Source organism: Juglans regia, chromosome 10 (genome assembly GCF_001411555.2).
Source record: "Juglans regia cultivar Chandler chromosome 10, Walnut 2.0, whole genome shotgun sequence".
Lineage (NCBI taxonomy): Eukaryota > Viridiplantae > Streptophyta > Magnoliopsida > Fagales > Juglandaceae > Juglans > Juglans regia.
In genome coordinates, this window is record NC_049910.1 from 1,264,479 (window position 1) to 1,526,056 (window position 261,578).

The 261,578-nt window shown below is 36.0% G+C and overlaps 32 protein-coding genes, 1 non-coding gene and 2 pseudogenes across 57 annotated transcripts; 16 read left to right on the top strand and 19 right to left on the bottom strand.

Moving 5' to 3' along the window:
• Positions 1 to 3,753: 3,753 nt before the first annotated feature.
• On the top strand, positions 3,754 to 5,934 carry LOC108987501 (uncharacterized protein At5g19025-like). The gene is made up of 3 exons (XM_018960426.2): positions 3,754 to 4,799; positions 5,306 to 5,403; positions 5,512 to 5,934. Exons 1-2 carry the CDS (start codon positions 4,129 to 4,131, stop codon positions 5,322 to 5,324), a joined length of 690 nt encoding a protein of 229 aa, XP_018815971.2. The 5' UTR covers positions 3,754 to 4,128; the 3' UTR covers positions 5,325 to 5,403; positions 5,512 to 5,934.
• A 1,625-nt stretch (positions 5,935 to 7,559) lies between these two features.
• LOC108987500 (DCN1-like protein 3) lies at positions 7,560 to 17,993 on the top strand. The gene is made up of 9 exons (XM_018960425.2): positions 7,560 to 7,877; positions 8,504 to 8,636; positions 9,163 to 9,214; positions 9,413 to 9,488; positions 9,644 to 9,726; positions 10,178 to 10,274; positions 10,795 to 10,840; positions 17,282 to 17,370; positions 17,488 to 17,993. The coding sequence occupies exons 1-9, from the start codon at positions 7,820 to 7,822 to the stop codon at positions 17,823 to 17,825; spliced, it is 972 nt and encodes a 323-aa protein (XP_018815970.1). The 5' UTR covers positions 7,560 to 7,819; the 3' UTR covers positions 17,826 to 17,993.
• Positions 17,994 to 18,503: 510 nt separating this feature from the next.
• Positions 18,504 to 21,153, top strand: LOC108987495 (pentatricopeptide repeat-containing protein At5g39680-like). Its single transcript, XM_018960421.2, has 2 exons — positions 18,504 to 20,920; positions 21,049 to 21,153. Exon 1 carries the CDS (start codon positions 18,609 to 18,611, stop codon positions 20,745 to 20,747), a length of 2,139 nt encoding a protein of 712 aa, XP_018815966.1. The 5' UTR covers positions 18,504 to 18,608; the 3' UTR covers positions 20,748 to 20,920; positions 21,049 to 21,153.
• Positions 21,154 to 22,188: 1,035 nt separating this feature from the next.
• On the top strand, positions 22,189 to 33,521 carry LOC108987498 (granule-bound starch synthase 2, chloroplastic/amyloplastic-like). Of its 2 annotated transcripts, XR_004802566.1 has the most exons (9): positions 22,589 to 22,972; positions 28,441 to 28,984; positions 30,026 to 30,090; positions 30,348 to 30,425; positions 30,530 to 30,640; positions 31,078 to 31,122; positions 31,789 to 31,962; positions 32,200 to 33,294; positions 33,413 to 33,521. XR_004802566.1 is itself a non-coding variant. In XM_018960424.2 (8 exons), the coding sequence occupies exons 1-8, from the start codon at positions 22,589 to 22,591 to the stop codon at positions 33,154 to 33,156; spliced, it is 2,358 nt and encodes a 785-aa protein (XP_018815969.1). In that variant the 5' UTR covers positions 22,189 to 22,588; the 3' UTR covers positions 33,157 to 33,521. The 2 variants fall into 2 exon arrangements, 1 of the variants encoding a protein (XP_018815969.1); XM_018960424.2 differs by having other exon boundaries at positions 22,189 to 22,972; positions 32,200 to 33,521.
• Positions 33,522 to 34,049: 528 nt separating this feature from the next.
• Positions 34,050 to 36,000, bottom strand: LOC108987496 (amino acid transporter AVT1I-like). The gene is made up of 3 exons (XM_018960422.2): positions 35,744 to 36,000; positions 35,001 to 35,608; positions 34,050 to 34,760 (listed from the first exon to the last, which is right to left on the bottom strand). Exons 1-3 carry the CDS (start codon positions 35,916 to 35,918, stop codon positions 34,200 to 34,202), a joined length of 1,344 nt encoding a protein of 447 aa, XP_018815967.1. The 5' UTR covers positions 35,919 to 36,000; the 3' UTR covers positions 34,050 to 34,199.
• A 2,286-nt stretch (positions 36,001 to 38,286) lies between these two features.
• Positions 38,287 to 39,946, bottom strand: LOC108987497 (gibberellin-regulated protein 6-like). Its single transcript, XM_035694525.1, has 4 exons — positions 39,711 to 39,946; positions 39,531 to 39,575; positions 39,372 to 39,405; positions 38,287 to 38,704 (listed from the first exon to the last, which is right to left on the bottom strand). Exons 1-4 carry the CDS (start codon positions 39,777 to 39,779, stop codon positions 38,523 to 38,525), a joined length of 330 nt encoding a protein of 109 aa, XP_035550418.1. The 5' UTR covers positions 39,780 to 39,946; the 3' UTR covers positions 38,287 to 38,522.
• A 10,592-nt stretch (positions 39,947 to 50,538) lies between these two features.
• Positions 50,539 to 51,998, top strand: LOC108984667 (zinc-finger homeodomain protein 10-like). Its single transcript, XM_018956694.2, has one exon. It carries the CDS (start codon positions 50,854 to 50,856, stop codon positions 51,802 to 51,804), a length of 951 nt encoding a protein of 316 aa, XP_018812239.1. The 5' UTR covers positions 50,539 to 50,853; the 3' UTR covers positions 51,805 to 51,998.
• A 9,689-nt stretch (positions 51,999 to 61,687) lies between these two features.
• On the bottom strand, positions 61,688 to 62,135 carry LOC108984665 (mini zinc finger protein 2-like). Its single transcript, XM_018956693.2, has one exon. The coding sequence runs from the start codon at positions 62,059 to 62,061 to the stop codon at positions 61,765 to 61,767; it is 297 nt and encodes a 98-aa protein (XP_018812238.1). The 5' UTR covers positions 62,062 to 62,135; the 3' UTR covers positions 61,688 to 61,764.
• A 10,453-nt stretch (positions 62,136 to 72,588) lies between these two features.
• On the bottom strand, positions 72,589 to 74,380 carry LOC108984663 (myb-related protein 306-like). The gene is made up of 3 exons (XM_018956691.2): positions 74,105 to 74,380; positions 73,733 to 73,862; positions 72,589 to 73,518 (listed from the first exon to the last, which is right to left on the bottom strand). Exons 1-3 carry the CDS (start codon positions 74,235 to 74,237, stop codon positions 72,804 to 72,806), a joined length of 978 nt encoding a protein of 325 aa, XP_018812236.1. The 5' UTR covers positions 74,238 to 74,380; the 3' UTR covers positions 72,589 to 72,803.
• Positions 74,381 to 85,730: 11,350 nt separating this feature from the next.
• LOC108979665 lies at positions 85,731 to 89,968 on the top strand. The gene is made up of 5 exons (XM_018950376.2): positions 85,731 to 86,285; positions 86,371 to 87,737; positions 88,705 to 89,118; positions 89,317 to 89,522; positions 89,625 to 89,968. Exons 1-5 carry the CDS (start codon positions 86,116 to 86,118, stop codon positions 89,874 to 89,876), a joined length of 2,409 nt encoding a protein of 802 aa, XP_018805921.2. The 5' UTR covers positions 85,731 to 86,115; the 3' UTR covers positions 89,877 to 89,968.
• Positions 89,969 to 90,753: 785 nt separating this feature from the next.
• LOC108979666 (60S ribosomal protein L34) lies at positions 90,754 to 92,432 on the top strand. The gene is made up of 4 exons (XM_018950377.2): positions 90,754 to 90,913; positions 91,037 to 91,116; positions 91,906 to 92,015; positions 92,105 to 92,432. Exons 1-4 carry the CDS (start codon positions 90,835 to 90,837, stop codon positions 92,196 to 92,198), a joined length of 363 nt encoding a protein of 120 aa, XP_018805922.2. The 5' UTR covers positions 90,754 to 90,834; the 3' UTR covers positions 92,199 to 92,432.
• A 943-nt stretch (positions 92,433 to 93,375) lies between these two features.
• TRNAL-CAG lies at positions 93,376 to 93,456 on the bottom strand. The gene has a single exon. It is a non-coding gene; the product is annotated as a tRNA-Leu (tRNA).
• Positions 93,457 to 94,708: 1,252 nt separating this feature from the next.
• Positions 94,709 to 96,545, bottom strand: LOC108979664 (protein FEZ-like). Its single transcript, XM_018950375.1, has 3 exons — positions 96,306 to 96,545; positions 95,604 to 95,902; positions 94,709 to 95,510 (listed from the first exon to the last, which is right to left on the bottom strand). Exons 1-3 carry the CDS (start codon positions 96,487 to 96,489, stop codon positions 94,806 to 94,808), a joined length of 1,188 nt encoding a protein of 395 aa, XP_018805920.1. The 5' UTR covers positions 96,490 to 96,545; the 3' UTR covers positions 94,709 to 94,805.
• An 8,358-nt stretch (positions 96,546 to 104,903) lies between these two features.
• On the bottom strand, positions 104,904 to 106,166 carry LOC108979663 (probable trehalose-phosphate phosphatase E). Its single transcript, XM_018950374.2, has 4 exons — positions 105,984 to 106,166; positions 105,812 to 105,883; positions 105,549 to 105,673; positions 104,904 to 105,404 (listed from the first exon to the last, which is right to left on the bottom strand). The coding sequence occupies exons 1-4, from the start codon at positions 105,993 to 105,995 to the stop codon at positions 105,368 to 105,370; spliced, it is 246 nt and encodes an 81-aa protein (XP_018805919.1). The 5' UTR covers positions 105,996 to 106,166; the 3' UTR covers positions 104,904 to 105,367.
• Positions 106,167 to 107,167: 1,001 nt separating this feature from the next.
• LOC109020962 (DExH-box ATP-dependent RNA helicase DExH18, mitochondrial-like) lies at positions 107,168 to 112,987 on the top strand. Of its 2 annotated transcripts, XM_035694771.1 has the most exons (3): positions 107,168 to 109,701; positions 111,252 to 111,317; positions 112,130 to 112,987. In XM_035694771.1, exons 1-2 carry the CDS (start codon positions 107,330 to 107,332, stop codon positions 111,304 to 111,306), a joined length of 2,427 nt encoding a protein of 808 aa, XP_035550664.1. In that variant the 5' UTR covers positions 107,168 to 107,329; the 3' UTR covers positions 111,307 to 111,317; positions 112,130 to 112,987. The 2 variants fall into 2 exon arrangements, with proteins under 2 accessions (XP_035550664.1, XP_018859040.2); XM_019003495.2 differs by lacking the exon at positions 112,130 to 112,987 and having other exon boundaries at positions 111,252 to 111,770.
• A 1,456-nt stretch (positions 112,988 to 114,443) lies between these two features.
• On the top strand, positions 114,444 to 116,600 carry LOC109020963 (annotated as a pseudogene).
• Positions 116,601 to 117,416: 816 nt separating this feature from the next.
• On the top strand, positions 117,417 to 120,254 carry LOC109020961 (chaperone protein dnaJ 10-like). Its single transcript, XM_035694776.1, has 7 exons — positions 117,417 to 117,449; positions 117,668 to 117,797; positions 118,295 to 118,453; positions 118,541 to 118,719; positions 119,034 to 119,114; positions 119,664 to 119,795; positions 119,914 to 120,254. Exons 1-7 carry the CDS (start codon positions 117,417 to 117,419, stop codon positions 119,992 to 119,994), a joined length of 795 nt encoding a protein of 264 aa, XP_035550669.1. The 3' UTR covers positions 119,995 to 120,254.
• A 394-nt stretch (positions 120,255 to 120,648) lies between these two features.
• LOC109020960 lies at positions 120,649 to 131,959 on the bottom strand (annotated as a pseudogene).
• On the bottom strand, positions 126,060 to 127,670 carry LOC118349578. Its single transcript, XM_035694775.1, has 2 exons — positions 126,856 to 127,670; positions 126,060 to 126,577 (listed from the first exon to the last, which is right to left on the bottom strand). Exons 1-2 carry the CDS (start codon positions 127,658 to 127,660, stop codon positions 126,540 to 126,542), a joined length of 843 nt encoding a protein of 280 aa, XP_035550668.1. The 5' UTR covers positions 127,661 to 127,670; the 3' UTR covers positions 126,060 to 126,539.
• A 606-nt stretch (positions 131,960 to 132,565) lies between the features above and the next one.
• On the bottom strand, positions 132,566 to 141,590 carry LOC109010977 (pentatricopeptide repeat-containing protein At5g39680-like). Of its 2 annotated transcripts, XM_035694772.1 has the most exons (7): positions 141,451 to 141,590; positions 141,051 to 141,128; positions 136,594 to 136,669; positions 136,356 to 136,438; positions 136,076 to 136,164; positions 133,292 to 135,958; positions 132,566 to 133,166 (listed from the first exon to the last, which is right to left on the bottom strand). In XM_035694772.1, the coding sequence occupies exon 6, from the start codon at positions 135,601 to 135,603 to the stop codon at positions 133,465 to 133,467; it is 2,139 nt and encodes a 712-aa protein (XP_035550665.1). In that variant the 5' UTR covers positions 135,604 to 135,958; positions 136,076 to 136,164; positions 136,356 to 136,438; positions 136,594 to 136,669; positions 141,051 to 141,128; positions 141,451 to 141,590; the 3' UTR covers positions 132,566 to 133,166; positions 133,292 to 133,464. The 2 variants fall into 2 exon arrangements, with proteins under 2 accessions (XP_035550665.1, XP_035550666.1); XM_035694773.1 differs by lacking the exons at positions 136,076 to 136,164; positions 136,356 to 136,438; positions 136,594 to 136,669; positions 141,051 to 141,128; positions 141,451 to 141,590 and having other exon boundaries at positions 133,253 to 135,958.
• A 2,954-nt stretch (positions 141,591 to 144,544) lies between these two features.
• On the bottom strand, positions 144,545 to 146,665 carry LOC109010974 (homeobox-leucine zipper protein HAT7-like). The gene is made up of 3 exons (XM_018991956.2): positions 146,366 to 146,665; positions 145,913 to 146,292; positions 144,545 to 145,272 (listed from the first exon to the last, which is right to left on the bottom strand). Exons 1-3 carry the CDS (start codon positions 146,490 to 146,492, stop codon positions 144,904 to 144,906), a joined length of 876 nt encoding a protein of 291 aa, XP_018847501.1. The 5' UTR covers positions 146,493 to 146,665; the 3' UTR covers positions 144,545 to 144,903.
• Positions 146,666 to 149,605: 2,940 nt separating this feature from the next.
• On the bottom strand, positions 149,606 to 154,871 carry LOC109010975 (binding partner of ACD11 1-like). 8 transcript variants are annotated; one of them, XM_035695280.1, is made up of 5 exons: positions 154,695 to 154,871; positions 153,298 to 153,416; positions 151,692 to 151,767; positions 151,294 to 151,407; positions 149,606 to 150,613 (listed from the first exon to the last, which is right to left on the bottom strand). In XM_035695280.1, the coding sequence occupies exons 2-5, from the start codon at positions 153,411 to 153,413 to the stop codon at positions 150,146 to 150,148; spliced, it is 774 nt and encodes a 257-aa protein (XP_035551173.1). In that variant the 5' UTR covers positions 153,414 to 153,416; positions 154,695 to 154,871; the 3' UTR covers positions 149,606 to 150,145. The 8 variants fall into 8 exon arrangements, with proteins under 8 accessions (XP_035551173.1, XP_018847504.2, XP_018847503.2 ...); XM_018991959.2 differs by having other exon boundaries at positions 149,606 to 150,616; positions 154,695 to 154,840; XM_018991958.2 differs by lacking the exon at positions 154,695 to 154,871 and adding an exon at positions 153,570 to 153,637.
• Positions 154,872 to 162,548: 7,677 nt separating this feature from the next.
• LOC109002575 (transcription factor PRE6-like) lies at positions 162,549 to 163,826 on the bottom strand. The gene is made up of 2 exons (XM_035695004.1): positions 163,441 to 163,826; positions 162,549 to 162,985 (listed from the first exon to the last, which is right to left on the bottom strand). Exons 1-2 carry the CDS (start codon positions 163,558 to 163,560, stop codon positions 162,830 to 162,832), a joined length of 276 nt encoding a protein of 91 aa, XP_035550897.1. The 5' UTR covers positions 163,561 to 163,826; the 3' UTR covers positions 162,549 to 162,829.
• Positions 163,827 to 170,466: 6,640 nt separating this feature from the next.
• On the top strand, positions 170,467 to 177,082 carry LOC109002603 (cullin-3A-like). Of its 2 annotated transcripts, none has more exons than XM_018980431.2 (2): positions 170,467 to 170,634; positions 174,853 to 177,082. In XM_018980431.2, the coding sequence occupies exon 2, from the start codon at positions 174,866 to 174,868 to the stop codon at positions 176,891 to 176,893; it is 2,028 nt and encodes a 675-aa protein (XP_018835976.1). In that variant the 5' UTR covers positions 170,467 to 170,634; positions 174,853 to 174,865; the 3' UTR covers positions 176,894 to 177,082. The 2 variants fall into 2 exon arrangements, with proteins under 2 accessions (XP_018835976.1, XP_018835974.1); XM_018980429.2 differs by lacking the exon at positions 170,467 to 170,634 and adding an exon at positions 171,784 to 172,289.
• Positions 177,083 to 177,557: 475 nt separating this feature from the next.
• On the bottom strand, positions 177,558 to 184,075 carry LOC109002602 (DExH-box ATP-dependent RNA helicase DExH18, mitochondrial-like). Of its 5 annotated transcripts, none has more exons than XM_035694831.1 (6): positions 181,296 to 184,075; positions 179,683 to 179,748; positions 179,001 to 179,058; positions 178,747 to 178,794; positions 178,564 to 178,596; positions 177,558 to 177,826 (listed from the first exon to the last, which is right to left on the bottom strand). In XM_035694831.1, exons 1-2 carry the CDS (start codon positions 183,665 to 183,667, stop codon positions 179,694 to 179,696), a joined length of 2,427 nt encoding a protein of 808 aa, XP_035550724.1. In that variant the 5' UTR covers positions 183,668 to 184,075; the 3' UTR covers positions 177,558 to 177,826; positions 178,564 to 178,596; positions 178,747 to 178,794; positions 179,001 to 179,058; positions 179,683 to 179,693. The 5 variants fall into 5 exon arrangements, with proteins under 5 accessions (XP_035550724.1, XP_018835968.1, XP_018835972.1 ...); XM_018980423.2 differs by having other exon boundaries at positions 178,747 to 178,801; XM_018980427.2 differs by lacking the exon at positions 179,001 to 179,058 and having other exon boundaries at positions 178,747 to 178,801; positions 181,296 to 184,070.
• Positions 184,076 to 185,154: 1,079 nt separating this feature from the next.
• On the top strand, positions 185,155 to 190,506 carry LOC109002600 (probable serine/threonine-protein kinase PIX7). Of its 3 annotated transcripts, none has more exons than XM_018980420.2 (6): positions 185,155 to 186,120; positions 187,280 to 187,617; positions 187,747 to 187,882; positions 188,381 to 188,520; positions 188,633 to 188,756; positions 189,813 to 190,506. In XM_018980420.2, the coding sequence occupies exons 1-6, from the start codon at positions 185,937 to 185,939 to the stop codon at positions 190,328 to 190,330; spliced, it is 1,440 nt and encodes a 479-aa protein (XP_018835965.1). In that variant the 5' UTR covers positions 185,155 to 185,936; the 3' UTR covers positions 190,331 to 190,506. The 3 variants fall into 3 exon arrangements, with proteins under 3 accessions (XP_018835965.1, XP_018835967.1, XP_018835966.1); XM_018980422.2 differs by having other exon boundaries at positions 188,381 to 188,475; XM_018980421.2 differs by having other exon boundaries at positions 188,384 to 188,520.
• Positions 190,507 to 196,613: 6,107 nt separating this feature from the next.
• On the top strand, positions 196,614 to 200,320 carry LOC109002599 (polyvinylalcohol dehydrogenase-like). Its single transcript, XM_018980419.2, has 4 exons — positions 196,614 to 197,365; positions 197,476 to 197,957; positions 198,948 to 199,548; positions 199,624 to 200,320. The coding sequence occupies exons 1-4, from the start codon at positions 197,276 to 197,278 to the stop codon at positions 200,080 to 200,082; spliced, it is 1,632 nt and encodes a 543-aa protein (XP_018835964.1). The 5' UTR covers positions 196,614 to 197,275; the 3' UTR covers positions 200,083 to 200,320.
• Positions 200,321 to 200,773: 453 nt separating this feature from the next.
• Positions 200,774 to 206,949, bottom strand: LOC109002598 (protein IQ-DOMAIN 31-like). 5 transcript variants are annotated; one of them, XM_018980418.2, is made up of 7 exons: positions 206,859 to 206,949; positions 205,997 to 206,116; positions 204,831 to 205,121; positions 203,715 to 203,906; positions 203,096 to 203,164; positions 201,604 to 202,615; positions 200,774 to 201,152 (listed from the first exon to the last, which is right to left on the bottom strand). In XM_018980418.2, exons 2-7 carry the CDS (start codon positions 206,069 to 206,071, stop codon positions 201,121 to 201,123), a joined length of 1,671 nt encoding a protein of 556 aa, XP_018835963.1. In that variant the 5' UTR covers positions 206,072 to 206,116; positions 206,859 to 206,949; the 3' UTR covers positions 200,774 to 201,120. The 5 variants fall into 5 exon arrangements, with proteins under 5 accessions (XP_018835963.1, XP_018835958.1, XP_018835960.1 ...); XM_018980413.2 differs by having other exon boundaries at positions 203,096 to 203,176; XM_018980415.2 differs by lacking the exon at positions 206,859 to 206,949 and adding an exon at positions 206,726 to 206,858 and having other exon boundaries at positions 203,096 to 203,176.
• Positions 206,950 to 209,156: 2,207 nt separating this feature from the next.
• Positions 209,157 to 215,906, top strand: LOC109002596 (translation factor GUF1 homolog, mitochondrial). Its single transcript, XM_018980408.2, has 11 exons — positions 209,157 to 209,579; positions 210,158 to 210,908; positions 211,246 to 211,402; positions 211,529 to 211,583; positions 213,477 to 213,544; positions 213,623 to 213,727; positions 213,815 to 213,886; positions 214,247 to 214,360; positions 214,670 to 214,810; positions 214,911 to 214,970; positions 215,234 to 215,906. The coding sequence occupies exons 1-11, from the start codon at positions 209,229 to 209,231 to the stop codon at positions 215,397 to 215,399; spliced, it is 2,040 nt and encodes a 679-aa protein (XP_018835953.1). The 5' UTR covers positions 209,157 to 209,228; the 3' UTR covers positions 215,400 to 215,906.
• A 601-nt stretch (positions 215,907 to 216,507) lies between these two features.
• On the bottom strand, positions 216,508 to 220,173 carry LOC109002574 (probable WRKY transcription factor 72). The gene is made up of 4 exons (XM_018980371.2): positions 220,120 to 220,173; positions 217,875 to 218,399; positions 217,614 to 217,727; positions 216,508 to 217,466 (listed from the first exon to the last, which is right to left on the bottom strand). The coding sequence occupies exons 1-4, from the start codon at positions 220,153 to 220,155 to the stop codon at positions 216,606 to 216,608; spliced, it is 1,536 nt and encodes a 511-aa protein (XP_018835916.2). The 5' UTR covers positions 220,156 to 220,173; the 3' UTR covers positions 216,508 to 216,605.
• Positions 220,174 to 228,089: 7,916 nt separating this feature from the next.
• LOC118349579 (serine carboxypeptidase-like 45) lies at positions 228,090 to 228,709 on the bottom strand. The gene is made up of 3 exons (XM_035694777.1): positions 228,636 to 228,709; positions 228,405 to 228,522; positions 228,090 to 228,266 (listed from the first exon to the last, which is right to left on the bottom strand). Exons 1-3 carry the CDS (start codon positions 228,695 to 228,697, stop codon positions 228,090 to 228,092), a joined length of 357 nt encoding a protein of 118 aa, XP_035550670.1. The 5' UTR covers positions 228,698 to 228,709.
• Positions 228,710 to 229,037: 328 nt separating this feature from the next.
• LOC109002573 (serine carboxypeptidase-like 45) lies at positions 229,038 to 231,815 on the bottom strand. Its single transcript, XM_035694778.1, has 7 exons — positions 231,727 to 231,815; positions 230,318 to 230,493; positions 230,061 to 230,165; positions 229,869 to 229,964; positions 229,678 to 229,770; positions 229,468 to 229,553; positions 229,038 to 229,364 (listed from the first exon to the last, which is right to left on the bottom strand). The coding sequence occupies exons 1-7, from the start codon at positions 231,813 to 231,815 to the stop codon at positions 229,038 to 229,040; spliced, it is 972 nt and encodes a 323-aa protein (XP_035550671.1).
• Positions 231,816 to 232,592: 777 nt separating this feature from the next.
• Positions 232,593 to 236,303, bottom strand: LOC109002595 (plant cysteine oxidase 2-like). 2 transcript variants are annotated; one of them, XM_018980407.2, is made up of 6 exons: positions 236,076 to 236,303; positions 235,614 to 235,976; positions 234,877 to 234,995; positions 234,615 to 234,777; positions 233,069 to 233,299; positions 232,593 to 232,947 (listed from the first exon to the last, which is right to left on the bottom strand). In XM_018980407.2, the coding sequence occupies exons 2-6, from the start codon at positions 235,840 to 235,842 to the stop codon at positions 232,823 to 232,825; spliced, it is 867 nt and encodes a 288-aa protein (XP_018835952.1). In that variant the 5' UTR covers positions 235,843 to 235,976; positions 236,076 to 236,303; the 3' UTR covers positions 232,593 to 232,822. The 2 variants fall into 2 exon arrangements, with proteins under 2 accessions (XP_018835952.1, XP_018835951.1); XM_018980406.2 differs by having other exon boundaries at positions 235,614 to 236,303.
• Positions 236,304 to 246,772: 10,469 nt separating this feature from the next.
• Positions 246,773 to 250,796, top strand: LOC109002594 (V-type proton ATPase subunit d1). The gene is made up of 10 exons (XM_018980405.2): positions 246,773 to 247,246; positions 247,637 to 247,757; positions 248,023 to 248,130; positions 248,213 to 248,315; positions 249,033 to 249,113; positions 249,230 to 249,315; positions 249,499 to 249,558; positions 249,683 to 249,731; positions 250,210 to 250,344; positions 250,436 to 250,796. Exons 1-10 carry the CDS (start codon positions 247,066 to 247,068, stop codon positions 250,565 to 250,567), a joined length of 1,056 nt encoding a protein of 351 aa, XP_018835950.1. The 5' UTR covers positions 246,773 to 247,065; the 3' UTR covers positions 250,568 to 250,796.
• Positions 250,797 to 251,253: 457 nt separating this feature from the next.
• On the top strand, positions 251,254 to 255,890 carry LOC109002593 (probable E3 ubiquitin ligase complex SCF subunit sconB). Of its 3 annotated transcripts, XM_018980401.2 has the most exons (9): positions 251,254 to 251,678; positions 251,874 to 251,999; positions 252,097 to 252,283; positions 252,495 to 252,592; positions 253,248 to 253,353; positions 253,617 to 253,834; positions 254,351 to 254,393; positions 255,088 to 255,341; positions 255,423 to 255,890. In XM_018980401.2, the coding sequence occupies exons 1-9, from the start codon at positions 251,500 to 251,502 to the stop codon at positions 255,829 to 255,831; spliced, it is 1,620 nt and encodes a 539-aa protein (XP_018835946.1). In that variant the 5' UTR covers positions 251,254 to 251,499; the 3' UTR covers positions 255,832 to 255,890. The 3 variants fall into 3 exon arrangements, with proteins under 3 accessions (XP_018835946.1, XP_018835949.1, XP_018835947.1); XM_018980404.2 differs by lacking the exon at positions 251,874 to 251,999 and having other exon boundaries at positions 251,264 to 251,678; positions 252,103 to 252,283; XM_018980402.2 differs by lacking the exon at positions 251,874 to 251,999 and having other exon boundaries at positions 251,266 to 251,678.
• The last annotated feature ends 5,688 nt before the right edge of the window (positions 255,891 to 261,578 follow it).

The window sequence follows — 261,578 nt, forward strand, 5'->3', positions numbered from 1 at the left end:
GTAACCCTCAAACTCCCTCTCTAGTATAGTTTCACCATTTAAATAGAAAACCTTAAAACCATATTTTGTTTGTCATCAATGGTGGTATATCTTGTGTTAGAGACATTTCCTTATTAATTGCCATAGTCTGCTTGAAATGTAAACCGGTGAAGAAGAAAGAACTTATAGTGTATGTTGGCCACAGTTCGGGTTAGCACAAAAGTGTTTGATAAAAGTTCTAAGTGGGATAATGCAGTATCATTCTCTTTTAGTGAAGTATAATCCAAAGACGTGCAAAGAGATGGAAGATAGGGGCATTGACGAAGACGAACATAGGGGTAGAGAGCTGAAAGCCTATTTCTGTGTGGGTGTTTAGAATTGTTTCTTAGTAGTGAAGCCTGTTTCTTGTATTATGTTTTTTCTTACGTGGCAACCACTGAATAGTAGAGGGCTGCTTTTGGGCGTTTCTCCTATTAAAAACCCAGGAGCCCAAATGGGGTTAAGGTATCTGGACGGATTGGAATGAAGAACATGCTCCTCCTCATAAGAGGGAAATGTGGAGTGATCTTGGCCCTGAGCACGATTGATGACCCACATGTGCCTTTTCTCAATAGCCATCCATGAACAGCCCAAAATATATGGATCATGGGCCTTACAAGTTGTCACCTCGACTTCTTACCATCAATTTTTTGCTGATGCGTTGGTCCAAGGCATGCTTGGTTATTCCCTTTATCAAATGGGCCGTCCCAAGGTCACATGGGCCTTTAAACATATGGCCTCAGTTGGTATTTTTTGTCTTTTTATTTCGATTTTCTTCTTCTTTTAGGACCTATTTTTCTGTATAGAATGGATTTCAGAATTAAAGTGTCTAATCATAGAAGAATCTACTTTTTCTTAATATAATCCACATTTTTACAAAATGTTTGTACATTTAGAATTTTTACCTAGCATTACTCTTTCATTATATTATATGGAAAGTCCTCCAAGAATGCAAGAGCAGTTCATATTGATATATATATATATATATAGAGAGAGAGAACATTATGGTCGGTACATTTGAAGTAAGCTTGAGAACAACCTCCAATATAATAAAGCCACATAACCTACCCATTATTGAAGGAATGGTCGTGCACCGCATCGAACCTCGTCTCTCTCTCTTCAAAAATGCAGAAGTTGTTCTCTCCCTCATGCTCGTCTGTCTCACTCGCAAAACCCATCGACGCAACTAAGCCCAAGAGTGGGCACCGAAGCTCCTCTACTCTCTCTCATAGAACCCATCGACGCAACTCTCCCTCTTTACTGTGTATCTTCTTCTATATAAAAATATCTGCTACAGAATCAAGTAGCCTCATTTATTTTGACTTTGTATTCATGTTGCATACTTTTTTTTTTTTTTATTATTAAACATAAAAGAAAAACCCGAAACAAAGCCATCATTTTTCCTTATCTTCATTAACCAGAAACTACACGGCAATGCACATTTTTTTTAATGTTCTCTAATTTCATTTGTCTTTCATGCAATGTAGTGTAAATTGTAATGAAAAAGAGTGTCTCCCAACAACAACTATAATTGGGCATACAGAAAAGGGGCTGTAAAAGCAAACCATGGAGAACGGCGGTGGTGGTTGGTGGCTGACTGAGTCAGGCTGGTGGCTGCGTGGGGCCGGTAGCAGCGTCTGGTGGCGGCAATGTTTGAATGGGTGTGGGAACGTGTGGCCAAGTGAGGTGAAATGCCGAGGGAAAAAATGTTAAGAGATTTTTGGAGAAAATTATGATGAGGTGGTCCTCATATAAGGATTTACTATATTAATAACGTGCCAGTTTCTTATTTGAGGCTGGTTTTCCCACAAAAAGGGTAGGTACCACTTCAAAGCAGTTCTCATATATATAACTATTATAACTTTATGGAGAAAGTACATTGAGCAATGCGTGTTTAGGGACAAAATGTTAATTAGTTGAACCACCTAAAGAGTTGCATAAAGACATATGCTGCCGTTTTTAAATGGAGATTTATAAACAAAACTGTCGCTTTCTTCCATCTTAGAGCATTCACATTGACTTCTTCAAATAACTTTTTATCTCTAAATTTAGCTAACTTTATCAATAGTTGGCCCACATTGAATTAGCCAAACACTTTTCATCCTAAATATTAGCTACGGTAAATTTATCTTTTTCTTCAAATATGAAAAGTACTATTTCATCTTCAAATTAATTGTTTATTAATATCCGTCTCTCTCTCCAGTGTTTCATTTCTCTCTCTTCTTCATTCTTCCTCTCTCGCGTCTCCTTTCTCTATTTTCTTCATCTATTTTTTTTTTCTCTTCTTCTCTTCTTCCCTCTCCCGCATCTCTCCGTTCTTTCTTTTTTTCTAGTTTTTTTTTTTTTTTTCTCATCTTCTCTGTTTTTCTTCTTCCCCATTTTCTTCCCCATATGATTGTTAGACATTATAGGAGGTTATGAAAATAGAATTAATTAAAAAAATAAAAATTAATTATAAAAATAAAAAATAATAATATTTTATTATTATAGAGAGTGTGATGACTAATTCAATATAGACTTTAAGTTTTGAATGATTAGCTAAAAATGAAAAAGTTACATATTCTTTAAAATTTGAAGAGTAAAATAACCAATCCAATGCCAATGCTCTTAGGCTCCAATCACTAACTTTTCATATCCACCTATTATTTGCTGCTTCAAGTCAATACGTTATTATAACAAATTTATTAAAATTGTTGTTTGAATGGGAGAATTTTAATTGAAAAATAAATAGACGTAGGAGATAACTCTACAATATTTATTAAATAAAAATATTTATATAGCTATTTTTTATTCAAAAATTTGAACTTAGAGAAAAGTTTTTGAAGAAGGATTATTGATAAATTAAAGAGAAATTTTATTTATCAATTACTATTCATTCTCACATCTCATAAGTTATATTTATAATTTTTTATAGAGAACTTTTTATAAGATATAAGGATTTTTTTATAAAGTGTGAGGTATAAAATAATGAATAATAATTAATAAAAAAAATAATTTTAAATTAAGATTAAAAAAAAAGAAGAAGAAAAATGTTAGGAGAATGGGCCTCCCTGATGTAACAGGCTAAACCTAACATCATGACTTTAAAATTTTGATTGACGTACTGAGATTTAACTTTTTCAAGGCATACGAAAATTTTAATACGAGATAGTTTAAATAAGATGAATAGGAATAAAAGTTAAAATTTAAATAAAATATTATTTTTTAATATTATTATTATTGAATTTTAAAAAAATTAAATTATTTATTATATTTTATATAAAAATTTAAAAAATTTATAATGATTAGATTAGATAAGATAAGATAAGATAAGATAAAATAAAATAAAATATTTTTTTAATCCAAACCTAATAGTAGAGTTTTGCTTTTACTTTTACTTTGTGGTTCTGATATTTAACGCCATGACGTTTCTATTCCTCAAAATTTTCATACAAAACGCGACTATTTTCTTTGATTTATAAGTTCATTTATTATTATTTTTAAAAAAATAGTACAATTTTTTACACTCAATAAGAGAGAAGAAAAAAGAAGTGGGCCAAAGCCCATGGAGCAGTTTATAGGGCAGTAGAGTAGAGTAGAGTAGTGTAGTGTCCCCACCAAATCACGCACATTTTGTTCTGAGTTTTGAGTAATTTTTATCCATAAAAGAAAGCCCATTTTCGGGAAGCCGAATGACGTTTTAGCCCACGAAGAACTCCACCCCCAACGTGTCTTATTAGCGTGTCGTTCATTTATCTCTCTACCTCTCTCGAAAGAGAGATACAGCACTATAATGACTCTTTCTTGTCCCCTCTGCTTCCTCTGGTTCCAAACGTCGCAAGCCGGCCTTACCCAATCCACACACTCCCAAAATCACAACCATCTCTAGCGAATTCTAGCTCTTATTTTGATTCAGTCGGATGTGTTTGGTTTGAGCTTTGCGATAGTTATAGGCACCGACAAATCCCGATCTGAAGGTGGATTCGAATTCCTTGTTATTTCGGCCTTTTCGTCTTCTGTGTCGGTCGGGTTTTGGGTCTACAATCTTGGGTGTTCGATCTGGTTCTCGGATTTATTTTTTTGGGTTTGTTTCAATCAGAGATTGGCTTCAATTTCTGGGCTCCGTTTGAAATGGTCTATTTCCATTGCTCAATCTCGGTCTGCAACTCCGTTGACCAACCCACAGCCATGGCTGACACGAAATCAAGGCTAAGTAATCCTTTATCGAGGAATAGAAAGGCGCTCCATTCGCCGAGTTCTTCGAAAACCCCAGTTTGTGATCGATCTCGATCGGTGGTAATAGATATAGTAATCCTTATAGCAGTTATTGGCGCTTGCGGGTTTTTGCTGTTCCCTTATATCAGGTTTGTGGCCGTCGAGCTTGTCGGAATTGTTGGAGCGATTGTTTCTTTTGTTAAAGAGGAAGTTTCTACTGCTCCGTTGTTATATGGTTCTATAGGACTTAGCGTTTGTTGTTCTGCACTGGCTGCCTGGATGGTTGTGATATTTACTAGCCGGAAGTGTGGGAATCCGGATTGCAAGGGCCTGAGGAAGGCGGCAGAGTTCGATATTCAGTTGGAAACAGAGGAGTGTGTGAAGAGCTCGTCTAATTTGGTTAAAGATGGAGGAGTGAAGAAGGGTCTATTTGAATTGCCACGCGACCACCACCGGGAATTGGAGGCGGAGCTCAAGAAGATGGCACCCCCCAATGGAAGAGCGGTTCTTGTTTTCCGAGGGAGGTGTGGGTGTTCTGTGGGTAGATTGGAAGTTCCGGGGCCGAAGAAGCATCGGAAGAACAAAAGGTAGAATTGATGCGGTTGGTGTTATTCAACACAGAGGGTAATCGGAATACAGGAATAACCATAATACACAGAGAAGAGCCTTCTCGGGTTAATCTCTTTCGGATCTATATTGTCTTTAAATAAGCTCTTGGCAATAAGTTGTAAGGATTATATACCATTGGTTACGGTGGGGAATATAAGAATCTTTTAGTTTATAAGATTTTTAGGACATAATAAGATCTTTTGATGCTTTATTGATGTTTTTTGCAGGCTATACATGTTCTTAAAGTTAGAAACCTAAAGAATGGGGTATTTTTTTAAAAAAATATATTTAATAATTTCCGGAGACAGTTCCCTTTAAACCCGGCCCCTTCTCTTGTTCTTGAAACTTTCCAAAACTAAATTTAGAACTTTGTGGTACTAAGCATCTTATAATTACGAAGTCAATGTAATGTTGATGTTATGCCCTGCGACAGCACAGAAAGCAGTTCTGTTTGTTGATTGGTGTGTGTATTGTGATTGGACAGGTTTAGATGGGATCCATAACAGGATCACAGACATTGGACGGAAACAGCATGCGTGGCATGATTCATTCCTTCTATCTATGTTTGCACCACACTGCATGGTTAATTATGACTTCCTACCTTATCATTTCATGCTTAGCTTATAATTATTAACAGACTTTTGAAAAGATGTAACTGGCTACCCTAATTCCTTTGATTATCTATGACAGAATTGATCATTTGTGCATTCCCCATTAATCAGTAAGCCATCGAAAAGCTCATCAATTGTCAAAAACATTCTGGAAATGCAGTCTGTGCATGACCACGCTAGATTATTCCGAGGCTTTAATGGAGGGTTGTATGAAATTAATCTTTAAAAGTTCGCGCTTATTCACGAATCAAGCGTTCTTCAATGATGATATATGCTTCGAAGTGTACTGCCTCGTTTTGGTTCCCTACTAATCATGTTAATCCAGGTCCTCATTCTGCATGTAACACACCAAGTTCTTTGATCTTCTCCTTTTGCTGTCAACGTAACACCAAAGTTTATCTTGATTTATAACCCTGTACTGTGGCCATACATTCATTCTTAGTGTCTTGACTGTTTGTGACTATTGCTATCCATGCAATCGAGGCTTAGCTATTTGTGATCATTTATGAACACCTGTTCTGCTTTTTTGTCCATTGGATTTACCAACTTGCCTAGAACAGTGAAAGATATTATATGTACTGCAGATTTTTGATGCAGATGAATATGCAGGTAGATATGTTCCCCATCGTTGGCATGCCTAAGCTTAAGTTATTTTGTATCATCAAGGAAAACACTCTTCGAGTCCTTGTCTAATTTTCATGGTGGCTACAATCATTTTTTTGTTCCTCCAAACCAGGTTTTGTGTCTATTCCTTTCCCCTGAATCAGGCATTAAAGATATTACTCTGTTTTCCACCTTTCTAATAAAAGGTTGGGGGTAGGTGTTTGAATTGTTTGAGATCTTGCACTTTGAGGGTGGTTTTGTCAAGTTGATAATTACTGTGAGTTGATCGGACTCCACTGCAAGTTGTGCGGAGCCATCGGATTTGTGGCGACTGCCATAGTGCAATTAAGTTAACAGGCATGGTTACTGGACTTGAAGAAATTGTTGTGAGGGATGCCATTTCAGAGATGGGAATTGTTCTTTATGGGATGCGAATGGCGATGATGTAACCATACACTATAATAGTTGTAATCTTTAGAGGCGCGAAGAGAGTTTGTTGTTTGAGCTTAGCTCAACCTTCCTCCTCATGAGTCATTATGAAGGGACTGCTACATCTGGGACGGCAAAATGTCCCATTTTTAGTTCCTTACATGTACAGTTATGAAGCCTGATTTACTGGGAAACTTGCTAACGAAAGTGAGCACCTAGGCAGCAGTCATTGGAGGGCCAAGAAAACCTCGAATGACCGACCGACCTTGGTGCTCTCACCTCCTGCTTTCCTCTGTAAAGGAAACTGTTCCTCATTCTTCTAAACGCTTCGGTAACTCCGTGGCAGCTCTCCGGCTACAATTTACATGGGCAGGTTTTAGTAAATTGGCTGCGCTACCCCTACACAAACCAGCGCTTGCTTGGGTTTTAAAATCTAAACCATGTGGGTGCAGTGGCCCAACGTTGCGTGCGATGGATAAAAACCCACATATTTATCCGGTTTTAAATTTTTTTTACGTAAAAAACACGAAAACAAAACAAAAATTAGCACATAATTTTGTCCGGTTTAAAAAAGTTTACGTAAAAAATATGAATTCTGAATTTAAAAAATATTTTGATTGAATAAAATAATATTTTTTTAAATTTGATATTTAGATTTAATCTATCTAAAATTTAAAAAAATTATATTTTATGCGGAAGTAGTAGATAACTTGTAGATGAGTTGCTAGTCGTTACGGCATCTTTGCTTTTTTTTTTTGTTTTTTTTGACGCTTACGGCATCATTTGCTCATTCTATAATATCTAGGGTAGTGATAGGCTTACTACCTATCTACTACCCATCTATTACTTATAGTGTTTTTATTTTTTTATCATTTTATTTTAAGTATTTTTTTAACATCCTTAATCATTAAGAAAAAATTAAAAAAATATATAAATTTACTAATTATCACTTCCTTAACTATTAAGTAAAATAAAAAATTATAAAAAAAATTAAATATAAAAAAAGTAGTAAATAAGTAGTAAGAGGATAGTAAGCCTATCATTTCCCTAATATCTATGATATTGAATCAATTCAGGTGTGAATTTCTTTGTTTTATTGATAATAGGCAAGGATTACCATTAAAGTTGTTCGATTATTCCATTTGAGAAAACGAAAAAATAACTGGCCCCTTGAAAATGCAACTACATATAACTGAAAATCCCATGGTCTGCTTATGATTACACTGAGGCAGAGAGGGAGAGGGAGATAGAGGCTCTCGATACATGCGATTCTTCTCCAGTTCCCTCTAAGGTTTCGATTTACCGATCCCACCGACAACCCTAGCTCGCAGGAATTTCCAACCATCGGCCATCCCATGGATTCCTCGGGGTCGAATCACTTCGACATCATCGAGATTTACCGACGGTACTGCGGTAATTCCTCGCCTTCTTGAATTCTATTTATTTCCAGTTTCAATTTCAGATGATAATCTGATTATTGCTTTCAACTGTAAGGAAATTGATTTCTGGGTTTCTATAATTTTTAATGGGCGTTACATACTTTCTTTAAAGCTGAGTTTCATAGTTAAGCTGCTTCTGGCCGCTGAGAAATGTGGAAAACGGCAATATATTCTTGTATTTCAAAATTTTAGATATTTAACTTTGGGAGGATCCAGAAATTTATCTTTCCCGGGTGAGAGAATTAAATAACGTATATTGTGCTGTATAAAAAATATAAAATATTGTCAACAAATTATATTATCAATATTTTTAACAACTTGTGGATATATGGCATACCTCATTGGAAGTGAAAAATCACAAACTATAGATAGCCGAAAACTCAATATAGGCACCGATTCCTTCTAACTTTCTAAGTTGTGGATGTGAAGAAGAGAGAAAATAAGCAAAAATTAAAGAAAATATTAGAGGGAACTCCAGGGAAAATGGAGAAATGCCAGGCAGAGAAAAGTTCTTATCATTTGTATGATTTTTTATATAATAATTGTTAGTCTAAAATAATAGTTCATATTGTTTATTCGTTTTGTGGACTTTTATTGCAGATCTTAGATCACGGTGTACATATGTTAGTGAGAGAGAGGGCTACAAAGAAGATGATGAATCGCAGATGTCCAACATTTCAAGGGATGCATTGACTCAGTTCTTAAAATTAGTGGAGTCAAGGGTTGATACGGGGTATAAATCTCTATTGCATTTGCAGCTTTTTAAAACATGGAGGTCCCTTAGAAAGTTGGATTAGAGGCTATTTCAGATTAATTTAAGACTTGAACAGCATGCATTTGCCATAGGCATGCATTTTGTGGATGAACTGTTCTGTCAGTTTTGATAATGTTGATTATCGGTATAGTTTCAATGTTCTGAACAGTTTAGAAAATGCTACTGATAAAAGAAAAAAAAAGAAAAAACAGAACAGTTTTGAAAATGTATATCAGTGTAGTTTAAATTTAAACTTATATTGTAACATCTTTTCGGTAAATATGAAAAGAGAGAAAAATTTCTCATTGACTTTCTTTAGGTAATATGACAACAAAATAATATGAAAGCTATTCAAATGTTTTTATGTTGCTATAATCATAACTGTAACTAAGGAAAATAAAATAGGTTCTGGGAACCGAGATAGAATGCATACTTGAGAAATGTGTATATGAACGTAGTTGTATGCCATTGAGCCTTTTTTCTGCTATTGTGTTTACTTCAACAGGATTTCAATTTTTGATGAACTTGTGATGCTCATTTCACGGCTAGTCTTGATGGTGAGTTTTCATTTCTTTGAAGTTCTTTAATGATATTTTAAAATAAGCAATTGTTTTCTTGTAAAATAAAATATGCATTGGCATCTCATATGAAGTGCTTTTAGATTTTTTTACTATTGGTATGTGGGATGTGTATTGTAGTTTGTTGATTTGCATGTTGTGATTCTACCTCGCCCCTTTTGTTCTTGTTTTATATAGGTAGATTTTTCTGAGTTCTCCCGCTTCTATGATTTTGTTTTCTTCATGTGCCGTGAAAATGGTCAAAAGAACATCAGTAAGTTTTTGACACTTTTCCACGATTTCCTATAATATTCTTACTGGATATCTATTGAAATAAGTTCTATAACATACAGGAGATATGCATCGCAGATTTTTGTTATGAGGCTTCTCCTTTTTTTAACCTTTTTTTGGGGGGTGAATGGTTTACAGCTGTAAGCAAGGCAGTTACTGCATGGAGGTTAGTCTTGGCTGGGAGATTTCGACTGCTTAATCAATGGTGTGACTTTGTTGAGGTAATTAAAGTCTAATGTTGGAAGTTTGCCATGCTTTTCTATTTATACAGATTTGATGCACAAGAAATTTCAGCATAATAAAATCAGCTGTAATGCTAGCTTATGGTAATTCCTTATTACATAGCTAGATTATGGTAATTTGAAACGGTTGAGATTAATCAGGTAGTAATTTGGAACATTTATTATATCCTATGATACCCTTATTGAGCTCACATAAATGCTTTGTTCGTGATAATTTGTGCATGCCAATTGCTATGATTGGGAACAGTAGTAGTCCCTCATGTAGGGCATACCAGCATTGGTTATGTTATGTACACAATAATTTTAAAGTTAGGAATACTCTACATGTTAATGGATTTGATTTATTATAGATTATAACTTCCATTATTACTGTTATTATTATCTTTGTTGTGCATTTCTTCTAAAAACTAACCTATTGAATTTCATCTAGAAAAATCAACGACATAACATCTCTGAGGATACTTGGCAGCAAGTTTTAGCTTTCAGCCGGTGTGTACATGAAAATCTGGAAGGTTATGATCCTGAAGGTACTAATATTCACCAGATTTTTTACTTACTAAAAAAAAAATATTTACCAGATTTTTTGTTCTCGGAAGACAATCATGGCATAATGCATATAGTACATTTTATCTCTTCTTTGTGACAGATGTTGTATAATAGTTGTGATTGTGTTAGTAGATGACTTTTGTGTGTTAAGTAGTAGTAGTAGTGGCCTTTTAAAATGAAAAGTTACACTCAAATGCTCACCTTTTGAAACTAGGGTCTTAAAACCCAAAAGTATCAGGCCACAAGGGTATATATATATGACATATTTCACCTTAAAATGAACAGTTTCCGTAACTGTTTATGATATGAATGGTGCATACAATAATACGAGAGTTATGAATAAATGGTGGCAAACAACAGCATCCTATTGTTATGTCCTTTAACTTCCACCTTATTTTGACTTCTATGTTTTACTATATTGGCTTGGTAGAGGGACTTGGGGCCATCTATATAGAAGGAGAAAAAGGTAATGCCTAACCTTTTTTTCTTCTCTTTTTCCAGGTGCTTGGCCTGTTCTAATAGATGACTTTGTTGAGCATATGTACAGGTTTGCCAAATAATGAATTCTTTCTCTCAGTGTGAATGTCAATCGATACATGATTCCCAAACTTTATTTGTAGCTTACTCATCAAAAACAAAAATTGTTTGTAGTGTACATCTTTGAAATGTTGCTTCATCAACTTTTCAAATACTTACTCCGTTTAGACCATGAATATATCTCAATTCTTAAACCCAACCCCATGAAAGCCTTTGTCCAACTATTGGGTTCAGCCTTCCTGACACAATGCTCACTGTCTTTGGGTTTGAGACAAGTGTTCGCATGCATGTGACTAAGCCTATATATTGTTTGTCTGAAAACTTAAAACACTCTCCTTTCTCCTTTTGTGGGAGTAGCTTGGTAAAGTGATAGGTCCCAACACATATAATATAATTGGTAATAAAAATGGTTCTCTTCGGGTGAGAATGTACCTCAATTAGAATGCAAATAATTCCTGCCTTTTTCATTGATAATCTGGGCTACTTAAATAAGTAAGCCACTTACAAGAAATCCGGAATTGAGGGAAAACTGATAGCTAATTACTTGAAACCCGACTTGCATGTAAAACAGAATAACATAAAAACAGAACAACGTAAAACAGAACACGCCCACGTAAAACAGAGCATTACAACGGAAATAAAAAACAACGGAAATAAAACTACGTAAAACTCGCAGTCTGCAACTGCATGTGACCCAGTACCGCATGCGACCCAGTCAAGCTTCCTTCTTCACGTTCCTTTCTTCATGTGCCAATTACGTCCACTACGTCCCACGTTCCACTACGTATGTCGCATGCCTTGTTATCCCAGATATTTTGGATTTGGCCTACGGGCCCTTGCTGACTTTCGTGGTTTATCAATACCCCCCCCATTACGTGGATCCTTGTCCTCAAGGTCCATGTCTGGAAACATCTCCGACAGCTGTTTTGTAGGTTCCCAGGTTGCCTCTTCTGTTGGAAGATTTTTCCAATGAACCAAACTTTCTTCTACAATTTGAGCCCCTTGTTTTATCCAGCGGTGATCTAAAATAGACTGAGGTTCCAACATGACGACTCCATCATCAGTGAATGGTGGCAACTCCGTGTTGTGTTGTATGCTGTCATCGTGAGTGTTGTACCGTTTGAGTAGCGAGACATGAAAGACGGGATGGACGCGTGACCCTTCTGGTAATTGAAGCTTATAGGCGATTGATCCGATTTTTTGCAAAATTTTATAAGGGCCATAGAAGTAGCTAGCCAATTTCTGATGAACTCTTTTAAAAACGTTTGCTGGCGATAGGGGTGTAGTTTTAGAAGCACTAAGTGTCAACCTCGAACGACACTTCTCTTCTCTTTTGATTTGCGAATTGTTTCATTCGGTTAACCGAGCGTGCAAGATTGGACTTGAGTTGTTGCAATAATTGATCTCGGTTCAGTAATTGTCGATCAACTTCGTGCACTGGTGAGAAGCCTTCATTGTATGATGGAATGGTGGGTGGCAATCTTCCATATAGTGCTTGGAAAGGAGTCATTCCCGTCGATATATGATACGTGGTGTTGTACCAGTACTCAGCCCAAGGTAAATAGAAGCTCCATTTTCGTGGCCACTGGTTTACAAAGCATCTGAGGTATTGTTCAACGCAGCGATTGATGACTTCCGTTTGGCTATCGGTCTGTGGGTGATATGCGGAGCTAAGCTTCAGTTTGGTGCCTGACATTTTGAAGAATTCTTGCCAAAAGTTGCTTACAAAAATGGGATCGCGGTCACTGACGATTGATCTGGGCATTCCGTGTAGCTTCATAATGCCTTCCACAAATTTTTCTGCGACACCTTTAGCTGTAAATGGATGTGTCAAAGTTAGGAAGTGGGCTGACTTACTGAGCTTGTCGACGACTACCATGATGGTATCCTTGCCTTGCGAAGTTGGTAATCCTTCAATAAAATCAAGTGTGATGTCGTCCCATACTTGGCATGGAATAGGTAGGGGTTGTAAGAGTCCTGCCGGCGCCAAGGTTTCTGATTTAATTTTCTGGCATACCGCGCAACATTTAATATACTCTTGGACTGATTTGAGCATCCCTGGCCAATAAAATTGTTGCCCCAATTTTTTGTAGGTGCGCAGAATGCCAGAATGGCCGCCCACCTTGGTGTCATGCATCTCGTGAAGAAGTTTGGTCCGTAAGGTAGGATCAGCTGGAACTATCACCTTATTCTTGTAACGCAGTAGGCCATTGCGCCACACGTAGTGTTCGTTGGATTGGTTGGTTGCTACACGGCCCATGGACTGGATATAAGGGTCCTCCCGTGCTGCTTGTTTAATCTCTTCCCATAAGTCAACTTGAGAAAAAAATATATTATGGAGGACGGGGCTTCCTTGCTTCTGTGAGAGGGCATCGGCTGCAGAGTTTTCACGTCCTGGGCGATATGTTATTTCATAGTCATAGCCTAAAAGTTTGGCTATCCATTTTTGTTGCTCCGGTGTGGTGATGCGTTGCTCTAGAAAATACTTTAGGCTTCTTTGGTCTGTTTGAATATAGAATTTCCTGCCCAGTAGATAAGGACGCCATAGCCGGATTGCCTCCACAATTGCTAACATTTCCTTGGCGTATGTGGACCAAGACTTCTTTGCCACTCCAAGTGCCCGACTCATGAAGGCCACTGGTCTGCCTTGCTGCGCTAATACCGCTCCAATCCCTTCGCCCGATGCATCCGCTTCAATAGTGAAATTATCGTTGAAGTTGGGCATTGCAAGTATTGGTGTGGTTGTCATGGCCTGTTTTAGAGCAACAAAGGCAGCTTCTGCTTCCTCATGCCACCCGAATTGGCCCTTCTTAAGGAGATTGGTGAGGGTCCGTGCAACAATGCCATAATTTTTGACAAATTTTCTGTAGTATCCTGTTAACCCCAAAAAACCACGTAACTCGGAAATGTTAAAGGGTCGTGGCCATGCCACCATCGCGGCAATTTTGCTATCGTCGACTTTTACTCCTTGACTGGTGACAATATGCCCCAGGTACTCCAACTCTTGTTGTCCAAAAGCACATTTGCTAGCTTTGACAAAGAATTGTTGCTGTTTTAGTATCATCAACGCCTGTTTAACATGCAACAAGTGCTTGTCCCAAGTAGGACTATAAACTAATATATCATCGAAGAAAACTAGTATGAATTTTCTAAGATGAGGACGAAATATTGAGTTCATGATAGCCTGAAAAGTTGAAGGTGCATTGCATAGGCCGAAATATTCGTAATGTCCATTATGAGTGCGGAAAGTGGTTTTTTGAATATCCGGGGGATTCACTCGTACCTGATGGTATCCGGCCCTTAGATCCAGTTTCGTAAAGTACGATGCACCATAGAGTTCGTCCAGCATATCATCTACTGTGGGAATGGGGAAGCGATCTTTTATGGTGGCAGCGTTAAGTGCACGATAGTCTGTGCAAAAACGCCAATTCCCATCATTCTTTTTCACTAGAAGAACTGGTGATGAGAAGGGGCTTGTACTGGGTCGGATGAGGCCTGAGTTTAACATATTTTGAACTTGCTTCTCTATTTCTTCCTTTTGATAGTATGCATACCGATATGGTCTGACATTAACCGGCTCCGTTCCTTCTTTGAGTGTGATGAAATGGTCTATCTCTCTGGCTGGTGGTAAACTTGAGGGCTCTTGAAATAGTTCTGAAAATTCTTGTAATATTTCCTGCACCTCAGGATGTATTTCTTCGGTTGATCCCTTAGTATTGACTTGTAAGCAGATGGCAAAAATTGTGTGGCTCTGGTGAGCCTCTTTGGATAGCTCTTTCATTGATGCATCTGTTATGTTTTCTCTGTTAGCCCCTTGCAACCGTCTGGTCTGGTTCTCCCAAAGGAACTCCATGGTCAACTGTTTGCAATTGCACACCATGGATCCTAACATTTCCAGCCATTGGATTCCCAATACTAAATCCAGCCCGATTAGAGGAAGGGAATAGAGAGTTAAGGAAAAAACAGTGCCTTGCAAGTCCACCCGTACCTGGTCGAAACGCCCTTGGCACTTCAGTTTGTCGCCATTAGCTATTCGCATGTTGAAAGTCTCGGTTGGCGCCACTGGTAGACGCAACCTGTTAGCCAATCGCTCACTGATGAAGTTGTGGGTTGACCCACTGTTGATTAATACGACGATGTTATGAGAGCCGATTTTAGCAGCTACCCGCATGGTTTTGGGTGCGGTAAACCCTGCTAACGCATGCAGTGTGATTTCGGGTTCAGGAGGTTCCTCGTGTGTCTCTTCCGTTGGCTATTCTACGTTCCCCTCATCGCCCAATAGATTGCTATTTTCCTCGCAATTCTCCAGCATGAGTATCCGTGGGCCCTGGCATTTGTGTCCTGCAGTGAAACGGTCATTACAATTGAAGCATAAATTTTGAGCTCGTCTCCTCTGCATTTCGTCCCATGTAAGCCGTCGCACGGGAACGGTAGGGCTTGGTGGTGCTGCCCGATTAGTAGGTGGAAGAGCTAAGGGAGCTCGTGTTGTTGGTGCAGGTCTTACAAATCTCCTTTGTCTAGCCAATTGATCATCCTTCATTCTTGCTAAACTAATGGCTTCTTTGAGTGTTTGGGGCTTAAACATCCGTATACCATCCGAGATGTCCATCTTTAAGCCCCCCATAAAAGTACCTACAAGAGCTCTTTGCGTCCATCCGTGAACTCGATTGCCCAAGCGCTCGAATTCTCGCTGGTAATCCCGCAAAGAACCAACCTGCCTTATTCTTGAAAGGGCTTCATCAAAATCTTCACATTCTGACGGCCCAAAGCGAGCCCAGAGTTCGTCTTCAAAGTTTGCCCATGAGAGAGCGTGACCTTCTTCTCGGAGTGTCCTGCGGATCCATTGCCACCATTGGTTAGCCTCTCCTTCCAAGTGATAAGAAGCCAAAGAAACTCTTTGGGCTTCAGGAGTATTTTGGAACTCGAAGAATTGATTCACACGATTGAACCACTCCGTCGGATCATCCCCTGAAAATCGAGGAAATTCAAGTTTTGCTGTTTTGGAGGATACCACCATCCGTCCCCCATCATTGCCTTCTCAATGGTGGTTAGGAATTTCCTGGTTGACAAGCAAGACATCGGAAAGGCGATTGAGAGTTTCCTCCACTTGACGAAGCCTCTCGGCCAAGCCGAGCTCCATCCTGTGTAACCCATCTTGCACTCCCCCTAGCCCGACTTCCAATTGCTCGATACGTTCTTTATTGGTTCCCATTTAAAACCTGGCTCTGAGGCCAATGATAGGTCCCAACACAGATAATATAATTGGTAATAAAAATGATTCTCTTCGGGTGAGAATGTACCTCAATTAGAATGCAAATAATTCCTGCCTTTTTCATTGATAATCTGGGCTACTTAAATAAGTAAGCCACTTACAAGAAATCCGGAATTGAGGGAAAACTGATAGCTAATTACTTGAAACCCGACTTGCATGTAAAATAGAATAACATAAAAACAGAACAACGTAAAACAGAACAAGCCCACGTAAAACAAAGCATTACAACGGAAATAAAAAACAACGGAAATAAAACTACGTAAAACTCGCAGTCTGCAACTGCATGTCACCCAGTACCGCATGCGACCCAGTCAAGCTTCCTTCTTCATGTGCCAATTACGTCCACTACGTCCCACGTTCCACTACGTATGTTGCATGTCTTGTTATCCCAGATATTTCGGATTTGGCCTACGGGCCCTTGCTGACTTTTGTGGTTTATCATAAAGTGATATTGAGCAAAGGATGATACGGGGTGCACTTATAAATATATGTACCTGGTATCTTCAATTGTCATATACATTGAGATTAAGATGGAAAAGGAAAAGGAGTCTATCCAAGGAGGCCATTTTCAATGGGAAAATTTTGAGTTCCTCAGATATATTAAAAATGACCTTGGAGCCATACATAAACTTGAGAAAGCGGTTGATGTGAGTGTTCTGCTTCAAGATATGCATTCGTTGGAATTGTTAATTTTTCAATTCTGTTCAAATGAGCTCCAGCTTAGGCACCTCAAGAATGGGATGAAGCTGAGGTTATAGGTTCAAAAACCATGAAAAGGCATGTGTAACCTAAAGGCAAAAAAAGAAAAAAGAAAACATTTTTAAGTCTCTAGTTATATATATGTGTGTGGATATTATGAAAAGGGACGGTACCCCACTTTAACTCTCTAGTTATATTTTGGGAGTTCACAGACACGCATGGAAAATAAAGCTTCCACTGGAGTTCATTCTAAGGTTTTGAGGTCCGGTGATGGACCATTGTATTATATAGGTCTCTTCTACGGCAGTTGTACTTTTGTTTTAGATGAAGACTGTGCAAGGACATCATAATGCACAGGGAAGGGGGAGAAACATTTTTGTACTCAGAAGATTGTTTTTTTTATTGAGTAATGTCGTTCTTTCTGCTTTTGTTAATTTGGGATCTCAGATAATTAATAACCTTGTCTTTTTTGCCTTGCAGGGTCTCGGGAACTAATGATAACACTAACTTCTTCTGTAACTGTGGTGATTTAGAATCCCAGTCTTCCGAACTCGATGACCCTCTTCCTGGTATGTTCAATCAATTGCAAAGTAGTAGTTGACCTCAATTGTCCTCTGAAGGAGAGTTTCAGGATTGTATGGGATAAAATATATTTGTGGTCCCATAACTCAGTGGTTTTGTCACAGGATTGAAAGATTTTCCTGGTTTGAAGAGGAAATTACCTGAGGACCTTCAACAAGATGAATTGGAGCCCTCAACTATCGGCTACCCTCATTCAACAGACCTGGATCCTGTTTTGAGTTTCAAGAGAATCAGGCTGACTTGTCACAAACCAGCAAACTGGGCGGATAATCCACATGGGAATAATACCACAGATGATTGCATGGAAATTGTTAGACATAACAGTCCATTGTGTTCTTCCAAGTCTCCATGTGCAGTTGAAGGTTGTTTGTCAAAAGGCTTTGCAGGGCTTTTCTCAACACGTGCCTATTTGCGGTTTAATCGAGAAAGGAGAGTTTCCTGAACAGAGCTCCTAGCCACCTGAGTTGCAATGGAGAAATATTTCATTGGGGGTTGATATATTTGGATACACGTATCTGTATGGCTTTGGGATATAATCATACACACACACACACACATATATATATATATATGTACGTATATATCATCTTAAATCTTTTGACCGTTCTTATTGTTTGTTTGTGAGTATTTAAATGCTCTTCTTTCGGGATGTGGAAATCAATACGAGGTTGTGTTTCTGTCTTTCAATAATCAATTACTATACACAAAATATTTCGAATATCCAAGCACAAATGATATTTTGATTGTTTTTCCCACACTATGGTGCAATTTTTTAAATTTGTTGATTGCCTAAGCTATCATGTATATAAAGGATTTTTTAACATCTTTTGCTTGATCACGTGAAAATTGAATTAAATTTCTGAGTTTCTCAGTCTTGAATTTCTTTGGGATAAGATTAAAAAAACAAAGGAAAATATGAAAGTTATTTTTAGGAGTTTTGTTATTTAAAAATTTATACATAAATTATTAGGGTACACATTGTAATTATATATTAAAAAAAAAAAAAAAAAAGCTAGTACGCATATTTTTTTAGAATGGCTGACGTGGCAGGTTTATACGTTGATAATGTATTTTTTATTTTTCAACTTTTAAATCAAGCACGAGTCTACTTCACCTTGATATGACCTTGTGGAAATGATCATGTACCATGAGCATGAGGAGTTACATGCCCTGGTTCTTCTATAAATTATAGTAGTAGAGTTTAAGCTTTGCAATATCAAGGTCAATGGCGATGCCCACTCCAAGACCGCCAACGAACCCTCGCGCGCTTCTCAGTTACGTGCCATTTCTATTCAAACCCAATCGTGGATCCTCCTCTCCTTTTGCTGATCCTATTAAGCTCTTGAAAAAATCAGCTGAAACTAAAAACTTAAGAATAGGAAAATTAGTCCATGCCCACTTGATCACAAGCACTCTGGCCTCCAAAACCCAAGACTTATTTCACGCCAACTCACTCATTAATTTCTACGCAAAATGTGGTGATATATTTATTGCCCGACAACTGTTTGATCAAATGAGTGAACGAAACATAGTTTCATGGAGTGCACTGATGGCGGGTTACTTACACAATGGCTTGGCTTTGGAAGTTCTTGTGCTGTTTAAGAAGATGTTTTCTGTGGACAATTTGCGTCCCAATGAATACATATTTGCTATTGCTCTAGCCTCTTGTTCTGTTAGTGGGAGGATTGAAGAGGGCAAGCAATGTCATGGCTACGTGCTAAAGTCTGGCTTGGAATTTCACCAGTATGTGAAGAATGCACTCATTCACATGTATTCGAGGTGCTCAGATGTGGAAGGTGCAATGTGGGTTTTGAATACATTGCCTGGGTATGATGTCGTTTCTTACAATTCAGTCGTTAATGGACTTGTAGAACTTGGGTATCTGAAGGAAGCTTTAGAAGTTACGGGTAGGATGGCAAGTGAATGTAAGGCCTGGGACAATGTTACATATATTTCACTTTTTGGCCTTAGTGCTCGTCTCAAAGATTTGAATTTAGGTAAGCAAGTTCATGGTCAGATGTTGAAGAGTGATCTTGATTGTGATGTCTTTGTTAGCAGCGCAATTGTTGATATGTATGGGAAGTGTGGTAACATTCTGAATGCGCGGAAAGTTTTTGACTGTTTGCAAGATCGGAATGTGGTCTCGTGGACAGCACTCATGGCTGCTTATTTCCAAAATGGCTGCTTTGAGGAAGCACTCAATCTATTTTCAGTAATGGAAGTTGAAGATTTTATGCCAAATGAATATACTTTTGCTGTTTTGCTGAACTCCAGCGCTAGTTTATCTGCACTTAGACTTGGAGATCTGTTGCATGCACGTATCAAGAAATCAGGTTTCAAGGGCCATACTATTGTTGGGAATGCTTTGATTATTATGTATTCTAAGAGTGGCAACATCAAAGGAGCAAATAAAGTGTTCTCAGAATTGATTTTTCGGGACTCTGTTACCTGGAATGCAATGATTTCTGGGTATTCCCACCATGGGCTTGGTAAAGAAGCTCTAGATTTGTTTCAAGACATGTTGACTTCAGGAGTGAGTCCTAACTATGTAACTTTTATTGGGGTTCTATCTGCCTGTGCTCATTTGGGTATGGTGCAAGAAGGATTATACTATTTGAATCACCTAATGAGAAAAATGGGCATCGAACCTGGACTGGAGCACTATACCTGTATTGTCGGGCTTCTGAGCAGAGCTGGACTACTTGATGAAGCCGAGAATTTTATGAGATCCACACCAGTAAAATGGGATGTCATTGCATGGCGCACTTTAGTCAATGCTTGTCATGTCCATAGAAATTTTGGTTTAGGGAAGCGAATTGCAGAATCTGTCATGCTGATGGACCCTCATGATGTGGGAACATATATATTGCTATCAAATATGTATGCCAAGGAAAGGAGATGGGATGGGGTTGTGAAGATTCGGAAATTGATGAGAGAAAGAAACATCAAGAAAGAACCAGGGGTGAGCTGGTTAGAGATAAGGAACATTACCCATGTCTTTGTTTCAGAAGACAACACACACCCGGAGTCTAGTCAGATACATGAAAAGGTGGGGGAGTTGCTGGCCAAGATTAAACCATTAGGGTATGTACCAAATATTGCTGCAGTACTGCATGATGTGGAGGATGAACAGAAAGAAAATTATCTCAGTTATCACAGTGAGAAGCTGGCCATAGCATATGGCCTCATGAAAACACCTTCAAAAGCATCGATACGTGTAATTAAGAACCTTAGAATGTGTGATGATTGCCATATTGCTGCCAAACTAATTTCAAAGGTCACAAACAGGGTGATAATAGTTAGAGATGCCAACCGCTTTCATCATTTTCAAGATGGTTGCTGTTCTTGTGCAGATTACTGGTGACATTTTTTATGATAAGCAATTACCGGGGTGGCATTTTGATTACTTTTCAGTCATATGGATGACCGGGGGGAGATAATTGCATGTGATGGAGCCTATAGGTCATTCTATGTCAGCCCCCTTTTCTAAGGAATATCGAGCTTGCCCTTTGGAGGCCGTTGCCACTGAGATCTCATGTAAGTCATTAATTACTACTTCTGAGTGAGAGTGTGTGGGTGTGTGTATTTTTCTCTTTAAGTTTATGCTCCTATTACCGTTGTGTTGATGTTTAGAAAGTTATTTCGAACTTGTTTCTACCTTTCAGATCGCAGAATTACAGCATTGGCCTCTGACTCACTAGGCTGCCCCGAGGCAAGTTCAAGTGGGAACATCAAGAGTGATAATAGGATACTCATCAGGAAAAACAAAGAAAAAAACGGAGAGGGCACTGAAGTTCTCAGCATTTTATGATGCAATGAATGAGAATCTGTGCCCGGCTACTCTGGCTTCTGCAAGTGGATGGAGGAGTTCGGCTAATGCCTGCAGCTTGGATACGTAGCATCTCTGTAGACGTTTAATCTCTGTCAAAGCACTACCAACATAGGCTACACTAATTCTTTCCATTAGTTCGCACAACTTGAATTTCCCTAATGAAACCTGTGATAAAATGTCTATTGTAAAAACGTGGGAAATGTGTATGCTTCATAGTTTTCTTGCTTATTGGGCATGGAAGAAATTGATAGTTTTTATCATTTACCGCCATCACGCCATTTCTGAGAAAGGATAGTTTATAGTTTATAATCTTATAAAAACTTGTCCATTTTCATCCTATAAACTCAGAAACAACATGGCTTTCGTTTTAGGCATTAGTCAGGAACAAAGCTATGGATAGAAAACATAAGGATTGATTCTGATTATAACTTTGATAAATTTCAAAGTGCTAAACCTTTAATTCCAAGTTTTTTTTTTTCCCAACGGGCCGAGATTAGAGTTCACAATTGCGGGGGCCTGGGGGATGTCTGAGGACATTCAGCCGAAACATCCACACCGATTGCCAACTCACGAGATGACGAAGCATATATAATTTATTTTTCTTGATAGAGCCTGCACGTTTTAAATTCATGGAAAAAGACCCTTCGAAAACGTCATTAATAACTTAAAAAAAAAAAAGGAGATCAATCATCAAAGATAAGTGGCTGTGGCTCAAAAAACAAAACAAAACAATACAGATGTCAAAGGTCACTGAGAGGACTGGTCACCACTCATTAGGCCTCCGCGTTTTAAATTCACGTTCTGGCAGAGAGGATATGTAGCCATCTGACAGTCTGAACCGAATTTATAAAAGGAAAAAACTACTTTGAATATGTAGTGATGAAGAGAAGAATTAATAAGTTTTAAAAAAATAAAATTAAAAACAAATTTTAAAAAAATAAAAAAATATATATAGTGTGGTGTCCAGGAACGACGAGCAGGAAAAGCTCTACGACTCTGCTTATTCTCCCAAATTCTCAGCCAATCTGAACCTCAAAGACACCTCCATGATTCCCTCATTCTGCGGGACCCATTTCAACGACCTTCTGGCGTGCTTTCTTGTTCCTCTGTTCTCATTTTCTCTATTATTCATATATCCCTCCAAGCTCACTCCCAAAACTCAGTTCTCACCTCACTTCCTCCCTTTCTCTTCCCCGTAATTCTAATCATTTCCCACTTGGGTTTCCTCCAATCCCAAAAACCGTGATTGGTTTTTCTAGATTCTCAGTTTCCTCAACTGGGTCTCCGTCATTTTCTACTTATTTTGCCATTGACTTCTTGTTAAGGACATGAACTACTGCTAGTTCTTAGAGGCGAAGCGTCGAACATAAACAATGGCATCTATTGGGCCTCTTCCTTTCACCTTTGACGCAAAGTCAGATAGCTCTGTGCTTCTTCACTGTGCAAATAATCGCTGGCCCAGGTTCTCGTTCTTCCCGTATCGGCCGAGAAAGCCGCTTGATTCTGCTGGAAATACTGCTATATCATCTGGGTGTTGGAAAGCTACGGGAGAAGATAATGTTGGTTTATCATTAAGCTGTGATAAACCAGTACGTGGATGCAGCAGAGGACGACAACGGAGACTTATGCGTCCCAAGGCGACGGCCAATGGATTTATGGAAGGTAAGGATAAAGACAATGAAGTAGAGGATGCGCTTCAGGATACCATTGAAAAGAGCAAGAAGGTTCTTGCTATGCAAAGGGACCTACTTCAACAGGTATATATGTGATGATTCTTTATCTTCGTAAAATTTTAATTCTGGGTGTTTAAAAGAAAAGTTTTTGGTCTAGTTATCAGCCTCAATGATAATATCATAGATCCCAAGTCATCCTCACAGCAGATACATGATGATTCATAGCACTAGAATATCTATTCCTTCTTCTAGAATGTACGATAGGAACAATTGTTGGTTATTCTCTGCTGTGACTTTGTTATTCTCTGCTGTAAACCGTTATGTACGTATTTGTCTTATTCTTTGTAAAGGTCTATATATATAGACGCTGTACTCATCATCGAACATATGAGGAAATAGTTTTTCTTTCAAGCATTCTGTCGAACATGGTATCCAGAGCGATTTGACAAACTGTCCACATTGATCCATGGTCTCGCCTTCATCCAATCCTCCTCCTCCCCCTCCTCCTTCCTCATCACCCTCCTTCTCTCATCTTATCTCTACCAAACTAACCACAGAGAACTACCTTCTATGGAAAGTTCAAACCTCAGCTTATCTAAGGGGCCAAGACTTATACTCCTATGTCGACGGCACCTCTACCCCACCTCTTAAGTTTCTCATTGAAACTGATTCCCCACCCAAACCTAATCCTGCCTATCAGCCTCATAGACCAATTAGTTCTCAGTATTCTTTTCTCGTCGCTGTCTGAGTCCATTCTCAGTCACGTTCTTTCCTCTACTTCGGCATATGATCTTTGGAATAAGCTTGCCTCAATGTTCTCCTCCCATTCTCAAGCTAAGGAGTTTCAGGTACAGTTTCAACTCACTAATCTCTCACGAGGAGAGCAAACAATTTCTGAATACTTTGAAAAGGTTCATTTGCTTGCTGATTCTTTGGCAGCTACTAGAAGCCATTTATCTGACAAAGAACTTGTTACTTACCTTTTAAATGGGTTAGGTCCTTCTTATGAAACCTTTTTCACTTCTATCACTACAAGAACTAACCCTCTTAATTCCCATGAGTTGTATCAATTATTACTCATTCACGAAACCTGTATGTCTCACAATGCTAAAACGCCCATTTCCTCTGGAGAACTTTCTGCTAATTACAGCTCTGCTACACCACGTGACCAAAGGATTCGTGGGTCTTCGCGTGGTGGTAGAAATGGCCATGGCAGGGGACGTCACTACAATAATGGTCGTGGATGCCTGTCCTTCACCAACACTGCTTCACAGAACCACTTAACACGTCCCACTTGTCAAGTCTGCAACAGGGTTGGACATGTTGCTCTTCAGTGCCGAAATCGATTTAACAATGCCTTCCAATATGAGGCTCCTTCGAACTTCTCTGCAAATCACACAGCCAGTTACACTGCTCAAAATAGCTCCCATGATAACTCCTGGTACCCAGATTCGGCAGCGACTCACCACATCACTAATGACAACTTAAACCGGTCTTCAGAACAGTATAATGGTGATGAAACAATTCAGGTTGGTGACGGTAATGGTCTTCCTATTAGTGCTTACGGTGACTCTTCCTTGCCCACTTCCACTTCTTCCTTTCTTCTTCAAAATCTATTACATGTCCCCTCTATTACTAAGAATCTTGTCTCTGTACTAAAGTTCTGTGTTGATAATTGTTGTTTCTTTGAATTTCACTCCACTCACTTCTTTGTGAAGGACTCTCAGAGCGGGAAAATCCTCCTCATAGGACCAACCCGTAACGAGCTCTATGTTTTTCCATCACCAGCAATCAGTTCCACCAACTCCCTCTCTCCCTCGGTTCATTTTGGTGAGCATGCTTCCGTTGCCTAGTGGCATCGAAGGATGGGTCACCCATCTCTAGATCAAATCTCCCGAATCCTGCGCACAAGGTGTTTGCCTGTTGTTTCCACTGAAGCTGTTTTTCAATGTCCTGAATGTCCACTTGCAAAAGCTTGTAAACTTCCCTTTAATTCCATTCGGTTTTCCTCTAATGGGCCCTTAGAATTGGTTTGTTCAGATTTATGGGGCCTTGCTCCTTGTGTTTCCTGTATGGGTTTTAAATATTATCTATCCTTTGTTGATCACTATACAAGATTTACATGGATTTTTCCTCTCAAACTCAAATCTGATGCCATTAATATTTTCTCCACTTTTTTACTTCTTGTTGAATGCATGTTTAAAACCAAGTTAATAACATTACAAACTGATGGAGGTGGTGAATTCAAACCCATCACCACCATGTGTCAAAAACTTGGAATTAAATACCGTTTTTCCTGCCCACACACTCATCAACAAAATGGGCTTGTCGAAAGAAAACATCGTCACATTGTGGAAACTGGACTTGCTCTACTAGCCCAAGCTTCCTTACCTTTTACATTCTGGACTGAAGCCTTTGAAACGGCTGTATATCTCATCAATCTTCTACCCTCTCCCACTCTGAATAATCAATCACCTTATTTCATTGTACATAAAAAAGAACTTGATTATAATTTCTTGAAGGTATTTGATTGTGAATGTTGGCCAAATTTATGCCCATATTTACCAAATAAACTTAATTTTCGTTCAACCTCGTGCATATTTTTAGGATATAGCAATATCCACAAAGGGTACAAGTGCCTTAATCTCACTACAAACCGTCTCTACATTTCGCATGATGTCCGCTTTCATGAGACATCATTCCCTTACAAAAAAATGACACGGCCCACTTTATCTCTTCCAACTTCAACAACTTACACTCCCGTACCTATTTTCCCAACCTCTATTCGGCCCATTCCCTGGTTCTTCATCGCCTGGTCCATCAACATCCGAATTCATCTCCCCATCGTTACTTGGCCCTGGCCCCTCACAGTCCAGTCTTACTTCAAATCTACCCAACCCGATAATACCCTCATCTTCAACCTTCGACACCTCTATTTCTCCCAATCCCAATTCCTCTCCTGTCTCTCAAGATCAAGTTCCCTCTCTCTCAAATCCTGTCCCTCCACGCTCCCCTATTATAACTTGCTCTACCACAAACTCTCTTCGACCACGTATTGCCTCTGATGGGACCATTCCTTACCCGCCTCGCCATTGTTTTCTCACTATTTCTATTGTACCTAATGACCATTCAAGTTACTCTACAGTTTCAAAATTCTCAGAATGGCGTGAAGTTATGGCTCAAGAGTACACTGCGCTCATGAAGACCAATACATGGAGTCTTGTACCTCCTGTCAATATTTCTAACGTGCTTGGTTGCAGGTGGGTTTACAGAACAAAAACCAATGCTGATGATTCGTTTGAAAGGACAAAGGTTCAGTTAGTTGCAAAAGGATTTCATTAGCAGCCTGGAATCGACTACAACGAGACCTTCAGTCCTGTGGTCAAATCGACCACCATACGTCTCATCTTGTCCATTGCTGTTACCAGGAAATGGCCACTGCGCCAATTGGACATCAATAATGCTTTCCTGCATGGCACACTCACTAATGAAGTCTATATGCAACAACCTCAAGGTTTCATAGACCCTCTACGTCCCAACCATGTGTGCAAGCTCCATAAAGCTCTATATGGCCTCAAACAGGCTCCAAGATCCTGGTTTGCTGAACTCAGCTCTTGGCTTCTTACTTATGGCTTCATTGCATCTAAAGCTGACCCATCATTGTTTATCTTTCATCATGCTACAATTTTTTTGCTGATTTACGTTGATGATATAGTCATCACGGCTTCTCATATTTCTTCCATAACTGATCTAATTCATGCTCTCGGCAAAGCCTTCCCTGTGAAGGATCTTGGAAAATTATCTTCTTTTCTTGGACTTGAGGTTGACTACACTAAGCAAGGCCTTCTGTTGACACAACGTAAATACATTAAGAGTCTTCTAACTCGAAGCAACATGCTTCATGCCAAGCCAATGATGTCACCCGTGGCTGCTTCCCTAAAATTATCAAAATTTGATGCTCCAGCGTTTGAAGATGTCACTTTATACAGAAGCTTGGTTGGTGGTCTGCAGTATCTATTATTAACTCGACCTGACATATCCTTCTCTGTCAACAAGGTATGTCAGTTTCTTCATGCGCCGAAAGCTACACACTGGAGTGCTGTGAAGAGAATCCTTCGGTATCTCAAAGCTACTATAAATCATGGGCTTCTCTTTCAACCTCAGTCCAACTTCACTCTTCAAGCATACTCTGATGCTGATTGAGGTGGATGTCCAGACGATCGTAGATCAATAGGAAGCTATTGCATATATCTTGGCAAGCATCTACTTTCATGGAGTTCAAAGAAGCAAAAGACTATGGCTAGATCCTCAAGAGAGGCCGAATACAAAGTTGTTGCTGCCTCAGCTGCTGAACTTATCTGGATACAAACACTTATCCGAGAGCTTGGCATTTCTCTTCCTCAATCTCCAATTCTTTGGTGTGACAACCTTGGAGCAACATATCTCTCAGCTAAACCTGTTTATCACTCCAAGACAAAGCACATGGACATAGATTATCACTTTGTCCAAGATCGTGTTGCTGCCAAAATGCTTCGTGTATCATTTATCAATTCCAAAGATCAGATTGCAGATGTTCTAACAAAGCCCTTGGTTGCTGATAAATTTCTGCACTTCAAGTCGAATCTCAATGTGGTTGATACCCCCTTGGATTCGAGGGGGCGTATCAGCCTCAATGATAATATCATAGATCCCAAGTCATCCTCACAGCAGATACATGATGATTCATAGCACTAGAATATTTATTCCTTCTTCTAGAATGTATGATAGGAACAATTGTTGGTTATTCTCTGCTGTGACTTTGTTATTCTCTGCTGTAAACCGTTATGTACGTATTCGTCTTATTCTTTGTAAAGGTCTATATATATAGACGCTATACTCATCATTGAACATATGAGGAAATAGTTTTTCTTTCAAGCATTCTGTCGAACACTAGTCCTATGTGTTGCTGTTTAAAAACAAACGGGAGCCAATTAGCGATTACTTTTGGGTCTTACTCTTTAAAACCAAAAAAAAAAGTGTTTGTACTTGGAAGACGTAAGTGAGATTTTCTTTCAAAAGCTTTTGTCGTTATGGGTCAGTCCATAAGTAATTAAAACGAGAGAGATATCATAAGCAAAAGGTGCTCTTCTGTTGTACATTGGCTTTTGAACTTTAAATTTGTATATTTATGTATGGAGTTTTCTCTCTGTCTTGTTTTTTAGATCCCAATCTGTATGGGCAAGTAAAATTTGTTTTGGTTTCACTTTTATGGAAATTCACATGTTATCTGGTATGCATATTTCTATTAATTACTTGAAAACATTCTGGCAAGCGTAGCTGTCAGAGACTCATAACTGTTAGCTACATATGAGATGTGTCTGCATTATCTTAGTTGACTACATTTGTTTTCTTACAATTGGCGCTTCCTCTACCTCCTCATGTTTTTTCCTGCCTCACTTGTTTTGTTAATAGTCTTTTGCAAAACAATTTTTTTTAAAGAACTATAATTATTTTCAGTATCTCAAGAATTGAATGCTTGTATCCAATTAACATTTTTCTTTGATTTACTGCAGATTGCTGATAGAAGGAAACTGGTTTCTTCCATAAAAAGTAGTGTTATAAATCAAGAGGATGACGAGGTTTCTTATAAAGGGAGGGGTAATGCTTCTGTTAATCTGGATCTTGTTTCTGCCACTAACAGTACTGTTGACGACCATAGTAGCAGTATTCCTTCCGGCAACTATGCCCCTTCGACTGTAGATGAGGTTGCAGAAACTCTACCTTCATATATTGGTAGTGGTTTTGATGAAGTTAAGAAGGAATATGGAAAACTGGCACTTCTTAGAAAAGCTTCGTCTGAGGAAGACAATAGTAAACAATCAGAAGACGCTAATTCAAAAGCAGTTTGGTCAGATGGTCTGCCTTCCTTTCTTTCAAGTTCGTCTGAAAGTTCCACTATAGTAGATGAAAACCATCAAAATAAAACAATTTTAACGGAGGTGGATGGTGAGGCAAATGATCCTGTGATTGAAGATGTCAAACCCCCTCCTTTGGCTGGGGCCAATGTGATGAATGTTGTGTTGGTAGCTGCAGAGTGTGCTCCATGGTCTAAAACAGGTATTCTGGTATAGCCACATCCACTTCATTCACTGGGGAGAATTTCGATGAATATTTGAGTTGAACCTTGCAAATAATCTCTTGAAATGGTTATCGAAAACCCAAAGCAAGAAAGAATCCATCAGATTTCATTGGGTATTTGTGTCAGAAACCCTTTTGCAGAATTCTAATCTAAAGCATTGTTCATATCTATGTGTTATATTAGTCAGCAACAGACAAAATATCAGTTTTGTGTTTGTGAAAGTTTTATCTAATTGAATGTCATAGTATTATTTCTTGTTTTAAGAAATTGAACTAGAAGCGGGTCATGAATTTGAAATATGCGTGCATGGTTGACAAGCCCAGACCAGCATGTTGAAGGAAAAGGTTAACAACTCGCTTGATTAATCGGCTGTTGAGAGTGTCTTACTGGACAACTAATCTTGCAAACAGGGTCCTAACTTGGTAAAATCTAGTGAACTTATTTAACCAGTATAGTTTATTTTTGCATGACTCAACCCAGTATAAGTTGTCCTCACAATTGTGCTTAACTAAAAACCTCACAGGACTCAAAAGTGATATCATGATTTTTTAATCCAATGCGGTCAGGGGGATGGGAGAAGCATTTTAGTCTCATTGTCATCATCCCTCATGCATTATGTGTGCATATGTAATTTAGTTGTTATTAATATGGTGTGTTAATCATTATATGGTTTGAGTGGTTAACATGTCTTTTCTATTTTCCTATTCCCCCAGGCCTTTTAATAGGTTGATCTAGGATCCAGATACCATTAGTTTAATAGGTTCAACTACTGGTAGCTGTCTCTCATGCTGGGATTCATCCATTTTATATGTCCAAAATGACTTGAAGAGACTGTTCCTCACTCATGAAAGTTCAAGTCTTCTTGTCTTATTTTATTGCATTATGAACTCAATAATGACTCTCATTTACCTCTTTTCTGGAAATGGGGTGCCCGGGGGGAGGAGGGAGGGAGCGAAAAGACAGTTTGTTTCTGTATCCTTTTCTTTGTGACCCAGAGGCTGATCAATGACTTCTAATAGGTGGGCTTGGAGATGTTGCTGGGGCTTTGCCAAAGGCTTTGGCACGGCGTGGACATCGGGTTATGGTAAATTTGTTATTCCTTCAATTTTGTTGTCTGAAAGTGGGAGTTTTGCATCATGGTTAATTGATTAGGATGTGTTGCGATAGATGTTCAGAATGTCCTTGCCACAAAGTTCCTCAACAAACATAACCAAGGCCAGCAGGAGCAAAACCCAAGAGTTTATCAGTTTTTTTATTTTTTTTATTAGTTGAGTTTGTCAGATTGACTTAAAACTAATGAATAACAGGTATCCTGTCTTTTGTTGTTTATTTCTCACTTAGGTAGTAGCACCTCGGTATGGAAATTATGCTGAACCACAAGATACAGGGGTTCAAAAGGTGTATAAGGTAGATGGGCAGGTATGCAAAAGATGCATTGTTTACCTGTAATTTATTTCCCATTGGAGCATGTGACTCGAACAATTTTTTTCATGGTGCAATTTTTAATGCTTTTGTGCTTTCAGGATGTGGAAGTAAGTTACTTCCAAGCCTATATTGATGGTGTGGACTTTGTTTTCATTGAGAGTCATATGTTTCAGCATATGGAGCACAATATATATGGAGGAACTCGAGTGGTATGATATCATCTCCTATAATTTTAGCTTCAGTTTCTCAGAAGAGATGGTGATCATTGTTTCATTGATGGGATTTTTGTACTTAATATCTTCTGTATCAGATGATCTTTAGTATCATACCATTTCAGATTGATCATCTACCACCCTACTAAGAATTTTTGCTGTTATGATTTCATCTGAAACAATTTTTTGTTTTTCTTTTGTTGACATGATAAAGAGTCTGCCAGGCAACTTGTTACCGTTTTGAAATTGAAGTTATATAAAATTAACACCCTGTTTTTTTCTTTCTTGTGCGAATATATATATATTTTTTTTCAGGCATGTGAATAAAGTCTGATTCATAAAAATGTTACATTCTCCATATTTGTTGAGTGAAATACAATCCTTCTATTATCATTTATAAGCATTCTAAGTCCTACTTGGTTCTATCATTGCAGGATATTTTGAAACGCATGGTATTGTTTTGTAAGGCAGCTGTTGAGGTATCGTTTAAACGACCCTTACATAAGATTTGTTAAATTGCTTAATTGCCAATTTAAGTTGCATGAATTCTAGCACATCCTCTTTTGAAAATTTATAGCAAGGTAGTATCCCTCATGCCATCCATATAATGCACTTATTAGAGATAATACAATACCAGATATTAGATCATAAAACTAAATTGCCGTGCATTCAAACCAGTATCAAGCAAAAAGAACTAGGTATTCAGTTTATCATGGTTATAGTATTTAATTTTTGCGATGGGTCTATCATTTTCTTGGTTTTGCTACTGCAAATCTCTTGTAATTTGATGTGTTGGTAATCCTTAATTACTGCATGTGTTGGCAACAACTCCTAGAGACAGCTACGGCTACCCTGTGGAAGTCATTTACACTGGCTACTAATTTAAGCCAATATAGTCTGCATGACAAGTTCCTCCCAATGCACTTGAAAATTATATAAAATGTTGACTTGCCCAAAAATAAAAAGGATGTAGAATGTAGAAATGAAAAATATGAAGTGGTTTGTACCACAAAAATTGAATGGCAACACATTGCTCTCGCAAACAAGAATGGCTTTGTTTCTTTGTCCTAACAGCAGCTTTTTAGAGCTGCATAGCTGGCAAAAAATTAATATTTGTATAAAGTAGAACTTGTGATGATCATCAGGTTCCTTGGCATGTTCCATGTGGTGGTGTCTGCTATGGAGATGGAAATTTGGTTTTCATTGCGAACGATTGGCATACAGCATTGTTGCCTGTGTATCTGAAGGCATACTATCGCGACAATGGTCTAATGAAATATACAAGGTCCATCCTTGTAATTCATAACATAGCTCACCAGGTTTGTTTTCTGTTCAATGTAATTTGTTTGATATAATGTATTATACGAGCTCCATATCCTGAAGAAAGCTGGAACTTGTTGATTATTTAGATTGAACTGTTTAATATATTGTATCTCATAGGTCATGTTTTACTTTCGTGTTATTGTAAGATTTGAATATGTTTTCTTCGTTTCCCTAGTCCTTTATATAGATGTTTGAACTTCCACCAATTTTGTCAACTCGTGTAATTTACCCAGGGTCGGGGCCCTGTTGATGATTTCGCCCATGTTGATCTGCCAGAACACTACCTGGAACCTTTTAAACTGTATGATCCTGTAGGAGGTGAGCACTTCAATATCTTTGCAGCTGGTTTAAAGGCAGCGGATCGTGTGGTTACAGTTAGTCATGGATATGCCTGGGAGCTCAAAACTTCTGAAGGTGGTTGGGGTTTGCATGGAATCATAAATGAGAATGACTGGAAATTGAAGGGTATTGTGAATGGGATTGATATGAAAGACTGGAGCCCGCAATTTGATGTTTACCTGACATCAGATGGTTACACCAACTACTCCCTTGAAACACTTAAAACCGGCAAACCCCAGTGCAAGGCAGCCTTACAGAAAGAGCTTGGTCTTCCGATCCGGAAGGATGTCCCAGTGATCGGTTTCATTGGGAGACTGGATCACCAGAAAGGAGTTGATCTAATAGCCGAGGCAATCCCATGGATGATGAGTCAGGACGTGCAATTAATCATGTTGGGCACCGGTAGACCTGACCTGGAGCAGATGCTCAGGCAGTTTGAGAACCAACACCATGACAAAATCAGAGGCTGGGTTGGTTTTTCTGTTAAGACAGCTCATCGTATAACTGCTGGTTCGGACATTTTGCTCATGCCGTCAAGATTTGAGCCGTGCGGACTGAACCAACTGTATGCTATGAGCTATGGGACAGTTCCAGTTGTGCATGCTGTCGGTGGACTGAGAGATACTGTGCAGCCATTCGATCCATTCAACGAGTCAGGGCTTGGGTGGACATTCGATAGTGCTGACGCACATAAACTAATACATGCCTTGGGGAACTGCTTATTGACATACCGAGAGTATAAGCAGAGTTGGGAAGGACTCCAGAGACGAGGGATGATGCAAGACCTGAGTTGGGACAATGCTGCTCAGCACTACGAGGAGGTCCTTGTTGCCGCCAAATACCAATGGTGAGACTTTTTTTTTTATTTTTGAACTTCTTGCAAGGTCTATGGAGCTAGGCTCATACATTTGGAGCTTGTGAATACCGGAGTTGTTTCAATGCCAGAGTCAAATGTTGGGGGAAAGAAACTATATGAAACTGGATTGGAGGTAAATATTGTAGGAAGATTTTCTTTGTTTACCAGTTTTTAGACTAGTCCAGGAGGTCAAAGCATTTGAATGCTTGGTTTATGTGGGCCACTTTGATCACCTTCTACTTTTGGTACAGTTAATGTGTAACTAGAGACGGTGAGATTCTACTGCTGGCAACAGAAGGGATGTTTGATGGCTAAATGCAGAGGCTGACATTCTGGCCCCTGTTTTCCTTTACTCTATAAGCAACTTATATTACTTTAACTAAACTAGTAATGGAAAGCAATCCGGCGTTACTGTGAACCAACACAAAACCATTCCAACTTAAATATCTTTAAAAATAAAGAAAATTATTAAATTTATAAAGAGAATTATATAAAAAAAAAAATATTTTATAAATTAACATAGTATACAATAATAAATTTAAGAGTTTTTTTTTCAATTCCCTTCGTTGAAAAAAATTACGACCACCCACCTGTAAAAAGAGAATAAATTTAAATTAATAATAAAAACCCAAAAAATAAGAATCTTTTTTAGAAAAAAAAAAAACCGCGTCTTTGACGGGTCTAGGTGGGATCCTTGACTCGGGACAGAGCGTTCGGGTCTCCGACCCTTTTGACGGATAATCCGACAACTGTCGTAGCCGGCCTCATCCGTCTCACCCCGATTCATAGCCTCCATTCCATCGTAGGCACCACCTCTTGCATGTGTCGGACAGTACAAGAATGGTGGAATTCATCTCATTGCTTTTCACTGTATTGTAGTGTCTATATATACACGAAGGAAAATAAACTAAAGAAGCTCCATTAATTCGAAATATTACAATAAACTTATTTCTGCTTTGCATAAGTACTACTTGTTCAGATCAAATCCTTTCTAAAAGGCAAATACATGAAACATAGCTGCAGCTTCTAATAAGGCAATCATGCCCTGCGGCTGCTTCCCATCAACAAAGAGGAATCATCCGCTTGCAGATGCCCTATTATTTGTAGGAGAGATGTATAAGTACCAACTATTGCAGCTGCACCACCCATTAATATTATAACCCATGAAACTACCGTTCCACATCCTAATCTCCAACAAGTTCCTGAGATCTTCATGTGACATAAGCATGGCAGTATAATTGAACCTGTGACACTTAAAAATGCTCCAACCAGAGACATGAGATTCGCGAAAAAGGGCACAACCAGGGCTACAATGAGAGTGCTGATTACAAGGCAGGTACCGACTAAGAGGCTAAGGTTTCTCTTCCTGTATTGACGCGGAAACCAACTTTTGGTAACATTCACAATTGGTGTGACCATCAATGCATATTTGGATACGGGATTGACCAACGTCGTGTAGATTGCCACTCTTGAGCTAAGTTTGTCAGTTGGAAGGTTTAAAGTTATCTGTGATTCAACTTTTGACCCAAACATTGAGTAACCGAATACGGCCATTGATGCATTACTGACAGTGCATAAGGTGAAGCACAGGAGCAGGACCTGCACAAGAAACAAACAAATTGAGAAAAGGGATAAAAAAAAAAAAAAGGCAAAGCTGAAGTGAGTAATCAAAACAGTTAACAGCCTAACACACATTGCTGGCAATTTGGCTATTTCTAAATGGAAGCTACTAAAACGTGATATTGTCTAGTTCACATTGAAGTGCTTTTATAACTCATCGATACAGAAATTTATGATGGACATGAGTTGATAAAACAGAAACCATTTGTTTTTACTTACATTGGTAAATTGACGTCTGTTTCTCATAGATGTGTAGAGTGTAGGGAAGACGGGATGAGTACAATAACAGAAGGCATATAAGCTAACAGCTGTTGGTATCCCATTCCAATTAAGAGGCGTCCCCTTTTCCTGAAATTCAATCCCATCAAATACACAAGTCCACACGACTGAGCAGAGGATGATAACAGAAGCCAAAACCCCACTGGCAGAGATATACGAAAGAAGGTTCAGGTTATCCAACCAAACCGAAGGCAATATTATTATGGCGACAATGATTACAAACATTTGTTTTCCTCCAATTCCTATCCCTGCCATTTCAAATCCCGTGTTGGGGAACAAATTATGCAAGTTATCCCCTTCTAGAATCAGGAATCCTGTCGCAACCAGATACAGTTCTATGTACATGACAACTGATACCAGTATTCTTCCCTTGTTTCCAAATGCGCGGTTACCTATATCAGGATAAGTTCTGATATCAGGATCCATGTCCATACATTTTTGTATCAACAAGCCCGAATAAAAAGCAGCAGCCGCGATGATAAAGAGAAGTACCAAGCTTAACCATCCCCCTGATGATAGGGCATATGGGACTGACAGTATTCCAACTCCTGAAAATCATATTTAGAGAAAGGTTTAAGCATAAAACTCCTCTTTATTTGAAACCTTATTGGTTGCTTGAACTAGCACTGAAGAACTACATAAAACAAAATCTGCAGAGTAACAAACAAGGGAAAGAGAAGAACCTGACAACGCATTGAGTCCATGGAAACATGTCATGGAAAAGGACGCGGTGCTGATGGTGTTTTGACCACCATTATCATGTAGTAGCTCTACATCCTTTGTCTCAGGGTGCTCCAGTACATCATGCATGAGAGGTACGGTGAGGGAAAGTCCATGCAGATGGTGTTCAGCCTCCATTTCAGAGACAGCAAGAGAGAGATCCAAATTGATAGGGTGGCCACCGAGAAGGGATCAGGGATTATACTTAGGTAAAGATCAGGAATCCTCCTACTTCTTAGGAGTAGTTTGGATTCGCAAGTTATCTCAGTTCATCTCAACTCATCTCACTATTATTCATTACTATTCAGCAACTTTAACTCACAAATCTCACTACTATTCACAACTCATCTCATTACTATTCACAATCCATCTCAGCTCATCTCAGTTCATCTCAAGTGATCTCAAGTCATCTTCAAATCCAAACGTCTTCTTAAAGAAATCAAAGTTATCTATTCTTTTAAAAAAAAATATTCGTATCAGTCGAAAGCCGCCGCAAACTCAACACAATGAGTGGATAAAAGAAAAAAAAAAAAAAAATCTGTGAGATGTGATGCTGCTTCCAGCTGATGCACATCAAACCTCAGATTTACAGTCTTGCACGCATGCCAGCAACTTTATATAAAGAGTACTACTACGGGTCTCAATTCGGGGCTCCAAAAATGTTCGAATAGTATTTTTTATATATTTTTTAATCTTTATAAATATTTTAAAAAAAATAAAAATTTATAATATTATTAACAAATATTTTTTTAATCATTCAATAAAAAAAAATCTCATTCAAAATATTTTTTAAATCTCAAAATTAGAATCCAAAACATTTCTCTTATATAAATATATTTTACTGTTGTTTTTTTAATAAATATTAATATATCGTCGAGTTTATATTTTCTCGTTTATATATATTTTTTAATTTTTTTTACTTAATAATTAAAAAAAATTGATATATATTTTTATTTTTTAAAAAAATTAAAAAATGTGAAAAAAAATTAAAAAAAAAATTGTATCAAGCGAAGGCCCAGCTATCATTGCTGGCCTAGAGGCTAGCACTACTCTTTTTCCAAAATATCTTCCTGGGAAGAAGGAAAAGGTCTGAAGCTGCACGCACATGCCACTTTTTTGTTTTGTTTTTTCTGACTTTTGGGGGGAGAAGAAGAATAAAAAAAAAAAGTATTTTTCCATATATATTGATGACTCATTGATTTCCTAGCCAATGTTATATGGTTTACACTTTACACCCTGACAGTAACTCTATTTTAGTCAAGAATGTTGGTTTATGTATATTGGCGAAGTACGTAGTGTTTTAAAGTTCATTGGGATCTTCTATATGAATAATTCGAACAATACATATATGTTTCATATTGAAGATTATAATTTTAAGAGGAAAAAACTCTTGGCCTTTGCAAAATGTAATTTTGAAGCTTTTGAGTAACGCTACTATTTATTCTAGATTTTGTATCTCCAATCATGTCATGTACTGATATGGTGTATTTTAAATGTTTTCTTATACTAACTACTTAAAATATGTTACCTCAACATAGGGAATGGCCTCAAAATTTATTATAACCCTTCTATGCATATCCGGATCCCCCAAATTAAACTATTAAAAAACAAACAAACGGGGCAGTAGATGAATCATGGGAATGGGTGGGTGTGCGGAGGGAAATTTTTAAAAGCGGTATTACTCTGCCAATCAAAGTAGTTCATTGCAAGTTACCGCTAGGTCAATTTTTTTTAATTTTTTTAATTTTTTCCTATTTTTTATCATCTTAACAAATTTTAAAAAAATATATAAATATATTAATAATCACATTTTTAATTATTAAATAAATAAAAATTTAAAAAAAAAATACAAAATGTCAAAATAAGAGAACAAATTGAGTAGACAAAATAATATTTTTCAATTTTTAAATTGTAGTGGATATTTCAAGGAAATGGTGGGCCAAGTCTAAGGCATCTAAATCAATTCAACTCAGGGCCGATTTGGATGCTGTCTGATAAGCCCAAGCCTACTAATTTCTTAGTAGTTATTTCACCGCATTGCTCCTTAAAAAAACCCAACCCGGCCTGTAACTCTCGATCGGTTTGTTAGTAATTGAGTTCGATTTCGAAATTAGGAAGAGGAACACAGTGTTATAAGTTATAGATACATTGATTTATTATATTTTTTTATAAATTTTTAAAAAGGTATTTTTATTTTCAAAATCTTAAAAAAGGGACACATGACAATTAATGTTAACATTAAGAAAAGTTATATGTACAAATATTTATTTAATTGGGTCATATGAATATTAATGAGAAAAATAAGTTAATTGAACTTATTTATATTTTATAATCGAGTAATGCTAAATACAGGGAGTAAGTCAGCAATGAGCAGGCCCTTTTTAAATAACCAATTAAGCCAATCTCTTATATATCTATGCATGGCCAGAAAGATGAACATGGTGACAGTCCCATATCATGAGCCAGCTTCTTAGTATGATGCCATAGCTCCACACTTTAGGTCTCGTTGGTTTTTCACGTTTACTGTATAGATTCGCCTGACTCATTATTCATTTCGGCAAAACTCCTAAAGAGATACAGCAGTTTCTCTTTGAAGTCTTTCGACCAAACAAAACATTACATTTCCCATCTCAAAAGAAATACAGACATAATTAAATAATTAGATAGAGCTAGCGGTAAAGTTGCAGTGAGGGGAGGGGGGGGGGGGTGGGGTTGAGAGATTCTCGAGAGATGGGTTGAATTCTAAGGGCATTTGGGGCCACCTTCCTTGGTCTTCCAGTTGTCGTAGCAAGGGCACACAGCTTTATTGCCATAATAGCCAGGGGGCACGCACAGGCACTTTGCGCAGCACTTCTGACAGAAGAACATGCAGGGCTTGTGGTATTGGGTCCTGCCGCACCTCCTCGTGCATTGCGACGGGCATTCTTCTCATTTTCAATTCGACGCAAACCAGAAAGAAAAACAAAATCATTTACTCCTCACGCTACTTAAGTCCGCCAAAATTCAAATGCAAAGGCTATTCATTTGTGAAAAACAAGTTTTGACCGCATTCAAATTAGTCCGACCCACGACAAATACATGTGGCTCCCGTTCTCTCAAGTCTCTCTCTCTTTTGTCACTGTTTTCTATAAAATGGAAAGAAAGTGTTCAATGGTACGTAGGATCCGAAGCAAAAATGAATCTCCTCCTACCCCACAATTTCCCTTCCGACCCAGAAATGGATTTCTTTCATCCTCTGTTTACTCTCTTTTCTCACTTTTCCCCCCCAACCAAACATGGCCTAAATACGTGACAGGATCATGAGAACTCCCAATCAATGTGATACCACTACGCTACTCCAATCAACCATTCTCAGTCTAGATCTATTCCTATGTGCAAAACTTAAAAATTCTTGGTTTAGAAATAGCATTTCCCACGTCAAAGTTGAGTTTCCAAATTTGGATGGCTAATGTAATTCGGGCAAGTACTGAGTAAATTTCAAAAAAAGAAACAGCCTTTTTAACTTTGCATTCTTCAGGGCTGATTTTTCGTTTGATTTTCAGGTGAAAAAAAACATTAGAATTGAGAGCGAAAGAATTAATTACTACTTACGGTAGCTCTTGAGACTCCCTGGGCCATATTTGTTCTGAAATCACATATATATAAGAGGTTAATTAGACCAAAATGCACGCAATCGCCAATTCTCGCCCATAAACTTAAAAATGCAAAAAACCAAACTGAGCCAGTTTGAGAGAAAGAAAGGGAGCTCACTCTGTTGTTATGGTGATGACCTCCATGCCCATGAGACGCCATAACCTGTAAACCAAAAACAACAGATCAAAGGTGAAAAAGAAAATATCGATAGAATTAATCAGGATTAATGAACATCTTTCTTTCAAATTTTTTTTTTGGTTCATTTAAGAATGTAGAGTGAAAGAAAGAAAGACCCACCATGTTTTGTAGAAAGGAAATGGCAATGAGGGCAAAGAGCAACACAGCAACAAACTTAGCCATGGCCATTGCTACACACAAAACCCTCCCAATAACTTGTCAAAACCTCAAACGACACAGCGAGAACAGTACCAGGAAAGGCAGAAGAGAGAGTTTGAGGTGATGGGTTTCGAGTACAACCATAGTTATGGTTGGGGTATATAAATAGATAATCAGTGCAACTGAGGTCTGCTCATTATTCGTATGGAGTAAATTATAATTGTAAATGACACCTTTGCGGCCGCAATTATATCAAGGCAGGCAGCTGCGCCTTTAAAATTTTATACAGTTTTTTATTGTTCGTTTCTTTCTGATCTATTGTTGTTTAGTAACCATGTTTCCTTACAAGCTCACGGTACGGCTGAATCTTGTGCATGAACAATGAATGTGGTTAACCTCTTCATGGTTCTTGTCTTGCTATGTCGAGGTATGAACTGAAGTAAGATGCTCTGCCCGGAAAAACCGAACCAGTACAGTAAAAGCATTGCACTAACGCTGGAGTAAATTTTAGGTACGTGGTTGTGAAAAAGGGTCCCACGGTGAGAGAAAAGTCAAGCTTTGTTAGAGAGAATGAAATGAAAAAACCATTTATTACTTCAGTTCGACGTGTTTATCCTTTTTCGACAGTAAATTATAAACCATCATTGCATTTTCCTTTCCGTAAAAACCGAAAACTTTTGTCCCTTTTTGCATGTGGCATAGTCTGTGCTACCCTCTGACCACGGCACGTTACCCAAAGCCTGCGCCAGTTGACGAATGAGCGCACCATCCGGGGTCAAATAACTAAGGCCTCGTCTGTTTCCTTAACTGTAACCAACCTATTCAAATTTATATCTCATCTAATATTCAAATTATATCAAATTATCAAATTATTAAATTTATTTCAATTTAAAATTATTTTATACGTAAGATTCAGAATTTTTTTCAATTCAATTAAAATCTTATTTATTTCTTTAACTGTAATCAACCGATTCAGATTTAAACCTTTCTTAATATTCAAATTATATCTAACTCTCTTATTATTAAACTCATTTCAACTAAAAATTTCTTTATACGTAAAATCTATAATCTTTTTCAACTCAACATCTCTTTACATGTGAGATTTATAAACTTTTTCAACTTACCATAAATATATATAAATTCATTTTAACATTCAAAAACATCTAAACTCATCTTAAGTGGGTCCCATAGAACTCACTCAATTATTTTAACTCACAACTATTAAGAGCATTGGCAATGGCCTAGCCATTGCCAAAGCCAAGTGCAAATTTTACCTTTTTTTATCACAAAATTCCTACATTGAACTAGCTATAGCCATATATTTTAGTTTTGAGCTACAGTAACTTTCCCCACCTAGCTATATTTGGCTATACACTATTGAAGGACCAAATGAGTTTTTTATTATTTTTTCTCAATTTCCCTCCATTTCCCTCCCTTTTTGGTAATTTTTCTTGCCAAATTACTTTTCTTTTATGATAAAGTTTCTAATTGAGGGTACATTTATTTTCTATCATTATTAGCTTAATACACAATATAAAAATATAAATAGCAAAAAAAAAAGGTTAGCAAAAATTAATTTGTTGGTTTCAAGAATTGTTGTATAATTTTTTTTTATCAAATATTATTAAAATATATGAAGTATATTTACAAAATATGAAAAAAAAAATTTGTCAAATATTATTAAAATATATAATATAATAATATTATTTTAACTTTAAAATAGCTAGTCCAATGTGGACTTAGATAGTCAAAAGTTAATACAATAGCCAAAATGTAAGATTTTAGCCAAATTTTAGACTTGGCAATGGCTAGTCCATTGCCAATGCTCTTATAAAGAACTCAAATCAGTTCAAACATCCAAACGCAACCTAAGAATAATGTTAGTATGCCCCTCATTTGTTCCCTCATTTTCACAAATTTTTTTTAATTTGTTTTCTTATTTATTAAAGAAGTAATTATTAGTATATTGATATTTTTTATTTTTTAAAAATGTTTAAAGATGTTAAAAACATATAAAAAAAAATGAGTTTGCTTAGGGGGCATGCTCAGCGATCATTACTTGGCGGCACCCTAACAATGCTCAATAAATAAATAAATTTGTAAGTTGAAATGAGATAAAATAAAGCAATCATACGTAAGTAGATTATCAGATGAGATGAAATGAAATAAAAATTTATAAATAATAATAAGATAATTTATGATTAGCAATAAAATAATTTGAGTTAAGAAATTTTATGGAGTTTTGAAAAATGAGAGATAAAAATGTTAGAATAAAAATATTATAAAATTAAAATAGTGTTAGAATATTATTTTTTAATATTATTTTTGTTTTAAATTTTGAAAAAGTTGAATTATTTTTTATGTTTTGTTTGGAAGTTTGAGAAAATTGTAATGATTAGGTACTGATTAAATGAAAATTTTTTAAAATTTAAAATTTAAATTGTTTGTATTTAAATGATTTTTAAATGTTGAGATGAGATTTGTTGATACCATATGTGAAACCAAATGGAGCCTAAATTAAAAGAGAATTGACGTGGCGTTGCATCTCATACATTTAAAATATTTATATATTGACATGCATGATTTTTTATATGATATTTTAAATCTATTTTATAATTAAAAAAAATTATAATCAATTCCGTTGGAAATTTTTTAATCAAGGATACACAATATTCCATTTTTATTTTCTTAAAAGTTAGGACGGTGAGTACTGTATATATAGGAATAAGTATACAACTTTGCTACCGCGCATAACATAGGGATCCTAATCAATATATATTAATGCCATGTGCATGCAACAACCAGATATAATAGTTTCTGACGATATTATATATATCCAGTGGGGAAAGGTTGAATTAAATTACTTGCTGCATGCATGCCCACATGTTGCATGTCTACTCTTTCAGTACTCTCAACCTTTTTTAATTAATTAACGACATCACATGGAATGATGGAATCAGCAAAGTTGCTGGTAGTTAGGGTTCCTTAAAAATGAATAATGGCAGCAGGGAACAATTGATCAGTAAAAACCTTCTTATAAATTGCAAGGACCATTAATGGCTGCAGTGTCGTGAACCGTACAGTCACGGCAGAAGAAGGATTGACAACCCCTTATATTGCACACCACTTGATCATGTTCTTGCATGTGGTCATGTTCTACCTTCCACATGGGGAGCCAGATCTATTTCAGTGCTCATGATTCCAGTCAAAAATTAAAGAGGATTAACACAGACCCACTTATTCAAAATAATAATTGATCTTTTCTTGCTTGTGACGAGGAAGATAACATTCACAGGCCTGCACATGCATATCCCATTCCCAGAAAACTATGATCGATCCTACTCAAACCAAATTACGTACGTACAAGAAGTCATACATCATCATCTTTAACATCCATATATGGATATCAATACTCGAGTTGGTAGCATTATCAATCATTCTCCATTATGGGTTCCATAACCACTGTTGCATCGATCTCCTTCTACCTATATATATATATATATATATATAGAGAGAGAGAGAGAGAGAGAGAGAGAGAGAGAGAGAGATCACTGAAGTAAGTCGGTGAGCTTGCGATCATTATCTTCGGAGTAGTTGTTTTAACTTTTAAGTTACAGGAAAATAGGCTCGAAAGTGGTTTCGTTTCGTAATTGTATAATTTATATTGAAGCGTTTTATGGGTCTTTAATTCTTTGCTTTTTCAACGATCATCGCTGGGCTTCTTAACAAATTGGGCTATTCAAATATTTGGCAAAAAGGTTGCATATCATTTCTTGGTACTCGCAGTTATGGGCTGAATCTCCAACTTATACCCGACGTGTTAGGTATTAATGAAAGTGAAATGATATTTACAGTAATTGAACGTGCATATATAGTACGATTTTTTTTAAAAAAATGAGTAAATACGAAACTTATATAATAAAAATATCAATTTTTTAATAATAAACATCTCTATTTTTCAAAAAAATTGTACAATACTTACGAATTCCACGACTGTATCTAACATTATTCTTAATAATTAAAAAAACCATATCATTTTAGTAATTAATTAAGAATTGGGAATGTATATGAAAATTAATATATATATATATTTTATAAGGGGTGTGGAGGATTCGTACCTAAATTTTTCATTTAGAAAATTGAGCTATATACCTTCACGACATCGAGAAATTAATATATATGTTGTCCTCGTGTGGCATCTATATCAGTACTTAGAGATCAAATGCTACAAAAAAAATTTGATTTTCTTATTGATTTATATTTTTCCAGCTTTGGTCCGGATTATTAATTAATTTCGACTGCACATTTATAATAATAATAAATGAAAGGCGATTGATATAAGAGTAGAGTAGTGGTTCATGAGCGTGAAATTGGGTGGTTAGGGCACAGCAAGCAATCAGAAGAGTGATGTGGTCTTGTCTTGCAAAACAAAACCCTGCACACTGACATAAAGCGAGCAAAGGGTGCCACATATATACGAAACGGCAAGGCCAGCTCATTTGCTAATGACATCTCCATCGATCGATCATTTTTCTGCGAAATTAAAAATTAAACAAACATATTATTACCAGCAAAATTAAAAATTGACTTGCTTGGTTTGGTTTGGATTGAGTTACTCACGAAAAACTGGTCCAGTATGCATGCATTCATGTAGGTCCGCCATGATCACCAGTTGTTAGATAGCTGTTCTCCCACAAATCCAATTCAAAAGCTTTTTCTTCAGAAATATTTAAGGACCTGTCCATTTGTTAAAGGACCATTAGGTAGATTTGTCAGATGCCATTATTAGGGTTCGCAGTGGTGATAGCGAGCTTCTGATCCTCCAAAAGATTGAAGCAAATCGCTGATCTCAATCATCTTTACTCGTTAATATCATTGAATGAATTTATATGATACGTAACAATTCTATAATTTAATGTATTGACTAAAACATATACATATATTTCCAGTAAAGTAATTCTATATATACATATACATATACATATATTTCCAGATATTATAATTTGAGATTTTTTTTTTTTTTTTTTTCTAAAATGTCCATTCTGTTTGGAATATTTGATTATAATAAAATTAATAACAAAATAACAAAACTAACGAGAATCTATGGACTTTGAAAGAAGCTGTAAATACAAACAGTAGTAGTAAAATTGGGCTGGCATGCAGGGTGAGAGAGTTCCCAATCAATGTAGTATATGCAATTTAAAAAGTGGTCCAAGCCGAAATGGAAAATGAAAGAGATTAATTAAGAGAAATCAATGGGCCCGGACTGGCTTGGTTGGCATGGGTTGGAGACAAGGGAGGCCATACTCTTCAGGATTCAGGACATATTACACTAACTATATATCAGAGAGCTTTTTGAGTGGCCATAGCAGCAAACTTAAAATAGTCATGTGTATTTGTTACGTAATTCTAAAGCCATTGAGATGTTTGTGCCAATTTTATGCAACTATATATCAATTAATACGTACGACTGTTTTTTTTTTTTTTTCTCCCCACATAATATCATATTGTTCTTGTATTTCAAGCAACATATATATATGGTACGTACGTACTGCGTGCTACTGTTTCCATATTTATTTTAATTATTATTAATTTTATGTATAAATCTCCATATAACTGGAAAAGCAAGTTAATTAAGAGCTTTTATTTTTCTCCATGCAAGGGCAAAAGAGGAAGACTATAGTGTTTCAGGATAATTAATCATGATGATCAGTGGTTTAATTATATATATATTAGGGATCAACCATTTTTCCCATGATCAGTAAATAATTCCCCATGGCATATATATCCCTAACTAGCTAGATAGGTCACATGAGTACTACGTACTAATTAAAACGATGGATCAGACCTTTATTAAAATTACGACCCCCTTAATTAATTTGGTCCATAAATATATATATAGATGTGATTGATCTGAAGTAGTAGTAGTAGTAGTTATAGTAATAGTAGAAGTCCTGAGTCCTGATCAATTAGGCTCATCATGTTACGTAGGCCATGATCTTTGGAGATAATAAAAACTGGCAATAATTGTGCAAAAGCAGTGCCGGTTGTTGCCTTGACCATCACTCCCATTATTTCATTTACTCATGCATGGGGATCGGACACCAAAAATCATGCGTAAGGTCACATTTCATGGCTCTAAAATTAATTTCATCTATCTATATATATATATATATATATATATTTTATATTTCACCCAAAATAAAAGTATCCTTTTTAGTTAATAGTAATAGGCCGAGTACTACTGTATTATGGTATTGCTATCATCATCATCATCATGAGCTGTTTCATGTTAGGTGATACCCTCTAATTTCTTTTCAGCTTGGGGCTTAATTTGGACGCAGGCTGCAGGCAGGCATGTTAGGTATTTTCTGTGCATCTAATTTATCCTTGACCCCGACCCCACCCCCCAAAAAGAAAAAAAGAAAAAAAAGAAAAAAAAAAAGAAACCGAGCTAACTAGCTAATATTTTCTTTGCGCGCTTTATTAATGAGATTAATGATAATAGATGATCAGGAGTAGGCCGTACGTATGGCTAGAAAACAAGCGAGCGAGCGCTAGCTAGGTTACTAACTTTACTGTACGCCCGGGTGACATTATTAATTGATCACTACCTTTTTGATATATATATAATATCTGATCATCATGTGCCTAATAATAGTACCCGCTGATTGCTCGTCAACAAAATACGACCGCTAATCTTATGATTAATGTGATCAACGTTTAAGCTCCTCAATTGGCCCGGTTACTGTTTAATTCTTAATTTGTACGTACTTTGTACCTACCTAGTGAAAAATAATCCCTACATACGTACGTACGTTGAAATATATCCAAAAGCCAAAAATATTATAAGATGATATCGATCTAGACGAAGCATGAAATTTTATATAAAAATAAATATAGATAGAAGTTATTATTAGGAATATTTATTTTATATATATGATATGACATCATCTAGACTATATATTTTTTTAAGTGAGTATTAAAAATAATTAATTAAAAATAACTACATAATAAATATAAAATATACACTATTATAATGACTTCTCTCTAATATTACTCTTTATATAATAAATAACTGCAAAATTGAATACAAGAAAATTCCCGAGTTTGTGTTACTTATGAAGTTACGCCCATTGTCGTACGTAATTAATTAAGCCCTAGTACGGCAGCTAATTAATTAATGAATACGGACAAATCCGATCGTGATCATACGTAATTAATCTAGCTAGCCCAAAAGAAAACAAACAAAGAAAGCTGCTAGCTCCTAATTGACTTTGAAATTAAATTAACACCGATTCCAGATTTGAAAGTTAAAAAGAGTTTTCATAAAAATACAACAACGGGAACTTTAAAAGGTGGGGTCATGCTGGGACATTATTATTTGAAATGACTCCAAGGAAGTGACACGACATTCCTTATAAACTAGAAGAGACGATTGGTTGAGATGACTAATCAGTAATCAGGGAAAGGAAGAGAGAACAATTGCCAAGTATAGCGCGCGTACTACGTAGACCACTCTCTCTCTTCTATAAGATCGAACATCGATCAACGCTAGCTAGCTGTCTTTTAGAAACTCCTGTAGTTTATGACAAAATATAGCTAGGCAGCTAGTTTTAGATAGATAGATAGATAGATATCTCCCTTAAACCATAATCCAAGCTAGCCAAGTCTCACGCACCCATCCATCTTATCACCTTTTAAACTATATTGGAGGTTTTGGTGTCAAATGCTTCCTATATTATATTGTTATTTACCAAAAAGAAAATAGAGAACAAACTGAATACTCTTATCAGCTACCTAGCCGATCGATGTAACATCAATATCACATTTGCATATGAATGATTTTATCTAGAATGCCATCATGGGATGGTGGGGAGGGAATAAGATTAGTCATGTCCGGCCGGGCCGGGGGGTCTTGTCTTTTTTTGGTAAGATTAATTAAGAGTACTTCAACAAGAATATATCTATATATATATATATATATAATTTGTTAAATTAATGATTGAGGTAGATGGTAAGTTTAGAACGATCTTAATTGGTAGATGAGCTCTCAACATAGCAGCATTTTTGTTTGGGGGATGGGGACGTTATAACATGGATCGGATCGAGTACTAGCGCCAAGCATTGATTAGGGAACTTAGCTAGCTAGCTAGCTAGCTATATAGCACTTAATTTGTACTTAATTTCAACCTCGGAATGATTTTTTGAGGTTGCGTTTTGCTGATGTTAAAACAACAGCTAGCATTCTAATTCATATATTCTTGATTCGATCTCTTTCATATATGTGATCAGGCGATCGAGTACTTGTATAAATAAAGACGGCACAACAAACATATATATTGTACAAGAATTTTGAGTGTCTTGTTTCCATGCATGGTAGAAAGCTTTACAGCCACGAATTGCTGAGATTGGTAAGCTGAACAATAAATTAGCACGAGCTAGCTAGCTAGCGGCCTCTCTCTATATATATATATAGTACTCATGTACGTATGAATGGTTTTGGCTTCTCGTGCTGTACAAAAGAGGAAGATGAGGGGTGAAGTTGCAAGAAAAATATTTAACATATATAGGGATCGAATGAATGGTGAATGGTGGCTTAGAAAAATGGGGCAAAAGAGGGTGCATGTGGCTGTCATGGCACCCAATACAATGTGACCCTGTCTCTGAAAGAATGAGGAAATTGTAGGTGAGAGGTGCTCTGTCCTTGTAAGATCACCACCTGCTCAAGCAACGGACTTTCATTTGGGGACCCATTTTATATACGCCCATTAATGCCTGTTTTGAACCCATTCAAATCTACTAATATAAGAAAGGAATGCTAGCTGCAAGATAATATATATAATTATGTAACCTTTATTTTTATTTTTCCTCTTTAAGAGATGTGGAAATATGAGTTATGTGCTTAGATATCTGCATATATAATTTAGAGTAATGATACATGTACTTACGATTTTACTTATATTTTTATTTATAAAATTCATTTTGTTAGTTTTTTTTTAATTTAAATTTCAAATTTTAAATTTTATAATTTTCAACATATCAATAATTAATACATGAAAAAAGAAGTTTTTTATAAATTTTTCTTAAATATATTTAATATTTTTCAATAATTTATTATAATTATAAATTTTAATTTTTTCACGCGTTAATATATTAATAAGCGAACTTGTAAATAAGTTTTGTTTTTACAATATACAGAGAACTACTACAACCTGAGAAAGTCACAAAGTTTGCTTTTTGGTTTCAAATTTTAAACTAAAAAAAAATCTAAAATCCATGCCTAAAGTGTATAAATTTATAAAGTGCTTTAAGAAAGAAGAAAAAAAAAAAAGAAGTGATGTCCAGGCAAATTTGAAAGTCTAAAAAAACTTTAAAAAAAATATATAAAATGAAAAAAAAAAAAAAAAAAGGTCTCAAAGAAATAGTACTATTGCATGGCTGAAGCCCAATAACCTCTGGATAATCAAATTCACGGGTTGTGAGTTTCAATGCAACTAACCGTTGCACGCCATTCGATGATTAAACCTTAGCTGCTCCATGATTGGTCCGCTTGCGTCACCTAAAAACATTACCTCGTGTTCCACAGTCCTTCTTTTGATCACCGCTTGATTTGCCTAATCAAGTAATTAATTTAACGACAAAGTCAGTGCACTTTAACAGAGTAGTCTCCACGCAGCCTATCATTTCTCTTTAACTTTTTTTTTTTTAGAGAACCGATCTTTAAGGCTGACTCGACATTAGTAATTTGACTTCTATATGCCCGTATAAATAAAAAATTTGACTTTAATATTGCGGGCCATGTTCCCGTTAACATACGTGGCAGCTAAGTAATGAAAAGTGTAACAAATGCCTTTTGCCACGTGCAGCATGCATTACCACGTGTCAATAAATCATCGTGCTTTATTACGTTTAATCACGATTATGGGATGTGGTAACCAAAAATGTCTTCGTGTTACATGGACTAAACTCCGAAATGTGGGCTGGACTGGGTTGTTAATAGTTCTTTCTTCGAGGGGCCGTTTAGTCTGAGAAGAAAGTAGGACCCCCCCGTTGTTGCGGTACAGTTTCAGGACGTGCTTTTTGTCCAGGCTGAAGGTTGACAACCGTGCAAAGTACTGGAACGATGTCGTTTTGTAGACAAGAATCAAATGGGGGTGTTTCTAACGTCCGGGAATTCCCTCATATGCCGACAACAATCTCTTAAATTTTATTTTGGGGACGAGACGAGGTGGCCTTAACAAGTTTCGATTTTTGATACATTTCAAAGCAAATACGGTTTTCTCATTTCCTAATAGCACTTCTCAAATTTTAACAGTGCCCGGCCTCCACCGCTCCACGCCATTGGAAGGGTAATCTTGTCTTAAAAAATGAAAATTTGGGAGAGGCTTTTTACAGTTTGAAGCAGTCAATGATACTTTTACAAATACATACAACAAATTGACAAATTAAGACGGGGTTACAGTCAAGTCATTTCTCTGAGCTGCATTTCTGTGCGTACACGCTAGCTGCGTCTTAATTAGCACCCACAATAAGTAAGCGAGTCGCAATTAACTGAGACGGACCCTTATGGAGAAGGCAGGCGGGCAAGAGCAACCCCGGTCAAAAGCTGAGAGGATGAGAAAATGCGAGTGTAGTGTAGAAATTGAAAAGGAATAGCTCCCTTGCTAAGGTATATTATATTATTTGTTTACAGACAACAACTAACCCCAAGTGGGGTCAGGAACTTAACCATGGATTAGAACCAGGGTTGAAAAACCAAGTGGTTAAGAAGGACAACCACAAAACTCAAAAGATTTTTATTATCAGACAGCATCACTGCTGATCATCATCATCATCATCTATCTATCTATCCATCTTTCTGTTTCTCCTTCCTCCTTTCCTTCCTGGTTCTTAGCTCCTCATCACCCAAAATTAAAACTTTATCCCTCTGCCATAGCCCATAGTCTACCTATTTATTCCATTTTCTCCGACATCCTACTACTTCCGAGGACTCAGATGTTTTATCTGCAAAAAAACCTAACCCTAATAACCTGTTAAAAAAAAAAGCTCTTTTCTTTTTGCAGTGTTATATTTCTTTTTGGGGACCCTAGATGTTAGAGCGATGGACATAACCCCTACTATCGCCACCACCACCAACAACACCATCAGTGCCATCAAATCCCCAGAAGCTGACACTGAGACACCAACCCGGATCCAACCCTCCAAGCCCTTATCTTTCTCCAACGGTGTACTCAAGCGCCACAATCCTCACCACCACCACCACCACCTCGCCCCCCCACAACTTGTTGTCACCTACAAAGAATGCCTCAAAAACCATGCAGCGTCCTTGGGTAGCCACGCTTTAGACGGCTGTGGAGAGTTCATGCCCTCCCCTTCCGCCACCTCCGTCGATCCAACATCTCTCAAATGCGCTGCCTGTGGCTGCCACCGAAATTTCCACCGCCGCGAGCCCGACGACCCTATTCTCACCACCCATGTTATTGAGTACCAGCCCCACCACCGTCACCACCCTCCACCACCACCACCACTACCAGCCTCAAATCGAAGCCCCAATTCGGCTTCCCCACCGCCGATCTCCTCCTCGTACTACCCCTCCGCGCCGCACATGCTTTTGGCTCTCTCTGGGGGACTGTCGGCTCCACCCGAGAGCGCAGCTGGGCCTACTAACACTATGGTCACGCCCAGCCCCAATGCAAGAAAGCGGTTCAGGACCAAGTTCAGCCACGAACAGAAGGAAAAGATGCTTCAGTTTGCCCAGAGAGTCGGGTGGAAGATGCAAAAGAGTGACGAGGAATTGGTGCAAGAGTTCTGCAACGAAGTTGGGGTGGAGAAGGGTGTGCTAAAGGTGTGGATGCACAACAATAAGAACACCTTCGGGAGGAGAGATGTGAATGGTACTGGTGGGAACAGCAACAACATTCTTGAGCAAACCCACAACAACGGCAACGACGACGACAACAAAGAAACCAACAATCTCGGCGAGAACCCAAATCACTACCGTAGTGACAGCGGGACTCATGGTGCTGCTAATGGGTCTTCTTCATCTTCTTGATCGTTGGATGATATAATAATGAGGTGTTAGATAGAGTAAGACTGGAGTATTAATTACTTGTAGGTTGTTCTTGCTCAGTGCTTTATTGGTTTTTTTTTTAGTTAATCTTAATGAGATGATGATCACCTTGTTGAGGGATATCTTGGAAGAGCTAGATTGATCCAAAAGGGAATCCAGTTTGGTTTATTTTAGTTTTCTTTTTGCTGGTCTAAGTACTTTAGCTGTTATATTTATTAATTCTTTTTCAAAGTTCTTCTCCGCTTTTATTTCGCATGATATCTTCTTTTTTTTTTTTTTTGTCTTTTGGGACTGTAGTTTTGAAGCGTTTGTGGGGAATCTGGGATCGATCATTAACTTCATATTTTTATTTTAGCTTTATTTTTCTCTAGAAATTTTCTTTTTGCTAAAATATGTATCTTTAGAAGTTGGAATAGGCAGTTTATGCTTTCTCTTTGCCGGACAGCAAGAGAAGATCAGAATTGTTATTTCGGATCTAGCTAGTACTGTCTCATCATAGAGAGAGAGAGAGAGAGAGAGAGAGAGTTTTTCCTTATCTTCTGTCTGAGAGAAAGCAGCAGAAAGTGTATCAACATAAATTAGGGCGGTTGTATTATTATTATTATTCTCGTTTATATATCCCTTTAGCTTTATGTAATTCTTCTCGATCTGCTTGATTGATGAAGATAAGAGAATAAAAATGGCCGGAGACGAGAAATCTAATAATTCTATGCCAAATGGGGAGGAGATAAGCATGGAATTCTAGTACTTTATATGATAACTAGGCCAATGCTCATGTACGTTTAAATTTTAATTTCATGTTTATTCTGCAAGTGCATGCGGAAACTGGAAAGCATATATATCGTTGTCACAGTACCTCCATGTGCAATATTATCTTAATTTGCTGATCTTTTGGACACTTATTAGGGTTCTGGGAAAACCCTAATTATCCAAACTAATCTAAACTTGCACGTACGTACATGACTATACAAATTAGATAAATAATTATAAATTATATATGTAAGCCGGTATACGTAGCTAGCTCCTGTAATCTGTATTAATGTGTTTTTTTATTGTTCACTTCCCTTTAAAGGGAAGCAGATCAGTTCATGATTAATTGTTGGTATAATTTAGTAATGATGACGACTGACGATGAGGGTCGAAAGTAGGACTAAATATGGGTTGTTGTCTTGTCTACCACTTCTTCTAGGGTTGTTGTTTTGTTTTGGGTGATTGATGAAGTCAGTGTTCCCATTGTTTTTATATAGAAAATTTTTATTTATAAGCATCAAACACCACACATCATATATTATTATTTTTATTATTTTTTTCATAATTTTCTCTTATCAAATATGTAGTATATGGATAATGAGTAGAATAATTCAATTATTTTAAGAAGAATAAAACAAATAAAATTATTTAAAAAATAATACAAATAAAAGAAATTGTACTGTGTGGTGTATGAAACTTATGAATAGCAAAACTCTTTTGTATATAGTGCCATGTTTGGTGTTTGAGTTCCTACACCCAACTGCCAAAGCATGGGTCGGTAGACTCGGTACTCTTTATTACGGGTGAGAATCGGGTGGACTGGACCGGAAAAACCGACCGGACCAGCCAATTAGGTCCGGACCAGACCGAATCGAGAACGGTTTCGGTCGGTCTCGGTCCGAACTTCATAGGACCGAATTCATTCGGTCTGGTCCACGATCTAGGGGTTTTGCAGACTGGACCGGATCGAATGAAAATTTTTAAAAAAATATATTTTATAATTAATATATATTAATTATATAATTTTCATTTAATCAATTAATCTAATCCTATCACTAACTCATCATTAAGTAATTATTAACTAATACTAATATTTATAATTTTATACTAATACTAATATTTATACTAATACAAGTATTATATTAATAGTCTAGACTCTAGACTCTAGACTCTAATATGGTATAAAAAAATACTAATAGTCTAATAGAGACTATAGTTATACTTATACTAATATAGTTATAACTTATACTAAATCGCTATAACTAAAATTAGTATATTACTAATATATAGGTATACTATATTACAAATAGTCTAATACTAATACTATTATATAGTTATACTAATCATGATTCATAATAACTAATCACTATAAGTCTATAGTATTAATGTATTATTATATAATAAATAGTATTAGTATCACTATATCATTATAATATATACACACACACACTATAAGTCTATATGTAGTAGTAATAGTAACACTATAATAGAATAATATATAGTATTAGTATATATTAATATATTATGAGAGTTATAGCATAATACAATATATAGTATCAATATCAATGTATTATTATATAATATATATTCCACGATTAGTATATATTAATATGTTATAAGAATTATAGCATAATATATGTATAATAGACTAATAGTATAGTTAACTTAATATGTTACTACAAGTCTATAACTATATATAATATTAATATCACTATTAGTATAATATATAGTATTACTATTACTATTAGTATTGGTATAGTCTATAGTTATTTAGTATAATATAAGTATTATATTATACTAACTATATAACTATTCTAAGTTATAATAACTATACTCATATAAAAGTTATAGTATTAATAGCATATTATAAAAGTTATAGTATTATAGCATAATATATGTATAATAATATAATATTAATATCACTATAAGTTATAAGTTATAACTATATATACTTAATAGGCTTATAGGCTAATACAATGATTTATTAATCATATTACAAATTTACATATACAAAATGTAAAAATTTAAAAGTCTAATATATTGAAAAAATGAAAATTATCATAGATTCATTATTCATAGAATCATAAATTTATAATAAATTGAATTTGAGCCATTGACATACTCTAAGTTAGTAACAAATTAGCAATTAATATTTAACATTATAAATATAATTATCATTATATGTTAAGTTGTTAAGTTTTGGAAAATATGGCCTTCATATTGTTGGAAAATATGGTCTTCATGCCATGTACCCATTATATGTTAAGTTGTTAAGTATTGGATTGTAATTTGTAATAATTTTTGTATTATTATTATTATTATTATTTTTGTTTTCTAGTTTTTTTATATAGATTAGTTTTCTTTTATCATTGTATTTTTCAAGATCAAGTTTTGTTTTTTAGTATTTTTAGCTAAAAAATGTACAAAATTTGAAGTGGGCCGAAAATAATTGAAATTAGGTAAGAAAAAAAAAATCAGATTTAGATGGGCTGAATGACCCATTTTGGGCATGGTCCAGATCGAATGGACCACCCTGGACCGGACCGATCCGGTTACGGTCCAGGGTGGAAAATATCTGGACCGAATAGATCCGGTCCACAAAACCGCCTAAGACCGGACCGAGATCACCCCTACTCCTTATTCAATTTATGATTAATTATACTTGATCCCACTTGGGTGATCAGAGCTCATGTGGCTGAAATACCAAATATTATTGAATATTGGTAATTTATCGAATAAGATCATGTAAATAATATGTGAATATACATATATATAGGTAAAATAATATGATTTTAATAAATAATTATATATATTTTTCTCAAAGAAAACACGAACAATATTGCAAAATCAAACGACACAGTACACGATTATCTTAAATTGTTATAATTAATTATAATTATCGTTGCATGGTCGGCAATTTTTTTTTTAATTTGAAAATTTAATAAAATTTATTACAAGAAAAATGAGTATTTGTGATGAATTATTTGTAATGATAATAATTATTTATGATGAAAATAGATTTATTTTAACCAAAATAATTATTTTTATATAAAATAATTGATTATAAATAAATAATTTTCTTGTAGTAGTGATTGAGAGTTTAATTTGCTGAGAGCATGCATGCATGGGCTGGTCATGTTTGGCACATAATTTATAACTTTTTCAATGCCGACAAAGGATATTTGTTCATGATATAAAATTTATTCCCTTTTTTTTTTTTCAACGTTGATCTGATCTTTTGATCTCTTCTTCTGGATATATAATTATCATGAACAACGACTTTTAAGTCGGCATATATATCATGTTAGTCGTATTTATTGCTAATGCTATTTAATTATAGTTACATGTCAATTAAGAGTCATAATTAATTCTTAATTAACAGTATTTAATTAAAAGAAGTAGTACTATATATTGTTTTGATTTGATTAGTTGCGTAAGAGGTTCAATGCACCACTAGTACGTAGTTGAAATTATGAAGAATATTGCTTGAAAAGGGAGTTAAAATTATGATGGAATGGAGTATTATTATTATTATTATATGTTTGGTGCTTTTTTGGTTGAATTTGGGCAACCTTGTCCCTAGCTACGTCTAAATCCCACTATTTTATGACTGTGACCCAATTTATATACCATATGATCATGATTTGATATCTGAACTTAGAACCAATTAATTAGTATTAATTTATGGTTCACGTCACCACCCTAGCTGCTAGCTGCTTACCAGATTTTTACTATATGCTGATCATCGATCGATCCCCTCCCTGCCTGGCCGGCCCCATGCATCAAGTTCTTATAATATTTCATTAATTTATTTGGTGGTACCCATAATTGATATATAAATATATATAATGTGCATGCATGATCTATATATTAATTATTATTATTAATTTCCAAACAGGAGATCTAGCTAGCTAGCTAGCTTGTTTTAATTTAATGGGTTGTGGGCGTGAGATTATTTAATTATGGGGCTAGAATTTGTGGAATTATTTGGTGGGTGCAGCTTGCTTCTTTCATTTTCCTGGCAACCACTCTCTCCCTAATTCCTAAAAGTAGATCATATATCATCGACAGATGGTAATTCAAATGTTTCTATCTTCTTCGAGATAAATTAATTAGTAGCCGTTTATAATATAATATATAGGAATAGATCAGAGATTGGTAGGCTCTACTTAGATATATTAATCCTATATATATATATATATATATATAGTAGCAATTAACCTTATAACAATTAACCTAGCTAGACGGATCCTTCAAAAGCACGAGATAATTACGAGACTCATCACAAATTAATAGGACATATATAGATGTATTAAATCGATGCATAGATTTCATAATTAACATGAATTTTATCTCTTTCATATTATATATATGAGTAATTCTACATATAATTGTAAAATACGTAAACGGTGTGTAACTACTTTGAAAAAAAGTAGAGTTTACTATTAAAAAATTAATTTTTTTCAAGTGAGTCTCATGTTTTATTCATTTTTTTCAAAGTGATCGATTACGCAACAGTTGCACAATCCACAATTGCAAATATCTTTTATATATATATATATATATATATATATATATATATCCATAGACTTTCTCCTCGTGGCAAATGGCCGTGGGTGGGCGTAAAATGCAAAACAAGATCAATTAATCCATATAATACTAATTTCTAATTAAAGACGCTAGCTATATATATGCATGCTAGCGCTACAAAGTAGAGAAATTCTATTTTAGCATAGCCATATATGGAGTGAGAAATTCTATTTACAGTTCCCAAGTAGAGACAGTGGAGACTGTATGGGCATGCCTTTTATTAAATGAGAAAAATCATCATTTTAAGAGGAATATTTTTGTAATTTTAAAAAATTTTAAAGATAAAATTGTCTAGACTTGTATTGCAATCCTCATTTAAGGACTGTATGTAGCATTGCTCATATGGAGTAGTGGAGTGTGATTGATCCTAAACCTAATCCAAAAGTTTAGCTCAAAGCCACTAATTTGTAGAGAAAAGCTTTAACAAATAAGTAATTAAGTCCTACCTATCACTTTAATTTCAGATCATTTCAAAGTTTTTAACCCCAAAAACTCCCATCTCATGACCATTAAATGTCGATCTTTTCTTTTACTTTAATTATGATCATTAGGGAATGAACTACTTTACACATGTGATTAATTAGTAGCTTAATTAGTGGACTTCTGTTTTCTAAATTGTGCTAGCTGGGCTCATTTCTTGTTTCTCCCACGTACGTACGTACGTGGCGGTTCTTGAGTGCCGTGGGGGGGTCGATCGACGTACGTTGAAATCTAAACATGACTGATCATGTTTTTTCACCTAAGTCGTTCTTGTTTAGTGGATAAAAAAAATGCAATACATGGACGAAAAGAAAGCATGATCATTATATTATCATGCACTTTTAGAGCTTTTGATCATCACCTGGAATTTAATGAATAAATTATATAATACGTATAACCTGGTCCATTTTGTTGATATCAATGCAATTACCTGGCCATTGTACTGAACCTTAATTTCTTATTAAAACGGATTAATCTTTTTGTTTTTCAAAATGATTTAGTTATAAAGAAATCTAATAAAAATAAATTTATAAATTGACGTGATTTAATATAGTTCGTTAGATTGTAAAATTATTTTTATTATAAAGTAGATTTAATGTATCATATCATGAAATCATGTCATTTTATATGTTTATTTTTGTGGAATTTTAATTTTTGTGGCTGTAACACTTTTCTTTATTTTATTTTGTTGCCAAAAAAAAAAAAGAAAATGTTTTTGTAATTATTTAAAGCAATTTTGTTAGGGTACCTAACTTTCAAATTTACTAAAAATCAAACCGAACATGCAGAACTTTAATTGGGAAAAGAAAAAAGAAGCATGGGAAAGCATAACGAAAGGAACGCTAAATACGTACAAGTCAATGAAGGACCACACAATTATTTGAGGAATAAAGATTTAGTGCACTTTTGTGATGTGGTGGTCCAACTATTTTCAGATCCTATACACACATACATACATACATATATATATATATATATATATATATGTATACACACACATATACACAATATATATATATTTATATGCTGCATGCATGCATGTATGCCCACTTTCGGAATCGGTGAAGGCCGTGTCATGACGTCCCAAGGCCAGGCCTGTGTAAGATGGCTAGCTTCGATCGGTCTAATCGAACTCAGTTTTCAGCCAAGAATTCAGCATGTAATTCAGACGGGACCTAAGACTTTTAACTCAAATGTTTACAGATCAAACAGCTTATGGTTTTGGACTCTTGAATCACTTCATGTGTAAATGGGTCAAATGAACCCACCCATGCATGGTTGGGCTTGGGCAAGCCCAAGAAAATCTAATCTCAAGAATTTGGGCTGGCCCGGACCATCAGAGGGAAAAAGAAAAAAAAAAGGTAATTAAAAAGAGCAGGGTCTGGTTTTGTGGAGGACAATTTGGCATGTTAAGAGATGATCAGTAGACGGTTGGAGGAAGTAAATTATGCTCAAACCAAGTGCGCGCATGCAGCAGCACTGCCAATCTGAAATGCTTTCGATCTCTATCTTTCCACGCTTAAAGCACTGCATCGATCCTTGCCAGTTGCCTTCATACTGCATTAAGCCATCCACGAAATTAAACCTAGCTAGCTAGCTAGCTGCAAAACAGATCATCAAGGCAATATATATATGTGCAGTACGTACTGATCTTCGATCTAGTTTTGGGTGCCGACACATCTGATCAAGTTTTTAGTTGTTGTTGTTGTTGTGGTTTCTATTTTCTTTCTTTTCTTCTGCGAGAAAGAGTACACATGGTTATAGCTAGTAGTTTGATCAGGCGCAGCTTCACGTCCTCTTCATTTCATTAATCTTCGTTATCTAGCTATCCTGCCTACTGTAGCTTGAACTGCTACTAGCTAGCTAGCTAGCTCCTGAACATAGATACTTAATTTGTGCGGGAAAGTGTGCTGGCACACACGTATGCACATGGTTTCGATACTTATATAGAATAATTAATCCTTGTGACTAATTAATTTGGATTTTTTGAACTTGCGTACGTACGTACGTACCATAATTAATATAGTACTTATAATGTAAGCATAATTGAACATTTCCATCTGCCTAATTGTACATTTCCCTGTTTTTGGTTGTTGATGTATAAAGCTGGCTAACCATTGCAAGTTCAAGTTTTCCCAAGTTCAACCATACGTACGTACACATGTACACACACACATGTGTGTGTGATCAGTCACATATTTCTTTTATGGAAGTTGTTAACATTTTAGATTTTCATTGGCGTATATAGTATTAATTTAGATTATTGGATTGGGTATAAAAGTGGTCTGATTGCTCATGATCAAGTACGTACTTATACAATATATGTGGTCTTAATCGTTGGCCGAAATTGTCATGAGTTTTACCGGCGGAATTCGATATTGACACACAGAGTCGATCTTCTAATTACTATACATCAAGATGCACGGAAGGACTTCTGCCATTTATTTATTTATTATGGCGCTAGCTTCGCATTATCGATACTGCTTATATATGTTAATCTTTTCATGTTAATGTCTTTAATATCTAAAAACATTAATTATAATGACATTTACTGATCTACTTATGTATGAAGAAATTTATGGATTTAACTCATCTCATAAAATCGATTTTTAATATAAGAGATGATTGCTTATTCCTTAATTATAAAAATGCTCAAGACCTTGTTCATAGATAATGTGAGATTATTCTTCAACAATACATGAATTACATCGTAACGTATATACTAGATGCAGTCTGTCTTCGAGCTCTAGGGTTTCAAACAACCAAATAACTATATATATTAATTACAATCTGATAATTAAACATGTTAGTTTGGCAAGCCTTAATTATAAATTCGAATTCCTCGAGTAAGTTCTTCATGAGTAATCAATTGCATTGACCTACCAAATAGAGCTGTTAGAAATCCCTGTTATACATAGTGGGCTATCTAGGTTAAGCTTTAATTGCCTTTTAAATTGCTAATCAAAGAAACTCTCCATTATAACAACCAGCATGATTAGATATCATGTGGGCCTTTAGCGTAAAGATGAGACTAGTAGTACTACTTCTGCTTTTGATTTTGATTTTTGAATATATTCCATGCATTTTCTTTGCCTAAACATTAAAGATCATCAATTACAGAACTAACTAATTAAGACCAGTGAGCTGCAGCTAGTGAAATTAATTGATCATTAAATTGATATTCTATTGATCCCATGACAATTAATCATGACGTCGATCGAGGCTACCTGGCGGCCTTAACAAAGGAAAAAACCAAAACGAAGTCGTGTCAGCTTTAAGTGAGACTAGACTGCGTATAAATCAACATAGATAGCTAGCTTCTATACCCAAGGGGGGCAAAAGCAAGAATATACGTACACGGAAATTGCAAGATCATAGACTCAGGGAAAAAATTGTGAAGGTGTTTGCGACAAATTTGCTTGCATACGGTACTAGTCGACATGATATATGGTGCAGTCTTCCTTGATCAAGTTGGAGGTAGAGTAAGGTCATGATCATCAAATGCTACTGATCATCACGTGCCCATATATAGATATATAGCTAGGGTTTAAAAGGATCGAAGTGATGACAATGGAAACCCTTTTTCTGGGGAGTTAATATGGGAAATTCACATGCTGTAATGCATCAAGGAATACGTATTCGAATATATATTATATCACTTATGGTTATTCGTACATATATATTCATCGATCTAACATGATTCGCATCCCGGCCTGCCCCTTTGATAGACACTTCTTCTTAGTTACTCGATCGATCCAGCTGGTACTTACTTACACATCGAAGCTGAAATTTCTTGAATTAGATAGAAAAGTGCCTCTTTTGATCATTATGAAAAGGAAGTAGATGGGCTCATTAGGTCTAATAATAAAAAAAATATCACAATAATTTCTTCTTCTTTTTTCATTTTTCCTTAATACACAATCATAGAACACAAGGCTGATCAGAGTCTTCTACACAAGTTATAAAAGCTCGATCATCAACAGCGATCACAAACCAAAAAGGAAATACACTTCAGTTCAATACTTGGAAATCCATTCGTATATATATCAACGATTAAAACCCAGAAATTAAAGGTACACTTCAATTCACAAGATGAAAACCCATTCAAAATATATATTACCTCTATCTCCCGTTTGAAGATGGTGAAGCACGCTCGAACCCTACCTCGGTCGACGTCGACTCCACTTCCCTTCTGTGGAAGTTCCTGTGGCAGCCGCAGGCAGCACAAGTAAACGCAGCGCCCGTCCCTTCCTCCCCACTAGCCATGAACTCCCTGCAGCCATCAACAGCATAACCCCCGATGCCAGCTGCATGATTCTTTTGGCACTCCCCATATCTCACGGTCCGGGCGGTGGCAGATGAAGTGGTGGAATTTCCAGAAGGTTCTTGTCTTCTCAGGACTACTTGCCGCTTCCTCATTTTGCAAGATCTTAATTCTTCTCCAAATTTTCTGAAAACTGGTGGAACCCTTTGACTGATTTACTGAGTCAGAATTTGGAGATGGGAAGAGAGAGAGAGAGAGAGCTGGTGGTCATGTCTAAGCCTAACTCAGCACTATATGTACCACATATGTAAATCTCTTTACCTTTGTTGCAAATAAGCACAGCCCATGTATTGCTGTTTTGTTCTAGATTATAAGTTGGTTTTAATACATAATTCATTTTCGTTTTTTTTTTCAGTAACAATATATGGCCTTGATAAATTGATTGTCCAACCACCCGACTACTCTACAAACACAGTGCAAAACAAGATGCCCGCACGGATAAGCCAAACCCTAAAAATGAAGAAAAAGCTTTGCTTTCCACCCAAAACAGTGGTTGGTTTGTTTTAGAATGACCAGCTAAGAAGCATATAAACCTAAAATGTGGTGTGGCCCTATCTGATACAAAAAAGGCAGGTTTGTGGGGGTACTTTGCTACGATATGTTGCACAAAATTTGTTTAGCTTGACCTAAAACCGTGAGTATGATAGGTAAGCATGCCTAACCTGTACGGAAGACCACTACCTTGCATCTTTGTTCACTTGTAAGAGAATTCAATGTTGTATTGGAGAGACTCTTGCCTTGTGATCCTTTCGTCAAATGAACTCAAAAGCTTAAGTCTGAGCTATTACCCTTTTTTTAACTTATTTCCTTTTTCTTAATTTGTTTTGATAAACCTAAAAACCTCATAGGTAAAAGGACAAAGACATGATATCATGCGCGCAACTGGCTCTTCATGATATAGGGACAGAAAACTAGATCTCTTTTAAGTTTAGAACCTATGGACTAGCTAGCTAGCTACTAATACCTATGTGTACTGATAGAATAGAAACCAATGCAATTCTGTAGATGCATAGCTTTTTCCTGTAACTTAATTATGAGCTTACTCTATAAGCGCCTTACGTTTGAATTATAAGATCAATATCGGGCACTATTTCTAGTACTACATCCACAGCTAGCACACCTTGGCTTTTTCTTCAAGTACTTGTTGACAAAGAACATTATCGAATGGTCTATATATCCGAGAGCCAATTGGTAAGCCATAGCTTCAACTAAGAGATAAGAAGATTAGGCGACGACAGGTCAATTGTATCCGGCTATATATATCCTATTTTTCTGGCAGATTTCATGTGCAATATTTGTATGATACGAATCCATCCCGTGTCTGCCCAGGTCCCGATACCGTTTGCCTTCATAATTCGTTGAACTTTTGTGAATGGTACGTACTAATCCCCGCCTAGACCTCTGTTCGTTCAAGTTCATGTATCCCATGCATCTGATGATGATATCCAGTACGTGTGTTTTTCCTGTAAATCTTGCTCCCTCAAGCCAAGCTGATCTATCAGAATGAAGGATCTTCTCTTTTGCCAATTCCACCATCATGAACAATTGCAATCAAAGAAAAATGGTTTCCAGGGTATATATATTATATATATCTAGCTAGCTAGATGAAGTTTATACAGTGGACAAACGAGGTCGCTCTGAGCTGATCCTTGGCTGGAAAATTTAGGTTCCAGAAATTTTGTTACTTGGGTAGAAAAATCATGATAATCTGTATCATCAATCACCGCAAGTTCTGAGAAATCATAGAAGAAAGAACAGTCTTACCTCCAATCACCGCAACTTCCGAGGATCGAATCCGCCTATATATAATTATCATGAGGTTCATTCGTATGCATGAATATTAATGTTTACAGCAAGAATAATATTCCGGTATCGATGTATATATATATATAATATACGGCCGGGGTTTAACATGGAAAAACCAAGTAGGCCAGAGTTTCTTAGCAAGTAATGTATAAGCACGTACACTATAACTTTTTTAAAATAGTTCTATTGTTCAACACTAATCGGCTTTCACTATGTATCAATTAATTAAGGATGCCTCCAGGCACATGCACGAGTACATAATGATTTCTAGCCATAAATGTTTCACATGATCCTCGTTTTTTTGACAACTCGTCTCGTGTTAGGTGCAGGAATTATATATGGATTTGGGCGTTTAATTACCCAACATTGAGTACTAGAGAGTAAAAGCATCTTATGAACTAAGAGAAAAAAGAAAATAAAAGTAGAATCAGTCACAAATGATATAATTAGCTGATTTATGTGGTTAGACAACGTGTGTATAGAACTTTAAAGAAATTTGTTTTAGATGATAATCTAAGATACAGTACTGTGACCGCGGTCATATAATATTATATATAGTACAATATATAATAAATCCTTATCAGTAGGTCCCAATTAATCAGATCAAGATCAGCTAAAACAGATGATCAAAAACATCAATTATATTTTATTAGTAAGCTGTAAAATACTTCATATTTTATATTAAACTTATTGTATTCTCCATTTCAGGTTAATTAATTTAGAATTAATTCACCCAATTTACAATAATTTAGACTATTAATTGATTACAAGAATTTTAGGCATGAATCATGCACTGACAAGGAAATACACTCAGTACGTACTATATATTGATCTTTCTGTATAAAAATTGAAGTTTAGTTTTTTGGTTCATATAAATCATCTAACATTTATTGTTTTTAAAAATAAATAATTAAAAAGCCATCTATGCCGCCAGCTTTATGGTTTATGTAGATTTATTGGGAAGACTATATACGTACCCTTTATACCCTGATCTCAAACTGATCTAATATTTATATATACATTAGTCCTTGGAGGCCGAGATGGTCACCAAAGTAGCAAATTTGTCACATCATCTTGCAACTTTTGCTCTGTTTTAAGATCGTAACACATCACCTATATATATACGTAACACGTCATGATCTTGCAACTTTTGCTCTCTTTTAAATCTTGGCATTAATGCTAGCTAGCTAGCTGACTCATGTCACTATTTTTCATTAAATCTTGGCAATAATATTGCTAGCTGACTCATGTCAAATTACAGCTTAGTGTTTCAAATTGGTGGCCGAGTACTACTGGAACTTTAAAAGTACTTTAATGGTCATAGCACTATATATATATAGATATAGGAGTTTAATTTGATGGGATCAAATATAATTTGTTTAGATTAATTTACATGTAAGATTCCGATACGTAAGATGTCTGACCATGGGACATGATCATAACCCCTACGTACGTACCCTATCATGCATGTTATCCCTCCTTTTCCCAGCCTAGTCCCCTGCAAACATTTTAATTAGCTAAGTCATGAGCAACATCTAGTCCGGCTAATTGTGGCGCCTCTGTCATTAATGGAAGATTAATAAAACTTGTTACCGTTTAGGGTCATCAAGTTGAAGATTTTTTGCTCTTAGAAAAGCCTTGCAGGAAGTGGCTAAAGTTCTCTTAATTTATAATCTCACGCCAGTTCCCCTTTTCTCCTGCTCTTTTTAATAGATCAATTAGTTCAAATGTCCTCCATGAAAGGGAGAAGTAGCTCCTTCATATAGATAAACGCCAACGAACAAAAAGATAAGCTGCCACTATATATATATACCTTGACTTTTGTTTTGTTTTTGCACTTAAATCAGATTCACGTCTCTGTCTTGATTTAGAATTTAACCATGGCAGTTAGTTCCGTTAGGGGTAGCTGCTATAAATGCATGATTAGGTTTCTAGCTACATGTTAAGATTTTCTTAAGTATAGGTCATGGAGTACTGAAGGTCGCTTATATATAATGTTCGAATGGCGCAGGCATGCATTTGAATATAAATCTGTCCCACAGATCAAGCAGAATGGAATCTGTGTAACTTCGACATGCATGCATGCCACGAGGTTGCAGCTTGAATAGTACGTCAGATCGAGATTTTACAAAATTGAGAATCATGAGGCCGGGAGGGATCGATTGATTACTCTTAAGAGAAAATGTTTTAATGGGGAGAGAGAGAGAGAGAGAGAGAGAGAGAGAGTATATGATCATTAATTACAAGCGAAAAATATTAGCAGGAAATTAATTAATAATATTAAAGATTAGGAAAGGATACAATATAGATTTGAGGGTTGACAGGGACTTTATGATGATGATGATGGCGAACTGCCATTGTAATTATAAAGAAAGCTGAGGCCTTGTGCTTCTCACCAACCCAACCCATTTTGGATGCCCACAGTAAAAGGCCTTGTATAGTCATGACTCATGTTTATGGCTTTTGGGGTCCTTTGATTAAAAAAAAAAGCATCTTAAGCTTCAATTAAATCACACACACATACATATATATATATATATGTATATATTTCGCATTGTGATGGAAACTGACAATATTAGGATCACACATTTCCCTTTCCTAATTGTGATGGGAACTGACATTTTTAGAAGTCACCAAACAAGTCACTGATCGAGATCATCAATCATAAAGACTTTAATTGCGAGTGTTCACTTATTTTAGGGAAGTTGTTGTTGATTGATGCAACTTGACCTGCAAGATTCTTTCTCCCCTCCATTCAATTTTCATGGTCCATGCAGTAGTACCCACATCAATTTTTCAACCAGCTCCGACTTTTCACTTACCTTTAGAAATTTTTGAACAAAACAAATTCACTATATATATTCCAACTGATCATACAAAGTACCCTTTAAACTTAGCAAGAAATTAATATAGAAAAATTCTATATATAAGTTTCACACTTTACACACCACTTAAAAATATGTAATTTTATCCGTTTACCATCATATTTCATGTTTGTATGAAATATAAAGATAAAAAAGTAAACTCATATATTTTTTAAGTGGTATGTATAGTGTGAAGCTTATGTGTAGCACGACTCATTAATATATATACGGTGGTTTCGGTCATGAATCGTCATGGAATTAGCTAATGATTCTTCAATTAATTTTCTCTTTCTATTATTCCATTAAAGTTACATTAACCCTATTTCTCATTGCTTTTTCGTTGTAAAGAATGCTATATTTGTGTGTGTCTGCTTATAAGACTAAAGACAAGAAAGATTGAGCCCTTTTTTTTTATATTGCTTTGCTTGGATTGGAGACATGCAGATAATACCACATGGGCTGCGTGACCACAGCTGCTATATATATAATAATAAAATGCATGCATGGTGGGGAAGCCTAAATGATATATATATATATATCTTTATGATGTGTATAATAAACTTGACAATGTGGCAGCTTCTCACCAATGATCAGACGACAGAATATATAGACTTTTAAAAAGTAGCTTTAATTAGTACGTACTTATAAGAGATATTAATATAATTAATCACTTAAACTTATAAAAAAAAAACTTATTTAAAAATAAATGATCTCATGATTTCAATTATATACATGATTTTATAAATTCATAATATAATGAAGAATAGAATCAACATAGCGAGATTATCACTAATTAATATTTATTGATCGACTTTAGTTGCATGTACGTACAACATGATCATCATCTTTCACTCATGATTTGGTCATAACATCTGAAAAAGACATAATATAAATGTGGTGCGTCATTACAAGAAAACTACTTATTTGTGACAAATTATTTTCAACAAAAATGATTCTTTCCTGTTAAAATGAGTATTCTTTGTCACAAATAATCATTATCATCGCAAATAATCCATTACAAATGCTTGTTGATAGATTAGGAGAAAATCACATCTATTATGATCCTATGGGAGTAATTAAATGCTATTTTAATGAATATTTGACCATAATTATTGTGACATTAATATTGTTCTTCCAAATTCCCCTCCCTAACTCCCATCCAAAACAATTGTCAATTAACTAAGATCAGATAATAAAAGTAAATACATATTTATAATCTGATCGCAGAGTTTTGTAATTTTCCTTCCAAAAGGAAAAAAAAAAAAAAAATATGAAAAACTTTGAGACCAGCTAGCTAGCTAGCAGATCATGAATATACATTTAAAGAAAAGAATCTGATGGATATTCTAATAATGGAAGTTGTACTGCATTTATCAAATGTTCATCTTTTCCGTTACGTGTATTCAAGCATGGCGCCGATACCACGACGTTACAAATTAATTTGGATAGAAGATTAACCTAAACCCGGCCCTTTACACATGAGCTTGATACTTTAAGTGCAATGTCCAGTCTTTTTTTTGATAGAAACAGACTCGTTTTATTAATAATCCGAAGTTACAATTGTGACTTATCAGTACATAAAAAATCCAGACTATAGGCCAAATTACACATTAGCTTTAAAACTTTCACACACAAATTCTTTTATGGTGGACATTGTCTTAAATACTAAAAACTCTCTCATAATAGAGAAAACGCTCTGTAAAAACAGAACTCCATGGCCCCCTCTATCCTTCTAGGGAAAAAGAGTGCGGGTCACTGCTATGGACACCAAATCTAATAGCCTATTTCTATTATATTACTAACTTAAATAACAAAAGAACTACAGATAAAACACATAATCAACTACAGAGCGACAAGCACTGGCGTGAACCCGGACATTATGCCTACCGCAAGCATCGGCAACTCGAGCCCTGACGGCACGAGCACCCAGCTCATGCAAGGACAAACAACCTCCACTGCGCAGGCGGCACCTACGCACGAGCACCGGCCATACGACTACCGGCTGTAGCATCGCCCGCCTGTCTCAAACAGCTCTTGCCCTAGATTGCATCCAACCCAAAGGCTCAACACCTCACTCAGGTCAAAATGAAGAAACAGGAAAACAAAAAAACAAAAAAATTGAAAGACAAAACGGATGAAAAGTGCACATAGCGTCGTCAGTGGTGCGTACAGTACACTGGTCACTCTAGAATGAAAGTCGACAGTCAATCTTAGAAGTCTCGGAGTCAAGAATTCCGGAGAAGCCGAGCATGGCGTTAGTAGAAGGTTCCCTGGTTGCACGTGATGGCCACGCGCAGACGAAATCTGAAACTCTCTCTCGCGCATGCAGACTACGCTCCACTCCGATGAAAGTCGAATTTGGTGGTCTTGAAGATCAACGGCTGGGAACGTCCCAATAGGGCGCGTGTTGAAAGGCGATGGCGGCTAGAAAGACCCAAATGGCAATCCTCCCTTATTTGACCTAAAAAACAAAAAAGTACACAAAAAATAAGAGGAGAAGGGAGCGGAGAAAAAGAGAGGGGGGGAGGAGCCGAAGCTCCCCTTTCGTTAAATTTGAGTCTGAAAGAGTTTAGAGAGAATATAGAGGATTTTTTTCTATATAGCACAGCTAAAACACTTTGTACGCCTTTATCTTTTTCCTGTTTTCAATGATTTTTTTTTTTTTTTTTTGTTTCTCTAGACGTGGTGCGTGGATCTTAATAAATGTTGTTCGGGATATTTATAGTGCAATGTCCAATCTAGATCTTGTACGTTACCATGAGGGCTGAATGTATACATCTTTAGTGCATGGGAGAGATATCTCTAAAGTTCACGGCCTAACTCTTCATGAAATTAGAGTACTGAGGCACATGATGATTATATAGGTCTCGTAACATTTATTGGACATTTAATAGAATTAGTCTAAAGTTCTAAACTGATTCGGGCTGAATGTATTCATATATATATATATATATATATATATATATATATATATACTAGTAAGATGTTACGTGCCTGAGACACGTATGCACAGTTCAAAACATTAATATATTTTATTAAAATAAAAATAAAGTACATATATCTTATTATTTTATTACTAATATATATCTTAAAAGCTATTGAAAGATAAGTTATTTGTAAATTATTATAATGCTTTCCTATTATAATGAATACGAAAAGATAAATCTACATAAATATGTTTTCCTATTATAACGTATTTTCAAATTGGAAATTAAATCCATGATTATTATTATTATAATAAATCTGCTTTATTAGCATATTTAAATATATTAATAGTGGAATAGAAATCAACATAAATCATAAAAGTAGCCATAAATAGAATGTAAATAAAAATACAATTGTATCCCTGTATTCTGTAATTATTATAAACGGATGAAAAGTTAATGAAAATCAGCATATTTCGTTAAAACAAGAAATTTCTGTTAAAACAAAAAAATTTCGTTTCATAGGCTCTTTATATATATAGAGATATATACTGTGGGCTGCTTTACGTACAGTGCTTAGATTTCCCATAAATTTTGCCTTGCGCTGATCCTTAAAGCCCACCACCAGCTAGCATGTGGGCTTAGGCTAAATTGATATGCTGCCTTTTAATAATAATACGAATAAAAGATAAAAATATAAAAATAATACACTTTCTTATTATTTAAAATCATAATTTGTTCTGTGCATTTCCTTAATGATCATCAAAATAATGAATCGTACTTAATTATATCCAACTGATCTCTCTCAATTTACGCCGTTTATAATTAATTTATATCAGAATTCTTAATTAAAATCTCAATCTCATCCAACATTAGATATTCATACGATCGAAGTCTATTAATCTCATTTTAAAAAAAAAAAAAAAAAAAAAAACTACATTTTCAGTACTTCATGCCCCCCGTACTTATTCTAGAAATTTAATTGCATGGGTTTGTGATATAATTAATAGATAGATACCTGCAAACAAATTGAAGTAAACGTTTTACGGCTGTTGACGCAAATTAAAGGCCAAACCACCAACAAATTATTAATGTTCCTGCAGGTAGACTTTGCGTCTTCTGAGTAGTACTGCATGGTCATCTCTTGATCCGCCACAAGAACGAGAGAATATCGGCATCTTCCATACATGCACCGACGCGACTGATCGAAAGCAATTCCGAAACCCTTTTCTTAATTTAACAAAACATCTTATATGCATGTATGCTAGCTATCTAAGACATCCGAATCGATCAATTGGGACATGATGATCATACGCTAATTACAATACGCCGCACATGCTGCATGAATGAAGTACTTACGGCGCTTAATTATAACAAATTAATTAGTCATGCCTGTGGCCTTTGGGGCACACGATCCTGTCTTGACCCTGTAAGTTGATCACTATATATAAACGATGTCTATATATATATATATATATGAGGAAGGATCGTTTCAATTGCATATGGGATATCGGTGATCTTGACTTTTGTAGTATCTAATTTGGTGGCCTATTTTTTCTTACCAAAGCTTTTTATGCCATTAACTTATGGCACGAGCAGAGGGGGCAAGTATTTAATATATAGGCCGGTCTTCAATGCCATGCAAAGTTGATTTTTTTGTCCAATATTTTTATATAAAAATTTAGTGCATGGCAGGCCATTTGATAATGGTGTTCATGAGGAGCTTATGGTTCTTTTCATGCCTTTACAGTATGATTACTTGCAGCTTGGACGTAAAAAAAATTTATACAGCTTGCAAAACAAGTGACTTTCAAAACCTTTCACATGTGCATTTAAGGCCAATATATATGCACATTTCTAAGGCAACTTCTGGTTATACAGCTCCTCACTTTCTAACAATAATTGGTGAACAAGCTGGTTTAGATCAGAGTGAACGAGATAAAGAGAGGAAAGTGAGTCTCAAGAATGCCAAGAGTATCTATGGCTTGTGATGTAAGTTAAGGTACTGTTGTTGATACCTTTCATTCAAATGGGTCTAGCTAGAAAGGGGTTTTTTTTTTTTTTTTTTTTAATTTTTTCGAAATATATGGATTAAAATCATCCAAAATTTCTGGTCTGCAAATTTTGTTTACGGGTTCCATGTCTTATTTAATTAATGTGCTGGCCAAAAACCATAAAAAAGATTAAAAAAAAAAAAAAAAACATTAAGTTTTTCACATGTACAGGGATCGAAGATTGCATAACTTTGAACAGCTAGCAGCTTACAGTACTGTAATTTCCTGGTTGCCAAACTTCTGTTAAACATTTATGGAAAGCTATAAATTCTCTCCAAGCAGCTGGACGTACATTTATTTCTCATTAACTTCACACGCAAGTCGAGTCGGCCCCTAATTACTTCCTAATTAATATTGTTTTCCCTATTTGCATGACTTATAATTAGTTCAAACACGAATCAAAATCTCACATAAAATTAATATGGTTTAATACGCCGTTCAAACATTTATATATTTAAAGAAAAATCATATTTACAGTTTTTTTTTATAACAAGCAATGTTAAGAAAGTCAGGAAATGACCCCTCCCAAACGCTTAGATAGTTAGATCAGTAACATTCCAAGCATATTTAGCCAGCTTGTGTGCCCCTTCATTGCCCATACGATCGATATTGTTATATGCTGCACAAAGTCAAGCATACTCTTTTTAAAAAATGTGTATAAATATAAGGCTGATATGAAAAAATTAATTTTTTAATAATAAATTTTATTATTTATTTTTTTAAAAAATGTACGAGATTTATATCTAATATTACTCATATTTAAATAGCCGAAGTAGTATAAACGATAATTATATATATATATATATTCTAAGCAAATACTGGGGTTAGGCCGGGACTGCCCATAAAAATAAAAATGGGGCGAGGGAACATGCATTTTGTTGGCCCGCACCTAATTTCCATGGTTGAGGCGGGTGAAGTTAGCTACTTCAGATCAAAGGACCATTAATGACAAGTAGTAAAACTGTAGAAGCAAATTATTACCTAATATAAATCGTTTCACTGAGAACAGATACAAGACTGTAAGTTTATTCTCGATCAAGAACATTTAATTACCCGATAATGTCAAATTTACACTTCTGTTCTAGCACTAAAGGAGTACCAAACTAAGACTGCCAAGGCATGCAACTGGATATTCATTAGTTCAAGACCTAGAACAAAAAACTAAGCTCCAAATCCCCAAACAACCACTTTAGAAAAGATTAGCACTGTCATCTAATGTGATATCATTTAGGAAATCTTTCCCTTGGCTAGCACCTTCATCAAACAACCACTTCTCAAGCAATGAAAACGGCAGTTGGGCACATGAATCCGGCTTGCTTTCAGCTTGGAAAAGGGTTGCCTCAGGTGACATAGACTGTGAAGTATCAGAATGTGAAGAATCGAAAGACTCGAAACCAAAAAGAGAATCAAATGCCCCGGGTAGAATAAGGTCCTTGTCATTTGACTTCCAGCTTGGAGTTCCATGATCACTCGATACAGAGTCTGTGCCACTCATGTTGTTTAAGGAATTTTGAGTCATTACTGAGTTTGTTTCAGATGGCTTTGGGGGACTTCTCTTCCAGCCTTTGAGCAACCGGGATATGTTCTCTGTGCTTGATGCATAGTTTGATGATTGAGCCGGATTTGCATTAGACCATACATCAGACGACTTCGATCCAGACATGTAGCTTGGTTTCTCTGGGGATAGGGCCTCACGAAGAGCCTGCTTGGCCAAGTGGATATCAGTTTGGAGCCTTTTCTCCCACTGACCTCGGGGCATTTTCTGTGAAGCTGAAAGGCCATCTCTGGGATGGCCTTCTAGTCCTGTTTGAAGCTTTTTAAGCTTCTTATTCAAGTGGGTGTTCCAGTAGTTTTTAATGTCGTTATCTGTTCTCTGTGGGAGGTATGAAGCTATGGCTGCCCATCTGCACCATAAACAGCGCACCATAAATCAAGCTAAGGAATCCAAAATAATTTGGCTGTAAAGAACTTCATATTAATTACTCTTAATTGAGCCTGTATTGAAGAACTTGAATAACCCTTATCACCCTATTGGGATTAGAAATTCTGAAAATATAAATGGCGCGCGCCCAATATTGAAGCAAACATGAGAGAGAAGTGGTGGCCTGGGGATGTTACCTATTGCCCAAAAGAGCTTGGAGGTGGATTATCGTCTTCTCCTCTTGGTCTGTAAAGTTACCACGTTTGATCCCTGGCCTGAGGTAATTAGTCCATCTAAGTCTGCAACTCTTACTACATCTAAGCAACCCTGAAAAACCATACGAGTAAGATTAATGATCATCTAACCGAAATGCTTCAAGATGCCCAGATGGCCATTAAAAACGAACCGTTAAATTAACTCCTTCAGTCAGCCAAGAAGGGGGAAAAGAAGAAGAAGAAAAAAAAAGCTTCTTTCGATCTATTTGAATTTCCCGAATGACAAACCAAACCATAACAACATGTGCCTAAAAACTGATGTTCATGTAAAATCGAAAATGATTGAAATTTAACCTGTATTGGTAGGAACAGCCCTCCAATTCGCAGGACCGTGTTCTTGAATATAAGAGACTAACAAGATATCTTCTTCAGGAGTCCAAGGACCTTTCTTGACCCCCTCTTTATCGCAGCAAGGAGGCCTACCCATTTCACCTTGTTACCTTCTCTTCGAAAGTCTTCTAATTTCTTCAGATGATCAACTGATGGGTCTTCTTCCTCTCGAGTTCTTTAAATTTCTTTCTCGGATAAGCTACGACAAGTGTCCAAGGAGAAGGTGTACTAGGTCTGCATAAATAGAAAATGAGGCCAAGCAGAGGTGGGGTTGAAGCTGACCTAAAAAAAATTTTAGAAAAAGAAAAAGAAAAAGAAAAACAAGAAGAAGCAAAGGAGTCAAAAGGTGACAGCAAGAGCATTAACTCCATCGCAAGCCAAAGTCAGCTGTGACAAAGCCTCTTCTGCCTCGCAAAACCGCGTGGCATTCAATGTGGCTGCACTGGGCGGGGGAAAAACCCTAAAATCTGCTTCGAGCCTCAAAAATCCACTTGTCAAGAATAACGATCAAATTGATTGCTCTTTTTCAATAATGCGATACGTACGTAAATATTATCATGATAAGAACGATTTGCTACGGGCTCATATCTTCCTCGTTGATTAAGAAATTAAAGTTAGAACTGTAAGAACTATAGGGTTACGTATATAGATATCGTGCATGTAATTAACCTACCTAGCTAGCTTATAATAAGATTCCATAGATATTGAGACGTACATTATATAATTCTGACGAATATTTTTAGTTAATTAACGAAGATCTATTGAGATCATGATAACTAATAACGACTTTCGAGTCTCTTTTTTTTTTTTTTTTTTTCCAGTTGATCATCATGATAATTTTAACAACTTCGAAAGGGCGCCATATATGCATGCACTTGGGAATTTAATTCTAAGGTGCCTAACCCAATTAACGGGTACTTTGAACAAATTATATGAGTAATGTTATACAGTAGCATACTCTCATTTTATTTTAATCGTATTAAATAGTATGTGACACATTCATTATCATTAGATGATAAAAAAACATACAATAAATGATAATTTAATAGTGATAAATATGTTATACCTTATTTAATATGATGAAAGTGAGATGGTAATATGATGTATAGAATTTTCTTAATTATATTGGTGGATGATGCTGAGCCCGAATATTGCTGCATGGATTGTAATTGTGATTACGACTATACTAATCAATCAAGCATTAAATAATAATTTTGAAGAATTCGATCCGGATCTAATATTTGAGGACATCATGACACTAATATTGCGACTTTAGAAGCGCGCCGGCAATTAATTGATCATGTGTCAAGGTTGGGGGCCACTAGCATATGAGGGAACATGCTCTTTCATCGTGTTGGAAGGTATTCCCATATTCCCCAGCAATAAGTCCTCATCGATCTCCTACCTTTATATATTTAATCGTCGCAAAAAGAAAAAAAAAAAAAATCAGTAGGTCATGGCATGCATATTAATTATTGCATTTTACGGCTTAATGGGAAAGGATCGAGTCAAACTATTTGGATGCCCATAATATTTATTGCGATTGTAATTTGGATCATCACAATAATTTTTTTTAAATATATATATATATATATGTAGATTTTGTATTTAATATATATTGAATTTAATATGCGCGCATTACTCCTGCGCCTGATTTTTCACTATATTATGTACATGTAAAAAGTTACATTGTATGTATGTATGTCTTATATCTCTTTAGATTACTATATTATATTAAAAGTATTTAACATAATAAAAATATATATATTGTTTAAAATAAATTAAAAAGAAGGTAGCTAGGTACGTCCGAATCCATTCCTAAATACTCCGAATCCAGGTTTCGTCTTCGTAAATATGACTAGCTGTATTATATTATATGATTGGCTCACTACAAGAAACTGAGCCTTTCCCGGTGCTTACATTTGTCGCAAATAATCCTATAAATCGATGCAAATAAGTATTTACAGCAATTTATGTTGTGCTGGACTTTCGTCGCAATTGTAGAACTTTTTAAAAGATTAGCCAGCGAAATACAAAATTCGTCGCTAAAATTTTTTATTTACAGCAATTTTTTTCGCTGTTAATATTATTAATTTCGTCGCAAATAACGTTGGGATTTCAGTCTTGTCTCGCTGCGAAAAAATATTTACAGCGTTTTCTATCGTCGCAAATATCTTGATATTAATTGCAGCGTTTTCAAAAATCGCCGTGAATAATATTTTTGAAACGGTTAGAATTGACTCAAATAATATTGTCTTTTTTTATCTTTATATATATATATGGCATTTTTTTTCTCAAGAAAGCAAATTAAAGGATCTATATATAATAGTAGATCAGATAATTTTATTGGAAATGGAAATTAAGTTTGCAATTAATTTAATGCGTAATCAAAAAGTAAAAGGAAGTACTAGTGAAGACTCATGATATATCGTCTCATTATTCTAGAAGGTAGGTTGGATATTTGAATTGCAATTAAGGGCGTAGAAGGACTTGCACGCAAGAGAACAATTACGTGGTCTGTACATCCAGGCCGATTTTTCTGCCAGCTGAATTTGAAATTTGCTCACTGACGCTGAGGACAAAACAAATTAAAGGACGTTCACATGAGACAAAACATCGTGGTCAAGATGCAAAGCCTTCCTTTGCCGGCAGGATTATGAGCTGTCCCATATATATCATGTTGCTCGCATGCAGTGCATGCATGGTTATAAACTGATCATGATCTCCGGTAAGCATGAAAAACTTAACAGCTTGCATGCATCCTCGCGATTAAATGGCCATGCCTGCTGCCTGCTGGCTAGCTACTCCATTTTGTTTCTTCTAGCCTCGAGCTTTTACATGAATGAACAGCATCTGGTTTTAGAATCTACTACTTGAGTCCTAAATGGGAGAAGATCATTGAGATTTTTGCGATTTTCTATTAATCCAATCTGTAACATCTTATCATTATGGCATGCCCAAATTATATCTGAATGATCTATATAATTTTAAAAAGATTAATCAATATTGATTTAATCAATTGAAGTACTCCGATTAAAATTATTATAAAGAATAATAACTAATTTTCGTTCTCAAGTAAACATCATGATATTTCATACCCCTTTCATCTTTATCATTGTATCACACACACTATTTCAAAAAAATATCCCGATTGCAGAAGAGTAGACGTGGATGGCAGCTCGTTAACGGAGGAGTAATGACTAGGAGGAGACGGATGTAGAGGGTGGTCGGCTAGGACTGGCCTGCATTGGGCTTTGATCCATCAATTATGAAAATGATGGGTGGTTAAAAATTAAAATGGCAAAGCCAAGACTCTTAAGGGGACGTTTGAATTCGCAAGACATTTCAGCACATCTCAGTTCATCTCAACTCATTTTATTATTATTTATTACTATTTAGTAACTTTAACTTACAAATCTCATTACTATTCACAACTCATCTCATTACTATTCACAATCTATATCAACTCATCTCAAGTCATCTTCGAATCCAAACGTCTCCTAATTTGCTACTATTAATATCACGTAAAATTATAGTTATAGTTATCAGTATTAACTATCGTATAATTATTTTAAAAAAATAAATTAATTTTTTAATAATAAACTTTATTTTTTTTAAATTAATTATATAATTTATTTGATATTTACATACTTCATAATTATACCTAATATTATTCTAATATTGTCATGGAACCGCCTAATTAATAGGCTCTCAAAAAAGGGGTCCCATCTCTTCCCCTTCCATTTTTTTTGTGGACTTTTGATAGTTTTTATGACAAAAGGCAAGGTCAGAAATTGTCTTAAGTCTTTGACTTTCGAATTCTTTCATGGCTTTTAATGAAATTAGCCTGATAAAGATTCGCGATCTTATCTGTCTGTATGCTATGTTTTGCTTTATTTTTGTCCTTTTTATCATTTCTAAAGATTTGGGGATATAAAAATTATTTTATCTTTTTTTTTTTATTATAATTTTTTAAAATTTTTATATAAAATATAATAAATAATTTAATTTTTTTAAATTTTAAAATAATAATAATATTAAAAAATTATATTTTATTCAACTTATCTAAAATCATCTCATCTTATCTAATCTTACTATCCAAACGATCCTAATTATGGATAGCAATAAGATACAAAATAATCAGGTTTAGTTTGAATCAAAATAGATTGACTTGTTTAACCTAAATTAATCAAAATAATTCACTTATATTTATTTTAAAATTACAATTTTATTATTATTTATTTGTAATATTAGTATTTCTTAATATGATTATATTTTTATTATTACTATTGTAATTTTAGACATGTGCTCATAATTGTTATTGTTGGATTTGTAATATTAGTTTCATTATAGGATAAAATCTAAAATATTGATTTTTTTGTTAGTAGGTAGTTTTAAGACTCGTTTGGATAGTAAGATGAGATGAGATGGTTTTAGATGAGTTGAATAAAACATTGTTCGAATATTATTTTTTTAATATTATTATTGTTTTTGGATTTGAAAAAGTTGAATTGTTTATTATATTTTATATTAGAATTTAGAAAAGTTATAATAATGAGATGAGATGGGTTAAGAGTGTTTCTGTATCCTAACAGAACCTTATTATTTTTTTTTTTAAATATTGTGACTATTAATAAATATATATTTTAACTTTTATATTAAATTATGTTAATCAGGTTTAAATGGATTATGCGAGTTAATTCAACTCATTTATATAAAGCGAGTTGAAATGAGCCGTGTTGTATTAACTCATTTATAATTAATTACCAAACGAGTCAAAATAAATTGGGTTGTCTTAGAGTTTAAATGTCTGACTCATTTAACTTAACATATCGTATTCAAGTTAATCCATATAATTAAATGTCTATGACTTAACATGATAGAGTGTGACCCTCAAAGATGAATTGCCGCCCAAACACCCCCCCCCCCCCAAAAAAAAGCTTTAATTGATTAAATTAATAAATTTCAATCAAGCACAATCTGTTTTGTAATTCACTACTTCTCTTAATTTATTTCATTCTTTTTATTGAAAATGTGTCATTCTACTCATTATTTCTATACTATACATCACATTTGATATTTTATTTATTTTATTTTATTTTATTTATATTTTATTCTTATTAAACTAAATAAATTCTTCTACTCACCATGTACATATTTGGTAAGAAAAAAAAAAGTCAAGTATTATATGTGGTGTAAGTATGATAAATAAAATTTTTTATTGAAAATATATCACAGTCATGAAACTGTACATACAATCATGACAATATTGTGGCGTAAGAGATTAAGATTCTGAGAATGTTTAAGCAAATTATTAGCATAATATCACTTTTCAAACTGAATATGTTATTTATGATACGCAAGAAAGTGATAAATATTTGAATCTCAAAGTTCTAAATTCTCAAATGATTACATATTCCGACCATTGAGTTTGCAAATAGTTATTGGGTAGGCATATATATATATTATTTAAAGGATAAATAAATATATAATATTTATATCAGATGCTGATTTCCCATCATGGGCATTTGATGAGGGGGTGGAAAAGTTTAAAAGGGGACAAAATAGTTGTCGGCTTTCATCGTATTGGTTGAAAGAAAAAAGATGAGAGCTAGGAAGGAAAGGTATTCTTTAATTTGCGTTCAATTATAAAATCTCTAGAAGCATATATAATTAACAGCCAAATTTTAGATAGAAAAATGTTTTGTATATAACAAAAATAAACTTACAATTGTTTTCTTTTGATATGTAGAAATGTGTCTTTTATGAAAATTAAAGTCGAATAAAACATCATTAATATCAAAAAATAGAGATTATCTGTATATAATCTTTCACCATTTGATTTAATGCTTTATAATTTAGAAGAAAACAAAAATGAGGAACGCAAATTTGAGATCAAGATGAGGAATAAAAAATCATGATCTACCATGATTAGGACAGAAAATTTGGAAGGAAAGAAAAAAAGCATAGGATCCCTACTTTGTATGATATGTCCCATACTAACTAGGTGATGAAATTTCCTATAAAAAAAAAAAAAAAATACTAGGTGATGAAACATATAGAGCCCAGATAAAGCTCACTTAACTGGGCTTGAGTTAATCCCTCCTCAATTGGCAAGCGAATAGCGATGATTTGTCACCAACCATTATTGGGCCTCGGTTGGTCACAATTCTCGAACCCATCCAAATAGAGAAGCTGCACTTTTGTTGTGATCGCCAGGCTCGGCCCATTATACACAAAACATTGTACTTTTTTTTTGGTGGGGGTTTGTTTTGTCAAGCATAGTATTTGAATTTGATATGATTCTAAACGAGTGACAAATGCTTTAGTTATAAAAATATTTCATAAAAATAAATTTATATACTGACGTGATTTGATGTAATATATTAGTTTGTAAAGTTAATTTTATTGTAATACAAATCTAACGTATCATATGAGATTATGTTAGTTCGTAAATTTATTTTTATAAAATATTTTTATGATTTTCTCAAATGAGTAACAAGCCAGTACAACGAGTACATCTACTATATAGTTCCAAATGTGAAAGCAGCAGCACTGCCTGTAGTAAACCTTCTTAAAATCTTATCTTTCATGCATGCTAATGCACGTGCACCACTTGTATCTGTTATATATATTGAAGCAAGTGGAAAGCTTGGAACAATAACAAGGCCAGAGCGGAGCCTCCTCCCTCTCCCTCTCCTTCCCTCTTTCATCCATTTACCTATTTTGTCTATCAATTTTTAATTTTAATTTTATTTTACTTTCTTCAAGATTGAAAAAATATAGATCTATAATTTTCTAACAACTCCTAGAGACGCACAATACAAATAGATTCATAAGTCAAAAATCGTTTGGAGTAAAGTGATAGTTTTACAAAAATCACCGCACAAGGTTCTCATGTGCCTCCCACATCTGCACATGGTTCTCACGTGCCACCTCTTCTGACAGCTCTTCTCGACATACGTGTCAGATCACTGGACTCGTCACTACCAGACTTTTCAGATTTGACCTTTGTGATTAAAAAGGGACAAATGTGTTGTCTTCACAGGTCGTCAAAGATTTCGAAATATACCGAAATTGGTCCAAACTGTAATCCGTCATTTTTCACATCTATCTTATTGCTTTCCTTTTTGGTTTCTTTATTATTAATTAAAAAAAAAATGAGTTCGTCTATTAGATATTTGTATGTAGAGGTTGAATTCTCTCTTTTTAAGAAATGTGTAGTTAAGTCTCTGTTTAGAAGAGAGTGTTGTCTCTTGGACGTTTGTCTGTAGAGAGTAACAACAATAGTGTTGACCAAACTAATCACAAAATGAAATAGTATACTAGTGGAGCTCTAAATGTAGTATTTTGGTTTATGATGTTACTTTGATACGAGAACATCCCAGAATATATCCGTAAGTTTATCTAAAGAAAGAATGATACCAATTTCTCTTTAAATAATAAATAAATAAATAAATAACAAGGCCAGAGCAGTTATTATTTCCTCAGTATTTTTAGGACTATGCAAGAAAGATAACAAGGCCTTGAAAGTTGAAACAATTCCATGGCAATTTGCTGATCAGGACGTCTAGAAGGGAAGAAGGTTTTGAATAGGGCTGGCTCTGTTTTAATTATTTTTTTTATCAGCAATTGTTGGGTCAGATCCTCGTCTTCATCGTGCACGAAAAGGTTGACACAGATTGGCATGGGCAGCGTCGTTTGTCTCCATCTGATCATGATATATTTGAGGTCCGAAAGTAAGAAGTTAGAACATGAGATTCCTTAAATAATTGTCTAAGAAATCTCCAATTTCGATTTCTTCCTTTGAAACTTATATTATTATTATTATTGGCTAGATGAGATCTCTCAGGAGCCTGACTGACCTTCTCTTCCACGCGGTTTTAGAGAGAAATTGTTTGTGTTTTTTGTTTTTATACCTAAGCAGTTGGTTCAGAATCCACTTATTTTATATATCTCATAAGTTGGTTTAGAATCCACGGAACACGTGAATACTTATACATATATATATATATATATGTACACTAGTAGTAGGTAACGTCCAAGGGACGTTTGCTTAATTTAGTTAATTAAGTTATTTAATTTAACATATATATTAGGAACGTTTGCCTAATATATCATAATAATTTAACATATTTAAATTATGATCAAACTCTAATTATTTATATAATTTTACTTTTTTAAAAATTAGAGATGACTAATATTCACAAAATGAAAAAATAATATGATTTTTTAAATAAAATTAATTAATCAATAATTTAATAATTTAATAACTGTTGAATCAATTTTAGAGATTCAAGATGAAAGGCTAGGATTTAAACTCCAAACCCTTACTTTTTCTCTCACTTTTCCCTCTTCCCTCTCTCTGCTCCCTCCCTCCCTCCATCCAACCGCACGCCTCCCTCTCTCTCAATCTCTCTTCTCCTTGGCTGCTCCCAGCACCGCCGGCCGCTGTTATCGCGCCATCACAAAGCCTAGTCATTGACGGCCCCAAACCCTAACTTTTTCTCTCACTTTTCCCTCTTCCCTCTCTCTCCTCCCTCCCTCCAGTCGCACGCTCCTCTCTCTCTCGATCTCTCTTCTTCTCGGCTCCTCTTAGTGCCGCCGGCCGCCGTTACCGCGCCACCACCAAGCCCAGTCAACGACAACCTTCCCTACGCCGATCTCCTCCCCACATACATCTCTCTCTCTCTCTCTCCCCCCGCAACAAGCCGAAGCCCGTAGCCCTCTCCCTCTCTGTTTTTTATTGTTGTCATTTTTGTACATCTTGTGTGATGATTTTGTGATTTGTGTGATGATTTTGTGGCTATTTTGTGGCTGCGATTTTGCTAGATTTTGTTGTGAGGAAGTTGAGAGCGATGTAAGGAGTTTTTCTTTTCTTTTTTCTTTTTTTTGTCATTTTTGTACATCTTGTGTGGTGATTTTGTGGCATTTTTTTTGGTGATTTTGTGGCTATGATTTTGTTGGAATTTGTTGGATTTTGCTGTGAAGAAGTAGAGGGACGTAAGGAGAACATTTTGCTGGAATTTTTCTTAGTCCTTTTTGTCATTGGTGTTTTCTTGAATTTTTCTTCTAAAAACTGATTCAAAGTGCGCGTACATTCATTTTACTAATTGACCGATCTTTGTTGTCATTTTTATAAATCCTGTGTGGTGTTTTTGTGACTTTTTTTTTTTGTGATTTTATGGTTGTGACGAGGGACGTAAGGAGAAGATTTTGCTAAAATTTATTATATTTTGTTATGAAAAAGCAAAGAGACGTAAGGAGAAGTATAAAACGTAAAATAAAGTTTACTGTTTATACTGTTCATTAGCAATAGGCGCTTTTAAGTATAAAAAGATATAAATGTGTGTGTATAGGATTTTGGATGGGTTGCCTAAAATCAAACCAAAATTGACTTGGTGAACATGGATGGACATTGATTGACTTGGAAAATGTCGGGATGTCCCAAACAAGAATGCTGCATTGGAATTTATATTTGATCCGCTGGAGCTGGAGGCCACCTTTTGGGCCTGAAGTCCAGTTCCCATGGCCTCTTACATATTGATACTGAGTCTCAGATAGATAGATCATCGATTCATCAGTACCATGGTGTCAAGAAAATTATAATACCTCAAAAATATAATATATGTTGTGTTTAGTATAAAGCCATTTATTTGATCAATCTAATTTGCACTTTGATTGTTTTGCAATTCCAACTCCGAAATTTGTTTAAAAATATCATGACCCAGCTCTTATATGTACCTTTTTTTCCAAATGTAATCATGGAGTTTAAATATCAGAGCACTCCTAATAAATTTTTCATCATATTCTTTAAAATATATAATCAAAACTCTCTTTTTTTTTACATAATGACTCTTATAATATATCATACATAAACTTATCTATTTTTTCTTCATATCATTTAAATATTATATTTTTTAATTTTTTTTATTCATTTCAAATATGTTCTCTAAACTATCAATAATATCCTCGTATCTTTTAATACTTGTAATATATCTCCATATACAATATCATATAATTATGTTTTATTTTAAATTAATCTAAATTTATAAATTAAACCAAAATATAAATTAATTCAAAAAATAAAAAAAAGAGATTATATAATGAAATTAATCCAAATTAGAGGGTAATTTATTTTCGAGCATATGAGAGTATATATATTTAATATTTTTGTATAATCTATTATATATATTTGATATTAAAATTAACGTTACAGAGGAGAGTATAGGAGATACACAAGAAAATGAGGTACAAAGTGTGTGGAAAACGTTGGGTGGAAGACGAGCAAATGAGAGAGAAATGAGTAAAAAATTATTTACAATTGTGAATAGTTACCGCTAGATGTAGCGGTAACGCTAACCAACTAGAAATTACAGATGAAATAGATCATCCGTTAGATGTTATTTTTAGATTATTTTCTTCAAATTATACAAAAATAGGAGTTTCACATAACCTGTTGGGAGTGCTCTGTAAGTACACCTCATCATCCCCACCATATTAACCAATTAGAATTGAGAAAAAAGGACCAATATATCATACATTATTAGCTCTTTTCTTTCTCGTGAAAAAAGTGAAAATTTCGATTTAGAATAAGTTATTATTATGCAATAGAAGTTATTTATTGCCTTGTTTCTTGAAGGTGAAGAAGTTCAGAATTAGGTGGCTCTGAACCACAAAACTCTTCCGTCCCTTAATATCGTACAAAGTGTATGAATGAATTTCAGGTTTGTGATTCCCATAATTTCTTGATTGTTCTAAAGGCATACTCCATAAAACTTATAAGTTTTGGTTCATACTTTACCCAAAAATAACTTCATTCAACCATTCACAAAGTCCTACAAACAAAAATGCAGCTATAGAAATTAAATTTGTTTGCCATAAAAGAATTGAGATGATGAGTATACTTCTATAGAAACCAATAGAAGCTGCTCATTGCACAATGAACTGCGGGCATCAATTGAAAGGTCATTTTTCAATTTTCACCCTCTTTCTCGAGTGCTCTCCAATTACAAATAAATGACTTAAAGAGATGTTTGGATTCAGAGATGAGTTGAGATAGATTGAGATAGTTTGTGAATAGTAAAATAAAGTTAAATTATTTATTATATTTTGTATAAAAATTTAGAAAAATTATTTTAGAATTTGAAAAAGTTGAATTGTTTATTATATTTTGTGTGAGAATTTAAAAAAATTGTAATAATAAAATAATATGAGTTGAGATGAATTTTAAATCCAAACATCTCCTTAATATTTTTATCCAATCACAAAATATTAGAATTTATATAAATATTATTATAAAAATATGACATTCTTTGGTATTATGAATGAATCGGTAATTTAAAACTATTAAACAATTATTTTATTATCTGCGACGCAAGATTAGTGGTCATGGATACTTTCCCCCCTTCCCCCAAAAAAAAAAAAAAAAAAAACGAGGATACTTTCCCACCACCCACCGCAGCTATTGTGTAGGTTGGCCCCGTTTTCACACCTCTAAACAGTCCTAGCTGAAATTTCCCACAACCAATAAATACACACCGACCTGAATTTTCAACCTCCTTTAACTCTAAAAAGGAATATGTATATTAAGACGTAAACTTTCAATTAAACCCAGTTCTCTCTCTCCAACGGATGATTCTTCTGTATTATATCACATAACGGTCCTCAGAAATGCAAGGGCTCTAAGCAACCAAAAGATTTCTTCAATCCCAGTAGCTGACATGTACTTTTCTCCCCCTCATTTCGCTGTCAATTCCGTCCGGTTCTCTGTAATTAGGTCAAACTTCAACTTCCTTTCTAGTCGGATATCCATGCAAAACTGAAATCTCAGGTTGAATTAGTGCTATTTTACGGGTAACGGGTCCTTTTTTTTGCGTGGAAATTTCAAAGCAGGAATCAGAGTTTCCATGACTTCCTCTGTTTTCTTCTGCGTTTTGCTTCAAAATGAATACAGAGATTGATGGTTTTATTTCATGGGTAGCCTTATGGAGTTTGTACCCAAAACCCACTTTTATTTGTACGATATGGATTCTGTAAAAGGGGTTTTCTATCCAAAGATAGTTCTCTTTGCTGGCTTTCTCTTGGCCTCTGTTTCCAGCCTTTGCTGTACTCTCTTCGGTTTCCTGAACAGAGTCTTCCACAGGTATTTTAAAAACTTCTTTTGACTTCCAACATATACTTATAATTCTTAATATTCAACGAATGATTCTGTTTTCCTTTATTTACAGAGACAAAAGAACTGAAGGAATATGTTCTCAAAAAAGCAATCAATCTAATTCCAAATGTAATGAGCCAAAAGAGGAGTCTGAGGTAGCATATTCCGGGATTTTTATACATGGGGGTGCAGGGTATGAAACTTTTGCATCGGAATATCCGGATTACTCAAGCACTGGTTTCCAGGAAAGCAACCAAATTTATTCGAATCATAAGGAACCAGAAGCGGAGGCCAAACTAGCGTATTCTGAAATTTTTGCTAGCAGGCACGCTGGGTACGATGGTTTGGATGCAATAGAGTCGGAAACCCCAAAGTGTGAGTTCAAATTCCGGTTTCCGACTTATGAAGAAATCGGTAGATTGGATAAAGGGAATAGTGAGTCCCTTGGTTTAGATAGTACCGCTCCCCCTACAAACACCAATAAATATAAGTTCTTGTCCGGGAAGTGTTTTAGCCACTTCTTAGAGGAACCCAAAGCTGTAAGCTTTACAGTCAAAGAGTTCTATGCCGTTTCAACTAATCATTCGATTGAAAGTAGCGCGAGTTCCGAAAACGATTCTATGCAGCAAAATTCATTAGAAGAAATTGTTCATGAAAAAGTTTCTGAGACCCCCGTGGTGTCTGAGAAGCTAGAGGGTTCGACGTCTGCTGATAATTCTCATTCTAGGAGAGAACAATTGGAGGAGTCGAGGAATGATTTTTGGGTCGAAGATAAGCTTCTTTCAGAAAAGGAAGACATTGCTTCAGATTCTGACTTGGACTCTGTTGATTCAAGTTTAGCTACGAGTCAATTAGTTGCTTTGACCAGCCATTTATTTTTGTCAGAGAAAGATTTCGAAGATACGCACGAAGGAGGGGATGCAGGTTTAACTGAGGAAGACTTGGACTTGGAGGACACGGACTCGCAGAACTTGAATACTGGCTATGGTCCAGAAGACTTTGAAGGTGAAGATAATGATATCCTGGAAGAGCTGCGAAAGCTAGAAGAGTCTGATATGCAGAATTCAGTTAATAGCGAAAGTAGTTCCAAGGATGAAGATTTTGGTGGCAAAGAAGGAAAACAAATGGGAGAAAAACCTAATTTAAACAGTTCATCGGAGTGGGATTCTGAGGATCCAAATGGATTAGAAACCTTGTGGGAACATCAAGATTTGATAGAGCAGCTGAGGATGGAGCTGAAAAAAGTCAGAGCAACAGGCCTGCCCACCATTCTCGAGGATTCCGAGTGTCCAAAGATAATCGAGGATTTAAGACCTTGGAAGATTGACGAGAAGTTCCAGCATGGAGATCGAATGGGTGAGCTTTACAAGTTCTACAAGAGTTACAGAGAACGAATGCGGAAATTCGATATCTTGAATTACCAGAAGATGTATGCGATAGGTCAGTCACCTTTTCCCATTACAGCATTTCTTGTAATTTTTAACTTTTGATCTTCTTGATGAACTTCCACATTTTTTTGTTAATCATGAACATAAACTTTTCATAAAAGATTTGTAGGTAAAGCCTATCCATAATAAAGTAGTAATTAATTGACATGATTCACACAACCATCCTCTGTCAATTTATTAAGTTGCTGACAAGGACCCACTAAATCTGGTTAGATGGGCATGGGGGAATGATGAATTTTCTCAGATCCCAACCAAGTATTAGAGAGATTTATGTCACTTACTACATTAATATTCTTTTATGGGGAGTTTTCTGTTTTTTTATTTTTTATTTTTTTTTCCTATCTTTTTCTTTGAAATTGAAAGAAATGTGCGTGCGTGTATATGAATAATTCAAGGAATTCCTCCTGGCAGTTGAATTTTCTGTACTTTTGAAATTAGTGCCATACGAGGAGCAGCCCCTTTCTCTTTAAGCAGTTTATATATTCTATTTGAAAACATTCTAAACGTGTTGCATATAGAACTACCGCATTTTTCTTTATGCTTGAATCCAAAAACAATGGTTTGTTAAAGGTTCGCACATCCACGGTCTCCGGTAAGATCTAGCCAGCTGAACTTTCAACTTAGGCCTTAGCACCACCATTTCATTTAATGGACGATCTTATTTTGGAATGAATGAAACTACCTAATTCTATTTTTTCGCTTGCCCCATATATAATACATCTAACACTGACTGTAATGCTCCACCAACCCTTCTTCTGAGTTGATTTCTTTTGTGAATAAACTAGTCTTAAAATGCCGGAGAAGCTGGGTAAGCTATGTTTATATTATAACCACTTGATCAAAGTGAGTACTTTTGGGTTATGCTCAATGTATTGTTGCCCTATTATCAGAATATTATTTTAGTTCCTATGTGAGGGATCCACATATCATGTGTCTCATCACTCATGATGTTTTGGTAGGTTTTCTGGCGTCAAAGGACCCACTTCAATCGTTTCCAAGCCGCAAATCCTCAGCTCCAGCAATCACATCCATTCTTTCACAAAACCTTTGGCTTCGCAAACGCAAAAAGTCAGAATCTGATCCAATGATGAAGTTCATTAGAGACTTGCATAGTGATTTGGAAGTTGTTTATATTGGGCAGTTGTGCCTTTCTTGGGAAATTCTTCACTGGCAATATGAGAAGGCCTTAGAATTATGGGAGTCTGACCCGTATGGACTACATCCGTACAACGAAGTTGCAGGTGAATTTCAACAGTTTCAAGTGCTTTTGCAAAGATTGATAGAAAATGAACATTTTCAAGGGCCAAGGGTTGAGAATTATGTCAAGAATCGATGTCTTATGCGTAATCTTCTTCAAGTACCAGTGATAAGAGGTGAGAACGCTTGAAACAATGAGATTTTTTTACAAGTTTTGTTTATTGTGAGATATTGAAGTACAAATTGGTAGTTGGTTGCCCCTCATCTTTGATTGTTGGTCCCATTTGATCTTGATGGGGGCCATAAGCACCCTTTTAACTGCTTATATCTTGACTTAGTGGAGCCAGAAAAATTAAACCGGCCTAAACTTACAGGGGACAGAAAGAAAGAAAGAAGAGGGAGAGATGATGGTGCAATTACAATTGACATTGTTATAGAGATATTGGAAGAATCGATGAGAATCATTTGGAAATTCATCCGAGCTGATAAAGATGCAAGCAGTCGAAGGGACACTCAGGTTGAGCTCCAAGACCCTGCAGATTCAGTGCTTTTGAAGGAAGTTCGAACAGATCTTCAAAAGGTTTAGCTTCTTCACCCATCTTCTACTTGTTTATTTTGTCAAACCGCAAATGCTCATTCTCTTTTCTAATTTTTTTTTTTTTTTTATAAATTGGGAATTCAGAAAGAGAAGAAGCTCAGGGACATGTTGAAGAGTGGAAGCTGCATATTAAAGAAGTTCCAAAAGCATCAAGAAGACGGCATAGATCACCATTTCTTCTTCTCTCAGGTTGACATGAAACTTGTGTCGAGGGTCTTGAACATGTCTAGGCTAACAACAGACCAACTAGGTTGGTGTCGCTGTAAATTAAGTCAGATTAGTTTTGTGAACCGAAAGATGAGCATAGAACCAACCTTCTTGCTCTTTCCATGTTGAAAGTATTAGCTTTGTCGGGCACTTACATGTACATAATTAGAGATCATCTCCAATAACAATTTTGGCAAAGTTCTTGCCATCTTTCACTTCAAGATCAGGAGCTCTGATTTATTTATCCAATTGCTATTGCTTCCGTTATAAATTCTGCAAAAAGAGCAATCCATGGTAGAACAAAGATGTGTGTTCAGAGGGGAAAAAGTTCAGCCCTGCTGCGTGAAACAAGCTGAGGCCCCCACTATGACCTACCAATTTCGCGTCTGTTGTCCGTCATTTCTCAGGGTTTAATCACAGCATAATCATGAAGGTGATGAAGAAGAATTTAGGGACATGAAGAACTCAACTCCTGATTTTGAGTTAAAAGTATTTCTGAACTGCTTTCCCAATTTTTCAATATAGATTGGTCTTTTTTATATTTGAGAAATTCTTCTTATCAGTTATTATTTATTATTTTATCTTATAAAAAATACTTTCACATTCTATAAAAAACATAAGATGCGGGTAAAAGGAATATGAATAAAAAAAATAATGAGAAATTGAGATAGCAAAGATTTTCTTGGATTTTATAAAATTTTTTACCTGAAAATATACTAAGAAGGTATTAAATTTTCCATTACCCTTACCCAGCGGCAGCACAATCGATGTTGAGTGATTCATGCGTAAAAATAATATTTTTTGTTAAGATAAAATAAAAATGTTTGGGTGAAAGAAAAACTATAAAAATCTGAAAATAAGGGCGTGTTTGGTCCATTTTACAAATTTGGAAACTTTTTCCGCTCCACTTAACATTTCACATGATCCCAGCCGTATAGCCCAAACTCAACAGAACCGTCAGATCTAGGGCTTCGTAGTTCCCAAACCCTATTTATACGCTTCCTTCATCATATTTATCCCTTTTGGCCTTTCGTTGCACAGACCAGGTACACATAGCCGCAGCGTCTCGCACAGACAGTGCCTGAAAATGGTGCAGCGGCTCACGTATCGCAAGCGCCACAGCTACGCTACTAAGTCCAACCAGCACCGGGTCGTCAAGACCCCCGGTAAAACCATTTCACTCTGCCCCGAATTGTTTCCCTTAAGATCTACCTGTGTTTTTTTTTCCCCTTTTAGAATTGAAATTTTTAATCTTTTGATATGGGTTTTCGGTTTTTCGTCGGTTTAAGGTGGGAAGTTGGTGTATCAGAGCACCAAGAAGAGGGCAAGTGGCCCCAAGTGCCCTGTCACTGGAAAGAGAATCCAAGGGGTATGTAACGTTTGTGGTTGATATAGCTTCTATTTGTTTAATTGAGCTTGCTGAACTCATCTTGATTCTTGGAGTCTCGAGTCTATGCATAATGTGGCAATTTGTGAAAGCACATTTGGCAAATGTCTTTTCGATGTCGTAAATACGCACATCTTGCTGTTTGTGAATATTTGCAATTACGGTGCTGTTTTGCCGAGGGGAGGGGAGTTGTGATTACTTTTAGATGGTTAGATATGCGGCTGGGTGTTCTGAATCTCTGATATTAGTTGTAGCTACTGCTTAGTTAAAAAATGGGTTTGGCTTGGATATATTTACAATTCTCTGATGTATGTGATAATCCGTGAATGCATTGTTATGAACGTGCTCATTGTTCCTCCATTTTCTTTTGTCTAATTTTTTGAAACTAATCTCTTACATTATGTTTGTGAAAAGTTTGTCTATGTCAGTGATAGTGAAGGATGCAAATTTATTAGTTATTGTGGGGATCTGGATTGTTATAGTGCTATGCAAACATCATAAACCATGATACACTATACAAGTTTATATGTGATTAATGAAAAAGTCAAATATTTCTTTTTAGAGCTTTACTTAACCAGTGCCCCCCCCCCCTCTCTCTCTCTCTCCTGTATATTTCTGTTAGAGAATTTTATTATGTCTTCAATCTTCAGATGATTCTGTTACATTTATCTCTGCACCTTCTGAATTTTATAATCTTCATATCCTCGGTAAAAGTTACGTTGATTGTATCTATGATTAAATTAAATCTTGTACAATTGTTCTCTCTTTCAGATTCCTCACCTGAGACCTGCTGAGTACAAGAGGTCTCGATTGTCAAGGAACCGAAGGACTGTGAATCGGGCCTATGGTGGTGTACTTTCTGGAGGTGCTGTTAGGGAGAGGTATTTTACCTTGAACTGGCACTTAAAGGTTCTTTTTCTTCTTGAAAGTGATTAGAGCATGTGATTAGAGAATTTATTTGCTTTTGTAGGATAATTCGAGCCTTCTTGGTGGAAGAGCAGAAGATTGTGAAGAAGGTGTTGAAAATCCAGAAGACAAAGGAAAAACAAGCATCTAAGAGCTGAAACAAGTGGGAAATAAATAAAAAAGAAATTTGAGTGAATGAAATATGCTTCAGAGTCGAGAGAAATTTTGAATTAGGTTCGTGTTGATTAAGTGTTGAATGGTTTTTAGTCTTTGTTTGATACTTGACTTCGTTGTTACTTCTTTCTTCAATCTGATGACAAATCATTTATGTGGTACTGTTTTATGAGAACTTGCTCTTTAATGACATGGCCTTATGGTTTATTTGTCTACTTTAATTTCTGAATTTGAGATGTATTTCTATTTGTTGCCCCTCATTGTTGCAACGCATTGGAATTTATAAACTTGTTGCTCTGGATTGACGGTGTCGATCGAATATTGCCATGCTAACAGATAAGATGAAGTTGTGCTGCAGAGGGAGTTCAATATTTGGAAGAAAAAAATAAACAAGAAGGCACAAGGAAAATGTAGCGAGTAATCCATTGCCCAAAAAAATGCGAGAAAGGAGCCATTGAGATCTCTTATTTGTACTTAAAATGTAAATTGGAGAGCCAGTTCAATATTTGAAAGAAGTCATAAGAAATCCCATAGCACTCGATGGACTGTTTCTGGAACAGCTGTGTTTGGTCAGTGAGATTATCTAGATCACCTCAACCCTCAACATTCAAACGGAGCTTAGTGGCGTACCTACTGGAATGGGAGCTCTTCATTGCCAATTTGTGTTAGATTTATGGTTAATAACTTTACCCAACAGAAAACGAGGACTGTAGGGAGATTGATGTGAAGAAATGATTTGACTAATATAAAACTCCTATCAAATTGACTTCCTAGGTACAAACGGTTTGAGACACCAAGCTGTGTGTTTATGTTGACATGATTTTTTTTATTAAAAAAAAAATAAAAGAAGAAAAATTTTGAGAGAAGAAAAATATTGTTGTCTTAAGAAAATCATTTTCATATTTAATTCGTATTATTTCATTAAATGAATGCTTTATATGTAAGTATCAATGGGCAGTTTAGTGTCGAACTTGTTGGCAATTTTTTTATTGAAAAGAAAAATAAAAAAAGAAAAATTTTGAGAAACTCATTTCTAACTTCAATTCTGTTTCATTAACGAATGGGCTTTACATGTCAGCCGAGAACCGGCTTGGAAGAAGATTTTTCGAAAAGGGGAGGGACATAAATCTAAAGAAAGAATCGAGTCCCTAAAGAAAAGATTGTCAAGAATGGGATTCGAACCCATGCCCTTTCGGACCAGTACCTGAAACTGGCGCCTTAGACCAACTCGGCCATCTTGACTTTGTTATTGAGATCGGCAATTTTAACCATTATCAAAAAAGGAGTTTCTATTAAAAGTCTAAGGTAGTGTCGAAGAAAAACATGAACTGAATACTACAAAATCTATTACAAGTCTTCCAAATAACATCTTCTGGACAATGAGTTAATTTGAGATAAAACGAGAGCTCAAATTTGAATAAAATATTATTAAAATATAATCTTTTAATATTATATTTGTTTTAGGATTTAAAAAAATTGAATTATTTATTATATTTGATTTGAAAACTTGAGAAAGTTATAATGATTAGATAAGATGAGATAATTTTTTAATCCAAACATGTCCTAAATGCTCAATTGTAAGTCTTGAAATTCAAACAAACTTAAAAGATGGTCATAGAACCTGATGACTAGAGAACAGAGCTTCCTATGATCCACTGTCACTTTATTTGCTCCTAACTCTTTGTTATAATCTTGAAGGTTAAAAGTTTAACCAAATTAGTATCTAACAAGTCTAGAACTTTTAGAGTAATGATTGGGTCTTTAACATTTGGTATTGGAGTATGGACCACGTCATGAGTTCAAGTCACAAATAAGGCAACTTATAAGTTAGATTAAAATGCCTTGATACTATATATGAGCATAATGTTAAATTATTGATTACAGATAGATGAGTGAAGTCGTTAAAATGGAGAAGACTACCATCGGGTTAGTGTCGATAGAGTGGACTGCCGTGGATGCAAATTTGAAAGCATGATGGAATGTTATGATCTTGAGGGTTAAATGTTTAATCCAATTAATCTCCAACAGTCTTGAGACTTTTGGATCTAATGGTTGGATCTTAACACTCTTACGATTTTGGATTTGATACCGACTTTTAGACTGATGACTATAAGGTGTATATAATTATGCACTTCTATTATCTAGACTGCCCAGTCAAGTTATTCAACCTCAATGCATCCCTTAACCCAGCTTCTCGAAGGACGCATTTTCCTTCATTTTTGGCTGGCTCGAGATCGGTGGCGATTCCGTGTTTGAACATTTCCTTAGCCGTTTTTAAATTGATTAACTTCTCTTTGTACCCGTGTTTTCAAAACTCTGATTATTCCTTTTGATGGTTGTACACGTCTTGGTGATTTTACATGCAACATGCTATATGGTTGTACACGTCTTGGTGATCAAACTCTTGCGTATGACTAATGAAAAAGAAGAAAAAGAAAGAAAATGATCAAAAGAAACAACACAACTTAAAATGTATAAATGGAATATATGGAACTGTACAATCACATGGTAAACAGAATTAATGGCAACATAATTCTCCCTAGCTATAATATGGTCTCCAAAGTTTTATTTTGTTTTTTCCCGAGTATATATCATTCATTTGTGGAATGGTTAGTGGACATCTCAAGACTAGGACAAGGTGGCGAATCCCATGGCAGATTAGGCTTCCAATCATCATTTGAAGGCAAACTGAAGGGAAATCCAATTGATTGGACCGTTCCCCACTGGTTATTGTGGGCTGCATCTGGGTTCTTCCTGAGGCCTGCCTCATGATCTTCTCCTGCGCCCATGTTGCCTTGCATCTCCTGATGTAAACCGAGTGAGAAGCCACTGAACTGCTGTTCTGGCCCTTCAAAGTATAAAGTCCCAGTGGCATCAGTCACATCACCTAAGGGAGAATTCAAAAGCATGGAAGTTGAATCAACTGTACATTTGGTGGGTCCTGACACATCGAGTGGTGAGAACGGGAAGCCATTGGGAAGTTCTCCATTAGAAACATGGAATAGAGGAGGCCTAGTGACCGTATGATTAATGGGCTTATACGAAAGAATGTCAAAAGTAGAGAAACAGGCAGCAGAGGTTTGCTGCAAGTCATTGTTAGTGCAAAACTGCATGGCCGGCCCAGTTTCAGTCGTGCAATTAGAGATGTTCTCTGATCTGAACTGACTGTAGTGTGTACCCTGAGCGAGCATATCAGTTGCCAAAGTTTCTGGTAGTGAAGATACCCAAGAATGAGAAAGAGCCCTTTGAGCCATGGAGTTCGTTTTCTTAAATATCCTGCAGATTGCCCATGAGTCCTGTTTCTCCAATGAGAAAACAAGGACTTTAGTGTACAATATGTAAAACTCAGTGAAGAAATAGTTGGAAATGGAGAATTACGTAGCACTTACATTTGCAGTTATGTTTTTATCTAAGAACTTGGGTGGTGCTGATTCTGAGAGAGAAGGTAGCCGAAATTCATGCATCATCCAATCGGTTTTGATCCCCTTGGCTGCTCTGCCCCTGTAGAAGACGAGTGACTTCTTCAAACCGATGCATTTGGTGCCCTCAGAGGAGTAAATAGGCCGGTCAGTTCCGGTGGCCTTCCAGAACCCTGCTCCAGTAACTCGATTTGGCCGTGCACTGTTCCTGTATTTACGGTCCCTTGGACAGTAGAAATACCACTCTTTCTCCCCGGTAGCCGCCAGCTCTTTTGAAGGAAACATAAAATTAGACATGATGAGTTACTCGTGAAATTTACTAATCATCAGAAGTACTAGCCACTATGTTCAGAAAGAATCAAGGCTTCTGAAAGTTTATCCTCAAAAGGTTTCAGGAAGAAGGACAACATCGCAGAACTCAAAATATGGGACTGATTTACCCTTCATAGCTACAGAAACAGCTTAACTGCAACAGCAAAATATAATATTCTAGGAAAAGAAAATGATGGAAATTTGCCATGTACTCATGTCGCTAGGCATCTAAAACAAGAGATGAAACCAATGAACAGAGGAAAAACTTCCTCCATGCTTGCAACCTAAGTTACCTAACCCAACCAACATAAACAAGTCAGACAAAGATATCATGGAGCGGGGATGAACTATATATCTTACTTGGTAGATCCCACGGATCGTACTTGTAGATATCTACTTGCTTAATTAGCTCAATTGGAAGAGGTCGCCGCTGAATCTTTGTCTTGAGATAGAATCCAACAAGTTCCTCGTCTGTGGGATGAAAACGAAAACCCGGCAACATCACATCATCAACCTTATCGACAATATCGTTCGTCTCATCCATTTCCTCTCCTTCAACAAAATTCAAAAATCTTGACGGAGTTTAAAACGCGAAATATGCACTAGATTCTGATTGAACCAAACATTGAAATTGGTCTTTATCGCTTCTGCTGAAATGCAAACCAAAAGCAGGCTTTGTACTATTAATGCAAACAGTGTAACAGCTCGAGTTTTGAGGCAGTACTAAATAATGAGCACAAAGGAGAACTAAAGTTCACTTAGTTCAAAGCCATTTATGCTTCCTGAAAAGGGGTCTGCTTCCGAAGCTTTGGCCGCCCTTTCAGGGTGACTAATGCAAAGTGTATTTTCCCACGAAAAATCTCAATGATTTACCGAGAAGAAGCTGAAGCTGAAGCTAATTGGATCCTTTAAGCAACAGCCAGAAAGGAACCCAAGTTAAGCAAATGGACTTGTTAATCGAAGTTCTCACTTGAACTCCATATATGGGGAGTGGCAAAGGGTGTGGTTTTAAATCCAAATTAAGGATCTCGAGGACTATTAAATCAGCAGCTTTCATGAATATTAAAAACCAAAATTGTTTTCAGACTTCCTTCTTCATCTTCAATTATCACAGAAACGTGTCCATTAATCTTCAGGAAAATCGAAGACGACAAGGCAGATTTCCTATGAAATATACTAATAACTTTTATTTTTTCCCTTCAAAATTTTTTCCTTCTTTTATTGATTTTTGTAAACAATAGGATGGATCAATTTCCAATATAAAAAAGCTAAAAGGTATACTCACTCTTGAGATTCTAGCAAAATCCATTTGAGGAAATTATAAAAAATTTAATGTCATGGATCCTAAAAAATGCCATTTCTATTCCAATGTTCTCTCCTCTGAGCTTCTATTCCCTTTCATTGCCTCTGCCACATTATGAACACGTGACATGTCAGATTGGATGTTTTGGGTCGGATCATTGAAGATTCCTGGAATGAGTGTATTAGGCTGTGTTTGATTGACAAGCCTTTCCCAACCTAATTATTCATGGGATACGCTATTTTTTTAATTTTTTATAAAACAATTATACACGTCTCCATCTATTTTATATATTTAAACACAAATTTTAATAAATTTATATTCAAACACATCTTAATGAGACTCACAAAATATTATTATTCACAGATTAACTCAAGGCTAGTGTTCTTTTATAATTATTTTTTAAAAAAACGTAAATGCATCTTGAATTTATATTCCGAGGTATACTGGATGTAATGGTAAGGTTAGGCAAACAGTACTGCTCAAGGCTGAAATTAGACATGCAGATAACCAAACAGTAAGAAAACAGCAGATCAGCTACTCATCATGTGTTAGGTTTGACTAATGATCTTGCCATATGATATCATAATTTTTTTCCTTCTTTTGACAAGCTTTGGATCTAAACATAATAATTCGTATTCAATTGGATAAAATTAATTGAAGAGAATGATGATTTGGATTTTAGTTTTTAGTTTAAAATATGAAAAGTCCAAAATTGTTCACAATTAATGAAATATGAGAATATTGTTATAATTGAGTAAATGCTTAAATGGTTAAAGTAAAAATGGCGAAACATAAAAATAGATAAATAAATAAATAAAAGCAAATTAAGCACAATTGGGATTGAGTACTGAGCTCAAAATTCCTAAAGAAATAGGTGAAGATCTTCGAGTCAAATGGCCAAGTACTGGGAACTCCCCATCCATGATTCCATGGTACTCCACTCCCAAAATACATTCCTCGTGTGAAGGCTTTCTTGTCTGTTCCTGAAACCTAGGGCTTGGAACCCCAAGCATGCAACTCAAGTTGAAAAATGGGTCAAACTCTTCTAGCCAAAATAAAAAGCATTGTAACCTCTTTCTTTGTGAAACATTTACTCCAAGCGGAGGGGTGGGGGTGGGGGTGGGGGTGGTGGGAACGCCATATCCCCTTATATTTAAAAGCGGCTATAAATGAATGAACATAAATGAATAGTAAACCTGTTTTACACTTTTCTTCTATCCTTTATGTCCTTCTCTACATCCTCACACTAAAATCACTACAAAATCACTTCACAAATCACTATACAAATCACAAAATTACCAAATAAGTTTCCACACAAATTACAAATAAACAGATCCCGTGAATAGAGAAGGCATAAAAGGAGCTGGGGCTTCGGCTGGAGGAAAAGAGGAAGTGAATGGGTCGTCGGCGAATGACAATGGCTGTTGCCGGTGGTGCGGTGGCGTAGGGTGTCTAATGGCGGCGCTACGGGGAGAAACTCTTGCTTGTAGAGGGGCTGCGTGCGTGGGGCTAGGGAGGAACTATAGGTGGTGGGTTATATGGAAGTGGTCCACGACATGAAAGGAACTCGGTCGTGGTGCTTGGTGGAGTTGGGGCTGAGTAGCGGTGGCATAAGGGTGGAGAACCCGTGCGTCAAGACCTATTTCGGGTTGTTTGCGTGTGGCTGAGGGAGGAGCTGCCAAGGGGTTTCAACGGTAGGGTTTGCTTGCCAGCATGAGGGGAAGTCGGTGAGGTGGTCGGTTACTCTGCAGGGTGGCGCATGGCGGCGTTGGGCTGCTTGAGGGAGGAGATCAGGTGAGAGAGAGGGAAGACGTGCGGGGAAGGAGAGAGAGGAAGAAAAGGAAAGTGAGGGGAAAAAGTTAGGTTTGGGATTTTAAATCTCAACCCTTCATCTTGAATCTCTAGATTTAATCTAACGATAGAGATTTAAATGTTGATTTAAACTAACATAAAATAGATAATTAAAATATAAATATTATATCATACACTTGAAATTAACTTTAATTTATAAAATATTAATCTTTCATTATTAAATAAATGATGAAGTTTTGTTAAACATTTTTAAAAGAATAAAACTATCTAATAAATTTGAAATTTCAACATAATTTAAATTTTATAATAAATCATGAACATGAATGAACAGTAATTTTATTCTTATGCATTATATTATTTTTAATGTTTGGAGTCACAATTTATTTTTTCCTTCAATTAGGTAGATGTGGCAAACATGCTTTACACTTTTGGCCACTGCTAGTTTTAAATAATTTACGAATGAATAGTTTCTGTAATATTTTTATGAGAAATGATATTTGCAGTTGTGAATGTGCAAGCGTCGTGCAGTCGCTTTAAAAAAAATGAATAAATATGGGACCCACATGAAAAGAAATTAATTTATTAATAGTAAACTCCATTATTTTTCAAAGTGATTGCACGGCGTTTGCGCATTCTACAACTGTATGTAGCATTACTCTATTTTCATAGATTAACATATATCTCCTTTGACTTAAAAGTGGCTATAAACGACATGAACAGTGCACAATGCTACAGTAATAAACAGTGTGACAGTATGAAATATGCTACAGTAATCAACAGTGCCGAATAATGTTACAGTAATGTGCTACAGTGATGAACAATGTTCGTGAATAGTAATAAACAATGCTAAACAGTAAAATAAATGATAGAGTTTTGTTAAATATTTTTAGAGTAATGTTATATACAGTCGTGGAATACACAAACACCGTGCAGTTGCTTTGAAAAATAGTGGGGTCCACTATTAAAAAAATAATTTATTTTCATGTGGATCCCATATTTATTCACTTTTTTTAAAACGACTGCACGACGCTTGCACACTCACGACTGCAAGTATCATTTCTCATATTTTTAAGAAAGTAAAATAATATAAATAATTAGAGTTTTTAATATAATTTAAATCTCATAATATTCTTAATTAACTAAAATTATTTAGATAAAATGATTTTTTACTATTATAATATTTTTGGAGTTTCAAAAATAGAAAATAATTACTTTAATGATGAAAAAATATGAGAGTAATATAGAAATAAAAGATTATGTATTTTTTCAGTTCTCTTTGGATCGTTGAGTATTCTGGTTGAATTCTACATAATTTATATATTTTGGTAAGAAAACTATGGTAAAAATATTCAAAATTTTTTAATTTTCATATTACTCATATTACTGTAACGTTTTGTTATCATTATAATGCTTGTTAAAATTTATTTTCATGCTCATGTGCATTAAATTATTAACTAATTAATTTTCTTTTAAAAAAACATATTATTTTTACACATCATATTATTTTTTTAGATACATCATTTTCAATTAGATAAATGGGCAAACGTGTTTTGCACGTTATTTTGCACGTTATATAACTGCTAGTTATACTATATAATCATCTAAAATTGACATGGTTTGATTGTCTTGAGAATTTGTGAGCATGTAATTGAAGTGGTGGTGCTTGGCGACTTTGGGAGGTTTAGTCGACAATCGATGCATGATGGTTGATGTAATGATTGGCCTTGTGCGGTTTTGGATTGTGAGGGATAGTTTGGAAATGCATGTGTGAATATAGCAATTGGTAGTGCATGCATGGTTGATGGGTGTGGATGGGTTATAATAATATAGGACTTTTACATGATGAAATGGATCATATATACAATATTTACTACTACTTCATTAAATACTCGAAATATACGGCCATTTCTACTGATCATCTAGTTTATATAACAATTTTCATGCAACATTAAATTCGAAGTAGTACTGTAATTAGCGATTGAGAATTGTGGGGAGAGAGAGAGAGAGAGAGAGAGAGAGGTAAGTGCCACGTGTATATGTTGTCATCTCATGATCAACTTGTTTAAAGGAATATTTTAGTTATTAATTTTGTTCATTAATCTCGCTCGGTACGAATTTGGACATTATATATATAGATCAGGTACTATATATATATATACACACTATATATATATATATATACACACCATATATATATATATATATTATCACAGTTGTTTAAAATTTATAGATTAATGGTCAACCATTAGCAACTATGTTAATAAAGTACTAGCCCCATTATTAATTATATACTGAGATTAAAAAAAAAATTATATACTGAAATTTGAAATTTTAAACTGTTATAATTAAAGAGATCAATCCGATGCCTTGATTAATTAGAATGTCTTTGGATTACTCGTGCTTTCAGTGTAGTATTTATATATATACTGAACCCCCATCTCATGATCATGAAAAAAAGGTTGAGGGAGATCTCTAAGAAATTAAGCAACATTCCTTCATTCTCACTAGGAAACTTAATTGCTTAATTGTCACATTTGTAAAGTTAAACTGAACTGAGATCAACTCAGTTCAATTTAATTTTAAATTGAGTTTAATATCTAAACACTCAACTATCAAATCACTAAACTTACCTCAACTCAAAATCTCTTTATACGTGAGACTTATAATATTTTTCAACTCAACACATTTTTACATGCAGGACCCATAATCTTTTTTAACTTTCCATAAAGATATCTAAACTCATCTTAGATGGACTCCACAAAACTCATTTCACCATTTCAACTCAGTACTACTATTTCAACCTTATCCTCTCAAATAAAAAAATAATAAAAAACATATAGCTTATATACATCGTGGTTGGCCTTTCACCCTATATATATATATATATATATATAATTCCAATATTATTTTTCCTAATTCTTTTGGAATGGGAAACTACCAATGAAAATTAAGGGTATGCTTGGGAGTGAGATGAGAATTTTGTGTTTTATTTTAGTATTTAAAATATTATGTTTTAGTATTATTATTGTGTTAGGATTTGAAAAAGTTGAATTGTTTATTATATTTTGTATGGAGATTTGAAAAATGTGTAATAATGAGATAAGATGAGATAAAAATTTTGTGTCTCATCCCACCTCCAAAGCTGTCTTTATAAACTCCAGAACCTTTCTTTTTGTTCTTTTTTGGTTGAGATATGAGGAAATGGATTCAATCCAAATGGACATGAGAAAAGGATTGGGAATTTGTATTCTACTGCCAGATTATTGGGAAATTAATTAAGTATATTAATATCAGATTGCTTGTGAAGTTTAACGTTCTATATATATAGATAAATTAATATAGTGTTTGCGAATTGGAAGCAAATTGAAGAAAAAAAGACAAGAAGGAAACAAAATTGGAGTCCACAGTAATACATTAAATTTATAAAAACCAAAGCATATTTCTTTTACTTCAATTTATTTAAATTGGGTTTTATTGATCAGTACCCCCAAATTAAATAATTTTAAAACCAAACATTGGTTTGGTGGACTAGTGTAATTAATAACTTTAAACCTGGCCTATTCATGCGTACATATGAATTAATTATATGATTCTCACCATGCAAAACTCCATGTTCACACGACCTATTAATCATACTGAGAACTTGTATTAATGTTCGATGAGATCAAATTGCATGTTGGCCGCCAGCAAACGTTAAGAATATAATATCCAGTAAATGCTTAAACGGTAGATCGATGACTTAGCCAATTTTGAAGAGAGAAAGATCGATCAAATAGAAAAAGCTTGATTTTAGCATGATATGAATAATATAATGATCATATGCAGATCTTGAATACATGATATTCACAAGCAAAGTAAGGGTAATCGATCGAGAGAATATATGTACATAGGAGCACAATTATTTTCCTTTTATACAGATCGATCAACTAGGTAGATGAAACAATAATAATAATAATATCTTGTAAAAATCATTATCTATATAATACCCTGCCATGCATATTGCCACGAACTCTTTTCCTGATCTATTAATTACTTTTGGCAGTTCTACATTTTCACTGCCTAGCCTGCTCTCAAAATCATCAGGATCGACTACTACTTGATCCCCCACATGATCATCGTTATCCATCCCACACTTTGTACAGCTGATCTGCTTTGCTTTGAAACTAAAAAAAAAAAAAAAAAAAAAAAAAAAAGCTTCTTGAATTCCATCTTAACCCAAGAAAAAACGAATAGAGTTATCAATCACACATCGTTTTCCAACACCGTACCAGATCAATCGATAATTGCATCTTTAGCAAGCTGGATATGCATACATGTATTACCCTAGGCTTAATTCTCATGCTAAATTCTCTCCCTGGACTGAAACTAAAGTCTCCACATAATTTATAACTTGTAAAGTATGTGGAATGTCCCCTTTAACGTGAAGATTCTTAATCTGTTTGCAATCGAGGTTACAAAAGACTAATTCTCCATTGTCATCTACCATAAGAAGCTGACCATTCTTCCCAAATCCCAATGTTCTATCGACTCATGAAAATGGTCCAATCTTAAACTGCTTAGTCCATGACTCCTAGACGCCGTACTCACACATCACCCATATATCAAAGCTTTTCTCCGTTCCTTCCACCAAACGAACGATCAAAGCGATGGAATCGTTCAATATAGCAATACTCTTCTCAATCTTCACATCCCAAATTAAACTGCCCATATCAAGCAACGACATCAATCAAAACATCTCCTCGCTCATGTCAAAGGCTAGGATGGATTTACACAACCGTTAATGATAAGCTCTTTGCAGGTACAGCTCAGAACAGCGACTGCCAGGCCTACCCCACGGACTCGAAGAAGCTTTCAAAACCAGTTCGATTTTTCTCCAAGAATTAGTCCTTAGGTTGTATACCTCGATTAGGAGAGGATAGAGTGGGCAGTGAACCTCCCTGATGTACACCATCCTTACCAGCTTGTAGTCATCAGCTTTGGGATCATAACCAAACCCAAGACCCTCGACATCGTAGTTCGCCCCTGGTGGATAAGATATAAGACGTGCAATAAGGACCTTAAACTCTCTCATGGCTAGATTCCAAAAGATGATGTTTCCATGAAAGTGGTTATCATAAAAACAGACTATGCCATTGATGCATGCACCCAAAATGTACAAATTTTTCAATTCCTCGTGCTTGGAAAACAGAAGATAACCCAGATTGAGAGGCAAGTCAAGCACTTCATGATCATGACTGTGATCTGGGATCAAGGAAAGCACTACATTTTTTCTAGTGATTTGGTCTTGCAGGCACTTGATGAGGAGACATGCATTCGCACCGGTTCGACGTGAACGATGGAGGTGATGAGAAACGAAAGTAGAGCTTTGGATGAGAGCGCACCAAGATTTGCTCACGCACATGAATCATTTCAGAGATTTCACCGAAAGCTTGGAGAGAATGTCCTCCACCAGATACTCAGGTATATGAATATTGGACATTTCTATTTTTATTTCGGAATCCATGATGAATCGATCTCGCATGCAAATGTGTCTTTTATGTATTTATACATACATTTATATCAAGTTATATTAGCTACATATATTAAAATGAACTTTTAAATTTTATATTGTTTTGAACTTTTGACTGAGTTTTCTTTGGAGAACTCGGCAAAATCATGCTTGGTCTTTGAGAATTTTTGTCATTGGAAAAATAATGCTTTGGCCGTCAAAGAATTTATTAATTGCTTTTAGAATTTTTGTCAAAGCGATATACGGCATAGATTTTGTCAAAAAAATTCTTAAATTAAATATTATATAATATAATAAAATGGCCCAATATAGCTCCTAATTACTAAGGCCAGATTCATCGAACCCAGCTACTCGAGCCCGAGTCTCAAATTCCAACGTGAAACCCTTTGAAATCCACCGACCTAAACGGAAAAGAAAAAGAGTTCGTCTAGGTACAGACGAATTAGCGGGCGAATCCGCGTACCAAGCTTACGTGGTTTGTTGCGGTCAGAATAATTTTTATTTAAAAAAAGAAAAAAAAAAAAAGAAAAGAAAAGGAAAACGCAATAGAAGAGAATTCGTCTCCCCTTTGTTTCCCCTCCCCGTCGAAAATGAACAGAGACACAGAACTTGTTGTGCTCCACTTGAGCCCCTGGAGTTGCTTTAGTTTTCTCCACCAACTGCTTGTAAACCTGAGAATTCATGTTTGAAATGATCTAGCTAACTCCTCTTGATTCTGTTCTTTGTAGGGTTGTACCCATATAATCGTATATGTGAGATTTGCAAAGAATATAAACCTCGTCGATCATCGGAAGAAATTTACTGGCGGTTGGAATTGAACAGCATGACCACTACCCTGTAGAGCGTAATTAAGATGAAAATATAGAAAATTGTTAGAAAAACTCAATCAGCATCTTCTTCTTCTTTTCTTTTTCCTCCTTTGGAAAAAAAGTATCTACATTAGAACATATCAGAGAAAGTACAAAAAAAGCTCACTCACTTTCTTGTATGGAGATTATAAAGCTGACTCGCTGTCTTGTATTTGGAGCCTTTTGCCGGTCCTTTAATGTCCATGCCATGGCTTCCGGCATAGTACAATTCTACTAACCGTATGAAGCTATAGGTCTACAGATTATAGAACAACAATGCTCTTTAACTCAAAAGCTATCGAATTATCTTCAGAAGAAAAAGTAATTTAAAGTTAAACAAGCAAAATAGTATGCCAACAAGAAAATAAAAGAATCAAAAAGTTGAAAAATGTACGTTATCTCTGCACCTCCCACTCACAATGGCAGTGGGAAAATTGGTCGCAACTTTTCTCACCGTCTTTCTCATCTGAGTTGTACGAAGAAAGAAGACAAAGTTTAATCACTTCTGAAAGTTGTGGGTAGACAAAATTAAGATGAATCGAGCGAGGAAGATGAGAATAACTAACCGCATCAGACATGAAAGCTCGATCCGGGTCATCTACTATCGGAGAGAGTGTGCTGTCAGTCCAGAAACGGGAATGGAGGAGAATGAGGAGAGAGAGAGGAGGAACACGGATAAGAGGAGAGGGGAGAAGAGAAGGAAGATGTGAAACTCACAGTTCAGGTCACCACCTCCAAAACGAACCGTTTTATTAAAATCCCTTCCTTTCATTTAGCCAACCCTATAATAAAATAACGGGTCGTGCTACGTACAGTCCCCCGTTGGGGCTTGCGTGCGTACGAAAGGGATGTTTATGTAATTTTTCCTGTAATTTTGGTCAAATGTCAAAAATATCCCTCACTTTATCTTCCTCCCTCAAACAATGCGACAACTCTCTGAGTTTGAATCTTTATCTCTCTTTCCAGAACACAGGCCCAGACTCGTCAACTCGAAGCAAAGTGGCCTTGCGTTTGAGTGTTTGAAAATAGATCTCTGCCGTTTGAGTTCCCTCTACATCTCCTCCACCACTATCAGCATGCATAGTCTCATTCGAAGCGTTTGAGTGCTCTGAAAGTCGTTGTCGTCCTCCAAAAACATATGCTTAAAAACAGACCACTTCAAAGATGGATCCAGATGAATTTTGTTCTGAAATTTTAGTCTCCAATGAGAAAAACTTTGATTGCTCACATATGTAAAAGAATCATTCCAATCTTTCCAGCGATCTTGCATTCTTGAACTAATATACCCATTTGAAAAATCATCTTGAATATCAGGAGATCCAGGCCTAAATTGAATATTGATTTGTAGCCGCAACATGGATTTGAGTTAAGACGATAACATACATGACTAGTAAATATTGATTTAATGAAGGATTTTGCAAGATTCTAGGAGTTCGTTTTCTAACATTCTATCTGGTTGACTGGGATGAGGTAGGGGATGGCAGACCCACGCTCGCCGCTCAGGAAAGGGACGAAGGACCAGCTTTCAGTAAGGACTCAAGAAGGTCATTCTGTTGGTCTTCTCCAATACGCACCGTTTGCTCCAGTCAATCGACATCTCAATTCTATTTAAATGAAACGATGCGTCTCATAACACGTCAAGTGTGCGCAAGGAGTCCCCTGACGAGGACTGCCTTTAGAATTATTCTAAAATAAAACGAACCGTTTTATTTAAGAGTCTCAAATTAGCGGACGAATCCGCGTACCAAGCTTAAGCTACTCGAGCCCGAGTCTCAAATTCCATCGAGCTTCCAAACTCAAGTACTTAGCGCTTCCTTTCGCCTCTTTCCCCCTTCAGGTACGCTTATATGGTTTTAGCTTCTTGTAGTTATACTTGGATTTTCCGATTAGTTCTGTATGTGATCGTTAAACAATGTCCCAGTTTCGGATTTGTAAACCTATGAAATATGCTTCTAGGGTTAGGATTTTGTCATCGAACCGATATTTCACTTCTTTTGGACAATGTGACCCTTTGGTTTCCCGGAGTTACCAGTTTAGTCCTACTTCTGATGTCCCAAACCGTCCATTTTCGACCGGTCTGATTAACCTAGTTCGTTGTAAATTATTTTCACAAAGCCCAAAATTTACCTGCGGTAAAGCCCTTTATGTGAAACCATTCTCTTCCGCACACAACGACGATGAGAAGGATGATAATGGTGTATGCGACACTACGATAGTAGAGTCAGAATGTGAGTTTGACGCGGATGTTGGGAAAAGTGTTGAATTGGCTGATGATGGGGACGCTGTAAATGGGAATGTTGTTAGTTATTCTTTGGGGGTCGAATTGCAAAATGGAAGTAATGATGTGGGTTTGGATACAAGCGGTGGTTATGTGCATGTTGCATCCCGTGATCCTGTTGAATTATATCATGAGCTGAGAAATGCTGAGAAGCGTGCAAAGCAGACCCGGCCTGATTGGGAGACGATGCAGGAAGTATTCAGTTACTTTGGAAAATCTGGTTGGGCTTCCAATCAGGCTCTCGCAATTTACATTGGTTTGTCGTTCTTTCCTACTGCTGCGCAGAAGTTTCGGAAGTTTTTCTTTGAGAAATCTTCTACTGGTATTTTTCAGTACGTGGTGACGCTCGGTCCATCTGATGCTGCTGTCAAGTTCCTATTTCCTATTTTTGTGGGGTATTGTTTGGAGGAGTTTCCTGATGAGATTAAGCGGTTCCGGGGTATGGTTGAGTCAGCTGACCTCACAAAGCCCCACACTTGGTTCCCATTTGCACGGGCCATGAAACGGAAGATAATATATCACTGTGGGCCGACCAATAGTGGTAAAACTTACAATGCTCTTCAACGGTTTATGGAAGCGAAGAAGGGTATCTATTGTAGTCCTCTCAGGTTATTGGCTATGGAAGTCTTTGACAAGGTTAATGCACTTGGGATTTACTGTAGTCTACAGACAGGGCAAGAAAAGAAGTATGTCCCCTTTTCAAACCATATTGCTTGTACCGTGGAAATGGTTTCTACAGATGACTTGTATGATGTAGCTGTTATTGATGAAATTCAGATGATGTCAGATCGATATAGAGGTTATGGATGGACACGGGCATTACTTGGATTGAAGGCCGATGAGATACATTTATGTGGGGATCCGAGTGTTTTGAGTATTGTTCGAAAGATTTGTGCAGGTACTGGGGATGAGTTGCATGAACATCATTATGAGAGGTTTAAGCCATTGGTGGTTGAAGCCAAGACCCTGTTGGGAGATCTTAAAAATGTACGTTCTGGGGATTGTGTGGTTGCTTTTTCAAGGAGAGAGATATTCGAGGTCAAAATGGCAATTGAGAAACACACCAATCACCGCTGCTGTGTGATTTATGGTGCCTTGCCACCAGAAACTCGTAGACATCAAGCTAATCTATTCAATGATCAAGATAACGAATTCGATGTGCTTGTTGCTAGTGATGCTGTGGGAATGGGTCTGAACCTTAATATTAGAAGAGTTGTCTTTTATAGCCTCTCAAAATACAATGGAGACAAGATTGTTCCAGTTCCAGCATCACAGGTGAAACAAATTGCAGGAAGAGCTGGTCGTAGAGGAAGTCGCTATCCAGACGGACTCACAACGACCTTGCAGTTAGAAGATTTAGATTACTTGATTGAGTGCTTGAAGCAGCCTTTTGAAGAAGTAAAGAAAGTTGGTCTCTTTCCTTTCTTTGAGCAGGTTGAGCTATTCGCTGGGCAACTCCCCAATGTTACATTCTGTCAGCTACTAGAGAAATTTGGTGAAAATTGCCGTTTGGACGGATCATACTTTTTGTGTCGACATGATCATATAAAGAAGGTTGCAAATATGCTGGAGAAGAAGGTGCAGGGATTATCTCTGGAAGATCGTTTTAATTTCTCTTTCGCCCCAGTTAATATTAGGGACCCAAAAGCAATGTATCATCTCCTGAGGTTTGCTTCAGCATACAGTCAGAATGTTCCTGTCAATATCGCAATGGGCATGCCAAAGGGTTCTGCTCGAAATGATGCAGAGCTATTGGATCTCGAGACTAAGCATCAAGTGTTGTCTATGTATTTGTGGTTGTCGCACCACTTTAAGAAGGAAACTTTTCCATATGTGAAGAAGGCTGAGACAATGGCAACGGACATTGCTGACTTGTTGGGTCAGTCTCTAATCAAAGCCAACTGGAAACCGGAATCAAGACAGGCAGGGAAACCAAAGCCTCAACAAAAGGATGCCTCTCAACCAGGTTATGAGAGGCCAAGGTCACTTATCAAATTATATGAGAAGTACGTACCTCTAAATTATGATTTTTTATTTTTCACTCATCTTGAACTGGCAGTCTTCATTTTTATAGTTGAAGGTTTTTTTTTTTTTAAATGCAAGTGACAGTTTTCATGTTTATTAAAAAATACACACTATGTATGGTGGTTTTGATATAGCTTGTTGTTCTATATCTGCATAACTCTGGTGCTTTGTCTCATATGGCCATACATTGTTAAACTTCGGCTAGAACCTTACCAACTAGTGGTTGGCAAACATGCATTCATCTTTTTTGTGGAATGCTTTTAGCATTTGTCGTGTATGCAGGTGGCCAAGTGTTGTGCCGGTGGTGGTTCTGGTGGGGCAGGGGTAAGGGTAGTCTGGTTGTGGCGTTGTTTGCTTGTATATGGTAGTCTTGGTTGTGCCTGGATGGTGGTGGTTGTCTTGATTATCTTCTGCTTGGATAATTCAATGAAAGATTTAATGTTAAGTTCTGTGTAGATGCTTATAGATGTGTATTTTCTTGGGTAGTAGATTTTGAGAATGGTAATTTGTTTTTTTCAATTGCAATTAGTTACCCTGGAGGGGTGATTGGTGTGTTTATGAATGCGGTGCAGTTGTCATGGTTGTTCAAGTGATGATGGTGGTGATGACATTAGATGGAATATTTTAAGTTCATACTTACTGACATATTGTGCTTTGGGAGGAAAAAAACGTTATGAAAAAATGTGTTCTAGATATTTACATCTGATTACTAATTAGGGTTTGTTTTACAAGAGGAAAAACCTAAGTACACGGGATGCATACAAAGTGGTCGTAAAAGTGTTAAAGACCCAACTATTGATCCAAAAGCCTTAGGACTATTGAATACTAATTTGGTTAAACTACTAACCCTCAAGATCATAACATTTCACCATGCTTCCAAATCCGATGTCCACGGCATCCCACTCTATCAACATTGACCTGGTGGTAGTTATTTCCCTTTTGGTAGCTTCACTCATCTATTAGTATTCAATGACTTAACATTATGTCTATAGTATACATAGTACCAAGGCATTTTAGTCTAGCCTATAGGTCGCCCCTTCTGTGACTTGAACTCGTGACATGGTGCCTGCTATGATACCAATTGTTAAAGGCCCATCTATTGATCCAAAAGTTCTCGCATTGTTGGATACTATTTTTATTTTTTATCAGTAATCAAAGTATTTTATTCATAAAAGTAAACAAAGCTCAAGAACACAAGGAGTATACATGAGAAATACCTAACTAGAGTTTACAATTGATAGTAAAAAGTCATGGACACTTAGTGCATTACAAACAATAGCCTCCACCCTTTTAAAGAAAAGGATTACAGCCTGGATCATAACATAAATATTACAGCCTGGAATTCCTTATATCTATAATATGTATGTATTTATGTATGTATGTGTTGGTTTGTATGCCGATGAAAAGCTTATCATGAACTGATCCATGACATTAGATATGATGTGTGTTTTTTCACTGTTTTTTAATAGAAAGATTGTATTTATTTGCCTTATCTATTTTTCAAGTACCAATCACTTTTTCTGCCGTGCAGGAAAAAGCATGAAAAGTCTTTACCAAGTAAGAATACAGAGAGGGCTGCTGCATAATGAAATTGCAGGTATTGATGCTTCCATGTTACCTCCTTCCACATGAATCAAGTCAGGGAATGTACAAACGAACAGCAGCAGAGAGGTTTTATTTATTTACATTACGTTTGGTAGGATGGGAAGTTGCAAGGGGAAAAGGCGGAAACAAATAAAGGAAGCACACACATGAAAGGCAAATTTTTTTAAAACCATTGTAGTCTGGTTTGTTGGTTTAATTGTGAGGTCAGATTGAATATGATGGGCCTGGAGGGATATATCCTCACCCTCACCCTTTGCTCTTTTGTCCCTTTGGAGTAATGGTGTGTGGGTGACTTTTGCCACCCTGCCGCCCAATCCATCTCACAAATTCCTTCCCCTTTTTTCCAGTTTTTAATGTAACAAAGATATCCTGTTGTAAGACTCATTTGGAAAGGCACAATTTATGATAGGAGTGGAGTTTATACAACTCAGATCCTTAAAATGTTCGTTCTGGGGAATGTGTGGTTGCTTGGAAACCAGGTTCTTCACATTTATCTTTTCTCGAATGCAGCCTATAAGCGTTTGAGGATCCGCACAAAAGTAAACTGCAGAGTAGATCCAATAAGCCAAAATTGGCACAAAAGTACCCAATATTTCATCTACTTCGCCAAAATATTCAGGCCCCATTGCCCATCTATCACATGACATTGAAATTCTTTTAGACTTATATGTATGAACCAGTGCTCTCAAAGTTAACAATATGTTGTGTTCTAAACCCAAGCAAAAGATGAATAAAGAAAGAGCAAAAAAGCGAACTCCATTTCCTATTGGAAAAATCTTTACATCAGCCTACTGTTGGCTGCAGCCACAACACACCTGACGTGTGGACCGGATTCACTAAACGCACTGGACCGGGTTCACTTACATGCACGCTCGCAGGCTCTCAGCCCTCACACGTAGATGAAATTGTCTCTCCTCTCAGCCCTAATTCTTGTTCGAGAGTCTTCTCATTTCGCACCTGCTCTGTTGTCTTCGATCTCAGTGCAATCAAGCCAAGCAACAAACCACCGATCAGAGCCCTCCACACCACGATGCGAGCCCTCACGAGCAGATCAGTCCCCAAGCACCCTCGGTCCCTAAGTCATTCGACGGGAAGTCTCAGTCCCTCAGTCCACCGACGCATCGCCACCCTTAGTCCACCGACACGAAGCCCTCAGATCTACGGGAGGGTAAATAATCTGTGATTCTAGGGTTTGGGCATACATGAGATTTTTTTTATCTTTTTTTTTCTCTGGTTGGGCATAAATAATCTGTGATTCTAGGGTTTGGGCATATGTATTTGGTAGATACTAATGGTGCGGGGCTGTAGATGTTTCCGATGTTGCCTCTGATGGCATACATTTCTCTTTTTTCTCTGTGTCATGCTAGAGCGATTTCTGCTTCGATTTTGACTTCAGTTCTCACCCCCGAAGCCCCTAACTCCTTTGCACTGCGAGCATATTTCTAAGTTATACCATTCAAGCACAGCACATCACCACATTGTTTAATTTCATTTAGTTGTTTATATTGCTCTATTGTTGCTGAGAAACAATAGGAAAGGGTAAATATAGTATTCTATTTCTACTATGTTAGTTTTTATCTTGGAGCTTTTTTTAAAAAAAAATCAGAAAATGATCTTAACTTGTCTGATTCTACATCTTTTTTTTTTCCTAGTAGAAATTATTTCCTTTAGGTATTTAACTTGAAGCTCATCCTATTACGAGCCTTGGTGTTGGCTGAAACTGGGCTCATAATCTTCTAAGATCCTTTATATATATATATATATATATATATAAATATTAAAGAAGTAAGAAATGGTGATCGCGATGGGACTCAAACAATTAATCATATGAGATTTTTGAGGCGTTCTGAGAAAAACATTGAGAGGATAAAAATAGAAAAGGAAACTTCTTGGTGGTTGACACTTCCTTTTAACCAGTCCAATTAATGGGACTCAAACAATTAATGGGGTTGTTTCTGGATGATGATGTAAACCAGCACACTTGCACCAGTTTCTTCCTCATCTCATTGAAACTTAAATTTCCATTTTAGTTGATTTGATTTGTGTGATTAGTCAAGGCCAAACTTCGTTGCTGCTCTTCTCCAACGCTCAGTAGAATATAATGCATGTTCTCTTCACTTACCTAGGTTGGGTTTGATTACTTTGAAATAGACCATGCATGTGGTTGTACTTTATTCACACTAGTTAATAGAAAATTAGACTGTATGGGTTTCTATTATCAGTTAAACCCCCTGGTTTGACAAGCAATGCCAAATTTTCTGCTATTGCAGTGAAAGCAGCCTGCTCGATGAGATATGAGTAAATCTCAAAAGCATAAATGTTTTCTTCTTCTTAAATTTTGTCTCTTTAATCAAATTTATTCAGTGGCACATTTTAAATGTATGTCTATTTATGTGGTTGGCATATGGAACATCTTAAAATGTAGACAGATATCAGTTGGTGACAATGATTGGAGTATGATTGTGTGTTATTTTTTTTTGGTAAAACACTTGGTTTGTGTTAATTTTTGAGTGATTCTAGTGATTTTTTTAATCTTGGTTTGTGTTAATCTTTGTTTGGGTACTTTAATTTAATCATCATTGGGTGAAGCATTCTCTCCCTCTCTCTCTCTCTGTCTCTGTCTCTCTCTCTTCCTTCTAGCACAAACTGATTAAAAGTTTACAATAGAACATTGTGATGCCTTATATTTTATTGCACCTTTAAAAATGGCTGTTTTAAGTTACATGCGTCTGTCCAAATTATGGAACATTGTGATGCCTTATATTTTGTTTTACCCTGCGCTTGTGGCATGTAGACTATGCTTTAAAATAATAAAGATCAAACAATTTATTGGTTCAGCGATTAAATAGGGTATTATGATACTGAGAATGACACTAATTATAGTGGAGATTTTTTTGGGTGGGGTTTAGGAACTAGGAAAAGGATAAGGCTGGGTGGGGATTTTTTTGGGGGAAGTTTAATGTTGAGGTTTTAGGCTTTGATCATTCATGCATTGAATTCATCAACAATAAAGGGACCTGTGGTTGGATTTATTAGTATCGGTCAACTGAAATAATTATAAAATAGTTGTACGTTCATCGTTTTTCTTGTGTATATCAAAAGTCCTGTTGATATCAGTGACAGGAGGGCATTTAAGTCAATAAGAGAGAAGGGTGTGTGTAGATGCCATATAAATGTACTGCTAGGGTTAGGACTTCGCAGTCTTCTACTCGCTCTTCGGCTCTTCCACTCCAAGAAGCATGGCTGCTCCCGCTGCCCCTCGCCAGCTCTCACAGAAGGAAGCCGACATTCAAATGATGTTGGCCGTGGAGGTCCACCTTGGAACTAAAAATTGTGACTTCCAGATGGAGCGTTATGTATTCAAGCACCGCAACGATGGTATTTCTTGCTTCACTTTCTCAGATCGTTCAGTCTTTTTCCTCCTTGTCTGTGTTTTATTCTGATTGGGGTGATGAAAAGGAGTGGGAAGTAAAGAGATAAATAAGGATTTTAAGTTCTGGGTATTTTTTAGGGGGAAAAAAAACTGAATTGATGGGTATAAGTGGTTTTTCGGAGTGAGCAAAACAAAGAATAATGTAAAGTGGTGTTGATCTCGTTGGCTTTATTGAAATATTCGAAATGTTAAATGGTTTAGTCGTGTTTAGTTGATTTTGAGTTCTGTTCTTTTATACGTACACCAATTTTTTCTTATCCGTGTACAAAGAACACTGGACTTGGTCATCTTTCACTTTCCGTATTTGTGTAAAAGTCGTGTATTCGTGTTGGTTACCTGTGAAGATTTACTGATACTTGTGAGTGATGTTTTGATGGTTAGGCATATACATAATCAACCTGGGGTAGACATGGGAAAAGCTTCAGCTGGCAGCCCGGGTGATTGTTGCAATTGAGAATCCACAAGACATGATAGTACAATCTGCAAGGCCTTACGGCCAGAGAGGAGTCCTTAAGTTTGCTCAGTACACCGGTGCCCATGCCATTGCTGGAAGGCACACTCCTGGTACCTTCACCAACCAGCTGCAGACATCGTTCAATAAACCCCGTCTCCTCATCCTAACTGATCCAAGGACAGATCACCAGGTGATTACTGCTTCCCCACTTAATGTGATGCCTGGTTTAAGTTCTGTTACTGGTTGGTTATTTGTTTTGCATATTTTTATTGTGAAAGGTATTCGCATCAGAGTTTTGAAGACTTTGAATGCTATCATATATTAGAAGATTATGTATATTGCCGTGATCTGTGTGCATCTGTGTTTGCTCGTCTTGTCTTTTGTTTGTCCTGATTTTTACTCACTACTAAAAGCTGCTTGGAAATATCCCAACCATTGCCTTCTGTGACACTGATTCACCAATGCGCTACGTTGATATTGGTATCCCTGCCAACAACAAGGGGAAGCATAGCATAGGGTGTCTCTTTTGGCTCTTGGCAAGAATGGTTCTGCAGATGCGCGGTACTATTCGTCCTCGACATAAGTGGGATGTGATGGTGAGGAAGAAACTTGAGGGCTTTGTTTGATGGAATCTTTTTAGAGCTCTAAACTGCTAATTGAAAATGGGTTATCCTTTGTATGTGCAGGTTGATTTGTTTTTCTATTGTGAACCTGAGGAGGCTAAGCAACAGGAAGAGGAAGAAGCAGTTGCCATTCCCGATTACTGACTCGTTGATTATTCTGCTCCTCCCCTTGCCTCTGACCAGTGGCCTGTTCAAGTTGCTGATACTCAGTGGAACCCTCATGTTCAGCATCCTATCTCAGCAGTTCCTACTAGGGCCACAGAACCAGGTAGAACCTTACTACCTTCTTTTGTTTTTGTTTCTTTTTGAATAATTTTGGTTTGTTTGAAAACCAGGTGGAACTACTTGTAGAATTAAAATCTTTATGCGGAAAAACTACTTATTTGGCTGGCATCTGTTATATTTGCTGGTCTGTTTTATTAATTAGTTTTAACCCTTTTTTGTTCAACTGCAGTTGCTTTAGCAGCAGGGGATTGGGATGCTGCTCCCGCGCCACCAGTGACCACCACTGTTATTGAAGGTGCTGCTGCTCCAGCTTCTGGATGGGGTGAATGAAGTTAGAAAGCTTTTTGCTGCCATAATTTTGAGTTAGCTTTCCAAGTTTGATCAATTTCTTTTGTCATATGAACTTTGTTTATGGGCACAGCTTAGTGTAATTTCAGGGACTTTTGACTTTGTAGTTGGTGCCTTTAAGAGAGTTGCTTTATTTTTATCTGTTCAAGAATCTGATATTTTCAAGCAATGCAAAGACATGCTTTATGAATCTCCTGAATGCAACTAATCGATGTATAGATTTTCTGAGAAGCCAATGACGGCTAATAATGCCTGTGAAGAGTAAAGATGTATTATTGTCAAAGTATTTGCATTTTGTGTTAAAATATATTCCTCTGAATGCTAACGGTGGTCCTCAAACATAATCTCCAAGATTGAGATTATGAATGGAATGTCATTATCTTTATTCTTGGCATATGAGTGGAATTAAATCTAAAATGTTATCCAGATCCTCATCACAAGTTGATTGGCGATATTCACAATTCGACTAACCGTCAGGCTACAACAAATTAGTTGTATTAGAATCTTGGAATTGTATACACGGCTATGATCATAAAGGAGCTAGTTGAATTAAAACGTCGTTAGACGTGTGATATTTTCATGCTATTATAAAATGTTATCTTAAAAATTAGTGCTTATGTAAGCAAGTTTTAATTATAGACATCAGAGAATGCCAAATAATTCTCAATTCAACAAATACCTGTCAAGTTGTCAGCTCTTAATTGAACCTTACATGTAAAGAACTTTCACTTGCCAAAGTGATAATTTGGTTGGTGATCCCCAAAATTGACATTTTGGGAAGTGATTGCAAATTAGATAAAAGTTTGAGAGAATTGTGTGAATTTTCTCCTAATTTATTGTTTCATCTGGATGTGGATGACAAAGTGAGTATGACAGTTAATTCCTAAACATAATGAATATGTCAAGGATTCTTGGTCAAGCGATGATTATCAATTCTTCACGATAAGTTGAAGGTAAGTTCAGTTAATCCAAAAGCCATGCTTATTTAAAGTCTTGGACTTCTTGGAAATGACAGTCTGCTTGGCATATTCCTCCATGCTAGTAAATATAACTGAAAATAAAAACTGTACCAATTTTCAGGAGTAATGGCCAGGTTTAACTTTAAGTTAAGGTTACTTTGCTTGATCTTCCAGCTTTTCTAGCTTTCATTAGTTACTTCTTCAAGAAAATTAAAAAATGAATCAAGTCTATCTGGTTTTTTATAAGTTGTTTCTCTAACCTACCCTAGCAAATTATGGGTTTGGAACTATATGATGTAGGCCGTCCAAAAGGAAAGAGAAGAAAAGCTAGCAAGATCACTGAAAAGTTTTCTTAATCATTACATTCAAGGTGACAAAGAGGGATTCTTACAGCATGCAGAATCTGAAGCCAGACGGCTTTCTAATACAGGTTAGTTAAGCTTCCTCCTGCCTTTTCTGATTTCATTTTCCATTCATGTAAACGTAATGTTGACAATGACATGAGTTCTAGCTGTATATATCATGTGTTTTAAGCGATAATTTTTATATTGATGCTTTATCTATTATACTTCAGTACTCTTGGGTTGTTCTGTGTAGTATACTAGTAGATAACTTTCTAATCTTGCTATAATTGCTGTCTTGTAATTCAGTTAAAACAGAAGTCTCCTCTTATGCCAACTAAAGAAGAAGCTGTCTATAATTTATTCCTTCCTTGACCATACAAACATTTTATTTGGAATGAGAATCTTTATATACAAGCTTAAGGAATTAATTGCTTCATACAACGGTTAGTCATTTGTATTACCTAGTAAGAAGCATCTAGTAATTGTTCTCTTTTGAAGATAAATGCATTGATGTTTTGTAATCATATAATCCCGCCGCTACTTGTGCATGCTAAATTATGTTGCTAAACGATTTAATAAGTAGCTTTTGGAGTGGACATATTACACACAATTGGCTGCATATATTCGAGACAAGCAGCACAAGAGCTTGGAAAGAAAGCTATTTATCTTGGAATGCCATTTTTAGCTCAGTGGGTTAGGAAGAAGGGACATTTCTGGAAGTCACAGCTAACTGCAGCAAAAGGTATGTTACTATGAGCAGTCCCCCCTCTCTGCTTAAACTTTTTTAAGCCATTTGTACCTAATTGCAACGAGAATTTTTTTTTTCCAGGTGCCCTTCAGCTGCTGCAACTTCAAGAAGACATCCAGCGGCAACATAAAATGGATGGAAGCGGCCCTGAAAATGATGTTGAATCTCACATACGCCTAAATAAAGACACATTGATGAACTCGCTATGGAAATTGAATGTAGTTGATATTGAAGTAACCCTAATGCACGTGTGCCACATGGTGAGTTTCTATGTTTCTTTCAATCAAGTATGATTTGTGCACATCTCATTTTGTTTCCTTTCCTGTTCAATTATAGTTATTCATGAAACAGGTTTCTGTTGGTTTGCCGACTGACATAAAGTAGGTCTCTCTCTATGATGGTAAAAATTTAAAAATTTCATGCAGTGGGACTATCTATTGCTACTGTTCAACTGAGTTGGAATCAGGAAATATGAATCCAGTCTTTAAACACATTCTTCAGTATAAAATGCTTAAGAAATAATAACAATCTCAATTACTGAAGGTGTTTTTCTTCAATTTAATTCTGTTTTCAGGTGCTAAGGGAAAACCATGTTAGAAAGGAAGAACTTAAAGCTCGTGCTTTTGCTCTAAAACTTCTTGGAAAGATATTTCAGGTAGAACATTATATACGTAGTTTTTCTGTGCTAAATGCTAATACAATATTTAAGTTACTAAAACTCACCCTTTTTCATTTGAGATAACTGATGATTTATCATGGTATTGAAATAGGTAGTTATGAATTTAGCCCAGAATTCATTCGCTGTATTCTTTAATAATATGAGAAGAACATATGCCTTATCCACACAAGGAATGGAGAACATTCTACTAAAGTCTTGGAATAATAATTGCACATAATATCTGAAAAAAAAATCAACCAATATCTAATAAATAGTAAAGACATTTTTCATACTGTTCTTATTGAACATGCTGTAAATTAGTGAATAGACAAGGCTCTATATTTGTTTATTATAGGATTTAACTTTCATACACTTGATAAAATGAGATGATGCTCACATACTCATAAGGTGAGATTTTGGATTTAAATCATGTAATGAAAAACTTGGCAATTAAAAGGAAATGGGAAAAAAAAGTTACAATCATAGTGCTGATGCTGAAATTGATGTTTTTCTACTTGATAACTAGTAAACTGATGGTGCTTTCAGCATGAACAAAGTGGAGGAACATCGAAGAAGAAAGATGCTGGGGATGGAGATGATGATGGAAGCACTTCTGATAGCAGTTCCTATGATGACTCGCCAAGACCACTTTCATATCGAATTCCCCTACTCACTCAGGCATGTTAGAAAGCATTTTAAGAGTAAACAAATCTCTCGCTGGACTACTAATCTTCTTTAGATAAATGCCATACATCAATGTTGAGTGTTTTCTTTTTCCATTTTTCTTATCTGGCAGGGTTTTGGTAGACTATTTAGATGCCTCTGTAATCCAGCATTTGCCGTGGATGATGAAGAAATTGTGCATAAAAGCAAATGACGATTTAAGGAAGGGGCTGAGTACAAGAAAAATGCCAAAGGTCTTCTTGTTGAAAGCAGAGAGAGTTCTGTTCCAATTGAGACTGGTGCAAGCCATGACTTTGTATTGTGTGGTCATACATTTGAATAGGAGCACATTAACGATGCCTTAGATAATCTGATTTTAAAGTGGCCTTGTAGTGTTCTTGTTTTTCACAGGATGATGACCCCTCAGGATAATTAAATTTGAGGCATATAGACAGGAGTTCTCAAGCAACTACGGGTAAAATGACAAATTCTCCTACGTGCGCCTTTTGATTCATTTTCCTGAAACAAATCCAGGGCAAGGTTTTATCCAAACAGATACTAATAAGCAAATTGAGTTGAGTCAATGAATGCAAATTATTAACGAGATCACCATTCCTAACAATATTATATTATAATATTATATTATGAGTTAGTCCACATACAGTCCTCAAATGAAAACTACTCATGCAAGTCTATACTGTTATGTTTAAAAAAATTTTAAAATTACAATAATATCATTTTAAAAATAATTTTTTTCTCTTTTATCCTTATTTATCAATGGAACTGCACATGCAGTCTCCCACTCAGGACTGCAAATAGAATTTCTCTTATATTATAAGCAGCAGAGCTTTTATATAACAAACTTGACTTCTAAACACTCACATAATTACAAAATACACATATAAAATTGCATAAACATAAAGTTAAAACTATTTTCCATTGTCAATGAGTTTCAAGTTTCAACAACGAATGGCTACATAGTTTCAACCGAAGTTCTCTAGATTTTAATACGAGCATACATACAAGGTGGAGACTTTCCTTCTCTGGGCCACAACAGAGATGCCAAATATTTTAATCTCAAAAACCTTCATTCAATGAGCTGGTGAGGAATGTTGCCGGCTGTGCGGTGTGCATGGACAGCACAGACACAATGCACAGACATTAAGCTCAAACAGCCGCTCGTGATAAGTGAATGCCTTCCTGAGCAAGTGTCGAGAGCAGGAAAGGAATCGCACACTGCCTGAACAGCAGGGGGAGTGCGTGCCTTGCACTGGCTGATGTTGAGAGTCATAAGCCCATCTTCATCATTCATTTCTTTCATAGGTTTCCACATTGGTGTCTTGTTCTTCACTCGGCCGTAGGCCAAAGAGTACATTGCTGTGTCTGTGATGTTCTGACAGTAGTACAGGCCATGAGATCTCAAATGAAGACATCTGTTTGCAAGAGCAATCACACTATCATCTGCAAAGTAAGAATACATCGGTCAAGATTTTATCATAATTACCTATATAAGAAAAAAAATGATTTTTGGGATCATAACAAGCCAAATGAACTTCCAAGGAGTTCATTGACCAAAAAAATTACTTCCAAAAAGTAAGTTAGACAAGGCTGTACCAGCCATTTGTTAAAGTTAGCACAGTATATTGCATATCCAATTTTAGGATTGGCTCCAGTTTTCTCCTCCCTTGTTTTAGGACAGTTAGGTCTCGTTTGATTACACAGTTCAGATAAGATAAGATGAGATGTTTCATTGAAAGTTAAATAAAATATTATTATAATATTATTTTTTAATATTATTTTTATTTTAGGATTTGAAAAAGTTGAATTATTTATTATATTTTGTGCGAGAGTTTAGGAAAGTTGTAATGATAATATGAGATGAGATGTTTTATGTATCCAAACCAAGCCTTAGATATTGAATTTGTCACATGCATCATTTTACTCATTAATGCTTTTGTTATCCAGATAAGTATGCTCTCATGATAGGACTTTATTATGGATTACTACCACATTTTCTATAGGGTCCTTTATCAGATTTAGTTTTTGATGCAACAAGTAGGGGGAAAACAACAATTCTTAATTGTTGGTACCAAAAATAAGTCATAGATAGTATTAAAAAAAGTGAATCCTTTGATTGAAGATAAAAAGTACGTAGCCAGCTTATAGTAAGGAACTTATAATTTCATAAACTTGTTACCCCTATATATAAAATACCTGTTATACGGATGAAGGCACACAAAATCAAGGGTTCTGAGATCAGGGCATCCATATGCTAAACACATTACTCCGACATCACTTACATTATCACACCATCCTAGATTTAAAGACTGTAACTGACTGCAGTAGCGTCCAATAGCCTGCACATAATTAAGAATATTCACAAAGTTATTTGACTTATTATGATGTAATTTGAAGAAACAAATTAGTATTTAGCAAGTCATTTATACCTGTAACGCAATGTCAGATGCAGCTTGGACGCATCCACAAAGATTTTAAAACCTTTAGATTTTGGCAAAAACCTGCCAGATACGCAAGAGCACTATCACTGAATGCAGAACATCCACTGATATTGAGTTTTGAAAGATTACGACACCCATGAGCCAGGGCAAACAGGGAGCGGTTGCTAAGCTTGAAGCTTTTGCTGAGGTCCAGGACCTGCAGATCATGACAGCAGTTTGCAATAGTTTGAACAGCATCATCCTCAAGCTGTGTTTTATCTTGGCGTAGTATCAGACTCTGCAATTTTCTGAACTTTGGAGCAAGAGATAGGACCAAGTTATTCATGTTCTTGTTGCACCTGAAAAATGAGTTAATGAAAGCTGGTAGGCAAGGTATTCCCAGGGAATCAGGATTCATATAATTCGTTAAAATTCCAGAAAAAAATGTAATGATAGCATCATTAAAAACTGTTGATATACTATACTACAGTATTGGAGATAAATTGCAACCTGACTGTAACGGAACACCACAAGCCACGGCAACAACTGATACGAAGGATTTTTCAAGTTACTGATACTTCGGGCCATCTGTTCGAAGCCTTTTCTTTTCCAGTTACAAATCTTCAAACTCGTGAGGAAGAAATTATATCCCAAAATTAATTTGGATCTCAAAAAAACAATCAAATGACGCAACTTGAATACATTCTTCACACACTGCCTTCCTCACACACCTCCACATCTGAACACAAACATGAAGGTCCACCAGAAGGCTGAGTCTAATTGATTCATTAACTCTAATAAGGAAAGTAAGAGCTAATAATTTCAGAAGACAATACTTACTACTCGTAATGCACATAAATCACCAGAAATAGTTCAAAAGAACAACAAGAAGAGAAAAAAAAAAAAAAAAAAGAGAGCCAACAACAGAGGTTTGCATGACCTACAATAACAAATAACAAAGCCAACTATATAATTAACGTTTCCACAAAGCCAACTTGTCAAAAAAAACATGACATTTTTAGTCCTTATCAATCACACATCGTTTTCCAACACCGTACCAGATCAATCGATAATTGCATCTTTAGCATATTGGAGCATACCATGCAATCTTCAACATCATCTCTGTTATTGAACCGAGGGAAGGCGCCAACTAAAGCTGAGAGCTAGTTTGTTATTTTTATTTGTTTATACTGATTACTGAGTTGTACATAAGGGCAACATTGTATTTTCATTTTATAGGTTGTTAGAATATTCTTTTTGTCAAGATAAGTCGAAATATTGTGTGAAAATAGCCAAAAGTATTCAGCCTTGTGGTTTCTCTCCAATATATAAACTGTACAAAGGATTCTATACATGGAAAGGATTCTATACATGGAAATAACGTTGTATATGCTAATTCTATCCCTATACAATCTGTCAATTATTAAGCTAATGATTCTGAAGAGTAAATCAAGGAAACAATATATGGAAACAAATATGGACAGCAAAGCTGTCCATTGACAGCCCCCCTCAAATTGATGCGGGTTGATCAACCAACATCAATTTGCTACTTAGGAAGCAATGTCGATGACGAGTAAGAGCCTTGGTAAAGATATCTGCAGTTTGTAGCTCAGTGGAAATGTGTGGAAGAGTGATAACACGAGCTTCAAAGGCTTCACGGATAGAGTGACAATCTACTTCAATATGCTTGGTGCGCTCATGATAGACAGGATTAGCCGTGATCTGAATAGCACTTGTATTATCGGCGTGTAAAGGTGTAGGATCAATCTCAGAGAAGTCTAATTCAGCAAGCAAACCTCGAAGCCAAATAATCTCGGAACAAGCAAGAGACATCGCTCGGTATTCAGATTCTGTAGAGGACTTAGAAACTCTGTCTTGCTTTTTACTCTTCCAAGAGATCAACGCATCACCTAAGAACACACACCAACCAGTGATGGAGCGACGTGTATCAGCACAACCAGCCCAATCAGCATCGCTATAAGCAGCAAGACGAGGAGAATTGCCTGCAGGAAAGAATAACCCACGGGCAGAAGTGCCCTGAACATAGCGTATAATCCTACGAACAGCAGCCAAATGAAGATGACGGGGAGTTTGAAGAAACTGGCTGACTTGCTGTACAGCAAAGGAAATATCTGGTCTAGTGATAGTGAGATAGACAAGGCTACCCACCAACTTCCGATATAAACTGGGATCGGTAAGTAAGTCACCCTCCTCTTTGCGAAGCTTGACATTTAATTCCATGGGAGTATCGACAGAGGGAGCTTCCTGTAGACCAGCTGTAGCCACCAAATCAGTAGCATACTTATGCTGATTGAGGGAAATACCAGAGGAACTACGATGTACCTCAAGACCAAGAAAATATGTGTGAGACCCAAGATCTTTCATATGAAAAGATTCTGAGAGATGAGTCTTGAGCTGGACAAGTAAAGCAGAATCGGAACCAGTAATCACAATATCATCAACATAAACCAAAAGGACAACAATACCCATGTCTGATTTTCGAAGAAACAATGAAGTGTCATACTTGCTCTGCTTGAAGGAAAATTGTAATAAAGTGGTTCGAAACTTATCAAACCAGGCCCTTGGAGCTTGTTTGAGACCATAAAGAGAGCGACGAAGTTTACATACATTGGAGGTCGGAGAGGGAAACAATCCCGGGGGCGGCTTCATATAAATACACTCTTTAAGGTCCCCATGAAGAAAAGCATTATTGACATCCATCTGATGTAGTGGCCAATCATGGGAAGCAGCAAGAGCTAGGACCGTACGAACAGTAGTCATCTTAGCCACAGGAGCAAAGGTCTCTTCATAATTGACACCATATTCTTGATTATTCCCAAGGGCAACAAGCCGAGCTTTATAACGATCCAAACTTCCATCAGAGCGAACATTGACTGAGTAAACCCATTTGCAACCCAGAGGAACTATAGTGGAAGGACAAGGTTCAATGTCCCAAGTATGATTGGCCTCTAGAGCGGCAATCTCTTCCTGCATAGCTTGTCGCCAACAGTCATGCTTGACAGCATGTGAGTAGCATGTGGGAATATCAAAATTGGACAATGCAGCAATAAGAGCGGAAATAGAATGGCCAGAAGAGAACCCATACCTATCTGGGGGTATAGACACTCGAGGAAAGCGACGTACCAAAGGCTCTGGAGGCGCTGCAACTAACTGATTCTGATGCATGTTAGGATCAGATAGCGGGTGAGCCACCGGAAGAGACTGTGGGCGGGAGCGTCTCGTATACACCATACCTGGTTTAAAGCGAGAACTGACTTGATGAAGATCTGAGAGTTGCTGCTCAAAAGAGGGGAGGACCACAGTGGAAGAAGAGGGCATAGAAGGCACAGGAAAGAAATATTGATTTTCAAAGAAAATAACATTCCTAGAAATGCGTGTGCGATGTAAAGTAGGATCATAGCAAACAAATCCCTTTTGACACACATTATATCCCAAGAATGCACATCTAACAGATTGAGCAGATAATTTATGTCGCTCATGAGGAGGTAAATGAACAAAACAGACACAATCAAAGATACGAAGATTATCGTAACTAGGTTGCTTAGCAAACAAACGAAAATAGGGAGATTCCATGTGTAAGACTTGGGAAGGTAAACGATTAATCAAGTGAGTAGCAGTTTTTAAAGCCTCGACCCAAAACATGGAGGGAACAGATGATTCTAACAAGAGAGTACGTACCACATCAAGAAGATGGCGATTTTTGCGTTCAGCTACTCCATTTTGTTGGGGAGTAGCGGGACAAGAACGTTGATGGATAATACCTTTAGAAGCCAAGAATACCTGAAACTCAGTAGACAAATATTCACCACCAGAGTCTGTGCGTAACGTCTTAATAGTCGCAGAAAATTGATTATCGACATACGCTAAAAACTCAGTGAAAGTAAGAAAAATCTCAGATTTAGAGCGAAGAAAATAAACCCAAGTGAATCTGCTATGATCATCAATAAAAGTCACATAGTATTTAAATTTTTCATGTGAACTAACTGGGGAAGGTCCCCAAACATCACTATGAATAAGATCAAAGCAATGAGACGCTCTACTAGAATGCAAAGGAAAGGGAAGTGTTTTGCTTTTACCAAGTTTACAAGAATCACACTCAAAAGATAAAGAAGAAGAACGTTCTTTATTACCAAGAAAACCAGAGTGCAATACATGAGATAAGATCTGAGTATTGGGATGGCCTAAACGACGATGCCATACCATACTCAAATCAGGAACATTATTACAAGCAAAAGATTTAATAGAGGACACTGAAGAAAATGTGGGAATAGGTAAAAATAGTGAAAACAAGCGCCCCACTTTAGGTCCCTTCGCGATCGGCTCCCCCGTGACCTGGTCCTGCACAACACAACCATCACCAGAAAAATTAACAACACAATTGTTATCAACTAATTGACCAACAGAAATAATATTCGTGGAAAGCTGAGGAGCAAGAAACACATCAGTAAATGTGGAAGAAGCATCTCCAACAGCATCTATAGGCAAAGAACTGCCATTGGCAGTCTGAATGGCAGATTGACCAGCATAGGGCCGAACATGACACAGGGTTGTGGAAGTATTCGTCATGTGATTAGAAGCGCCCGAGTCTATGTACCAAAGTTTAGTATTATTTTTACCTTGAAATCTCATCGCAGATAATGCCGAAATGAGCATTTGTTGCACCATTTCTGGTGTGCAGTAATTTGCTACAGGAGGTGCAAAATCAGAGAAAGCACCTGAGGAGGAGCCATGTGCTACAGGAGTTGCTGCAGGAGGAACAATAACAGAAGTCTGGAATGCTTGAGCTTGACGATTCTGTGGACGGATGCGACATTCTTTGATAATATGACCCTTTTTCTTGCAATAAGAACAATATTTCTTGGGACAGTTGGCAGCAATATGCCCATATTCCTTGCAACAGAAACATTGCAAATTTTTAGAAGTCATAGGTGATCCTCGTCCTTGGGCAGCATAAGCCACAGCTGCCATCCCAGAATTACCATGAGATTGCTCCAGAATAGCTTGAGTACTAAGACGTTCTTCACGAAGTAACTCACCAAAACAAATATCAAGAGAAGGAACAGGTGATCTATTCAGCAGAGAGGAGCAAATAGATTCATATTCCGGGCGTAGTTTCATAAGAAACTGATCACGCCGGCTAGTCTCATGAAGAGTCTGAATAGTCGAAAGAGCGGCAACAGGAACATCCGCTGTAACCAAATCAGTATATTCATGCCAAAGAGTTAGAAATGCTGAGTAGTAGTCTTGGATGGAAAGAGTACCATGTTGAAACATGGCAATCGCATGTTCTAACTGAAAGCGACGAGCATCATTAGCTTGATAATAAACCTTCTTCAAGTAATTCCACATGGATTGAGCGGAACGATGAGCCCGTAAGTTAGTAACAATATGTGGTTCCACCGAACCAAGAAGCCAAGACATAATCCGAGCATCAAGCACAGCCCATGAAGGAGAAGTCTTGAGATCATGGGATGTGTCGGGATTAGATGTTTGGGCGATATCTGTGCCATCAATATGACCCCAAAGATCTTTTCCCTTGAGGAAAAGCTCAAACTGAAATGCCCAAGTAGAATAATTGGTGCCCGTAAACTTGACACATACAGGTGCAGAGTCCATCGCAAATAAATGAAGCCAAGACAAAGCAAAAAACAGAAACAACAAGGGAAATCAACCGAGACCAAAAAAATATAGACCGAAAGTTTCTATAGTCTCCAGGAAACAAAATCAAGACAGAAACCGAAAGCCAAAGAACATAAAAAACTGACCAAGCCGCGACAAAAAAAAAATCCCACGTGAGAAGCTGCACCCAGGCGAAGTCGAGAACCCAAACGGGAATAACCAGAACAAGCCACAGCCACCCAGACGAAGCCGAAAGTCACAACAACGAGAATCCCAGAGCCGAAAATTGCCAGAGAGTTGCGATGGCAACTACGAAGACACAGAGACGCCGGAAACACTACCAGAGTGCTGCGCCGACAAGCAACTGACCACAGAAATGGCCGAAAGGCGTAGAGAAGACTGCGTCGACAGCCACCCAACAACAGAGAGTGCCGAAGCCACCAGACCCGAAACGGGATTGCCGAAAAATCAAAAAAAAAATTGACGACGACAAGAAACTAGGAACCGACTCTTGATACCATGTCAAGATAAGTCGAAATATTGTGTGAAAATAGCCAAAAGTATTCAGCCTTGTGGTTTCTCTCCAATATATAAACTATACAAAGGATTCTATACATGGAAAGGATTCTATACATGGAAATAACGTTGTATATGCTAATTCTATCCCTATACAATCTGTCAATTATTAAGCTAATGATTCTGAAGAGTAAATCAAGGAAACAATATATGGAAACAAATATGGACAGCAAAGCTGTCCATTGACACTTTTATGTACATATATACACGGGTCGATGTACAGAACGAGACACATAACAGAAAGAGATTTCTTCTTTTTCCTCTCCATTTTCTGGGTTTCACTGCTCTGCATTTCATTTCGTTACAAAGCTGGATATGCATACATGTATTACCTTAGGCTTAATTCTCATGCTAAATTCTCTCCCTGGACTGAAACTAAAGTCTCCACATAATTTATAACTTGTAAAGTATGTGGAATGTCCCCTTTAACGTGAAGATTCTTAATCTGTTTGCAATCAACGTTACAAGAGACTAATTCTCCATTGTCATCTACCAGAAGAAGTTGACCATTCTTCCCAAATCCCAATGGCCTGTCGACTCCTAAAAAGGGTCCAATCTTAAACTGCTTAGTCCATGACTCTTGAACGCCGTACTCACACATCACCCATATATCAAAGCTTTTTTCCGTTCCTTCCACCAGACGAACGATCAAAGCGATGGAATCTTTCAATACAACAATACTCTTCTCAATCTTCACATCCCAAATTAGACTGCCCAAATCAGGCAACGGCATCAATCGAAACACCTCCTTGCTCATGTCAAAGGCTAGGATGGATTTACACAACAGCCAATGATAAGCTCCTTGCAGGTACAGCTCGGAACAACGACTGTCGGGCCTGCCCCACAGACTAGTAGAAGCTTTCAAAACCGGGTCGATCTTTCTCTGGGAATTTGTCCTTAGGCTGTATACCTCTATCAGGAGAGGGTAGAGTGGGCTGTTAACCTCCCAGATGTACACCGTCCTTACCAGCTTGTAGTCATCAGCTTTGGGATCATAACCAAACCCCCAAGACCCTCGACATCGTAGTCTGCCTCTGGTGGACAAGATATAGGACGTGCAGGAAGGACCTTAAACTCTTTCATGGCTGGGTTTCAGAAGATGATGTTTCCATCAAAGTAGTCATCGTAGAGACAGACTATGCCATTGATGCATGCACCCAAAACGTACAAATTTTTCAAGTTCTCGTGCTTGGAAAACAGAAGATAACCTAGGTTGAGAGGCAAGTCAAGCACTTCATGATCATGACTATGATCTGGGATCAAGGAAAGCACCACATTTTTTCTGGTGATTTGGTCCTGCAGGCGCTTGACGAGGAGACATGCATTCGTACCGATTCGACGTGAACGATGGAGGTGATGAGAAACGAAAGTAGAGCTTTGGATGAGAGCGCACCAAGATTTGCTCACGCACATGAATCGTTTCAGAGATTTCACCAGAAGCCTGGAGAGAATGTCCTCCACCAGATACTCGGGTATATGAATATTGGACATTTCCATTTTCATTTCAGAATCCATGATGAATCGATCTCGCATGCAAATGTGTCTTTTATGCATTTATACATACATTTATATCACGTTATATTAGCTACATATTTTAAAATAAACTTTCAAATTTTATATTGTTTTGACTGAGTTTTCTTTGGAGAACTTGGCAAAATCATGCTTTGGTCTTTGAGAATTTGTCATTTTTTACTGAGTTTTCTTTGGCGAGCTTGGAAAAATAATTCTTTGGCTGTCCAAGAATTTATTAATTGCTTTTAGAATTTTTGTCAGAAGCGATATATGGCGTAGATTGTCAAAAAATTTCCTATATTAAATATTATATAATATAATAAAATGGCCCAATATAGCAAATTTAATGCAATCCTAATTACTAAGGCCAGATTCTCAAGCCCAATTATCGAACCCAGCTACTTGAGCCTGAGTCTCAAATTCTATCGTGAACTTTGAAATCCACTGAGCTAAACGGAAAAGAAAAAGAGTAGTGCTACAGGCACAAATCTGGGTCTGTCCGCGAACTCCATTAACGTGGCAAAATGCCACGTCACAATTATATTAAAAAAAAAAAAACAAAAACAAAAACAAAAATCGAAGAAGAATGAAGAAGCTGGAAAAGTGAAAACGCAGCCCATTTCATTTTCAAGCGGAAGGAGAAAACGGCAGGTGCGATTTGCAATTGGGCTCTATGTTAGTTGCTAGTGAAGGTCTGGTGTGATTCAAGCCAAAACAGATCAAGGTTTGGTTCCAGAACAGAAGGTACGGTTGGTTGGGTAGTTTTGTAGTTAAATTTTGATTATCCTAATGTTGGGCTCCTTGTTAGTTGCTAATGAAGGTTGAAAAAGCTCTTTGTGTCTCATTGTCCGAGTTTCATTGTTTGGAGTCAGATTTTTTTTTTTTTTTGTCCGAGTTCCAAGATAAATGGGAATTTTTTTTTTTTTGTTGCTAAATACATAAATTAGCTCCCCCATCATTTGTTGGTCCACATTTCTGTTTATCTTTTCTATGACTTTGGGACTATGGGATTGCTTCTTGGAAGGAAAAACGAAATTTGGTTCCATTTTTCTGCAGTTGGGTGGCATTTGTATGGTTATACATGTGTAATTTGTCCATTTTGGTGAAATGGGATGAGAATATAGCTTTTTAAAGTGTCCTGGTTTGGTTTTAAATTTTGGCATAAAATCTTAAGATGAAAAATGGAAAAGAAAGTTGAAATTTTCTTCTCCTAGTTTGTTTATTGGTTTGTTGTTGTAATGGAGGATGTTGACTATAGAGGAACATTTGAAGAAAATTAAAACTAAGGCTGCGAAAAAGAAAACAGATAAGAGAAAAAGCAGACTGGTGAGAGCATAGATATTGTCATTATTACCTGATGTTCATCTTTGAGTATTTGGTAATATACTATATTTCCTCCTCCAGCATCCTGACCAATCATTGCTCGGCAGCCACCTGGGAACGATTTTCTTGGCACCAGATGGGATTTTGACCCTGTTAGAACGTAGAAACAAGACAGGCTTATGACCTCAGGCTCCTGGCTTAAGATTGTGAAATATCAAAAAGTTTTTTCTTAATATGTAATTGTATTTTATTGCATGGGATATTAAATACATAAAGCTTTGGTGCCATCCAAAAAATTGTAATGTATGTACCAAAGGTTTTGTCAGAGTAATCAACCTTGGACTACAAAAAGAATATCTTCACGCACCGAGTATGCAAAGTTACCAGGATATAAAATGCATGCACGTTAATAGCTACTAGAGAAGTATCGCAATGTTTATGCTGCAATAAAAAAACTCATCAGAATTTGAGAAAAAAAAATATATTGAAGTCAAAGAACCCAAGATATAAAATAAAGACTTTGTCACCTCGTAGTGAATAAGATTCAGGATGTGATCTGGTCGAGCTTCAACAGTTCCTTTCCCTAACCAATAAGCATGCGCACCTCTATCTGCTTTGTGTTCATAGTTAAGTCTAATTATGGGTAGAACAGAGCATTGAAGTTTCTCCTACAAACCTAAATGAAATTCTCACAATTCAAGTATAAAAAAGGATATGTAAAGTCCTGCCAATCTAAAAACACAACCACCATATTCTAGCACTATTTTTTCCACTTTTAGAAGGACATCTATCCTAGGGCTCCTCCCAATAGGTACTACTGGATCTCCTGCACAAGAAGAATATTGACCATTAGAACATGACAACACTCTATATGCAACAAGTTTGTAAACCACCAAGGTCACAGAAGGCAACACTGGCAATGCATTTAATACATCGCATAAGAAGGCAGACCATAGGTTCCTAGAGGGCAAGCCCATAAGTCGATGCAGAAAACAAAAACAACTTTCTATATTATCACAACAGAAAAATGCGTTGTGTTAGATGTAATACCTCATCACACTGTCCATTGTCATTGCAATCATATGGTGCAGAGCTTGATGTAAATATGAAAGAACCTTCACCATTCCAGTTTAATGTAGCCAGCCTGCTTAGTACACGGCCCAAACCCACAAGGCAAAACTTAGATGAGTACATGGTAGGATAAATTACAGAAATCAATTTTAACTTCTCCTGAAAATTATACATTTTTCCAGCAACCAAATGGACCCAGTCCCACAGCACCCCTAAAAGGTTTCCATAGACCACAAGTGTTGGCTTAGTACAAAGATTCCCTTTGATTGTGGAAGATGAATAGCTAATGCACAAACACAACCAATCCATTCACTGTATGAAGGATATATGAACATCTAATCAAATAGAATTTTTGATAGTCAGGCATAGTTTAAAAGAGTATGGAAAGAATTACAAAGCGGAAATAATGATTGAATCAACTCTTTGGCTAAGTAGAGATACATCGAGCCAATAGACAGTTCCCACGCTTTGACAATAGACATTTTATCACAGGTATCATTAAGGAAATTCAAGTTGTGCAAACTAATGGAAAGAATAATTGTAGCCTATGTTGGTAGTGCTTTGACAAGGATTAAACGTCTACAGAGATGCTACGTATCCAAGCTGCAGGCAGTAGCCGAACTCCTCCATCCACTTGCAGAAGCCAGAGTAGCCGAGCACAGATTCTCATTCATTGCATCATAAAATGCTGAGAACTTCAGTGCCCTCTCCGTTTTTTTCTTTGTTTTTTTTCTGATGAGTATCCTATTATCACTCTTGATGTTCCCACTTGAACTTGCCTTGGGGCAGCCTAGTGAGTCAAAGGCCAATGCTGTAATTCTGCGATCTGAAAGGTAGAAACAAGTTCGAAATAACTTTCTAAACATCAACATGGTAATAGGAGCATAAACTAAAAGAGAAAAATACACACACCCACACACTCTCACTCAGAAGTAGTAATTAGTGACTTGCATGAGATCTCAATGGCAACGGCCTCCAAAGGGCATGCTCGATATTTTTTAGAAAAGGGGGCTGACATAGAATGACCTATAGGCTCCATCACATGCAATTATCTCCCCCCGGTCATCCATATGACTGAAAAGTAATCAAAATGTCACCCCGGTAATTGCTTATCATAAAAAATGTCACCAGTAATCTGCACAAGAACAACAACCATCTTGAAAATGATGAAAGCGGTTGGCATCTCTAACTATTATCACCCTGTTTGTGACCTTTGAAATTAGTTTGGCAGCACTATGGCAATCATCACACATTCTAAGGTTCTTAATTACACGTATCGATGCTTCTGAAGGTGTTTTCATGAGGCCATATGCTATGGCCAGCTTCTCACTGTGATAACTGAGATAATTTTCTTTCTGTTCATCCTCCACATCATGCAGTACTGCAGCAATATTTGGCACATACCCTAATGGTTTAATCTTGGCCAGCAACTCCCCCACCTTTTCATATATCTGACTAGACTCTGGGTGTTTGTTGTCTTCTGAAACAAAGACATGGGTAATGTTCCTTATCTCTAACCAGCTCACCCCTGGTTCTTTCTTGATGTTTCTTTCTCTCATCAATTTCCAAATCTTCACAACCCCATCCCATCTACTTTCCTTGGCATACATATTTGATAGCAATATATATGTTCCCACATCATGAGGGTCCATCAGCATTACAGATTCTGCAATTCGCTTCCCTAAACCATAATTTCTAAGGACATGACAAGCATTAACTAAAGTGCGCCATGCAATGACATCCCATTTTACTGGTGTGGATCTCATAAAATTCTCGGCTTCATCAAGTAGTCCAGCTCTGCTCAGAAGCCCAACAATACAGGTATAGTGCTCCAGTCCAGGTTCGATGCCCATTTTTCTCATTAGGTGATTCAAATAGTATAATCCTTCTTGCACAAGACCCAAATGAGCACAGGCAGATAGAACCCCAATAAAAGTTACATAGTTAGGACTCACTACTGAAGTCAACATGTCTTGAAACAAATCTAGAGCTTCTTTACCAAGCCCATGGTGGGAATACCCAGATATCATTGCATTCCAGGTAACAGAGTCCCGAAAAATCAAATCTGAGAACACTTTATTTGCTCCTTTGATGTTGCCACTCTTAGAATACATAATAATCAAAGCATTCCCGACAATAGTATGGCCCTTGAAACCTGATTTCTTGATACGTGCATGCAACAGATCTCCAAGTCTAAGTGCAGATAAACTAGCGCTGGAGTTCAGCAAAACAGCAAAAGTATATTCATTTGGCATAAAATCTTCAACTTCCATTACTGAAAATAGATTGAGTGCTTCCTCAAAGCAGCCATTTTGGAAATAAGCAGCCATGAGTGCTGTCCACGAGACCACATTCCGATCTTGCAAACAGTCAAAAACTTTCCGTGCATTCAGAATGTTACCACACTTCCCATACATATCAACAATTGCGCTGCTAACAAAGACATCACAATCAAGATCACTCTTCAACATCTGACCATGAACTTGCTTACCTAAATTCAAATCTTTGAGACGAGCACTAAGGCCAAAAAGTGAAATATAAGTAACATTGTCCCAGGCCTTATATTCACTTGCCATCCTAGCCGTAGCTTCTAAAGCTTCCTTCAGATACCCAAGTTCTACAAGTCCATTAATGACTGAATTGTAAGAAACGACATCATACCCAGGCAATGTATTCAAAACCCAAATTGCACCTTCCACATCTGAGCACCTCGAATACATGTGAATGAGTGCATTCTTCACATATTGGTGAAATTCCAATCCAGACTTCAGCACGTAGCCATGACATTGCTTGCCCTCTTCAATCCTCCCACTAACAGAACAAGAGGCTAGAGCAATAGCAAATATGTATTCATTGGGACGCAAATTGTCCACAGAAAACATCTGCTTAAACAGCACAAGAACTTCCAAAGCCAAGCCATTGTGTAAGTACCCCGCCATCAGTGCACTCCATGAAACTATGTTTCGTTCACTCATTTGATCAAACAGTTGTCGGGCAATAGATATATCACCACATTTTGCGTAGAAATTAATGAGTGAGTTGGCGTGAAATACGTCTTGGGTTTTGGAGGCCTGAGTGCTTGTGATCAAGTGGGCATGGACTAATTTTCCTATTCTTAAGTTTTTAGTCTCAGCTGATTTTTTCAAGAGCTTAATAGGATCAGCAAAGGGAGAGGAGGATCCACGATTGGGTTTGAATAGAAATGGCACGTAACTGAGAAGCGCGCGAGGGTTCCTTGGCGGTCTTGGAGTGGGCATCGCCATTGACCTTGATATTGCAAAGCTTAAACTCTACTACTATAATTTATAGAAGAACCAGGGCATGTAACTCCTCATGCTCATGGTACACGTGTTGAGAAAAGCCCTGCAAAGCCTTTTGACAAACAACCTTCAACTGCACATGGAGACTTGGAAGAACACAATGGACTGTTATGTCTAACAATTTCCATGCAATCAACTGCACATGGAGACTTGGAAGAACACAATGGACTGATTCTCTTGAAACTCAAAACAGGATCCTGGTCTGTTGAATGAGGGTAGCCGATAGTTGAGGGCTCCAATTCATCTTGTTGAACGTCCTCAGGTAATTTCCTCTTCAAACCAGGAAAATCTTTCAATCCTGTGACAAAACCACCGAGTTATGGGACCACAAATATATTTTATCCCATACAATCCTGAAACTCTCCTTCAGAGGACAATTGCGGTCAACTACTACTTTGCAATTGATTGAACATACCAGGAAGAGGGTCATCGAGTTAGGAAGACTGGGATTCTAAATCACCACAGTTACAGAAGAAGTTAGTGTTATCATTAGATCCCGAGACCCTGCAAGGCAAAAAAGACGAGGTTACTACCTGATTAATCTCAACCGTTTCAAATTACCATAATCTAGCTATGTAATAAGGAATTACCATAAGCTAGCATTACAGCTGATTTTATAATGCTGAAATTTCTTGTGCATCAAATCTGTATAAATAGAAAAGCATGGCAAACTTCCGACATTAGACTTTAATTACCTCAACAAAGTCACACCATTGATTAAGCAGTCGAAATCTCCCAGCCGAGACTAACCTCCATGCAGTAACTGCCTTGCTTACAGCTGTAAACCATTCACCCCCCAAAAAAAGGTTAAAAAAAGGAGAAACCTCATAACAAAAATCTGCGATGCATATCTCCTGTATGATATTGAACTTATTTCAATAGATATCCAGTAAGAATATTATAGGAAATTGTGGAAAAGTGTCAAAAACTTACTGATGTTCTTTTGACCATTTTCACGGCACATGAAGAAAACAAAATCATAGAAGCGGGAGAACTCAGAAAAATCTACCTATATAAAACAAGAAAAAAAAGGGCGAGGTAGAATCACAACATGCAAATCACAAAGAGTAATGTTACATACAATTGTGGAATGCGCAAACGTCGTACAGTCGCTTTGAAAAAGAGTGGGGTCCACTCATAAAAAATTATTTTTTTTTCATGTGGATCCCATATTTATTTACTTTTTTCAAAGCGACTGCAAGGCGTTTGCACATTCGCGACTGCAAGTATCATTTCTCAATCACAAAACTACAATACACATCCCACATACCAATAGTAAAAAAATCTAAAAGCACTTCATATGAGATGCCACTGCATATTTTATTTTACAAGAAAACGATTGCTCCTTGCAGGTACAATTAACCGCCAATGATAAGCTCCTTGCAGGTACAGCATGGAACAACGACTGTTGGGCCTGCCCCGCGGACTCAGAGAAGCTTTCAAAACCGGGCAAATTTTTCTTCAGGAATTTGTCCTTAGGATGTATACCTCTATCAGGAGAGGGTAGAGTGGGCCGTTAACCTCCCAGATGTACACGGTCCTTACCAGCTTGTAGTCATCAGCTTTGGGATCATAACCAAACCCAAGACCCTCAACATCGTATAGTCTGCCTCTGGTGGACAAGATATAGGACGTGTAGGAAGGACCTTAAACTCTCTCTTGGCTGGGTTCCAGAAAATGATGTTTCCATCAAAGCGGTCATCATAGAGACAGGCTATGCCATTGATGCATGCACCCAAAAGGTACAAATTTTTCAAGTTCTCGTGCTTGGAAAACGAAAGATAACCCAGGTTGAGAGGCAAGTCAAGCACTTCATGATCATGACTGTGATCTGGGATCAACGAAAGCACCACATTTTTTCTGGTGATTTGGTCCTGCAGGCGCTTGACGAGGAGACATGCATTCGTACCGGTTCGATGTGAAAGATGGAGGTGATGAGAAACGAAAGTAGAGCTTTGGATGAGAGCGCACCAAGATTTGCTCACGCACATGAATCGTTTTAGAGATTTCACCAGAAGCCTGGAGAGAATGTCCTCCACCAAAATACTCGGGTATATGAATATTGGACATTTCCATTTACATTTCAGAATCCATGCATGATGAATCGGTCTCGCATGCAAATGTGTCTTTTATGCATTTATACATGCATTTATATCAAGTTATATTAGCTACATATATTAAAATGAACTTTCAAATTTTATATTGTTTTGACTGATCAGTTTTCTTTGGAGAACTTGGCAAAATCATGCTTTGGTCTTTGAGAATTTGTCATTTTTGACTGAGTTTTCTTTGGCGAGCTTGGAAAAATAATGCTTTGGTTGTCCAAGAATTTATTAATCGCTTTCAGAATTTTTGTCAGAAGCGATATATGGCGTAGATTTTGTCAAAAGAATTCCTATATTAAATATTATATAATATAATATAATATAGCAAATTTAATGCAATCCTAATTACTAAGGCCAGATTCTCAAGCCCAATTATCAAACCCAACTACTCGAGCCCGAGTCCCAAATTCTATCGTGAAAACCTTTGAAATCCACCGACCTAAACGGAAAAGAAAAACAATTCTTCTAGATACAAACGGGTTGGTGGACGGATTGGCGGACGAAGCTCACGTGGAACTGCTGTTGTCAGAGTTGTTTAAAAAAAATAAAAAGAAAGAAAAAAAACGAAGAGAAGAAGACTTCCCCTTCGTCCGTCCCCCCTCCGAACAAGAAGACTTCCCCTTCATTTGTCTCCCCTCCTCCAAATCCCCTATTAGCACCCCCAAGATTCGCTGGTGGTGCTCTCTCGTTCCTCCCTCTACTGCAGCTTGGCCAGTCTCCTCCGCGCGCGACCCACATTCGAGATTTTGTCGGGGACCACAGTCTTTGTCGTCATAAGCAAAACACTTGAGAAGTACCACATTACAAAGGTTAATTTAATGAACCTACAGATACCCCTTTTGTACATCATAAGCAAAACATTTGAGAAGTAACATTATAGTTGATACATTCAAAAATGATCTACTCCATACACTTGAGGAACAACCAAGTACCATTATCGTCATGAGGTGGATGAACATTTGCTTTCCCAGAATATTCCTGTGTGGCTTAATCCAGCACAGACTGCACCAAGTGAAGATCATCTTCATGGCAACGCAGCAAAACAGTAGGCTCTTTCAGCCTAAGCAAACTCTGATCAAATGCTGAGGTGGACCGAGCATAACAACTACTCGAATGACGATACATCAAACAGCTTCCAAAAAGTCAGGACCTAAATGGAGGAACAACCAAAACTCCTCTAACAATCTAAACTAACCAAAACTCTGGTAAACCAATAGCTTATTGGCAGCTTCCTAAAAAATGGTCATATCTTCCTTTTTTTTTTATAGGTAATAAGTAATTCATTGATAGAAAGATAGGCATAGCCCAAGTACACTAGGAGTATACAAAGACATACACCTATTTAGGAACTAGAAACAGTTAAAAGGTAATCATGGAAGCTGGAACCATTGAAATCTATAGCAATGGTTCACAGAAACAAAGTCTTCCAGAAAAAAACTACGAAACTCTTCCAATGAACGTTCATGATCCTCAAAAAGTCGCTCATTTCGTTCACTCCAAATACACCAAAAAATACAAACAGGGACCATCTTCCATACGGCTGCAATCTGTGATGTCCCAGTGATCCCTCTCCAACATGCTAGAAGATCAACCACCCTGTCTGGCATTACCCAATGCGACTCCCAGTTTGCTGAAAAAATAATTCCAAATACCTCTAGCAAACTCACAATATAAAAGTAGATGGTCCGCCGTTTCAACACTAATTCTACACAAACAGCACCAATCTGTGATGATGAAACCACGTCTTCTAAGGTTATCAATGGTCAAAATCTTCCCTAAAGCTGTTGTCCATACAAAGAATGCTGCCTTGGTTGATGCTTTGCTCCTCCATATGTTCTTCCAAGGGAAATAATGCCTTTGTTGCATGGTAATAGTCATAGAAAGAACTTACCGTGAATTTTCCTCTCCGAGCAAGTCTCCATACCATGGCATCTTCATTTGTGGCTGCAATAGCAGTATTATACAGCAAATTGAAAAATTCCACCAGGATATTCACTTCCCAATCATGAGCCTCCCGAGTAAGATTAATGTTCCACTCTTGGGAACTTTGATGAAGTATCTGCAGATCGGCCACCATGGCTTCCTTATCCCTTGCAATGCTAAAAATTGTTGGATAAGCATCCTTCAAAGCCGTGTCACCCACCCACACATCCCTCCAAAAGCTAATCCTACTACCATCCCCCAAGCACAATCGAGTATTACTAGCAAAAGAGCACCAAACTTTACATATATACTTTCATAACCCCACTCCATATGTCCCCCGGCCCTCTTTAGAACACCAACCCCCCCGTTCACTCCCATACTTCGTGTCAATCACCCTTTCCATAAAGCTTCCCCCTCATAATTATAACGCCACAACCATTTACCTAATAATGCCTTGTTAAAAGCCTTCACATTTCGAACCCCCAGCCCACCATCCCTCAAAGGAGAGCAAACCTTGTCCCATCCCACTACGTGAAACTTAAACTCATCTCCTATGCCACTCCATAAAAAATCACGTTAAAGCTTCTCTATTCTTGTTGCAATGCTAGCGGGAAGAGGAAATAAAGATAAGTAGTACGTAGAAAGGTTGCTCATCTCCTATGCCACTCCATTACAGATCACTATGTCATCTCTAGTGGCCCCAATCCTAATTCTCTTTTACCTTCCCTTGTCCATATAGTGCTTCAAACTTGAATCAAATCACTTCTTATTGTGCATCCAATGATCTATGCTGCGCATCCTCATCATAACTGCAACATTGAGCTACTGCCTTCAGCATATAGAAGATTAAAGAAAAGATTCCTTTTTGCAGCTCCAAACAAGTATGGATCGTTTTAAGCACCCCAAACAACCATTCAGCTGAACAAACCATTCAACGATTCTAATCAACATCAAAATAATGCATTTATTAGTGAAGATAACAAGTAAATAACTATCAAGTTGAAACTTCAACTTACAACTAGATGCATGTATATTTTATTTTCAAGTCACTTCACAAATGAGTGCTTACTGAAGGTATATATGACAGAAAACCAAATGAGTGCTTATATTTTATTTTATAACTTGGTGGATTAATTCATAAAGGGGCTTCTAATTAATGGGCGTGAAAATGGACAGGGCATTGACTGACCCTAGCGTTTGGGTCTTGGTACATAGTTGGTATCAAAGTCCATGCTTCCAAAACAAGAAAAGCAAACTAAAAGCATTGATTCAATGAAGCGGTTGACTTTGAGTATGTATATGCATGAATGCACTCATCAGAGGTAGGTTCAGAAAGATGCCCCTGGAAAGTTAGAAAAGCACCTTGCCAATGAAAGCTGCTTAGCCTCCTAGTCTTGCTATCCCAACAGCAATTTTAGCATATGCTCCAGCAGCAGCTTTCTTAAATAAAAGCAGCAGCAATTCAGATTTCAACCTCCAAAGTGAGATTAATACAACAATTTGGCCCCGTAAAGTAGTTTCTCTCATATTCCCAAAAAATAACAAAATCAAACTTCGATCTTTTTAGAAGAAGCTGCCTAATCAAAACTTGAATCATTTTTGTGAGAAAGACCAAAGCTTTCGGTTTCTATACTTCCACAGTGTTTTCTCAGCAACCAAACACCTTTTTTTAAAAAATCTGTCAATATCAATGGTATCCTCGGAACCAATTAGTGGGTGGTCAAAGAAAGAAAAATGAGAAATCTGTGAAAAAGAAAAATACCAGAGGAGAGACTGCAACGAGCAACGTTGTTGTAGAGAGAGTGGTTGATTGTAGGATGGACAAGATTGAGATGGAGGTTGAGTTTGTTGAAGAAGCTGGATGAAGCATGGCGAAGAGCCCTGGGTTAAAAAAAAAAAAACTCTGTCGTTTCGGTCTCTTTCAGCAAAGCACTTCAAATTTCGTCTCCCCCGTCTCACCATGCGCACCGTTTCATTAAATCACATTCCATGTCAACTTCGGTGCGCAAAATCGTCTGAAAGAAAGTTTTACATATCTTTTCCCTTATTTTATTAGTACGTAAAATCGCATATAATTAGATTTTTCATTTCATTAAAACTAATAAACTCCTGCTACTCTTTGAACCTCAATAAAAAACTTGATCAAAGAAAATTTTTTTTTTTTTTCAGATTCCGTCACCTTTATAAAATTACATTAAAAAAATTATTCTATGAGTACCGCTAAATACAAACTTTAAATAGATAAGCATCCTATAAATTTTTTATAAAACAATGGATCTCATTAATAAAAAAATAATTTTTTTTACACTTTTTTAAGATAGGATTCATTTTTTTACAAAGACTTACATGAAACTTATCTATTTGAAACTTATACAAATCATTTTTCAATTAAGAATATAATTATTTAGATGGAAGATTTTTTAAAAAAAAAAGAGTTTTATTACGTACAAGTAAGTTTGCGTATTAATATGCGTACTAATGTTGTTGTATTCATATTCTAAATTTAAATTAGTATTATTTTTAATAAAATTTACTTTCTGATCAATCATATTTAATAAGTGCGTCTGTGCGTGTATTAATACGCAGAATTGTTTATAATTAAATTTTTTTTTTAAAAAAAAATTATAATTAAGAATTTAAGATGGAGTTTTTAGAGAACTCTTCTCAATTTTAGCAAAAAGGTACCCATGGGGTATGAATTTGACCCACGGTCTCTATTCTCTACGCATGGTGGGTAGGCAGTAATAGCCGAAGAAAAAGACGCGAGCTTTCCTACAAAAAGGCTTTGGACTTACCTCTCGTCTCCCTGTCCTATATTCTCACTGTTCCCAAAGGCTTTAATTACTTCAAGTATGGCAAATTCACCACCCAACTGCTCAGTTTCAAGTCGGGTACATCATATTGCACTGCTTCTTCTTCTTCTTCTTTTCTGAATATATTGAACTTCTTCATTTTCTGGGCTCATGATCTGTAACAATCATTCAATGGTATGGATCATCTCTGGCTTCAAATACTGCTCGGGTTTCTGCCTTCAGATAGATATTCCGCGTCATTCGTTGCATAAGAATGAGAATGAGATAGCTTATTATTTGTCGAATACGTTTTACTTTTCAGAAAAAAAAAAAAATTTGTACACATCTATCGCATCCTTGAGTTGAATCTCAACTTCAATTACTTGAAGTTGGATTTCAAAAGTAGTTCCAAGTCCCTTTCTTCTTCTTTTCGGCACTGCCATTTGCACGTTCTTTAATGGTGTGCTGTTAATGGAAACATGCTTTAGGGAGCTGTGAATATTCTTCGTTCCGAGTGTGGAAACAAGAGAACCCCCCAAACAAATTCAAACTGCCAATTAATTAATGAAGATTCTTTCTTACAATTTTAGCAGTTGACCAATCTCTCAAGCATGTGCTCTGCCTTAATCTACCCATTTAAAAATAAAGAAATAAATAAACAAAAGAGGGAGAGAAATCTCAAACATTGTATTTATGATACCCTCCCCCAGCATATCTGCCTCTGATATGATATCAGATAACTATACTAAAAAAGAAAGGTTCCTGTTGCGTAGTCGAATTTTTAATAGCACCTTACACTAACCTATATATGTTCATCTTATCCACAGGGTTGATGCAGCATCAAATGTGATTATATTTGGAGAAGAAAAGCAAAGAATATCATATGCCTTCCCCTGGCCCTTTTCATTACAATTGTTGAGGAGTAGAGTGCTTAGCTTCTGGTGTGAAATCTGATTAACCCTTTATCTTGCTTGTCATGTGGAAATATGTGCCGCCAAGTACAAACTGAATGCCTTGTCAAGCAACTAAGCATTTCCTTTTTTTTTTTCTTTTTTTTTTTTCCCTTTCTTTCTTCTTCTTCTTCCTTTTTTTTCTTCTGGTTCTGACATAAGAACAAAATTTCCTGCATAGCAATGCCGTTTGTGTAAAAACGTGTGTAGAGCAATTACTCCTGTAACAGCGTCTGTTACAAACTGCTACATCCATAAATGAATTATATAAAAAAGTCATACAAATTGACGTAATTTTATCTAATCTATTAGATCTATTTTATAATAAGAATAAATTTACAATCTGATAAATCACATTAAATCACGTCAATTTGTGAGATTGATTTTGTATAAATACTTTGTGATTAGATTGAGATTGATTCAAAGGTCTTTCGTAAATTTCCAAGGTCTTTAAATTAAACCTCCTCCCTATGCATCGGGATCAGATCATCAGACCCTTGTAACTGTAATTGATGAAGCGAAGCTTACATATCCCAATTGGAAATGCAGTAAATACTATTATTTTTGTACTTTTTTGAGATTAAAGAAATAGCAATGCTTTGTTTAGTTAATGAAACTCCACTATGTTCCTGCAAATAATAACCCATTTTTTCTATAGTATGGAACAAATAACAATGTGTGTCTGACTGTCTGTTTCAGTGTCTGTTGCTTTGTCGAAGTGTGCCAATAACTCACATTGGATCCTCCACAGAAGGAGATCAACACAGTTGGATACTTTTACTTGTCAGATGAAAATTACAAACGTCCCCTTCAAAAGCTAATCAAACCAAGGAGCTGAGACCGTTTCCCAGTCCTCCATCTGCATTGTTCTCCTCCAAATCTCACTGGCTTCTTTCTTTTCTCTTGGAATGAGTGCTCAGAATCCTAACTCCCTTTTCCTAACTTCATTCATTAACTCCCACCTAAATTTTTCTCTCATCCTTTAATCCTAACTCGCTGATGCAGGAAGCCAGCCCCCAATCTTCCTAACCTTTGGAACTTTCTCTAAAGCAGTTCTATGCAATTGTTTATTGTCGTGCACTCTGCAAACTCATGATTCCAAATCACCAAACGATTAAAAAACTAGATAAATTGCAAGGAGAGAATCCATCTTTATTACATGGCCCATGCTACATGCCAGAGCTGGAAACCCACTCAGTAGCACATGTACCTTAACTAGTTATTAATAATTTTGAGATAAAAAAGAACAAAAAAGTGTATGAGTCAACCTAGCATATATATCACAATCCATAAAATGAAGAGAAAGAAAGGTTTTTCAGAGTTTAATTGCTTTCCCGTACTGACTTCCAGGCCACTTGAAATTGGAGCAGCTAGATATATTCGAATCTATACATCATTCTACTGCCAAAACATGGATTCAAACACCCAACTCTTAGACGAACAGTGTTTGTTGTTTGAGACATGAGCTTTTCTTCAATGGAAGTGCTGCTGATGCTGCTCGGGCCACGGCCAAAAATTATGTTGGTCTTCAATGCCATTGAACATGTTGCTGAAGCCTGCATCTTGAGTCATTTGATCGGTTTTCAGGCATTGGAGGTCCGATGATCTGGATGAGCCTTGGAGGAGTTGGGACATGCTTGCAGTAGGCCTGATGCATGAGGGGAAGATGTGCTTACTGCTTAATCTCGAAGATACTGGGCCGTTCATTACGGCGGGTGTTCTTGAAATATCCAAGTTAATGTCACAACTGTTCTCACTTCCATTGCTCCAAGAACATTCAGTTTCTTTCTTCATGTTTTTAAGCCCGACTTCATTTGTGTCACTACTTTTGAGAGCCGATAACTGCATCGTTACAATTACGAGCAATCAAGATGAATTAATGGAGAAATTGAGAATGAGGATACTAAACTTCTAGTTCTTCCAATTTATTGCAGAAGATATATAGTATCTACATCAAATTTATAAGATACTATAGTTGCTTAGAATAATATATATTCCTGTGTTGCACTTCTGACACTGACACTTCAGATCAGCGATTAACTAATTAAGCGAAAAGTTAACGAGGGACTCCATCATGATTTGTAGAACCCAGCTAAAATTAAGGCAGGCGCTCTTGTAGACACGTGATTCACCAAAATTCTTGCCAGCAAACTGTAACAGAAACTATCTACGTACACAAGTTTCGATCTAGAAATATTATAGCCTCATTTGTGAAAGAAATTTTTTTACTGATGTTTAAGAAGTATACTTGAAGGGAGAAAAAGTTTCATCTTCTTTTACTACACTCTCAAGCTGATCTAGAATGCTTAATTAGCTAGTGAAGATCGAAAGGAATAAAACCCAAGAAACTATATATAAGCAAGAACAAAACATTCCCAGATCATGAAACTTCAAGTTTCTCTTTCCTATCCAAATTAGCTATATTTCAATCTAAACCCACATCCATTGATGCAGCAGATATAATTGATGAGAGTATGTATACCTCTGCATTAAGTTTCTTGTTCTGGGCATGAAGAGCATCATTATCAGCCTTGAGTGCTTCGAACTGTTTCTTCAGGACCTCATAGTCTTTCTCCAATTGCTTGGTCTTCCACCTAGCCCTCCTGTTTTGGAACCATATCGCTATCTGTCTTGGTTGCAGGCCCAAAGCCTTAGCCAGCTGCGTTTTTCTCTCTGGCTCCAGCTTGTTTCCCAACTCGAAGCTCTTTTCAAGTGCCTTTACCTGTTCTAAATTCAGCCTTTTCTTCTTTTCCCCAATCTGCGTTCCATCATCAGACAACTCATCATCTCCATGCACTTCTCCGCACTTGTTGTCAATACCCGAAAACGACATCGATCTGTTCATCAAGAAAGGCACACCACCTGCAACAGTACCAGACCACATAAATGAAACCCATCAACCTATTTAGCATGAGAGAGAGAGAGAGGAAGAGACCATGATAGTACTGTTGAGGAGGGCATGAGGGGAGGGTGTTGGAGGAAGGGAGGTGGTCTTGATCTTCGTGAGTTTGGAACATGAAACTATGAGACGATGGGAAAGCCATGTCATTAGAAAATATCATGCATGCTCCTTGCTTTATGGATCTTTCCGCACCAATTTATGCTGCTGTGGGTTATGGTCCGGCTCTCACTCTCATGGTGATGACAGGTCTTTCTGAAAGAGGAGGTGAGGGCTGCAGAGACTGATCAAAGACAGCGATTTTTAGGTTGAGAGAGAGAGGGCAACGAGAGGTGCAAATTGTGTAATATATCGCAGAAGTGAGCTTTCGTGGGCCCACCCTCTGTTCCCTCCCTCCCTCCCCCCCTCTCTCTCTCTCTCTCACTCATATGAAAAGCATATAAATTAATTAATGCGTGGAGGAAGGATAAGCTCAACTCAAGACAACGAGTTCAAGAAAAAGAAGACAGATTTACTTCCAACAGCGAGAAAATCATCGTTATTCGTTTACTAACCTGCTAGAAGTTTGGAACTCGAGCTGTAAGAGGTGAAATGAGTGGAGGTTGAATCTAGCTGTTGCTCAAAAAAATACCTCCATTTCGACTTGGCCAAACGAAAGAAGGTGATAACAGTATTAATGCTGATACGGTGGCTTTCATGCTGGTTATGGGAATAAAGCAATACTTGTTTTATATTAGCTTTATACTCCGCTTAGAGTTTCCCACTTTTAAATGCAAGTAAAAAATAACATTAATTGCCTCATAATTTCTCAATTAATAAGGATTGATGAACTTGCATGATAAATCATTAAGCATCCCAAAAACTGTGAAATCTAGTACGGAAATATCCTGCTCAACTTGGTTGTCTTGCAAGTATGCTTCCATATAAGACATTCACATCATCAATGAGCCTGCTGCCGAAACTTAAGTGTTTGCTGACCACCACCAGCATAAATGAATGCCACTAGCTGGTTATTTTCATATATATATATATATATATATATATATCAACCGTGCCATAAAAAAATAGAGAAAAATGTTCCATGTTCCAGTTTAAAACCATCTCTGGTAAATCTGTAAAGAAAAACAAAACTGAAAAACACGAGAATAAGGACAATAATAACATCTATTTGGTTGGTAATTTTTTGACTTTCTTAGTTTGTGATTGAGTCTTTTGATTTTTTATACTTAGATTTTGGTTTTTATACTTATTTGTAACTCTCAAGTATCTGATTGTAACCATGTAACCATAGTTTTTCTCTGCTAAAAGTGATGGTTATCAATAAAATTGAAGTACCGTTATCTTCTTAAAAAAAAAAAAAGACAATAATATATATATATATATATATATATAGTTCCAACGAAGGTAAATTGGCATCAAATGTTTCCACAGGCCATGCATGTGTGACGAGGAAACTTGGGAACATGGAAATCCAGAATCCAAGGAAAGAAATTGATATTAAACTCTGTAGATTTCTCATACCCATACTAGAAAAATATATCCGTAGTAGACCTTCCATTATCAATTATTAGATATGCTAGTCTGTCACTGGCTCGAGAATTTTGGGTATTTTCTATTAAAAATATCTATATTCTGTGCTTCCTCTTAACTTCTGAAAAATGAGTAATTATTAAGTAATTATACAACACGACTTGTGGTACTATTCTCATCCTATTAATTACATCATAGCATGTCATTATAAGTTGGTACTTAAGTAAGTAATTTTAATGGATGACATATTATGATAGGGTGAGAGTACGACATCATATTAATTTAAACTTGGGAATAATTGTGAATAATTGTCTGTCCCTCACGTGTACTGATCACCCTCATTTTCTTGAATGTTTTTACACAACATGTCATCATTGCTATGGTAAATTCCCTAGCTCCATGTTAATAGCAAATTAGAAAAAATGTGCAATAATAAACGAGTGGTGGTGAATTGGAAAATTAGACTATTTAATCAAAAGGTTATTAATAAAATTGAGGTATCGTCTTCTTTTTAGAAAAAAAAAAAAAAACTATTCAATCAAAATAGCTAGGGACATATTTCATATTCCTTAAAAATCTCCTCCCTCTTAATAATAAAGAAAGAGTAGCTAGACTGATAGATTGGTCTTTCTGTGGAATGACCAGCTTGATGAGATGGTATGTGTCATTTATATATCCATCGAAGGAGAAATAATTTATTTGTTGCTTTTTCACATCGATCTCGAATGTGTCAAGAGATCAGGGAAGCAAGAGACCCACCATCCCCAGCCATTAATTCACAAATTTGTGGTGAGGAGGAAGTGGAGGATGGGATGTTTTGAAGGTGTGGGGTCCTACAATGCACAGCAGCCTTAGCCTGGCCTGCGACAAAGCTTTCCCACATGCCTTTATTGGAAGTTTAGGGGGGAGGGGTACCCCTTCGGAATAGGAGTGGATCCATGTTATTCCTTGTTGCCGATGATCACCTCAAAAAACAATTAATTAAAGAAAGTGCTCTGAATCTTCTCTCCACATGCCCTCCTGTTCCCATGTGCCTCTGCTCTATCTCTCTCTTGGGGATTCTCCAACCACATACACAGCTAGACTTCTTTGTTCTTATGTTTTTCGTAGGGTTCTTTGATGTCAAGTGGTTCTTCTGTTCCTCTGTTTTCTTTTTTCCCTTTTTTTTTAAAAAAAAAAGCTATAGGGCTTAAATTATTCAGCTTCTTCTAATCACAACTGAAAAAGGTTTTCGTGGTTAATTCACCTTAAGATAACATGAATTGAATAAAGTTCAGATCAGCCATGACGTTTAAAGTCGTTAATGATGTGTGTTAACAACAAAGTTAGAGAGCAAAGCACATATGTCCAATGTCCTCAAACTTTGGCTTTGAAATAAATTAATGCTAATTAGAAAAGTAAATGTATTTTTCCCTTTAAAAGTTTTAAACTATCACACAAAAATGTCATAGGGGAGATTACAATTAGGGACATCAGTGGCAAAGCATATGCAAGTGGGACACCAAATATCTAGTATTGTACCTAAATCTCCTAACCTTTCCCTTATTGTAGCTGTAACATAATACATTTGTGTAACTGCCATTAAATCTAAAAACAAAGTGATTGGCTGATAGTATCATAGTAGTAAGAATATATCACTGTCTATTTTCTTTGCTAATCGTATCAACTAGCTTTGGGGGGAGAGTCGAATCGTTGAAAGGCCTTGGTGATTCTCCAATTTGGTAATCTGAAGATAGAAAACCAAAATGATTTCAAACTTCACTTCAATAGTCTTATATCCATGCTGCCCCAACTCCGAACTCGATGTTTGTTAACTAAACAGGACATTCCCAAACTCTTTTTTATCAAACTACTTTCTCATTCCCTACCTAGCAGTTTTCATTGGTGTTCTTTGCAATGTCTAAATGAATGAGTTAAGTCAATGCGTACAGATAGACAAACCAGGTTCATCCTTTTATGTTGAGGTTAGTTGTGTTGAGGAATGTTTGGAATTCATTCAGGTTAGGAATTTAGGACTAACCTCTTTACAAACAACCCAAAAACCTGAGCAGTCCAACATAAAATCATAGGGCCGGGAAAAGAGGGGACTAGTCCAACGTTAAGGTGACAGTTCAGGCCTCCAGTGATCTAGTCTCTTTCCGAGCTTACACCACAATTTAGACTTGGGCTACTAGTTTTGACCCAAATCTATATAAGCCCAGCCCAGGCCCATACGAACTCTTCGTAGTAGGATTCGTAGGAATGGTGGTCTGGAACTGGAAGTCTTCCAAAGAAAGGAGCCTCGAGTCACTCCATTGTTTTACTATCATGGCTACCAAAATCACCAGCGATTTTGGCTGCACGAGTCAAAACGTCTGAAACCCAAAGCGCTCCTTTGGCAAAGTAACTGCTGTTGACTACGGCATTACCAGCTGCAACGGCTGCTCTCCCCGTAACTGTAGCTGCGACTACAGCTGCTGTCCCTGTGGCTATTGCAGCTGACTTTGAGATTTCTGAAACATGGTATTTATCATCCACAGATTTGAAGGTTTCCATGCCGGCATAGATCTGATCAGTGAGACCAATTCTATTGCTAAGCTCCGCAACCTTGGCCGCTGCGCTAGTGGAGACATTATGGGATTCGTCAAAAGTTTTGGCCTTGATAAATGCGTCTTTCCCCAGAACATATCCCTTCGCTAGCATTGTCTTGACGACATCCTGCGCCACTGTTACAGCTTCTCCTGGGGTAGAGACGAATTGTCCCATATGAGTAGCCTGCTAAAACATACATGTTCAGCATAAACCATGATCAGAGACGAATTGTCCAGTTTTGCTCATCTTGGAAAATTATAAACCATCCAAAATTATTTTGACTCATTTTTTAGAACCAGGAACGCACGTCAAGCAAATATAGTTGTTACTCGACAACGTCTATATACTCAATAGCATACTTTCAGAATAGTCCTTCAAGTTTTCAACCAAACCTAAGCTTCTTTAGAATCTTTATGGACTATATATACATTGCCTTTCTGAGTATTCAACAGTTGGAAATTCTCATGCGTTTGGATGTTGAACTGAGTTGAATTGAGTTGAGTTAAGATGATAAAATATTGTTAGAATATTATTGTTTATTATTATTATTATTTTAGAATTTGAAAAAATTAAATTGTTTATTATATTTTATGTTGAGATTTGAAAAAGTTGTAATGATGAGTTGAGATGAGTTTATGTTCCAAATGAAGCACGCTAAAAAAATTGTGTCAGACTGCCCAAAATATGAAATTTCTATCCTATATGTTATGAGAGACTGGATAAGAATTCCTGGATCTCTTATTGATTCCTTAATGCCAGAATTGAAATTGCCATCTTATAATTTCCGTGATGAGTTTTTCCAAGTTGTCATGTCCTATAGCATAAAGCTTATCATGTAAACTTATAAATTGCATATTGCATACTCTTGAGCTAGAATCATCTTCTGGCTTCCACGAGGGACTGCTCCAAGGATCAGATTCCTCAATATATGATCCCCAAGGTTGTATGTATACACATTGATCTAAAATGGTAGCTCCCTGAAACACACACAAAAAAAAACCCACAATGAGCAGATAAACTGTGGTTCAAAAGATCAGACAGTTAATGAAATGCGAATACACCGTAACTAATGTTCATGCATTGCAAGTGGGACTTTCGTTTCAGCGACATGCAACACCCCATGAAAAATCAATTTTTATGTAAAGATAAAGGCGGCATACAACTTATTATTAAGGGAAACTTGGACTGATGGACCTTTAGTTTCTTTCCTATAACAGTATTATGTGCTCATCTAGTCTAGTCTGCAAAGAAACTTTCTTACACTGAGCAACACAGCAGTTCCCAGGGCATAAGCATCTTTAAATGTCACATATGCAGTACAAGCAAATTCACCATATCTGTTTTTCAACAAAAAAAAAAAGCAACTCTCCAAGTCAGACACAAATAATGATAACTATTTAGGTTACAAATATCCATCCGATAAGCACTACAGAACTTATGACTTGTAGATATGATGGAGCCTTCATAATCAATCCTGTTTGGAGCACTAGAATAATCGCTTATTAGGATGCCAATTACTGATTCTATTTGGAGGTTTTTTGTTAATTCTGATAGGAGGATCTTGGCGGCTTTTTCATTTCACTTTCCACGTGGCACTAATAATACAGCTAAAAGCTATTCTAGATGGGTTAAGGTTATACATCAAGCTTCATTTCCAGGAGGTAGAACTCAAGTCTGACTCCTTAGGGGTGGTTAACGGGTTGTCGAGGAAAGGATGCATACATTGCCCTTGATTGATCTGGTGGAGCAGAATTTCTCTTGTTCTCAAGCATTACATGTTGAGATAAAAAACATCTATAGAGAAACTAACCAAATTGCTGATATCTTAGCTAAACTGGGTGCTAGGGTACCTCCAAAAACTTCTTGCTGTTTCATGACATCCCAAATGAGGTCAGAGGCTGCCTAGTGGTCGATCCATCGGGCATGCCATACTTGACTTGTAAATGGCTGGGTTCTTTGTTGTATAGTTTTGATTTTCTAAAATTGTTTCTCCTTTGTAGCTTTTGGTGTTGTGTTGTAATGTGGTGATTACTCCCACCATAACGTGAGTGGCTTAATGGAAGTATAGACATTCTCCCAAAAAAAAACAAACAGTAAATAAGTTCATGTCTTCACTTATGTGCAGAAAAATAGTCTAAGCTTGCATTACTGTAAAGACACAGACCAAAGCTTGCACAAAAGCACATAGGAGGAGAACGTAGAAAAAGAAGAAATATGAAAAACTTAATAAGCAAATTAAGAAGTATAAATAACTATTTAACTGCCACATTCACGTGGGGAAGTAGTTGCTAGGAATTGAGGGAACTAGTAATTATGGTTGCCATATAGATCTCTAGCAAATTTTTCTAAGAGTTGCAAGAAACTGGGTATGTTGAGCATAACCACTTTTCTTGTTGAAATGGGCCTTTCAAGGAAGATATTATATATTTAGGGCATATTTTGTCATCAACCAGAGGACTTATCATCATCATGGTTACAAGTCTATCAATGTGAATGATGGGGTAATCAAGAAAAATGGTATAGAAAAAGAGAACCGGAAGCCATAGATAGAATCGATTTAATCCCCAAAGTCTTAAAATTCATAGTAGTCTATAAACTAAGGTGACAACTTTGATGTCTTTAATGATTCCCTTCTAGATTATGAAGATGTAGAGGCTAAGTGAAGTTCATTATCATATATAGACGTCAAATCATAATTTTGAATTAATCTAAAGTCACATAATAGCATTGCTGCTTTTGACTGTTTCCACACAGCTTGGACAAAAGTCCAAGGTATACTCATGACCAAACTACCATAAGGGAGATAAAGATTGAATCAATAAATGGGTTTATTTTCAGCTGCTAGAAGCAGAGGAGATGAGTTGTACCTGACAATTTCAACATGCTCAATTGCACCAAAGTTAGCAAAAAAATCGTATACGTCCTCCTCTGTAGCTTTAGGAGATAAGCTTGTAACCTCAGCAGTATAGCCCCCAGGGTACATTCTCTAAAAATTTCAAAAGGAAAAAGTTGGATCAGAATGAACCCGGAAAAAAATGTAAAATAAAATGTCTGCACCTCAGTTCAAGAAAAGGTAAATGAGCACAGAAGAATCATTTTGGTTACTTCAACACTTAACAATGATGAAGGCACTGCATACCAGTACTTTTTTCATTTTGCATTATAAGGTCTGTATTTTAGACAAACAAACATTAAGGATAAGAAAATTGTCAGAAAGAGATAGAAGGCATTATCATCTTGGGCAGGCTTCCTTTATGTGGTGATCCTAAGGTCCATAAGTTAGTGGTCCCCAACTCTCATCAATCCCTTGCATAAGTGCAATCTAGGATGACCAATTTAACCGGATGCTTCCAACATCTAGTGTGTATAATATGTGGCTTCCACTGAAAAGTAAGCAACTCCTACGCGGTCCAGTTTATTAGAAGACTCTATGTAGCACAGCAATTGGTGATAATTGTACTGATAATGTACTTATGTGCGTGATAGTGCATTTTCAATCAACATGATCCAAAATAAAGAAAAGAAAGCGTTGGGGCAATCATAAAAAATGCGGTAGCATGCAAATTCTGAAAGCAAAAGTTTGGCCGGTATTGCAAGCATCGAAGCAAATCAAGCAATGCAAGCGGGAGAAAGACTGAAACTTTGGCTAAAGTGGAACTGCAGGCGTGGCTAAACATAGAGAATTCAACTTCTCTAAAATACCCATGGTGCCTATTAAACAGAGACAAAAGGGGGGGACATTTATCCAAGTAATCTTTCCGCTATAGAAATTAGGAACAACCTGATTATTTGCTTAATGATTTGAAAGCAAAGAGGTCCCCAAAAGCCCAGAGGATAATAAACAAATGACAAATTAAAAAAAATTCAGAAATCTCACTTTTCACAACAAAATTATCACACGTGACTCAAATTGGTCAGGGAAAAAAAAAAACTCAGTTCTACTACAAACTTAATACCATCATAGATGGCAAAACACCCACTAAATTGTAAGAACAGTGCGTGTATAAGTCTCCCAAGAATTAACGTCAGGGCAGAACCCCAAAGGAGAACAGAAAATATGAAAAGAAAGAAAAAGAAAAAGAAAACAAACAGTTTGTGATGCTGGATACAGAAACTGCAAAATAAAGAGTCGTGCGTATTCAGAACTTCCTCAAGGGTTTCATGAACTAGGAATAGCACGATCTAATTGAGTTGGGTAATCGAATTTACAAGAGAGATCGGAAACCCAATAATATAACAGTTGGGTTTGATTCTATGCACATACCTGTTCTTGATCAGAGGTGAGCAACCGTAAGAGAGATCATACAGAGAAGAAGGAGAAGAAGAATCAAGCAACCAAGCCACCTGATATGTTTACAGTTGCCTGAGGAGACAATATCTAAATTTTGTAAACTGCCATATTATGGAAAATGATTCATATTCATAAATTTTGTAAAGTAATGCTGCACAATCTCTCCATTTTTATATATTATATTTTTAAAAATTTGTTTGAATTTATTTTTTTATACTAATTTAATTTTTTTATTTTTTATTTATATATTAAATATTTGATAAAAAAATAATAAAAATTAAAAAATATGTGATGTGTAAAAGTTATATAAATAATAAAAAGTTGCGTAGATAACATTCTGAAATAGATTCTCGACCAAATTAGATTATCGACCAATGGGGTTACAGGAAACCAAAAACGTGGCCGAAAGATAACATTCTGAAAAGGTAAGTATTAACATCACCACGATCCAATCCCAATTAAAGACAACCGGAACCAAGATCAACGAAAAAGAGAGAGACAATTTTTTTTACAACATTTTTATAGCTTTGCTTTATAAAATATAATCGTTAGAGAATCATTATTTTACAAATATATCCCACATTGTAAATATAATTATAAAAAAATTATAAAAAAGGGTTATGTCTTGGTTATTAGTCTAAAGATCATAATATTAGTAGTATTTTATAAATCTTATTGAGATGGATTTAACTTTTTTAGATCGAGATGAATTTAATTTTTTAAGTTGAAATATATGAAGTAAGTTGAGATGAGTTTAATTTTTTTATGAGAAGTTAAAAAAGTTGTAGGTCTCATCAATAATTAATTTGAGATAAAATGAGTTGAGTTTGGTTCAATAAACAAACAAAACCTAATAAGGTTGTTTGGATTGAGAGAGTCTCTCAATTCATCTCATTTCATCTAATTGTTATAATTTTTCCAAACTCTCACTCAAAATATAATAAACAATTCAACTTTTCAAATCTTAAAATAAAAATAATATTAAAAAATAATTTTTTTGATAGTATTTTATTCAACTTTTAATTTTGATCTCATCTCAACTCACTATCCATTTGGTTTGGACGCTCCATCAACAAGCTCATTGCCTGACAGAGACCTACTCACTCATGTGTTACCCGGAAGCTCAATGCCGTGTCTGCTACATGCATTCATCGCCTTACTCACAAACAGCACTAAAATGTAGAATTCTCTTCTAATATAACCTAATTTCTTTTTGTATTTGCATGGATCCTCCTCCTTGTCCTTGGGGTGCCAGTATTGATCGTCAGTAATGCTGCCCGCGCCACTCCCACCGACGTTTCTAGCTTATGTAGTACGAATTAATTGTCAATAACTCCACGTTCTTACCCCCATTATCCCCCTATTTATTTGTCTTGTGTGCCGAAGGTTTATCCTCTATGATCCAAGATGCAGAAAATAGGAGATTGCTAAAGGGTTTGAAGTTGTGTAATGGAGCTTCAACACTGAGTCACCTATTTTTTGATGACGATTGTTTGCTGCTTTATCGAGCTGCTACAGCTGATAATACTCTTTTAAGGCAATTATTACAAGTATATGAAGTAGCATTAGGGCAACACTTAATTATAGAAAAGACTGAGTTATTCATTAGCAAAAATCCTATGGAGGATGAGGTACTTAATGTCAAGGCTGTTTGGAATGTGCAATTAGTACACCAACATGAGAGATATTTGGGACTACCATCTTTTGTGGGACGGGCTCGATCTTCAACGTTTCAAGAATTGAAGTTAAGTCTAGAATAAATTGCAAGGTTGGAAAGAGAAGTTTTTATCAATTATCACAGACCGGTTGAGGGATACTAATCAAGGTTGTGGCTCAAGTACTCCCAGGTTATACAATGAGTTGTTTCCTATTGCCAAAGTTGTTCTGTAAAGATTTAGAAAGCATGTTTGTGAGATTTTGGTAGGGACAACTTGCATCAGAGCAAAAAATCCATTGGATAAGTTGGATAAGGATGTGCGCTTCAAAATTGTGTGGAGGAATGAGTTTTCGCAACATGGCCAGAGACTTTAACTTGGCTTTATTGGCCAAACAAGGGTGAAGATTGATTACTAATCCTAAATCATTGTTGTTTAGGATTTTAAGGCAAAATATTTCCCTCATGCTACTTTCTTTCAATCAAAACTTGGTAGTAATCCTTCCTATGTGTAGAAGAATAGTATAATTTAAAGATTTTTATATCTCACACTATTCACGTGATATAATTTAATTTGAAATTTTTAAATATTAAAATATATCTTTTAAATCACAATATATCACGTAGATAGTATATGGTGTAAAAACTTTCAAATATAATTATTGATTTTGAAAAAAATGTAAGAGAGGGATCAGTGCTCGTAAGGAGGGGCTCAACTCCTCTTCTATACCTCTGATCTTCAGATTGCTTGCAGCGTCCCAAATAGAAAATTACAGATCAGGATAATCTTAATAGTGCTTTTTTGTTTAGGAAACCCTAACCACGCTTTTCATCTCACATATATAACCTAATTAAGGGAAATGTAAAAACAAAAAGAAAAAAGAAAGGAAAAAGGACTCTTAGCATGCATCTATAAAACAAGAGTAGTGCATGGCACAGATCAAACAAGTCATGCATACACGATTTCTTAATTAATATAATATTTCAAAAATAATAATAATTTGAATACATCAAATCAAAATAAAATAAAATAAAGTCAAAATAATTATTTTATTTATTAGTTATATAAAAGTTGTCAATTAAATATTGTTACTAATTTATCATGATTTCTCATGGAGCGAAGGCTACGGCCACATGATAGAAATATTTTCCCGATTGGAGAAAGATCGATACATATATATATATATATATATATATATATATATATATGCTTGATGAACAACATTAACAAGCTGGAGTACTATACTCGACCTCCAAATTCTAAAACGTAAGGTATATTAATTTTCTTTCTAATTTATTTGTTGTTAAATATTTTAAGGTCCAAATTATTCTAAGTACATTGAAAATTAAAGAATTGTTGAAAGAAAATATTAACAGAGAGTACAGAAGGATGATCATGTACTGTAGGTTCCTACCTAGCTATCTAATTGTTCATTTTCTTTTCTTCTCTTCATATAAATATATATATATATATATATAATAAATGTTTTACCAGAATTAAAACAAAAACAAAAACAAATTAAGAAGTCAGAAGAGATCAGCTGTTTTGCACAGGCTTAATTAATTTTACTATATATATATGAAGATTATTATAAATAGGAAATGGTTATAAAAAAAAAAAAAGTACCTCACCGGAAAATGCCAAAAACCGGCCATTTGATCTTGGGAAGTTTAGCTGAAAATTATCCCAAGTACGTACGTACTACCCGTGGTCGTGAATAAACTTAATTAATTATGGGAACAAAATGACTTTATTGAATATTTCCCTTCATCATACTATATATTGAAGGCATGCAATCGATACTAATATTACTTATAGAGAAATATTCTAGTCATAAAGTAAATATTATACAAAAATAACTTCACAAACTGTAAAATTACTTTTATTGTAAAGCAGATATATATATAATGGATCACATAAAATCACGTCAATTACTTATATTAAATTAAACATTCCCTAAAGGAGTTCAACAGTACGGCCTAGTGATCAATAACTTTAATTCCGTTATCTTATATATAATCATACAGATTTATAAGTAATTAAACCATTTATAGTTTAATTAGCGCGCGGCCAATTCAAATGAAAGTCTCTTTGTTTAATAAGCTGTAAACTAACTAAAGGCAGCATGGGGATCTTCTATTCAGCGAAGCAAATGCATGGTTTTTCCTTCAAGATCGGTATCATGTAGATTAATGCCTTAAAGATTAATCATGTATATGTCAAGATATATATTATATGTACTTCTTCTCTTTGAGGTATTGAATATGCACGTTTTTGCGTTTGATTGTAGAGAGGATCGATGGATCATGAATCCTGATATCTACACTTACATGATGAGAACACTAAAGATCGAAAGGTTGAAAATCGCCTACTATCTAAGTCCTATCATGTTCTTTATCCCTTCTTAATTATATATCATGATCTCAACATCTATAACCGTACAGTTTTACACATGATTTTAATCAATATCTCAGCTTACATTTATGTAGTTATATCAATCATGCATATCTATCATCTTAGATAATATTAATGCTTTGCACATGACTTCTTGTCCATATATATGATCTCTTATATGCACACAATATTTAATTTCCTCTTTCACTTGCTCAGTATGTCTGGCCTCCTCAAAGAGAGAGAGAGAGAGAGAGAGAGAATGGGGTAATTGGTACGACAAGTCATGAAGAACTGTACATGATCTATGGAGAAGTACTAAAGGATAACACTGATCTCGGATCATGTATAACCCTTTTGGATGATTATCAAACCCCATTGTAATTAATTAATTATTAATAATTAATCAGTCTCATTTTCATTAATTTATGGAAAAATATTCTAGGTTGCCCTAATTTTTATTAATTAAAAATTTGAAAATAAAAAAATTAAAGAAAAAAAATGAAAATTCTAGCATTAATTTCCATAAATTGGGGGGAACTGGGGGGCTTGTTTTAATATCTTATGAGAAAGCTTTTCTTTTTTCAGAGAGTATTATATATGCAGTAGCCCATGCAATAGCTTGATCAGTAATTAATTAATTCGGGTTTAAACCCGAACGTACGGCCAGTGATGTCCATTTAATTCGAGAGTCGATATGTAGTTTTTAACCGGCCAATTACGTCGTCGACCGGCCTTAAGGTCTTAATTAAAGTGATCAATTAGGAGAAAATTATGATAGAAAATAGAGTTTAATTCATATTGTCGATGAGCAATCTCAATCATTTTCACCTTTCAAGGAGTAGTACTACTGCATGCCGTGCAAATCAATCTTAACGTGCGTAGGTTGAGGAGTTGATCTAGCCATAAATAGATTATACAAAAGAAATTTTATAAATTGGTGTTAGTTCATATATATAATCCATATATAAGATATACTTTATAATAAAAGTAACTTTATATATAATCTGACAAATCACATCAAATCATATCAATTTATGAGATTACTTTTATATAATTTCTTTATGGTTAGAGTATTTATCTATACTATTTGTTTAATTAACTCTAAAACGCTTAATTATCGCTATTGTCTTACACCCCGCCCAATGAAACCCAAACATATCATAAATTGTGAGTCCTCTAAATTACATGGATCGAGCCGACTGTTTCCCAAATTTCTTTGATCGCACGTCATATATAGCGATGACAATATAATATATTATTGTCATTAATTAGCAACGTGCTTTCGTATATACGTATTTTTTTTTTTTTAAAGAAGAGCCGAAAGTCACATGTCTAATTGTGACTTCGTCCCAAATTTTATTGATCAACCCTCACTTGTGGCGTAAGAAAACCGTGGTTACAACCCAAGGCCTGGGGGCTACAAATATTATAATAAAACCAAAACCCAAGCCTAAAAAACCAAATAAACTCAACCACTATACAAAAGTCTCCAAAAAAAACCTTCAAAATAACAACCTGCAAAACAAAATATGCACAAACATAGAGTGAGAAATGAAATGATCAAATGCAAAAAAAGACATACCTCTCAAAAGACTAGCTCACATAGCTTTCTATCAACTGCTTCGGATTCTACGTAAGTAAGGGAGGCCCCCTCTATCTAGCCTAATGTGACCTCTAATAGAAGGAGGCAACTCAGGAAGAGACAACCATGATCCCGTAATACCATTAGCACCCATTTTAGCTAAACCATCTGCAACCGAATTACATTCTCTATAATAGTAAACTAATGAAACATTAATCCCAGTTAGACGACTCTGAATTTCATCCCAATAGTCTTCCATATACCATAAGCCACATCTCTGATTCTTCAACCAATTTAGTAATAACAAGGAATCTAGTTCAATCTCTACAAATAAAAAACCCATCAAGCCAATATATCGAAGCCCATGAAGTAAACCCATCAGCTCAGAATAATTGTTCGAATGATGCCCCATTGCTATTGCAAACCCACAAACCAGATTACCTTTCTCATCTCGAATAATTCCTCCCGCACCTGAAGGGCCCGGATTATCTAGAGAACAACCATCAACATTCAGCTTTACCCAACCTTGCTTAGGCTGTTTCCACCTGACTGGGATGACAATCTCTTTCCTCATGACATTTAACGGCATATTAAAACATTTTAAAATACCTTCATCACGCCGATTGAGCAAATTAACATTATTAAGTTTAACTGCAATCCAAGAAACCCAATATTTGATGGAACACCAAACTTGTACGTTGTACCGATTCCATTACTCCTTCCATCCGGGCTTTACAACGACGGCCCCATAACCGCCAAGTGATGATTGCCGGAAGAAGTCCCAACAATTGACCAGGACGATTAGAATTCTTTGCCCTCCTATACCAACACTCCATCCTCTGTCTCCATGAGTAACCTTCCACCCAAGGAATTCCAAGAACCACCGAACATATACGCCAAATTTTTTCAGCAAAATCTCCTCCCGCAAGAATATGATTAAGATCTTCATAAGTATAACTGGAACAACAATCACAACGGGAAACAATAGGAATACCAATTCTGCAAATTCTATCATCCACAGGAAGACAATCATGTAGGGCCTTCCACATCGTGATTGAAATTTTTTTTGGAATAGCAGAATGCCAAACCCATTTTGCCCAAGGGAAATCTTGTTGATGGATGTTGTGTTTTAATCTGTTGTTCCATGGGAATTGATCAGGTCTGTGAAGCCTTACACCTTAATTATAAGGTACGGAATTACCTTGAATGCAAAGTTAATGAACAATTCCAGTTCTGCAAAAGGCTGTAAAGATTACCATAAACGTCTTTTGATGCAAATGAAGAGGAACTTCTACGTACGCCTCCTGATCAGTATATTATATATATAGGAAAAGTTTTCTTACAAGCGATTTCACACACCAAATCGCGCACCAATGTTAAATGTAAGACATTCATTTAATGAAACAATATGAATTGAAGACGAAAATGATTTTCGTGAAACAGATGACCTTCTTCTTCTCTAAAAATTTTTTTTCTTTTTTTTTGTAATAAAAAAAATTATGTGAGTATTGATACGCAGTTTAGTACGCCAAACCACTTGTACCTAGCAAGTCCCATATATAAATATATATATATATATATATATATAAAAGAGGTGTTTGGTAATGTAATATTCTATTAATTTAAGCATGCATGCATGCATATAGCATGGCAATCTGTATTTTTTATCTACAAGATTTCAGAGAGCATATCATATTTTTGAAGAAAATTTAGTTGGTGGACCCAAACACCTATCTATGGCAAGCTCCATGATCAAAATCTGAAAAACTAAGCCAATATTTTCACGTAAATTACCATGAAAGCAAGTTTGTAAAGGAAATGGGATTTGTTGTATCATTATAAATTGCTGGACGTACGTACGTACGTACCTCTTTAAAAGTACATATAAAAATATAGAAAAATAAATAAATACACCCCTTTGTGTCACCATATATATATATATATATATGTAATTTCTATATATAAAAAGGCCTTTTTTTGTCGCTATTTTTGGTGTTGCTAGCTACTTGCTACCCGTTTGTCGATTAATGATAATAATATTGCTAGCTGCTCATAAGAAAACAAGAGACTTGATCAAATCAGTGATCATGCACACATTAATTAAGATGCATATTGATTTGGGGTTCTTATTATATATATATATATATATATGCTGACGTAGAGCCAACTCATCCAGATGTTACCAACAAAAGCTAATTAAAGTAGATTAATTTGTATTTGCCATTAATTGATGATCACGACCAGTACATGAGTTCAAGCTGCAATCAACCTCATTTTGCATGCAATTAAAGAGGCCTTGCTAGTGCAAGTCCTCTTATTATACCACTTAATTACAGCGGCTATATATCCACGTCGGAAATCTAAAATACACTAATCCTTGCTTGATCTAGTGACCAAAACCTAGATATATAAAAAAAACCACAACTATATATATATATATATATATATATAAGTAGAGTAGGATATTAAGGGTTAATTTATTGCGTAATCAAGCTCCGAATAATCGAGGCCTCGGCGCTCTCAGCATCAATAGTAGCCAAAAGCTGGGAAAGTCGCTCGCTCAGGTCATCTACCTCTCTGTGCAAGTTTCTGATGTAGTTGCAGGTCTCTTGTAGGACCTTAGAAGCAGGTACCTGCAATAAGCAAAGTCAAATCCAACTCAGCAATCACTTCCTAGCTAATTCCATATATGTACGAACATAGCATTTACTCTGAACCATATCTACTATATATATATAGCCCAGGCCATATGGGCCAACCAAATTATAAACGCTGAAGTTAGTATATATGTACAAAAAACTAAACTTTGTAGCAACATGGTCCAACCAAAAGAGTGTTAAGTAAAGGTCAATGAGAACCTTAACCACCATGAAAATTAATATGTTGTTTAGAAGTTAGTTCCTCATTATCCGGGTCAAATTTGAAACTACCCACGAGAGTGCATGCTATTATATTATGATGGCAGGGTTTACACGTGAGGCCTGTGTTACATTTGCACAATGCCTTCCTGCAGTTGGGTCTACGGTATTACAACCCGACTGTGCACAGAGACAGAGAGACAGGAGAGAAAGATAGAGGGTTACAGCACCTTGTCAGAACGCCTATTGCGAATCTCAGGAACAAGTTGGCGTAACTTGGAAACGAGATCGATGATTTGGTCATCTGTGATCCTCGAAGTCCCCGACTGCCTCGACCTCCTGCTAGACATCACTAGATCAGTTTCGTCTGTGTTTGTCTTAAAGTGAGCCTTTCAGGATCTATATATAATATAGCTGAGAAGCAACTCGCAAAGAGCCAATAGGAATAAGTTTTTTCCTCTAACGAAGAAAGGCAGGCTTGAAGAAGGAGAAGAAGAAGCAACGGAGGAGGAGGAGGAAGAAGAAAGAGAAGAATGACTAGTGTGCGATATAAGCTGTGAATAAATGAAGAAAGCGATAAGAGAGATATAAAGAGGAAGGACCACAGAGAAAAGGAGCCGTGAAAGAGAGAGGGAGAGAGAACAATAGCATAGACAGTGATGTTGTATGTGAAGAAGACAAGTGCATTGGAGAAAGCAGTGGAGTAGGCTTGGTGTTTTGAAGGAGAGAGAGAGAGAGAGCGCATAGACTTCCTATGTATATGTTCCCAAGTTGGGGTATGATCTCAAGTGGGCTTTAAGAAATATGTTTGTTTTTGAGCTAACAAAGTGGGCCTTCATGTAGATGTCTCAATGCGCAAGAGCATGTGATCATAGGACAGGGATCCTCTCTAACAAGGCACAATCACCCCCATTTGCATCAACAAATCAAAGGCTGCCAAAAATATCCCATATTTCGAGTACTATAAGCCATTTGAATTTCCGCTCCTTTGTTTCAGGGCACTTGATCAGTCTAATCCTGACATGGCATGCTGTAACTGGTTCATACCCAAGTTGGAGGAAAGATGGTAGCTAGTCAAGATCAAGGATCTCAACAGAGACATTATTATTATGTTTATACATTACACATAATGAGGTTTGCTTCACCACGTATAACTAGTCAATACACTAATCTTTGCACATGCAAACTTAGTTTATTATTACACTAATGTCTTCTTCTTTTTTTCAATCTTCGATCTGGGTTATATATATATATATATATAATTCAATTAAATGCCCACCAAGCAAAATCCCCAGTCTATATCTACCTCTCGTATATATAATATTGTTTTTCTTCCTTGTTTGGGACACAACTACGTGAGTGTAGGTACCATCCCCTTGATTGTCAAAGGCTCGTGTCACATGCCATTTCTCTAGAGAAACGACATGACACGTGGCTAGTCTTAATTAGTCTTGGTACGTACACACATCTTATGGGGACGAAGAGGTTCCTTATAAGACGAGCATATATATTAGCCGTGAAGTTTCCATTATTTCGTACGTCGAGGCACCGTCACGTGTATCTATAAAATTGGAAGACCCCCATTAGGGCCCCACTCCATTTTCCTCTTTGTTATGTTACTTAAAACCATATTCGATTTGTGCCAACAACCATCGAAGTTGTTAAAATTAAAAGAAGAAAAAAATGTAACATATTTTGGGCAATCCCCATTTGTTTTGGGTAAAAAGAAAGATCATGGACGGGGTTAGATGAGTTCAAAAACAGTTTGGAAACAAGCAAGGAGGAAATTTCGAATTTCCGCGCAATGGAATAGCCATTATTAATATATATATATAAGCTTGTGAAGGCGCGCATGCAATTCCACTCTTAGGGTGTCATTCTGTAAGGGGATCAGTCCATTTAGATTGAGACGGTTCGTTGCCATAGGCTCCTTGGGGAAACAAAATTGACCACAGCTAGCTAGCATTCCAAAGGCAAAGGAAAATCGATCGACATCATACAATCTCATTGATTGCAGGACTGTCCTAATATTACATGATGTGCAATATTTCTTTACATCATGTATGATCACCAGCTTGAATGTGACATGAATAGTGTATATATACTGTTCATATAGATATAATATGGGGTTTATATATAATTTATAGGAGGCTGCTGGATTAATATCTATCTTTTGATATAAACATCATGATGATCATCAATAAAATTATCCTTCAAGTCATAAGATATTTGAATAGTAAATAGTCAGAAAGGTTCACTCTATCTATACTGACCAAACCATGCAACGAATAATATATCCTTTAAACTTTTTTTCTTATTTTTCTTAATTAGTGGTATACACGCGTGCATGTACGATCATAACACCCATTGATCTTTTATTTTGTATGGAGGGGTGAGGTGTTGGGTGGTTGGGTGATTCTTAAGTCTTCATTTAAAAATAATTGCAATTATTTTGGGGTCCGCTGGGAATAGTACTACTGTTCTCCTAGCTAGCTAGATCTATTACTTCAATATTCCAAGTAGATAGGCTGCATATATGATGCATTTTCCTTCCATTTTTTCTACTCTTTTTTTTTTTTTTTTTTATGACATTCTTTTCTTTAATATGAGTTGCATGCAGAGAGATTTGGGTATGGACTGAAGCAGCCAAGCGACTCGTGTGATCAGTTGGAAGTTGGTAGCTAGTTGGGGGTCATTGATCAGTTGGAACGCCCAATATTGATGAAAAATGATCGAAATGATGAGTTTCATACATAGCTAGCGTGTTTAATTAATATATATTGACTCCCCCATGATGCAGTGCTGCCAGTGCATGCGGATCAGTAGTTCCCTCCCTGCCGCCCTATGAACTACATGAACTTCCATTCACTATTTCTTGCTACTACTACAGTACTTCCTTTTCGTTTTCAATGCTAGAAATTAGTGATCATGAGTCTCCGACAATCGGCCATATCCCTCACTTTGATTTGCAAGATTTATGCTAAAAGAAACAATGCTTTTGCGTACTGCTTTTTATTTTTCACCATCATCCTTTTACTTCATTTGCTGACTTTCTTTCTTTGCTTTCTTTTTCCTCTTAAAGTTTAAAAAAAAAAACAAAATATTATAAAAATTTAGAATATCATCTCCGATTACCAGACCGAATTACAAAGAGATCGATGATCTATTAATACAAAAAGTACTGTTGCACGTATTAATGGATATATATATATACCTTGTAGCAGATCAAGGGCTTTTGATATTCTTGAATCTCCGACATACAATCAACGATGTCGTAGCATATGCAGCTGCATGCTTTCTTCATCGCACGTTAATATATCTTTATTACAACTAATTAATTGCTTAACCTAATGCGTAACTATAGTAATTAATTCTCTTTAAACCAAAAAAAAATGGCTTCACCGACCACCTTGTCCGGTACTCAATACTTTTGTACTACACGTTCGATGCTATTTGTTTATTACCACTAATTGCTTAACCTAATGCGTACAACTTAATTAATTATTCTTTTCAATTAATCTTTGCTAGCTTCACCGACCATCTGATCTCATGTATTCCAACGTTAATTCTGTACTAAAATTAGATACTATTGGATTGTTCAATCATAGGCTTCGTTGACTTCAGATGTTTGAAAAGAACCCCGGCCCTCCCCCTAACGAGGGTACGCTTTAATGATAGTTTTCCATATTTCATAATTAAAACTAATTAAATAAAAAGAATCTCCAATATATAGATCAGCCATGCATCTATAAAGAAAAAGAAAAAGAAAAAGAAAATTATTTACTAGTTTATATTTTTTACACACTTAAAACACATATCTGAAGTGTACCCCACAATAATAAAAATTATTGATGTTTTAATTTATTTATTTTTTAATTATAATAGGTCTTATAGTAAATAATGCATTACACGACACCCAAAACTTATTTTGTTGGCCTGTTGGGGGCCGGTCTATATAAAATAAAAAAATAAAAAAAAATCTGACCATCGTCTTATCCCGAAGATTTGGATCAAGGTCGCCAGGCCCAAATGTAAGTTGAACCAAGACCTAAGCAATATCTGTCACTAGGGTATAAATGGGCTGGACGAAAAATGGCCATGCACTGTGAAATGGGCTGCGTGACTTACCCTACAAGAAAATGGGCCGCTTGGTCTGTCCATAAAGACTATCATTCTCTATTTGAATTCGTGCATGCATTGCCTGAATTGGTTGAGAGCACGAGTTTGCATGTGGTGTTATGGGCAACTTTCCTCGTCACACTACAAAAAAAAAATAACTTTTTACGATCAGTTATTTTTAATAAAATAATTTTAGGATCAGTTATTTTCAATAAAATAATTATTTTCAGTTAAAATAAATCTATTTTCGTAATAAATAATTATTTTTATCGCACTCCTCGTGTTCTAAAGATTGTCTCTTGAGAAATGACTTGTTTATCAAAAGAATAGTGAAAAGAATGAACAGGGAAAAGTTTCTCACAACTCACGAGGGCTGGAAGAAAAAGCTTCTGATTGGAATTCAATGGCGCTTTTTTTTTGGTATTGCAAATTTGCATCCTGATAGAAAATAAAATAAAATATAAAAAGATGAAGAAAAGTAAAAGAGAAAAAGAGATTTTGAGGACTATATCTTTTTTTCTTAATTGTTGCTAAATATAAGTATATATTTTTATTTATTAAAAAATTACATTGAGATAAGATAAAATAAATATATATTTTAAACATTATGAAAATCAAGATAATATTTTAAACATTATAAAAATTACATTCAGATAATATCAAATTTAAGTGATTTGATAATTATGAAAATTAAATCAAGATAATATCATATTAAATCAAATTATTGATTTGTTATTATCTTCAACATTCCCTTCAAATTAAATATCGAAAATTTTAAAATCTTGAGTTTGAAATTTTAAAATAACATTCATATTTATTAATTGATCGTTGATGAGATGATGGTGTTGGTGATGAGGTGGCTAGCAATTGGAACTCATAGACCAGAACCCTAGTTTCAATCCTGACCCAGAATTAGATCGAGTTAGCCAGAGTCAGATTCGGATCAAAATTTGGATGAATTCAGATTTTAAATCCGGAACCTTTTTTTTTTTTTTTCATATTTTGATGTTTACTTAATAAGCATTGGAGCCAACGATTATTCTGGCTCTTCAATATCAAATTCCAACAGACCTTCCCCCTCCTCTCAATAATACATGGACTTCGAGATAGCAACTTGACATTTGTGCTCAGAGTAATAAAAAAATAATAATATTCACTGTAATATTTTAAACGAATTAACTTTATCTACGTGAGCACAAATGAGTGCAATAGTTTATGGTTTTTTCTTGATCATGTGCTAGGGAATATATGAGGAAGGAGGAAGGAAATTTGGATTTCCAAGTGTGCCGCCAATACTTTTGCTACCAAGAAGGACAGTAGAAACAGTGGCAAACAAAGACAACAAAATCTCAGAGAAAATTGTAGAACTCATAAAACTGCACGATAAAAATAAAAAATAAAAAATCGGGTTTTAGGTTTTAAAATCCGGTATCCATACCGGATATACCCAAATTTTGCAATTTGGGTACCAATCCATATTTGTTTTGGGCTAAAATCCGAATCGAAATTCGATTTTTCAGATTTTGAACTGGACCGAAAATAAAAAATATGATTCGGATGAACAGTCCAACCTCAATATAACGCCCATGTATCCAAAAGAAGGAGATTTTGCAAAGGACAGTGCTGGAGGAGTGGCTCCTGAGTCCTGACACTCTCTATCAGAAGGCTATTATATATATATATATATATATATTATATATTTTTTTAAATATACTTTTTTAAAAAATGATAAAATTATTATAAAATATTTACTTCTTCACTAAATAAATAAATAAAAATATCAATAGAAATGATCGGTACCAAAACGGGGATCCAAGCATTTCTCTTACGAAAATATCCCACTCGGGGGGCCACTCTCATGTCACATCCGAGGTGTCGCTATCAATTACAGGACAGAACAGCCCTGCTAGCTTAGTAGGAAAATTAAAGACAAACAACTAACAAGAGCAGCTAACGTAAACCTTGGGCTTAATTTTGGGCTGGACCATTCTATAGGCCGTAGACGGGCACTGGTGTTGTTATTTCAAAATTGGGTCACAAAATCCTGTAGGGAACATACACTGACTGAGACCAGGTTGGATCCTTCCAAGCCCAAAGCCCAAGTTTTGAAAACCAAGTTCTTGAATCTGGTTCTTGAATTTCAGCTTTAGAATGATTATGCTTTTAAATCACCTCCTGTCCTATGTTAGGGTTGTTTGAGACCACTTCCCCCCACCGGGCCAACATGGCAAGGTTCATTCTATAGGAAATATTCCCGCTCTCCACTCCTCAGGTTAATGCCATCAATGTGACATCACTGAAACAATGCTACCGACGCCGGATGAATCCATAGCCATTGGATTGCCACCAGCTTATTAAACAATGCAAAGTAATAATCAATAAATAATTAAACAAGATCCTTAAATAGGCTCCCTAAGACTCTAAATATGTAAACAAATTTAGTAAGCGGCTGTGGGCTACACAGTACACCCCTCATTTGCTCACTCGATGATTGCTTTAAGGCCCATTAGATTTCTAAAGAGGTCCGGATCCGGGTCAACCAGCTCTTCTCTGGTTCAGGGCCTCAGGCAGTATAGCTGAAACTTCTGGGCTTCAACATACTTAATGGGCCTGTATTATCCCTATCCAAAACTGGTGTGTGTTAAATTGTTATGTCAATCAAATCAGCAGCAATGGCATTCCATTGGGAAATTCGTGTTTTGGTGATGATGTCTTCTTTGACTTCGTCTCGACGGTGCTTTGAACGTGGATAATGTTTTGTAATTTTTTTTTTTTTTGTCATATGTTTAATGGGATGACGTTTTCTTATTTGATCCGATGGGACTCCATTTCCATCTACTCTTTATAATTATCATGCTCTACACGTGTCATAAATATCATATAATTAAATGTCATATTCCATGCTCCTGACAAAAAAAAGAATAAGATGGAATAAATGATGATGTAATTAATTAATTAACAGTACTGTAAGAGAAACAAAGAGGCCCAAATAATGGAGGGTCCATTTGGTCTAGCAGACAATGGACAAATGGGTTCCACAGGCCCGACCTCGAATATCTTTGTTGATTCCTCTTCCCATTTGAAGCTAACTAGCTAGCTGCTCTATATAGTCTTCTTCTTGCTTGCCATTTTTCCTCACAGAAAACTCCCAACCACATGCATCAGCTTTAGCTATGGTAGTTTCCAGCAGAATATCAAGTTCTAAGATTGCAACAAATGATCATGTTAGAGACCTCATTCTAGACCTTCAAGCACTGTTATCGTTATCCACAGAGGTGGACAGATCGAGCAGGACATTAACCAAGGTAGGAATAAACTTAGCTCCCACATCGATCCTGTAGGACATTTTATAGCTCAACTTAATTGATTTGTGTTTCTTAACTTAGTCATCATTGCATGGCTAGCTTCTGGAGGAGATTTGCTATCATATAAAGAGGTTGCAGGTAGAGGTTGAAGATCTGAGCAAGACAATATCTGGCCTACTTACACCTTCTGATTCTTCTCTATTATCTCCTTCTTATGATGCTTGGGGGTTGTAGGGACATAATTATCCCCGTTGTATCTACATCTACATATTCTATGTATATATTATTTTTCTTTTGAGAGTACTATAGTATGATAAGACGTTATATCTATTTTATAATAAAATTAATTTTACAATATAAGAAATTATATTTACAGTTATAAAATATGCAAGTGCCGCATACTCCTTTAAAAAAATGAGTAAATATGAGACTTACATAAAAAAATAAATTTTTTAATAATAAATTTTACTTTTTTTAAATAAGTATATGATACTTATACAATTTATAATTATATCTAACATTACTTTTATAATATAATATATTATATTAAATCACACCAATTTATAAACTTATTTTTATATAATTTTTTTATAATTAAAGCATCTCTCCTTTTACTTTTGGATTGTGCTCCGATGAAAGTGTACGAAATTACCATTTTGCTATACAATGTCGGGGCGACGGATGGAAAGCTTAAATGATGTACGAGTAGCAGTTATAGAATGTAACTTAAAGTTGTGTTGTCAGAATTAGAATCGTTGGATCAGACTTTGTTTTATCATTTCTCTAATAGATTTACTTCAATCATATCATTATCATCTGATTGGTTTCAAAAAGAAGATTTTCTTTATTTTGTGACTCAATTTTCACACACCAAAACACTACATTAATATTCTTCAAAGTCGTAGAATTTCAATATAGAGAGTCCCAATTTCAGCTATTTGAACTGCAAAATGATCTATTTTGATGGTTTACTTTTTAAGTATTCACCATTCTAAATTATTTTCTCCATTTTTCTTTAATTATTATTTCTCTCCTTTTGGTCTTATTAAATGCATAATGTAAATAAAAAATAATAAAAAAAAAAAAGACAAATTATTTATCATATCTTCGTCGGCCGGTCTTTCAACGTTAATCTGAACCTTTTAAAAACCGTACGGTAGAGATTTCAAGATTCTTTTATCTTCCTTTCAACTCTTAAATTTCAGCTAATTCCTCTCTCGAAACAAAACCCTAATTGCCCGTTTGCTTAACGTCGGCAATCCTAATTTCGGTATACCACTCTAAGAATCCCCTGATACTCACCTTGTGATTGGAGCCAAAAAGGTTGGGCTTCATTTTTTTTCTTCTTGTTATGGGATCCGTATAATTTCCGTCTCAATCGGTGGGTTCGAATTGACGGCCCGTGGGATAATTCGGGTTTGCTTTGGGGTTATACGGAGAGTCGGCATATCTGTGGTGTTATTAGGGCTTGTGAGAGAGCTGTAATCGGAGAATATGAGCGCTCAGAAGAAGAAGAACTTTCAGATTGAGGCGTTTAAGCACCGGGTCGTGGTGGATCCGAAATACCCTGAGAAGACGTGGAAGATTCTAGAGCATGCGATCCACGAGATTTACAATCACAATGCTAGCGGGCTCAGTTTCGAAGAACTTTATAGGTTTTGTGCATTTGCTTCATATACGTGCACATATTCAGCATAATCTCGTATTATTTATCTATGCTTTGAAGTTTAACATATAGGTTGATTCATTTCCTATGTTAGCTCACATTTTTATTTAAATTATTATTGGTGATGATCGATTCAATAACTTATTAAGCGAGTTTTTGGGCTTTGACTATTATACTACTCTAATCTTTCAAGATTAACCCGGATAGATGACTGGGATTTCCCTTGTTTTCATGCTTTGTTTTTTTTGTTAAGATCCCATAATTTTTTTTCCTGAATTGTAGGGTCTAAATTGGATGAGAAATAGGTAAGTGAAGTGGGCTTTATGACATTTATGATTACTTGTGTGAATTTTTTTAGCAACATTAAATGCTCAATAACTATAGTCGGTGCACTTCATGTGTAATTTTTTTTCCTACTTTGGGTTTTTAATTTGCAATAATTTTTCGAGTGTTTATTATCGCTTTTCCTAGGGCAAAGACTTTTGGTCCCTTCTCACTTTTCATGCTTTTTTTTAGCACCGGTGTCTGGAAATAGCGTCCCAAGTAATCCCGGGAGTGCAGGCCCTTCTCACTTTTCATGCTACATTGTGCTGTTTATGTTCATGTTTAGTTTCGCATGATGTTTGACTTTTGATAGTGAGTATCTTGGTCGTGAGGGATGGTTAAAGCTTGAAAGTGGTTCAAAATAGAAAAGAAGGCTAGCATGTGGATAGGAAGTTCGCGAGTCTTGTATTTCGGCCTCATATCTGCAAATACGTGGATGTGTTTCATAATTTCAAAACCATTTGATGCATATAATAATCCTCATCTAATAACCCTTACTGGTTGGTAGTTGGAGCTTTATATATTTTTTTGGGTAGGAGATTTATGTAGTAATCACACTGCATTTTTTACTCTTTCATTCCAAGACTTGCTGAGGCTACATTAGGTTTTAGGATATGTAGTTGGCATATTTATGTGCTGCTAGTTGTATTTTAGCTTCCTTGTATTGCTTTGTTTTGATGTTCCCTGTGAGATTTCTCACCATGTTGCACTTTCTTTCTGTTTTTATGTGCATGTTTTATGGATATATCTTTCACCACCTACCTTATCCTCTTATCATTTGGGGTATCGCAATCTCTCCCCTTAAATTCCCAACATCCTTATCGGGCCCATCCGTTGTAGGTGGCACGGCTCAAGTCCCACATTTCTGGTTGGGATAGTCTCTGATATCATTTGTAATGTTCCAATGGAATATCCAAGCCATATGACCTATACTTCAAAAAAACTAGTTAATGATACTATTGGAACCCCATTGGAATATTATAAAGAGCAAGAACTTTTCCTTTCCAAGCAATGTGAGATCCCATACACCACTTACCTTATCCTCTTATCATATGGAGTATCACAATACCCCTGATCTTGAATTGCCAAATGGGCTCTAGCTAAATCAGACACATGAGAAGAATTAACAGGCCAGTTGTTTTGAGATCCCTTTGATCTTTGTCAACTAATCTGCAACGTTGACTTTCAAGTCATGGATTGATTGCAACCAATCTTGACTGGTTCGCTGATTGGAGGGCACTGGTTCCTTAATCCTATGAGTCATCATGTATCCTAAATATAAACTTTGAGATCATTGACTATCAAGGTGCTTTTAATGTCTAGTGGAGTGCAAGAATGGGAGTCAACAGATTTAATATCAAAGCTGCTTCGTTTAAGTGTTTGCACTATGAAGTTAGCAAATGACATGGATACATGCCCCTTATTTTGTTCGTTCAACTAGCAATTAAGGTAAAGAAGCTACAAATAATTTATCTTGTAATTCGAAGCTGCACCACTGTGGGAGAGGAAAGTTGCAGTTCGATGCTTCATCACATATACAAGGTTTTGGATGCTTTATTGGTAATTTTTGTCCATATCCATATGAAATTGGTTATGGTAGTCATGTATCAAAGTTCTCGTATCAAGGTCCACTCGTGACTTTCTTCCCAACCTTCCAATCATTTATGGGCATTCCAAAATAATATCTCAAAGAATCTTCTTAAGATCAACCCTTAATTGTGGACTGATGTGGGACAAACAAGAAACAATGCTTTGATAATTGAAGCTACTTATCAAAACGAAAAGAAAGAAACTAGATAATTGTATTTGAGACAATTTTGGAAATGGATGAGTGAGAAAGTAGGGAAATATTCTTGGCTGGCACCTCCTGTCTCCTCCAAGAGTTGGCTGGGGTTTGTGCCCTGCAAGGGGCATGAAGTGGGGAATAGTTTTAGGGGCACCCAGTCTATGGCTGGCTTGGGATGATAAAACTGTACCTTAAGAAGGAAAAAGCCTGAAAGGGAATACTTTTTCCGGAAAATTGGAAGTAAAACTGCAGCTTGATTTGCCAGAGTTAATCCCATGGAGTTTTTGCCAAGTGCTGCCAACTGCTGTAGCTGCACTTTTTTTTAAAATAAATAAATAAATAAGAAACACTAGAATAAATATTTTGTGTGAGATGCTGCTTCTATCTTTCTGCATAAGAACACCTTGCCTTTTCTGATGTTTAAGATTCTGAATGCATTCAGGAATGCTTACAATATGGTGCTGCATAAGTTTGGAGAGAAACTCTACTCTGGACTGGTGACAACCATGACTTCTCATCTAAGTGAAATATCTAAATCAATTGAAGCAGCTCAGGGGGAGGTATTCTTGGAAGAGCTGAACAGGAAATGGGCAGATCATAACAAGGCATTGCAGATGATCCGAGATATATTGATGTATATGGATAGGACTTTCATACCAAGCACCCACAAAACCCCAGTTCATGAGCTTGGGTTGAATTTATGGAGAGACGTTGTTATCCACTCCAGCAAAACCCAAACTAGGCTTCGGGAGACACTTCTTGAGCTTGTGTATAGAGAAAGGAATGGTGAAGTTATAAATAGAGGTTTGATGAGGAATGTTATAAAGATGCTAATGGATTTAGGTTGTTCTGTTTACCAAGAAGACTTTGAGCAGCATTTTCTTGAAGTTTCAGCAGATTTTTACCGTCTTGAATCTCAACAATTTATCGAGTCATGTGATTGTGGGGATTATTTGAAGAAGGCGGAGAGACGTCTGAACGAAGAAATGGAGAGAGTGTCCCATTATTTGGATACCAGAAGTTTAGATAAGATAACTAATGTCGTTGAAAAGGAGATGATTGAAAGTCACATGCACAGACTAGTTCACATGGAGAACTCAGGCTTAGTTAATATGCTTGTGAATGACAAATATGAGGACTTGGGGAGGATGTATAACTTGTTTCGTAGGGTGCCCGCTGGGCTCTCTATAGTGCGAGATGTCATGACCTCATACATTCGGGATACTGGTAAGCAGCTAGTGACTGATCCAGAAAGGTTAAGGGATCCAGTAGACTTCGTGCAACGTTTGTTGGATTTAAAGGATAAATATGACCAAATCATCAGTTTGGCATTTGGCAATGACAAGACATTCCAGAATGCTTTGAATTCCTCTTTTGAATACTTTATCAATTTGAATGCTCGGTCCCCAGAATTCATTTCTTTGTTTGTGGATGACAAGCTTCGAAAAGGACTGAGAGGTGTCAGTGAGGAAGATGTGGAGGTTGTGCTGGACAAGGTCATGATGCTTTTTCGTTACCTACAAGAGAAAGATGTGTTTGAGAAGTATTACAAACAACATTTGGCCAAGAGGCTTCTTGCTGGGAAAACGGTCTCTGATGATGCAGAAAGAAGTTTGATTGTTAAGCTTAAAACAGAGTGTGGCTACCAATTTACGTCTAAACTGGAAGGTATGTTTACTGACATGAAGACCTCTCAGGATACAATGCAGGGCTTCTACGCAAGCCATGGTGCTGAGTTAGGGGACAACCCCACTTTAGCTGTCCAGGTGCTCACTACAGGTTCGTGGCCTACTCAACCAAGTGCTACATGCAACCTTCCAGCAGAAATCTTGGGGGTATGTGAGAAGTTCAGGAGTTATTATCTTGGGACCCATACTGGGCGAAGGCTGTCCTGGCAAACAAACATGGGCACTGCTGATTTGAAAGCAACCTTTGGGAAGGGCCAGAAGCATGAGCTGAATGTTTCTACCTACCAGATGTGTGTACTGATGCTTTTCAACAATGCCGATCGGTTGAGTTATAAAGAGATTGAGCAAGCCACAGAGATACCTGCCTCAGACTTGAAGAGATGCCTACAGTCTCTGGCCTGTGTGAAGGGGAAGAATGTTTTGCGAAAGGAGCCTATGAGCAAGGACATAGCTGAGGATGATGCCTTCTTCTTCAATGACAAGTTCACGAGCAAGCTCTATAAGGTAAAAATAGGTACCGTGGTTGCACAGAGGGAGTCTGAACCCGAAAATCAGGAAACCCGACAAAGAGTGGAGGAGGACAGGAAGCCTCAGATCGAGGCAGCAATTGTGAGGATCATGAAGTCGCGGAGGACTTTAGATCATAATAACATTGTTGCTGAGGTGACAAAACAATTGCAGGCTCGGTTCCTGCCAAATCCTGTTGTCATAAAGAAACGAATTGAATCCCTCATTGAGCGGGAGTTTTTGGAGAGGGATAAAAATGATAGGAAAATGTATCGGTATCTTGCTTGAAGAAACAAACATAAAAACTTATCAAATATTGTCCAAGGTATTTGCTTGGCATGGCACGTATAATTATATCCTCCATTTGTTGAATTGGAAGATTGTTCTCGAATTACTCCAGGCTTGGATGGTTTTCAATGATTTTCATTTAGTGCATCTTTGTCACGTGGAATATTGGAGCTCCTTTTGTTTTGCTTATATCTTTGAAGGGGGCTGGATTGGGAGATGCGTTTTGGGGAGGCGCTTTATGATTCTGCCCTCGATGATGTCTAATGCCATGGTCCTTGATTATTTCTTAGTAGAAAGTTAATTTAACTCTTTCAATACATTCAAATATCTGTAACATGAGAGTGGGTGGCGCTCCAATGGTTATTGTTGGTCGATACGCAATACAATGTTTTTTTACCACTCTTATTATTTGATCATTAAATAAGAATTTTATGGTTGATAGTGAGCATAGCCCAATATCAACCTCTGATGACAAAGCTCTGTTCTCTGAGGCTGTTCGATTCCCCTTTTAGAACTACCATAGAGAGCCTGCAGAAAACTGTTCTGCCAATTTTCATTTTTGCAGGATTTTATTCGGTTGGTCTGAACACTTCTAATTTATCTATATATTCATACACCCTTATCTGCCAACCGTTATGGATGCTTTTTGCACATGGGGCTCCAATTACTGAAAAGAAATTTCTGCTTGAGAACAGCAAACAAAATACAAGCAAAAAGATCTAGGGCATAAACAGCAGAACATAAAAGACTCGGTAAATAAGGAGAGTCTGTTACGAGGTTCGACCACCATGTAACCAGAAAGGTGGTTCTAACTGGAGCTTGTTCTTCTCATTGCCAGGAACCATAGGAGAAAATGAAAAATATGATGAAGAGCAAGCCAGAAAGAGCTCAGCTGTCTTCCTCATTAATGTCTTCACCATCATCATCATTTTCCTGTGCAGGAATTGTTCAGGGGTGAGGACATGTGATTGATAATAGTTACATCTAGGGGATTAAAGAACTTGACTGGTATAATCTAAAATGGTTCTTGTCGTTGGTAGCATGCCGTTGCTTAAACAAAAATCATGCTTGTTAGCGAGAATAGGAGATTTAGGAGTTAAAGTTGAAAGTAGGAGCCCAAAGTGGCCCAAACGAGTTCACAATATTATTTGTGTGAAAGAAAAAGAAGTTGCACCTTCTCAATGTGGCTAAGCTATTATTGCATCAACTCAGATTTTTTCTATTGGTTGTAATGCTACAGGGTATTGTTTGGAATGAAAAATTACTTGCTAGTGACAATAGCAGATTTAGGAGTTAAAGTTACTAGTAGGAGCCCAAACGAGCCACAGCCCTGCTGTGTCTCACAATACTATTTGTGTGAAAGGAGTGGCTAAAATCCCTATAGCATCAACTCAAATTTTTTCTTGAGTTGGATGGTCTAATCTTTGAATGTTCTCATTTTTGGGATGTCTTGGGTAGGTTATACTTTAGAAGCAGATTCTTTTTTGGGAAGTTATTTTCTTGTGTTGGGCTTCCCCTATATCTTTCCAAAGAAGATTCGTTACTTACTGAAAAAAAAATCAGCATGAAGTTCATTACTTATGGAAAGAAAATTATCTACGAAGAATTCTAATAATGATTATCCAGAAGAAGTTTTTATTTTTATTTTTTGTTTTGGGGTGTTGTAGTACCTCTTCATCATCAGAGTCCCCTACATCAGTCTCCTGAAACAATGAAATTAAAAATTCTCAACGTAAACAAACTCAAGAGCAAACAGAAAACAATAATCCCAGATTTCTTGTTGACTAACCACTCAGATAACAAGGAAAATACTACAGAAAAATGAAAAGGAACATGTATGAAGAAAATATCACCATCTTAAGACTTCAGTGGATTGGGCCACAAATCTTCCTTTATTATCTCTGCAATCTGTTAATTCATGAGGAAAACCAAGTAATTTAGAGAGAGAGAGAGAGAGCAGTTTGTGATGATTTCAGTGAGATGATAACTGCACGTTAAAATGACAACATAATTAAGAAAAGGCAGAAACACATCATAGCTCAAAAGATAGAAACATGAAAAAAACCAAATGTGAACCCAATAATTAAAAGAACGGAACACAATTCACCTCCTCATGAAGCTCTGCAATATCTTTCTGTTGAGTTTCACTAAACCAACTAAAGAAGCTGCATGCATAAAATCAATTTATTCTTCATGTTTAACATAGAATAAAAAACACCCTAAAGGTAAGGTTGCAGAAAAGAAACAATGTAGGAGGTTATTAGAGGATGAATTCCAGCAGCTTTTCCCACCCAGCAGAATAGCTTATATGTCTATCTCCAGTATCAAGTACTTCTTTCCAGTAGGAAGGGGACCGTCAATATTAGGTAGTGAAATATATCCATTCACCAGCCAAAAGTATTATCAACCTTAGGCGTGCAAGGACTGAGATTTTAATTAGAAAGTTACCATATTGGCCCAATATAATACATGACTACTGAGGTTTCAACTTTCAACATAGTGGATCCTTTTGACAGGGTGGGTCGTTATATACCCGTTGACTTGATTTTGATTGTCACAAAAGAAATTTCTATCTTGTATATCTTGTATAGGGCTTTTATGCATGACAGTATTTCATTTTAGTTCACAGTAAACAAATTACCCAACAAAGAGAGAGGCACAATAATCCCCTATCCACGGGCAGGCATGACGGCCCTTTCTAAAATGAAAGCATTGATCATTTGAGATTCCTTGGGAACAAAGCCCTGATTTGATTCATGTGGAAGGAGGTAACATGGAAGCATCAATACCTGCAATTTCATTATGCAGCAACCTTCTCTGTATTCTTACTTGGTAAAGACTTTTCAAGCTTTTTCCTGCACGGCAGAAAAAGTGATTGGTACTTGAAAAATAGATAAGGCAAATAAATACAGTCTTTCTATTAAAAAACAGTGAAAAAACACGCATCATATCTTATGTCATGGATCAGTTCATGATAAGCTTTTCATCGACATACAAACCAACACATACATACATAAATACATACATATTATAGATATAAGGAATTCCAGGCTGTAATATTTATGTTATGATCCAGGCTGTAATCATTTTCTTTAAAAGGGTGGGGGCCATTGCTTGTAATGGACTAAGTGTCCATGACTTTTAACTATCAGTTGTAAACTCTAGTTAGGTATTTCTCATGTATACTCCTTGTGTACTTGAGCTTTGTCTACTTTTATGAATAAAATACTTTGATTACTGATAAAAAAAAAAAATTAGTATCCAACAGTGCGAGAACTTTTGGATCAATGTATGGGCCTTTAACAATTGGTATCATAGTAGGCACCACGTCACGAGTTCAAGTCACGGAGGGGGCGACCTATAGACTAGATTAAAATGCCTTGGTACTATGTATGATATGGGCATAATGTTAAGTCATTGAATACTAATAGATGAGTGAAGCAGCCAAAAGGGAAATAGCTACCACCAGGTCAATGTCGATAGAGTGGGATGCCGTGGACATCAGCTTTGGAAGTGTGGTGGAATGTTATGATCTTGAGGGTTATTGTTAACCAAATTAGTATCCAACAGTCCTAAGGCTTTTAGATCAATAGTTTGGTCTTTAACACTTTTACAACCACTTTGTATGCATCCCGTATACTTAAGGTTTTTCCTCTTGTAAAAAAAACCCTAATTAGTAATCAGATGTAAATATCTAGAACACATTTATTCATAATGTTTTTTTCCTCCCAAAGCACAATATGTCAATAAGTATGAACTTCAAATATTCCATCCAATGTCATCACCACCATCATCGCTTGAAAAACCATGACAACTGCACCACATTCTTAAACACACCAATCACCCCTCCAGGGTAACTAATTGCAATTGAAAATAACAAATTTCCATTCTCAAAATCTACTACCCAAGAAAATACACATCTATAAGCATCTACACAGAACTTAACATTAAATCTTTCATTGAATTATCCAAGCAGAAGATAATCAAGACAACCACCACCATCTAGGCACAACCCAGACTATCATATACAAGCAAACAACGCCACAACTAGACTACCCTTACCCCTGCCCCACCAGAACCACCACCGGCACAACAATTGGCCACCTGCATACACGACAAATGCTAAAAGCATTCCACAAAAAAGATGAATGCATGTGTGCCAACCACTAGTTGGTAAGGTTCTAGCCGAAGTTTAATAATGTATGGCCATATGAGGCAAAGCACCAGAGTTATGCAGACATAGAACCACAAGCTATATCAAAACCACCATACATAGTGTGTATTTTTATAATAAAGATGAAAACTGTCACTTGCATTAAAAAAAAAAACTTCAACTATAAAAATGAAGACTGCCAATTCAAGATGAGTGAAAAATAAAAAATCATAATTTAGAGGTACGTACTTCTCATATAATTTGACAAGTGACCTTGGTCTCTCATAACCTGGTTGAGAGGCATCCTTTTGTTGAGGCTTTGGTTTCCTTACCTGTCTTGTTTCTGGTTTCCAGTTGGCTTTGATTAGAGACTGACCCAACAAGTCAGCAATGTCCGTCGCCATTGTCTCAGCCTTCTTCACATATGGAAAAGTTTCCTTCTTAAAGTGGTGCGACAACCACAAATACATAGACAACACTTGATGCTTAGTCTCGAGATCCAATAGCTCTGCATCATTTCGAGCAGAACCCTTTGGCATGCCCATTGCGATATTGACGGGAACATTCTGACTGTATGCTGAAGCAAACCTCAGGAGATGATACATTGCTTTTGGGTCCCTAATATTAACTGGGGCGAAAGAGAAATTAAAACGATCTTCCAGAGATAATCCCTGCACCTTCTTCTCCAGCATATTTGCAACCTTCTTTATATGATCATGTCGACACAAAAAGTATGATCCATCCAAACGGCAATTTTCACCAAATTTCTCTAGTAGCTGACAGAATGTAACATTGGGGAGTTGCCCAGCAAATAGCTCAACCTGCTCAAAGAAAGGAAAGAGACCAACTTTCTTTACTTCTTCAAAAGGCTGCTTCAAGCACTCAATCAAGTAATCTAAATCTTCTAACTGCAAGGTCGTTGTGAGTCCGTCTGGATAGCGACTTCCTCTACGACCAGCTCTTCCTGCAATTTGTTTCACCTGTGATGCTGGAACTGGAACAATCTTGTCTCCATTGTATTTTGAGAGGCTATAAAAGACAACTCTTCTAATATTAAGGTTCAGACCCATTCCCACAGCATCACTAGCGACAAGCACATTGAATTCGTTATCTTGATCATTGAATAGATTAGCTTGATGTCTACGAGTTTCGGGTGGCAAGGCACCATAAATCACACAGCAGCGGTGATTGGTGTGTTTCTCAATTGCCATTTTGACCTCAAATATCTCTCTCCTTGAAAAAGCAACCACACAATCCCCAGAACGAACATTTTTAAGATCTCCCAACAGGGTCTTGGCTTCAACCACCAATGGCTTAAACCTCTCATAATGATGTTCATGCAACTCATCCCCAGTATCTGCACAAATCTTTTGAACAATACTCAAAACACTCGGATCCCCACATAAATGTATCTCATCGGCCTTCAATCCAAGTAATGCCCGTGTCCATGCATAACCTCTACATTGATCTGACATCATCTGAATTTCATCAATAACAGCTACATCATACAAGTCATCTGTAGATACCATTTCCACGGTACAAGCAATATGGTATGAAAAGGGGACATATTTCTTTTCTTGCCCTGTCTGTAGACTACAGTAAATCCCAAGTGCATTAACCTTGTCAAAGACTTCCATAGCCAATAACCTGAGAGGACTACAATAGATACCCTTCTTTGCTTCCATAAACCGTTGAAGGGCATTGTAAGTTTTACCACTGTTGGTTGGCCCACAGTGATATATTATCTTCCGTTTCATGGCCCGTGCAAATGGGAACCAAGTGTGGGGCTTTGTGAGGTCAGCTGACTCAACCATACCCCGGAACCGCTTAATCTCATCAGGAAACTCCTCCAAACAATACTCCACAAAAATAGGAAATAGGAACTTGACAGCAGCATCAGATGGACCGAGCATCACCACGTACTGAAAAATACCAGCAGAAGATTTCTCAAAGAAAAACTTCCGAAACTTCTGTGCAGCAGTAGGAAAGAACGACAAACCAATGTAAATTGCGAGAGCCTGATTGGAAGCCCAACCAGACTTTCCAAAGTAACTGAATACTTCCTGCATCGTCTCCCAATCAGGCCGGGTCTGCTTTGCACGCTTCTCAGCATTTCTCAGCTCATGATATAATTCAATAGGATCACGCGATGCAACATGCACATAACCACCGCTTGTATCCAAACCCACATCATTACTTCCATTTTGCAATTCAACCCCCAAAGAATAACTAACAACATTCCCATTTACATAGTCCCCATCATCAGCCAATTCAACACTTTTCCCAACATCCGCGTCAAATTCACATTCTGACTCTACCATCGTAGTGTCACATACACCATTATCATCCTTGTCATCGTCGTTGTGTGCAGAAGAGAATGGTTTCACGTAAAGGGCTTTACCGCAGGTAAATTTTGCGCTTTGTGAAAATAATTTACAACGAACTAGGTTAATCAAACCAGTCGAAAATGGACGGTTTGGGACATCAGAAGCAGGACTAAATTGGTAACTCCGGGAAATCAAAGGGTCACATTGTCCAAAAGAAGTGAAATATCGGTTCGATGACAAAATCCTAACCCTAGAAGCATATTTCATAGGTTTACAAATCCGAAACTGGGACATTGTTTAACGATTACATACAGAACTAATCCTAATCGGAAAATCCAAGTATAACTACAAGAAGTTAAAACCAATAAGCGTACCTGAAGGGGGAAAGAGGCAAAAGGAAGCCCTAAGGGCGCGAGTTTGGAAGCTGGATAGGGATAAAAGGAGTGGACAGCAGTAGAGATGAGGGAAATGAAACCAAACCGCTTCGATCAAAGAAAGAAAACACGACACCTTACCCTTGCAGATTTTGGTTCTTCTAGAAGATGACGACAAAGACTGGTCCCCGGAAAAATCTCGAATGTGGGTCGCGCGCGGAGGAGACTGGCCAAGCTGCAGTAGAGGGAGGAACGAGAGAGCACCACCAGCGAATCTTGGGGCTGCTAATAGGGGATTTGGAGGAGGGGAGAAGGTTCGGCTTCGTTTACAATTTTTTTAAATTTTAATATAAAATATAATAAATAATTTAATTTTTTTTAATTTTAAAATAATAATAATAATAAATAATAATATTCTAATAATATTTAATCATTTCAATTCAACTCAACTCATTTTAACTCACTTTAACATTTAAATTCACTCCAAAATCTTCTTCTCTTCGGTTTTTTTTTCTTTTTAATTTTTATTTTCAAATAACTCTGACAGCAACAGTTCCACGTGAGCTTCGTCCGCCAACCCGTCCACCTGTACAGAAGAATTATTTTTTAAATCAGAAAACTTGATGTAAATGATTGGAATTTATTTTAGAGTGTAAAAGATGTTAGGGTTGATATTTTTTAAAAAAATGAAATTTCTTGAAAAAAAACTATTAGTTGCTAAACAAGGGTTTAAAAAAAAAATATTAGCGGAGCCCCTCAAACTTACTGTTTAATTTTACCACTCATGTATTTTATTCTATTTATTTTTTATTTAATAGTTAAGAAAGTGACTATTAGTGAAATTATATATTTTTTTAAATTTTTTTTATTGATTAAGAATGTTAAAAAATACTTTAAAAAATTTTAAAATAAAATCAAAACAAAAAACTTATAACTAACTGTACACTTAACAATAAACGCTAAGCGGCCTGCTAGCATGACCCTTTTAAAAATTATCAAGCTGTTTTGAGAAGAATTGAACTTCAATTCAAAATAATTTAAAAACCAATTTCTTTGTTTAAAAAAAAAAATCTTTTCTTTTTTCTAATTTTCTTTAAATTACAACAATCAAAACAAATTTCAAAAAAATAAAAAAAATAAACACATCTCACAAAAAATTTATTTAAACAACTTTTCAATTCTACCAACAACTTTCACAAAGTCTAATATAAAATAAATCCCAAAATAATTTAATTCACAAAGATTCTTATTCTACTCATCCACTTTCACAAAATTCAATAAAAAACACATATAGAAAATTTAAACTTTATTTTTAAACCACGAAAGGTTTGGGTTCATGTGATTTGGGTATTGAGCCATGGGTTTATCTCTTGGGTGTTGGGCCTGTTTTGAGCTGCCGACCGAACATCAAATTCCAACCGCATCCATCTCTCTCACAATCACAACCTCACTGACTGTTCGGCTGTTCCCTTTTCAAATTACACTTTCCCTTCTGTTTCACGCTTTCACTCCAGACATTGATACCACAGACCACATTCTCTTCCCTCGCTCCTATTCGCGCAAAATGCACGTTTCTCTTTATCCGTTCTTCCATCACTTCTAAACCATCTCTCTCTCTCTCTCTCTCTCTCTCTCTCAACTACATTCACAATGCTTGTTTCAGTTCTCTTAGCTTAGCCTCGATGCTCTTGTAGTACGTATACATGGCATTGAATGACCCTGTGTCTGTTTGGAGAGCTAAAAGTGGACCCAGAATATCGTAGTGGTTACTACATTTTTCGGTCTAAGCTGTTCAAACGTTCCATTTCCTTGTTTTCATAGCTCAAATTGAGATATTCCTTTCTTTACAGATACTGATTATTGTAGATGGTGTTTTTATTTGGTCCGCATGTACATTTCTTATCTGGGTCTCGCATTTGGACTATTGAAACATTCTAAACCCTTTTGGGTTCTTTTTATTAAAAGTTGGGTCTGCTCAAATGCGTGTTCTTGAATTTGATTATTTGATCGGTTGTTCCTTCCGGGTGTTTTTTTTTTTTTTTTGTATGGTGGGTTTTGATTGCTAGTGTTTTTTTGGTTTACTTTGATGTTATTGTGCTTGAGGGATTGTGCTAAACAAGCTTGGAGTGGTGGTGATTGGTGGAATGGGATGCCTATGAAATATAGGAGTTAGTTTAGGGATTTGAGTGATGGGATTAGGTCCTGAAGCGATTAAGGTTGGGGCTTGGGATGTGGAAAAATCGAAGGGAAGGAAGAAGAAAGAAGGAGAAGCTGAGGGTACAGGATGTTGGATTAAGTTTAGGTTCATTGGGAGCTGCATCTCTTCAAGTTCCAACGTGGATAACTCTCTAAGTGGTACTAGCACGCAATATGGTATAATTTTATTTGCTTTTAAACAATTGTTTTATCTCTACTTTGTACTGAAATGATTAATCTTGCTTTCCGGTTTTATGAAGTTGGAGAAATTAGTTGATTGTTTGAATAAGTTTGTTAGGATCACATTACATTTGAGCCTTTTGTTGACTCTGAATGTTGAAGTTCATATTAGATATTTCATTCTGTCCTTTGCTTTGAGTGCATATATTGCATTCGCATCTAACCTTTTTCATGACCTTGGATGTGCATATTATGTTACTCTATGTTACTCACGTCTAGCGATTAGATAACTCTCCAGTCGTAAGTATTTATTTGTTGGCTGCATGAACCTGTCACATTGGGGTCATTATGCAGTTGCGATGGTTGATGGATACTGACTTTATCGTGCATTAATACTGTTAGCTGATTGACATGAACACAGTTGATAACCTGTTAATAAGAATGGTTAGGAACTTACAAAAATATGACCATGTGGTCTTACTCTCACTTTCTTTTTTTAAATTCTTCTTTTTGTTGGCTCTGATAAATAATTACTTAGATGGTTGTTCGTTTTTGTTGCTTAATTAATCAATAAGGTGTAGAAACTTACAAGTACTCCACCACATGGAGTTGTTCCTGTTTATTATTTCTTATGGCATTATAATTTCATAGAACTGGCTTGCATTTTCTAGCCTATTATTCTGTCTTAAAAATTGGTACAGAAAAATTTATTCTCCAATTAATTTTCGAAAAGTATATGTTGTCTTAGGTCATTGGCGGAAAATGCCATTGCACATATTGCTAGGTTACCAAACTTGCAAAAGTATGCAGGCATGTTTGACCGCAATTCCAAACTTTATCTGTTTTACCTTCAACTACCACACTGGGTTGGTGGCTACTCCTAAAAATGCGGCATATACAGTTGTAACATGCTTGTTTCGAAATATGCATTTTGGCTACCAGCTTTTCTTGAAGCGTGATCAGTTTTTGTTGTACAAAACTACCTATGCATATGTGTGCGCGTGCGGGGGCATGGGCATTTAGAGGCATTTCTCCTTGTGGATATTGTACATTTTTTAGCCTATATGACCTCAGGAGCTGCAGATGCTTTTATGTAGCTTAGCTGGATCTTGTTAAATTAGATGCAATGATTGTGTAATTTCTGTTGGTGAATCAGCTGAAAGTAAATCTACAAATGATTCCAGCCGAGACCAACCAGTTGCTCCCGCTGTGTCATCTTCAACAACTAGCAATGAGGAAAGTATTCCATCCAATCCAATCATAGGTGAGGAATTGAAAGTTGCTTCTCAACTTCGAAAGTTCACTTATAATGAGCTCAAGTCAGCGACAAGGAGCTTTAGACCTGAGAGTCTTCTTGGAGAGGGTGGATTTGGTTGTGTATTCAAGGGTTGGATCAACGAAAATGGAACTGCTCCAGTGAGACCCGGAGCAGGGCTTACAGTTGCGGTAAAGACCCTCAACCATGATGGACTTCAAGGTCATAAAGAATGGCTGGTAAGTAAATTCATTATCAAATTTAATTACTTCCTTTGTTTGCTCTAATTATTAAGTTAATTATTTGGGCTGCTACTTACCTTCACTTCTATGACTCAAAGATGCTTTTGTTTCTTTTCGACATGGCAGGCTGAAGTTAATTATCTTGGTGACCTCCTTCACCCTAATTTGGTTAAATTAATTGGTTATTGCATTGAGGATGATCAGAGGTTACTCGTCTATGAGTTCATGCCTCGGGGAAGCTTGGAGAATCACCTCTTTAGAAGTATGAATTTCAATTAACATTCTGGGATTGCCCATCCTTCTTGCATATATTTATTTTGTGGTCTATCTATGTTGAAGTATTATTTTTAGGATGTAGTTATTCAGACATATGGATTTTTATATATTGATTTTCTAATGATAAATCCATATATTTTATTGTTTAATTATTTATTTTGTTTTTTCCTAAAAGGACAATATTTGCTTAATTCATGTGCTTTCTAACCATTATCCTGTCAATACCCCTATTTTCTTTTTGTGTTAATTTTCATTACTTAGATTATCTTATGAGTCCACCATTCTATTTACAAATATTATTAGGTGAAGCAAAGAAAATGTTAGTTGAACCTTCAGGTTTTACTGCCTTTCTTAAGGAAGCAAAGCAACTGTGTATGGAAAAGCAATGAATGTATACAATTTTAAGTCATAAATTTGGTTTTACTGAGGATGTTCTAGTTGGCAAGTTCATTCTTTGCTCTGGTTATAATTATGTTATATGCAGCAGGGCCTCTGCCTCTTCCTTGGTCTACCAGGATGAAAATTGCACTTGGTGCTGCAAATGGTCTTGCTTTTCTTCATGAGGAAGCCGAAAAGCCAGTTATATATCGAGATTTTAAAACATCTAATATCCTGTTAGATGCGGTTTGTAACTATTTTTTTTTCTTCCTCTTATTTTAAAAGGTGCGATCTACAATTCAAATTATGCAGACAATAGCTAAGTTTGTCCATGCTCATTAACTGGAACTTGCTTCAGGACTACAATGCAAAGCTTTCTGATTTTGGGCTTGCCAAGGATGGTCCAGAGGGTGATAAAACTCATGTATCTACCCGAGTGATGGGAACTTATGGTTATGCTGCCCCAGAGTATGTGATGACGGGTTAGTATGGTTAAACTTTATGCTCCTTTTCCTGTGTATTGTTTTTATTTGATTGAGTGCTGCTACTGAATTGGCATTCATGGTCTCAGTTCAAATAGTTACTGGGTGATCCAGGAAATTGCCTAAGATTTTTTCTGCGGATATTTATAGAAAGATCTCCTTGTTTCCTTTTTAGTTAATGGCATCTGGTACTTGGGTAACACTGGTATGTTATCTCTGCACACTCAATGACTGAGTCAGATATTTTCCTTTTGGATGCTTGTATGTCTCTACTTGTGGAATTATATTAACGTAATTGTTTATAATTTATATAGAAATTTTCTTTACATATAGTAACATATGCGTTATGCGTATACCCACCCACACAAACTCTAAATGATGAAAACTAATACATCTGGAGTATGGTAAAGTTTTGAAATTCAATTCAACAATTTCAGAAAATATTGGAATGAAGTTTTGAGAATATTGTTCTACGTGCTAAAGATGGTTATTTTATTTCTTTTGTGGACTTACTTAGAGCTTAATTAGTTTAAAAATTCATATTAATCTAATATTACTCGTAAAAAAGACCTTCACATTTCTTCCACATGACTGCCTCTTCTGCTAGTTTCCGCTAGTGTTTCTACCGTACCTTCAAACACATTTTGGATATTGATATTCTTAATTTTGAAAGAGAGAACGGAAGAGCTTGACTTGAACGTTCAAACAAAATAAATGAACCTGGAAATAGATGATAATAGAAGAAAAATGAGGTTTTTTGTCGGTGGAGGCTGTGAAATAAATAGGGTTCAAGTTGAAGTCACTTATGTAAAGAATGGTAAAGTTGAGGAAAAGCTAAAACATGTAACAATCTAGAAAAAGAGTTCAAAGCTTGAAGACACTTGGGGCAAAGGGAAGTATGATGATGAAAAAGATACAGATATGGAAACATAAAAATGTCTTTGGCTGAAAGTAAATCAAGCAATTGAAGTCTTTAATTTGACCTAACTAATGGTTTTAAGGGATTTGCCCGAGTCGTCAATGCCTAATAGGCTAATACTATCTGTTTTGTGTCAGGACATCTTACATCGAAGAGTGATGTCTATAGCTTTGGGGTGGTTTTGCTTGAAATGTTGACTGGCCGTAGATCCATGGACAAAAGCCGACCAAATGCAGAACATAACTTGGTGGAATGGGCACGACCACACCTTTCAGAGAGGCGGAGGTTCTATCGACTTCTAGACCCTCGGCTTGAAGGTCGCTTCTCAATTAAAGGCGCTCAAAAAGCACTTCAGTTAGCTGCCCATTGCCTTAGCCGGGACCCTAAAGCCAGACCTCTGATGAGTGAAGTTGTTGAAGCCCTAAAGCCTCTGCCCAACCTCAAGGACATGGCCAGTTCTTCATCGTACTTTCAGGCCATGCAAGCAGAGCGAATGGGTTCTTATCCAAATGCAAGAAATGGCATTAGAATGCAGACAGGGTTATCATTATCAAGGAATGGACAACCAACCAGGAGCCTCTCCATACCGAATGGTCCGCATGCTTCTCCCTATCACCATAACCATCTTCACCCGTCACCCAAACCTAGTGTTTGAAAGTCATAACATTTGAGTACCATATCATGCCTTTGCCCTTAGTGTCAGCTTTTGAGGTATGTAGTAGTCTTGCTAAACAGAAGAAACTAATCCTGGAGTGGATTTCCAATTCATTTCCGAATGTGAGTTTGTTGCATCTTCCATCGAGACTGGTGATGGATAATTCTCTTCCTTAAGCACCAGTTTTCTGTATTTAGTGAAGATATTGTTTAAATCATCATGTACATACATTGCAGACACACACACTGCAGAAAGAAGTGGTTTGGATTCAAAACTCATTTCAATTCATCTAATTTTATCATTATAATTTTTTTAAATTTTCACACAAAATATAATAAACAATTCAATATTTTCAAATATCAAAATAATAATAATATTAAAAAATAATATTTTAATAATATTATATTTTATTCTTTACTAACTATTTCAATTTATCTCTAAATCCGAACCATCCTTATAATCTTATGTAGGAGGACACGTCACTTTTGGACAAATCAGGCAGTATAAAATTAAAAAAAATTTAATTATCGTTCTTATATCAATACCTATTTTTATTTTTTATTTTAATCAATGTATGGTACGAAGATAATGAATAGAATAACCATGAAACTAAGGTGGTTAAACCACGCAGTTACACGCAACTTGTTGAACAGGACAGGAGTCAGGACTACGGAGGATTGTATCCTATGACTTTAGGTAGTTGAAGATGCTTCATTTGACAGTTTCTTCGCCAAATGAGTTGACCCATAACACAAAAAAAGCTCCAGGCCAGCGTGTGTATTTTTTTTTTACACCAACCAATAACATCTCAACAAATATGAGAATGATGTGATTTATAAAATAATATATATGTCTTGACACGATACAAATATAATCCGTTAACCTGATTTGATACTCTTCAAAATGTTCTAAAACAATTAATTACAATATAATTTCATTCACCAAATTAATGGTGCATGTCAAACTAACTCAGGACTTATTACTACAACCAAACTAAAAATATGAATAACTATTACAATTTAATTTCTTTCATACCCTATAATATATAGATATTACCTTTTAAAATACAAAAATATATTCACATATTAAATGTGTGGCGGGCCATTAACTCCAAATTAAACAAACCAAAGTATATATAGCTATATAGTTAGGCGTGTAAAATAAAATTTATAATATATAGCTATTTGTGTTCTTTTATGAAAAGTGCTACAAGTAAAGACTAAAATATTTTTACAAACAAATATATGTATATTCTTTGAGCAATGCTAGATACAGTCCCCATTTGGGGACTGCAATGCAAGTCTAGGTAATTTTATCTTTAAATTTTTTTTAAATTACAAAACTGTCCCTCCTGAAATGATGTTTTTTCTCATTTAATAAAGGGCCTGCACATGCAATTCCCAAGTGGGGACTGTAAATAGAATTTCTCATATTCTTATTACCTCATTCATCTGCATTAGGTGTAGACATTATATTCAACGCCTCTATAGGATTTTCAATCTCCCTAACAAGTTCTATACATAAAAGATAAAACAAAACAAATTAGATAAATTTACATAACATATAAATCATAAAAGATATAAAATGAAGTAAATTTGTAATTATTACATACTCATTATATGTTGTTTCTCAAAATCTTTCATCTCATCTATTAAAATCCTAAGGCTGATTAGAGTAGAAGAAAAACGAAACCAATTTTATGTATAAATGAGATCTGCAACCATAATCGAAGATAAATTATTTAAAAAAAGATCAAGTACACGACCCGTCATACTAAATACATATCAATGTAGATACCAATATACTATCAATCATGAATTTAGAAAAAAAAAATATAAATATTAAAAATAATTGGATAATTAAGAAGAAATAAATCCAACCAGCCACCCACGCAGTGATCAGAGACGTATTAATATCTTTATTTAATGGAGACAACAGCATAAAGAAGTGGACATTCAATATTACGTGTATAAATATAATGCTCTAATTTGTCAACATATTATATTCATAGCGTGCACTTGATTTTTAGAACTTGGTGCAGTGGCCCAATTAATGAGATTTTAGTGGTAACATGACCTGCTGTCCTTTATGTCAATTCACACATGATCTGTGGTGTATAGTGTTCTAGGCACCAGAATAGTATACAATATTTCAAAAGAGATTACACGTCCTACAATGTAAATGTTTGCAAAATCCAACAAATTAATTAATAAGCACAGAACATAAACACTGTAAATGTTTGCAAAATCCTACAAATCAATAAAATCATAACACTATAGACTACACTACAAATCATATTAATTACATAAAAAAAAAAAAAAAATTCAACATCTATCCATCCCAGTCGACCGTCCCGATTCTCCCAAAGGAAAATAGCCAAAGAGAACACTCAAAAGTCAGAATAGATTAAGTGGAATAAAAGCAAATAGAACAAATATAACTTAGAGCAAATAGAACACATATAACTCATTAACAAAACTATTGACTTGGAACAAAAAGAAAAAATTACATATGTGAAAACTGGAAAAGGAAGGGGACAACGAACGTACCTTAGGGATTGTGAATAATAGAGGATTATGGAAAGGGAAGGGGCTATGATGGTGGATTATGCGACGGAGGTGTTGCGATGGTGAGGCTAGAGAGGGGAGGAAAATCGAGCGAGTTGCAACAGTTAGGGTTGAGGGAGTGAGAATGGGAGGGATTCAGGGGCTCCCAAAGAAGTCATGGGATTGTGTTGAAACGGTATTGTTTGGATTCAAAATAACCCTAAACGGCGTTGTTTCAACATATGAGTTACTACACTACTCAATTTTTTTTTCTTTTTTCAGAGGCCACTAGATCATCCAATTCAACCCTAAACGACGCTTGTTTAATTAGTTAGAAGACAAATCTTTTATCTTTTAGTCTTTTTGGCACATAATTTAATAAATAAATTATTATATAACTCAGGTGAAAGTTACATAATTATTATACTTTAATTAGATAATAGATATAAATGTTAGTAATTAGTTAATGGTGATAGATTAGTTAATTGATATAATAGATTAATTAATTGATAGCATATTTGTAATTAAATAGTTAATACTTGCTCACAACTTAGGTATCTTAAAAAAATTACTTAATTACTTTAATTAAATGTAAATAATAGAGTATGTATGAATATATGATGCATTAACTATTTACATATATGACATAAATTATCACATTATTTAATATATTAAATTATAAAAAATATTTTTAAATGATATATATAGTTCGGTCCGGTCTGAAATTTGTAAACATCGAGACCGAACCAAATTTCATCGGTCCACATATTTTGGGACCGAAACCGATCGGTCCGGTCCAGTCCTAACCAAAAATTTTGATTTAGTCAATTTTGTTGGTCTAGACTAAATTATGTGCATCCCTACTCAAAACCAACTCGAAACCATTTGAGCGTGTTTTTTTGTTAAGGAGTTACCACTTAGCTCACTTGAATGGTCATGGAATGTTGTAAAAATCCCAATCTCACAACCTTGAAACTTATTTTTTCTTGGTAGGTCAAAATCTTGATGTTCTACTACATTCTTGTGATTTTGTAACCTTTTATGTTGGCTTGGGTATTTCTTTTAATTTGCAGAAAAATATGGAAATTAGGAGGTGGAGATTTTTCTCATGAGAAGTGTCCAAAGAGGGAGTTTCAAAGGAGAGAGTATTTGCTAAGAGAGAGAGAAAGAGAGAGAGAGAGAGAGAGAGAGAGAGACGGGGGGGCGAGGGGGGGGATGTGAAAAAAAATTTATCACTTGCATGCATGTGTACAATCTATTTTGCTGCAACTTTTACCTGTCAGCTTGTTATTCACGGGTGTAAAACAAGGAAACACTCCAGACCGGTCTGGAGACGCTCCCTAAGTTATAATGTCCTCAATCATTAATTAAGATATGAGTATAAAGACTGATTACAAATGATGACTAGGCCTGATCATATGTTGATAACAAAGATATAGAGAAGATTGTGACTTTTGTTTCGAGTTTACAAGTGGGTCAATTGTTTTTTTTTAAACATGAAATAAGAGATTTTATTAATGTAAGTAAATAAGTATAATCCAAGTACATAGAAAGTATATAAATAAAAATATCTAAATACAAGCGAAAATACCTAAATACAAACTAGGGACTAGAAATTAGGAAAGAGTAAAAGAAAATCATTAAAATTATCCCCATTCAATACAAATACTTTTGTCCAAAGACAGAGATCGAAAGAAAAATTCCAAGTTCTCCCAATTACGAGCGCTCTATATCCTCAAAACAATGCTCATTCTTTTTCAGCCATAGATACCATGCATATCAAACATAAAGGAATCATTTTCTAAATAGCAGCAATGCGATGACTACCCATAAATCCTTTCTAACAAGTCAAGATAAGATCCACCACTCTCTTGGACATCCCAGGCAATATCCGATCTGCTGAAAATCTCGTTCCAACAAGTCTTTGCCACCTCAAAAACAAATGATCTACCGACAAGCTATGGGTCAATTGATCATGTTAGCTATTTTTTTTTTTAATGTAGTATTAAATGATTAAAAAAATTATTCCGTATTTTTAATAGATATATAATATACAAAAAATTTTCGTAACCTCTTAACACTCCACACTCTACATTATTTTTAATTTTTATTATTTTTTTCTTTTATCAAATCTTTATTATATGAATAATGAATAGAAAATTTGAAATAATTTTAAAAAAATAAACTCAAAAAAAATTTAAAAAAATTATTAAAAATTTAAAAATTTTAAAAAAATATGAAATGTAGAGTGTGGTAAAAATTTTGTAGCAAAACTTATAATTTTAAGACTGATCAGGCCTAGTTGTGTAGCCCAAAACAGATGATGATCATCATACTTTATACCACGTATACCAACCACACACACAGATATATATATATATATATATATATATATATTTATATATAGATATAAGTATGACATGACTTCTTTCAATAATTATTCTTTTTCGTTGATCACTTGTAATACCCTACATGAAGTGGAGAGCTTAGTTAGTTTGGATGTTAAAGTATTTTTAAAACCTCACTATTAGTTGTTATTTTATTATTATTTTTATAAATATATTATTATTTTTTTATTAATATTTACAGAATATTTTAAAATATCTCACAACCCAAATGCATCCAATTGTCTATGGCCATCTGACTTCATAAGTGCAGACTTAAATGGCGCCCCTCTTAACTAATTAGGAGTTTGGATAACTAATAAACTATTAGCCTTGCGTCTTTCAAGTTGCGAGATCATATGTAGACAGTGTAGTCTTCCATGATTTATAGGCGGGAAAGTCGATTGGAATAAGATCAACGAATAGACAGTTCCGCTACGTACAGTCGCCAATTACAGTCACCGTACAGTTGGATGATGTGGATTGATGACGTGGCATTTAATTAAAAAAAAACGATAAAGAACAGAGTTCCGATTCTTGCTTCATTCTCCTGAACGATGGAAGAAGAAGTAACAACACTGCACATATAGTGTTTAATGAAAAGACATCAACCTCAATTTTTCCCATCTCTTCCCTAGTTCACTTCGTACTCTCTGTTCCTTCCCTAGGGTTTCTGACGGTATATGGGTATTTTTTTGTGAATATTTACAAATTTTAACAAACTCTTTCGACTTTCGTTTTTACAAATCCAAGTGTTCTTGTTTCTGGCTTTCGTGTATATGGGTATAGTGTTTTAGTGATTTTTTAGAAATTTAGAAATCTTCCTCTTTGTTGCGGTGTTTTGGGTGATTGTAGTGGCGAGACTTGAAGGAAGGTGGTTGGTTTTGTGAGTGATTTCTACGTTAGGTGAGTGATTTCTAGGTGACTGTAGCGGCAGGAGTTGAACAAAGGTGGTTGGGTTTCTGGGTGATTCCTGCTTGGATGAGTGATTTCTAGGTGGGAGTTGAACGAACACAACAACCAAACCACAAAAAAAAAAAGAAAAAAAATTCCTAACTTGACTCTTGCATTCACAACATGTTGATGAGAGAAACAACATAATGCAAGGTAAAAATACAGCAAACAGAAAAGACGGGAAATACATTTCAAAAGGAAAGAAAAAACATCCAAAATGATCGTACCCACAGCACAACCAAACCCACAACAAAGACTACGAATCGAGAGGTAGAGAATGAAATGAAAAAACGGTGCTTCTTCTCTTGCGTTGTTGTCTTCGCTCTAGTTTCAAGTGGTTGACTTCGTAAGTATTAAGGAAGAAAATAAAACAAGTGCACAAGCAGTCGCCCAAGAAGAAGAATGCATCAGCACATGCACAACCGAAACCAACACTCAGGCAAATATCCACATTGCAGAAGCAAGAAAACACAAGAGAGATTTTCTCTCTTACACATTCTGTCGAACAATTGATCCAACGACCACCATCGACCCATCAACTCAGGCAAATATCCACATTACAGATTTTCTCTCTTTTACACCAATTTTTTTTCTCTCTTTCTTTTGTTTTTTCCATGGCATCTGAAGACTCTTTCCCCATCTCCTCCACACAAAACCCAATGCCCACCATCAATCCATCCATTCTCAACTCTGCAACTCACTTCATCACCATGTAACGCTGCGGCTGAAGATGAAGGCGGCTGAGGGAGGGAGGGCGGCGGGTTCTAGGGGAGAGATCTTGCCGTCGAGGTTTTTTCGATGCTTCAAGCGGCTGCTGACTCGTGGTCTTCGACGGGATGTACAACTTCGTGAAAGGATTGAGAGGTAGAGAAGAAATGCAGAGAGGGCGGGACTGATGAAGAGGGAAGGAATGAAATGATAAAAATAATAATTTTGAGGGAGTCACTTACACGCCGTTTGCCCGGGTCAACCGTATATAACTTTTTTTCTATATATAAAGCCACCATCATTGCAGAAGGCCGGGCTTTAATAGCCTGGTGATATTTTGTGGAAGCAATTTCATGGCACCTCCAGGATTCTACAGCAAGCTCTTCCTCGTCCTCTGCATATTCAGTCCACTCACCTTCGGCGCCGTGAATGCAGGTTCAGATGTAAGCCTCTCTCTCTCTCTCACTCTCTCAGGCACGCACACACGCAGAAGCATTCTTCTTCTGTGACAAAAAATAATATATAAGGTTTTGCAAATGGCTACTGGTTTTAGGGGCATGGTAAGAAACACAAGGTTTCACTAGACTGGACAAACCATGGTGGAGATTTGTACAATAGAAGATATGCCAACAAGGAGACCAAGATCGGCCCTTCAACTGTCTCCAATCTACGTTTGAAGTGGGAATTTTATGCTGGAGGTGATATAACTGCAACACCAGCTGTTTTTAATGGCACCCTTTACTTCCCAAGCTGGAATGGATACATATATGCAGTTAAAGCGTCAGATGGGTCCCTTGTTTGGAAGAAAAACTTGCAGAAATTAACTGGCTTTAACAACACTGGTTTCCTTCTCAATGTCAACTCAACTGTTTCCAGATCAGCACCGACTGTTGCCGGTAACCTCATAATTTTCGGGATCTATGGCCCTGCTGTTGTCATTGCTGTCAAGCGGTCAACGGGGAAGCTTGTGTGGTCAACCCGGTTAGATAATCACAACAGAAGTTTGATTACCATGTCTGGAACCTACTACAAGGGGTTAGTAATTGTTAAGATTAGTGACTAATTATTAATAATACTTGAAATAACTTATGTTTTTCTCACTTCCCACCATAACATGAGTCTTAGCGCACTGCCATTTTGCCATGAAGATCATTTAGATTTCACTAATTTCTTAATACTAAGAATGCCAGTGGGGTTTTTTTCCCGTCACTTTCTAGGGAAAAAGAAAAACTGATCATTGCCATTTTTAATAGCGAGTAATGAAATCTAAATCCATAAGTTGGTCAATGGTGTTACTTGAAAACCAGGTGAATTAGGAAACAATTTAAAGTATAATCAAGTGGCCGTACGTCCATGGCTGCCCACGACTGCAGTAGCAGAAAGAGGACAAATACATTTTCTTAACGCCTAGTTGATGTTTTAAAATGTCAAGGCGTACATGACTGTGATCTCCAGTTGGTCACAAGATTATATTCTATTATAGTATGCAGAAGTACTGGGACAACTTGTGGGCTACTTAACAATATTGAACTAACTTGCCAAAGAAATCCATACTAAATTCTTTCCCTTTCTGGACACGAAGCCAGGTCTGACTGGCCACGAGAATACTGTCATAAAAAACATCTGTATTAGATGATATATGTAGTTGGATATTCATAAAATCTAAATGCTCAACTTTAAGTGTAGCTTCCGGGTAAAGATCCTGAATTCGATCCAAACTCTAAACTTCACTTCTCATTTAATTAAATTTATTTTTAAGGGGTTAGCTACTAGTTTTAATTGGATGATCACGTAGCATTCAGAAACTTACCGGAAAGTTGAATTCCAGTACTGTCGCATACAAAACTACAAATTCGCAGCAGCGATGATTGTTTTCATACATCGATCCCTCGTATAGCATGCAGGAAATTGTTTTCAGGATTGATGTACCAAACTAACATGATAATTTATAGTTACATTTTCTCTGTAGATCATGAGTTCTTTGTCGAGGTAGCTAGTCTCTTTTGTTTTTGTTGATTTTCACAGGGGTTTCTATGTTGGGACATCCTCACTGGAAGAAGGTGTCAGCGTGGAGCTATGCTGCACATTTCGTGGCAGCCTCTCCAAACTAGACGTCCGAACTGGTGTAATCTTGTGGCAGACCTTCATGCTGCCCAACAACTTCGGTAAAACCGGGGAGTATGCCGGAGCAGCTATTTGGGGAAGCAGCCCTTCTATTGACGTTCTCAGAAACCTGGTCTATATTGCCACCGGAAACCTATACTCTGCTCCTGCTAATGTACTTGAGTGCCAGGAGAGGGAGAATAACCAGACAGTACCTACATCTCCGGACAAGTGTATTGAGCCTGATAACCATTCAAATTCAATACTAGCCCTTGATTTGGACTCCGGAAAGATCAAATGGTATAAGCAACTAGGAGGTTATGATGTATGGTTTGGTGCATGCAACTGGCATTTAGATCCTCGATGCCCACCTGGTCCAAGTCCAGATGCTGATTTCGCTGAAGCACCAATGATGTTAAGTATATATGTCAATAGAACTAAGCATGACGTTGTTGTGGCTGTCCAAAAAAGTGGGTTTGCATGGGCTTTAGAGCGTGATCATGGAAGCCTAGTATGGTCTAAGGTAGGTTTTCTAGCTTCTTCCTGTATTACATATGATGACACGTGATCGTATAATTGGCTGACCACTCGGATATAGGAAGCTGGACCAGGAGGCCTGGGAGGAGGAGGTATGTGGGGTGCAGCAACTGATGAAAGGAGGATTTACACTAACATTGCCAACAGTCAGCACAAAAACTTCACTCTTAAACCATCCGAGAACACCACAATTTCTGGCGGATGGGTGGCAATGGAAGCTCGTAATGGCAATATCCTGTGGTCGACAGCCAATCCAAATAATGCTACAGCCCCTGGCCCTGTTACGGTGGCTAACGGTGTACTTTTTGCTGGATCCACATATCGACAAGGATCCATATATGCAATGGATGCAAAGACGGGTAAGATTCTTTGGTCAAATGACACTGGAGCCACCGTTTATGGTGGCATATCGGTGAGCAATGGATGCATTTACCTTGGCAATGGTTACAAGGTAACTCTGGGATATGTTAACAAGAATTATACGGCTGGAACCTCACTCTATTCCTACTGTGTACAATAATTTTTGCTTTCTGCCCCACAATCTGGGGAGAGAATGTCATTTATCAGTTAATATCTGATGCATGACTCACACCAACTCCCATCTCTCTTAGCTTTCTAGATTTCAAAGACTTGTTCTCTTTCTTCTTCTTGTAATTTGGATATACGTGTACTTGGTTGCACCCCTCGCTTTAATAAAATTGCATTACTTACATGGCATGATTTTTATTGAAAATAAAAGGAGACCAATGAGTTTGAAATTTACATGTTAGACCTATTTTGTATGTTGGCTTGAACTTTCCAGTGTCCAAGTTGATTGTTTTTCTAACATGTCCAATGAAACTAAAAATTTCACCTTACAATGGTAATCTTGTTCCTTGGGATTTCAAATTTTTTGTGAAGGGATGTGAAGAACTGGACTGATCTTTTGGTAAGCAAGTATAAAATCCTAGATGTTTCACATATCTTCACCCTCCCTCAACATTTCAGAGAACCCGAAGCTTTCCTAGACTGTCACAGGTTAATTGTGCAAAACTCAGACAGAGGAATCACCAAACCTTGAGCATCAGATTAACTCAGCCCATTTTGCTTCAGGCCAACAACTTTACTAAATTGAGGAGCCAAAATTTCAAAAAGGAAGATGAATATTATGAAAAGAAACTGGGAAAAATTCTAGAGCAAATAAAAGAAAGCAGAAATTTTACACTGTAGAATTGGATTGGGGATAAGAAAATTTATACTAGGAATATTTCAAGAAATCCATTCCAAGATATTCATGCAGTGCATACTGTGCTATCACGCTTTTTCAATCTAAGAATAACCAACAAAGGATAAATTTAATAACTTGGTTAAAAGCATAATTTGCTTACATCATAAAACCTATGGTGGAACAGAAAATTAAGAACAGAGCGTACTGTGAAACTAATTTAAGCCAACACATCTGCTAAGACTTTACATTCCATTAAACACACAAAACACGAAGGAATGCTAGAAAGGTTCTTGGACCAACACGCACTGGTTTTTCACACAATTTTCTGATATCTCAAAGACAGCAGTAAACTCACCTTTTCCACCCTGCCCTTGCCATCTTATCTGAAATTTAAATCCACAACATAGTTAACATCATTCAGATATCCACTAATACTTTCAGAAACAGAAAACCAGTAGCTAATGAAAAATTTTCGAATAAAAATCAGCAACCCCAGAAATAGAAAGAGCTGAGTGGCCTTTATGAAAAAATGCAAAAAAGCAAAAAAAGAGAGGACATAATTTTCTCCTTCGAATTTGATAGAAGCTATTCTGTTGGCTTAAAACTTCCACTACAAAGTAAAGAGACATTTAAATTTTAGACAATAAACTGCCAAATGTCGTTCAGCCCTTACAACAATGCACAAACAAGATATAAGTGATAAAAAATGGATACAACAGAGGTGCACATTGAAAACATATTTAGATTTATTTTTTTTAGAAAAAAAAATCTCACTACAATTAATCCAAGACAAAATAAGTATGAAAAAACTGCACTTCTTCTCCAGCTTCTTACCTCGACCATCTTTAGAGGATAATGGTGGTCTGTCAATTTTTCTTCCTCCTTTGCCATTCGCTTGAATTAGCCCCTGCACCTGGGGCGACATTATCAATTTACTAGTGTCTGAAGTTGGCAAAGAATGCCTCCTGGTGAAACCATTTTCAATCCCATCTTGTTCAAACTTCGGGGATCCTTGTGCTTTAAGTTTTGCCTTGGCAGACTCGGTTGCTGCCATATAGCTTGGCAAAGACAGAGTATTTTGTGAAACATTCTCTGAGTTTTGCTGTTTTACAGGGAAAGACTTTCTTCTGCTTTGGTTCTCCTTGCTAGTTTGATCTTCCATTACAATTCGCTCCTCATTCACCATTGGGGTGTTATCAATCTTTTCAACAGTTTCCAGAGGAAGTAGCTCACCAGTAGGGTCATCATGATGCAGCCTATTAACTATCTCATCCACTTGCAATGGTTTTGGAAGTATTTCTACCTCACGAAATTCAGCGTCTTTGGAAACTACAACTATTGAGTCATTTACTTTCTCAGAGAAGTTATCAACACTCTTCTGAGGAACATCAGATGCCTCGGAGCTTAACAACTTTCTCATATTTAACTTCGGCCTCTCAGTCACAGCTTCTGACCGATCAGGAGCTAGTGAAACTTTTCTCAAACTTCTTTTTACCCGATGTAGCTCACTTTGAGGGTGTTCCTGCAATGATTCAGCTTGATGGACCCTAGCTTTCCTCAGGTTGCGTCTGGACTTCTCACTCTCCAATGTTGGATGTAGTGAATTGTAAACTTTTTCGGTTGGGACCTTGCGTACACCTCGTTTTACCCTGATTGGTTCAATTTCTCCAGCCTGAATGCTGTCCTGCTGTCCATGAAACTTGGAGTTGGGAATGCCCTTTGGTTGTGGAAGTGGTCCCCAAAATTGAAACAACGACCAGCGTTCCAACCAGTTCCAAGCAGAATTTGATTCATGTGGATTATAGCAGAGGTTCAAGGGCATAACAGTTGAAGATGAAGCAAGGAGCTACAATAAGAAACACTGAACACCATCAACTCCTACAACACAAGCTGTAATAGCTGAATATTTTATTGCTTTAACTGTTTGTTTTAATTTCTTAAAGTTATTTTTTATATGAATATTTAGAAATTAAGATTAAAAAGCTCACTTAAACTCTGCAGCTTGAGCTATATCTGGCAAGAGACCCAGCGTTACTAGGTCCCTATCAATTTGGAAGGGTAAAGCAATGATAATAGTGTGAGGGCTTCTTTATTTCCTCACCAGTGCACATTTACGGTAGCTTATGCTACCTTTCCATATCATTGGTATGAAAAGGTTGAGAAGACAGTGGATTAAATAGTACACAGGAGATGATTATGATTCTTGAAAACCTTTTTTTTTAAACAAGTGAATCTCGAAAACATATTATTTTGCATTTGCAAATAATGTACTGATCATACAAAAATATGAAGATTATAAAGCATCTAAACAATAATTGATGCAGACCTTACAAATAAAAGCATATGATAACAGCTTATCTGGCCTAGCAGTTGTATGTAATCCAAAAAGCTCACGCTGCAAAACATCCTGGCAAAGAGATTATCAGGTCCTACGCTGCATACAAACTCAGCAACAAATGAGCTTATCCAAGTAAATTTAAGAAAAAAAAAAACATAAGAAACTGAAAGCATTTTTTACATTACGATCTTGAGATTAAAATGCCAGAAGGTAAGCATTTAAAGTGGGATATTAGATCGACTTCTTTGAGTTGAGTTGAATTTGTTTATGTTCCTGAAATTACTGAATAAAGATCACAAACAGACAGGGAAAAGATATATTAAGTTATCAGAAAAGAATACTCCATAAATTTACCATACACATCAATAAATGTAATTTCAGAATTCTTCTATGATGAGCACAATACCAAGGGATCCATACAGCCTACCCCGACTAATTGGAATTAAAGCTTCATTGAGTTCAGCTGAGTAGTATGAATATGCAGGAAAAAAAAAAATCAATAACATGTGCAATTGAAAACCAGGAAACTCTTTCAGATCATATGGAAATCTAGAAAAACCAGTGGCAGGTAAAATGGAACCAATTTAGGTGTCATTTGAAAACTTACCAGACTGCACTTTTTCTGCACTTCAAGCCCACAAACAGAAAGTCTGACTCTTCGACCACGAACAAGCGCCTGCAATTTTACAATTCCCTGCAGGCAGCGCAAAGTTGTGACAGCCTGTCTCCTAACCAAGTGCCCACGAATAAGTGCTTGCAGTTTTATGATGCCCTTGAGAGCACGAAATGCCCGGCGAGCCTTCACGGATAATTATGCTCAAATTAGATCAGTTAAAGCTAACAGCATAAATCTAACTTCAAGGAGGGATAAAAAAAAGATTGCAAGAGAAAATCTATGAATGTGTTACAGAGACAGATAATGAGAACTCAATTTTTCTTAAACTATTATATAACCAAAAAAATTCTCTCACAACAAATCATGCCTCTACTTAGAAAACCAAGTGTCACAATAACTTGTGTGCACGGGCGCACACTGAAAACATGCTTCAAGAACATACGCACACATACATGTCAAGAACTGAAATTAAATCCTAATACAACAGAATTCCCAGACAAATCCATAATAATAATCTTCTCCCACCCCCGCCTCCCTTCCACCCAAACCCCTAAAACACTAACTAGAGAAACAAAAATTAATGCGGTCACACACACAGAAACACCTTTTTTTTTTTCTGTTTCTCAAACCTAGGAACACTTCGAAAATTTATGCATTTGGCATTTGTATCTCAATTTTCAAATCATGATTGTTCTTAATATACCTCGGTAGTAATGACACCACATTGCATCATTATTTTTTTCACTTGGTTTTCACCAAGATATGATTCTCAAGATGGTTTTTGAAGTCTTTGAAACCATGATTTTGATCATGACACATTACAATTATAACCAATAGCAAACAAATATTGAACGCCATCTATTCAAATTTCAAACTATAAAATTTGATTAAAAAGTAACAGAAGTGACCTGAATGATCAAAAGAAAGTAGCTTAAACACCCTAATATATTATTAAAAGAATGTGAATGCATTCAAAAGATGAGGCATATAATGCATCAAAGGACCACAGAGACAAGTCCCATGAAGAACTGCAGATTAGCTTCAAACTCCTGTTCATGTAACAAACAATGATGATACTCATTTATATTTCATGCAAGAAACCATTACCAAATATCCTCTAAAAGCTGCCTGTGCCTTCATAGCAGCTTGCTCAAGCCTGATAACCTCAGCACTATCAAGTGGATCCAACCCAAAGGTTCCTTCTGTAGGTGCACCTCGCTTTCCAGGCAATGACACAAGTGCACCATGAGGAAAGTGGGCACCTACATCCTTTTCTGATTTTTCTTCAATTCTGTTAGTGGTATGAAGTACCACATCTGAGATTACAGAGGGATTTGCTGCCAAATCACCAGACACTGCCTTGCAGGCAATGGTTGCCTCTTTATCTGTTGCAGATCTCTTCACATGCGATGAGGTTTACAAGTTAAGAGTGTTCCAAAGTAGATATTGCTTAGAGTGCATCAAAGACCAAATTAACATTATTAGCAAAATTTTGAAAATGTATAAGCAGCGATAGAGTGACATGTAACTGACAAAATGTAGACTATATTTTATATCCACTAAGGAGACGTTTGGATTCGAAAGAAATCTCAGCTCATCTCAACTCATTTCACTACTATTCATTACTATTCAGCAACTTTAACTCACAAATCTCACTACTATTCACAACTCATCTCATTACTATTCACAATCCATCTCAACTCATCTCAACTCATCTTCGAATCCAAACGTCTCCTAATTGAGAAAGGGGTGTGAAACTCACTGTGAAAGGATTGATGTAGCATCAAACTTCAAGTATTAAAGAAACAGAAATAGGATGAAAGATAATACAAATACATAATGCAAACCTCACATAAACTTCTAAACTTCGAACCAACAATCAGAAATAGGATATAGTTGCAAGACATTGATACTTAGCCAAATGAACCTCCAGATGGGCTAAAATCCGCATTCAATAACTATGCCTTTAGATAATGTAACAGATCTCAAATCGTCCCAAGGCATGAGATCTTAGACTGTACGGTGTTGTGACATCACAAGGATGAAGTCTAAAAATCATGAAGTTCATGGTCCAAGAATAAATAACATGTAATGAAGTGTTGCTCTAACATGTATGATGCTTCACATACACCCTCTCATATCGGTAACTAATATGATGGCCCTACAAAGACAGGATAGGTCAAAGCATGCACACAAGCATGGATGCAAAGAGAGAGAGAGTCAGATCACAACCATGGATAGCAATGGAATACTACAAGGCAATAATTAAACACCTTCAGAAAGCTAGATTTCGATGGTTTCTTCCCAAAAAGTATGGTTTTGATCCACTTTCCTGGAGATCTTCCCATTGCAACAAGGCCTGTATCAAATAAACTGAACCTGTATTTCTAGTCCTGCATGGTTTGCACAAGTTAAAGCTCAAAAAACATATCCACAAGGGAAAAATTACAAGAAGTTCTATGCTGAACCAAAAAATTAAAAAATCGGAAATTATATCATCCCTCCCAATCTAATCCAAGCGGTCAGTACGAGCCCCCACATAGCCTCACCAGAAGACGAAAACACACAAATTCCTTACCTCACACTATAAAGTGCCCCTCTTGAAAATGAGAACTTTCAACACAAAGCTGTAACCGCAATTCACTTATATTCGCATTCAAAAAGTAACATTCGAATAAATTAAACCTTTGAAAACAAATTACTACAAACATAAATGCAAAATAAAGAATCTTTCGCAGTCTAATTCACCCTCCCCCCCAACACAAAATTAAAGGAAAAAAAAAAAAAGCAATCCACCGACCCAGACTCCACCACGTAAATACCATACAAGCGCTAGAATTAGCCTCGGAAGAACAGCGCTCACAAACAAAGACAGAAAACAATATAACAATCAACATATAACGCAGAGACTAAAGTCTCAAATCAAACAAATGTATATTGATTGAACCCACCAAACTCTGAAACAAAATAACATCAGCACAAACCAAAACTTTGCCACGTACATGTATAGTTTCTTTCTCTGAGTTCCCACATAAATGCATACGCAGAAATGTTACTACATAGAGTTTATCGACAGATGTATGGAAAGCAAAATCAAAGTGGTTACGATAATTGAGGCTCGTGTCCGAGACGCACCTGAGAAACAGAGAACGGTAACGGTTAGAGAAATGGAATGGTTCAGGAAATGTTTGTAGAGAGGAAGGAGAGTATATGTAGAAAAAGAATCTCTCGCTTTTTCTCTCTGTTTCAACTTTCTAAGTGAACTGAAATTTTTCTCCTTTTTTTGGTGTAAAAAAAAAAAAGTGGGTAAATAAAGCTGCAGCAGAAATACATCAAACCTATGATATTCTTCCATCATTACCTCATTCTTGATTAAAAAGATAAAAATTCAAGTGTCATTAAATTATGAAACTTATATTAATTGACATAAATAATAACATAATGTTGTAATTTTTAATGGGATCAACTTGGATTAAGTTCCAACTACAACAGAATCCGATGAATCTGCATCCATCACTTACCTCTCTATATCCTAAATCACGATACTCGTGAACAATAATTAACCAGCCACAACTCAAACCGGTTCCGAGTTAATAAATGGTAGCGAATCTAACCATTGTTAATAGTTGCTTAGTTGATAGTAATAAATGAAATTCTTAAGGAAGTAGACGGTTTATCTTCAAGCCATTTCACTAGTCCAACGGCTGAGATGGTTAATTGCCAAAGAGAGATGAGACAACCTTATAAATTAGAAAAAGTTATGCTTTCCGGACAGGGACCACATGGAAAAGTTCGATTTCTTTTGTTTTTGTTTTTTTTTTTCTAGATAATTAGATTGCTTCATGCTAACGAAAATGCACAAAAGAGGTAAGGATATCCAACAATCATACAAAATAACAAAAAACAGTTCTTCAAAGAAAAAAAAAATAAGAATTTGAATGATGTGATCTTAATTAGTTCTCGAGAAGGTAATTGTTAGTTAAAGGTCTGTAATTTGATTGGCATAACTTCTAACTTCTAAAATGGAAGTTTAGAATTTGAAACCTCTCCTCTAAATAAAATTAAAAAAAAAAAGAAAAGATAATTATTGAAACAGTTCATTCTTTATATTATTTTCAGTCATTAATTACAGATCAGTCACGCAAGAAAAGATACACATTTATGCTAACTATATGTATCCGAGATGGGTTGTTGGGATAACTCATTAAGATTTATGTTTTTCTAGAAAAGTTGGCATCTCTACTAGAACTAGAAGTAGAAGAGCCACCGACACCCTAAACAGACAGCACAGATTTACCCACAAAGTTAATAGAGGAAGGTAATATGACAATGGACAAAGGTGGCCAAAGAATTAAACACTGAAGCAAACAAAATAGCTAGCTAGGTGGCAAATGGGGACAACCTGATTGTGACCATCTACCAAGTGCACCATGATGTCTTCTGCTTTTAATTAGTCACCCACTCTAGAGTGGGTAAGCGTTTTAAAAGTGGGTTAAGATAATGTTAATTTGGCCTATGTATTGGAATTGAAACCCCAAAAGTCGCCTTTTCTGTATGTAGGGGAGTAAGTAAAGTCGAGAGTGGATAACATGGGTTTTGGGACGGCACGCATGATTCTTTTATTTCCTTGTCTTAACTTATGGCCAAGCAACCAATAATCCACCTCAGTCTTTGCTCCCAAAAAATAAAAAATAAAAAATAAAAAAAATATGTCGGTCATGCATGAAGTCGATTGACCAACGCATTGAGATTTTCATCCAGGCCAAACAAAACAAGGGACATATATATATGTCATCCCAAGTAAATTGCTCGAGAAAAAGTTAATTTCCTCATATTAAATATAGTATTGATGTATAAGCATGTCATATCAATAACTATGACTTCAATAATATTTATATTTTAATGAGTAATATTACATACAGTCGTAGAGTACGCAAGAATTGTATAATCATTTTGAAAAAAAGAAAGGTCCACTATTAAAAAATTAAAATTTTTTTTCATGTGAATTCTTATTTATTCACTTTTTTAAAAAATGATTGTTCAGTAATTACACATTTCATGACTGTAAATATTATTTTTCTATTTTAATTTTTTTTTTATAATTGTAATTATCTCACAACAATTATCAAACTCTTATATTCATTTCAGTTTCATCTAAAAAGGTTAAAATTTCACACAAATTTTTTTTTCTTAAGAGGACACAACCTCATTATTTTTTTCTCATAAAAAATATTTTTTTTTATTGCAGAAGAAATAAATGCATCAAACTCATTGGGCAAGAGTATTAATGACCGAGAAATGATAAATAAGAGTTGTGGAGAGGGCATGAGCCCAACCCAACCAGAAGTTTTATTTGGGTCAAGTTCAGAGTCCCTACGGCCCATATTACTAGCACACCCAAAACAAAACGTTGCCGTTCAGTCTCAACAGCATCTGAGTTTAGCTTTGTCGCCAGGAGAGGAGGGAGCGCTCGTTTCTCTTCCAGAGCTCCTAAACCCCCTCAAGATGGTTTCTCTGAGCAGAGCTTCAAAGACCCTAACGCCACTCAAATACCTATCTCTGGCACATACTCCCTCTAAATATGGCCCATTTTCATCGATATTCAAAGACAACCCGTTATGCACCAGACTAAATAACAAGCATTTTGGTTTGAGCCATGGATTCACCTCTCAATCTCGCCAAAATAGCGAAGAGAATGCCATAGATTTGAGCCAGTACCCTTCCGAGAGGATCAGAAACTTTTCCATTATCGCGCACGTTGACCACGGCAAGTCTACGCTCGCTGACCGGCTTTTGGAGCTCACTGGGACCATTAAGAGGGGCCATGGTCAGCCTCAGTACCTCGACAAGTTGCAGGTATATGAAAATTTTACGAATTATTTGCGAAGAAACATGAATTGGGTTTTCGCTGGAATGTTTATTGCTCTGAGTATATCGTACTTTATCTATCATTGAAAAATAAAAAAGAAAGAAATAATACATGGTACTTACTTTTGATGGGTGAAGTTTATGTTTTGCTTGCTTATAGAATATAAAATAAAAGAGGTTTATGAATTGGTTTTTCTTGGCATAATGGGTGTGTTTCGAAGCTCATAATTATTCTTTAGGTTGTTTTTTTTTTTTTTAATAAGTAATTATTCTTTAGGTTGTAAGGATGATGAATCTGTCTTACGCCGCCAAAAGAATATATTGCTTCCACAGAGCAATAAGACAACCCGTTAATAAGAAATACTGGGAAATCTTGGTTTTCTATAGGCTGCATTTGCGAAATTTGTGTCTGTAAAATATTGTGTGTCTCGAGTAGTTATGTAAGCTTGAGGTAATGTTGGCAAAGCTCTTGTCGGTTTGTATTCAGTAATTGCAATACAGGCAATGTTGTATTACTTGATCTGTATTCTATTTGCTACTTATTTAGGAAATCTGGATTGTAATAGGTAGAGAGAGAACGGGGAATTACGGTAAAAGCTCAGACAGCAACCATGTTTTACAATCACAATTTTCATGGTACCAACGCAAGTGATATGCAAGACCAAGCAAGTTTTCTACTAAATCTGATAGACACACCAGGTCATGTGGATTTCAGCTATGAAGTATCAAGATCCCTAGCAGCTTGCCAGGGTGTTCTTTTGGTTGTTGATGCTGCGCAAGGTGTTCAAGCGCAAACTGTTGCTAACTTTTATCTTGCCTTTGAATCCAACCTGACAATAATACCTGTCATAAATAAGATTGACCAGCCAACTGCCGATCCTGAACGGGTTAAAGCTCAGCTGAAATCAATGTTTGATCTTGACCCTATAGATGCTCTTTTAACATCTGCTAAAACGGGGCAGGGTCTGGAGCAAGTCCTTCCAGCAGTTATAGAGCGCATTCCTCCTCCTCCTGGGAAGAGTACTTCACCTTTGCGTATGCTTTTATTGGATTCGTATTATGATGAATACAAAGGAGTAATATGCCATGTTGCAGTTGTTGATGGTATGCTGCATAAGGGGGATAAGATTTCATCTGTAGCAACTGGCCAAGCTTATGAAGTTTTGGATGTTGGGATCATGCATCCTGAACTCACCCCCACTGGAGTCCTTCATACTGGACAAGTGGGATATGTTGTGAGTGGAATGCGTTCAACCAAAGAGGCTCGTGTTGGAGACACTCTTTATTATAGTCGAAGCATTGTAGAGCCACTTGCAGGTATATATAGATATATATATATATAGCTGTATTTTATTCCCTCTTTTTCTGTGTGTGTTGAAGGTGTCTTTTCCTTTTTTCATGCACTTCTTGTTGCTATTTGCAACTAGGCTGCACATTTTGAGAAGAATTGAACTCAAAGATCCACAGGTCCACTACAGGAGTCTAAACTGAAACCTTCACATAAGGGCTCACATTTTGAAGCCATCAGCGCATGCTGAGAAAACATGAACACACCCCTTAATGGCTGTGTCAGTTTTACACTTTGGTAGTCTTGTTTTCCGGGTCCTGACACCTTCCTTATGGATTTGTGCTTTTGTATGCTTCCAAAATGTAGGATTCAAGCCTGCAAAACATATGGTCTTCTCTGGTCTTTATCCGGCTGATGGATCTGATTTTGAAGCGCTCAATCATGCAATAGAGAGACTGACATGCAATGATGCTAGCGTCTCCATTTCCAAAGAGAGTAGCACTGCACTAGGTCTGGGTTTTAGGTGTGGCATCCACTATTAAATGACTTGTTTCTTTTATTTTCTAAATGAAGATTATGCTCATACCATTTGAAATTTGAACTCTTAAAGGAGTAAGTTTCTTGTGTGCATGCTGTATACTATCTGCAGGTGTGGTTTCTTAGGCTTACTTCACATGGATGTTTTCCATCAGCGGCTTGAACAGGTGATTTTTCCCTTGTTTTTTATAATCAAAAACCAAAAAAACATGTTGGGTTATTCTTTTTTTTGATAAGTAAGAAATTTTATTGATTGAATGAAACTAGGCAACGCCCATGTACATAGGAAGTATACAAAAGAGACTCCTAATTACATTCTAGAAAGCTGAAAAGAAAACAAGAACTCATGAACATTCCCTCCCTTTAGTACAATAGCAGCAAACCATTGAACTAAAGAAAACACAAAAAAAGTTCCATAACTCCCCCACATTCCTGTCCTTTTTGTTGAAGCACCTCTTGTTGCGTTCCGTCCATATACACCACAATAGGCACAAAGGAACCATCCTCCATGTCGTTGCCAGTTGAGGACAATGATGATGCCTGTTCCAACATGCTAAAAGTTCCACCACACTCTTAGGCATGACCCAAGACAACCCCGCACGGCTGAAAATACCTGCCCATAGCTCCCTTGCCACCTCACAATGTAGGAAAAGGTGCTCAATTGATTCACCATTGCTTTTACACATGTAACACCACTCCATCACAATCATCCCGCATTTCCTTAGATTGTCAGCCGTCAAAATCTTTCCCAAAGCAGCAGTCCAAGCAAAAAATGCGACTTTAGGGGGTGCGGGAAATCTCCAAATACCTTTCCAAGGAAACCGAATGGGCTGATGGGCTGCCAGCTCTTTGTAGAAGGACTAAACAGAAAAAAAATTTCGCCCCGAATGTTTCCACAGCATTCTGTCCCTCCCGTTTCTTCCTATCTTCTTGGAATATAAAAGGCTGTAAAATCCTGCTATTTCGTCCACTTCCCAGTCCTGCACATTTCTGGATAAGATCATATTCCACAGAACATGCCATTGGCACGGCACATTACATTTGAAACAACGGCCTGCTGATTTTCAGCCAATCTGAAAGCACCTGGAAAAGCAATAAATAGAGCACTCTCGCCACACCATACATCAAACCAAAAACTGATTCTTGTCCCCTCTCCCACCTCAAAATTAGTGTGTTTTACAAACTCCTCCCACCCCTTTCTAATAAATTTCCAAAGGCTCACACCATAGGTATTCCTGCCCTCCTTGGAACACCAACCCCCCATCACAACCATACTTCCAATCAATAACCACTCTCCACAGTCAGTCTTCTTCCAATTGAAATCTCCACAACCACTTCCCCAAGAGGGCTTTGTTAAAAAAGGGCAAGTTGTGTACCCTCAAGCCTCCCAACTCCTTCGGACAGCACACCTTTTGCCAACTCACTAGATGAAATTTATGTTCTTCCCACATACCACCCCACAAGAAAGCGCTACACATTTTCTCAATCTAATTGGCCACTCCCACCAGTAAAGGGAACAAGGATAGAAAATATGTAGGAAGATTGGAGAGGGTACCTTTGATGAGGGTAAGTCTCCCCCCTTTTGATAAGTAGAGTCACTTCCAACCCGCCAGTCTTTTTTCTACCTTCTCTACAACGCCATCCCAAATGTTCTTTGCTTTGAAAGGGCTCCCAAGGGAAGACTGAGGTATTTCATAGGAAGAGAGACCACTTTGCACCCTAACAAACCTGCTAGATGATTGATATTGTCCACCACCCCTTGTGAGAGATACTGACTACTATGGAAGAGTATAATATATAGAAAATGGCATTCAGAGTTTCTAAGTGATACTTTATTGAGGTTCTAGAATGTCCAGATTGAATTTTTTTAATTGACCAAATCTGTTTCATTCGTCTGCTCAACATGGTTGACTATTAGTTCTGGTTATTTAACATGATATTTGTTTATTTTCATAATTTTTAGTTGTACCCTGCTTAGTGTTATCCATCCTTTTCTTCTTCGCTTTTTTTTTTTCTCTGTTATAGCTATTGAGAACACATGTTCTTTTATGCAATAACAGGAGTATGGAGCTCATGTTATTTCTACTGTTCCAACTGTTCCTTATATTTTTGAGTTTTCTGATGAAAGGTATGTATTGTGATCTTGTGTTTGTGAGATAGCGTTACCATACACATTATTAAAAATTTTATCTTGTCCCTGTTCTAGCAAGGTTGAAGTACAGAATCCTGCTGCATTGCCCTCGAATTCCAAGCTACGTGTTACAGCTTGTTGGGAACCTACTGTACTAGCTACAATTATCATTCCTAGTGAGTAAGCTCTCATATTCCCTCGACATAGTTATTTTTTGGCTACATGCAAAGTGTATATTATCCTGTCTTCATCCGTTGTCCATTGAAGGTATGTGGGGGCTGTTATTACCCTATGTTCTGAGAGGAGAGGGCAGCAGTTGGAGTACACATTCATTGATAGGTAACTTTTGTGCCAAAACTGGTCTTAAATCATGCGCTAGTTATCCTCTGTGGCTAAGTGTTTGTATGGTTAGCAGAATGTGCAATACAAAATGTTCTCTCTTTTTTTGTTATATTCAAGGGTTGCCTCTTAAATATTTTTGTTGTGCTATGTTGCCTCATTCTCTCTTTTCTTCATTTCTACTTGAAATTTAGTGAATTGGTTTTATCAAAAGACAAGCCACTGTATGCTTTTTCTCGTATATGTTGTTATTAGGCCTTGATGCTGTTGTTAATCAATTTTTTCTTTTTTAGATTGTCCAACTAATTATAGGCAAACTCATTCATAGTTGGAATATTGATATGAGTTTAATTCATGCAGTCAGCGGGCATTTATGAAGTATCGCTTGCCTTTGAGGGAAATTGTTGTTGACTTTTACAATGAACTGAAAAGTATAACATCAGGATATGCATCGTTTGATTATGAGGACGCTGAGTAAGTTTTGATCCTCTCTCGTAGCTCCTGCATGCAACCCACCCCCATAACAAACCCCAGATGGTAAATACTCCAAAGAGTAAAATATGCTAATTGGTGTCCCATAGAAAGTTCTATGCAGTGATGCAATTTTTTTAGTAGCAAACTGGATTAAAATAACTAGTAAGGCCTGTACTGCTTTGGTTAGAGTGTCGATGTCACAAGCAGGTCTTGCAGACAAGAAACAACCATATCTATGAGCTATTCAGTAATTTAGGTTTAAATTTAATTTCCCCTTGATGGATGAGTTTTTATGTGTGTAATCAACAGTTATCAACAATCTGATCTGGTGAAACTCGATATCCTCTTGAATGGACAACCAGTTGATGCAATGGCAACCATTGTTCACACCTTGAAGGCACAACGTGTTGGTCGTGAACTGGTTGATAAACTGAAAAAATTCATAGACAGGTCGGTCTATTTGTTGTTAATTGTTAATTTTGTATTTTGTATTTTTTTGTTCCCTGTCGGTTTCTTCTGCAGTAGCCAAATATGTTCTGCTTTTGAGCAGGCAAATGTTTGAGATAACAATACAAGCTGCAATTGGATCAAAGATCATTGCAAGGGAGACGTAAGTTCTGTTAATTTTTTGAAGGTTATCGTGTCATTTTTTGGTGATTCTTCATGGTAAAAAGGGATCGAAACTTTTTGAAGTTTTACTCAATTATAGACGCTGTAATATTCTAATTCCTTAGTAAGTTTTTATGGGTTTCATTTGTGGAAATTCTTTTAAATGTGTTCATTTCAAAGTTGTATATTGGATTTCAGTTGTCACTGGGATAACAAATTTTGTACATTTGAGTGTTCACTGGAGTCTGTCTACTTTGGTTTTAGGATTACGGCTTTGAGAAAGAATGTTCTCGCGAAGTGTTATGGTGGGGACGTTACTCGGAAGAGGAAGTTGTTGGAAAAGCAAAAGGAAGGAAAGAAGCGAATGAAGCGCATTGGTTCTGTTGATATACCTCAAGAGGCATTTCATGAACTACTGAAGGTTTCATGAAGAAAATGTTCTGAAGAATTGGCCATATTCAGGATTGGTAATGTCAGTAATTCAAATTTTCTCTTGAGATTGTTGACTGAAAAAGGCTAATAGAATGCAGGACCCACAATATTGTATTTATGGTTGATAATAATCAACTACACTTAGTTTTCAGTGAGCCCCTAAGGGCTTGTGATTAGGTCTTGGATGTGAGGAGCGTTCTTTCAAACTTTATGGTGGGGACTGGGGAGGCTGTTGGATAAGGCAAAGTGAGGGAAGAGGCATATGAAGCACACAAGCTCTGCGGGCGACCTTCTGACGAGCTACCAAGATTTCATGAGGAAAGAAGCATGTATGATCATCAATGATTTTTCCTATAGCACAATTTCTTTGTAGCATCTAAAGTATTTTTTATAAGTGTAGCATCTAAAGTTAGAGATGCCGGAAAAAAATTACCTTTTTTTTGGGATTGGGTATCATAAGTTACTATAAAATTTCCCTTTTGTTGGGGTGGGGAGTTTTGAGTTTCGTGGTTCAGCATTCATCTGTTGATTTCTGCACATGAAGTTCCTTTTGTCCTTTTGTGAGCCATTACCCCCCCCCCCCTTCCCTCTCTCTCTCCCCAAAACATTAACTGTAATTGAAGTTAAAAGGGGAATAATTAGATTACCTAATAAGCTTGCACTCACTAACTGTTCTCTAAACTGGTGCACGGGACCAAGGTTTACTCTGCAGGGGTGGGTCTGAAAGGTTCTGCCTTGGAGAGGTTTCCCGACATTGCCAGCTAAGTTGTGTTCTAGGATAAAGTTACTGATATTAATAATTGATCCAAGAGATTTTTTTGGGTTGATTTGTCGTGGTTCTTAATCTAGACTATCTAGTCCACGGTTAAAATACGTTCTTCTTGTGGTTCCATACTTCGAGCAGTAGATGGTTCCCTTTTATATGACTTTGTGCAGGCATAAGCTATTGGATTCTTTCTCTACATTGAGGTATGGATGTTTGAAAACCTGGGTCAAATAGATTTACATTTTATTTAATATTAAAACAAAGGTAAGAACAACACAACCTCTGAACAGAGGTTGACTTTTACGGTTATAGTTTCAGGGCAACGTTGGCCCAACCCATATTTTATGTATAGGGACTACTGAGGGGGAGGGGGAGCCTGTATAGGAGGTATTTTGTGAAAGGAAGGAAGCTTTCATTATTGTCTCATCCGAGGCAATATTAGACTTGTCGGTTCATTTGATCCTCAATAGTGGGAGAAGATGCAGAAGTACTCTTGGAGACGGATAATGGCAATGAAAATCTGTTGAAGTAGCTTGTTTGGCATGCTTTCCCATTTTGAGCTGATGGATCAGGATAAACGGCCTGAACTGGCTCACCCCACTTCGGCTTTTGGCATAATCTCTCTACTCCACCTTGGTTATCATGGGTTGCACCACCTCCTACCATTGATGAAATTGTGGATGCAATTGCGGACCTGAAAGTTGGGTCTGACGCAATTGCTTTGGTTAAGGTTTCAGTTATGGACTCTTGAGAGGAAGCTTGGTGGTTCTTTTCCAAATAAGATTGGTAGAAATGTTGGGATTGTTTTCCTGGATTTAGGAATCCGGTGTGGGTTTTGTTGTAGGGTACTGCGGTATAACCATGGTATCCACTGTCCCAACCCGTTGGTATGGTGGGTTCTGAGGATGAGAAGCTAAGACTTCTTGAAAGAAATCTTGGGTTTGAAACAAAGCTTGAAGATGATCTATTAAAAAGAGTATGTGGAGGAGATGGAGGGGCAGTGAGGTCCAGAGTGACGGTTGGGAAAAGGGGCGTCGTTAAAGAAGAGTTGGGCACGTAAAATCGTTTTGCTCCCGAGTTATCCAAGAGATTTAGATTAAATGCATTGAGTATAGGAGCAGCAATCGTAGTGGTTGTTGAACCGAGGCCAGGTTCAGATATAGATGAGCCAGATAATAGCATAGAAGCGGCAGCCGAAGTGGCGGAAGCCATAGCTGTGGCTGACATTGGAAGAGGGTGGTTGTGGGTTCCTTCATAGGTGGTGATCAAGATGGACATGTCCTCGGCACATCTTTGTACCTGCAATCATGTAAAGAAGTATTGAATCTTTAATTTCATGCATTACATGAAACATTTTGGAATACCATTTGTTTTGCAAACATATGTAAGCCCATAAAATAAATCTCTAGTCCCTATACAAAAGTCAAATTTTGTGACAGATGATACCTGTTTTCTTACTGGGCATTCAAGTGCAACTGCGCAACGATAGTATGCTCGAGGGCATGGGTTTCCTCTCGATATTTTCTGTCCATATTTCCTCCAATGGCATCCATCATTCATCTGTAGGAATGACATATCTATCACACTTTATCAAGGTTATCAAAATTGATTTATCTATAACCAAATTTCACAAGCTTCCATCAAATATTTGTCAGATTATCATAAGTGAAAAGGGAAAAAAAAAACGACATGGATTAAAATACTAACCGTTGGAGTGTCACATCTAGCTCTCACAGAAACCCTAGCTCTCTTCACATGGGTTTGTTGTGAAATTTCGTCATCTCCATTTCTCATTGTTTTTAGAGTTTTACTTGGTAGCCATGTGTCTCCAGCTTCTACAATTTGTTTATTTGGCTCTTTTGAGCTTGGATCAGAAGAAGCAAGCTGCTCCGTAGACTCCCATCCAATATTATGGTTGTACTTCCATTCTAAATCTTTAATAGTCTTGCTATTACAAGGGTTGTTGCAACCTTTCTCGTCTCTTTTCAGCTCATGACTTGGAGTACTTCTTCCGAGACAAAGAGATACTAATTGATCAGATTCTTGATCAATTTGTTCATGTGAGGGAGCTGACTCTGTACATCTCTTCGAAGCTTCTTGTTTAATGATATCAAAGAAACACAATTGTAGAGATTGATAATCCTTCTCTATTTTATCTAACATCATTTTTAATCTTTCATTTTCTTCTTTGACCTCTCCCATTTCAGCTTTGGCAGATTCAAGTTCAATGTTCTAGAAAAAAAATAATAATCATGTAAGTGGTTCTTTTATTTTGTTAACATGGAATATACACACACACACAAAAGGGTAATGTCAAAAAAATCCAATTTTATATATATTAAAAAAACTAGAAATTGAAAATAAAAATTCATCTATGAGAAACCCTCGCACCATATATATATATATATATATATATATATATATATATATATATATATATATAGAAAAATACTTCTTATAAGTTATTATTCATTATCCTACACCTCACACCCAATAAGAAACACTCACACACCGAAAAACACTCGTTCGATTTGACCCTAAAACTTAATTAAACTTGTGGGTTTATATATAATTTTATTTCTATTATTTCAATCAGTACTACTCAAATGAAATAATATAATATTTTTAAATACTCGCATTCCGACATATATTCCCACAAATAATGTTTTAAGAGCATATATAGATTGAATATATATTAAACAAAAATTCCAATATATATGAAAGAAAGAAAATGATCAGAGGGACTAATTACCATAAAAAATTTAACCTCCCAACGCTAGCTCTTGAAAATAAAAAAAGCTTCTCTTTAGAAATATAAATAAATAATTTTATTTTTCTTGGTCTTCCTTCTTGGTCTTCTGTATTATGATTTATGAAATCAGCAAGTGGTAATTGGAATGCAGCCCTATTGGCTATTGTCGGTCAATCAAAGGGAAAAAAGGTACTGCGCGCTTGCATGCATATGATCCCCGGATCGAACAACTCCTCATGTGCACATCACTGTGACTTTTTAGACGTTTGACTTGGTTCGTTGATCTTATCATTTTCAGAAAAAAGTGTGCATTGACTTCAATTAATATGTCATATTTTAATTAATTTTTATTTCGATCATCAATTATCAAGCTGTTAAATCATTTAATTAAAACGTAACGTGTTATATCATTCGATTTAATTAAAAATAATAAAATGAAAAAGAAAATCTTTCTATCTAAGACATGACAGATCGAGATGAAAGGAGGAGAAATGATTATAACATGAGTTGGAGGAACAAGTTCCTAATACTGCTACTGTAAACTATTAATATACTATATCTTTGCCATTAATTCCCCAGTTGATCTTACAGCCGGGTGAAGATTGGTTCAAGTTACTGATCACCTCATGCAATTCTCTTCTGCTTTGAACCTAAAATAGAATTCGAGGGTACTATATCATGTAGTCATGATGAATTCTGTCTTACCATCAAAACCAGACAATAATTAGCTGGTTATGTGATCATGACGATGATGATGATCATGATGATCTTGCAAATCTAATTTTTTTAAAAATATAAAAACAGCAGAAAATATCGTGGTTTCCAAGTAGTACTAGGTGTACGTTTTACATAATTTCTGATCCATTTATTCCTTGTATTTGAAATAACATGAGCAAGACATGATCACTAGGTACTGTTGTCAAAACTTCATGATCAGTACTATCTAAATTCATGAAATAAGTTATATATACTTTGAGGGCTAAACTGATCGAGTTGGAAAATGGGCGCGCTGTATATATATATACATGATCATGATCATGATGCTGATGCTGATGATGATCACAAGAACATATATATACATTAAGATTGACGTAGGACGTAGGAATTATAAAAAAATTAACCCAGAAACCTGGGATTCATTCATTCAGAAGATGCTATATAGCTAGGGATAAATTAAGCTTTCATATAAGTATGTAGTACCTGTCTAGCGGCGGCCTGATGATCTTGGCTGATCATCTGGTGGGCAACAACAGATTCAAAACTCCTTTCTTCTAAACCTACAACACATGAAGGGGTAGGCATTTTCAACGTCATGCCTTAATTCCCTGCAGCTTGCTAGCTTTGCTTGAGAAACATATATAACTACTGACCCTCAACTCTTTACCGCACGGCCTCCCTTCTTATACACAAAAATTAAACAAATTAAGTAGTGTACGTATTTTCAAACTTGGCATAAAATTAATATTCAAATCCCAGTGCATGCTTAATTATCTATCTGTCCCCCTCCAATACGCAGTAGTCATGCCTAAAATGTCAACAGTATGTACCCAAACCACATAGCAGCTGATCCCACTTTTATTTTATTATTATCACAAGATTAGACTATGAAATTAGAACGATTCAGTTCAACGTTTCCCAAGTAAAATACCAGCTGCAAGGAGCTTTTTCCTATGGCGATTCATTTATTAATATAATCTTGGATTAAATTAAATAAATATATAATATATAGTTGTGTGATTTTTTTTAATTAATTTTGTACGTACGTAGTCATGATGTAGTACGTAGTACGCTTGAATTAGTAATAAGCTCGTGCATATATAGGGGCTAACAGTCAAAGCCTGAAATAACAATATTATCAAGTAGCCTAGCTAGCAGCCTGATCTTGTACGCACGTGTCATTATCAATGGCGTAACCCTTTGTTTAACGTCAAGTATGTTCATATGCTGCTTGTTTATTAATTTATAGGCATGCAGTTCATGTATTCACTCAAATCAGAAGAAAAAAAATATATATATATATATATATATATATGAAAATTTTATAAATCATACTATCATCTTACTTTTATCTCATTAAGTAAGATTATCTAGCACATTTATCACTATTAAATGAATATTTTTTGTATGTTTCTTTATCATCTAATAGTGATAAATGTATCACATATTATTTAGTATGATCAAAATAGAATGAGAGTGTGGTGTATAGCATTACATATATATATTATATATACTAGCAGTGGAGCTACGTGCGAGGCACGTTTGTCCTATATTACTATAAAATAAATCGTTAAAAAATATAAACATTTAGTGTACAAGAAAAAAACACAGATAAATGAGGATAATATAGCTCATTCAAGTTACAACCTACAGTTACATGGTGTACTACATGTATTTTTAATGGAAAATACTAGTATGCCGCCTGAGTTTGCCCCCTTATTTTGACTGCTCATGTATTTAAATTTTTTTTACTATAATTGAGGAAGTGATTTTTAATGTATTGATGATTTTTTTTTCTATTTTTCAAAAATATTTAAATAAATATTAAATAAATATGAAAAGAAAAAGAAGAAAAAAAATACAAATATAAATTTGTGTTAGGCGGCATGCTCAGCAGTCATTGTTGGGCAGCAGCCTAGTTGTCGTTTGGAACCTAAAATCATCTCAACTTATTTCAACTCATCATTACAAATTTTAACACAAAATATAATAAAAAATTCAACTTTTTCAAATCCCAAAATAATAATAGTAAATAATAATAATATTCTAACAATATTTTATCATCTCAACTCAACTCAGTTCAACATCCAAACGCATTATGCCAAAGACACATTTTCATTGCAAAACCAGCATGCTTATTGTTGTTTCATTCACATTTCTTCACTCCCACAGTCTCCCAGTACTTAAATCAGATGAACAATTTTTCTCTACTTTTATGTTGTGTAATAAAATAATTCATTCTCATTTGCATAGTCAAGCACTCATTTGCTTTATTTGGCTGTTTGTATATATGATATACTAATTGAAAGCAATAACACACTCTTCTTTCTATCTAAAACACAATTATGCAAAAATATTTATATATTCAAAGTTTATCTGAAATGCCATATTGAACTCAAACCTGGGTCACCAATTATGTGTCCAGTTTAGGCTTCATAATATGTATGATTAAATATTTTTGTTTTTGTTTTAATATTTTGGATTTCAATGATTACATTTGTCTGGTTAGCCCAATCCATTTTCCTTTCAGCCTTTAACCGTGCGCAGCCCAGCCCCCATCTCTCTCTCTCTCTCTCTCTCTCTCTCTCTCTCTCTCTCTCGCGCGCGCGCGCAACCCCCCTTTAGTTGATTCTTCCTCTCCAAGCAACCCATCCACCGTCGGCTACTAGCAGCTCCCTCTCACGTCAGCGACCACTACCATGGATCCAAGCCATCGTCGAAACCCCCACAGCAGCCCTATTCTCCCCACAACTCCTTTTGTCGAATGGGTCTTACACGTTTTCTCCACCATAGCGCCATCATATGCCATCCCTAGGCCACCGTTCCACCACCATCGAGCTACTCTTCATCCGGCAACCACCCTCATGGACCCAAGCCACCGTCGAAGCCCCCATGGCAGCCTTCGTCTCCCCGACTCCCTCAGCTCCCAAATGGGTCTCACACGGTTTCTCCACCATACCGCTATCGTACGTTGTCCCACCCCACCACACCACCACCATCGAGCTCTCCTTCCTCCTGTGACTACCCTATACTTTGTTGCGATGATTTTGTGATATTTTGTGTGGTGATTTTGTAATCTGTTGTGATATTTTGTGATGATTTTGTTAAGAGTATTGATGTGAGGATGTAGGGAAGAAGAATAAAAGTGTAAAATAAGAGTAATGTTCATATTATTCATTGGGCGATAGACGCTTTTTATAAGTATAAGGAAATATATATGTAGTTTCTATGCATGAAATAATAGCTCTTAAATAATTTATAAGATCGTTGTAATATAAAATGCAAATACTTATACCAATTAAGTACAATTAATTGGTAATATTTCTCAACTCTAAAAAAAGGAACGTATATAATAAATTTTGAGACATCGATCACGTTATTCGGAAAAAATAATTATTAGTTCTCGCAGTATAATCATTTCGATAGATCAGTCTAATTAATGTAACATCGACTAATCACTATAGAATATAAGTCCAGACATGAGTACTTACTTAGGCGCTTTTCTTAGATTATTATTTCAAGTTGTCATGAAGTCATGATGTTTTCATCAAACCAATAATTCATGCAAATCATAATATGATGTACTGATTTATTTTTTTATTTTTCAACTTTTGGCGCTTGGTGTACGAAAAAGGTACATAGTTTTGGCAAGGTTAATGTATATATGCATGTCATGATCATATATATATATATATATATATATATATATAGTCATATATATGATGGTCTATTGATGAAACTAGTACTATTATATTTTTTTTTATAAGTAATTAAGTTCTAATTATTATATGTCACGTGATAATAAAGTATAGTACTTACTTCCTACTTGTTTGGACATTTAAATATTTGATCAACATGGTGACCTTTGGTACTGTAAGAGCATCTAGTCATTTGTCAATGCAAGTTCAAATTAAAAGGGAATATGAAGAAAACATCCAGCATTGGACTAGTTAAACATGTTAAGTTTAACATATCTGCTACAGTAAATGTTAGCAACTCGCCAAGTATGGAGAGGGATTGTATACATACCAAACTAATATTTTATCATTTCTCTACCTCCCGCTATTTCCATCTCCTTCCCTCGATTTTTTTCTTCTTCATCTCAAAACCTTCATTTCATCTATTTTTTTCTTCTTTCTCCTGAAACTGTCTTCGCCCCTTTCTTCTCCGCAAGAGATTTTCCTTCAGCCCCATTCTTTCCCAGCCAGCAGCGTTGCCTTCTCTCCAGCGGTCGCATTCTCTAGCCAAAAGCCATCGTCTTCAACAATTATTTTCTCTTCCTCGCTCTTCTATCCCTCTTCTCTGTTATTCTATCTTCGCCCCTTTCTTCTTCAACCCGCAAGAGATTTTCATCTCATTCTTTCCCAGCCCGTAGCGTCCCCTTCTCTCCAGCAGTCGCATTCTCGACTTGGCTCCACGAATCGTCCAGAAGGCATTACAAATTCATCCATGAATTGGCTTCGCTCTACCCTATATAACATTTACCACGAGAAATCTGGTTGTCCGATTTGGATAAATACTTTGTTATTTATTTATTTTTATTTTTGTTCTTTTGAGGATGAAATGGTATGGTAGATTTATGGTGTATCCACATATTTGCTTGGTATTTGATTGGGTTCCATGATCTGAAATTTGTGATTTCATCTGTCATTGATTCTCTATTTTGGCATTTTGTGATTGGGCAATTTTAGTGTTGCATTGGATTCTCTAAAATGGTATGGTTTATTGCATTTCATATTGGCTCATTTCATCTCTACCATCTCTGTTGGAGCACACTTTAGAATTTATTTATTTGAATTTGTTGTTGTTTCGGTTTGCTGGGGATTACTAGGAAATGAAAGATACTTGGAATTTGTTTCTTTAAATTTGTTGTTGTTTCGGTTTATGGAACCCCTGCCACCAAACTACTAATACGGCTGCCTCCTGAAAGATATAGGGGGACTCAAACTCAAGACAATGTGTGATGTTAATAGGGGTTCATATAATGAAACTAGGATGAAAAATAGTATTTGGGAAGGGTGCCATTCCTTAATGCTCATATAACAACAAGAGCATCATAGATATGGAATACACTTGTATTGGAATACACTTATCATGTATTTCTTTTTTGGCTGGGTAGCAACTAAATGAATGGACTGTTAGTGGTTTGATATGAGGTAATTAGTGAACTGTTTTGGCTACTTGTGATCTGATATGGAGTAATTAGTGGACTGTATTGGCAATTTGTGAACTGTTTTTGTGGTAAATAGTAGACTGTTTTGGCAATATTTTGAACTGTTTTGGGATAATTTGTGGATTGTTTTGGCTATTTGTGATCTGATATGGAGTAATTAATGGACTATATTGCCAATTTGTGAACTATTTTTGGGGTAAATAGTGGACTGTTTTGGCAATATTTCTGAATTGGGTAGGGGTAATTTGTGGACTGTTTTGACAATTTGTGATTTGTTTTGGGATAATTTGTGGACTGTTTGGGGTCATTTGTGGATTGTTTTGGCTCATTTGTAGACTGATATGGGGTATTTGTGATATGTTTTGGGGTAAATTGTGGACTGTTTTGACAAGTTATGAACTGTTTTGGGATAATTAATAGACTGTTTTGGTAATTTGTAAACTGTTTTAGGATAATTTGTAGACTGTTTTGAGATAATTAATATATGAAGTATATTTGTAAAATATTAAAAAAAATTATATATTATTAAAATATATAATATTTTATTATTATTTAGACTTTAAGATAGCTAGTCTAATGTGAACTAATTTAGTTACAAGTCTATGTTATAGCCAAAATTTAACATTCTAACTAAATTTTAATGGCTAGGCCATTGCCAATACTCTAAGAATGTAAATTAATTAATTTATGATATAATGGACTCCGATGCATGGTAAGGAGCTGTTACCCCTCCCCCAAAAAAAATTTTTTATGATCTCTTATTGAGATTTAAGCTAAAACTTGAAGTTTGGCCTCAAATATTATAAAATAATATTGTTTTCTTATAACACCTAAAGTTTTTATCCTAAAAATTAGCTTTTCATATGCCTAAAAAAATATATGAGAAATGATAGTTGTAATTGTAAATACGTAAGTATCATGTAATCATTTTGAAAAAATTAAATAAATACGAAACTGACATGAAAAAAATTAATTAATTTTTTAATAATAAATTTTATTTTTTTTCAAAATAACTATACGGTACGTCATGCGCACTCCACGACTGCATGTAACATTACTCAAAATAATGATCATAAAGTCATTTACGTCGTCGTAATATTTAATCCCTTAAATTATTATGGCATATATTAACTTGACCTAATTAAGGTGAAATCTGGATCCACAACTTGGTAATAGAGAGAGAGAGAGAGAGAGAGAGAGAGAGAGAGAGAGAGCCGGCCCTCAACTTTGAGAGAAGACCAGAAGACGGATACTGAACTACTAGTGGTCAACATGTCGACGTTGCACTACTTTTCATCGAAATAATTAGAGGTTATTGACTGACGGCCTAAATTAGTTTAATCTTTTATGACTCCTGCATGCATGTTTCCAAGACTTCCCACAATATATTGCAAGTTTCGACTTTATCCAACACTTGCATCATTAAGCTCATGATGTACTCCTAATTAAATTATAATTGCAGTATTATTATTATTATATATATATATATATATATGTATGTATGGTGGTCCATATGATTGCATCAGAGTATGAAAACAGTCATTGTTTAATTCTTTTTAGGTGCTACGTACAGATTGAGCACAGCTTATATATAAAGCCAATTTGTGGTTAGTTTCTTGAGCTAATTAGGTCAGTTGTCTAGAATATAATTAGCCAATATATATTGAAATTATTGTAATTTGAATGAGATTTAATTGGGTTTGATCATATGGGCCATTGGACGTAGATTAGAACTTGCCTTTTTCTTTTTAAATTAGGGTAAAAAATGGGTTTAATCAGTCACATGGCAGTAAACATGAAGAGTTTATGATTCATCTTCATGTTCATGTTATAATTAGGTTCATATTTCAAACCCCAACTATCGATGATATACAGGCCGTCAAGCTTGATGGCCTGTATATGATGATACTGCATGATTGTCATCAGCTCGTGGGTTTGAATTACGTTTTTCTTTTGTAGACTAAAATTAATTAAATTGAGAAACTATTAATACATAGGGGCCGGGTAACATATTTTTCAAATCAAACACACGAGACCTGACCCAACTGATCATGCGCATGCATTGACTATTTAATTATTTGTTTTTTGGTCTTCGGAGAATGTTAACAAATGTAATTTCTTGGCCTTAATTTAATATTAATTAGGGACTCAAATTAAACCTCAAATCCTCTCTGGGGCCTTTGGGACATGACATTCATGTGTAAAACATGGATTAATTAATGTCGAATGCTGGCAAATAAGAGAACTTGCAAATGGAAATAGATCAACTTTGGTTTTTTGATAGGCCAGGCAACAGTGACAACAACAATCCGTTTAATTCCAAATGGTTTTTGCAGATCTCCTTGGATGAAAATTAAATTTCTTAGCCTCGTTATATCAAATTAGCCTGATTCATCGAAGTACTTCAAATTAAAAAGAAACACTTTTTCCTTGATGTCAATATATGAATCCACAAAATTATTAAGGAAATGATATATCCTCAAAGACAATTTCTTTATAATTAATTGCATGTTGATAATGAAGTTTGAACGGGATACATATATATATATATATATATAAAGATAATGTATTATAAGTAACACATGGGTTGGAAAATGGGAGCCCAAGAAAACAATCATCTTATTTTTATTTTAAAATTTCAAAAAATTGAATTATTTTTTTTTTGTTTTGTTTTTTAAGTTTGGAAAAGTTGTAATAATTAGGTAATGATTAAATGAAAATGTAGAAGATTTAAAATTGAAAAGTCTTTATGTTTGCGGTGTTTGGATATTAAGATGAGATGAGATAGAAACATCTCTCTATCCAAATCAAGTTAAATTGTTACAAAATAAATAAATAAGTAAATAAATATCTAAGGGTCCAAGTCTAAGCTTAAGCCATGCATGCTCTTTCTTTTTTTTGCTTGAGCTTTGATCATTTGAAGGAAACCCCATGCTTACCATTTTCCTTTGATGATAACCAATCCTAGAAGACTAGGTATTAAGAATTTAATGAGTTCTTTATTATTTGGTCCAACTTCCTAATTCAAAGTCTTTTTAGTTTGAATTTTTACAAATCACAATCATATAATATATGCAAAACACACCAAGCTTTTCACCAACAATTTGCTCCAAATTTTAATTCAAGTTTAAGAAGCTTCAAACATAACCAGAATCAATAACACATGAACGATAAAGTGGGGAAAAAAAACAAAAATTACAAAACATCAAATGTAGATTAGATTGCCATTAGAACAGCACAAGACCATTTGAGAATGGGTTTCAGCAGTTTAGCCCAAAGATCATTCACTGGGCCTGGGAAGAGGGACTCCCTTTAGAAAAGAACGAAACAGAATGAGGGCCTGTGAAGGAGATGTGAAGGGGACCTCATGGGCAGCACCCCTGACCGTTGCATATGTGAGATAGGTCACGTTCTTCCCGTCCTTTAACCCACCAAATGATTGCGACCATCCTCCCACCTGCAATGCCCATTTTACCCATTCAATTTCCACTTAACCAAGCCTCCTGCAATTCGGCTCAACAGATCCACAAAGCAATAGGCCCAAGGGAGGATTGAAAAAGTTGGGAGAATGAGAATCCTATGCTTGCATACGTACCTGCTTCTTGTCATACCAAGGACCGTACTTTGTGAAAGGGACTAGCTTCAAATCCTTGGCCAGATTGTTGGCAATTATTCTTGTTTGAGTGAGAGGAATTTTCGAATCTTGGTCGCCACTGTTTGATGGAAAAAAAAAATCTCCATGAAAGTGTCGGAAGTTTTTTGGGATTTATACTTTCACCATTCGACAGAAATACAAAGGAAAAGAAAGTGACTTTTGTTGTTGAACCTGTAAAGCAAGATGGGAATGCCCGCCTTTAGAATGTCTGAGACGAGGGGTACAAGGTTCATGTCCGTGTTATTTTCTTGGTATATAAGAGGCCTGCAAATTAATTAGTAATTAACTAATCTATGAATAATCTTAGAGAGAGAGAGAGAGAGAGAGAGAGAGAGAGACCCTTCACAGAAGTCCCAATGGAAGGGCAGATGAGTTGTGTTGGCGTGAAGTGCCTTCTGAACATGAGGTTTGTTGAGATAGGTGAATATTCTTCCTTGAAGGCATGGATCACCTCTAGTTCCCGTCCTCCTAGCAACCTGAACTCCAGGAGCCCAAATTCAATCTTCCCGTCATAAACAACTCAAAACAATCATCATGCTCGATTCATTTCATCAACATCATTATCAGTAAAAATCATAAACCACTGTGCATATATACCGCTGCATGAGTTTTCCCTGCATGCTTCCCCGTGATCCTAAATTGCTCGGCCGAGGTTGACGACAAACATTTAGGCAAGAGTAGGTCATCAGTAGCAACGTCCTCGCTGATTTCGTCTGAAACTCTATTAAACACATCGTTGCATCCTTGAGACCATTGATCGTGGACGTATTCCCGAAGATACTTTGAGTCATTGCAGACCGTCTTCTCCAGCATCAGTGTTTCATCAGATATTGCTCCATGTGCCCACAAGTAGTCTCCAGCCTGCACGCTGATGTCTATGTCCAAGAGTGGATTTCCAAGCTACAAACAATGATAAAAGTAAACCTTCTTGTTGCTATTAACTGACATGGTGATCATTTAGGTTTTTTTTTTTTCCTAGTTTTCACGAGTGATTGGTCATTACAGCAATGGATTTTAGCTTGATGGGTTTGATATTGGGATTCCTGTTGTACTCCATCAACAACGCTGCGAGCTGGGGGATGTAGTGCCCTGCAAAAATGATGTCAGTAACATTGACAAAGCTGAATTTGTTCATCATCTATCAGCACAGTAACATTGACCGAACTTGTAAATTTGTTTTGAAAAGTAGCAAGCAACTTGGTTACTTAATTACCTGCATAGCTTTCACCGGTTAAGAAGAACTCAGAGTCTTTGTAGTTTGGGAATTCTTCCAGCCAGTTTATTATAAACCTCAAATTATCTTCGGCTGCCACCCAAAACAATAGGAGTTATCATGGATTGAAAAGTTGAGAAACATCAACAATTGCAGAACAATACACTGTATGCTGGTGGTAGAATTCATACCAGTCTGAGTATCGTTCCAGATCACGTAATCGGAGCTGGTGTTAGAGTAGGAAAATCCAACCCCAATAGGTGACTCAACATACAACATGTTTGACTCTGTCAAGTATTTTGTTGTGGAGTCTGTTTAGCAAACATTTTTCCTTAAGAAAAACCTAGCTAGCTGTACAGTTAAGCAATTCAAATTAAGTTTACCCAAGTTCCATGAATATTCGTTCTTAACAAGAAGTCCATTGTCTCCTGGTTGGAAGGGACCGTGTTCCATAAACGCGCCAAAACCAAGCGAAGAACAACCGGGACCTAGCATCATAAATTGCCGACAAAAAGCAAATCAAGTAGCTAGGAACGTCATGAAGTGTCATACATACATATGTGTGTGTGTGTGTGTATAATACATTATTGAAAGTATATAGAGGGACAGCAAGAAAGGTAGTCAACGATCTGATATCAACCTCCATTGAGCCACAAGGTCAAGGGGTGTGAAAATGGGTTAGCTGATTCAGCTTCGACAAAGTAATAGAATAGAGCTCGGCCATGCTGAGCATCCGTGGTAATGTAACCAGAATACTGCTTAAAAGAAACATTTTCGGGCTGTCCAGGCAGGGCCGTTACCACATCTGCAGAAGACCTATTAAAGAAGGAAAATATCAACACAAAGAGCCATATCAAAGCCATGAGAGAGACAGGAACAAACGAAGGGAAGAGGAGAGATTGGTGCTATGGATCGATGGTGCAATTAGCATTTCCTATATATATTGGTTTTATTTTGGGATGACATCGATATCAACGGGTTTTTGTTCCATTTTTTGTTAAAATAAATGTTTTCTGCAGATCCTTGTATTTGTTCACTGCCAAACCTAGTAGTTGCCGGATTCCATATTTTGTCTGATGTATGTTACATGTTTGATGATGTCTTCAGAATCTCAGATTCATGATTACCAAACATAAAACAAAATGCCTAATATTTTACGTCAAATTATATCATTTTATAAGTATATTTTGTGAGATTTTTGTGCGTTAGATCTATTTTATAATAAAGAGTACTTTATTATTTGAAATACCTAGTCAAACTGACATATCAATTTGTAAATTTGCTCTCATAAAATCTCTTTATAGACCAATTATTTCTAATAAATGTCAATTGAAGTCTTTGACATAGTGTCCAAATATATTATATGCAACTAGGGTCAAACAAAATTTAGTCATACAAGAATTAAGTTCCTCACAACTCATCTCAACTCATCTTAAGATATATTAGGCCCAGTTGTGAAACAAAAGTCTCCTTAACTCATCTCATCTAATCATTACAACTTTCTTAAATTTTCATATAAAATATAATAAACAAATCAACTTTCTCAAATCTTAAAATAATAATAATATTTAATATTCTAACAATATTTTATTCAATTTTTATTTTTTATCTCATTTCAATTCACTATCTAAAACTCTCCAATTTCCGTGTTCATGTCGAGGGTTAAGCGAGATGAGAAGATTGAATAATAATAATAATACAGGATCAGCCCGCATGGGGGTGACCAACTTTCCAACCACCCAGATTGAAAACTGATCGAAATCAGAGGGCTTTCGACTATGGTCTGACCAAAGATTATAAAAAAAACCGATACCAACGATTCGAGTGTCAGGTGATCGGGGGTCTGACCAACATTATAAGAACAACCCAGACTTTCTAAACCCTTATTGCTCTTGTTCTTAATTTTCTTATCGAGTTTTATGTCAAGAGTTGTGGAGAAGGTTCTAGACTCAAAGTTGATCTGGCGATAGCATATTTTAATTCATAGAATATACCATAACATTCATTAATGCATATTTCAGTTAATATACTTCCAATATTGGAGCCAACCCAAATTCTCCTATCCGACGAGACATGCTCAGATCATTGACCTTATTAATTCCCACAGGGCATTTCAACTTTTTCTGAATAATTTCCATTTCCCCACTAAAACCTTATGGGAAAGTCTTATATCTCATCGAAATGAGGTCATAAAAAACAACATCGAACGCAATTTTACTTGGACGTAACCTTTTCGCCCCGCTGAAAGGGGAAGGTAGATGCTGGCCGTTGTCATCAGAGACGAGGAATAGACCCCAGTATCAAGATGATGCTAACTCAAGGCCGGCTAAGGGGTAGGCAACTAAGGCCACCGCCTGGCGCCTAGGGCTACCCCCCGAGTAGGCCCCAAAAGAAAAAAGAAAAAATTATGATCCTAAAAAATAAATTATAGAAAAAATATTAGTTAACATAAAAGGGAAATTTTTTTGCCTAAAATAAAATCAATCTTAAATGGAAAAATTTAGTAAAAAAAGAAATAGTAAATATAGAAGTTTTATCTTACTCAAAACGTACAAAATTTTTAGATAATAGTAAAATTAGAATAAAAATAACAAAATGATGATATATTACTCTTGAATATTTTATAAAATATGATGTTTATTTTGATATCAATGGCCTTATTTATTTTCAAAGTGAAGTATTAAAATAAGTATATATATGGATTAGAGATAATACTCTAATTACAGAAAAATTAGATTCTCTTTCAAATTGTTATTGTACTTTATAGATATTATTAATCAAAACAATATTAATATTTATTTTGCATCTTAGAAATTTTCAATAAAATTTTATTCTTTACTATTTAAATATTATTATCATTTTTAAATTAAAGCCTCATGTACTTAATAGTGCCACAAAATATATTGAGCCGGCCCCAGCAAACAATTAACTCAATAACTTCCTACTCATTTCCGGTTAACTTCGCTTTGTAGTTTTTTTGTCCTGGGTATATACAAAAACTATTTAAAGGGAGGAAGAAAAAAAAAAAAAAAAAAGAACTGAAGGAGAAGAAAAAGATACAAACGAAACAAAAGGTTGGGTTGCCGCACGGACTAGGCCTCCGCCTATTGCCAACATGGGTGGAAGGAGATGCAGTTTTGCAGGATCATTTATCCACAATCTCTGGGCCTATGTACAATGCCCCAACTACCTCTAAGTCCTCAGGTTGATCCAGCTCTTGAAGCCATGCATGACCTTCCCTCTCCTCTTCAGGCACCGATACCCCATCAACTGAAATTGCCAGAGAGAGAGAAACAATCAAGGTCAGCATATCCGGTAAAGGCATTGCCTCATCGGCGTGGTAAAGAAAATTGTACCCAACTTTGGCATGGAGAAGCAATTCGATTGGTACCTGATACACTGGTGAGAGGAAATTCACGGAAGTATGTGCAATGCCGGCCATCAGGATCAGAATCTGGAGGAGAATATGGAGGGCCAAGCACATCTAGCACAGCACATGCTGTCACTGCTGTGAAGCAATGCATGTTGCCTCCATCAGCTGGGTAAAGGATAGAGGCGTTGCAAGGAGCGGTAAAGTCGGAGTCAACCTTAACCTTAGCCAAACGAACAGCAGGAGCTGTGACTGCATCAATAAAATCATGTCAAAATAGTTTCTTCCTGGATGGAGGAAAGGAAAGTGTCGAAAATCAATTTTCTAGTTGAAAGGTAAGAAATTATCCGATCCAACTAGATAACCGTAGCCGATCCACCAAACTTTTCCAAATGAGATTACAGTAACAAATTAACAGCCGGGTTTTAACATAGATAAGGGCTTATAGTACCTATTGACTACTTTCTAAACAAGTCACGTAAAAAAGAAGTCAAATCGTTTCAGATAAGTCTATTTGCCTGTTCACAGTGCCTCTCTACTGCCCCTTCACAGTTCCTTGTCAGTTTTCTTCTATCATTTAAAATGTTTTTCTTAGTTCCTTGAAGTGTTTATTGTTGTTCAGATCTTCACCTCCCTAGACACCATCAAAGCCCCCGCACTGCCTCACCATGATCCCAACTCCATCCTCCTTCCATGAACCCCACCCCTTCATCTTCTGATGGGGGCGCTCACTTCACTCTCCCAAAAAAAAACCTGAAAATCCCAGCCCTCCAACCCTCATCAGGCCTTGCTTCCCTAATGTCACTTCCCCAATCACCCCATCCCACCCTCACCAGCACCATCGTGCATGGCCAGCGGTGCCGCCACATGATCTCTCCCAGACCAACCACACATCCTAACACTCTTTACCAAACACCCATTAACCCCCCCCCCAAAAAAAAAAAAATCTGTTCAGTTTCTTCTGTTTGGAAGCTTGACCTATCATCGACTTAGGGATTTCCAACTCCTCCCACCACTTTCCAAGTGTATGCTATTGTCTGCATATCCTGAAAGCAAAAGGTGCAGAATTGGAGACCTTTCAATTGAAACCTTGCATCGATCATATTCATTGCACACATTCCTGTTATGGGATCTTTTTGCAACAGGTATCAGAAAATTCTACCATGGGGTTGTTCCAACAATAGCTTTTATGACAGCTAACCGGGGGGCTAGCCAATTAGCTAGCACCATTTCTCAATTACGTTTTAATTTCTATGCTTATCTACTGTTTTTTGGAGTTTTGTTAAATTCCCCACCCTCTCATGTATCTCTTTTTTTGGTAAGAAACTTATCTTATCTTGATCGTGAAATTAAGGGCTTAGAGTATAGCCGAAGCATCAAGATATTAGATACTACCTTTCTTATGTGTCATTCTTTTGTCAATTTCATTCTAATATTAATAATTTTTCACTTCATTTTTAAAGGAGGCTAATTATTGCATCATATATTATACACTGTCTACGGAAACACGAAATTATACAGTGTCTTGGGAAAATAGTTTGGTGATAATGTGGAAGGGAAGACTTACTTTCTAAAGAATTCTCATTGGCGGATGTGTCATTAGGGGCATCAACCACCCAGTCATATGATTTGATGTGCATGGTCCCAAATAGAAGCTTACTGAAAACCGTCATGCCGGGGTGATTATGAAGTGGAATAACACCATTTGGTGGCAAGCAAAAGATCCCCATCTGAAATAATTGAAAAAGATTTCAAAACCACGGCTACAATAAAGTTCCCTGGGTAAACTGAATTTGACCCACCTCAGAGGATCAGAGAAGCTTACATACCGAGAATTTCTCACTCTCATAGAGGTGCAAGTATGTTATTGCCGGGGTTCTACGAGCCTCCTGTGTCCGGAAATACAGCATCTCGGGACTGAGGCCAACATCCTCCGGTTTCATTTTATCTGCAAAATTGAAAGTCGAACCAATAAGAATAAAGTACAAGTATACGAATGGCAAAAGCACAGCTTTTGTAGAGGATTCATGTCAGTAATGCACAAGTAGAACTCGCGTTAGTATTCCTATGCTGCTATATCACCACTCAGACTTTCCAGAATATCGATTGGGGTTAAATTGGGGAGGGCGTGTAAGGGTGACCCGTTGGACAAGCCACTGTTGCTGTTTCGATCGAAAACAAAAAGGGGGAAAAACATCATCTCCGACATCCTAAAAGGTATTGATCCTACTCGGATGATATTACATTGTTTGTCACGAGTCATCGAACTAACATCTCTAGATAAAGCAAATACCACTAGAACATTCCCATCTTTATAAGTCGATCGTCAAAATTATAAACCTCAACCGCTTCAAAACCCCAAAACATCAAACTTTAAGAGAAGTAAAAAGCATAATAATTAACCCAACTCGTTTCTATATCAAAACTGCACCAAGAAACCAATCAAAAAGCCAGCTGAGAGTTTCTCTTCGATCGAATTTCAATATCCTCGGGCACGCCCAGATGAATAGATCACATTTTAACACAAAATTCAATACGAATTCGTGCATAAAGAAGCAAAACATACCCAAAACAGCTCGTAGCCGTTCAATATCTTCAGTGGATGGCACAATCCCGGTCCCGCTATTGGCAAACACTTCCTTGCAAGTCTCGAATAGCATCTGAACCGGCGACATCTTCTTCTGACGTCGCCGGCTCTTCCTCGGCTTGCTTTTCGAAGTCGTGTCTGTGGCCTTGGGTAATTCACGGAACTCCTTATTTCCCTTTCGATTGGTTCGAGTCGTCTCAATCCCCATTCAACTTCAAATTCACACAAGGAATTCAATATGGGGACCCCCGAACCGTTCAGAAAATGCAGAATCGGGATCCGGGTGTTGAGCCAAACAAAAACAGCGGAGACGGGGTATTGCTAGAGACGCCGAGTTTGTATCTGGGTATTGACCCAATAAGCAAAATATCAAGAAATGAACGAGAAACAGAGAAAACAGGGGAAGAAGGAGAAAGAGAGGTACTGATTAATAAATTATACCGTATGGTACTTGCCGGACAGTCCAGTACAGGGAGGTGAGAGGTCAAAGGAGGAAAGAGACGAGAGAAATGGCATCTCTGTAGGTGAAGGAGATGGTGGGTGCGAATTGAGGACGGAATATAAAGGGGACAAGAGCGAGGGGTAGCTGAAAAGGAAACAGTTGTTTTTGAAGAGAGTGAAAAAACCAGGGGCCATGCTTGGATTTCCAGTGGGCTGTTCCAACAGCGGATTTTTATCCAGCCACACCACCCCCCCCCACGCCCTCTTTGTTCTTCTCTATTTTTTGCCCTTCTTTTTTTTATGCATTTTTCACACCATCTACTGCTCTCACTTTAGTTCGAAAACTTTTGAGCATGTATTATTTTTGGCTACATGTTTGGATATTGTTCTTTTCTATAAATCGGCATTACATTATCCAAATCTCTGCATTTTATTTTATTTTTTAAAATAATTCTTTTTCACCATTTATAAATAATAATTAAAATGTTATTTTTTTATTAAATATTGTTATCCTCAATTACACTAATTGATGTAAAAAAATTTAACTATGAATTAAAGTAGGTTGAATCAACCAATATAATTAGGGGAGAAGTAAAGTAATTAGTTATCATTTACTAGTTTTTTTTTTTTTTCAAAAGAGTATTTCTACTACACCACCTCATTTATACCTGCACCATCACATTATACCACATGATTTATTAAAAAACATAAAAATATATTCAAAACAAATTAACATTCAAAAATACAAAAAGATGAAACCTTAGATTCTCTTTTCATTTTTTATTTTTGTGTTTTTATTTTTTATTTTTAATAAATCACGTGACATTATATATATATATATATGGTGGTGTCACGTCAAATGATATAATTGGAGCGGTACAGTAATATTTCTCTTTTTTATAATTTTTATTTTTAATTTTGAGCATTAACCATTAATTTCCATCTCAATCAGTATTAATTAAGCCAGCACACCAGTCCGAATTAGAAATCTATCCAGCTAGCCATATAGCTAAATTTTACTGAGAAATTATTATTTTTTAGCCGTAACTGAATTTATTCGAATAAATTCTCATCCATCCTGTAAAGTATAAACAGATATGCCAAGAAAGAAAAAAGTATAAACAGATATAATATCCAAAAATTGACTACGTATATGATCAATAGCCTTGACAAAGGGCTAAAAGATGATTAATACTCAGTAATCTTTCCGTATCTAACAAAACATACTTGATTGGCTAACGACTCATTTGTTTTCATAATCATTATCATCTTATTTCGTCTAATTATTATAACTTGCTTAAATTTTCACACAAAATAAAATAATCAATTCAACATTTTCAAATCTAAAATAATATTAAAAAAATATTTTATAATAATATTTTATTCAATTTTTAATTTTTATCTCATATTATCTCATTTACAAAAACAAACGAAACCTAAGATGAGGTTTGGATAATGAGATGAGATAAGTTGATTTTAGATTAAAGTTAAAATTAAATAAAATATTTTTTTAATATTATTATTATTTTAGGATTTGAAAAGTTAAATTATTTATTATTATGTAAAAATTTAAAAAAATTATAATAATGAGATTAGATGAAATTAAATAAAAAATAATAATTTCACTAACTAAATGGGGCCTAAATATTTGTCAATTAAATATGTATATATTTACTTAATTGAAGGATGGTGTGTGAAGGACAATAATGGTTATATGGTTAAACTGATCAAAACATTCTGATCTTGGATGCTTGAAAAACAGAAGAAAAATAAATAAATAAATAAATAATTGGTCCACGGGCAGGTTTGGGGCCAAAACCAAAACACAAAATTCTCATCTCATCTCATCTCATCATTATACCTTTTTCAAATCCCCATACAAAATATAATAAACAATTCAACTTTTTCAAATCCCAATACACATTTTTCAAATCCCAAAACAATAATAATATTAAAACTTAATATTTTAAACTTCAAAACAAAACACAAAATTCTCATCTCACCCCCCAAACCTACCTTAAAGACTTTACAATTAATTATTAACATTTTTTTTAATTTTATAAAACATACTATATTTATTAATAATGAGCACCATAACTTCGACCTGAAACATACATAACAGGTCAACTATAACATTAATAGCTCTCCAGTATACAACTATGATTGACATGGTCTAATCCATGATGCAAACCTCTATAGACTTCCGTCTGAGAGACAGCACAACTCTGTCCAAGATAGAGTTTACAAACCCCACACTCTGTCTAAAACGGAGTAGATGACACACTCTATAGATAAAAGTCCAAGAGACTATGTGTTTTTTATTTTTATTTTTCTAAAACAAAAGACATAACAAAAATTAAAAATACATGAAAAAAAAATTACATATTGGAAAGACGTAGAACCGTATTTTCAATCGTGGAGGCAAATATGACAAACAAAGTGACAATGACGGCGCGTGAGAGCCACACGCCACCCTGAGAGTATAGCGGTCAGTTAGGTTTGAAGTAATCGATGGCCCCAAATCCAAAAAAGCCACACCTGGCGGCATAAGAGCATGTTTGACGGCGACGCGTGGATTACACACGCCCACTTTAGACCGCACGTATGGTGCCTTGGAAAACTTATGGTAGGGCGCGTGGTGGTCGTCAAAGAGCAGCGATTCGACCTTCCGCCATACTTAGCCATGAAAAAACAGCCAAAAAAAGAAAAGTAAATAAGAAAACTAGAGAGGAGGTAGAAGAGGGATGAAGAATGGAGGAGGGTTTTGATTTGGTAGTGGTTTAAGCATAAATCTAATTAATTAAGCTCAAATGATTATGAAGGAAAAATGAATCCACATATTTATTTTATTGAGAAAAAATTCTTAGAAGAAAACATTATTTTGAGGAAAAAATGTTGATGAAGCAATGAATTAATTTCATGCTCGAGAAGGCATTAACCCAATTGTTCAAATATTATAACAAATGAAATGAACTAATTTAGGAGACTCACCAACCACCGGACTTGACCCATGACTGAGTCCTGAAAGGTTAAAGTGCCTGGAAAAGTTGTACATTTTCATTCTTTCCGTAACTATAAAATGCTTCTCCAAAAATGTAAAGGCATCAATCTTTTTTATTAATTTGCCTTAATGAGGACTAAGAAAATGAATATCCCCAACATGTTTCCACTTCGATCCACTGATCATGACTCGAATAACAAACTGCAACTGTTTATATTAATCACAAATTATATATATACACAATTAATCAAAATTGACGATATTTTTTTTTTAAAGATAAAATTAATCGACGAGATTATTTTCCAAAATTCGCACTCTCTTTTGAAATTTAGAACTAAAAATATTAATCCTAGTACCATATAATAAGCATTGTAACATAGACGAACAAAACTAATTAACTTTAATCCCTTTGAGTACGTAACATTGAAGACATGCTTACGTACACTGCATAAAGGAATATCGTGAATCGCGTGATCGTTCATGAACACATACAGTTGGTGGATCAAAAGCGCGCATGGATGCGTTCCTGATCATGATCACCACCTCACTGATTATGATCCTTGAAAATACCTTTAGATCAATACTTCTGCTTGAATTTACCTATCTTTAGCACTATAAATTACCAATCAAGGCAATGGATTCGTCTTTAAATTCAATTTGAATGAGTGAAGTTTTAAAAAAGAAAAATGTTATTTATATTTATAATTTTTATTTGCATAACAATACATGCTAACGTGTCAAATATTAATATGTTAAAAATTATGAAATTTTAAATTTTTTTTAAAAAAATAACTAATAAAATAAATTTTATATTTAAAACTATAAAGACACGTAGTACTACCATTTACAAAAGTTTTAGACTAACGATGTATAATTAACACGTGGTAATCATGCAGCTTGTAATGGAACAAAGATTGTGACACGAAACATAGTTTATTGATAATAAAGTGTTTCACCCGTTCTTATGCATGCATGTCGTCAATGTTTTCGTTATATATATGGCGTAATTTATCAATTTACATACATTTGTAGAGTTAATATATGAAACAAAAGCACACAAAATTAACCTAATATCCAACACATCTATGCGTCCTAGAATTTCAAGTTTCAAGACTTCATGATGAATTGATGAGGCAGTGTAAGTACTAATGTACTATATATGCACCATATATTTAGGCAGCTCGAAAGTACACGTATGCATCCTCCAATTCTTTGTTTGTATGATCAAATATGGTAGTATGTATATTATGTATATATATATATGATATTTGTGGTGATTGCTTTCTTGTATAAAACATTATTTTGTGAAGAAGCATTTTGATGTAAGTCGTTACGTTTGACTTAAGATCATGTATATAGTATTTGGGAATTCTCGTACATCGAACCAGGACTAATTTTATTCCATGTCTTGTCGACTCTCCTACCGATCCAAAAAATTCTCAACATGTCATAGCGCGCATTTCGTTCAAGAGAAGTACAGTAATAAATAAATTTTATAAAAGTAAATTTAATTATAAATTCATATAATTTAATATGATATATTATATCTATTTTATAATAAAAATAATTTTATAATTTAACATAATTATAATATTAAATTTACGTCAATTTATAAATTTATTTTTATAAATATATATTACTTATATCAGTACGTACTAAAGATTATTGTTAAATTTTAGGCAGTATGATGATCTCGGTTGTTGCCCATTATAAATTACATGTACACATATATACTAAGGAATGGCACTGGGTGCGTTAGCCTCTAGGTGCACCTAACATAATGATTTAAATAAAAAAATAAAAAAGTTAGTAGATTATTTGTCTGATAAAAGAAAATATAAGGTTAAAGAAGGAAAAAAAAAGATTAAAAAAAATCTAAATTTGAACAAAGTATGAACATTAGTCTGCATCTATATTGAATTATCTATTTACTCTCTATATAATAGTAAAATATTATTAATTTTGTATTTTAAAAAAATTGAAACAAAAAGAGATGAAAATGAGTACACTTTCAGAACAAAAAAGACATGAAAAAGAGACGTCAATTTATATGCGCCGCGGGATTATTAAAAGAAACAAGAGAGTTACATGTTAAATGGTTAAGAGTCTTAAGGACCTTTTGGTAAAACAAGATCATCCATTAAATTATACAAGGGAGCTACACGTTAAATGATCAAAAGTTTTAAGGGCTTCTTAGTAAAACATGATTTAACAGACTTAACAAAAAAAAAAAAAAGTTATTATTCACAGTTAAATAGCCACTTATTATAATAGAGCATATATATATATATAACTAGGGATAAGGGCCAAGGGGGCTGATGCAAATTAAATAAATATTGCAACTCCATGATTGGTCAATATGAATACAAATATATATAGGCCAGACAATTAGGAGTATGTAACTACTATGTATGCATTTCAAATATAAACATTTTCCCTAATTATAAGAAAAATACCTAGAGGTTAACAAATAAAAATGTGCATGAGTTCCTTTTTTCTTGATAAACTGAGTTCATTCAAATATAAAAATGGGCACGAGTTTCTAATTATATATATATATATAGATTTATATACAAAATCAGAAGCTAGGTTAAATTCCAGGGATAAAACAGTAAGATTAATGTTTTTTTAATTTTCGGGATGATATTGTAGAGGTCAAATCAACAACTTATAATTTAGTATTGAAATAAGGCCGAAAATTAAGCCAAGAGATAAAGTCAATAAGAGATTATAAGACAAGTTGACTTAGACTCCTAAAAGGAAAATACTTCATAAGGTAAGTTGACCTCAATCACTCTAAAGAAATAGATATTTATATAAGGAGGAGATCCCCTACAAATCTAACAAACTTTTAACAGGCTCTCTACACAAAATATCTCTATAGAAGTTACATTCGTTGAACTCTACCACACATGGCGACTCTAAAAAATATCTCTTAAATTTTTCTATTGTATTGTGAGATATGTGAGACAATGAGAGATTGTAAAATCATCAATTATAGTAGATTTCATCTTCCAATAACCTGTGGACGTAGGCATTATGCTGAACTATGTAAATCATTGTGTCTTTTTTTATTTATTTTTATTCGCTTATTTATTATTTATGTTGAAAGAATGCAAAGAACACCGTATCGTAGTCCGAATCATCATCGTTGGCCGGATATGATTTTTTTCTCATTTTTGGTGTGTTATGCAAATTAAGCATTAACAATATTCATGCCTGCGCAGACATTTACGACAATATTATATATATATATATATATATATATATATCATATATAAGCAGGGTAGGTGTCGCAAAATGTATGACAATAAATTCCAAGCGTTCATTAGAGTAGTTTTTCTCTGTTGATGTTGGATACTTGCACTTAAGGAGATCATCATGATAAGAATCTTTAGCCAACTTTGTAACGTAAAAAGTTTGTAAAAAGGCTACGGCTTTGTTAGGTTGAATTGTTTTTATCGTAAAAGGTGGAAAAGCAATCAGACATGAGAAAGATAAGGGATCATAGGACAATTTAAACACAGTGAAAAACGTATGTTAAGGTAATTAAACACGCTATCTAGCTAACTACTGTTTTGGTTCCAAATCCCATCGACTAGTCTTCATGCAATACCTGAACGCCTGCCGTGCCTTCGTGAGCTAGCTAGCTAGCTTTGCAGCGTGCAGGTGGCAGCCGCACGTTTAAGTTTAGAGGATATACTTACAAATAAAAAAAAAATGAAAAATTATATAAAAAAATAAAAAATTCTAGACGCAGTCCTAGTTGGGGCCTGAGTGTGCACGAAGTGAAACGCTTCGTTTCATTAAAGTAAAAAATGCATAAAAGTAAATACTCATCGTTTAACTTGGCTACTGTTTTAATTGTTCAAGCTCCTTCTTCTCCCGAGTCAAATCACACCACTCTTCAGCCTGATGTCTCAAAGAAAGAATCTCATGAATATTATTATTACCTATAAGAAACATTGGAATGATTCTTTTACAGATGAGCAATTAAAATTTTTCTCGTTGGAGACTAAAATTTCAGAAAGAAATTCAATTGAATCCATCTTTGAAGTGGTCTGTTTTTAAGATCTATTTTTAGAGGACAAGATCTATTTTTAGAGCACTTGTACAAAATGAGCAATCAAAATTTTTCTCGTTGGAGACTAAAATTTCGAAAAGAAATTCAACTAGATTCATCTTTGAAGTGGTCTGTTTTTAAGCATCTGTTATTGGAGGAAGATATCTATTTTAAGTGCACTCAAATGCTTCGAATGAGACTATACTTGTCAACAATGATGGAGGAGATGCAGAGGAACTCAAACGGTAGAGATCTATTTTCAAACACTCAAACGCAAGACCACTTTGCTTTGGGTTGACGTGTCTGAGAAGATATATAAGAATGAAAGTGCAGAGTTATGTCGCATTGCTTGATGGAGGAAGATAAAGTGGATGATATTTTTGACATTTGACCAAAATTATAGAGAAAATAATATAAATATCTATTTCGTACGCACGCAAGCCCCTAACGGGAACGGTACGTAACACGGCTCTAAAAAAATTTATAAATTAAGTTGATTTTATAAGATAAGTTAAATATAATTTATAATAAAAATAATTTTATAATTTAATATATCATATGAAATCACATCAATTTATAAATTTATTTTTATAATTTTATAATTAAAATATTTCTCTTTAATTTAATTTAGAGAAAGTTAAAAGGATTAGAAAGAAGGACGTTATTCTTAATTAAGAGTAGATCTTTAAAATTAGTTCTGTTTAATATCACAAGAAATTTGTTGGCATGGTTTTCTAATCCCACTTTTTAGAGTACTCTTATTCAATTAGCTAAAGTTAAAATACATTTTTTATGAATGTAAGATGAATTTAACATTTAGCTATTTCATTCATATAAATTTCTACATTGGAATAGCCGTTTTTTCATTATATGATAATAAAATAATATAAGATGAATTTAACTTTGACTATTCACATCAAATCTCCATATTAGATTACCTATTTATTCATTATATAGTAATGAGTAATTAATAATTTTAAAAATTTTTTAATTATGAATTTATTTTATTTTATCATATTTTACTATTCATAATATTATATATTAATTAATAATTGTATTCTAATTATATTTTTTCAATTGTTATTTAAAATGGAGAGAGAAATAATTGATAGTAAAAGGAGAGAGAAAAAAAAAATATAAAATAGATTTGATGAATGAATAGTTCCTTTCAAATTTAGAAATTATTTTAGATATTACTGTAGCTATATTCCAAATATTTAGAATATAGTTATTTCAATGTGAGCTATTTTATAACTTAATAGCTAAATTCTCATTAGATTTAATTTTTAGCTAATCCAATGAGAATGCTCTTAAAGAAAAAAAATACTATTGCGGGATGCTATATAATATGTATATGGACACAGTACTGTATAAATAATATTTAGATTCTGTTTAGATTTAAAAAAGTGTTTAATTATATTATTACAATTTTATCAAATTTTCATATAAAATATAATAAAAAAATTTAACTTTTTAAAATTTTAATTCAATTTTTTTAAATATAATAATATTAATAATATTAAAAAATTAATATTCTAACAATATTTTTTTTAACTTTTATATTTCATTTCATCTCATCTCATCTCATCTATGAATCAAAATCAGCTCTTAATTAGTTGGCCTTAAAGGTTTCAGTGAATTGTATAAAACTTCATCGCATAGTTTTAGTAAAAAACAAAATAAAGTAAAAATTAATAATATTAGAAATATAGTTAAGAATGAAAATGAAAATATCAAATCCAATTATAAATAAGTTAAGAATAGCAATATATCATGTTAGGTACGTCAGAGGAGAGTACGTACCCAAGTCAACAAAAAATTAATCCGCCCCAAACATGTGGCATCAATGGTTGATCCGCGCGCGCATTGTTCGTCATCATCGTCATGCATTTTCTTCTTTTTTGGTTTTAATTTTGCATCATGCAGCCTATCGCTACGGTTGGCCGTTGGAAACATCGTGTGATTGTATAAAGCTAGCTACGCACGCACGCACGTCTATATGATTGAAGAAAGCAAGAAGAAAATACTGCTAGAAGCTGCAACCAGCAGCCTTGCCCGCCAATCTCTTTCCAGAAGCCGCGAATGTCCTCGCTTTTATTGTTTTCTTGTAAGAAAGTAGTAATTCTTGGAAAATGTGAACGGGCGGATATACGTTGTGCGTGCGTGTTTGAAATTTGAATTCTATCCGAGAGCTTCCGATAATTACGTCGTGAATGATCAATCTGGACCGGGCTCGCTGAATCGTGTGTTTCTGTATCTACGTTCGTGTGGTTGCGTATGTCATCCCCGTGGCGCTGGAGAGCAGATCTTTCGTGGCTTCCCGCGCGTCATCCTACGGCTTCTGCTAAAACTTCTTTCTGCGCCTGACATCACGTGAGTCGCCATTGTTGAATGATGAATAATGATGTTCTCTTTGTTTCGTTTTTTAATTCTTTGGATATACACGGGATTGTTTTCTGTGTAAAGATTGTGAAGGTTGGAATGTTTTTGTCGATGTATTTCTATCTACCCAATAAAATTCAGACTTGCCCAAAATAAAATACCATAATTTGACATATGCCTTGAACAGACCAGGACGATCTATATAGCTTAAATACCACTGAGTAAAGTAACAAACTAGACCTGACATTAGATAATGAAAAATGATAGGAGTATTACTTTCTTGCTATCTATTTATTACTTATTTTGTATTTAATTTTTTTTGTATTTTTTTATTTTACTTAATGATTAAAGAAGTGACTATTAATAATATTATATATATTTTTAATTTTTTTAAAGATTAAGAATGTTAAAAAAATGCTTAAAAGAAAATGATAAAAAAAAAAAATTTCAAAAACATGTAAGTGGTAAATGGATAGTAATAGAATAGTAACCCTATCATTATCCTTATATAATATATATGGTGTAGTACACGCGTGGTATAATTCATATATGACATGTAATTAAAACTCTCTTATAATTATTATTATTTATATGGATGAAATTTCTAATCTAGATTTTTTATTTAGAGAACCCGATCATATTCCATCAAACCATAAAATCCTTAACAAAACCTTTTCTTATTAAAGTTGGAGAGAGCATCGTAACCATTACAGGGTGATTATTATTGTAGTTTAGCATATAAGGAGAGAATTGACTTTAAATTTATGGAAAAATCTACAAACTGCATTATCATCTTATTCATATTCTACTATAATAAGGTAGTATAGCTCATCAGTCTTTAATTTTTTTTTTTTTTAAATATAAATGATGATTTGGAAGTAATAAGTACTATCATATTTCACATAACAAGATAAAAGGGTGATAAAAATATGGGTTACAACATTACTGTTATTTTTTAATAAAGAATTTGATAATTTATAGGTAATATCAGACCAAGACATTAAAATAAAGAGTAATGGTACATGTCTCAAATGTATAAGTCTTTTGTAAAAATGTGAACTCTATAAAAAAAAAATTAAAATTTTCACACTTTTATATAGTAAAATATATTCTTTTATAAAAAATTTAAGCGAGATTTGTGTATGTCATTTCTTTAAAATAAAACAGTATTTTTTCATTAGCGTAAAGCTTGATATACGTTTCCGAAAATTTAAAATCTATAGCCCAAGGTCCAATCTCGGACTCTGATTCGTTAAGCTTGCACGGGTTCGAGTTAAACCCAAAGGTCCATCCAATCTACACAGCCCCGAGATCCAAGCCTTCCAAGGCTCCAAGCCATCTTCGATATTTTATTTTATTTTTGATAGCTTCGATATTTTATTGGTCTAATCATAAACCGGAGAACTTGGCTTCGATCGATCTGAATTGTACCGTGGGTCCGTGGCAGTACAGCAGCAGGCCCCTGGCTCTTTCGTCGAAAATCCCCCAGAAACCCTTTTGTTGCAGATCGCTGTAATTTTCTTGTTGCAAATTTCTGGAGGAAAATGTACGGATTCGAAGCGCTCACCTTCAACATTCATGCTGGATACTTGGAGGCGATCGTCAGGGGCCACCGGGCTGGGCTGCTTACAGCCGCTGATTACAACAATCTGTGCCAGTGCGAAACCCTCGACGACATCAAGATGCACCTTTCCGCAACGGAGTACGGGTCTTACCTCCAGAACGGTGCGTTTCGTCCTGCCCCTTCAAAACTCTCCCCACTCTTGCGGGATCCTAACCTCTGTTTGGTTGTCCCATTCTATTTGTACCCCTTAAACCTAAGTACCAGAAGTTCCTAGAGGCATATCGTCAGAAAAGCTTCCCGTCTTTCTTTTAGTTGTTGAATCTCTCGTTGTGGTAGCAGCAGGAATTTTTCTTGTAGCTCGGTTTCTTCCTCTTTTCATGGTTATACCTTCCATAATGAATATAATAGCTTTAATAGGTATGCCAGATCATTCTGCTTTCAATTAGAATGGAATATGGATGACTTCGAATTCCTGATTTTGAAGCACATACTTAAATCTTTTTAATTTGGGTGAAGTCGCTAGTTGCTAATTTGAACATTTTTTCTTGCAGAACCTTCCCCTTTGCATACAACAACCATTGTAGAGAAATGCACTCTTAAACTGGTTGATGATTATAAGCACATGTTATGCCAAGCGACAGAGCCCTTGTCAACCTTCTTAGAGTATATAACGTATGTGGACTTCGTCTTTTTGTTAACGTTAATTTCATGTTCTTTTTTATTTTTTTAAACATTGTTGACAAACCAACTACTAGTCGTGGATTAATTTAGAAGAATAAACACTACCAAAATATTTGTTTTGGGTATTCTGTTTGAATTAGCAGCTTATGTTTATTTGAAGCACTCGAAAGAAAAGATTAATCGAGTATAGTATGATTGCAACTGGAAAATATAACTTGAACTTATGAAACCAATACTTTTCTACTGCTTCATCCAGATACGGTCATATGATAGACAATGTTGTCCTGATTGTCACTGGAACCTTGCATGAGAGAGATGTTCAGGAGCTCTTGGAAAAATGCCATCCGTTGGGCATGTTTGACAGGTGATTTCACCTCCAAATACTGTTTTCCATTGCTTATTGAGGGTTTATGACATATATTCCTAATCTCCTCCGTTGTCATCAGCATTGCTACCCTGGCAGTGGCGCAGAATATGCGAGAACTTTATAGGCTGGTTCTTGTTGACACACCATTGGCTCCGTACTTCTCTGAGTGTATCACATCAGAGGTGAAGTATAGTAACCCTTGCTTAACGACCTCTTACATTCTGTTTTCTTTCATAAGCATCTTATGGTCTTTCTTCTTTATTGAGACTCTACATTATTGTGTTGCTTCACTAGTGCTGCAAATGATCAACTACCAGTTCCTCTTTTATTCAAGTATTCTTATTTTCTTCAACCAGATAATTTTGATCTTCTAGTTGTTAAAGAAGGGTGTAATACTAGGGAATTGAGCCGGACATTATCTACTGTCGGTCACAGTAATGTGGACAGGAAGGTCACATTGTATTAATTCCTCAGAGTAATTGTAGAAAACCATGTATTGTCTTTCTAGTATCATCTTTTTTATATTTATATTAGTGAGTGAGTTAGTTCTAACTCATAGGGGTTGGCTCAAGTGGTAAAGGCCTTGGACTTGGGGGTATGCTCTCCCTAGATCTAAGGTTCAAATTCCTTTGGGTGCAAACAATCTCTAGGGGCATTGGACTAGGGGATTTTCCCCTCCAATTACCCGAGGTGCACTTGCAGAAAACTCATTGCTGAGAGCCTGTGCACCCCCGGGATTAGCCGGGACGCCCCGGTGCCAATAATAAAAAAAAGTGAGTACTCCTTGATGGTAGTAGTAGCATCAGTATTATAGAATGATCATTTTGTTTGGCTACGATGTGCTTGATGCTTGTAGGAGAACATTGATTTTTATTACTTTTGGCTCCCTCTTTGTGTAGGACTTGGATGACATGAACATCGAAATAATGAGGAACACCCTTTACAAGGCATATCTAGAGGATTTTTACAGATTTTGCCAGGTGAACATTGATTGCTAAACTAATATTTCTTTTTCTTTTTATTTTTTCATAGGCATTTTATAAAGGTTTTTTGCATGTCCTATGTCTCTTTAATTCTAAGTGACATTCTGGTGTAGAAACTTGGTGGTGCCACAGCAGAGATCATGTCTGACCTCCTCTCCTTTGAGGCTGACAGAAGGGCTGTCAATATTACCATAAACAGGTAATCTTCTATCAGCAAACTCATTTAACAATTTTTTTTTCCTTTTATGGACCCATGTGGTGAAAGTAGTTTCGAAAGTTGTTTCAAAGAATTTTTTGCTTTCAAGTTTTCTCATGGTTGATCATTCCAATCTTACAACTACATGCAGACTTCTGTTGTCCTTAATTATTTATTTTTCTGCAGCATTGGGACTGAGCTTACCCGCGATGATCGCAAAAAATTGTACTCTAACTTTGGTTTATTGTAAGCTTTTTACTTGAACGTTTTGCAATTTTAATGTTGAATATGTAATTTTCCATGTTATCTTTGACTGATTTTTGTTTTCTTTTTCTGGCTTGCTCTGACACTGTTTGCTTACATTGAGCAGTTACCCCTATGGCCATGAGGAACTTGCCGTCTGTGAGGATATTGACCAGGTATTTATTTCCTTATTCCTCTGTTTAGAGATGCTATGAGTTTACATCATGAGGTGTAGAAAGATTTTATACTGGCATGAATGTTGCTCCCGTTATTTCAGTCTGTGGTCCTTGAAAGGACCTTCTTCCCTTTAATGCAGTAAACATTTGTCTGCCTTATGTTTAATTGAATGATTTGTTACTGGCTTGCTGATTTATTTTCTTTTGTATACTGAGCAAATTTGTAGTAAGACATAGCTAAATAATTCTAAGTTAATCAGAATGAAAATTTGGCCAGTTTGTATCTAAAGTGATTATGTCAATCCCTGCCCACATAGATGCTTGTTCCTGGTCTTTAATTATATATGAAAAAAAATGCTTATTTCCGTTCTTCTAGTTTCTTAAGCTTTGGCAGTTTCAAAGTATTTGTTGTGGGGCTTGTACATGTTTTTAATGTAACTGTTTGTGACCAGAGTCCTCTGTTTTGTTACCATTTTAGGTCCGTGGTGTTATGGAAAAATATCCTCCTTATCAGTCTATTTTCTCTAAATTATCTTATGGAGAGAGTCAGATGCTAGACAAGGCATTCTACGAAGAGGAGGTGAAAAGGCTTTGCTTAGCTTTCGAGCAGCAGGTTTGTATTTTGGCAATTGAGCAGCCTTAATCCCCATTATTTGTTACCATTATAAGCTCTTTACTCACCATGTAATTCCCTGGATCTGCAGTTCCATTATGGTGTTTTCTTCGCCTACATGAGGTTGAGGGAGCAGGAGATAAGAAACCTGATGTGGATTTCTGAATGCGTGGCTCAGAACCAGAAGTCCAGAGTTCACGACAGTGTTGTCTTCATATTTTAGTCAAAATGTCATCCTTAGTAATAATAATGATAATAATTTGTTCTTTCGCATATATGGGTTTGGCAAAGATGTGCCTGCCTCTAATACCAGTTGTGAGATTCTTCTTCTTCTTCTTCTTTTTTTGTATCAAGAGGGAAACTTTTGTATCAGATTGGTCGAATATATTTTTCACTGGAAAAAAAAAAGATTGATCGAATATGTTTTGGCTGTGAGGAGAGTCTTTACCTAATAATTACTCTTAATTTAGGTACTGTTTTGAATAGTGAGTTGAATTGAGATGAAAGTTAAAGTTAAATAAAATATTGGTAGAATATTATCTTGAGATTTAAAAAAATTGAATTGTTTATTATATTTTATAAAAAAATTTAAAAAATTTATAATAATGAGATAAGATGAAACATTTTTTATATCCAAACGGGATTAGAACAAGTTGGAGTAATCTTTTGGCAAACATTCCGAATATCATATACCTAAAGCTAAATTAAAGAAAAGCCAAAAATTGTAATGTAACCGCAAATTATGATTTTCATTATAACAAAAACAATTAAATAAAAAAATAATTCTATTTGAAGGAGTATTATACCGTGGAAAAACTCAATCCCGATGTTATTTAAGGGTGAAAGTATCCTATGGTTAACGAAACGACTTTGTGCATGTTGTCGTATACAATATTACAATCTGTGCATGTCACTCAAGATTTCACCATTTCCACGGTTTTACTGTTCAACCTTTCTGTTCTGTTATGTCAACTGGTATTATGAGTCTAATTCTCGTTGATTCTTCCCGTTATTGTGAGAAGCGTCGCAGTATCTTAAGGAATTAACAGAAATCCCTAATTGGCTTCAAACAATTTCCGCAAAGACCTTCACCTCCAAGTTAATCGTAACGATTTCTAGGGTTTCAGGATAATTTCGAATAACGAGCGTCAGAACATGGCGGAGGCAGATCCATCACGACCGCAATCGACCACAAAGATAACGGATGTGGACGTGGACTCGCTGGCTCACTGTGCCGGCTACCTCAACCTACAGGACCTCTCCAACTTGGCCATGTCCTGCAAATACTTCAAACGCGTCGCCTATTCTGACTCCATCTGGCTCCGCTGGTTCAGGTCCTTCTTCTCTTTACCATATATATATATATATATATATATATATATATGTATGTGTATGTATGTATGTATGCTTCGCCTCGCCAAATTCTTCTGTATGCTTTCTGCAATATATTCATGTAAACTAGTCGGACACACACGAAAAAAAAGCTTAACACCTTCAAGCTAGAAAATAATGATAAGTGTCCTTTACAGAGCATTATGGGAGGGAAATGGAGTGACCATATGGTCCATATTGAACTTCGGAATGCTAGACAGTCTCCCTGCTACCAAGTATTTTGATAGAGACTTATGGAATGGAAATAGAGGAATAAATCAATCGTGTGTATCAGCTGTGTGTATAACTTTTTAATTTTTATTTTCCATTCTCCTCTCTCATTCCTTTTAACTCATGGGTATCTCGTATATGTCACATTAGGGACAGTTGGCCTAAACAGATACTTTCCAGCTCCTCACAAACATTGGAAGTGAGGGAAGCATACATGGCGAGGCGCACAGCATTGCAGCAGTTCAAGTTTGTTGATCCCTTTGTTGCCGACTTGTATACAGTTTCGCAACCTTACAGCCATATAGCAATGGACAAAAATGATGTTGTCTTCTCACAGGTATTGAGTATTCCGGTGTACTTGGCTTTGCTTATTTTAATAAAATTATTATTTACTGATAAAAAAAGGTATTGAGTATTACCTTTGTTCCATTTTTACTCTTTTTTTATGAGTATTGCTAGGAAAAGGGAAATGGAGGGGGTGGCAAAATGAGTATTTATCAAATTCTCTGACATCCATGCTGACATTGGCTTTGGATACCGCCAAATAGGGCTCAATGATAGGAATGATGAAAATTGATAGCTGTTTAAGCGGAAGGCAATCTTTCATCATGCGAAGTGATCATAATGCAAGAATTACTTGTATGAGGTGCGAATTTACATGGTTTTTCTTGTTTTAAAGAATTAATATTTTATCCAGTGATAGATTAAATTCTATAGCTTTATTACTTGTAAAATAAAATAAAATTTCTACAGCTTTATCGAGAGTCAGTTGCAGATATTGATCACTGCCATTATTAGATACAAAGCCATTTACATTTCCTTGTAAAACATATAACCAAGTTGTGTTGTTAGCAATTTATTATTTAGTTGTGGCTTCCTTTCGTGGGAGTATTTTCTTTCCATGCCAAGCTTTTAGAGCATATAAAGAATTGGGAGGCTTATAAGACTATGCTTTTGGCTCTGCATATCTTTTAGAATAACAGGCTGCAATTACATCCTTGGACCTTCCATGTCTATAGTCTTTGAAGCAAAAATTCTCTAGTTAGGAATTTTTCCTTGAACTATGAATTGGATACGAGTTTAATTCATAGCAATTCTTATGAAAGATAGATGTGGTCTCAAATAATGTGTGTCTGTCTTTGTTTTCTGCTAAATTATAGATGAAAACAGGAGCCTAAATCTATGTTATGCATCTTATGAAGCTCATTAGAATTTGTCCAGTCCTTGTACGTAAAATGTTGTCCATAAAAAAATAGATTGCTTGCTTCTTAACCTTTAGTTTATAATTATTTGATATGCAGATTGTTTTCCCTTGATGGAACTTCTTTATTTAAAAGTGATGCACCAGGTAATGAAAATATTTTGGTCACCTCCAGCTGCGACCACACCATTCGTCTATGGTGGAAGGTACTTCATAAATTCATAATGTTTTGAAACCCCCCTTGCAAATTTATAGATATTTGCGATCTCTAGTCTTGATCTTCCATGCTTGCATAAACTGCTATGAACCAATTGGATAAACAATTCTTATTGGTAATTCTATTTCCTTATTTGTTCTATGGTGGTTATAGCTCTAATTGGCAGTACAAAGAGAATGTTGTCAACTTTTTTGGTTATTGACTACCTTTTGTAGAGCCTCAATATCTATTTGTCTCATGCTTTCATTGTAGGGTTCTTGCCAACGTTGTTTTAGAGGTCACAATGGCCCAGTCTCTATCTTGTCAGATAAATTGTTAGGTGAGGTTGGTGGAAAAGTATTGGCAAGTGGAGGTGAAGATGCTACTGTTCGCCTTTGGTCCCTTAACTCTAATGGCAAGCGAGGCCAGCAGGCGCTAAAGGCTACTCTGTATGGGCATGAAAAACCTGTAAAGTTAATGTCAGTTGCTGGGTATGAGTTTTCAATGATTAAAACTTAATAAATGTGACTTTATTATTTGATGCTAATTATCTTTTAGGTTTTAATATTGTGCACCAATATTATGCTACTTGCTCAATTGTATATTTAAAAGAATTGGCAATTATAGTTGTAGATAGAAGAATTGTCAAAATGAGTGGTTTCACGTGATTATGAATGAAAAAATTTTCTTTGGCTTAACATACTTTAGGCTGCCACTTTTTGGAACTGGCACTTGTGATGTAATAATTTCACCAATGGGTTTCGATTTCACAACCACACACTTTAGGATAGAAGATGCCATTTGAGCTATAGTTCATTGGCTTGGGTTTTGTTTTTTACAACTTTTAGAAAATTGTAGATTTCAGTTGTATTTAATGTTTTATTTCTGATAATGTTTGGATACTTTGCGTGGTGAATAACTACCTCAAGTAAAATGGAATCTTTATGCTGTGGGTGACCATTTCCTGTTATTAAACTGATCTATTCTTGCTTTCATCTTTCTTCCAGGCATAAAACTTCTCTTTTGGTGACCATTTCGAAAAACTCCAAGGTACCTCCAGTTCATATTATTGCTGTTATTGTTAATGCTTGTAACAATAAGCCATTGGACTTGTTATTTGGTCAGCTATTTTATTATGCATGACGAGATATGGAATTAGTACTTATTTATGTCATAGCTTCTGACATACATGACATTTAACCCTTCTTGATCACCACGTCAACACTATGTCATTCTCTATCCTTATCTTAGGGGAGCAGGTGCCATTTAAAACTATAGTCATTGAAATATATACTTCTTGCTCATGTACCATCTTTGTATAATTTTATGGACCTATGATAATAATTTCGTGCTCACTAAGAAAAAGAAAAGAAAATTTCAGGCTCAATGTTGGCTGTTCTGAAAGAAGAGTACATTTTCTCTTTCTTGATTTGTATGAACTCTCTGAATTACTTGAGTAAGGTGGTTGACCGATCCCCAGGGAACATGGGGTTATCTCACCCTCAACTTAGGGGAAGAAGATGAATAAGCTTTGTTTTGATATTTGCAACCAAGTGATGGAAAAAGTGGTAGAGGACGAAAAAATGTTGATCTTTTTTAAAGAAGACAAAAAATGTTAAACAAGAACTTTGCCACATTTTTCAAGTTTATTTAAGGAATTGTGTAATGCCAAACCGATAACGATTTCACAATAATCATTTTGTGGTTGGTTTTTTCATCTAAAAGTGGTAAGAGTTTCTTATAGGTAAGGGTTTGGGATACAGCAACATCATCTGCTGTTCGTTCATCATGCTGCGTGGGCATGACATCTGTTCCTGGCGCTCCAGTAAAGATGAAGTGCCATGAATCCATGGTCTATGTTGCTGCTGGTTCCTCTGTCATTGCAATTGATTTGAGGACAATGCAGAAGGTTTTGACTGCAGCTGTTTATCGGCCGAATTTGTACTCGGTTGAGATAATGCCTTCAAAATCATTAATCTGCACAGGTGGTAATGGCAGGTAAGATAAAAGTATATTTCTTCATACTTCTGAATTGTTTTTGCCCTCATCACTTACTCAAATAGGTGCTTATTGCTGCAGCGTAATGCTTTGGGATATTAGGAGAAACCAGGAGACACTAACCCCAGAACCAATAGTGGAGTTGGAGAGCCACACGGGCCCAGTAACATTCTTGCACATGGATCAGTACAAGATAGTTACAGGAGGCCCAGAGGATTCTTACGTTAATGTTTTGGAGACTGATACTTTTACACAAACAAACACATTGATTTGCTGTTCTACCGAGCAAGCAAGTACAAGCTCTGGTTGTGCCGGCCTGGCTGTAAACGGTTATCAAATTGTTACTGCTAGCTATGGTGAAGAACATGGACTTATCCGTTTCAGGGACTTCGCCAATGCTGCTTGTCCTGTTGTCGAATCTGGAGATGATCATGCTTCAAAGTTTTGGGATCCACAATCTTATAGTGATTCTGGTGGCTCAGATTGCTGAATATATTTACCCATATTTTAAGGATTAATGCTATAAACTACCAACATCCTACCATATTATTCCAGGGTGGTGTGCAATAATGTTTAAATTTGTGAACAGACCACACGGTACCCTTTCCCCTTGCCCCTCTCACTCCCTTAAGGAATTAGAGGGCCAGATCTAACTACCGTTCAATAGATCGGAAAACGAATGAGATAAAAAAAGGCCGTCATTAAAACAAACAATGCAATGTGAAGCTCAAAATGGCATAACCAAATGATTGGTTAGTCAATGATGAATTTTACGCGACGGAATGGATTAGAGTACTGAAGACATTTCCAATACCAATAGCAGCTCCCGCTAAAGCAATTGTAGTAGCTCCAGCACCCATAGTGGTTTCACTTCCCCTCGCGTTTGTCCATGCCTCGAGTTCCATAGTTAGCTAGGCCGCGGCATTTTGACCCCAATTTGGTTTGTTTGGGCCAACAGTCAGTCTCTCTGTTATGCCGATGATCTTGGCCAACTTCTCTGAAGTGGGTACTGTTGTGATTAATTGATTATCAAATGCTAAGTTAAAGTGAAATGATAGAAGTGAAAAAAAAAAAAAATCAACAATCACACAGAACATCAAGATTTAAGTGGTTCGGCTCAATGTGAACTTAAGTCTACTAGTGTGGTAAGTTTCAATGAATTCACTATCAACAAAGGTAGAGTGCAAGATATCAATCACAAAATTCTCAATCCCAAAGTCCCAATACAGCCAATAGACTCTCTCTCTCTCTCTCTCTCTCTCTCTGATACGGCTGCTCCCAAATGTCAAAAGTGTCAAATACGATGAAAACATTTCGTATTTATACTGAAATGGCGCGAAGCCCTTAAAATGAACATTCGCTCAAGTGAAGTGTCGAGCAGTGCTCGAGCGAACACGGGTTGACATCCCGCTCGAGTTGACTATCGAGCAACTGTTGAGCGAACTCTCAGGTTGGCATCCCACTCGAGTTGACTATCGAGCGGGTGTCGAGCGAACTCACTTTCTGAAACTTCGCTTGAGCGGCAGAGATACCGTTCAAGCGAACAATTTGTGGAGACACTTTTTTCAACATGAATCAAACCACCTCTCAACAAATCTCCACATTGGCTTGAATTCCATCAAACCTAAACAAAATCCATTAAATAAAGAACCGACCCACTCCACCAAATCCCCTAAGAGAATCACAGACCCCGAACACCAATTAAGTCTAAATAGAGATTAAACTTGTACACTGGAATAGGTTTGTCAACATATTTGTTGGATTCTTAGTAGTAACAATTTTCTGAATTTCTATCACACCTTCTGTAACAACCTCCCGAAGAAAATGATACTTGACATCAATGTGCATGATTCTCTCATGATACATTTGATTTTTGGTCAAATGTATTGCACTCTGGCTGTCGCAAAACATTGAAACACCCTTTTGCTGTAGTCCCAAATCACTGATCAGACCTTTCAACCAAATGACTTCATTCACAACATCTACTGCTGTCATATATTCTGCCTTTGTAATTGATAAAGCAACAATGGATTGTAGTGTTGCTTTCCAACTAATAGCAGAACCACACAAAGTGAAAACATATCCTGTCAATGATCTTCTCTTGTCTAAGTCTTCAACATAATCAGAATCAACATAACCAACAACCTTAGAATTGGAGTCAGTTTCTCTATCAAAGACTAAGCCAAAATTTCGAAGTCCCTTTCAAATACCTGGGTATCCATTTCACAGTTTGCAAATGATTCTTACCCGGATTAGTAGTGTACCTGCTAATAACACTCACAGCCTGTGAAATATCTGAATGAGTGCAAATCATTGCATACATAATATTGCCCACTGAATTGGAATATGGAACACTAGCCATGAAATGTTCCTCCTCGTCTGTCTGAGGAGATTGAGATGCTGAAAGTTTAAAATATGTAGCAAGTAGTGTACTTACTAGTTTGAAATTAGACATTCCAAATCTCTCAAGAACTTTCTCAATGTACTTACAACTTTCCAGCTTTCCTATTTCTGTGGATCTCCATCCCCAAAATCTTCTTTATAACATCTAAATCTTTCATTTCAAACTCATTACTGGGTTGAGTTTTTAACAAGCTAATATCATACATGCCTTTAATAACAATAAACATATCATCAATATAAAGTAGTAAATAAATGAAAGACTCATAAGATAACTGCCTGTGACAAACACAATTATCATAGTTACTCCTCAAATAACCATGATCAATCATAACAGAATCAAAACACTTATACCATTGCCTCAAACACTACTTCAAACTATACAATGATTTATTCAATCTGCACACATGATCTTCTTTACCTTCAACAATGAACCCCTCTGGCTGCTGCATGTAAATAGTCTCCTCAAGCTCACCATGCAGACAAGTTGTTTAACATCAAGCTGCTATAGCTTTAGGTCATACAAAGCAACCATGGCAAGCAACACTCGGATTGAGTTGTGTTACACAACTGGAGATAAAACTTCATTGAAGTCAACACTTTCTCTCTGACTGTAACCCTTTGCAACTAAGCGTGCCTTGTACCTTGCATCTACAACACTCTAGATTCATTCTTTTCTCTTGAAGACCCATTTGCAACCTACAATCTTCGTTTTCTTTGACAACTTAACCAAATCCTAGGTTTGATTCTTGTGAAGTGGCTCAATTTCTTCAATTATCACTACGCACCACTGTGTAAACTTCTTACTCTGACCAAAGTTGTGAAAATCGTACCGTACTGGCTGGTACGGCCGGTATTTGCCGTACCGGCCATTGGGCCGGTACAGGTACTACCTGTATTTCGTACCGGCAGTTTTGGCTTGTTTTTCTGCTTGTACCGGCCTGTACAGGCCGATATTTCGGCCTTCATTTTTTTTAATTTTTTCAAACTACAAGCTCATTTTTTGACCCATAATTCAGATTAGACTATTTATAATTTACATATATATGTATTTATATATAATTTATTTATATATAGACTATTATTTTGGAATATAATTTATTTATATATTGACTATCCCGAAACGCTATCCCGAAACGGTACCAGTACTGAAATATTTCATTCAAATGCCTTGACCAGTATAACATCCGGTACGGTATTCAAAACATTGCTCTTGACAGCATTTGAATAACTGGAAGGCCCAAAACCATCAATGTTTTCTGCCATAGTAAGCGCATACATCGCCATGTCTGCATGAACATATCTCTAAGGTGGCCTGATTTGCCTCCTCTGTCTACCAGTAGCTATATTGTAGTCTTGCTCACCCTGTGCGTCACTATTAGAATCAAAATCAGAATCATGCTCATCTGTAATAGCATGATCTTGGGTGCCGCCTGGCACCTCTTGTGAAGCCTCAACTTGCAACTCCACATTTTTGCCACTACACTACTCTTGACCAATAGACATAGTAAACTCCTTTCTCGGATTAAGTATGGATTGTTCATCAAATACAACATCCTTGCTAATTATAAATTTTGGTGATTTAGGATCAGTACATTACAACCTGAATTCTTTTACCCCACTGGCATATCCAGTGAATATGCCATTCTTTGCCATTGGTTCAAGTTTTTCCTCATTAACATGAAAATATGCAGAACAACAAAAAATTTTCAAATTTGAATAATCAACAAGAGTACCAGACTATATCTCATTTGGAGTTTTCAAACCAATAATTGTAGCTGGAGAGCAGTTAACCGAATAGCAAGTTGTGTTGACTACTTCAGCCCAAAAATCTTTAGACAAGTCGGCATTCAAAAGCATATTGCGGGTTCTCTCCAGAGAGTCCTATTCATCCGTTTAGCTACTCTATTTTGCTGTGGAGTGTGTCTAACTATGTGGTGCTTGACAATATCTTCATCTTTATAGAATTCATCAATTCACTCCCGTAAAATTCTATATCATTGTCAGTTTGAAGTCGCTTTACCTTCTTGCATGTCTGATTTTCAATCAAAATCTTCCACTGTTTAAAGTTAGCAAATACATCGCTCTTTTGTTTCATAAAATAGACCCAAACATTTCTTGAGTAATCATCAATAAAAGTGAACAAATACTGAGCTCCACCTTTCGATAGAACAGAAGATGGACCCTAAAGATTAGAATGAATATAGTCCACAATACTTTTAGTTCTGTGAACCCCTGTAGTAAACTGAACCTTGCATTGTTTCCCAAACACACAATGTTCACAAAATTCAAGTTTTCCTATCTTTTGATCACATAACAAACCCTACTTACTCAGGATAGCCATCCCCTTCTCACTTATATAACTCACATGCATGTGCCACAAATGGATAATGTCTAAGTATAGATCATTTGAAACATACACTGCAATTGCACCTGTCACTTTACTGCCTTGAAGGAAATAAAGATAATTTGTTTTATCTTCTTTCATTACAATCATGGAGCCTTTACTGACTCTAATAGCTCCACCTTTACTGGTGCATCGAAAACTCAAATAATCAAGCGTGCTCAAAGAAATAAGATTTTTCTTCAAATCTAGGACGTGTTGGATGTTAGACAATGTCCTGACAATCCCATCGAATATCTTAATTCTAACTGAACCAACTTCAGCAATTTTACAAGTCATATCATTCCCCATCAAAACGGAACCACCATTGACTGGCTCATATGTAGTGAACTAGTCCCTCTTTGGACACATATGAAAAATACAAGCTAAGTCTATGATCCACTTGTCACCAAAGCGACTATTAGAGCCGCTAATTGCTAATACAATATCTGAACCGTTAAACTTTTTATTAGCAACCCTAACGACATTAGAGGAACTAGTGCCTTCCTCTTTATTTTTCAGTTTGGGACCCTCATTCTTGTAATGACCAAACTTATGACAGTAATGACATTTAACATTTTTCTTATTAAACATTGATTGTGAACTGTTCCTGGATTTGCTCGAGTTCTTCTCTAAACCCTTCACACTGGATCTATCCCTGCTAGAGGAACCCTTAACAAGCAAATCACTGGCTTGATTATCCGTTCCTTTCAAATTCAATTTAGTTTTCAATTCTTTAGAATTCAAAGTAGATTTCACATCTGCTAAGGAAATAATATCTATACCATACAACATTGAATTCATAAAGTTATCAAACAACATAGGCAACGAGTACAAAATAATTAAGGCTTGATCTTCTTCTTCAAGCTTAAAGTCAATATTCATCAAATTCATAATAATCATATTAAATTCATCCAAGTGTTTAGAGATAAGAGTATCTTTCTTCATTTTGAGAGTGTATAATCGTTGCTTCAGATACAAACGGTTTGTGAGCAATTTCTTCATCTACAGGCTCTCAAGTTTAGTCCAAAAACTAGCAGCGGTCTCCTCATCAGCTTCCCTCAAAACTCAATCTGATAATGACAACAAAATAGCATTATGCGTTTTTTCTTCTTTTTCTTCTTCTTTGATGGCATAAGAGAATCATCAGACACTTTCCCATCCAATACCTTGGACAAACCTTATTGTTGCAGCAAAGTCTTCATCTTGATGCGCCATAAACTGAAACGGTTTTGATCGTCGACTTTCTTTACTTCAAACTTTGCCATAGCCATTCCTGAAGATCTCGCACAGAGCTTAGCGCTCTGATACCAGTTTGTTGGGATTAATTGGTTATCAAAGGCTAAGTTAAAGTGAAATAGTAGAAGCAAAAAAAAAAAAAACAATCACACACAGAACACCAAGATTTAAGTGGTTCGGCTCAATGTGAGTATACGTCCACTAGCGACGTTGGT

Coding starts and splice junctions, on each gene's coding strand:
- LOC108987501 (XM_018960426.2), top strand. CDS start 4,129: ATGGTCTATTTCCATTGCTCAATCTCGGTCTGCAACTCCGTTGACCAA.
- LOC108987500 (XM_018960425.2), top strand. CDS start 7,820: ATGGATTCCTCGGGGTCGAATCACTTCGACATCATCGAGATTTACCGA. Junction 9,215..9,412: donor TTTCACGGCTAGTCTTGATG/GTGAGTTTTCAT, acceptor TGTTTTATATAG/GTAGATTTTTCTGAGTTCTC. Junction 17,371..17,487: donor ACTCGATGACCCTCTTCCTG/GTATGTTCAATC, acceptor GTTTTGTCACAG/GATTGAAAGATTTTCCTGGT.
- LOC108987495 (XM_018960421.2), top strand. CDS start 18,609: ATGGCGATGCCCACTCCAAGACCGCCAACGAACCCTCGCGCGCTTCTC.
- LOC108987498 (XM_018960424.2), top strand. CDS start 22,589: ATGGCATCTATTGGGCCTCTTCCTTTCACCTTTGACGCAAAGTCAGAT. Junction 30,426..30,529: donor TGTATAAGGTAGATGGGCAG/GTATGCAAAAGA, acceptor TTGTGCTTTCAG/GATGTGGAAGTAAGTTACTT. Junction 31,123..31,788: donor TTTGTAAGGCAGCTGTTGAG/GTATCGTTTAAA, acceptor GATGATCATCAG/GTTCCTTGGCATGTTCCATG.
- LOC108987496 (XM_018960422.2), bottom strand. CDS start 35,918: ATGGAGGCTGAACACCATCTGCATGGACTTTCCCTCACCGTACCTCTC. Junction 35,609..35,743: donor TGGACTCAATGCGTTGTCAG/GTTCTTCTCTTT, acceptor TATGATTTTCAG/GAGTTGGAATACTGTCAGTC. Junction 34,761..35,000: donor ACAGACGTCAATTTACCAAT/GTAAGTAAAAAC, acceptor TTTCTTGTGCAG/GTCCTGCTCCTGTGCTTCAC.
- LOC108987497 (XM_035694525.1), bottom strand. CDS start 39,779: ATGGCCATGGCTAAGTTTGTTGCTGTGTTGCTCTTTGCCCTCATTGCC. Junction 39,576..39,710: donor TTTCCTTTCTACAAAACATG/GTGGGTCTTTCT, acceptor TTTGGTTTACAG/GTTATGGCGTCTCATGGGCA. Junction 38,705..39,371: donor AGGGAGTCTCAAGAGCTACC/GTAAGTAGTAAT, acceptor GAAAATGAGAAG/AATGCCCGTCGCAATGCACG.
- LOC108984667 (XM_018956694.2), top strand. CDS start 50,854: ATGGACATAACCCCTACTATCGCCACCACCACCAACAACACCATCAGT.
- LOC108984665 (XM_018956693.2), bottom strand. CDS start 62,061: ATGAGGAAGCGGCAAGTAGTCCTGAGAAGACAAGAACCTTCTGGAAAT.
- LOC108984663 (XM_018956691.2), bottom strand. CDS start 74,237: ATGGGTAGGCCTCCTTGCTGCGATAAAGAGGGGGTCAAGAAAGGTCCT. Junction 73,863..74,104: donor GGCTGTTCCTACCAATACAG/GTTAAATTTCAA, acceptor ATGGTTTTTCAG/GGTTGCTTAGATGTAGTAAG. Junction 73,519..73,732: donor CAAGCTCTTTTGGGCAATAG/GTAACATCCCCA, acceptor TTTATGGTGCAG/ATGGGCAGCCATAGCTTCAT.
- LOC108979665 (XM_018950376.2), top strand. CDS start 86,116: ATGGGTAGCCTTATGGAGTTTGTACCCAAAACCCACTTTTATTTGTAC. Junction 87,738..88,704: donor CCAGAAGATGTATGCGATAG/GTCAGTCACCTT, acceptor ATGTTTTGGTAG/GTTTTCTGGCGTCAAAGGAC. Junction 89,523..89,624: donor TTCGAACAGATCTTCAAAAG/GTTTAGCTTCTT, acceptor TTGGGAATTCAG/AAAGAGAAGAAGCTCAGGGA.
- LOC108979666 (XM_018950377.2), top strand. CDS start 90,835: ATGGTGCAGCGGCTCACGTATCGCAAGCGCCACAGCTACGCTACTAAG. Junction 91,117..91,905: donor CTGGAAAGAGAATCCAAGGG/GTATGTAACGTT, acceptor TCTCTCTTTCAG/ATTCCTCACCTGAGACCTGC. Junction 92,016..92,104: donor GGAGGTGCTGTTAGGGAGAG/GTATTTTACCTT, acceptor TTGCTTTTGTAG/GATAATTCGAGCCTTCTTGG.
- LOC108979664 (XM_018950375.1), bottom strand. CDS start 96,489: ATGGATGAGACGAACGATATTGTCGATAAGGTTGATGATGTGATGTTG. Junction 95,903..96,305: donor CGATCCGTGGGATCTACCAA/GTAAGATATATA, acceptor TTCCTTCAAAAG/AGCTGGCGGCTACCGGGGAG. Junction 95,511..95,603: donor ATAAAAACATAACTGCAAAT/GTAAGTGCTACG, acceptor TTGGAGAAACAG/GACTCATGGGCAATCTGCAG.
- LOC108979663 (XM_018950374.2), bottom strand. Junction 105,674..105,811: donor GTGGGAGGTGCAGAGATAAC/GTACATTTTTCA, acceptor TATAATCTGTAG/ACCTATAGCTTCATACGGTT. Junction 105,405..105,548: donor TATAATCTCCATACAAGAAA/GTGAGTGAGCTT, acceptor TACGCTCTACAG/GGTAGTGGTCATGCTGTTCA.
- LOC109020962 (XM_035694771.1), top strand. CDS start 107,330: ATGTCCCAGTTTCGGATTTGTAAACCTATGAAATATGCTTCTAGGGTT. Junction 109,702..111,251: donor CTTATCAAATTATATGAGAA/GTACGTACCTCT, acceptor TCTGCCGTGCAG/GAAAAAGCATGAAAAGTCTT.
- LOC109020961 (XM_035694776.1), top strand. CDS start 117,417: ATGACAGTCTGCTTGGCATATTCCTCCATGCTA. Junction 119,115..119,663: donor TTCTTGGAAAGATATTTCAG/GTAGAACATTAT, acceptor TGGTGCTTTCAG/CATGAACAAAGTGGAGGAAC. Junction 119,796..119,913: donor GAATTCCCCTACTCACTCAG/GCATGTTAGAAA, acceptor CTTATCTGGCAG/GGTTTTGGTAGACTATTTAG.
- LOC118349578 (XM_035694775.1), bottom strand. CDS start 127,660: ATGTCTTGGCTTCTTGGTTCGGTGGAACCACATATTGTTACTAACTTA. Junction 126,578..126,855: donor ATCTGCGATGAGATTTCAAG/GTAAAAATAATA, acceptor TGTGTTGTGCAG/GACCAGGTCACGGGGGAGCC.
- LOC109010977 (XM_035694772.1), bottom strand. CDS start 135,603: ATGGCGATGCCCACTCCAAGACCGCCAAGGAACCCTCGCGCGCTTCTC.
- LOC109010974 (XM_018991956.2), bottom strand. CDS start 146,492: ATGATATTTTCTAATGACATGGCTTTCCCATCGTCTCATAGTTTCATG. Junction 146,293..146,365: donor TCCTCAACAGTACTATCATG/GTCTCTTCCTCT, acceptor GTACTGTTGCAG/GTGGTGTGCCTTTCTTGATG. Junction 145,273..145,912: donor ACAAGAAACTTAATGCAGAG/GTATACATACTC, acceptor GTAACGATGCAG/TTATCGGCTCTCAAAAGTAG.
- LOC109010975 (XM_018991957.2), bottom strand. Junction 151,768..153,297: donor GAGCATGTTGAAATTGTCAG/GTACAACTCATC, acceptor GTTGAAAAACAG/ATATGGTGAATTTGCTTGTA. Junction 151,408..151,691: donor GAACTGCTGTGTTGCTCAGT/GTAAGAAAGTTT, acceptor TGTGTGTTTCAG/GGAGCTACCATTTTAGATCA.
- LOC109002575 (XM_035695004.1), bottom strand. CDS start 163,560: ATGTCTAGCAGGAGGTCGAGGCAGTCGGGGACTTCGAGGATCACAGAT. Junction 162,986..163,440: donor GCAATAGGCGTTCTGACAAG/GTGCTGTAACCC, acceptor TGCTTATTGCAG/GTACCTGCTTCTAAGGTCCT.
- LOC109002603 (XM_018980429.2), top strand. CDS start 172,129: ATGAGCGCTCAGAAGAAGAAGAACTTTCAGATTGAGGCGTTTAAGCAC. Junction 172,290..174,852: donor AGTTTCGAAGAACTTTATAG/GTTTTGTGCATT, acceptor GAATGCATTCAG/GAATGCTTACAATATGGTGC.
- LOC109002602 (XM_035694831.1), bottom strand. CDS start 183,667: ATGTCCCAGTTTCGGATTTGTAAACCTATGAAATATGCTTCTAGGGTT. Junction 179,749..181,295: donor CTTGTCAAATTATATGAGAA/GTACGTACCTCT, acceptor TCTGCCGTGCAG/GAAAAAGCTTGAAAAGTCTT.
- LOC109002600 (XM_018980420.2), top strand. CDS start 185,937: ATGGGATTAGGTCCTGAAGCGATTAAGGTTGGGGCTTGGGATGTGGAA. Junction 187,618..187,746: donor AAGGTCATAAAGAATGGCTG/GTAAGTAAATTC, acceptor TCGACATGGCAG/GCTGAAGTTAATTATCTTGG. Junction 188,521..188,632: donor CTAATATCCTGTTAGATGCG/GTTTGTAACTAT, acceptor AACTTGCTTCAG/GACTACAATGCAAAGCTTTC.
- LOC109002599 (XM_018980419.2), top strand. CDS start 197,276: ATGGCACCTCCAGGATTCTACAGCAAGCTCTTCCTCGTCCTCTGCATA. Junction 197,366..197,475: donor CCGTGAATGCAGGTTCAGAT/GTAAGCCTCTCT, acceptor TACTGGTTTTAG/GGGCATGGTAAGAAACACAA. Junction 197,958..198,947: donor TCTGGAACCTACTACAAGGG/GTTAGTAATTGT, acceptor TGATTTTCACAG/GGGTTTCTATGTTGGGACAT.
- LOC109002598 (XM_018980413.2), bottom strand. CDS start 206,071: ATGGGAAGATCTCCAGGAAAGTGGATCAAAACCATACTTTTTGGGAAG. Junction 205,122..205,996: donor CGAAATCTAGCTTTCTGAAG/GTGTTTAATTAT, acceptor TCGCATGTGAAG/AGATCTGCAACAGATAAAGA. Junction 202,616..203,095: donor CATATGCTTTTATTTGTAAG/GTCTGCATCAAT, acceptor TTCTTATTGTAG/CTCCTTGCTTCATCTTCAAC.
- LOC109002596 (XM_018980408.2), top strand. CDS start 209,229: ATGGTTTCTCTGAGCAGAGCTTCAAAGACCCTAACGCCACTCAAATAC. Junction 209,580..210,157: donor AGTACCTCGACAAGTTGCAG/GTATATGAAAAT, acceptor GGATTGTAATAG/GTAGAGAGAGAACGGGGAAT. Junction 211,584..213,476: donor TCCATCAGCGGCTTGAACAG/GTGATTTTTCCC, acceptor ATGCAATAACAG/GAGTATGGAGCTCATGTTAT.
- LOC109002574 (XM_018980371.2), bottom strand. CDS start 220,155: ATGATCAGCCAAGATCATCAGGCCGCCGCTAGACAG. Junction 218,400..220,119: donor ATCAGGCCGCCGCTAGACAG/GTACTACATACT, acceptor TTTTTTTTCTAG/AACATTGAACTTGAATCTGC. Junction 217,467..217,613: donor AATGCCCAGTAAGAAAACAG/GTATCATCTGTC, acceptor ACATGATTGCAG/GTACAAAGATGTGCCGAGGA.
- LOC118349579 (XM_035694777.1), bottom strand. CDS start 228,697: ATGAACCTTGTACCCCTCGTCTCAGACATTCTAAAGGCGGGCATTCCC. Junction 228,523..228,635: donor ATTCCCATCTTGCTTTACAG/GTTCAACAACAA, acceptor TCCATCAAACAG/TGGCGACCAAGATTCGAAAA. Junction 228,267..228,404: donor CTTGGTATGACAAGAAGCAG/GTACGTATGCAA, acceptor TGGGCATTGCAG/GTGGGAGGATGGTCGCAATC.
- LOC109002573 (XM_035694778.1), bottom strand. CDS start 231,815: ATGGAAATTATTCAGAAAAAGTTGAAATGCCCTGTGGGAATTAATAAG. Junction 229,965..230,060: donor CGAATATTCATGGAACTTGG/GTAAACTTAATT, acceptor AATACTTGACAG/AGTCAAACATGTTGTATGTT. Junction 229,554..229,677: donor AACCGGTGAAAGCTATGCAG/GTAATTAAGTAA, acceptor TCATTTTTGCAG/GGCACTACATCCCCCAGCTC.
- LOC109002595 (XM_018980407.2), bottom strand. CDS start 235,842: ATGGGGATTGAGACGACTCGAACCAATCGAAAGGGAAATAAGGAGTTC. Junction 234,778..234,876: donor ATGAGAGTGAGAAATTCTCG/GTATGTAAGCTT, acceptor CAATTATTTCAG/ATGGGGATCTTTTGCTTGCC. Junction 233,300..234,614: donor CAATGAGAATTCTTTAGAAA/GTAAGTCTTCCC, acceptor TTATTGATGCAG/TCACAGCTCCTGCTGTTCGT.
- LOC109002594 (XM_018980405.2), top strand. CDS start 247,066: ATGTACGGATTCGAAGCGCTCACCTTCAACATTCATGCTGGATACTTG. Junction 249,316..249,498: donor GTCAATATTACCATAAACAG/GTAATCTTCTAT, acceptor ATTTTTCTGCAG/CATTGGGACTGAGCTTACCC. Junction 250,345..250,435: donor GCTTAGCTTTCGAGCAGCAG/GTTTGTATTTTG, acceptor CTGGATCTGCAG/TTCCATTATGGTGTTTTCTT.
- LOC109002593 (XM_018980401.2), top strand. CDS start 251,500: ATGGCGGAGGCAGATCCATCACGACCGCAATCGACCACAAAGATAACG. Junction 252,284..252,494: donor ATGATGTTGTCTTCTCACAG/GTATTGAGTATT, acceptor ACCGCCAAATAG/GGCTCAATGATAGGAATGAT. Junction 254,394..255,087: donor CCATTTCGAAAAACTCCAAG/GTACCTCCAGTT, acceptor AGTTTCTTATAG/GTAAGGGTTTGGGATACAGC.